The sequence below is a fragment of the Myxocyprinus asiaticus genome, chromosome 13 (genome assembly GCF_019703515.2).
Source record: "Myxocyprinus asiaticus isolate MX2 ecotype Aquarium Trade chromosome 13, UBuf_Myxa_2, whole genome shotgun sequence".
Classification (NCBI taxonomy): Eukaryota; Metazoa; Chordata; class Actinopteri; order Cypriniformes; family Catostomidae; genus Myxocyprinus; species Myxocyprinus asiaticus.
The window spans coordinates 22,247,157-22,535,514 of NC_059356.1; the positions used below are offsets into that span (position 1 = coordinate 22,247,157).

At 39.8% G+C, this 288,358-nt stretch overlaps 4 protein-coding genes and 1 long non-coding RNA gene across 12 annotated transcripts; 4 read left to right on the plus strand and 1 right to left on the minus strand.

Moving 5' to 3' along the window:
- Positions 1–12,029: 12,029 nt before the first annotated feature.
- LOC127450133 (rho GTPase-activating protein 23-like) lies at positions 12,030–149,874 on the plus strand. 5 transcript variants are annotated; one of them, XM_051713940.1, is made up of 23 exons: positions 12,030–12,053; positions 99,754–99,951; positions 104,728–104,752; positions 105,675–105,767; positions 107,189–107,267; positions 107,772–107,826; positions 116,441–118,184; positions 126,084–126,242; positions 126,800–126,911; positions 127,018–127,057; positions 127,280–127,417; positions 128,261–128,569; positions 135,005–135,066; positions 135,258–135,489; positions 135,795–135,947; positions 136,165–136,243; positions 136,375–136,448; positions 136,582–136,671; positions 139,053–139,178; positions 139,279–139,320; positions 145,439–145,532; positions 146,676–146,707; positions 147,627–149,874. In XM_051713940.1, exons 1-23 carry the CDS (start codon positions 12,045–12,047, stop codon positions 149,070–149,072), a joined length of 5,391 nt encoding a protein of 1,796 aa, XP_051569900.1. In that variant the 5' UTR covers positions 12,030–12,044; the 3' UTR covers positions 149,073–149,874. The 5 variants fall into 5 exon arrangements, with proteins under 5 accessions (XP_051569900.1, XP_051569899.1, XP_051569898.1 ...); XM_051713939.1 differs by lacking the exon at positions 12,030–12,053 and adding an exon at positions 29,166–29,414; XM_051713938.1 differs by lacking the exon at positions 12,030–12,053 and adding an exon at positions 78,925–79,362.
- Positions 149,875–166,354: 16,480 nt separating this feature from the next.
- On the minus strand, positions 166,355–194,874 carry LOC127450138 (uncharacterized). Its single transcript, XR_007898916.1, has 4 exons — positions 194,735–194,874; positions 173,003–173,131; positions 172,799–172,915; positions 166,355–170,588 (listed from the first exon to the last, which is right to left on the minus strand). It is a non-coding gene; the product is annotated as an uncharacterized LOC127450138 (long non-coding RNA).
- A 77-nt stretch (positions 194,875–194,951) lies between these two features.
- LOC127450134 (1-phosphatidylinositol 4,5-bisphosphate phosphodiesterase delta-3-A) lies at positions 194,952–247,587 on the plus strand. Of its 3 annotated transcripts, none has more exons than XM_051713945.1 (15): positions 194,952–195,143; positions 215,181–215,348; positions 227,231–227,459; positions 228,252–228,381; positions 231,141–231,366; positions 232,673–232,874; positions 233,399–233,543; positions 234,000–234,152; positions 238,064–238,219; positions 238,827–238,980; positions 244,011–244,127; positions 244,301–244,479; positions 244,781–244,916; positions 245,586–245,735; positions 246,295–247,587. In XM_051713945.1, exons 1-15 carry the CDS (start codon positions 195,056–195,058, stop codon positions 246,423–246,425), a joined length of 2,364 nt encoding a protein of 787 aa, XP_051569905.1. In that variant the 5' UTR covers positions 194,952–195,055; the 3' UTR covers positions 246,426–247,587. The 3 variants fall into 3 exon arrangements, with proteins under 3 accessions (XP_051569905.1, XP_051569906.1, XP_051569904.1); XM_051713946.1 differs by lacking the exon at positions 194,952–195,143 and adding an exon at positions 206,783–206,798; XM_051713944.1 differs by lacking the exon at positions 194,952–195,143 and adding an exon at positions 211,353–214,068.
- Positions 247,588–249,156: 1,569 nt separating this feature from the next.
- On the plus strand, positions 249,157–267,426 carry LOC127450135 (glycylpeptide N-tetradecanoyltransferase 1-like). 2 transcript variants are annotated; one of them, XM_051713947.1, is made up of 12 exons: positions 249,157–249,274; positions 253,126–253,225; positions 253,405–253,549; positions 258,563–258,681; positions 258,780–258,871; positions 259,137–259,253; positions 261,128–261,298; positions 262,402–262,510; positions 262,654–262,824; positions 263,629–263,796; positions 264,115–264,252; positions 265,630–267,426. In XM_051713947.1, the coding sequence occupies exons 1-12, from the start codon at positions 249,165–249,167 to the stop codon at positions 265,648–265,650; spliced, it is 1,461 nt and encodes a 486-aa protein (XP_051569907.1). In that variant the 5' UTR covers positions 249,157–249,164; the 3' UTR covers positions 265,651–267,426. The 2 variants fall into 2 exon arrangements, with proteins under 2 accessions (XP_051569907.1, XP_051569908.1); XM_051713948.1 differs by lacking the exons at positions 263,629–263,796; positions 264,115–264,252; positions 265,630–267,426 and adding an exon at positions 263,447–263,622.
- A 7,900-nt stretch (positions 267,427–275,326) lies between these two features.
- LOC127450137 (C-type lectin domain family 4 member C-like) lies at positions 275,327–283,044 on the plus strand. The gene is made up of 6 exons (XM_051713951.1): positions 275,327–275,450; positions 278,038–278,133; positions 278,242–278,304; positions 280,220–280,356; positions 281,540–281,664; positions 282,336–283,044. The coding sequence occupies exons 1-6, from the start codon at positions 275,387–275,389 to the stop codon at positions 282,484–282,486; spliced, it is 636 nt and encodes a 211-aa protein (XP_051569911.1). The 5' UTR covers positions 275,327–275,386; the 3' UTR covers positions 282,487–283,044.
- Positions 283,045–288,358: the final 5,314 nt, after the last annotated feature.

Sequence of the window (288,358 nt, forward strand, 5' to 3'; positions counted from 1 at the left end):
AATTGTAATTTGGATGCAGCATCACATCATAGTTGTTTTTGAGTAGGCCTATAAATATAGTGAGCAAGCTTGGAGCAGGTGCTAGAACAACCTAGCTCATTTGTGAAGTTCACAAGTTATTTGTGTAACTGACAAACTTGATATTGAAAATTGGGTGCTTTCATAGTGTCGCAAAAATGTTCACCTGCAAAATGTGCTCACAAAATTGTTCTACAATCCAGGCATACGTAAGACACATGCGAATACACAGACATGACTTTTTATGTCCGTGTTACCTAATTGTAAAAAAACTTTTGTAAAATGTGAAACTTTTGAAGCTCACACTTATCGACACAAAGATGGCAAATCAGATGTGATGCAAGTGTTGTTTGCCACATTTGATTTAGCATGTCATATTAATTTGTGCAGTGTCAAGTGTGAGAATTTGAAGAACTTAATCTGTCACCTCAAAACACGCATCAGAGAGGGGAAATCCATTCCTTGTCCATTTTGACAATGTGATAAATCCTTAATGGTTTTGTCCAAATTCACATCTCGTATATCTAGAAAACACAGAGATTATTCTGAGGGAAATCTGTCCATTGTAAATCCTGCCTGTTATTCTGAAACAGCAGTTTGGTACACCGCTGTTTGCGCAAAGCAACACTGAAAGTACTGAGGAATATATTTTACCAGAAATTGTTGGTGAATCACAGTTTTGAGAAGTGTTGCCCTGTTTTATTTGAAATTGCAAAGCAAATTGCTGCTTTCATCATCTGTCATACAAACAATTGTAGAAAAATTTCAAGAGCTTCATGAGATAAGCCAGTCACATTTACTTTTCAAGATGAAAGAAAAATGTATTACATGATATAGAAGAAGATATAAATGTGGTCACTGATGTCTTGAAAAGTGAAGATCTTTTTTATGTTTGCAATTCTTATAAGCTTAAAACTGACCAAAGACGGAAAACAGTTTTCAAGAGTGTTTAATTACATTGATCCAGCACCAATTTGTCTAGGGCAGAATGATACTGGAAAAGAGTGCTTTGTGCAGTATGTGCCAATTAAACAAACAATCGAATCACTTTTTTGGGTGAGGTCTGTTGTGGAGCAGCACAAACAAGTTCAAATTTCTGTCTGATCTAGTAATGTCCTTCGAGATGTGTGGGATGGCAATAACATGGCTGAAAATGTGTTTTTCAAAGAACAGATCTCACCATTTGGCTTTATCTTGTATCAGGATGCTTTAGAAGTGGCAAACCCTTTGGGTTCTGGGAAGAAGCACAAGATACTTTCTGTATATGCCACTCTTGCAGATATTGCATCACACAATAGATCAAGCATTGACCAAATGCAACTTGTGCTGCCTTGCAGGGAGTATTTTTGACAGAATTTAATTGGTCCAAGACCTTAAAGATCTTGAGGTAAGTGGTATTACTTTGCCAGATGGACAGGTGTGCAGGGAAACATTATGCGCCATTGCCGGAGATAACCTTGGATCTCATAATATTGGAGGCTTTGTTGAAAATTTTAGTAAGAGTATGCACTTCTGCAGATATTGTGAGATTGAGCAGGCAACATTTCAAGTAGATCCTCTTGCCAAAGTCTGTATTAGAATAGTGCAATCATACAGTGATTTTGCACAGGCTCAGAGTTGTGGTCGATCATCATATGGCCATGGAGGTGTCAAATTTAACTCCATATTTAATGAGCTCGCATATTTTCATGTGTGTCAGCCTGGGTTACCTCCATGTATTGGCCATGATCTTTTTGAAGGTATTGTGGCATCTGATTTGGCATTATATATCAAGCACCTTGCAGTAGCGGAGAAGAAATTCACATATCAAGAACTGAATGGACACATCAATCATTTTAAGTATGTAGGCAATGATGCCAACATACGATTTCACCATGCGACAAACGAATTCACCAAAGTGGCATTCAACTGATCACAAAGTATTGTGAGGTTCAGTCTGGGAGTGAAAATCGTCATGTTTACTTGTGTAACCTCCATTCCCTGTTAGAGGGAACAAGACATTGTGTCAGTGTAGTGACACTAGGGGTCACTCTCTTGGGAGCCCGAGACACCTCTGGTCTTTGATAAAAGGCCAATGAAAATTGGCGAGTGGTATATGCATGCCACTCCCCCAGACAGATGGGTATAAAAGGAGCTGGTATGCAACCACTCATTCAGGTTTTATGCTGAAGAGCTGATATAAGGTCCGGCTATTTCAGCGGGTAGTTCAGCGTTGTGGCAGGAGGGACACAACAACTCCTTCCCTCCATCAGGGAACGGAGGTTACACAAGTAACCATGACGTTCCCTATCTGTCACTCACTCGACGTTGTGTCCATGTAGTGACACTAGGGGTCCCTAAATGAAACGCCACAATTGGCTGAACTGTGTTACGTGAACTGGCGGTGTGTGGTGGGCAGACTACTGTGTGCCTCATAGCCAGCACACCAGGTCGACACGTAACCTCCCCCAACATAGTTATGAGTGTCGAACGGCCCTTTGGGGACAAGTTGACTACCCAAAAGATAGAGACAGGCTAACCCAGTCGTGGCCTCTTTCCCCCCTTTTTTCCACTCGATCTTAGGTCTTCTGCGTCCCATCCAAGGGCCAGACATTGAAATTCCAGAGGTCTGGTTGGGGGTGCTAGATGGTGCCCCGTCCCGAGGTGCGTGAGTTCCGAGCACCCTACTGGCCCGCCCAGGCATGGTTCTACCAGGATGACCTGCTCCTCATCCTCCCTGACCTTGCACAGGGTCTTTGCAAGTAGGCTCACTGGGGGAAAAACGCATATTTGCACATGCCAGGGGGCCAGCTGTGTGCCAGCGCGTTTATGCCGAGGGGGGCCACAGTCAGGGCGTACCAGAGCGGCAGTGGGGAGGATTCTTGGGAGGCGAACAGGTGCACATGTGCCTGTCCGAATCAACTCCAAATCAGCTGGACCACCTGAGGGTGGAGTCTACACTCTCCCCTGAGGGTAACCTGTCGTGACAGTGCATCCACTGTAGTGTTGAGGTTGCCTGGGATGTGAATGGCTCGCAGCGACTTGAAGTGCTGCTGACTCCAGAGGAGGAGTCGGCAGGTGAGTTGTGATATACAGTGAGAGCACAGACCGCCTTGGCGGTTGACACATGCTACCATTGCCGTGTTGTCTGTCTGAAGTAACACGTGCTTGCCCTGGATCAATAGCTGAAACCTCCGCAGGGCGAGCAGAATTGCCAACAACTCGAGGCAGTTGATGTGCCAATGCAGTCACGGGCCTGTCCACAAGCCGGCAGCTGTGTGCCCATTGCAAACAGTGCTCCAGCCCGTTCTGGAGGCGTCCGTCGTGGCCACGACATGCCTGGAGACCAGTTCTAGAGGAACACCTGCCCGTAGAAACGAGAGGTCAGTCCAAGGGCTGAAAAGATGGTGACAGACCGGCGTGATAACCACGCGATGTGTCCTGCGATGCCATGCCCATCTCGGGACTCGAGTCTGAAGCCAGTGCTGAAGCAGTCTCATATGCATCAACCCGAGCGGGGTGGCCACCGCTGAGGATGCCATATGCCCCAGGAGCCTCTGAAAAAGTTTCAGTGGAACTGCTGTTTTCTGTTTGAACGCCTTCAAACAGACCAACACCGACTGGGCATGCTCGTTCGTGAGGCATGCTGTCAAAGAGACCGAGTCCAACTCCGAACCGAGAAAAGAGATGCTCTGAAACGGGGGGAGCTTGCTCTTTTCCCGGTTGACCTGAGTGAGCTAAGATTAGCCAGTAGTCAAGATAGTTGAGAACGCGATTGCCCACCTCCCTTAGTGGGGCAAGGGCTGCCTCTGCGACCTTCGTGAAGATGCGAGGAGACAGGGACAGGCCGAAAGGGAGGACCTTGTACTGATATGCCTGACCCTCGAATGCAAACCGCAGGAAGGGTCTGTGTCAAGGAAGAATCGAGACGTGGAAGTACACGTCCTTCAGGTCTACCGCTGCGAACCAATCTTGATACCAGATGCTCACCAGAATGTATTTTTGCGTCCGCATCTTGAATGGGAGTCTGTGTAAAGCCAAGTTCAGTACTCACAGGTCCAAGATTGGCCGCAACCCACCGCCTTTTTTCAGTACGATGAAGTAGGGGCTGTAAATCCCCTTCATCTCGGCTGGAGGGACAGGTTCTATTGCACCCTTCCGTAGGAGGTTAGCGATCTCCGCGCAAGGTAGCAGTGTTTTCGTCCTTCACCAAGGTGAAGTGGACACTGCTGAACCTGGGCGGACGCCCGGTGAACTGAATCGCTTAGCCGAGTCGGACGGTCCGGACCAGCCATCGCGATGGATTGGAAAGCGCAAGCCACGCATCCAAGTTCCACACAAGGGGGACCAAAAGGGACAACGTCGGACATACCAGCAGGTGGGGCCTCGCGGCGGGGCGGAGTTCGAGGTGCCACACCATGTCGTGGCCGTGCTGAGTCGAAGGACATCGAAGCACTTACCTGGCTCCTTGTGACCACCCCCAGAACAGCCTGGGATGGGGGAGGAAGAGGCCTGTCCTCGTGACCTGTGGAGACTGTCACATCGGGGGCGGATTTGTGCCACAGCTGGGCGCTCAGGGGTGGGAGACCACCGCAGGAGCGCCAAACCTGCCAAATAGAGTGGTGGACAGTGGTCGTGATGACGACCGTGCACACCGATTACATGACCCTGGGAACAAGGAAACCGCTCTTGCTGAGCTCTTGAATACTGCAGCCACTTGGGCATGCAGCACGATTAAATGCAAAAGGTAACATAAAGATAGAGAGGTCTGCTTACCAGCTCCAGAGCAGTGGGTTTCGTCGTCCCTTGGTTGCCCGTCTCAAAGGCGCTTTGAAGCCTTTCACGGGTTCTGGGCGGCCGCGAGACGGGTGGCGTCTGCTTCCTGCAGTGGGCTCCATGCCGGGACCGGGCCGAAGGGGCAGGCTGCAGCGGAGCCGGTGCAGTCACTGCAGGGAGACACCCTTGGTGACAAGTAGACTGGGTGCGGGATCTTGAGCCGCGCCGGGGCAGGATATGCCGGACAGCCTCCATCTACTGCTCCACCGTCGAGAACTGCTGGGCAAAGTCCTTGACAGTGTCGCTGAATAGGCCAGCCTGGGAGATGGGGGCGGAAAGGAATCGTGTCCTGTCGGCCTCGACCATCTCGACCAGGTTGAGCCCAAGGTGGTGCTCCTGGACCACTAATGTGGACATCGTCCACCCGAGAGACTGCACCATGACCTCCGTTGCTCAGAGAGCAAGGTCAGTCACCGAGCGCAGTTCCTGCATCAATCCCGGGGCGGAACTACCCTCGTGCAGTTCCTTTAGCGCTTTGGACTTGCAGGAGAGCCATGGCGTGCAGGGTGGTGGCACCTTGTCCAGCGGCACCGTAGACCTTGGCCGTCAGAGACAACGTAAACGTACAGGCCTTGGACAGGGGCTTTGGGCACCCGCGCCAGGTGGCGGCACTCCGCGGGCATAAGTGCACCGCGAGCGCCTTTATCCACCTGGGGATTGCTGAATAGCCCTTGGCCGCCCCACCGTCGAGGGTAGTGAGGGCGGGGAAGCTGAAAAGATTGGGACCAGGCAGTAAAAAGTGCCTCCCATGACCTTGTTAGCTCTTCATGCACTTTCGGGAAGAAAGGAACGGGGCGGGGTGTGGCTTTTGAGCGGCGCCGCGAGCCCAGGAACCAATCATCAAGCCGCGAGGGTTCAGGGAAGAGCAGAGGATTCCACTCTAGCCGACGCTCACGGCTGCCCGGAAAAGCATGTCATCATCTCCGCGTCAGCCTGTGACTGGGAAATCGTCCCCGAAGGGTGGAGCCCAGCTGAGGCTGCTGCGTCCGACTGGACGAGCCCGCTCACCGATGCTGTGCTTGAGAGCTCATCACTTTCGTTGGCTCCGAACAAAAGGTCGAACTCGCCATGAGACGAGCCGGTGGACTCATCCGGAAGCCCGATTGGGGCAGACGAGTGTACTGGGGAATGGGAGGTCTGCGGTGGGATACCTGGCGGAGGCGGTTCCATTGGGATCCCCAAATTGCCCCCAGTGCTAGCCGCGTTGGCCTCATACCTGTGGGTAAAAGGACCGAGGCGGGGAGCTTCTGGGGTGGCTTGCTTTCTTACAATGGCGAGCCGCATCGTTGCTATGGACATGTCCTCGCAATGAGAACATGACCATCCACGAACGCTGTCTCCGCGTGAGCAGTGCCCAGACACGGAAGATAGTGATCGTGACCGTCAGAAGGTGAGAGATAACGAGCGCAACCAGGAATAACACATAATCAGAAAGGCATCTTTAAAAAGACGCGTCTTCCGTGTGTGCCGCTCTTTTAGAGAAATATACTCTTATTTCTGCCAAAGCGCCCAGGGGCACTCTCTGGCCAAGCAGTCAAAACTGGTGCTTGCTGAGAATGTTGCCAGTCTTGATTGGAGACAAAATTGTGAATCCTGGTGATGACAATACATGGCATCTTGTTTTGTAACTGAGACAGATAACAGAGCTCATTTGTGCACCAGCTATCTCTGTTGGCCAGGTGGAGTATTTAAGAATTTTAACTGAAGAATATTTATTTTTTCAATTGCAAGCTTTTCCTAATCATCCACTAAAGGCCAAACACCATTTCATTATCCATTATCCAGAGCTGATTGTCCACTTTGGCCCTCTCATCCTTCTGTGGACATTAAAGTTTGAGAGCAAACACACACATTTCAAACAGTGAGCCTGGAAATTACACAACATTAAAAATCTCTGTGGAACCCTGGCTGAAAGTCATCAACTTTTACAGGCTTTCCTCAGTGCTGGCAGCAACTTCCCACCAAATTTGGGAGTGGAAAAAAGCACAGATTTGTTTTAGGATACTACAGTGATGACATTAAACAATCAGTTTTTCATCTGAACTTTGAACCTGTGAACTCTCAGATAGCACACAAGGTTACAGTAAAGGGAACAAAGTACAAAAAAACATGTTTGTTGCAATTGGTGAAGGTGATGAAGGGATTATTTTTGGATAGATCAAATTTGTTCTAATCCATAAGGGTTCAGCAGTTTATTTTATTACTGAACAGTATCAGGCTGTTCGCTGTCCTGATATGGGTGTTTACTGCCTTGCACCAATGTAGAGGATGCATTGTTGTGTTAACCATGAGCATCTACTTGATTACTACCCTTTACCCAAGTACACAGTCCATGACATCCCGCTGCTAATTATTTATTTTTTTTCTCCCCAATTTGGAATGCCCAATTCCCAATGCACTCTTAAGTACTCGCAGTGGCGTGGTGACTCGCCTCAATCCAGGTGGCGGAGGACGGATCTCAGTTGCCTCCGCATCTGAGACCGTCAATCCTCGCATCTTATCACGTGGCTTGTCAAGCACATTACCGCGGAGTCATAGCGCGTGGAGGCTTCACGCTGTTCTCCGCGGCATCCACCACACGCCCCACTGAGAGGTTACCACGAGGAGGTTACCCCATGTGATTCTACCCTCCTTAGCAACCGGGCCAATTTGGTTGCTTAGGAGACCTGTCTGGAGTCACTCAGCATGCCCTGGATTCTAACTCGCGACTCCAGGGGTGGTAGTCAGTGTCAGTACTCAGTGTCAACAGAATTGATGAGATGCACAAATATGAGCTTAACCCTTCACAATCACAATGTGTAATAATCTGCAAAACCATCATCAACCAACTGACAGCTTTGCTGATATGTTCCCTGATGGCACCTTAATGGCTGGAGGTTATTGTTCTCTCTTCAATCAGGTGAAAACTCGGATTGAGAATGTAAACCGTGAAAGCACATTCACACACCATAGGGTTTCATCACATTCTGCACACAAAAGGAGACCAGTTGACATGGACCCTAATCCTAACCCCACCTGAAGAAACTCAACAGACATTGGAAAACAAGCAACTGGGACTAGAGGAAATTTACAAAAAGGAGGGCATGGGTGGAGTGGAGAGAGCAGAGGTGATGAATACAATAGAGGCTACATACTGCTGTCAACGACAGTATATTAATGCATCACTATACCCCTCCATTGGAGAAGTCAGGAGCCAGTGGCCTTATCTTTTCCATTTAAAGTCCATCTTTACTAATTTTCAACTCCTAACTGACATTAATGTTCTGCGTTCCCTGGAGCTTTCCATGGATCAAAGTGGAAAATCAATCATTGAATACTTTAAAAAATCAAATAATATAAATGTCAAAGCTGTGTTCTCTCAGTCTCATGCTAAGGATGTTGAGGTGGGACTCCATGTTGTGAAGTTACTGATGGCACACTTTAAAGGAAACACAGAAGGACTACTGTTTTTTGCTGATGTAAGTAATATGTTATTTTTTGTACACCTCCAAATTTTCTTTTTAAATTGAATGTTTATTGGTATTCAAAGGTATTATGCATACAATTGACACCAGTTAAGAGTAATGGAGAAACTGTAACCCCTCCACATGTTATTCTAACATGTATTTTATTCCCTACAGGCATCTGCCAGTGCAGTATACATTGAGAGGACCCTTAGTTTACCTACAAGTCCTCATCTCATACTGCTTTGTATGTGCACTATTATTAAAGGTGCTATATGTAAGATTGACAATAAGCATTTGAAATGGGTACTGCAGCACAAATTCAAAATATTGGAGAGTTGTCTGCCCCGCCCCAGACTCGAAGCTCATGTGGGTTGTCAGAATTAGCCAACTCAGCATCCGTTTTAAAGGATTTCTCCATCTTCCAAAGGGATCTCCAATATTTATCCTTGTTTTACTACACCTCTGGTCATGGTGGTTTTTAGACAGATGGCAAGGCTTTTTAGGTCGGGTGGAATCTGTTATCTCTGATCCAGTTTGTTTGCCTGCAAACTTGTTAAAATCTGGCAACCCGGCGGTGTCTAAATACTTTTGGTGAGTGGGCAGTGGGCGGGATCACACAGGCCAAAACATAAACAGAAATTCTGCCCGTAATGGAAACTTCAAAGTAGAATATACTGGCTATAGCATTGCAATCGGAGAAGCCAGTATTTAAACTTAGCATGTTTTCTAATTCTCTAATGACATATTATGGTCATTTTATGATTTAGTACAGTAGAAATATTACATATAGCACCTTTAAAGAATTAGGGAAGTAAAAACGGAGTGATTGAACCAGACTGACCACATGACTTATTCCTGCACAATGTGTTGCCTATTCAACAGTATTCAGCATGGTAATTCACTTAGGTTACCACAAAATTATGTTTTCTAAGATATATTGTTTAAGTTTCAGGCAGACCAGATCAGTTCTGCACTAAGCATTGGATGATCAGTTTTAAGGGACAGGTCATTTGTGAGATCATCCAACCTACATTTTTGACAGGCCTTGCTGCTGTGTTTTCAGTGTATACATTTTCAGTGTACAGTACCAGGTGCACTGGAATTCATTCAGAGGTAAGAAATTTCCTATTCACCTCCACTTCAACTTTCATTTGGCACTCAAGCACATATCATTAAAAAGAAAATGAATTAAAGCTTAAGTGTATCATTTCTGCGACACTAGTGTTGCCAAACAAAATCGCAAAAATGACGTATTTTAACATCCAAAAATTACACAAATCAGCTTTGACCGTTATTTTGCTTAAACTCTAATCTAACAATAATGTTTTTACAATACAGGCGCTTTATTGGTATAAAGTCAGAAAGGGGTTCTAAGACCAGCTGGGCCAAAATGGTCTTAAATAGGACTGGGAAAATGGTCCTAAAGAAGACTGTCACAGTCAATCCCCATGTCTCCACCCCACTGAAGAAACTCAGACTTCGAATAGAGTTTCATTTAGAGATGTCAGCAATAAGCAATAAGCAATAAGTTCACATTCTCTCTTACACACTTTGTGTGTGTGTGTGTGTGTGTGTGTGTGCGTGTAAAATTTGTGAAAATTACGGTAATTTACTGTATTTTGAAATCACAGTAAGAATGTGCAAACAAAAAATGGTATTGATACTTCATAAAACCAGTAAACAGCTAGCAACCCTGCTGCCAGCTCTATACTGTATTTTTAACATTTACAGTATTTAATTGTGTAGTGAATTACAGCATCTTGCTGTATTATGTAAAAACGTTACAAACCCTGGAGAAGCACAGTATGGTGCTGGCACCCCTGATACCAGTATGCTACTATATATTTAGTTTTTTTTATTTACAGTTTTTTACTCTGTTGGAGATTTACAGTAAGAAACTGTAAATTAAAAACAGCACAATCACTGTAAGACAACAGTAAGGAGCGGGCACACCTGCTGCCAGCAAAATACTGTTTTCATTTACAGTACTCTACAAATCACTGTTTATTCAAAAACGGTACAACCACTGTAGTAAAACAGTTAAGAGCTGACACCTCTGCTGCATCACTTTGCTGTTATTTTACAAGGCAATTTTTTACAGTGTGTAGCTGTTCAACTAATACAAACCAAGTCAGATAAATAGCCACAAGTTTTTTCACATCTCAATCAGCTTGGTAGCTCCCTATGTCATGAATCAGTATAATGTGAACACAAATTCGAACACTGGCAAGGATGTTCTTTCACTGAGCATTGGGACACTTGTGACATGATTATGAGCTCACACATTAAAAAACACACAGCTGGATTTAATCAACAACATTACTGTATAAATGACACTGTCATGCTTTTTTGTGTTTTTATAAAAGATAAATGACAAATAAAGAAATAAAAATATAAAGAACTATATTTTTAACCTTTTTCTAACGACTCTAATATTTAAAAGATTGTTTCCCTTTAAAGGTCATTTTGGAAAAAAGACATTACAATCAACATCTCTTGAAAGAGAAAATAAGGCTCTAATTTCATATTTTTACATTTGTGCTCGTCTTCTAACAACTTGAGAGACATGACGATGTTTCCGGTAAAGGAACATAGTGAGCAAGGATGCTCCCTGGTTTTTACGGTGCATTCATGGAGTTTTTAGGAAGTGAACATTTCAGTACACTGAAACAATTTTGCGATTGGGACAGCTCTAGAAAAGGCAGACTCCCTTATCAGTGCCCTAACTACTGAACTAAGGAGCTGTTTGAGACGCACCCACCGAGATCAGTCTGGATGCGGGAGGTTTACTGGAATGTGTATGCAATTCCATTAGATAACACAAGCAGTTCAGAAATTACATAACATTTAAAACATCTATTCATATTTCATTTCTAAAATTGAAAGCCTGCATACCTTGCAGAGGTGAATAAAACTCTAAATTACACAAAGACATACACACATATACACATCACACACAACCAGCTGCCAAAGCAAAGCTGTCTTAGTTTCTAATTGGATTCAAAATGCATGTACCCACATGCTCTTTACACAGCGTGTTGCTGCTTGGTCTTTTGCAATGGCTCCGTCACAGTATCATGGTCGTTGTGCACTATGGTTGCCAATGGTGACTGAAGCTTCATCTGAGGCATGAGCTGGGCTGTCATCAGGGAGTCCCACCATAGAAACAGAATAAGCTTCAGTGCATTGGGTACCAAGGCCCAGTGCTGAGACTGAGTCACATGGTACCATTATGACCAACCCCCCTTCCTGACCCTTACAATCCATATGAGTGGGGGAAGGGAAGGAGAGGAGGGAAGTAGAGAGAGAAAGAGGGAGGGTAGAGTTGGAAGTATGAAGGCAAGAGTAAGAGTTTGGAACAAATAAACGAGTGAATGAGAGAGAGAGAGAGAGAGAGAGAGAGAGAGAGAGAGTGAGTCTTGTATTCTCTGTCATACTGGAGGGAAGGAAATCATAGCCACACAGCTCTGACCCTGTGCCTCTGCATTTGCACATAACCTGGAGGAGAGGAACACAATCAGACAGAGAGAAAGTGGCAGATAATAGGAAGCCTCAGCATTTGGCTGGATAACAGGCTGTCGGAGAGAGGTAAGACAAGGGAAAGAAAGAATGTATCTCAGAGCTTCATCTTCTGGAAGTCTCCCAGCTATGTGAGGACATCTGTGGATTTTTGTAAGGATTCCATTGTAGGAATATTGCACTGGGAAGGTGGAGCATTGGGAATACTGTGCCATGAGTGGGATCAGGAAAAGGGATTGCTGAAGCATGGAGCAGGTGAGTGATATAACCTGCATATTCTACATTATACAGAACAAACATTCACACTTAAACACACAAACAAAGACATTGTTCCCTTTTCTAGACAGCAATGCTTTGGGCAAAAGCAAACAAGCACAGCAGGATGCTTACTTCACTCTCTATCAGGAAAACACGTGTGTGTGTGTGTGTGTGTGTGTGTGTGTGTGTGTGTGTGTGTGTGTGTGTGTGTGTGAGATTGTGGGCAGGTTTAAGTGGTTTACGTGGACTTTTTTTTTTTTTTTTTTTAGATTACAAACTGGTAATTACAAGCGTATTATGCTATAAATGTGGTTTATGAGGACATTTCTAGTGTCCCCATAATTCAGATCGCTTAAACATTTTAAACGATGTTTTATTGAAAATGTAAAAATGCAGAACGTTTTTTGTGAGGGTTAGGATTAGGGGTAGGGTTAGGGTTAGGGGACAGAATCTATAGTTCGTACAGTATAAAAATTATTATGTCTATGGAGAGTCCTCATAATAGCTGCACCAACGTGTGTGTGTGTGTGTTAGAACACACTACCAGGTGGCTTTTTTTTTAGCTGATGTTGCTCGCAGTTTTTTTTCTTTTCTTTTTTTCATTGTGGTGATGTCATTCAGGGAAAGACCTTCTGCATATCATGTAAATAAAGGGGGTGGTTTCAGAATAACTATTTGATTCGACTATAGCATGTCTAATTTGGTGTATTCCTGCTAAAAATCAGATTTCAGTAACCATACACTCTGCTTTGGATTACCACCCCTGGACAAGTATACATCACATGCAATAACTTTATGGGTTCAGTAAAGGTTACCTGAAGTTTAGGGGGTGTCACTAATTTTGCGTCTGAGGTATTTACCTGATTTATCTGAAAATGTTTGCTGTTCAGCTGTATCTTGTTATGCACAGTGACACTAAAGAGAAACAAGGATGCTGATACCCTTGGTTGAATTTGGTGCCTGAGCATTATGTCACTCTGTTATACGTATTCAATAGTCTTGCTCCTTTGGAGCAACTCTGTGTGAGAGAGCTAAGGACACCATGACTCTGCAATTTTCGTTTTTTGTTTTTGTGTGTATGTGTGAGCCTGGTTTGTGTGTGGATGTGAGCTATGTTTGAGTACAAGCTTCAATTAAAATACTAATTTCCTAAACAATCCTCCTCTCCCTTTAAGCGGGTTGCATGCTGTTTTTCCTGCTCTCCATTGGAGCAATGTCTTACACGGCCAGTTATATGTACTTTTGAATTATGAACCGATCCAAAATAATGTATTATTAATAGGGATATGGTATTCAAATACCAAAATCACTATTCAGTTATTCTGCACGTGTTTAGAGATCTTCAACCCGATCTGAGTCTGAAAGTACCCAACAAACCTACAGGTTTGGGGCCAGGTTCAGGTCAGTTTTTCAAGTAGGCTATAGGGTGAGTTAAGGGCTGTCCACACGAGGACATGAAAACATGCACTGGACAGACGTCTTTGTTGTGCCCAAAGGCATAGATTTGGCTTGAACATTGGGGGGTTTGCAGCGTGAAGAATTAAAATGTTTCTATTGATCATCGTATAAATACTGGGGGGTTGTACTTGCTTGTTATGATTATTGGGGGTTACCTCCCCCCCCATCCCCCACAGAATCTATGCTCCTGGTTGTGCCACAGCTCACTGTTAATTTTAAAATAACTTTAATATTTATAAATGCATCCCAATGTTTTTACACCTGGAAGGCGTATGCTTAAATATTTGAAATTAGTTTTGTAGACAAAAATATAATTGTGCCACCATATTCATTTATTTCATTACAAAACTAAAATGTAAGTTTTTGAAATTGATTGGACTTGGACCAAATAATAAAGAAAAGCAGCCAATAAGTGCCCAACATAGATGGGAACTCCTTCAATACTGTTTAAAAAGCATCCCAGTGTGATTCCTCAAGAAGTTGTCAAGAGTACATGTCTGCAAATTCTAGGCAAAGGGTGACTACTTTGAAGATGCTAAAATATAACACAGTTTTGATTTATTTTGGATTTTTATATTCACAACATAATTCCCATAGTTCCATTTATGTTATTCTATAGTTTTGATGACTTTATTATTATTGTAAATTGTTAAAAAAAAATAATAATAATTATAATAAATGAGTAAGTGTTTCAAAACTTTTGACCGGGTGTGTGTGTGTATACAGTATATATAAAATGTTGCATAGTAAGGATTTCTTCAATAATAATGTCATAAATAGTTTTCATTTATCAATTAACATCATACAAAGTCCAGTAAACTTAAAAAAGCTAAATTAATATTTGGTGTGGCCACCTTTACCTTTAAAACAGCCCCAGTTCTCCTAGGGACACCTGGACACAGTTTTTCTTGGTTGTTGGCAGATATGATGTACCAAGCATCTTGGAGAATTCACCATAGCTCTTCTCTCTCAATTGCTTCTGTCTCTTCATGTAATCCCAGACTGACTAGATGTTCAGTGGGGGGCTCTGTAGGAACAATGCCATCTCTTGAAGAGCGCCCTGTTCTTCTATTCTAATCTTTTCTATTTGCAAAAGTAATGTTTGGGAGTCTAAAATGTATTTTTCCTATTGACACACTAAAGCTGAAGATATAAATAACCATCTTAAGATAAATGTTTTTGTGAAACACCTTAAGCGCCTAAGACTTTTGCACAGTACTGTGTGTGTGTGTATATATATATATATATATATATATATATATATATATATATATATATATATATATATATATAATACACCGATCAGCCACAATTTTAAAACCACCTGCCTAATATTGTGTAGGTCCCCCCTCATGCTGCCAAAACAGCACCAATCTCAGAATGCTATTCTGAGATTTGAGTTGGCGCTGCTTTTGCAGCACGAGGGGGACCTACACAATATTAGGCAGGTGGTTTTAATGTTGTGGCTGATATATATACACACACAAACACACACACACACCCGGTCAAAAGTTTTGAAACACAACCTAAATGTTTCTCATAATCTTAAAAATCTTTTGATCTGAAGGCGAATGCTTGAATGTTTGAAATTAGTTTTGTAGACAAAAATATAATTGTGCCACCATATTAATTTATTTCATTATAAATCTAAAATGTAATAAAAAAAATTTGATGAAATTGATGACTTGGACCAATTAATAAAGTGCCCAGCATATAGATGGGAACTCCTTCAATACTGTTTAAAAAGTATCCCAGGGTGATACCTCAAGAAGTTGGTTGAGAAAATGTCAAGAGTACATTTCTGAAAATTCTAGGCAAAGGGTGAGTACTTTGAAGATGCTAAAATATAACACATTTTTTATTTATTTTGGATTTTGTTTAGTCACAACATAATTCCTAGTTCCATTTATGTTATTCCATAGTTTTAATGACTTTATTATTCTAAAATGTGAAAAAAAAATTATAATAAAGAATGAGTAAGTGTTTCAAAACTTTTGACCAGTAGTGTGTGTGTGTATATAGTTAGATAGATAGACAGACAGATAGATATTTGCTCTAATTAGTGCTGGAGCATTTAAGGCTAGTTAAGGCCTGAAAGCAGTGGCGTAGCCAAGACTGGGCCATTTCGGCAAATTAGACCTAAGCCCACCCAGAATATTAGAGCTTATTATTTGACTTCAAATAATTGTTTATAAAATAGTTAAAAAAATGCATAAATTCTGATCTCTGAAAGTGTGAAAGAACTGTTTGAATGTGCCACTTCTCTGTTGTTAAAAAAAAATAAAATAAAAAAAAATAAACTGGAGCGAAAACTTGGCTTATCCATTTTTATTAAGGCCCACCCAAAAGTAATTTCCTGGCTATTCCCTTGCCTGAAAGGTAAAAATAAAAATGAGCTAAATGTTTATGCTTCAATACTTGGCATTTTTGTCCCTGTACTGATACAATCCAGATTTACAAGCAGAAGGGGAACAAAGCAGTTTGTGGGAACAGTTCGGGGAATTTCCGTGCTTTCTGCTTCAGGAAAGGTGCTGGCAATGTACATGCACAACAAACTAGTGATCCACCTCTCAGAACATACTCTCCCAGAGTCTCAGTGTGGCTTTAGGAAAGGCAGAAGCACCACTGACATGATCTTCATCATAAGGCAGCTACAGGAGAAAAGTAGAGAACATCACTGCAACCTTTACATGGCCTTTATTGACCTCTCAAATGCATTTGACACCATCAATTGTGAGATGCTCTGGAAATATCTTTTACAACTTGGAGTGCCACCCAAGTTTCTCTCCATACTTCACCAATTACATGATGGAATGCAAGCCAGAGTCATCGCCGGAGGCCTCCAATCAGAGCCTTTCGCTGTAGAGGTTGGGGTCAAGCAGGGATGTGTCTTGGCTGCTGTTCTATTCAACCTTCTGCTGTCAGCCATCACACACCTATTCCATCTCACCCTTGGAAACACAGAGGGTATTCATATCCAGTACCACCTAGATGGAAATCTCTTCAATGTCTGACGGCTCCAGACTTGCAGTAAAACCCTGACACGCCAGATATGCGAACTGCAATATGCAGATGACTGTGCTGTTGTAGCTCTCACTCCACAATCGATGCAGCATGCTCTCAACATAATCTCCAGCATTTATCAGTCCTTTGGCCCTCCAGATCAACATTCAGAAGACAGAAGTTGTTGTACAGCCCACAGAACACCCCTCCATACTTCTGACTTTCCACATCAATGGTGTTCCACTAAAAGTGGTGGACAGGTTTAACTACCTTGTTTTCACACTCTCCTCAGATTGCTGTCTTTCCCATGAAATACACAACCGCATCAACAAAGCTTCTACAGCCTTTGGGCGCTTACGTGTGAGAGTCTTTGAGAACAAAAACCTGAGAATAGCCACCAAGGTTGCTGTTTACAATGCGGTATGTGTTTTACGGGGCAGAGACATGGACACTGTACAGACGATACATTACACTCTTGCAGGGTTTCCATGTGCAATGTCTCCAAAAAATACTTGGTCTCTCTTGGGAGGATCAGACGCCCCACATAGAGATCCTTGCTAAAACTAACTCCCTCTGTGTGGAAACAATGCTGACCAAGCGTCATCTTCATTGGCTTGGGCATGTCATCCGCATGCCAGAGCATTGCTTACCACGGCAAGTCCTCTATGGTCAAATCCCTGCAGAAAATCGCGCTGCTGGTGGGCAGAAGAGGCGCTTTAAGGACTGTACCAAAATCATTCTAAAACACTGTGGTATTGACCCCACACATGTTGAGATCCTAGTTTGCAACAGGCCAGTCTGGCATGCCTCCTGTTCCAAAGGGATTGAAGTACTGCATCACAACATTCAGCAGTTGTGGAACGAAAAATGCGATCAGGCATTGCTTCAGCATCAGGGGTCTCCTGCCCCATTTGCAATAGAGTGTGTGGCTCTAGGATTGGCCTCCACAGCCACATGAAATGGAACCAGCATCAACCTAGCTGACAACTTTACCCAAATCCCTTCCTACTCCTTTGAAGCAAGTGTCATCATCGGACATGATTGACAAGCAAGAGAGAGAGAGAGAGTGAGAGAGATAGAGATAGAGAGAGAGAGAGAGAGTGTGTGTGTGTGTGTGTGTGTGAGAGAGAAAGAGAGAGAGAGAGAGAGAGTGAGAGCATTTGTGTAGGTCGTCCCATTGATTACGTGAATGACTCTATAGGACAGTAACAGCAGCTGATTCTTTGAGCTCATTGCAAACCAGCTAAAAATAACAGCTGCTTTCAAGCTACTACATTGTAAAAAGTGGTAACATGTAATTGTTTCTTTATGTAGCTATTTCTACCTGATCTAACCCATAATATATATATAATTTTTTTTTTCTTAAATCAAACCAATTAATTTAGATGTTACCACGTCACCCATGCCTAAATCCACCACTGAATGGTAGCATCAGACACCATTCACTTTCATTCCATCTTTTTTTCTGCACAGTAAAAGTGAATGGTGACAGAGGCTAAAATTCTGCCTAACATCTCCTTTTGTCTTCCACAGAAGAAAGAAAGTTATACTGGTTTGAAATAACATGAGGGTGATTAAAAGATGAAAGCATTTTAATTTTGGGTGGACTATCCCTTTAAATAGTCTCCCTCCTTGTCCACCCTATCACATCCATCACCTCTTTTGCCCTGCCCCTTTCATCTTTTTCCCTCTAATCTTTCTCTTATGGCCGTATTGTGATATTTTAGTTTTCGCCATCACGCTGGTTAGATTACATGGATTATGGATTATATTTGGAGAGAAATTCACACCAGCCTGTAGTTAGTGGGCAGATGGCTGTGGGTTTGATCTTAGCAAAGCAGATGTTTCTCTACTTAAAACATTTTTCTCATCTGTACATGTTTCCTTAGTGTCATATTGACCAACTAACTTCTAAACATTATTGACAGATTTATAATGCATACATTCTTATTGTAGTTGTAGTAAATGATAAGGGAGGTTATGGGGCAAACAATCTTGTGCGTAAATGGAGCATGCACTGGCTGGTTTTGAAGTGACTGGCATGCACTTCAGAGATATGTTTTAGAGACTGTGTTATTTCCTGATCTTAATTTATTTAACAGAGTAAACTCACTTTAAAGTGATTCCTGAATAATTCTGAGTGGTGGTTTAACAGGATATTAGGTTATTGCATGAAAATCCCAGGACATCAGCAGTTACAGAAATACTCAAACCAGCCCGTCTGGCTCCAGCAATCATCCATGCGATTATTTAATAGCCAATCATGTGGCAGCAGTGCATAAAATCATGCAGACACGGGTCAGGAGCTTCAGTTAATGTACTGTACACATCAACCATCAGAATAGGGAAAAGTGTGATCTCAGTGATTTGGACCATGGCATGATTGTTGGTGCCAGACAGGCTGGTTTGATTATTTATGTAACTGTTGATCTACTGGGATTTTTATACACAACAGTCTCTAGAATTTACTCTGGTTCCAAAAACAAAAAACATCAAGTGAGCGGCAGTTCTGCTGATGGAAATATCGTGTTGATGAGAGAGGTCAACAGAGAATGGCCAGACTGGTTCGAACTGACAGTCTACGGTAACTCAGATAACCGCTCTGTACAACTGTGGTGTGAATAATAGCATCTCAGTACGCTATTCTGAGATGCGGGCTGGCGTTCATTTGGTGGCACGAGGGGGACCTACACAATATTAAGCAGGTGGTTTTAATGTTGTGGCTGATTGGTGTATATATACAGAAATATATCATACTAAACCAGCATTTATCTATTTATTGGCATGTCCCCTTTTTGTTTTAATTTGACAGCATGTACTCAAGCTGGCATGGAGATATCTATGATATTTTGATATTATGATATTTTTCATTTTCTTTCTTCAGTTTAGTCATTTGTAAAACAGATTAGTCTTCCACTTAGCACAATGCTGCATGGCCCACAGACTGAATAGGGTGAACAGTGTAGATTTATGACAGGCTAGTAGCCACAGAGGACATAGGATCATGAACTCTGAGACCTCTCCCCCCTTCTGCTCCAGACATAAACATCCATGTGTACCCATCTATTCATACTGTACAGCTTTATAGTTACAGTACAGTATTAGAACATAACACACTGACATCTTTCCTGATGGAGTGTATGAAATGATAATGGAGTGTGCAGGAGCTCCAGGACTGTATTATGAGCACTGGGTGGACATAATGAGACAAGCACATGGGAAAGACTCTGAGCAGTGCTGGAACCACATACACGCTTGATTTAACAAATGTTTTGGTACAGTGGAAATACTGATTCGGAAAAAAAAATGGAGATTGAAGCAAGCCATCAAGAAAAGATTAAGTTCGCTATATTTTCCCTTCCAGTCATGAGAAACTGTCCAAGGCAGGATGTTTGATTGAGAGTAAAAAGCAGAGCTCAAAGACAGGATGGCAGAAGGTGGAAGTAGCATAAGAGAAACTTGATCCTGACTAAGTCTTGGGATGGAGCTACAGTCTCCCACTGTTTCTATCTCCTCTTATCTTGTGGACTGCGGTGGTTATTAGGATAATTTGGTCTGGTTTGGTGGTAAGAGAGGATGAGTAATGTGGACAATGGGCACTGGAGGGTAGTCAGAGTAATCTGAGATAAAAACTCTCTCACACATACATGAACACACATCATGGATAGAAGTTAACAGTTAATTCAATGAAACTTGCAAAGGCATTTCCACAGGCTTGAAATAGTATTGCATTTTTAAAAACAACAATAATAATTAAACGTAGAAGTGGCACATAAAACTCAGTTTGCAAAAATGTAGTAATAACATTCATTCTAAGAGACTAGGTTGCAAATGATAATAATAATAAATTTTATTTGAATAGCACCTTTCATACATCAAGTGCAGCTCAAAGTGCTTCACATGTAAGAAATTAAATGTCACCGGAAGTGACTGCATTAAAATGTATAAAAATATAAAAAAGAAAATGAAAAGAAATGTGTTTTAAATGAAAATTTATATTTCGTATTTTTATTATTTTTAAAAATAAATAATAGTAAAAAGTAAAACATTAAGTACATTTAATTTAGTTTTATTTCTATTTTATTTTCAATTTGTCCTTAGTTTAGTATTTTAGTTTCCCTATCTGTCACTCACTCGAAGTTGTGTCGATGTAGTGACACTAGGGGTCACTCTTGGGAGCCCGAGACACCTCTGGTCTTTGATAAAAGGCCAATGAAAATTGGCGAGTGGTATTTGCATGCCACTCCCCCGGACATACAGGTATAAAAGGAGCTGGTATGCAACCACTCATTCAGATTTTCTCTTCGGAACCGAACGTTCATGCTCACTGAGCTGAATACTACTGTTCATTCACCTCTGCTGGATCTGACAGCGCATTTCAGCGGCTTCTCCCCCCTCTGCACTGGTGCACTGCAGAGAATGCCACTGGGCGCTTCGGCAGAAATAAAAGAGTATATTTCTCTAAAAGAGCGGCACACACGGAACGTCTTTTTAAAGACACGTCTTTCTAAAGATGCTTTTCCGATTGTGTGTTATTCCTGGTTGCGCTCGTTATCTCTCGCCTTCTGACGATCACGATCACTGTCATTCGTGTCTGGGCACTGCTCACGCGGAGACAGCGTTCGTGGATGGTCATGTTCTCATTGCGAGGATATGTCCATGGCAACGTTGTGGTCGCGGCTCACCTTCGTAAGAAAGCAAGCCACCCCAGAGGCTCCCGCCTCGGTCCTTTTACCCACGGGTATGAGGCCAGCGTGGCTAGCACTGGGGGCGATTTGGGGACCCCAATGGGACTGCCTCCGCCGGGTATCCCCCCGCAGACCTCCCATTCCCCAGCACGCTCGTCTGCCCTGATCGGGCTTCCGGATGAGTCCGCCGGCTTGTCTCACAGCGAGTTCGACCTCTTATTCGGAGCCTGTGAAAGTGATGAGCTCTCGAGCGCAGCATCGGAGAGCGGGCTCGTCCAGTCGGAAGCCTCAGCTGGGCTCCTCCCTTTGGGGACGATTGCCCAGTCACAGGCTGATGCGGAGATGACGACATGCTTTCCCGGGCATCTGCGAGCGTTGGCTAGAGTGGAACTCACTGCTCTTCCCTGAACCCTCGCGGCTCGGTGATTGGTTCCTGGGCTCGCAGCGCCACTCAAAGCCATGCCCCGCCCCCGTTCCTTTCTTCCCGGAAGTGCATGAAGAGCTGACAAGGTCGCGGGAGGCATTTTTTACTGCCCAGTCCCGATCTTTTCAGCTTCCCCGCCCTCACTACCCTTGATGGTGGGGCAGCCAAGGGCTATTCGGCAATCCCCCGGTGGATAAAAGCGCTCGCGGTGCACCTATACCCACAGAGTGCCGCCACCTGGCACGGGTGCCCAAAGCCCCTGTCCAAGGCCTGTAGGTTTACGTCATCTCTGACGGCCAAGGCCTACGGTGCCGCTGGACAAGCCGCCTCCACCCTGCACACCATGGCTCTCCTGCAAGTCCGCCAAGGTGCTAAAGGAACTGCACGAGGGTAGTTCCGTCCCAGGACTGATGCAGGAACTGTGCTCGGCGACCGACCTCGCTCTCTGAGCGACAGAGGTCATGGCGTGGTCTCTCGGGTGGACGATGGCCACACTAGTGGTCCAGGAGCGCCACCTTTGGCTCAACATGGTCGAGATGGGTGAGACCGACATGACATGATTCTTTGCTGCACCCATTTCCCAGGCGGGCCTATTCAGCGACACCGTCAAGGACTTTACCCAGCAGTTTTCGATGGAGGAGCAGTAGACAGATGCTAGCCGGCATATCCTGCCCTGGTGTGGCTCAAGATCCCGCAACCCGTCTACTCATCGCCAAGGGCGTCCCCCTGCGGTGACGCAGGAAGCAGACGCCACCCGTCTCGCGGCCGCCCAGAACCCATGAAAGGCTTCAAAGCACCCTTGAGATGGGCGACCAAAGGACAACAAAAACCCGCTGCTCTGGAGCTGGTAAGCAGATCTCTCCATCTTTTTGTTACCTTTTGCATTTAATTGTGCTGCATGCCCAAATGGAGCGGTTTCCTTGTTCCCTGTGTCACATATCCAGTGTGCACGGCCATCATCACGACCACCGTCCACCACTCTATTTGACAGGTTTGGCGCTCCAGCGGCGGTCTCCCGCACCTGAGCGCCCAGCTGTGGCACAAATCCGCCCCCGATGTGACGGCCTCTTCCTCTCCCGTCCCAGGCTGTTCCAGGGGTGGTCACAAGGAGCCAGGTAAGTGCTTCGATGTCCTTAGACTCAGCACGGCCACGACGTGGTGTGGCACCCCGAGCTCTGCCCCGCCGCGAGGCCCCACCTGCCGGTACTTCCGATGACGTTGTCCCTTTGGCCCCCCTTGCGCGGAACTTGGATGCATGGCTTGTGTTTTTCAATCGGTCGCGAGGGCTGGTCCGGAACGTCCGACTCGGCTGCGCGATTCTTCGCCAGGCGTCCGCCCAGGTTCAGCTGTGTTCACTTCACCTTGGTGAAGGACTAAAATGCTGCTACCTTGCACGGAGATCACTACCATCCTACAGAAGGGCGCGATAGAACCTGTCCCTCCAGCCGAGATGAAGAAGGGGTTTTTCAGCCTCTAATTCATCGTACCGAAAAAAGGCGGTGGGTTGCGGCCAATCTTGGACCTGTGAGTTCTGAACTAGGCTTTACACAGACTCCCATTCAAGATGCTGATGCAAAAACGCATTCTGGCGAGTGTCCGGCATCAAGATTGGTTTTCAGCGATAGACCCGAAGGATGCGTATTTCCACGTCTTGATTCTTCCTCGACAAAGTCCCTTCCTGCGGTTTGCGTCCGAGAGTCAGGCGTATCAGTACAAAGTCCTCCTCTCCTCGCATCTTTATGAAGGTCGCAGAGGCTGCCCTTGCCCATTATGGGAGGTGGGTATTCGCATTCTAAACTATCTCGACTGGCTAATCCTAGCTCATTCTCGAGACATGTTGTGTGCACACAGGGACCTGGTGCTCTCACACCTCAGCCGACTAGGGCTTCGGGTCAACTGGGAAAAGAGCAAGCTCCTCCCGGTTCAGAGCATCCCTTTTCTCGGTTTGGAGTTGGACTCAGTCTCCTTGACAGCGTGCCTTATGAATGAGCGTGCCCAGTCGGTGCTGGCCTGTTTGAAGGCATTCAAACAGAAAACAGCGGATCCACAGAAACTTTTTCAGAGGCTCCTGGGGCATATGGCATCCTTGGCGGTGGCCACCCCGCTCGGGTTGATGCATATGAGGCCGCTTCAGCACTGGCTCCAGACTCGAGTCCCGAGATGGGCATGGCGCCAAGGGACACGTCGCGTGGTCATCACGCCGGACTGTCACTGTCTTTTCAGCCCTTGGACCGACATCTCGTTTCTACGGGCAGGTGTTCCTCTAGAACTGGTCTCCAGGCATGTCGTGGTCACGACAGACGCGTCCAAAACGGGATGGGGCGCTGTTTGCAACGGGCACGCAGCCACTGGCCTCTGGACGGGTCCGCGACTGCATTGGCACATCAACTGCCTTGAGTTGTTAGCAATTCTGCTCGCCCTGCAGAGGTTTGAATCCAGGGCAAGCACATGTTAGTTCAGACAGACAACACGACAACGGTAGCATATGTCAACCGCCAAGGCGGTCTGCGCGCTTGTTGTATGTCACAACTCGCCCGCCGTCTCCTCCTCTGCAGTCAGCAGCACTTAAAGTCGCTGCAAGCCACTCACATCCCGGGTAACCTCAACACTACAGCGGACGTGCTGTCACGACAGGTTACCCTCAGGGGAGAGTGGAGACTCCACCCTCAGGTGGTCCAGCTGATTTGGAGTCAATTTGACAGGCACAGGTGCACCTGTTCGCCTCCCAAGAATCCTCCCCACTGCCCGCTCTGGTACGCCCTGACCGAGGCCCCCCTTGGCATAGACGTGCTGGCACACAGCTGGCCCCCTGGCATGCGCAAATATGCTTTTCCCCAATGAGCCTGCCTGCACAGACCCTATTACCCCCTTTTTTTTTCAAGTGATGAAAAAGATTTCCTGTAGTTTTTTTTTTTTTAGTTTCGTCATAATAACAATGCTTACAATTAAAATGTAAAAAATTAGTTCTGTTAACCCTGATCTTTATGCGGGGAGAGAAAGACAGAGATGTGTACTAAAATGAATGATCATGTTACAGTATGTGTCATTACTTTTGGGTCAGCTTCACAAATTGTGGCTTTATTACTATTACAGTCCTCAAAACACAGACAAAATCATTATATCAGTATATCATCACCTGCTATGTTTTATTTATGTTAAATAAACAGACAAAAAAGGGCTTTGTAAAAGAGTATTGCTAAAGGCTCTCTCTGTTTCTTTCTGTTTCTCTAATGACAGCCACATGGGCTGAGGCACTGATTCAGCGGTAGGGCCGAATGCCACGTTCTCTGTATTTCTGTGCAGCACCAGTGGTGTGTTAACTTCAGTGCCCTGAGGATGGGGAAATTTAAGGTGTTCTCTGATGGGCTACAGCTTTCCAGAGGTCTACAGTTGAAAAAGCATCTTCTGTGCTCCCACATTTCAGTTCAGTACAGTTCAGTTTAATCAGCAAGACAAAATTATTTACAAAAATAAAAGTCTGTTTTTATTTATCCTGTTGTGACCTAATTGACACTGCTGTTGGGTTTGTTAACTTGATCTATGTTAGCAAAGATGTGAAGTCGCTGTCAGATTGTTGTCGTGTCTCTCTGAGCAGCTTTGTAAATGTGTCACCGGTCGGCCAATAACAATGAGCCAGCTTGAGCTGACTTCCTACTGTAAATTTACTCTACAGTCATTTCACACCCTACCCTTCCCCAGTGGTGTAGTAGTGTCTGAAGAGGTGAGCATACTGTGAATGTATGAAAGATCACCCAAAAAATTCTGCTTAGAGATATAAATTGAACTGATTTGATAACAGGAGAAAAAGGTACTGCGGACAGCAGTAAAACGAAAAAAAAAAAAAAAAAAGAGAGAGAGCATCAAAAACTAGCAGGGGTGCAACAACATGCAGTATTTTCACAAAGTTTAATTGTATAAGTTACATATATATATACAGTTGTGCTCAAAAGTTTGCATACCCTTGGAGAATTGGTAATATATGTACCATTTTTAAAGAAAACATGAGTGAGCAGGTAAAACATTTCTTTTATTTCTTATGGGATTCATATTCAACTGTAGGTTATAACAGAATGGCACAATCATAAAACAAAACATGGCAACAATGAAAAAAATTAAATGACCCCTGTTCAAAAGTCTGCATATCATTAGTTCTTAATACTGTGTATTACCCCCTTTAACATCAATGACAGTGTGCAGTCTTTTGTAATAGTTGTCTATGAGGCCCCAAATTCTTGCAGGTGTTATAGCTGCCCATTCATCTTGGAAAAATGCCTCCAGATCATGCAAAGTCTTTGGTCGTCTTGCATGAACCGCACATTTGAGATCTCCCCAGAGTGGCTCAATGATATTAAGGTCAGGAGACTGTAATGGCCACTCCAGAACCTTCACCTTTTTCTGCTGTAAAAAACCACTGGAGGATCAACTTGGCCTTGTGCTTGGTGTCATTGTCGTGCTGGAAGGTCCAAGAGCATCCCAGGGGCAGCTTTCGTGCAGAACAATGCCAGTATTTTCTGATAACATGCTGCATTCATCTTGCCATCAATTTTCACAAGATTCCCTATGCCTTTAGAGCTCACACACCCCCAAAACATCAGTGAGCCACCACCATGCTTCACAGTGGGGATGGTATTCTTTTCACTATAGTCAATGAGTTTGTTAGCTCTCACGTGGATGTACTGAGCAGGTTAGATACTGAGCCAAGGGGAACAGAAAAGAACTGTCAAAAGACCTGCGTAACAAGGTAATGGAACTTTATAAAGATGGAAAAGGATATAAAAAGATATCCAAAGCCTTGAAAAAGGCAGTCAGTACTGTTCAATCACTTATTAAGAAGTGGAAAATTCAGGGATCTCTTGATACCAAGCCAAGGTCAGGTAGACCAAGAAAGATTTCAGCCACAACTGCCAGAAGAATTGTTCAGGATACAAAGAAAAACCCACAGGTAACCTCAGGAGAAATACAGGCTGCTCTGGAAAAAGATGGTGTGATTGTTTCAAGGAGCACAATACGACGATACTTGAACAAATATGAGCTGCATGGTTGAGTTGCCAGAAAGAAGCCTTTACTGTGCCAGTGCCACAAAAATGGCCGGTTACAATATGCCCGACAACACCTTGACACGCCTCACAGCTTCTGGCACACTGTAATTTGGAGTGACAAGACCAAAATAGAGCTTTATGGTCACAACCATAAGCACTATGTTTGGAGAGGGGTCAGCTGATGTTTTGGGGGTGTGTGAGCTCTGAAGCCACGGGGAATTTTGTGAAAATTGATGGCAAGATGAATGCAGCATGTTATCAGAAAATACTGGCAGACAATTTGCATTCTTCTGCACGAAAGCTGCGCATGGGATGCTCTTGGAATTTCCAGCACGACAATGACCCTAAGCACAAGGCCAAGTTGACCCTCCAGTGGTTACAACAGAAAAAGGTGAAGGTTCTGGAGTGGCCATCACAGTCTCCTGACCTTAATATCATCGAGCCACTCTGGGGAGATCTCAAACGTGCAGTTCATGCAAGACGACCAAAGACTTTGCATGACCTGGAGCATTTTGCCAAGACGAATGGGCAGCTATACCACCTGCAAGAATTTGGGGCCTCATGGACAACTATTACAAAAGACTGCATGCTGTCATTGATGCTAAAGGGGGCAATACACAGTATTAAGAACTAAGGTTATGCAGACTTTTGAACAGGGGTCATTTCATTTTTTTTTTTTCCATTGTTGCCATGTTTTGTTTTATGATTGTGCCATTCTGTTATAACCTACAGTTGAATATGACTCCCATAAGAAATGCCTTTTGCCTGCTCACTCATGTTTTCTTTAAAAATGGTACAAACTGTATATTACCAATTCTCCAAGGGTATGCAAACTTTTTAGCACCACTGTGTGTGTGTGTGTGTATGTATATATGTATATGTATATATGTATATGTATATATATATATATATATATATATATGTATATATATATATATATATGTATATGTATATATGTATATGTATATATATATATATATATGTATATGTATATATGTATATGTATATATGTATATGTATATGTATGTATATGTATATGTATGTATATGTATGTATATATATATATATGTATATATATATGTATATATGTATATGTGTATATATATGTATATGTGTATATATATATATATATGTGTGTGTGTGTATATATATATATATATATACACACACTCACTCTCTCTCTCTCTCTCTCTCTCTCTCTCTCTCTCTCTCTCTCTCTCTCTCTCTCTACCGGTCAAAAGTTTTGAAACACTTGACTGAAATGTTTCTCATGATCTTAAAAATCTTTTGATCTGAAGGCATATGCTTAAATGTTTGAAATGAGTTTTGTAGACAAAAATATAATTGTGCCAACATATTTAATTATAGAACTAAAATGAGATATATATATTTAAATTGATGACTTGGACCAAATAATAAAGAAAAGCAGCCGATAAGCACCCAACATAGATGGGAACTCCTTCAATACTGTTTAAAAATCATCCCAGGGTGATACCTCAAGAAGTTGGTTGAGAAAATGTCAAGAGTACATGTCTGCAAATTCTAGGCAAAGGGTGACTACTTTGAAGATGCTAAAATATAACACAGTTTTGATTTATTTTGGATTTTTATAGTCACAACATAATTCCCATAGTTCCATTTATGTTATTCTATAGTTTTGATGACTTTACTATTATTCTAAAATGTGAAGAAAAAAAAATTATAATAAAGAATGAGTGTGTTTCAAAACATTTGACCGGTAGTGTATATATTTACGTTTAGCAGGGAAATCAATTTACAGCGCAAATTTTGGTTACTCCAGGGATGCTTGTGCATCAGACGCTGGAAATGTCCCGCCCCTTGCTGAAACGGAAAATATGATTGGTTTGCAAATATCCAATCGCGTCTGAAATGAAGGTTCTGATTGGTGGATCAGCTTAGTCGGGCTGTTTATCTTGTCAGTGCCATCAGTTGCGCTCCAGCAGCTCCGTGCGCGTTTAGAGAGAATCTATGTACACTTAGATGTGTCACTTTCAGGGGAAACTTTTGTGTGTGTGTGTGTGTGTGTGTGTGTGCGTGCCATTGTATTCTTTAATTATCTTTTATTACTATTTTGTCATAGTATGAGTCAGGATACAGGCTACACTTTAACAAAAAATAAATAAATAAATTAAAAAAATAAGTACCATGGTATTTATTTACTATATATTTAAATATACCATGGTAATAGTATATGTTTTGGAAATATAGCATGGTAATACCATATTTTTTTTTTTTTTTTTTTTGGGACATATACCATAGTAATAACATATTTTTTGGACATGTACTATGGTAATATCAGTGGTGTAGTTGTGACTGAAGAGGTGGGCATACTGTGATTTTATCTAGGAAATCGCCAGAGGGAGCTCCGCGCCCCTGTTGTCAAAACACAGATTTATCCAATGCAACTGGTTGTTCTTCAGTGGGACACGCTGGTGGAGGAACGGGACGGATTTGCATCGGGGCGAGGGAAGAGGGAGGGTACTGCGGGCAGCCCAAACAACTAGAAAGAGACGAATGGACGGAATAAAACTGGATAGATGCAAGATAAATCGCTCGTATCATTTTTAATAGCCTACTTAAAAAAACAAAAAACAAACAAAAAAAAAAAAACCCATCGTATTTACAACCGCTTTACCTCCACATTCCCCTGCAAAACAAGTTAAGCTGTCCAATGAATGGAGTTGCATTTTGCCTTGTTGGAATACCTCCGTATCCAGAAAACGAAGTAAGTGTAAGACTTTTCCTCACTAAAGCCAAACGCTTAGTTTAAAAGATTGAGTATGCGATGTTCTGCATATGTGTTTGTTAAATATTGTAGGAAGAGTTGGTCAGAGAGCATGATTTCCTAAGAGGATTAAATAGCACGCATGGATGGCAACAATGTGTACAACCCAAGACATAACAGATGAGACTGCTATTCCTCTAGAAATTAATTTCAACCTCCAGCTTGGATTAACAATGGCATTTTATCCTTTACTAGTTTATAAAACTTGCCTTTACCGTTATAAACGACTGAAATGGTCTGACGCTAAGATCAATCGCACATTGTTGTTGTGTCAGAATTCAGCTGCACACGCTGTCAATCAATCACCCATAGGCTACGTCATTTATTCAAATATCTGAACATTTGAATTAAAAACAAAATAATGTGAAAAGGCGGTAAATGTGCAAATAGTAATAAACATAAATTAATAAATAATTTATTTCTGTCAAAATGGTTCAAAACCTTATTTGGGGTAAATGCTGACAAATGTAGGCTACTTTTAAATGTAAATCAAGCTTATATCTAGCAGGCTATTATGTTTACATCATAATATCACATAGTATGTCACATATAATTATCTATTCTATTGTTATATTTATACATGCACCGATCAGCCACAACATTAAAACCACCTGCCTAATATTGTGTAGGTTCCCCTCATGCCACCAAAACATTGCCAACCCGCATCTCAGAATATCACTCTGAGATGCTATTCTTCTCACCATAATTGTACAGAGCGGTTATCTGAGTTACCATAGACTTTGTCAGTTTGAACCAGTCTGGCCATTCTCTGTTGAGCTCTCTCATCAACAAGGCATTTCCAGCCACCGAACTGCCGCTCACTGGATGTTTTTTGTTTTGGGCACCATTCGGAGTAAATTCTAGAGACTGTTGTGTGTGAAAATCCCATGAGATCAGCAGTTGCAGAAATACTCAAACCAGCCCATCTGGCACCAACAATCATCTATGCAATTATCTAATCAGCCAATCGTGTGGCAGAAGTGCATAAAATCATGCAGACACAGGTCAGGAGCTTCAGTTAATGTTCACATCAACCATCAGAATGAGGAAAAAATGTGATCTCAGTGATTGAAACCGTTGCATGATTGTTGGTGCCAGACGGGCTGGTTTGAGTTTTTCTGTAACTGCTGATCTACTGGGATTTTCATACACAACAGTCTCTAGAATTTACACTGAATGGTTCCAAAACCAAAAAAACATCAAGTGAGCGGCAGTTCAGTGGATGGAAATGCCTTGTTGATGAGAGAGATCAACAGAGAATGGCCAGTTTGGTTCGAACTGACAAAGTCTAAGGTAACTCAGATAACCACTATGTACAACTGTGGTGAGAAGAATAGCATCTCAGAGTGATATTCTGATATGCGGGTTGGCAATGTTTTGGCGGCATGAGGGGGACCTACACAATATTAGGCAGGTGGTTTTAATTTTGTGGCTGATCGGTGTATCTGTCTGTCTATCTATCGAGACAAAGGATACCATAATATATAACATAATATTACATTAGAAATTGAGATATAATTATTCATAAACAGGTTCCTTGGAGTTGCATGCTCTTTGAACTGCTGAATTTGTGACAGTTTTAAAATATGGAACTAATATTCTATCTGGCGTTCCCACTTTTCTTTTTCCAAGAAGGCTAGGCCCCCTTCTTCTGTGTGTAAAATGTGTGTGAGATCTGTGTTTTTATTTAGGAGGATTGTTAGTTATAGTTGAGTGCATGTGTGTGTACTGTATATGTGTTGTCCATGTGTGTATGGGTGTGTTCCAGCATATTGCAGCATCGCCTGAATGATGAGTAAATAGCTAAAAAAAACTGCGTCTTAGATCTTTTCCTGACTTAATTCTTAATGTCCAACCACAGCATATGCAGCAGCTAAATGGAGAAAAGGATAACAGGAATAGATGGCTTTTGTGCATTATTAACAATAGATCATATCACATCAGTACACTTATTGTGGTTTTGCCGCAGAGTTAAGTCAACCGAGTCAGCATGCCTGTTCATGTCTATTTTATAACCTGTGTCCTTATCTGAAGGTTGAATGGACCTGTACCTGTAACTGTATAACAAACTGTATCACAGCATCTGACCACTTCTTCTTTTTACACTATTATTTTAAAGGAAGGACTCTATCTTGCGGCTAGAAAAACAGTATGTTTTAACAGATCTATTGGTTCCATAACAGCTCTATTCTGCATCCAAAACTAAAAATGTTTTAGTTTCATACTAGCGCCAGTTTGGCAATGCTATAATATTCGACGCCCACAGAACTGTGCAAAAAGCTCCACAGATTTCTGTAGAATTTTAATCGTTGCATCCTTGCGTGTTTGTTTATAATATTTTGGATAACTTGATAATGCTTTCAGGTACCAAAAAGTGTGTAGCACTCTCAAATCTGTTCAACACATTTTTACCATGTTTAAATGCATTGAACAGAACTGAGAATTCTGCAAATTTCCCTCTCAAATCAATGTAGATATTGTCTGAGCCTAGATAGCCAATGACTGCATCGCCAAGGACCCCTCTGTCAAGCTCCTGAAGTTTGCAGATGACACCACTGTCATTGGCCTCATCCGAGATGACGATGAGTCTGCATACAGAAGGGAGGTAAAACAGCTGGCTCTCTGGTGCAGTCAAAACAACCTTGAGCTGAACATGCTCAGAACGGTGGAGATGATTGTGGACTTTAGGAGGAACACCCCAACAATGACCACCCTCACCATTCTAAACAGCACTGTGGCAGCAGTGGAGTCATTCAGGTTCCTGGGCACTACCATCTCACAGGACCTGAAGTGGGAAACCCACATTGACTCCATTGTGAAAAAGGCCCAGCAGAGGATGTACTTCCTTCGCCAGCTGAGGAAATTCAACCTGCCACAGGCGCTGCTGATACAGTTCTACTCAGCAGTCACTGAGTCTGTCCTCTGCACTTCAATAACTGTCTGGTTTGGTTCAGCTACAAAATCAGACATCAGAAGACTACAAAGGACAGTTCGGACTGCTGAGAGGATTATTGGTTGCCCCCTGCCCCCCCTTCAAGAACTATACACTTCCAGAGTGAGGAAAAAGGCTGGAAAAATCACTCTGGACCCCACTCACCCTGCCCACTACCTTTTTGAACTGTTGCCTTCTGGCCAATGCTTCAGAGCTCTGAGCACCAGAACCGTCAGGCACAGGAACAGTTTTTTCCCCCAGGAACAGTTAAATTGCCCCATTGAGCAATAACTATGTGCAATACACAGTTTAGTCTTTCTTATATTTATCCAACACATCCAGCCTCTCCTGCCATTTCATTCCTCTGAGAAAAAAAAAAACAAACAAAAAAAAAACATTTGCTCTGTACATAACAGATTTGTATTTACACTGTACTTAACAGATTGTATTAGATTTGCACTACCCATGTGTATTTGTGTATGTATGTATGTATGTGTGTCTGTACGTATGTGTATAATTATTTTTTATTTTTTATTATTATCTATGTCTTGCTGCTGTTTTTGTATTGTTTTTGTATTGTTGTACACTGGAAGCTCCTGTCACCAAGACAAATTCCTAGTATGTGTAAGCATACTTGGCAGTAAAGCTCATTCTGATTCTGATTCTGATGTTATTGTTGCCAGTGGTAACAAAATAATCTTGTAGACTGGAGTTTTTTAGTAAAGCAATAATGTAGAGAAATGTGAGGAAGTGAGAATTGTGTGACTGCTTTGTTCATTTAAACCTTACAAGAGCCTAACTTAGGGCCCCTTTCACCATACCCATAGAAAGTGGGAGAAAAAGAAGATACTTAAAAGCAAGAAAAGAGTAGGGAAGGAAGATGAGAGAGAGAGTTAGTAAGAAGGATTTACAGTATAAATCTCTTCTGGCATAAAGAATAATATAGTGTGGTGTAGTTGATTTCTCCTAAGGGTGTGGTTGGTGTTTGTGTGTGAGAGCGAGAATGTGTGTGAAAGTGTGTTGTCAACAGTGGCACTCTTTGCCTCTCTCCCAGTCATGCCTAATTGAACCCTGATTCAATTATCAAAGTGGTTAGGCAGAGAGAGGGAATTGATAGCAGGAAAGAAAGAGAGAGAGAGAGAGAGAGAACGTGAGAACACACTTCATTTCATTTAGAAAGACCAGCAGACTGCATTAGGTGTGTTCACAAACATCAGGTCAGAGCATTGACTGATTAGAGCAGAAAGTCACATGCACATCAGAGTTGTACATTCAGCATTTTGGTGTTTTAGAGCTGCCCCTGTCATTCAAACCAAACCACTGAGATGCTATGAGGATTATAGATGATTTTCTTTGTCGTAAATGTCTACTCAAACATAAATTATTAATTCTGTTTTTCGTATTGAGCTGATGCAGGATGACCTGGCAGAGGACTTGAGTAGAGAACAGCAGAGGAAAGAGTGAGATGTGTTCTGGCAGGATTGATACTTAAAGCTGAAGCATGTAATTTCTGGGCCACTAGCACCACTGAACAGCATTGCAAAAATAAAGTTTGTTTTCTAAATACAGAGGTCCATTAACACACAGATGCTATCAGCATAGATAGATAGACAGACAGACAGACAGACAGATTGCTAGATAGAGATCTATTTCATTAAAATATATTGCAGATGATACATGCATCCTTTTAGAAGATGCTCACATCCTTTCTTAAGTATTAATTTGGTCCTCGGAAATTATTCAGTATTCTAATTGGTCAGACTGACACAGAGGAGAGTGTTTTATATACTCTCTCTTCCCAGTCTCATGCCAGTTCTGCATAGTACGGGAGTTCAAGAAATTGATCCAGGACGCTACAAACCCAGATTTAGGAAGGCTTCCATTCTGAGAAGTCTGATGGTCTGAGTGGGCCGAGTACATACGCGCCCTCCACGACTGACAAAAGGCAAATAAAAAGGCAGAGAAAAGGCAGAGAAAATCAAAGAAAAACACTATTCGGATGGGATGATGTTTGGATGACAGTTCCTAACATAAGATGTCTGTCATTCCATGTACTCAATTGTGCAGGATTGGGATTTCTGTAGTTTTTTACTAAAGTGTCTATTTGTGGATAAGGGCATTATAAGTTATAAGGTCATGTGCTCTGGATGGGCATACATAACAAATGCCTTTGAGATAAAACTTGTATATGGGATATAATTATATCATTATGTAAATAATTAGGGGAGGATCACACCTGACACTGCTACTGTAGCCAATAGAGTGGCTGTTCTGTGTAGTCCATGGTGAGACTAATAAGATGAGTATTTTTATAATGGATGGGATGCCAGCAGCATCCCACCAACTGTTATTTTACCCAAACTTTAAAAAGTGGTAACCCCACCTAAAGGATATTTTTCTTCTGGATCTAACCATTAAAAATCTTAATGTAGTCAGTGCAGAAAGTTGGCTAAAAGGTCTAAATCCATAATTAAATAGCACCAGGCAGTGCAGCTGTAAATTTAGCTTTAGTTACTTTATTTGATGAAGGGATGAGGTTATGTGAGAAAACAGTTGTCAAGTAACCTAAAATGTGTTTCATGTGGTAAATTAACTGGTTTTATTTAAGTAAAAAATTTCATTTGTTTTGACTACATCAACCTGACAATAGGGATGTGCCCGAACCCGAATACCTTATTCGAAAAGACACGAACAATGACTTCAAAACGAATAACGGATTAATCCGAATAATATAAAAAATATTTGTATGACTGATTATCCAAGAGGCACAAGGATAAAGCGACATTTAATAAACATATACAAAATTACAACGCATTTATGAATCTGTGCAACCACTATTTCTAAAGTGTAAACCTTAGGAATGAAAATGTGCACGTTATGATTTCAAATCGGATGGGCGCGGTCTCGACTCCGCTTGCGGTCTCTGTTTATTGTGCGCATCTGGAGCTTATCAAGTGTATAATTAAGATACGACATCATATACACTTTCCACTTCTTGAAATGTCTATGTTAATGTATCACATGATTCACACATGATTCCCATGTATTCATTTGTAGCCTAAACCTGAGCATGATGTTAAATTCCTGACCTGAAGAGATGATTTCACGTCGGAGCCTGTCTATCCTTCTTTTAAAGTTGACCAAAAATATATATTTTTTTATTTTCTCCCCTTTTCTCCCCAATTTGGAATGCCCAATTCCCAATGCGCTTTAAGTCCTCATGGTGGCGTAGTAACTCGCTTCAGTCGGGGTGGCGGAGGATGAATCCCAGTTGCCTCTGTGTCTGAGACAGTCAATCAGTGCATCTTATCACGTGGCTTGTTGAGCGCGTTACCGCGGAGACATTGCGCGTGTGGAAGCTTCACGTTATTCCCCGCGGCATCCACGCACAACTAACCACGCACCCCTCCGAGAGTGAGAACCACATTATAGTGACTACGAGGAGGTTACCCCATGTGACTCTACCCTCCCTAGCAACTGGGCCAATTTGGTTGCTTAGGAGACCTGGCTGGAGTCACTCAGCACACCCTGGATTCCAACTCGCGACTCCAGGGGTGGTAGTAAGTGTCAATACTCACTGAGCTACCCAGGCCCCCAAAGTTGACATCAGCAATTAAGGAAATTATCTGGTTGACTTTATTCTGAATTGTTTTATTTTTTTATTTAAATGCGCCATAGGAAAATTCCTCCTTATGTAAAACGAAGAAACTGAAACATGCTCCGTCTTCTTTTTTCTACTTCTTTAAACTGTGCTACCTCTGGTAAGGCACTATATACATTTTACATTATTATTTTTATTATCATTAGTATTATTTAACTTAATAATGGTGTCTTATCATAAAAATTCCTGATAGATTTACGGGACTTTCACCTGTTTTTAGGCTATATTGGTTTTATTTTAATTTACTTTAATGTTTGAATTTGTATTTATTATTCACCGCAAAATGTGTGCTTGACATTTCACATTTTGCTTGACACCTCCTGCCTTCAGATTAATGTTATTATACATTTATATTTATATTTTTTTAATAATAGTTGTATAATAATAATAATAATAATAAAAATAATAATTATTATTATTATTATTAGGCTATTATTTTGAAAAGGCATATAAAATGCATATTTTATTAATAGGAACTATAAATGTAAGAGTGACTTTAAAAATTGGGCAATTAATTTACTTTCTACACACTTCCGGTTTAAGCCCCACCCACACCCGGTTCTGTCCAAATACAGAGACAGATACAGATAATTTTGTCATATGAACAGATACGGATACAAATACAGATAATGGCTTCGCTGCACACCCCTACCTGACAAATTAGGTTACACAAAAGAATGCAATTTTAATGGGCTAGATCAAGTAGAAATAGATCCATCATTACAGGTTATCACACTTTTTTCAGTGAATCCACAAAGTACGTCTGTGAAATACCTCCTCAGGGAAAACTAGTCCGAATAGGGCTCAAGAGACTATTTTGACATCTAGTCTGAATAATTTTGGGAACCGGTGTTCTCAATAGCACAATAGTAGCTTCCTATGACACGTGTTGATAAAGCTCTGAACTGCAGTTATGAACCACTGGATTAATTTTAAAATAGTGCCCCACCCATAAAATATTGCTGACACAACGTATTGAAATGCAGGGGTAAAAATATGTGAGCAGCAGTTTGTGTGTACGTGACTGTACTGGGCCAGTAATGTTGGAGCTGTGTTTGAAGAATGATCGCTGTAGCCTTTAGATGTTGAGCCCCAGAGGGGCGTTGGCCTTCACCGCTACTCCCAGTGGATGACAACTTGCAAATAATGGCTGCTTATTGATCTCCATGTTCCCTCTCTCTCATGCTCTCTCCCTCCTTTCCTCTCTCTGTCTGTCTCTATAATCTAATGTGAACCTGATGAACCGTTGCAGAAATTTGTATTAGTCATTTCACTTTCTCTTTAGCCTGCAGTCACTCCAGTGACCTGTGTTATATGTGGTAATAGCCAAGACAGTAACAGTGACCCAGTGACCCTGCCCACCCACTTTATCTCTACCAGATAGTCATATGACTAATCTAGTCATGTGTGTGTTTAAAGCATGCTTGTTTATCTCTGTTTGATTTCAGTCATGCTACATACCCAGTATCCCTTACAAAATGTACTGTGTTACTATTGTTTTCTGTAATGTTTTGAACATTGTTGTAATTCTGCAAATTTAACTTGTCATCAAGGAAAATATTTTCTAGCTGGCTAACACAGATGTTGTTTTGTTTAAATTCCGAGAATTACTTGTGACAGTCTTAGAAGCATCAGTAAGAATATTTTAAAAAATTACATTAATTACCATTCAATAGTGCTGAACTATTTGGACAACTAATTTGATTGTGATTATTTTGAAAAATATTGTGATTGCGATTTGAACTATGATATGATTACTTACATAAAAAAACAAAAACAAAAAGAAACTGGTAAGTGTTTTTTTTTTTTTTTTTCTCAAAATTAAGTCATGGGCAAACATGCTCTACCTCCAGTAGAAATACTGTTCAATAAAGAGTGTTCACACAAAAAGAACCAGACTAAATAAATAAAAGATAAAATAAAAATATAAGTAAAACATAGCGGGAAAAAAATGATTAATCTGTTCACTGTGTATCTGTTTTTGCCCACTTTGTGATGGGGTCTCAGCCTCAGTCATTTTTCATCATTATTTTTTGGAAAAATATATAAATAAGAAATATTTTTTGGTTTACTATTAGCAACAACAACAATTATTATTTGTATTATTATAAAACGGTATCATACTGTATTTATGTAATAGTCTCTTAACCTGCATGCGGCTTAGCTATGCTGGCTTTTATTTTGGCGAAAGCTTTTATTTTGGAGGTAGACTGAAGGAAGTTGTAGAGTTTACAATTGCCTTGGCTTTTAATGCAGAAAAATGCTCTCATCCACTCTTCTGTCCACAAAAAACAATTGTTATTAGCTTACTTTAGATTTGGACAGTAACTTTTAGTGACCAAGCATGTTTTAAATTATGCAAATGTGCAATTAGTTCATTAGAGCGCTGTGAATTTTGCACGCTCAGCTCTTTAGTCTCACGTGTGCTTATTTGAGTATGTGGAACACTACAGAGAATAGAGCTGCATATATACAGTAAGTGCATTGAACAGCGCATGCAGACTACCTATTTATTTAATTTTATTACACAATGCTTTGGAATATTAATTTCTAATATGTCAATGCCACCTAGCGGTCTGATATCTCTGATTAACAACAGCACATCTGGGGATTAAAATGTATCAGATTGGTCATCCGGGTATTGCAAGTCATCTTTCTTACTTCTCGGATCACTGAGCAATCTCTACAGGTAAGTTAAAACAATTTCAACTCAAATCAATGTTTCATGTCCATTTATTTATTTATTAGTCAAATAGTCAGATGGTCATTATTTACCAAAAAAATCGCAAACCGAAGGTGGAATTCAGCTGTTCAGCAATTTCTTCCTTCACACATATTTACATAATTTCAATGCAAATCAATCTTTTATGTCCATTTATTTATTTAATTGGTCCATAGGAATGTAATATGCTGAATTATGTACAGTCAGCTGGTTGTTATTGCAAAATAAACCCCTTTAGGGTGATACAAGACCACTCCGCTTCGGGTGGAGTCCTGATCACCCTGTCTAGCTTTATTTTGCAATAACAAACGGCTGACTGTAAGCTATCTCTTACAAATCACACCTTTTGCAGTTTGATAATCACACTACGTCATTGTCAGGGTTTGTGCAGGGAAGAGGTGAGAGAGTGGGGATCCAAATGCAGAACTTTAATAGTAAACAAAAGAACAAAAGGTAAATATTTAAAGAAGAAAGAAACACAAACACTACAGCAATATGCTGGCTTACAACACTCTACATACAAACAAGAACCCACAAAGGAACAAGAGGACATATATATACACACAAGGACTAACAAGACGATGAGGAACACCTGATACAATTAGGGCAATGGAACAGGAAGACAGACATAACAGAGGAAAAACTTCAAACTAAGAGTCTCTTGGGGGGAAAACAAGAATGACATGACGTGACAGTCATATTGTGATTTAAATTTTATTTTGATTAATTGTTCAGCCCTACCAGTCAGTTATGGTTTGCATCATATGCCATCAGAGTGTTTATGAATATAGCGCCATGGAGTTTAAATTTGCTATTATTGCGAAAAAAAAGTATTACTGTTGAGCCCTGGACAGTTATTGTTACTACTGTAAAAGTGTTGTGACAGTATTAAGCCCTGTACACACATGCAGCGACAAAGCGACCTCCTCTCATTTAATTTCATTGAGAGCTGGCGACACTTGTTCACTGGAGCTCACGTCACCCATCTCCTATGAGATAATGGAGTCGAGTAGAGCAGGCGAGACAGAGATGTTTCTGTGAGCGATTTCATTGTTCTGTTTGATTCGCCTGTAACCACATGCATGGATATAATAAAAAACAATGCATAGAAAAGAAACTGATAGATCATTCATCTTACTAATGATATGATGCATTGAGCACTGCTGCAGCCAGGTGATATAAAAACACTCCCCTGCAGTAGAAAACTACTTTGTTAAAGTAGAGTGATCTCTTTGTTTCACTGGCAAATGCCTCAGCTGTGATCAGATTTTCAAAAGATATTTCAAAATTCAAAAGTTTGTTCATTAGTAACATAAAACACTGCCTTACAAAGACAAATAGGGACTGTATGCTACTGACAATATTTATTATTTTATTTAATTGTCAAATTAAATCTGTGAATGATGTACAAGAAAGGGAGAGAGTCAATCACCTCACTGATCTCTGCCTGCATCACCTTGGTATTGATGGACTAAACTCTTGAAATGGAATACATAGACTATCATTTAATTGCCAACAAAAACCTTCATCAGCCAACTAACAAAGGACAATGCATCAATTTGAACTTCTGCAGTTAATCCAGGATGGACTTCCAAGATATTAGTCATTAATCTTACAGTTAATTAAAAATTTTTTTTTTTTTTTTTGAAACACCTAAACACTTACTTAGTTTACTAATCTTAAACCATGACCTGCACTGCACATAAATAACTAATATTGCCATTATATTCATGCTGTTTAGCCAGAGGGGAAGTGGCTCCCACAGTGAGCCTGATTTCTCCCAAGGTTATTTTTCTCCATTAACCAACATCTTATGGAGTTTTGTGTTCCTTGCCACAGTCGCCTTCAGCTTGCTCACGGGGGTTCTAAATACAATTATTATATAATTTTTATACACATTTTACAATTTAATCAAACTACACAATGATCACTGTAAGACTTTATTGATAATACGGTTTCATTTTTTGTTAATGCAAGATTTCCTGTAAAGCTGCTTTGAATCAATGTGTGCTGTGAAAAACACTATACAAATAAAAATTACTAAATTAATATTTCTCTCTCAGTCTAGAAGATTTTTTGCACATTTGATTGGAATACTGGGGCCATATCCAAAACTTTCTATTTTTGTCAGCAAAGAGTGGGCAGAGGGCAATTTTAGGGTGAATGTGATGAGAATGCCTCAACTCCCACTGCAGGGACATTCCTCTGTGCCCTGCAGAAAGAGAGAGAGAGTGGAAACCAGTGCAGAATTAAAGGACTGACAGGGCAGTTGGGCAGGGCACAGGAGTGTTGTGGTACTGGAAGGGGAGTTGTGAGGAGGATCACACAATGACTCTCTCTTTCAAACGGAACAAAGAGGCCACAACCACTAATGCAGTTCAGCTTGTTGATGGTACACAGCTGGTGTGTGTGTGTGTGTGTGTGTGTGTGTGTGTATGAGAGAGAAGGAGGAAGAGAGAGGGAGCGAAAGAGGAAGGAAGAGAAGGAGAGGGAGACAGATCACACAGTATATTTAGCTATAGCCTATTGACCGTGATGTCATTTTCCACAGTGCATTGTAATGTCATAGTGAGAGTAAAGCTGGCTCTACACTAGCAGACTCAGAACAACTCGATTTGGGTGGGGGGTGTCACACTTAGTGACTGTTTTCGCTGATCTTGCCCTCCTAGTTGGTGAGCCTGTCACACTTACTGATTAAAAACGGAGGAGAGGTGTCACAGTTAACGAATGCTGTTGAATTTTCTCAACACTTCACTGTCACGCCCCATTTTCACAGCCAATCAACCTGAAGCTTTTGAATACACAGGTATTTTTCAATATTACTCCAAGAGTCTGTAGCATCTGCTTTGTTTGGTTGTTTGTTAAAGACATGTTCAATTGAGAATACATAGCAAAAAAATTGCATCCTTTTCTTTCACACATTTATTGTCACATTGTGCAAAGAGCTGGGCAACAAACGTTTGTATTCAAAAGTATATCAAAGCACCATGAACTAAAATAAAACAAAAGTACAAACTTGTAAGGAATGCATATTTATACATAATATTATATAAATGTAGTCTACAATATATTTATATAATCTAAAGCTGTATACAAATATAAAGGTTATGTTTATATTATATAAAATAATATAAGACCCAAATATTAAATGTAAAGGGTTTTACACATTTATAGTCATGTTGTGCAAAGATCTGGGCAGCAGAAATGTTTTTCATTTAATAGTCTGCCATGGTATGACACATTAGATATGTCATACAAACATACAGTACTTGTTGACTCCAACGAGCAATAAGCTCCCTTACAAAAAGTTCATGACAAATTTGCAGCAAATTCTCCACTGATAATCTTCACATGCAAATGAGCTTTGCGGCAAACTTGCGGAAAATTGTTGATGGGTCACCACTAATGGTGAAGAGCTGCACACATCTGGAAAACATTTGCGGCAAATTGCTAGCTCATTTGCTTGTGAAAATAATGAGCGGCAAACTTGCGGCAAGTTTAGGTTTTTTGTAAGGGCTTATCATCCAAATGCAGATTCGGTCGGCAAGGTTATATTTTAAAACGGACCAAAACTGGAAAATTTATGTTGTGGTTATTTTCATCCGTCATTAGTTGCTTTTGCATTATTTCGGCATTGAAAAGTACCAGTATCACGGAGCTCGTTCTCTCTCTTCTTCCTGTGTCTGTTCTGCCGCATTCCAAAAGAAGTTACTGTGAAGATGGAGCAATTTTTCCATGTGAAAGTGCGTGATTGTTTATTTATCCGATCGAGGCTTGTCGTAGAACACATGTCCACATGAAGCTTTCAGTGAGTAAAGAAATGCATCCAATTAAAACAGACTGCTGTGGCTCATTTTAGTGCAAGAAAAAAGCTTGGTGAAAGAATCTGAGTGTGATGAAAACATTCACATCAGCTTGACGTCTTGTCTGTTCTTCAGTAAAAGAAGAAGCTAACTGGTCACTTGATGAGAACACAAGACCCGCCTCAGTCTTTGAAGCCATTAACTCAGCAGGGAGTCACGACAGTCAAGTGATTAAAACTTCCCGCTGAGAGATGCTTATACGTGCTCTGTCTCCCTCTGCCTGGCTGGTGATTATGTTAATTAAGCTAACACCTGAAAATCATTGGAAAAATCGGCTAGTGAGATGCCGCTTTAAGGTTTGTGTACGCCAGTGTTTATATGGAGTCTGTACCTGTACTCTCAGTATTCTGTATGAGTGTGTGGAGTGTATGTGTTATGTTTTCTTGTGTTCTAGTGCTGGATTAATTCTTCCGGCTTGATGGTGGAACAAGGCCAAATTGCCCTTATCATAGAGCTGCTTCAATTCATATGCTATCAGCCACTGAGCCATGGACATATTCTAAGTGTGTTGGTTTTTCCTTAACAGGCTGAAAACTTGTTGAGCTCAATGTCATGACACAAGAAATGCAGTTTCTGTAATTTTGCCATGTGACACACACACATGCATTGTACACACAATCATGGTTACTTAGCTATTTAAAGGACATACCACAGACATTTTATTGTTATAAATAGCTAATCATAATGACTACAGACTAACCCTACCCACTACCCCTAAAAGAAAACTTTAGAAAGCATTTTAATAATAAAACAAAACTATTATCTGTGCATAGTTTCAAAATGAGAACATCCCCAACCCTTACAAAAAAATCCGGAGGTGCCGCTAACTTGCTGTAAACTTGCCGCAAATTCGCCATTCGAGCTTTGCAGCAAACACTTCATTGTTGCCAAAGGTTTGCTGCAGGTTCACCACTACCCGTGAAGAGCTGCAAACTTCTGGCAAACATTTGCGGTGAATAGCAAGCTCATTTGCACGAGAAAATAATGAGCTTGGCGAATTTTCTGCAAGTTTGCCAGAACTCTAGATTTTTTTGTAAGGGAAAGGAAGGTTTTGCCATATTTAACTAATTTATGCAGACGAAAAGGGTCAAAAACACACACTTTAATAGAGTCTCAACCTTTACCCCACAAACACAAACTTACCTCTTGCTTTCTCTCTGTTTGTGTTATGGGATGAGATGTTTTTCCCTGGGGAAGCAGGTCCAGGCAGGTCGGGATTGGAGCCTGGGACTTGCCTGACTGGAGCATCTGATGTAAATACAAGCTGAGCGTAGGGTAACAAAGTGGCGGCCTGAGAGCAGGGAAGACAGTTCTCCTAACTTATTTTTGTCATTCCCTAACTATGCATGTTTATCCTCTCCTGTTCTATTCTTCTTCAGTAATCCATTGGAATAAATTTTTTAGTTCTGGAAAGTTTTTCCAAAGAAGCCACATTCTGCTCTTCAGTCAGGACCACTTCCATCACATGAAAACTAACTTGAATACTTTATTGATTGTACACATTTAAGCATCTGTTGGCGGTATGGTTCTGTCCTGGGCAAACTCCCCATCCATCCATGCAGCCATGCATAGATGGAGCAGGGAGAGCAGTGAAAAAAGCATTGTTTATCCTCCACAATTTAGATGCTAGGCTCAACTTTGTTTATAATCAAACACCTGCAAGGCAAACGGTTGTTTCTTTTTATGTCACTGTCTGTGTGTTGAACAGTGGTAAGGTTCTTTGTGGTTGGAAGTAGTAGATATATTTTACATCGAACTTTGGCATAGTTCACACTGCTGTTCATCAGGATGGGCAAACTTTACTAAAAATTATATTTGGGTGATTATATGGTGTTCTCATGGTCGTGACATTAGTATCATCATTATATCTGAATGACCCATTTTCACATCTATGGCCCCGTTTACACCTAGGATGGACCCTTTTCACAGACCTGTGATGGCACTTTTCCGCCTTATTTAGCAGCGAAAATCTAGCAGACATTTTTATATTTGCAATTTTTAATTATTTAATGTAAACGTATAACATTACACTTTGTATTATATAACCCTGTAATTAGTTTTAAAAAACAAGTCAACCGAAGATGCAGTGAAGTTTCTAATACAGCTGCCGAGAGAGTGACAGTAAATCTGTCATCTTCTCTATTCTGAATGTAGTAATACATCGCTCTCTATTTTTTCTTCATTTGGAATATTGTGGAAACATAAAAGTTCTTTTAAAAATCTTTTAATGTTGGACCAAATGTGTAAGCAAAAACTACATTTGGCGTGGTCTCCCATTCACTCACCATTATCAGAGTTTACTCTGCAATCGTTTACTTCCGCATTCCAAAACCCTGAAGTGTGAAAAAGGCCCGATAAGATGCATTTTGGGCAATACGTTTGAAACAGGACAATGCTAAAGACAGGTGTAAAGTAAACAGCATTCAAAACCTTTTGAGATTTGCCCACTTCAACCACATTTGGAGGTGGCTGAATGTTGTCAAAAATGCATGTGACCACATTGGGCTCATAGTGTAAATGCTCATCCATTCAAATGCATTCGAACAGCAGCAAAGCACCGCCTAATCACCTGTCAATCAACCTCTGCACTAATACAAGAGGTTTAAACTTTGCCGGTTACATGTGGATTTAAAAGGAAATAATCATCTGATCTGAAATTTTTAAAAAGTGCCTTCACACAGTATACAGTATATACTGTACATGCACAAGAACTTCACAGAACTGCAGCAGTTTGTCTGATATCAACATGCATTACATAAATGAGAAGCACACTCCTCTGAAGCTAAGTTGATACAGGTACTCCACTAAAATAAATGAGAGTTCTGCTCTAAACATCATGTTTGTGCTTACATAGATTAAAAAAAAAAAATAAATTATTAAGGGAAACAGTTTTTTGGACTTATCTTTTTTTATTTTACTATTTTGTAGATCAGAGAATCAGAGACCCTCCCCTCGAAGTCCGAACACAAAATTGTGACCAGGTGTAATCAGTGTTGTGTCTCATCTGTCCACTTGTGATCAGATTGCCCAAAATGCATCTTAAAACCTGGTGTAAATAGATACCAGAGTAATATCAGAGTATGTCTAAATGGCACATCCAACTCTTTTTTTATTCAAAAGAGCAAGCAAGGTCCAGTTTTCCTTGACATGTGCCTTATAACAATTCTCAACCATTTCTGACCTTTCTTTATTGGTGAATCATCTCTCCTTGATCTTCACCTTGTTTCTTCTTATTGTTAATGCTGTCTTGTTTATTATTTCTAATTTTCACATTCTACCATACATCTGTCTGCTCTGTCTATCTCTTCAGCTACTTTCTCACACTCTTTCTCAAGATCACTCACTCTCTCTCTCTCTCTCTCTCTCTCCTTTGACTTACTGCCTTATTTGGTTATCTGTCAGCTGAATACATCTATGAATACACATTTTTCTCTCTAGCTCTTTCTCCTTCCAGTCTCTCTCTGAGCTGTTAGTGTAGGTCTGTCGGAGTGTAGCTGAGGGGTTATAGTATGGACACGGCTGCAGCCACATCACTTAATGTCAGCTCAGATCTGTAGAGCATGATGCATCTTATGTGTTTCTTATGTTTTCAGACTAGAAGGAGTGGGAGTGTTATAGTAGACAGTTGTAAACAGTAACTGGACCTTAAAGGGATAGTTCACTCAAAAATGAAAATTCTGTCATCATTTACTTACCCTCATGTTGTTCCAAACTCATAAGACTTTCTTTCTTTTGTGAAATGCAAAAGATGTTAGGAAAAATTACAGTCTCAGACAAATTAGTGACTGACAGCTTCCAGCTAACTATGAATTCCTGGTCAGACATAAGAAAAAGAGAGAGAGGATGAAGTGCTGCCCACGTCTGTAATCAACATTTGCGTGACTCCACTCCACACAGCCAACCCGGGTCTGCTAACATGAATCTCACATGGTAACATCAAGAGGCCAGGAGGACAAAGCAATCTATCCAAGCATTCATAAACACACACTCACAGACTGGATCTCTGCACAGCCATTACAAACAACAGGAAATCACACTGATGAATTGATAGTGACGACCATGATAAATATTTTCAAAACAGGCCTGGATCTTTGTGTGCATTTATGTGTGAGAATCTGTCATTTTTAGGAACGTAAACTAAAATTATCTGTAGATGAGTACCAGTATGCATATTTAAGTGTTGGGTATTATTCAGTAAGGATACTGAGACTTGTATTATTTAAAAACCAGTAGAGGTTTGAAATCTGTTTTAAATTAGCTGTTACCTGTTCAGAGCTGGGCTATTTTGTTCTTGTTGAGTGCCATTGTTATTTAGGAAGGCACTGCCATATTCTCAGGATTCAGCAATACAACAATATATTATAGCTGTGTGCAGGTTCAAAATGAACTATTCCAAAGTGCCAAATGCAAGTAAAAACTGGCTTTAGAGATTAAATCAAACTAAGTCACTCAATAGTTGTCTGATTACTTTTTTAGGAACTCTAACATAATACATGGTTTAAATTGAATTGTGGCCCTCACTGATGAAAATGATGTATGCGCTGGGATTTGTGCATCTTCAAAAACTCATCATGTGGTAATGTGGAATATTCCTTGCATTAAGCAACCAAAACAAGAATATCTGAAGAATACAGTATATGAGGTCTTTACATTTTTGTGACAGGTGCAGTTTCACCAAGAGACAGAGACTGGCTTATCATATATATGACTGGCTTATCACTCTTCTCGTCTCCTCTCCTCCAAGGCTCATACAGGAAAAACACCATCATGAGCATCACATGATCAGTTTGTAGCAGATGACAGTAAACAGAGTGCAAATTCATATTGTAGCGCGAGGCAATACACTGTACATACTTATTTAATTAAATAGCATCCTTTTGCAGTTTCATAATCACTTTGAGTCACGTAGCGATCAGCTTTTCAAGAGGTGGAATCTGCTGTCTTAACGTCAGAGCTCCTAGTTCTAAATAACACAGAAACACTTCAAAATAAAAGCTCAGTTAAAATAAAAGCCAAATTTATAAGAAAAAAGTATGACAGGAATATATCACTACTGTAAAGTTATGTAATATTTACTGTAATACTGCTACTGTTACTACTACTACTACTAATAATAATAATAAATGTGTAGTAATTGTATTATAATTAAGAAGTGTCTAACATATGTGATGCTCTGTTATGCAGCATTTTATTTGACAAAATATAACTCCAATGTCGTATTTTGGATTATGCTGTGAGGTTTGAATATAAGCAGTTCATTTGATAAAAAAAAAAAAAAAATATGTTGAAAATTGTTATATTTTCATTTGATTAAAGTTTTAATGAATTAGGGGGGCCTGGGTAGCTCAGTGTGTATTGACGCTGACTACCACCCCTGGAGTCGCGAGTTCGAATTCAGGGTGTGCTGAGTGACTCCAGCCAGGTCTCCTAAGCAACCAAATTGGCCCGGTTGCTAGGGAGGGTAGAGTCACATGGGGTAACCTCCTCGTGGTTGCGATTAGGGGTTCTCGCTCTCAGTGGGGCGCGTGGTAAGTTGTGCGTGGATTGCGGAGAGTAGCATGAGCCTCCTGTGCTGTGAATCTCCGCGGTGTCATGCACAACGAGTCATGTGATAAGATGCGCGGATTGTCTCAGAAGTGGAGGCAACTGAGACTTGTCCTCCCACACCCAGATTGAGGTGAGTAACCACGCCACCACGAGGACCTACTAAGTAGTGGGAATTGGGCATTCCAAATTGGGAGAAAAGAGGATAAAATAAAAATAACAAAAAATAAAAAAGTTTTAATGAATTCATGTATTTAAACACCATTTTGATGATAAAATTTATATAAACTCAGCGTTCAGAAAAAATAAATAAAATACAGGTATCGTACTCTGTACCGGTGAGTACCAAAAACAAAGTATGGGTACTTGTACTCGTTCTCGAAAAAATGGTACTGGGACATCCCTAATCTAAAATAAATTTAATTGAGTTTTAGACATAACTAAGTGAATATGAACGCTGATTTGTTGAAAAAAGTAAACAAAATGTACATGTATGAATTGTTAGTCTGCTTTCAACAGCAACGTCAGACTCTTAGTTTTATAGAGATAATTTAAAACAGTATATGTATTATCCATCCATTTTCTATAGCTGCTTGTCCTCTGTACACTGAAAACAATGATGAGTTGGATTTACTTAAAATATATACGTAGCATTTTTGCATCACACTTTTTAAGCAAATTAAGGTCATTTTAAGTCAACTTAGCTGGAAAACCTTTGTTAGAAATTCATAAATGTATGAGATCATTCAACTTCCTTAAAAAATTCACACCAAAAAGATTTAACAAATAATATCAAGTTGTTTCAAAGTAATATTTAAGCTAAACTTAACTAGAAAACCTATACATATATGTATGTGTGTGTGTGTGTGTGTGTGTGTGTGTATATATATATATATATATATATATATATATATATATATATATATATATATATATATATATATATATATATATACATATACATATACATCACACACACACACACACACACACACACACACACTGGCGGCCAAAAGTTTGGAATAATGTACAGATCTTTCTCTTATGGAAAGAAATTGGAAATTTTATTCACCAAAGTGGCATTCAACTGATCACAATGTATAATCAGGACATTAATAACATGAAAAATTACTATTACAATTTGAAAAAAATGTTCAGAACTTCTTAAAATACTTCAAAGAGTTCTCATCAAAAAATCCTCCACGTGCAGTAATGACAGCTTTGCAGATCCTTGGCATTCTAGCTGTCAGTTTGTCCAGATACTCAGGTGACATTTCACCCCACGCTTCCTGTAGCACTTGCCATAGATGTGGCTGTCTTGTTGGGCACTTCTCATGCATCTTACAGTCTAGCTGATCCCACAAAAGCTCAATGGGGTTAAGATCCATAACACTCTTTTCCAATTATCTGTTGTACAATGTCTGTGTTTCTTTGTCCACTCTAACCTTTTCTTTTTTTTTTCTGTTTCAAAAGTGGCTTTTTCTTTGCAATTCTTCCCATAAGGCCTTTACCCCTGAGTCTTCTCTTTACTGTTGTAAACTGGTGTTGAGCGGGTAGAATTCAATGAAACTGTCAGCTGAGGACATGTGAGGCGTCTATTTCTCAAACTAGAGACTCTGATGTACTTATCCTCTTGTTTAGTTGTACATCTGGCCTTCCGCATCTCTTTTTGTCCTTGTTAGAGCCAGTTGTCCTTTGTCTTTGAAGACTGTAGTGTACACCTTTGTATGAAATCTTCAGTTTTTTGGCAATTTCAAGCATTGTATAGCCTTCATTCCTCAAAACAATGATTGACTGATGAGTTTCTAGAGTTTCTTTTTTGCCATTTTTGCCAATATTGATCTTAAGACATGCCAGTCTATTGCATAGTGTGGCAACTCAAAAACAAATACAAAGACAATGTTAAACTTCATTTAATGAACCAAATAGATTTCAACTGTGTTTGATATAATGGCAAGTGATTTTCTAGTACCATATTAGCAATTTAGGATGATTACGCATGGATAAGGTGTTGGAGTGATGGCTGCTGGAAATGGGGCCTGTCTAGATTTGATCAAAAATGACTTTTTTCAAATAGTGATGGTGCTGTTTTTTACATCAGTAATGTCCTGACTATACTTTGTGATCAGTTTAATGCCACTTTGGTGAATTAAATTAAAGTACCAATTTCCTTCCAAAACAGCAAAATCTGTACATTATTCCAAACTTTTGGCTGCCAGTGTATGTTACATCAACTTCTTTTACTTAAAGTATATCATACCAATATGATTAAACAAATAATGGCAAGTAATTTTTAAGCTTTTCAAATACAGCTTATTTACAATACCATGGTTAATTCATCATGTTGAACCAACATAAAATTAGATTGATATTTTTTAAAACCTACAAATATACTGGTCTTCTCCTTGCAATCATCTAGAACAAAGTCCTGAAATGAACACCACAAAGACAATTAAAACATAAACATGTTCTTTATTTATAGCAATGTGCAACGTGAGCAGTATGGGAAATGTCTCAAGTTAAATGACAACAGATTACAGTATTTAAAAAAGTTCATTTCACAAATTTAACTTGTTTAATTCCACTGCCACCTTCCTGATTAATGCATCTCCAACATTAATAACACAAACAAATTTCTCATGAACATCCTTTGAATGTTTGATTCAGTACATGTTAGGCCTGGTTAACAGCAACTGTGACATTGTTAATTACCTCAGAAAATAATTGACTTGTACCTTATTTAAATAATTGTGGTTTCAGGAAGGCACACGCAATGGAAGTGAATAGTTTCTGTCAATAAACATTAAAATTAGTGCCCGACCGATATATCAGTCAGCCGATATTAGCCTTTCACCAATATATCGGTATCGGGGTATATTTTACCGGTATGCGCCGATATGAAAACTTTTTTCAGAACATATAATGCAGAAAACAATGCTTTAGAATTGGTGACATTATGTAGTTTGTCAGGCAGAGCGTGCTCTGTCTCCATTGTTTACAGAGCTGAACTGGCAGTGGCTCTGCAGACAGGGTGGAGTTAAACGGTACGGAGTTGAGCTGTGTGTTGGTAAGTTGCTAACTAGTTTGTGAAATACATACTGGAAAGTTAATAAACAATGACCCCATCATTTTCTCTCTTCAATATTACTAATATAAGGTTAACCCTGTCCCTGACAACCATGTCACTCATGTCTGTTTGCTGTTAGCCAGCTATAGTTTGTCAGTGCAGTAAGTAATGTAGCAGATTGAAAAGTAAACATCAGAGCATCTTTTTGCAGCTCAGCAGACAACGGTGCGGTGGTGGATTGTGTGTGGTGGGTGTTGATTTCATGCTATGTTGTTACCTAGTTGGTTGGACGCAATGCTGAAAAGTAAAATAAACAATGTCCGTCTTTTACTCTCCGTGACAACGAGCTTATAGCTAACTAGCTATTCACGTAGCTACTTTCATTGTTGTCAGCTGAGTGGAAGCTAATGTGTAAACATGTATTCACCAAACTGTTTTGTTCAAGATTCACAGTTTGGTACCCCCTTCAACCGAACAATTCCAGTCATTGCATTTACATAATGTAATATTTAAAAGTCTGGTTTTCCACCATTGAAAGTTTCCCCTGAACTTGTATAGCATTATACAGTGTAACACCGCTGCCGCTGTTTCTCTTGACTCGGCAGTATTAATATAGTCAGCATCTGACTGATACTAAACAGTACTGATGTTTATTTAGCTATTTATTTTATTTTTATTTATTCTTTATTTTAATGGTCAGCATTTGACTGATACTAAACAGTACTGATGTTTATTTAGCTATTTATTTTATTTTTATTTATTTATTTTAATGGGCAGCAATTGACTTATACTAAACATACAGTACTGATGTTTATTTAGCTTTTTATTGTATTTTTATTTATTCTTTATTTTCTCGTGTTCATTTCTAGAATTTGTTGACAATGTATAATAATAATGTCAAATATTCTTTGATAAAAATATTTGTTTAAGAAAGCAGCCTTCTGAGTACCTTTGCATAGTCATATCGGTGCAAAATCTGTACACAATCCATATAGAAAAGGTCTGTTTTCATTCTAGCTAAAAAATTAACTATATCGGTAATCTGTGAATTTGCTATCTCTAAAATCGGTATCGGTCTCAAAAATCCCATATCAGTCAGGCTCTAATTAAAATACACACTGTTTCAAAAGTATAGACACTAAATGATTGTTTGTTAAAATGTTAGAATCACTGACCGGGATTACTATTACAGCCAATCAAGTAGTAATATTGGAAATAACTACAACCTAGGGCTGGGCGATATAGTTAAAAAGTGTATCACGGTATAATGTTTCATATCATTCGGTATCGATAATTACTGATACATTTTAATAACCTTTTTTAAACAAAGACCAGTAAAAAAGGTTTGAATTTAACCACTGTATTTTTAATTTACCCACTCTATTAAGGCAAACAAAAAAATAATTTTAGTTTTAACAGTCAAAAACAAAATTTAATTTAAACAAATATCTTCTTTTTATATCTTATATGAAGATTAAATAAATAAGTGTTATATCATTGTATCGTTTGGAGGATTTCTCATAAGGCATTGTTGCCGAGTACATCTCCAACGTGGACTGCTTATGGGTTGTTTGTTGAGGTGAGGTAGATGTAGGTCGTGGCAGACGAAATGCTGCATATTCCAAAGTGTGGAATCAGTTAAGGTGATGAAATAAGTTGCTTGTGTTTCCGTACTTGGCCGGGACATTTTTTGCCAGTAACAGCCAATCATCGAGGTAGTTTCAAGAACCGCATCAATGCACTTCGTGAATGTGCAAGGAACCAAAGACAGTCCGAAGGGCAGGTCTTTGAATTGATACGCTGTTCCCTCGAACGCGAAGCTCAAAAATATCCTGTTATGTCATACAATTTGGATATGAAAGTACGCATCCTTCAGATCTATCAATGCAAACCAATCGTGCTGGCGTACATGCGATAAGATCCGTTTCTGAGTAATAATTTTGAATGGCCGCTTTATGAGTGCGTGATTTAAATGTCTCAGATCCAGGTTTGGCCAAAGTCCTCAGTCTTTCTTTGGAACAAGAAAATAACGGATGCAAAACCATTTTTGTGCTTGACAATTTGGCACAATCTCTATTGTGTTTTTCACGATGAGATTGTGTATTCCGGCTCGTAACACTGGCGCGTCATCGGGTGAAACCATGGAAGAAAGAACGCCATTGAAACATGGTGGCCAGCATGCAAATTGGATCGTATTGTCACAGTCTATCTCCCTCATTCTCTTCAAGGACTCTTATTTTGAAGTTTTCCCACGGACTTCATTTCCCATAGTGCACTGCCGTCATCACTTCTATTTGTTTCTTATTATCCTCACCTGTATTCCATTCCCTCAGTAGTTCCTTTTGTATAAATATCCTGTAGTTTTACCCACTCCTTTGTCAGTCCTTGAAGTGTTACGTTGAGTTAGTAAAGTGTTATGTTGAGCCTTTTGTTTGTTTCCACTCCAGCGTTTGTTTCCACTCCAGCGATTGTTCCACTCCTGCGTGTATAATTAAAGGATTTAAAGATTCTACTCCTGCGTCTCCTCTCTTCCTCTTCCATTCCTAGACATCCAAAGTTATAGAAGAACTGACCCACAACTAAGAATACGGATACACTTACCTGCTCTACCAAACGTCCTCCTCTACTCCAGCAATCTCTTTCTAATCCTACTCTTCCACTTGTCCAGACCCACATGAATATGGAGCCAACAGAATTATTCATGGAGCTTTTCAGGCAGGATCTTACCCTCTTGGAATACTCAACCAAGTTCCTTCACCTCGCTGCTTCCATTTCAATACTGGACATTTACCTCAAGCCCATTTATGGAATGGGATTAAACTATCACAGACCCACAGCACTTCCAGAGGTGGAAAATCTTTCTTTGGCAAATTACATCCTAGCCACCCTGAATATCCATTACCCTTCACTTTCATCACGTTTGATAGAAATGTTGACTCCTGTGTCCGCGCCATCCACGGCCCCTGTCTCCACGCCTTCCACGGCCCCATCTCCACGGTAACTCCTCTCTATTCTGTTCCCCTAAATAATTTTTTTTGGGGGGGGTCTCATCCTCTCCAGGTTCCGGTGGTCGATTCCCTGCAATGACCACGGTTAGCGAGCCAGTGCCCAAGCCTGCCACAGTTAACGAGCCAGTGTCCATGTCTGCCATGGTTAATGAGCCAGAGCCAGTGCCTGTAGCCTCGACCGTCCCAGAGCCAGTGCCTGTAAGCCTTGACCGTCCCAGAGCCAGTGCCTGTAGCCTCGACCATCCCCGTTTCTACGCTCCCTGCTGGCTGGAAGAGGAGAAGAAAGAAAAGGATTCCTCCTCCCCAGTCTCTGCCTATGCTCACGACCATGGAGGTCTTTGCCCAGTCTCTGCCCATGCTCACGACCACGGAGGTCGTTGCCCAGTCTCTGCCCATGCTCACGACCACGGAGATCGTTCCCCAGTCTCTACCTGTGCTCTCGACCGCGGAGGTCGATCCCCAGTCTCAGCATGTATTCTCTTCCACGGCTCTCAGTCCCGAGCCTTCCACAGCTCCGCCTTCCTTGATTCTGTCCCTCGAGCCTCTCATGGCTCTGCCTTCTCACGGTTTTCTTCCCCGTGATCCACATTAAAGAGGATGGCATCACTGCGTGAGCGCCGAGAAGCGCTTAGATAGTTCGTTATGAACTTAGGGGAAGAATGAGGCAGATTTGCTTGACGCTGCCGTTTTACAGTGTCCAGACTGCAGGAACCATTCATCACAGCGAGACTCTTCAGGTTCCTCTGGGGGAGACCATTCAAGGTGAAGCTCTTCGACCGCCCTAGTAAGGATGCGTAGTATCTCCCTGTCAGTGGCGAGTGCACATTCCTCTCCCTCGCTGGGGGGAGGGGCGGCAGCATCATCCACTGATCACTCGCCTGATGCAGCAAGAGACATGACTTCATCATTATCATCCCCAGCATCAGAATCGCTGCATGAGACGAGGCCGCCCACTCTTTCAAAAGGTCAGAGCTGGTCTCGCACATAGCGTATCGGAAAACGTGCTTCAGAGAGATTGAGGGGCTTGCGGGGCATGTGCCTCCACGTGTGAATCCTCGGGTATCACAGAAGAGGCAGGTTGGAGGGCGCATGAGACCGAATCATCCCTCAGAATGAGGGTGATTCACGAGCGAAGAGTCTTGAGACTCATGCCCTCACAGCGAGGTCAGTCTGTCTCCATGAGAGCTGTCTCTGTGTGGGCGCAACCCAAACAATAAACGCAGCTCACATGCTGATCTGATGGCAGGATGTGCCTTTCGCACAAGGAAAACTTACGGAAAGACGCGAACACATAAGTGACTCTTTTAGATATATAAATATATACATTTATATATATTTATATCACACAATATACAACCCCTCTACAATGCGAGTAAATCACTCGCATATGCGACCAAATTTCACGCTAGGCAACTAAAAATTTCTTTAATTAGCCAATGGCTAGTAAACTGTCCGATTTCATTCGCCTGTGATTGAGTTAGAGGCAAAGAATAAGTTTAGCGCAAATATAATTTCAATGCCTGCTCAGTCTGCTTTACGCACCATCACTTGGCTGAGAGCGCCCTCTGTCACTTTCTCTCACATATGTGCACTCAAAGTGAGAGAAAGTGAGAGGCTTACACATGCCATGTAAAGAGAATTGACATGCTAGATCTAAAAAATGTTTTCCTTTATTGTGCTGTGGTTTTTGTTGTTGTTTTTAATTATCCGTTAATATTTTAAATTCGGTAAATGTCTGAAAATATTTGTTTGATACAGTGTGCTGTGCAAACCCCTGCCTAATGTGTATTATCCTTTTTACTGTATTAATATAAATTGTAACATTATTAAATGTAATTAAAATATGTAACAATTAGCATAATAAAAAAGCATAACACTTGCTGGACTATGTGCTTTTTACAGCACTCGTCACACATGCAAACACCCGTGCATTTGTCTGCTTTTACAAAGATGGATGCTGAAAATTCCAGTCTAAGAAGAAAACACTTGATAATTGTTTTTCCAAGTGCAACGAAAATGTAAGAGTCCAGTTCCGTGCAGACAGAAGACGGTGAATGCGCCGGCGAACCCCAGCCAAGCACGTCAAATGTGGCAGAAAAGATTGTGCATTCTGAATCAAAAAGTGTCATGGAAAAGCGAAAGTTCCAGACTCATTGGCTGTCGGAATTTGATTGGCTTTTGTATGACCACAACATTTCAGGGCACTGACTTGAGAGGGTAAAGAGACAGTCTAATGGACAATTTGTGACAACAGATGGAGCATGCATGTTCAGCCTGTGACAAACACCTTCATGCTAAATTGGATAACCTGCTTGGAGTTAACAAAGATCACAATGCACAAGCTATGTTGTCAGCATTTGCAATATTCAACCACGACAAGTGGCCTGATGACAGAAAACAACTTGAACTATTGTACAGCAACAAGGAGCTGAAGGTCCTCACTGAATGGTTCAGAGAGTAGCTTATTTAATCTGGATGCCAATTTGAAGGAATCCCTGGGGAATGGAGATGCTTGAAAAGGCGAGTGTCTAATGATCTTCATGGCAAGTCCTACCTGGACCTGTACCAGACACTGCTTCTGAAGCAACCCTACAGAGATAAGATGCAAAACATTCTGTATCTTGTTCAAATTCTTCTTCTTCTGCCAGTCAGCTCTGCCAACTGCGAAAGAGCCTTCAGTGCCCAAAAGAGAATAAAATCAGATGTCCGCAGCAGTCTCACATCCTCACGCCTTTCAGACCTGATCCTCATTTCAACAGAAGGCCCAGAGCTTCAGCAGTATGACCCATCATCAGCTGTGGAGAGGTGGCTGAAGTCAAGTGGCAAGAGAAAGTCATTTGCTAAGAAATGGTAGATTAAATCCATATGCAACCATAAAGAATAATTCAGACAGATAAAGTAAGTTTTGTTTAATATATATATATATATATATATATATATATATATATATATATATATATATATATATATATATATATATATTATTTATTTTTTTTATTTTTTTTCAGTTGCATTGTTCATGCATTCCATGTAAAAAGTCTGGCGAGTAAAATAAAAAATTTACTAGTCAATGGCGACTCAAGCTTCATTGTGTCCGTAGAGTGCTGATATACAATACACAATATACAATTGCTTTGTAAGGATACACAAACCCTGCCGAAGTGCTGCGCTCGTTCACCAGCGAAGCATCAAATGGCGAGACAGTGTGATGTTCGCCGGAGCACTGCAGGGGAGCGGAGTCTTCCTGCGAAGATTCCGCCCGCTGACTCGTGTATATCGACTGCAAAGGTAAAGGGCTTCTAGACAAGAGATGATCGCTGTCTTGAAGGAAGAAATTCTGAGGAAATGGTGTTTGTGCACCTGTTTTTATAGCGGATAGTTTCGCGCCAAATCAGGTGGGGTTCAAACCCCATAGCCAATATTAGAATATTGGCATTATTGTAGAGAGGTCTCAATTAGGTCGTATAAGAAGGTATTCCCCATATGCGTTGCTATGCAATGTCAAGTGTACTGAGTTGTAAGGGAACTAAAGGTTTGAGTAAAAAGTCCAGTTACACATATGTGCACTTTTTTTTGTAATAACAGTTGAAGTGTTCAATATAGTGTTTTTGGGAACCAGTATTTTATGGTGCATATGCAGGAGCTGACTTTATAAAAAAAAAAAAATAAATAAATACCCTGAAAAATATTCACTTAGGTAAAAAGTGACAACTAACCGTCTTGCCTACTCACGCAGTAGGGATGGGCGGATCGATACTAAAGTATCTATACTTCCGATACTGATGTGGTATCAAGAATATCGATCCTCACATAAAAATATAGATTCTGAAGTTTTATTTTTTTTTAACTAATGGTCTTATTATTTAGATATCATGAATATTAATGCATCTCATAAGTTTCGAAGTGGAAAAAAAGAATTATATTAGTGAATTGTTGCATGGCACTGGAACTATTTTTTCTTCCACTCATCTTTACGCACAGAAATGCTAAAATACACTAGCAGTCACAGACAGCGCTCACCCTTTCAGTCATAGTGCTCATTCAAAGAGGGAGCAGTGCTTTCTTGAGGTAATGACAGAAAAACAGCATCTGGAGTTATTCACACCAAGTAATGACAAACCTAGATATGACATGTATTATAATGGGCTTGTGTGACAGTTTTTACAGGCTTAGGTGTTAAAACATTGATAATGATCTTTAATCCTCATTAATAAATGATACCCTTATGAAAACTACCCATGGATTTACTGTAGTAATATTGTATTAACAATGACTAGTAACCACGACTGTAGTAACCATGTTTTTTTTTTTTTTTTTTTTTTTTGGCGGTAACCCAGATTTTGATACAAATAACCATGGTTTTACTACAGCATTACTGTAGTATCCATATTGTTACTTGGTTTTAGTAATTGTAGCCATATAATAATATCTATGGTTAATTTTGTTTTTATATGTTGCCTATACTAACTCATCCTTAAAAGGTAAACAAAGCAGCCTAATAATTTTCTGCTTAGGCCTATAAATTTATAAAAAATGTAATAATTTAAGTTACTAATTTTATCCAAAGAATTCGTAAAAATTAAATTTATTAGAGGTATCGGTATTATCGATATCAGCGATACTGGCCTAAAAGTACTTGGTATCGGATCAAAAAAGAAAATAAGTAGACACGCATATGGGAAAATGGCTCGCGGAAATGTGAAAATCGATGCAGAGGTTCACATGCATTCCAGCAACCCCATGAATGCACATATACTTCGAAAATACTCGTGCATTGTCACTCGATGGTTGATCATGCACTTTTGTAATACATGGAGCATGCACATAGCCTATAGCTTCTGGGAACGTGACGTCAGCAACGCAATGCATGTTAGAACTTTAGGACACGGAAGCTGTGGTGGATACTGTGTTGTATTGGAAATAGACGGTATAGTTTGTATTATACAGATAAAAATACGTAACAATGGTGAATGCTTGTGTAATTAACTGCCATAATCGCACTCACGACCGGCTTGGAAACCGTATTTCAAATGGAGTGCGATTGGTCTTCGTTCGGTCCATTATTGTTTTTTGTTTTTTTTCTGTTTATTATCGCTGTGTACTAATATCTGATAACTGATGAGCGTGTCATAAAACATGGCAACTACCCAAAATGCAATGCGTAGGGGCGTAGTTTCCCAAGCTCTAAACTTAAGAAAAAATTACATAGTACATGGAGGTAAAAAGTGACCAGACACCTCCTCTCGCGCATACGCGAAAACTGGATTGATGCACATATACTTAAATTAAAAAATGCCCGTGCATACGTGAAGCTCGACGGATGCACACACATTTCTAAAATACTCACGCATATATGCAACTCGAAGGATGCCTATATAATTATAAAATTCTCACGCATCCATGCAACTCGATGGATGCGCATATGCTACCTGTTAAACACTCAGGCTTACGTGTCAACATGGTGCATGCACATACCCTAAACTTAAGAAAAACTCAAACTTACTTGCAGAGTCAATGGATGTACACATACATTTTTCGTGCATATGTGAAAAGTTGATACACATTATTAAACATGCAAACACGATGCACGGAAACACTCAAAAATACATGCAAACTTGCTGCACTTTTGTAATACTGAGACATGCAAACTCGATGTTCACACTTATGAAACACTCTTGTTCAAATGACAAATTCCAATATTTTATATAATTTATTTAAAACAGCTTACCTGAAAAAGATTCTGCCATCCTCACCGAGCTTCTCGAAATGGCGTTCTAGATCGTTCTTGCGTGTCACGTGGTTTGTAGTAAAATACATTAAAATTTAAGAGAGGTTTGCTTAACTGACAGCTGACACATCTCATAGTTATTCGTTCATCGTTTGTACCACTCTGAGTTCATGATATTACTTAATGTTTTGTGGTGCACACATTAATGCATTTTAAGTAAAACTAAAAATGTCAGAAATATGTAATTATTTGAGAAAAAAAAAATATTTATCTTAAAAAAATTATTTGTTTCAGTGTAAGGTTAAAAGGGAAGGCAGGGAAACACATTGGCCAGGAGGCCAGTCCATCACAGGGTAAATACTGTATGTATTATGAAAAGTAAACAAAACTGACTTGACTTCCGAAATCGACCAGTTAGTGATATCTTAGTAGTTGAGGTAACATTGAATGTATACTGCCTGAAAAGGAAGCATGTTCAGGGTTTCGGACACACCTTTATCTGTGAAAAAATCGCTGCTAACACACGCATAGGATTGTGTTTTAGTGATGCCATCTGTTGGTGGATACTTGTCACTACAACACTGTGGGTTTGCTTCAGGGTCTCTGTAGGTCAAGGGGCTTTGCTTGGGATTACAGCTAACATTAACCAGCTTAAAGCAGAGTAACTTTTTTACACACACAAACCTATACTCACACACAAACACATGCATACACAAACACACACACTCAAAGAAGCCAGATTACAGTCGGTCTAGACTGTGTTCTGCTATCTAATGCTCTTGGGACCAAATGGTGTTGTCAGATCCATTATCTCCTGTCTCTGTGTCACCCTGTGGTCACTGAGGCCTCATTTAAATGGCTAATGCTGAATATCAGCAAAGTGTCTAAACACCAAACTATAGTTGTCTTTCCTTTTATTTTGCGGTGTTCAAAATGATTTTTATCTTTGCTCTTTTAAAGGAATAGTTCACAAAAAAGATCAATTTTAGCATCATTTAATCGCCCTGTCATTACTTTTTATTACTTTCTTGGAACGTAAAGGAGGTATTTATAACAGAATGTCTAGGTTACTCTTTTCCATACACTGAAAGTGAATGGTGATCATGGCTATGTCAAGCAAGATTTTCAGTGTATAATGTCTGAAAATTCAGTTTGTCAACCACACTAAGCTATCATATGATAAGTTGTATGGACTACTTTTGTGATGCTTTTATGGGACTTTTTGTCCTGCATTTGGGGCTTTTATTTTGGAGCTTGACTGCCCCTGGTCCCCATCCACTTTTGGACATTCTGCTAAACATCTCCTTTGGTGTTCCACAGAAGAAAGAGAGTCATATGAATAAGTTTTTATTCAATTTTTATTTTTGGGTGAACAATCTTTTTAAAGATATTCTCATTCATTCATAAATTAAGGAGTTGTATGTGAATGTGGATTGCTTCCTCTCATGTGTTCCTTGTGTCCAGCAGGGGACAGCCAACCTTTTCAAAGAAAAAGGAGTGTGCAGGAATGAATACGCACGTGTGTGTTTGCTAAGATACAGGCTTAGAGTATTTGTCCCATCAGCACATGTTGATAAGAATCAGTGAAGTGATTCAGCTGTGTTTTGTGTGTGAGGATGAGGGAGATTTACTTACACCAGTGTGTTCAGATCAAACGTCTGCTGATCACAAATCTCTCACAGCTTGAGTGTATTTAGACATGCACGCGCAATAGTTTTGTGAAGTGCCCAAGTGATTTAATGGAGTTCTCAGTATATGTTTCTTCAGATGAAACTTCTTCATCATCTTCATCATCTTCTCCCATAACTCCTTTTGTGAGAAATCAAAACAGACAATCCCAAAGGAAAGAAAAATCACTAATGAGAGCTCTTTAATATCTGTAATTTCTCCTAGACAGCAATGAGATTAAATTAAGACTTTTTTCTCAAGTCACCTGCTTTTCATGAGAACTGTTTCAAAGCTTTAAACTCCTTATGTATATGAAGAACTTTCATTTGTGCCTTTTTTATTTTTCTAAGGAATTGTTTGAGAAAAGTCTGAGACATAGCTAAGTTACACAACTGAGATTCAGTAAGTCTCCTAAGCTTTGAAAGAGAAACTGCTGAGCAATACATATTTTTTACTGGGTTTGTTAACATACATTAAGAGTAAAGAACTATAAAATTGATATGGATCGCATAGCTTATATAACATTGTGTAACAAGTATTTGATTAGAAATTATCTGAGAAAAAATGGGTAAATCTGAGCACAGTCTGAGACAGTTGAGATCTCTTCTGAAGCTCTGGTGACGTGAGATTACTGGGGTCTTTTCTTTAGGAGAAAAACATGAAAAGCACAAAACTTGTTCGCAGTTTCGTGTGAGCGCAAAGCGCATGTGGCCATGGGTGGGAGTGTTTGTGCTATCTGTGGGTGTATGCGCGCAAACTGTGGGTGTATCGAAAGTTACAGTAATAAAGTAGCACAAAGCTCATTTTGATATTTTCCTGAGAAATAGGTCATTGCGCAGCAAGACATTTGAGAAGCACGTCTAATCTTGCTGCAAAGTCTAAAATCAGTTTCTGCTTTTGCAATTTGGAGATTCCACCAGCATATCAAAGAGCTATCAATCACTTTTTAATGCTAGTCATGACCTGTGTATCAGTAGATAATCTGATTAATAATACTACTAATAATAACACATTTTCTGCTTAGGCCTATAAATTTATAAACATTTCTATAATTTAAGTTACTAATTTTATCCAAAGAATTCGTAAAAATTAAATTTATTAGAGGTATCGGTATTATCGATATCAGCGATACTGGCCTAAAAGTACTTGGTATCGGATCGAAAAGAAAATAAGTGGTATCACCTATCCCTATCGCGCAGACATGCATATGGGAAAATGGCTCGCGGAAATGTGAAAAACGATGCAAGAAATCCCTGGGTGGGAGTGTTTGTGCTATCTGTTGGTGTATGTGCGCAAACTGTGGGTGTATCGAATATTACAGTAATAAAGTATCACAAAGCGCATTTTGATATTTTCCTGAGAAATAGGTCATTGCGCAGCAAAACATTTGAGAAGCACATCTAATCTTGCTGCAAAGTCTAAAATCAGTTTCTGCTTTTGCAATTTGGAGATTCCACCAGCATATCAAAGAGCTATCAATCACTTTTTAATGATAGCCATGACTTGTGTATCAGTAGATAATCTGATTAATAATACTACTAATAATAACACATTTATTTTGTATAGCACCTTTCCAGAGCTCAAGGACGCTGTACGGAAATTAAACATAAAACATTTAAGAAAGAAACAAATAACAAATATACATTACAAAACAATGAACAATAGGAAAGAAGTAAAGCTTATTTCAAGCAGGTGAGGGACGGGTGAGCATGATGAGGGCCAACAGTCCCAGAGAGGACGATAGAGAACATACGTCACAGTATAGTCCAGCGCAGATGACAATACAGTAACAGAGCAGGGGGTGCTTTAAATACAGACCATTTACACTATCAAATCCTTATGAATATACTGTCTTCATTTATATCAATGTTGCTTGACAGGAAGTGCAATATATAATAGGATGCAGACAGTGCAATAACCAGAGAAGAACCTCATTATTAGATTGCACTTGACCCAGCCCATTAGCGCTTTGTGCGTGCGATTTCACCTACCCACTTGCGCCTAGACTAAAGGGATGTTTCCACTGGCGAGTGGTGATCGAAGGTGAACGAGCATTTTCAATTAATTGCTATGGAAGTCAAGCGGCAGGCTCGCGAGGTGGATGGTGTGATTGACAACGGTGCGGAGCAAGCATGGGTAGTGGCTGAGAGTGTCAAAAAAGTTGACAAATCTTCAGCTTTATGCAAATGAGAATCCTAAAATGCTGTGTGGCAGCTAATCACTGTAAACTGAAAGCAATGAAGTGAAGGTGTTTTAACATATGAAGGTAATACTGAGTTTCTGCTGGGTTCAAGTGCTTTACTCATAAATGGACTTCAAATAAGTCAAGTCATTTGTACAGTACTTTTCACAACACACATCGTTTCAAAGCAGATTTACAGGAAATCATGCATTAACAAAAAAATTAATAAATGAAACTGTAATATCTATAATATCTTACAGTGATCATTGTGTAGTTTGATTCAATATGATTATAAAATGTGTATAGAAATGAAATTATTAAGTAATAATTGTATTTAGAACCCCTGTGAGCAAGCTGAAGGCGACTGTGACAAGGAATACGAAACTCCATAAGATGTGGTTAATGGAAAAAAATAACCTTGGGAGAAACCAGGCTCACTGTGGGAGCCAGTTCCCCTCTGGCTAAACAACATGAATGTAATGCCAATATTAGTTATTTGTGTGCAGTGCAAGTCATGGTTTTAAATTTGAAAATTAAGGAAGCGTTAAGGTCCAGTGTTTTAAAAATAAAAATAAAATATTTTTTTATTAACTTTAAGATTAATGACTAAAGTCTTTGAAGTCCATCCTGGATTAACTGCCAGGATGGACTTGTACACATTTATTGTCACAATACTGTGGCTGGGGAAGCAAAAGTGAGACTTCAAACAGACTTGACAAAGGAAGACTGCATGCATTTAATGTGACAATACTGTGGCTTGATAAAGAAAGTGCAATATATCAATCAACACAGTCTTTTATACTTCAAGCATATGGAAATAAAGTTTGCATCTATCTGACTGTAATTACACATATTTATGATAATTATATAAACTTCGTGGTGACATGCTACATACTACTACTATTTCTGCCATATACTGATGTGGCAGGAGCAGAAAAAGTAGTATGGGTAGTATGCTATGAACACAGCCATAGACAACACACATTCGCTGTAACACGCCCCAAAGTGGCAGCTCTCTGGCGTGGTGAGTGCCATTGAGTGGATTTTTTTTTTCACACCAAAGAATAAGCAGCATTTGCGCTAGAGGTAGACTGATATATCAGTATTACCGATTAATCGGTGCAGATAGTTGCTTTGCAGAACTATTGTACCCTATCTGTCACTCACTCAACGTTGTGTCGATGTAGTGACACTAGGGGTCACCTTTGGGAGCCCGAAACACCTCTGGTCTTTGATAAAAGGCCAATGAAAATTGGCGAGTGGTATTTGCATGCCACTCCCCCGGACATATGGGTATAAAAGGAGCTGGTATGCAACCACTCATTCAGATTTTCTCTTCGGAGCCGAATGTTCATGCTCATTGAGCTGAATTCTCATGACTGTTCATTCACCTCTGCTGGATCTGACGGCACATTTCACTTCTCCCCCCCTCTGCACTGGTGCACTGCAGAGAATGCCCCTGGCGTTTCGGCAGAAAAAAGAGAGTATATTTTTCTGAAAGTGTATATTTCTCGTCGCCAAGGGCGTCCCCCTGCGGTGACTGCACCGGCTCCACCGCAGCCCGCCCCTGCGTGGAGCCCACCGCAGGAAGCCGATGCCACCCGTCTCACAGCCGGCGCCGAAGAACCCATGGAGGTCCTCAAAGCGCCCCTGAGACGGGCGACCCAGGGACAAGGGAACCCACTCACATGGAGCTGGTAAGAAGACCACTCCATCCCCCGGTGGAGGGCCGGGTGGAAAATCTTTTGTTGCCTTTTTGTTTGATTTCGCCGCATGCCCAAGTGGCTGCGGTACCCAACAGCTCAGCAAAAGAGCGGCTTCCTTCCTCCCTGGGTCACATACCCGTCCATGGGCTTTTTCTTGCAGGATTGGCGTTCCAGCGGTGGCCTTTCCGCCCCTGAGCGCCCAGCTGTGGCACACAGCCACCCCCGATGTGGCAGTCTCCACGAGTTACGAGGACAGGCCTCTTCCTCCCCCGTCCCAGGCTGTTCCGGGGGTGGACACAAGGAGCCAGGTAAGTGCTTCGATGTCCCTAGACTCAGCACGGCCACTTGCATTCTGCCCCGCTGTGAGGCCCCACCTGCCGGTACGTCCGACGACATTGTCCCCTTGGTCCCCCTTGCGCGGAACTTGGACATGTGGCTCGCGCTTTCCAGTCCGTCGCGATGTCTGATCCGGACCGTCCGACTCGGCTACGTGATTCAGTTCACCAGGCGCCCGCCCAGGTTCAGCGGTATTCACTTCACCTTGGTCAAGGGCGAAAACGCTGCCACCCTGCGCATGGAGATCGCTACCCTCCTACGGAAGGATGCGATAGAACCTGTCCTTCCAGCCGAGATGAAGAAAGGGTTTTACAGCCCCTACTTCATCGTACCGAATAAAGGCGGTGGGTTGTGGCCAATCTTGGACCTGCGAGTACTGAACCGGGCTTTACACAGACTCCCGTTCAAGATGCTGACGCAAAAACGCATTCTGGCGAGCGTCTGGCATCAAGATTGGTTCGCGGCGGTAGACCTGAAGGATGCGTACTTCCTCGACACAGACCATTCCTGCGGTTCGCGTTCGAGGGTCAGACGTATCAGTACAAAGTCCTCCCTTTCGGCCTGTCCCTGTCTCCTCGCATCTTTACGAAGATCGCAGAGGCTGCCCTTGCCCCGTTAAGGGAGGTGGGCATTCGCTTTCTCAACTATCTCGACGACTGGCTAATCCTAGCTCACTCTTGAGACATGTTGTGTGCATACAGGGACCTGGTGCTCTCACACCTCAGCCGACTAGGGCTTTGGGACAACTGGGAAAAGAGCAAGCTCCTCCCGGTTCAGAGCATCTCTTTTCTCGGATTGGAGTTGGACTCAGTCTCGTTGACGGCATGCCTTACAAATGAGCGCGCCCAGTCGGTGCTGGCCTGTTGAAGGTGTTCAAACAGAAAACAGCGGTTCCACTGAAACTTTTTCAGAGGATCCTGGGGCATATGGCATCCTCGGCGGTGGCCACCCCGCTCGGGTTGATGCATATGAGGCCGCTTCAGCACTGGCTCCAGACTCGAGTCCCCAGATGGGCATGGCGCCACGGGACACATCGCGTGGCCATCACGCCGGTCTGTCACCGTCTTTTTAGCCCTTGGACCGACCTCTCGTTTCTACGAGTTTCTTTAGAACTGGTCTCCAGGCGCGTCGTGGTCACGACAGATGCCTCCAAAATGGGCTGGGGCACTTTTTGCAATGGGCACGCAGCCGCCGGCCTCTGGACGGGCCCGCAACTGCAATGGCACATCAACTGCCTCGAGTTGTTGACAATTCTGCTCGCCCTGCGGAGGTTCCGGCCGTTGATCCAGGGCAAGCATGTGTTAGTTCGGACAGACAGCACGGCAACGGTAGCATATGTCAACCGCCAAGGTGGTCTGCGCTCTCCTTGTATGTCACAACTCGCCTGCCGTCTCCTCCTCTGGAGTCAACAGCACTTCAAGTCGCTGCGAGCCACTCACATCCCGGGCAACCTCAACACTACAGAAGATGCGCTGTCACGGCAGGTTATCCTCAGGGGAGAGTGGAGACTCCACCCTCAGGTGGTCCAGCTGATTTGGAGTCGATTCGGACGGGCACAGGTGGACCTGTTCGCCTCCCAAGAATCCTCCCATTGCCCGGTCTGGTACGCCCTCACCGAGGCTCCCCTTCTCAAATTTGCGTTTCCCCCAGTTAGCCTACTTGCACAGACCCTGTGCAAGGTCAGGGAGGATGAGGAGCAGGTCGTCCTGGTAGCACCCTACTGGCCCACTCAGACGTGGTTCTATGACCTCACGCTCCTCGCGACAGCTCCCCACTGGCAAATTCCCCTGAGGAAGGACCTTCTTTCTCAGGGACGGGGCCCCCTCTGGCACCCATGCCCAGACCTCTGGAATCTCCACGTCTGTCCCCTGGACGGCACGCGGAAGACCTAAGCGGTCTACCACCTGCGGTGGTAGAGTTCGGTCTAGAGTTCGGTCCGGGTTACTCTCACGTGATCCTGAGACCCCGACCGGGCTATGTGCCCAAGGTTCCCACCACCCCTTTTAGGGACCAGGTAGTGAACCTGCAAGCGCTGCCCCAGGAGGAGGCAGACCCAGCCCTGTCGTTGATGTGTCCGGTGCGCGCTTTACGCATCTATTTGGATCGCACGCAGAGCTTTAGAATCTCTGAGCAGCTCTTTGTCTGCTTTGGTGCACAGCGGAAAGGAAGCGCTGTCTCCAAGCAGAGGATCGCCCACTAGCTCATTGACGCCATAACTATGGCATATCTCGCCCAGGACATGCCGCCTCTGGTAGGGCTATGAGCCCATTCTACCAGAGGTGTAGCGGCTTCCTGGGCCCTGGCCAGAGGTGCCTCTCTAACAGACATTTGCAGAGCAGCGGGCTGGGCAACACCCAACACCTTTGCAAGGTTCAACAACCTCCGGGTGGAACCGGTTTCGTCCCAGGTAGTGGCACGCAACACAAGCGGATAAGCCTGGGATAGCTGGCCGGGTGTATCGCTTGCACAAAGCGCCTTCCACCTCCCTTGGACATGCTGAAGACGTGCGCCATTAATTCCCAGTAGTGTTCACAAACTTTGTTCCCTGGTTGACTTCCTCCGAGCCCTGTGGCAGTCGAGTTTTCGGAGAGACTCGCTGCCGGCCCAGTACACGTGCTAAGAGTCCTGTTCTGGGGTAGGTGCTCCGCATGTGGCGGTTCCCTGTAAGGCTAACCCTATGCGATATATATCTTCCACTAGTTCGTTTCCCTGTTGGCAAACTGCGTCTTCCTAGGGCAGAGCCCCTCTGCCCCAGTCTCCATGTTTGTAGTAACTTCTCCCCCGTTGGGTAAGATCTACCTTGAAGACTCCCCACTGCATGCAAATACCACTCGCCAATTTTCATTGGCCTTTTATCACAGACCAGAGATGTCTCGGGCTCCCAAGAGGGACCCCAAGTGTCACTACATCGACACAATGTCTCATTCCCTCCATCAGGGAACGGAGGTTACACAAGTAACCGTGACATTAGCCTGTCTCTATCTTTTGGGTAGTCAACTTGTCCCCAAAGAGCCGTTCGACACTCATAACTATGTTGGGGGAGGTTACGTGTCGGCCTGGTGCGCTGGCTATGAGGCACACAGTTGTCTGCCCATCACACACCGCCAGTTCACGTAACACAGTTCAGCCAGTTGCGGCATTTGTATAGGGACCCCTAGTGTCACTACATCGACACAACATCGAGTGAGTGACAGATAGGGAACGTCCTGGTTGCTTGCGTAACCTCCGTTCCCTGATGGAGGGAACGAGATGTTGTGTCCCTCCTGCCACAACGTTGAACTACCCGCTGAAATGGCCGGACCTTGTCACGGCTCCTCAGCATAAAACCTGAATGAGTGGTTGCACACCAGCTCCTTTTATACCCTTATGTCCGGGGGAGTGGCATGCAAATACCACTCGCCAATTTTCATTGGCCTTTTATCAAAGACCAGAGGTGTTTCAGGCTCCCAAGAGTGACCCCTAGTGTCACTACATCGACACAACATCCCGTTCCCTCATCAAGGAATGGAGGTTACGCAAGTAACCAGGATGTTATCAGCAAAAATCGGTGCGGATAGATGCCGATTGTTTTTTTCAGCATTTCTTTATTTGAAAATAAGAGTTCCCAGTGTATTTTGGGCTTGTTTATACTTGTCCCACGTTATGCCCCAAATCTTCATTTTGTTCTGGTTATTTAGGGGATTTTGGTTGAACAATAAACTGCATCTGAGTTTTTATTTATTTAGGACTCTTTGTCTGTGCCCGTCACAGTAATGAAAGAATAATTATTTTTTCTGACATTCTAAACATCGAATTAAAAAAATCTATCGGCTGATTAATCAGTTATCACCTTTCCCACCACCCTAGTTATCGGTCGACCTCTAGTTTGCGCGTGCTTCCACGAAAATATCATAACTTCATGACCATGCACACTGACTTTGCTCGTATGACGTATCACATAGCACTGTGCTTAAGGCATAGCACTCTTAAAAGAGAGCTTGAGATCTTGTTTGTAAATGGTCTCCCTAGCAAGCCTTTGATGGTACTGTTTAGTTCATACATGTGACTCTGTGGTGAGGAAGAGGTTAACATTAGGCTACAGAAAGTCTTGATATGCATTTAATTACTATTACTATGCATGCGTCATAATTCCCCAACACACATCAAGCCTTTACTTCCAGTGTGTGGGTGTGTGTGTCTGGATTGATGTTCCATTAAAGCTTTGTATGCATACTCTTTTATAATAATATAATAACACAAATTCATTATTTAAAATTGTAGTTGTTTTTGAGTATGTCTCTGTGTTTAGATATAAAATGTGAGCCATATGTGTGATTCAGAGTGACTGTACATAATCTTACGTTTTAGTAGCTAATCGTTTTAGTGTGTGAGTGTTTGCTTCCTTGGGTTTTTGTGTGTGTTTTCATGTATTGTATTGTGTACATGTTCTGGCTGTATGTTTTCGTGCTGGTACATGTCTAACTGTGTAGCAGGTGAAACCTGTCTCTCCTCATTTTTAACGGATTTCAGGTATGTGTGTGTGTTTAGAGGAACTGAATGAGAGGGATAAATGTCTCATTGATGGCTAGCTGCCTGCCCCTGTCTTACACACACTGGAAACCTGCCTGTTTGGTGTGATTTCCATCACGTGTTTGCAGGGTCCAAAGCTAACTTGAGAAAATATACCGGCTATAAAAATTTTTACTGGGCATAAACCTGTATTTGTATTATTTCATTTAAAAACAGGCAGTTACTATTACTACTACTACTAAACGTATTTATTATGTTTTTAACTTGTTCTGGCTTTATTTTCAAGAGAAAGCAGAGGTTGACAACACAGGTAAAGCCATGGTAGGTGCAACGCAATTTTTGTGGCACCAGGGGCCTCATTTATAAAGATGTTCGTAAAATGATCTTAAAAGTGAATGTAATTTCCTAAATGTTCCTATAAATAATTTATAAAACATCCGTACGCATGAAGAAATGTTCCTAAATACATCCCACTTTATGATAGCTATTCAACTTAAAAACATGCGAATGTGAATGAGCACATGCCACGGACTCCGCCCACAAATATCCTAATATTGTGAGACAGAATACAATATAAGCGCATGCAAAAGTTACTCATTTGTTCATTCATTCATTCATATGGAATGTTCTTGTGTGGTTGACCAAGGTTTTCTAAAAAAGTGAGTGCAGCTGCCGGTGTCTGCCCATATAATGCAGCATATTCAACAACTCATCATCAGTTATTCATGTTCATTATCAATAATAAATACATTCATTGACTGTGTTTACTGTAAATCCACACCATTCTTCAACCAATGTCCATGTTCTTGCTAAACCTTTATGCCAAAAAGAGGCTTACATGCTCGTTGACATATAATTAAATATGCATAATCTAGCTACATTACAATTGTGTTCTGTATAAACTACATGCGCATTATTTCCCCACTGTTCTCTTCTGGGGCCGGATTCACAAAAATGTTCCTAAGAAAAATATAAAGAAAGTTGTTAGGATAAATGATGTCATAAGAACATTCCAAAGTGCAATTCTTGAAAAATTCTTAAGAAATTCTCAAATATTTTCTTAGGAACAACTTAATTTTTTTCTTAAGAATAAAAACACAAGCTTTGACATTGTCTGATCAGCCTGCTCATGGGCTTGCCTTGTCTAATAGCCTACAACAAATTCAGTACTTCAACACTGGTAAATTGTAATGATAAATGTATCTATTAATTTTGTATTTATTTTTATTTTTTTAAGTAGCAAGCATCTTGCGCTAATTTTTTTTTAATGTGAAGTGCTTGAGATGTGTTAGTTTAACGACATTAACCGTCAAAGGAGAATTTACTTGATAACTTGGAGGAAAAGAAAAGAAACAAAAACTTCAGTAGACAAAAGCTGGATGTTCTTGTTGAGGAAATTACTGCAAGGAAATAGTTCTCCTTAGGAAGCTTGATGATTATATAATGTCGGAAAGTACGAGGCGGTTAAATGGGAAAAGGTGGCGGAGGCTCTCTCTACTGTGCCCAACACTGATAGGAATGTGGATGGGGGGTGAAAAAGAAAGTCTCCACTTTCTAATGTTATAATTATTATGTTTCTATGAACTCTAAAGATCGTGGAGAGAGAGTGCAATATGCAGCGCATCCATTACCATAATTGGTCAAAACAACATTTATTGTTTAAATTTGGTGCTAACATTTACAAGGTTTACAAGCTGAAAATAAAAATATATCTCGTAGGTATCAAAATTAATTTATTATGAAAACGTGCAGATAGGGCTAAATAAATAGTCTGTTATAGCCGATTTCCAAAATAAAACATTTCTGTTACGCATAATCTATAACACCACATTCTGAGTCATTTCGGAATATTCTTGTACATGTAAACGTGTTCACTCATTATTAATAAATTCAGTCAGTCACTGATTCAGATTTGCATCAGTACAAATAAGAAAATCAAGTCAGCGCGCACTGGCACACTGGAGCATAAGCACAAAAATGTTTGTAAGCATCCTTGTCAGTTGTTGTATGCATTTTCACTTCAGTTTCTGCCTTTATAAATACCGATTTGTTCTACACTTCTGACGTGGAATCAAATCCATGGAATTTAGGATGAAATCTGATCGTACGTACAGTTGAAGTCAGAAGTTTACATATACCTTAGCCAAATACATTTAAACTCAGTTTTTCACAATTCCTGACATTTAATCATAGAAAATATTCCCTGTCTTATGTCAGTTAGGATCACTACTTTATTTGAAGAATGTGAAATGTCAGAAAAATAGTAGAGAGAATGATTTTTTTCAGCTTTTATTTCTTTCATCACATTCCCAGTGGGTCAGAAGTTTACATACACTTTGTTAGTATTCGGTAGCATTGCCTTTAAATTGTTTAACTTGGGTCAAACATTTTGGGTAGCTTCTACAAGCTTCTCACAATAAGTTGCTGGAATTTTGGCCCATTCTTCCAGACAGAACTGGTGAAACTGAGTCAGGTTTGTAGGCCTCCTTGCTCGCACATGCATTTTCAGTTCTGGCTTTGTGATGGCCACTCCAGTACCTTGACTTTGTTGTCCTTAAGCCATTTTGTCACAACTTTGGAGGTATGCTTGTGGTCACTGTCCATTTGGAAGACCCATTTGCGACCGAGCTTTAAATTCCTGGCTGATGTATTGTGATGTTGCTTCAATATATCCACATAATTTTTCTTCCTCATCATGCCATCTATTTTGTGAAGTGCACCAGTCCCTCCTGCAGCAAAGCACCACCACAACATGATGCTGCCACCCCCATGCTTCACGGTTGGGATGGTGTTCTTCGGCTTGCAAGCCTCACCCTTTTTCCTCCAAACATAACGATAGTCATTATGACCAAACAGTTAAATTTTTGTTTCATCAGACAAGAGGACATTTCTCTAAAAAGTAAGATCTTTGTCCCCATGTACACTTGCAAACTGTAGTCTGGCTTTTTTATGGCAGTTTTGGAGCATTGGCTTCTGCCTTGCTGAGCAGCCTTTTTTTAGGCTGTGTCGATATAGCACACGTTTTACTGTAGATATAGATACTTGTCTACCTGTTAACTCCAGCATCTTCACAAGGTCCTTTGCTGTTGTTCTGGGATTGATCTGTACTTTTCGCACCAAACTATGTTCATCTCTAGGAGACAGAATACGTCTCCTTCCTGAGAGGTATTATGGCTGCGTGGTCCCATGGTGTTTCTACTTGTGTACTATTGTTTGTACAGATGAACGTTGTACCTTCAGGCATTTGGAAATTGCTCCCAAGGATGAAGGATGAATTGCTCCCAAGGATGAACCAGACTTGTGGAGGTCCACAATTTTATTTTATTTTTTTCTGAAGTCTTGGCTGATTTCTTTTGATTTTCCCATGATGTCAAGCAAAGAGGCACTGAGGTTAAAGGTATGCCTTAAAATATATCCACAGGTACACCTCCAATTGACTCCAATTAGCCAATTAGCATATCAGAATCTAATTGGCTAATTGCCTAAAGGCTTGACATCATTTTCTGGAATTTTCCAAGCTGCTTAAAGGCACAGTTAACTTAGTGTATGTAAACTTCTGACCCACTGGAATTGTGATATAGTCAATTAAAAGTGAAACAATCTGTCTGTAAACAATTGTTGGAAAAATTACTTGTGTCATGCACAAAGTAGATGTCCTAAACGACTTGCCAAAACTATAGTTTGCTAATATGAAATCTGTGGAGTGGTTAAAAAATGAGGTTTAATGACTTTTCATATTCTTTAATGCTTTCAAGTTTAATTTTTTTTTTGTCCCAAATTTGTTTGTTGTTTTTTTTTTTTTGTTTTTTTTTTGTATTCTTCTTCTTTGTATACTTTCAGCATACAGAACAGGCCATTGTGTCAGTCGCAGTATATAATATAAGCCAGTCTCTTTGTGATCCATCATCAGTGAAACAGTGATTTGTCGTTTTGCCACACTCTGGAGTTATGAACAATAAAAGAAGGGAAAAGTTTTGACTTCCAAGCAAAACGTATTCTTCCGAAGCAAAGCAATCTTCTCAGGTAAAAGTTATTAGAACTGTGATACAGAACATCTAACCAACCACTGCGCTGACTGATTGTTTCTGATTCGCTCCCGTCGCTTACAACAGAACAGCTAACCAATCACTGATCTCTTCTTCAGTAGATGACTTGTATACCATAATTTGATTTGCTTACATCACATATATAGAAACAGCGAAGGTCTGACTATCTCTCTTTAAAAACTGACTATCGTTCTCACATCAATGCATTGTTACAACTCATAAAAAGTTACCGGCCAACTGGCAGGTAACATTGTTTCATATACTCGCCAATGTGATTTTTACTTGTATTTGGCGCTTGCCGTGTGTAAAGTTTGGACCCTGTGTGTGTGTGTTATTGTCAAAATGTGTCATTTGACCTGATAGATTTACAGTATATTACTGTACATGTAAGAACTTTTATTTAGTCTGCATGTCTTGTGTTGATGTGGTGGTATGTGTGGGGTCTTATTTCTGTAAATGTATGAAATTTAACCTATAAAATTACATACAATATTACAAGGCTCTCTGGAATACTTGTGTGATTTGAATCATGATAGGTCAAAAACAACATTCTGCGCTCAAATATTTTTGTACAATGACTGCTAAACTGTATATTTCACCGTTGTCCTAGGCAACCAATCTCTTGCACTGTGCTAGTTTCATGTCTCTTGTAGCACTCTGTGCTTGCTTTCTTTTCGCATAATAAAATAATTTGAACTTAAATCAATATTTAATGTGTGTTTATTTACTTTTTGGTAAGTAGCCGTGTAATAAGTGGGGTTATGTCCAGTCAACTGGTGTTTATTTCATATAATAAACCCCTTCAGGATGAAAAAAGAACGATTTGCATTGGGGAACTGATTACTCTGGGGTTATTTTGCAATAATGATCAGATGACTGTGCTTTATCCCTTACTGTATATGTCAAAACTTTTATTTTGTGTACATGTGTTCTGTGGGTAGGTGTGTGTGTTATTTTAATGCAGCTGTTTGAGCCTGACCACAGAGAGCAGCTGCAGTGAGGTGTCTGGCACTCTGTGGTTTTGGCTGCCATCCTATTTTTTTGTGTGTGTCCTTGAGATGTTTCTACAACTTGATTGGAGTCCACCTGTGGTAAATTCAGTTGATTTGGAAAGGCACACACCTGTCTATATAAGTTCCCACAGTTAACAGTGCATGTCAGAGCACAAACCAAGCCATGAAGTCCAAGGAATTGTCTGTAGACCTCTGAAACAGGATTGTATCGAGGCACAGATCTGGGGAAGGGTACAGAAAATGTTTTGCAGCATTGAAGGTCCCAATGAGCACAGTGGCCTCCATCATCCGTAAATGGAAGAAGTTTGGAACCACCAGGACTCTTCCTAGAGCTGGCCGCCCGGCCAAACTGAGCGATCGGGGGAGAAGAGCCTTAGTCAGGGAGGTGACCAAGAACCTGATGGTCACTCTGACAGAGCTCCAGCGTTTCTCTGTGGAGAGAGGAGAACCTTCCAGAAGAACAACCATCTCTGCAGCACTCCACCAATCAGGCCTGTATGGTAGAGTGGCCAGACGGAAGCCACTCCTCAGTAAAAGGCACATGACAGCCCGCCTGGAGTTTGCCAAAAGGCACCTGAAGGACTCTCAGACCATGAGAAACAAAGATTGAACTCTTTGGCCTGAATGGCAAGCGTCATGTCTGGAGGAAACCAGGCACCGCTCATCACCTGGCCAATACCATCCCTACAGTGAAGCATGGTGGTGGCAGCATAATGCTGTGGGGATGTTTTTCAGCGGCAGGAACTGGGAGACTAGTCAGGATCGAGGGAAAGATGAATGCAGCAATGTACAGAGACATCCTTGATGAAAACCTGCTCCAGAGCGCTCTGGACCTCAGACTGGGGCAAAGGTTCATCTTCCAACAGGACAATGACCATAAGCACACAGCCAAGATAACAAAGAGTGGCTATGGGACAACTCTGTGAATGTCCTTGAATGGCCCAGCCAGAACCCAGACTTGAACCCGATTGAACATCTCTGGAGAGATCTGAAAATGGCTGTGCACCGACGCTCCCCATCCAACCTGTTGGAGCTTGAGAGGTCCTCAAAGAAGAATGGGAGAAACTGCCCAAAAATAGGTGTGCCAAGCTTGTAGCATCATAATCAAAAAGACTTGAGGCTGTAATTGGTGCCAAAGGTGCTTCAACAAAGTATTGAGCAAAGGCTGTGAATACTTACTTAACATAACAAAATGTGTAAAAAGTGAAGTGCTGTGAATACTTTCTGGGTGCACTGTATATACACTGGCAGCCAAAAGTTTGGAATTATGTACAGATTTTGCTCTTATGGAAAGAAATTGGAACTTTTATTCACCAAAGTGGCATTCAACTGATCACAATGTATAGTCAGGACATTAATAACGTGAAAAATTACTATTACAATTTGAAAAAAAATTTTCAGAACTTCTTAAACTACTTCAAAGAGTTCTTATCTAAAATCCTCCACATGCAGCAATGACAGCTTTGTAGATCCTTGGGCATTCTAGCTGTCAGTTTGTCCAGATACTCAGGTGACATTTCACCCCATGCTTCCTGTAGCACTTGCCAAAGATGTGGCTGTCTTGTCGGGCACTTCTCACACACCTTAAAGTCTAGCTGATCCCACAAAAACTCAACAGGGTTAAGATTCACAACACTCTTTTCCAATTATCTGTTGTCCATTGTCTGTGTTTCTTTGTCCACTCTAACCTTTTCTTTTTGTTTTTCTGTTTCAAAAGAAAAAAGAAAAAGTGGCTTTTTCTTTGCAATTCTTCCTATAAGGCCTGCACCCCTGAGTCTTCTCTTTACTGTTGTACATGAAACTGGCATTGAGCAGGTAGAATTAAATGAAGCTGTCAGCTGAGGACATGTGAGGCATCTATTTCTCAAACTAGAGACTCTGATGTACTTATCCTCTTGTTAGTTGTACATCTGGCCTTCTGCATCTCTTTCTGTCCTTGTTAGAGCCAGCTGTCCTTTGAAGACTGTCCTTTGTAGTGTACACCTTTGTATGAAATCTTCAGGGTTTTTTTTGGCAGTTTCAAGCACTGTATAGCCTTTATTCCTCAAAACAATGATTGACTGATGAGTTTCTAGGGAAAGCTGTTTCTTTTTTTTTTTTTTACTATTTTTGACCTAATATTGACCTTAAGGCATGCCAGTCTATTGCACACTGTGGCAACTCAAAAACAATCTGCCGGACTAATTATTCTTTCATTAATGTGATCAGTTGAATGCCACTTTGGTGAATTAAAGTACCAATTTCCTTCCGAAAAAGCAAAGTCTGTACATTATTCCAAACTTTTGGATGTTAGTGTATATATATTTTCTCTCTCCCTGCGGCCATTGCTCCATTTGTTTATTTAGTTAGGAATATGTACTTGTGTGTTTTGTTTTTTTAGTTTTCAGACTTTCAGAGAGAAAAGAGGCAGTAGAGTAATTTCCATTGTGTTTGCTAGCAGAGCCATTATTTGTCTCTTTCTCTGAGGGGACTTTTAGAAAGCAGGGAAATTTCTAGTGGTCGATTTGATTCCCGTTTTACACTAACACTGTGTTGGACTTCATGGGCTTTAGAAAAACAGAGCTTTTAGTCACTGTGTTTTACAGATTTGCCTCATAATGTGTTTCTTTAAATGTCAGAATTTGTTTCTTTTCATCTTTTGGTTTTTGGAACTAATAGATTGGAAATATGATTATTGAAATTAAAAGATTAGATAATATAGAAGTATTGGAGGGGCAGACAGCAATAAGGGCTGATGGGAGAGACTGCACAAGATTACATTGATAAAGGAAGAGAAAGATCTGGAGAGATACAGATGTCAAGAAGAAAACAAAGCTTAAAAGCAGGATAAATTGTGATATGAGAGTCTGTGAGATAGAGAGAAAATCCAGTAAGCAACAAATAGATTCAGAAAGGAAGGAGTGATGAAAAAAGATTATTGAATGAATGAGAGTGAGAGAGAGAGAGAGAGAGAGAGAGAGAGAAAAGGAGACAGCAAGTAAGAGAAAATGGGGAGGTGCTGGCCCACTCATAGTGACACAGAGAGCTGGAGTTTAGAGTCTGTCTGGAGATGACAGAGGGGAATGAGAGAGAGAGAGAGGGGAGGTGAATGCTTTAGAAAGTGAAGAAACAGAAGGAAAAAAGAGTGAAGCACAGCTAGAGGGGAAAACTGTTAGGACTAAAAATCCATTTTCCATCCTGCAACCAGTTTCCCTGGATAAACATCTTGCCAGCAGTGCCACGTGCTCGCCACACACACTAGCACACACACACACTGCTAGACAGGGGTTTGCGCTTGCATTCTGGAATCGATCTCATCTCTGGATGTGCCACTGCAGTCGTAACATTCTCGTTTCACGTGTGTGAGCATGGGAGGTGTGGAGTTCGTTGTTGTGATATGGAACTTATCAGTTTAATAGTGGAATGCATGAAGAAAGTCACCAGCATGGATTAAGGACATATGAGGAGATTTAGACATGTTGCACTGAAGCCTTGTCTGGAATTTTTCCGCTCTTTGGGAGAGAATGGACACATCTTCATCTTGACTTTTAGCATTGAACGCTTTATCTCTAGTGGTCTGATTCTTATTTTCCGATTTGAAATGTCTAAATGGATCTTTCGTGATTCTGATTAGTACTTTTGGGAATTACACACTCCTGTGCCTGTTTATGTGTGATGTGGTCAGGGAGTCAGCTGCCGTTGGTGATGCCCGCTGTGTGCCCTCATATAGGGGGTAAGGAATGGTGCTTTCAGGATGTGGTAGGGGTGGACTGCAGCTCACCAGAACCTCGCTGTATCTGGGTGGCTGTGTTACATGGGGATACACCACAAATAAACGTTTCGAACCTCCAAACTGACACTTCTGAAATCACAAACAGCCCTAGTTGCGGGAAAGTCCTCCCGTTAACCTCACAGACCTGCAGGGTAAGATCTATCTATCTATCTATCTATCTATCTATCTATCTATCTATCTATCTCTCTGTCTGTCTATCTGTCTGTACGTCTGTCCGTCCGTCAGTCAAGTTTTTTCTGTATTCTCACCCTCTATCAACTGATAATGTGAATGATATCGGAATGCTCTAGATATTGAAAACAACTTTGGAAAGCTGTAATTTTGTGTTTTACTCACACTTCTTGGATGAGACTTAAACCACAAGGCTAGTGGTGGGGGGTTGGACGCACTAACTAGGAAGTAAAGGCACTACATAAGGGGTTATAAAGACCCTTTGGGTGACTGTGAGTGTTTGCTGAAACTGACTGATTAGTGTGGTTTTGCTTCAAGCACATAGATTATAGGATATATTTAGGGAATGTCTAGATTTGCTGTGCATATAGTCTGTGTGTTGTTGATTTGTTCTGTCGTGCTGTATGTAGACACTATAGACCTTATTCACATGTGGATGGAATGAAAACGAGGCTGTGAGGGATAGACTTACCTTCTTTTACATGACATGAAAATCTATAGGTACTAGATCACTTTTAATTTTCACAACTCGTGTTCTCTGCCATTTTTGCTCTTCTGAAAGCTGTTTTTTCAATGTTTCATCAGTTGAACTATCAACACCATTTTAAACAACAGTGCAATCACTGAAGAGATTTTAAATTTATCCCTCACAGCCTTGTTATATTTCCCTTCGAAAATTAAACATGGAACTACTCTAAATAACGTATTTAAGATATTTTAAAAGCATATTCCTTGGAATGCAGGATGGAATATTCTTTTTTTGTACACACAGACAGCTGTTGGCCAGACATACACACATAGGACTACATGAGATGCTAACACAAACCAAACTCAACCGCTTTTAAATATGCGTGGTTGTATTGCCCCTCCAGTTGGACCAACTACTCTCTTCCTAAAAAAGCTCTGCATCACCATGTTTGAAAAACATCAACACCTATTCAGAGATTAACCTGCCAATTCTTCCTCTTTGCAAAAATAAATTATCTCTAGAAGTGTCTCTAGAACAAGAACAAAGCTTCTTCCATTCAACTTTTCTGGTCTGCCAATGAACGCAAGGATACAAGATGTGTTAATTAGCCCTTCATGTATTTAATTAAACAGCTTGGGTTCATTCAGACTCACTGTAACTGTAAGACTTAGTACCCTATTTCCTTAATTCAGCAGTGTTTTTCTTATGGGTTATTAGGCTGAAACAGAAGTTTGCCAGCTATTGTTCTTGTTGTAGCAACTTTGTTAAAACACATTAACATACTGTACTGTATGCTTTCACTGCACTGGTACCAACACTGTGGTCCCTGCTCTGATATTGGTTTTTGTTGTGTGGTCAGGTTTTCAAAATAGTGAGTAAACAAGTTGTCATTTAGCAGATGCATTTATCCAAAGTAAATTATCATACACATACAGTCAGGGGTTAAGTAACTTGCTCAAAGGCACAATGTTATTAGCTAATGGATTTGGTTTTGAACCTTCAACTTTTAGCTCATGAATTTGGATTTGAACCTAAACATTTTCAGTTACTACTTCAGATACAAGGGCACACCACATGGAAACACCGAAATGACCATTGTCTGGGTTTTAACTGATTCTATTGGTTTTAAACACTTTTATTATAGCACTTGACTTGTAAAGCGATACGTTTTAATTTTTGCATTACATAACCAACTGCATTTTCAAGCTTGTTCAAGTGCAATCAAGTTGCACGTTAGCTCAACTGATAGAATGTTGCACTTGCAACATGAAGAATTGCAGCACTTGTTCCAGAGTCAAAACATGAGTCAAAATTGCTTCAGCAATTGCGATTTTCATGTCACATTTGTTTTAATGACACTATCAGTTAGGTTTAGGTTTAGGGTAGGGAGGTTGGTAGGTTTTGTTAATTTAATCAACTTGATACAGCATCAACTTTAAAAACTTGATCTGTTTGGGAAAACATTTAACTCGCGTTTAGCTCCACATAGTGAACATTTTACCTCAGAATTGCAATGATATGTGTAATGAACCACATGTCATTTTGCCAAAATGTCTCCACAGTCATGTCATTTTCATGAGACCAAGCTGCAAAAAATAAAAGCATATAGGTTTGGAATGACATGAGGGTGAGTAAATGGTGACATTTTTATTTTGTGGTGAACTATTCCTTTTAAGTCAAGTTTATATTATAGTCATGATGATGGATAGGAGTACATTCATTCAAATTCCCTGCAGTTCTGCTTTTTCTTTATTCCTGGATTCTATTGATGTAAAGGTGGAAAACCCTGTTTAACGGAGTGCCAGCGGAATTGAAAGAGCTGACAGACAGGTTTAAAAAGACACACACACACACTCACCCTCCCCCCACCTCTCTTCAGTAATTTGTTTTATGATGTGTGTGTTGCAGTCATAGGGCAGGGTGTCAGGGATTAAACACTCAATATTAATTACACTCAACTTTTTAGGCAGGATCACCCACTCAGCTGTTTAGAGAATATTGTATCTGGCAACTGTCTGTGAGTGTGAATGGCAGTATAGCCTGCCAAGATTAAAGAACTGAAAAACATACTAAACCATTCACAGTATGGGGTATATTGAGGATATTTTGCAATATATATTTATAGGGCAACAGAGTCTACATTATATTTCAAATTCCCTGATTTATGAGCAGATTGCCCCGAATCAACACCAGAAATACGTCACCCCCAGAGAAAAAAAAGGTGTCTGGCCTTTGTTAACCCATCATCAACTGGTCATAAACTGTGGCCTAAACCCAACAGTGCTGGATTGAAGGAATGTAGGACGTTGGTTTTAGTCTGCTATACTAGCATGATCTCAACAGGTGAAACATTTGGATCATTCACACTGGATATTTACATTACAGTGATTGGATATTTACATTTATTCATTAAGCAGATACTTTTATTCAAAGAGGATTAAAAGTGAGGAAAAGACAAGCAAAAGAACACATTTAGATCGCAGGCTGGAAAAGTGTGGATTAGGATGCAATATTCTTCCAAATCTCTCTCACGATTCAAAAGTCCAAATTGAAAATGTGGCATTCAGTGTGAGGAACAGATTCAGAAAGACCAAAGGATGCAGAGAGTAAAGTTCAAATGTTTAATGAAAAAAAAAAAAAAAAAAAAAAGGTAATCCACAAAAAAAAAGCAAAAATCCAGGAGGCAGGAATATGGCGACTGGTAACAGGTAGTCAATCCACCAACAGGAAACAGAATCGATCGGGAAATACACAGGAATAATCCACTCACTGGTATCTGCGGTGGGAACGAAAACTGGGCAGAGAACTCACAAGTACCGGGCATAATGGAGAGAACCATCAGGTGACAGAACAAGAACAACTGACTACCAAGAGAAATAAACCAGCACTGAAGACGAGATGTTGGAGATATCTCCAACAAGGCACAGCTTGGGATTCCAATTCCACAGTCAGGAATACGTGAATATAGACACACAGAAAGAGTCAACATACCCCCAAAGACGCTTCTTGTAATTGTAATTTGAGTCAAACCACCACCAGACTAAGCACCTTGGAGATGGGAAACGGTCCAATAAATTTGGGTCCCAGTTTATGTGAGGTTAGCCTCAGCGGCAGATCATGGGAAGATAACCAGACCTTTTGACCACACATGTAAACTGGGGGCTTAGAATGGTGACAGTCTGCTGACGCTTTGGTCCAATCGACAGTCCTTAATAAGGCTTCCCTGGCGACCCTCTAGGTGCGATGGCAATGCTGGAGAAAGGCGTGCGCAGATGGAACCAAAGTGTCAGGTTCTTGGGAGGGGAACAGAGGGGGCTGGTAGCCTAAACAACACTGGAAGGGTGACATACCTCTAGATGATACCGGTAGGGAGTTGTGAGTGTATTCGACTCAGGTGAGTTTGGAACTCCAAGTCGATGGCTCTCGAAAGGCCACGCAATGCAGGGCCCTCTCCAGATCCTGCTTGGCTCGCTCAGCTTGCACATTGGTCTGGGGATGGAACCCAGAGGACAGACTAACAGTCACACCCAATTGTCAGCAGAACTCTGCCCAAAACTTAGACAAACTGGGGTCCCCTCTCAGAGACCACGTCTGTCAGGAGGCTATGGATGCGAAACATGTGGTCTATGACAGTCCATGCTGATGGCAATTTGGGGAGGGGAATAAAATGGATCACCTTCGAGAACCAGTCCACCACAGTCAAGATGACTGTATTGCCAGTGGATGGGAGTAAGCTGGTAGTGAAACCCAAGGCAATATGGGAACAGGGTCTCGAAGGGACCGGCAGCAGTTGAAGGAGCCCCGCAGGGGGCCGACTGGAAGACTTGTTACTAAAATGGGACAAACCAGACAGTCCTCTGTACCCATGGCAGCCCAGTCAAAAACCTTGCATAACTCCTCAGAGAAGGCCTGGAAGGAAGAGCAGCATGGTAGTTTCCTGTCCCAGACTGCCGCACCCCATTCACGTGCCCATCTGGCGAGCAGGGAAACCATGAATGCTACCTTAGACTCCTCACTGGGAATGGATGATGGTTGAAGAGAAAATGAGTGAACACTGTGAGAGAAATGAGCGACAGGTCTTGGGTTCACCAGAATATGGTGCAGGTAGGTTGAGGCGGGGCTTGTGCAGCCTAGTAGGAGCTGTGATGGCAGGTGGTACAGCAACTGGGATGGCGGTGGTGGTAGAAGCCGTGGGTGGGGGACCGGCATTGGGAGAGATGCACAGATGTTGAAGTCGTGATGTGATCTCGGCTATCCACTCCACCGTTTCCTCAAGAGAATGACTGGTCTGATTTAATTGAGTCCGCTGACAACCAAGGATTGCTCACTGCTGGTTAATGGCCTCCTGGAATGAAAAACTCTGCTGGGTCCATTGTTGGCTGGTTTGTCATGTCAGGAACGGATTCAGAAAGACCCAAGGATGCAGAGAGTAAAGTTCAAATGTTTAATGAAAAAACACAAAAGGTAATCCACAAGCAAAAAAAAAAAAATAGTTCAGAGGGTAGAAAAATGAAGTAAAAAAAATAAAAAGCAGTCCAACAGCAGAGAAAACAAAAACAAACAAGGAATAATCCAATCCACGGATATGGCAGAGATGATTCTCTGTTCACAAAAAAAAAAAAAAAAAGGCAAAAATCCAGGAGGCAGGAATATGGTGACTGGTAACAGGTAGTCAATCCACCAACAGGGAACAGAATCAGTCAGGTAATCAACAGGAATAATCCACTCACCGGTATCTGCGGCGGGAATGAAAACTGGGCAGAGAACACACAAGGAACAGGGCATAACAGAGAAAATCAACAGGTGACAGAACAAGAACAACCAAACCAAGAGAAACAAACCAGCACTGAAGATGAGACAAGCGGGGGAAGATATAGGGCAATGCCAACAAGGCACAGCTGAAACGAATTAATTTGTAGCAATGTTGATCACCCGCTCACGAGTTAAAGGGTAACACACAGGGAATAAGTGAACACGCAGACACACAGAAAGAGTCAACATACCCACCAAACCATGACATTCAAAATCTAATTTAAACCTGGAAATAAACAAAAAAAATTGGGATTTTAGTATTATTTTTAACTAAGAAACGTTGATGTAAAATATATGTGAAATATAATTTTATTCTGTGCTATTTCTAACCAATTAAGCAATTTTGTGACACTGACTACTTGCCCTGCTTCCATTTAAACACACAAGATGCTCTTTGGAACATTCTAAAATCATTATGGGATAATGATTTTTTTTTAAATTAGATACATGAGATGCCTTATGATGCAATTTATGATTTCATCGGTCAATGTAATATCTGAGGATATTTACTGGATATCATCAGATCTTTGCACATCTTCTGGCTTGAGACAATTCAATATGTATATATTTTTTAAAGCTTGATTATCTGGGGGCCTGGGTAGCTCAGCGAGTGAAGACGCTGACTACCACCCTTGGAGTCATGAGTTTGAATCCAGGGCATGCTGAGTGACTTCAGCCGGGTCTCCTAAACAACCAAATTGGCCCAGTTGCTAGGGAGGGTAGAGTCACATGGGGTAACCTCCTTGTGGTCGCTATAATGTGGTTCACTCTCAGTGGGGCACGTGGTGAGTTGTGCGTGGATGCCGTGGAGAGTTGCGTGAAGCCTCCACACGTGCTCTGTCTCCATGCTCAACAAGCCACATGATAAGAGGTGTGGATTGATGGTCTCAAACACAGAGGCAACTGAGATTTGTCCTCCGCCACCCGGATTGAGGCGAGTCACTACGCCACCACGAGGACTTAGAGCACATTGGGAATTGGGCATTCCATATTGGGGAGAAAATAAAAAAAAATAAAATAAAAGCTTGATTATCTAATGTGAATATTCTAACCTTGGACAGCATCGGAGGTCTCAGTGATGTCAATAAGATTACTTGCTTTTGTTTAATACACATTGCTTTAGGTTTCCTGGGAGAATCATGTCTCCTATCAGTTTGATACATGAAAGGTACAACCCCAGTTCTGAAAAAGTTAGGACTAGGGGTCGACCAATATGTTTTTTTCAGGGCCGATAATGATTATTATCAATCAAGGAGACTGATAACCAATATTTGGGGCCGATATGCATTTGCAGTAAAAATTAAAATTTTTGTGTCAAAATTTACACTGACACAAACTCCAACATAGAACGCTGGCATAGAGTATTGTGATGTTTATTGCAACTTCAGTATCTGCATTCTTTCCTTTGAAAACAGCTTGTCCTCTCAGTGATGCATCTTTCTCTTGCTGCATTCCTCTTTCTCACCTCTCCCCCACGAATACGGATTACAGTGTTGATTAGCCATTTACTCGTGACATATAACCAATCCAATAATTCTATGGGCGCGACATTGAGCCAGACTCCAGCAGTAGCCTTTTACAGAGAGGCGGTGGCATCAGAGCCATTTTAAACTGTATCTGCAATCATATCAGACAAAATAACGATTCCGATAATTAATATAATTATGAATATCTGATCCAATAATCAGTTGACCCCTAGTTAGGACAGTTTGGAAAATGCTAATAAAAACAAAAAGGAGTGATCTGTAAATTGTATTCACCCTGTGCTATATTGAAAGCACTATAACAACAAATTATTTGATGTTTTAACCTTATGAATTTAATTGTTATTTTGAATATGTACATTAATTTGAAATCAGATGATTGCAACATACTCCATAAAAGTCGGGACAGACAAGTTTTTACCACTGTGTAACATCAGCATTTCTTCTAATAGAACTTATTAAGCCTTTGGGCACTGAAGACAGAAATTTGTAAAGTTCAGCAGTTTCCCCCCATTTATCTGTTATGCAGGTCTTGAACTGCACAATTGCATGGGTCTTGGCTGCTGTATTTTTGGCTTCATAATGCACCACATATTCTCTATTGGAGACAGGTCAGGACTGCAGTCAGGCCAATCTAACACCCTCTCTCTCTGTTTACACAGCCATGTACTTGTAATCTGGGTATTACTGTATATGGTTTGGTTATGGGCTGGAAAACCACTTCTGAATGCGTGTGATCTCCGAGCCCACAGACGTCACTGTCTTAAAAACTGTCATTCGTCTGTTATGGAAATCATGACATGGGCTTGGGTATACCTTTGTCAGTAAACACCATTCGCCTCTGCATCTATAGATGCAAGTTAAGGCTTTACTATGCAAAGCAGAAGACATACATCAACACTGTCCAGAACACCGGTGACTTCACTGGGCTTGTTCTCATCTGAGATGGAAAGTAGAACAGTGGAATCTTGTTTTGTCGTTTTGGTAAGGCTGCACAATGAATTGTATTTTAACCATGATCATTGTTTCTGCCTCTCACGGTTAATTGAGCACAACTGTCTACGATACTATTGAGCTAGCAAGCAGAAATGATCAGCCAGGTAAAGTTGAAAATTGTTGTTTATTTTCATTGTAGGCTGTGTCTTTGGGTGAAATACTAAACCCAAAAGATATACAAAATCACAAGCTCTTTCAAAGTCCATTTTCATCTCAACCGACCAATCACGCTGTCTTCAGAAGTATGCCACTGACCAATCCCTGTTTCACTTTCAAGCACGCTCTGAAATACAGAATCACAGATGAATACGAGTATTGTATGTGTGCTGCTCTGATCTATAGTATATTACACATACTCAGAACACACATGAGGATAATGATAAAGTGTTACTGTGGTCTCAAAGCGGTTCTGTGTTCGATGCAGAAAAAAGTTATTCCATCTCATGACCTGATTATGTGTGTTATACAGAACAGCTGTGCACTGCAATTTTGCATGCTAAATTATTACATAAATATATGACTATTGCATATTACTATTGTGGATTGGAATATAATAATAATGTTAAAGGAATATTCCGGGTTCAATACAAGTTAAGCTCAATCGACAACATTTGTGTAATATTGATTACCACAAATTAAAAAAAAAAAAAAAAAAAAAACGTTAAAAAACTCACTTTTTCAAACGTTTAGCCACAAGACTAAAGAATGTGTGTGCTAACATGATTTTAGTGTGATAAAATCACTTACTAACTGTAAAGTTATGGCCAATTTTTTATTTTATTGTCATGACGATGTAATCCTAAAACCCTAAATTGACTGTAAAAATGACAATTTAAACAACTTTACAGTTCAAATAATACATGTGTTTTAACAGACGAATTATTGTAAGTGCTTTTATAAAATTATAAGCTTTACATTTCTGTGTTTAAACCCTCCAAAAATTGGCCCCATTTATTTCCACTGTAAGTGCTTCACTGTTACTCAATTTTTGCTTTTTGTAAAGAGAAGAAGCCAGGAGTCGAAATACATTTTTGTGGTAATAAAAATTATGCCACAAATGCTGTTGATTGAGCTTTGTGTTGAACCCGGAATACTCCTACAATAATAATAATAATAATTTAAAATTTAAAGAATGGATCTTAAAAGAAGACTCAAGTGTGAACACCTCACAGAGTAACTCTTTTTAATGGCAGTAAAGCATGGACAAAACTAGACTTAAAGTTTTTTACAATCGCTTACACACTAAAAGTGGTACTTAAGGCACACTCAGTGAAACCATTAACTCGTACCTAATCTTCAGACCAAGTCTGCAAAACTGCAAGCACATTATCTGCTTTACACTCTGTTTACAATTGTAAAACACACTTTTTGCAAAACACTAAACACAGTTCTCTACATGAGACACATAATTCAAAACTAACAGCTCTTGTGTTTCACTTAGAAATCAGAGCTTGAGATGAAAATGCAATGTATATATATTTATAGTGTAAATATATACTGAATATGCATACATACTGTATATATTTGTGCACATACATGTACGTGTGAGTGCTATGACAAACTGCCATGCACTCCACTACACACCGAACATGCAAAAGACACAAGATAGTAGCGTTTTAAATCAAAATCAAATCAAATCAAATCAAATCAAATCAGATCAGATCAGATCAGATCAAATCAAATCAAATCAAATCAAATCAAATCACTTTATTGTCACACAGCCATATACACAAGTGCAATGGTGTGTGAAATTCTTGGGTGCAGTTCCGATCAACATAGCAGTCGTGACAGTGATGAGACAGTACCAATTTACAATAACATCAAATTAACACAGCACAATTTAAACATCTGATATACACATAATTACACTCAACAATATACAAATAATAACATACACTGTACAGTATACAATACGCAATATATAGATACACATTATTCAATAAAAATAAAAAATAAAAATATATCAAAAAGTATATATAGAATATATAGAATGTACAGTACTGTACTGTATTGACATTCAGGCTGTCGGTTGATAGTCAGTTGTTAAGAGAGAATATAATATAATAATAATATAATTTATGACAGTCCGGTGTGAGATATAAGAGTAATAAAGTGCAGTGCTGATGTATTTTGATCGTGGGAGATCAAGAGTTCAAAAGTCTGATTGCTTGGGGGAAGAAGCTATCATGGAGTCGGCTGGTGCGGGTCCTGATGCTGCGATACCGCCTGCCCGATGGTAGCAGTGAGAACAGCCCATGACTCGGGTGGCTGGAGTCTCTGATGATCCTCCAAGCTTTTTTCACACACCGCCTTGTATATATTTCCTGGAGGGAGGGAAGCTCACCTCCGATGATGTGTCTGGCAGTTCGCACCACCCTTTGCAGTGCTTTGCAGTTGTGGGAGGTGCTATTGCCATACCAGGCGGAGATGCAGCCAGTCAGGATGCTCTCTACAGTGCAGGTGTAGAACCGTGTGAGGATGTGGCAGTTCATTCCAAACTTCCTCAGCCATCTCAGGAAGAAGAGGCGCTGATGAGCCTTCTTCACAACGACTTCAGTGTGGATGGACCATGTGAGTTCCTCAGTGATGTGGACACCCAGGAACTTGAAGCTGCTGACTCTCTCCACCGGTGCACCATTGATGGTGATGGGACTGTGTTCTCTGTCTTTTCTTTGAAGTCCACCTCAAGCTCCTTTGTCTTACTGACATTGAGGGAGAGGTTGTGCACCTGACACCAGTGTGTCAGAGTGTGCACCTCCTCTCTGTAGGCTGTTTCATCATTGTCAGTGATCAGACCTACCACCGTCGTGTCATCAGCAAACTTAATGATGGCATTGGAGCTGTGTGTTGCCACACATTCATGTGTGTACAAGGAATACAGTAGTGGGCTGAGAACACAGCCCTGCGGGGCTCCAGTGTTGAGGGTCAGTGATGAGGAGATGTAGCTGCCTATTCTAACCACCTGGCATCTGCTTGACAGGAAGTCCAGGATCCAGCTGCACGGCGAGCTGTTTAAGCCCAGAACCCGGAGTTTCTCATCTAGCTTGGAGGGCACTATGGTGTTGAATGCTGAGCTGTAGTCTACAAACAGCATTCTCACATAAGTGTTCTTTTTTTCTAGGTGGGAGAGAGCAGTGTGTATTGTAGATGCAATGGCATCATCAGTGGAGCGGTTGTTGCGGTAAGCAAACTGCAATGGGTCTAGAGATAGAGGCAGTACAGAGCAGATGTAATCTCTGATTAGTCTCTCAAAGCATTTGCTGATGATGGGGGTCAGAGAAGGAAAGGTTGAAAATGTCCGTAAAAACACCAGCCAGCTGGTTCGCGCACGCTCTGATAACGCGGCCCGGAATGCCGTCTGGGCCCGCAGCTTTGCGGATATTCACCCATCGGAAGGATCGGGTTACATCCGCTACAGAGACGGAGAGTGAACTAACCTCTGTAGCTTCGGCTGCGAGAGCTCTCTCCACGAGGGCGGTGTTATTTCCCTCAAAACAAGCATAAAAATATTTAGCTCATCTGGGAGAGAGGCAGCGGTGTTCATGGCGGAGTTTTTATTCCCTTTAAAGTCCGTGATGATGTTAATTCCTTGCCACATGCTTCTAGAGTTGGTGGTGTTAAACTGTCCTTCAATCTTGCTCCTGTACTGGCGTTTTGTGGTTCTTTCGGAGGGCATAACTGGCTTGTTTATGCTCCTCCGCGTTCCTGGAATTAAAAGCAGAGGTCCGCACATTAAGTGCCACACGAACATCGTTATTTATCCATGGTTTCTGATTCAGATAGATCCTTATTGTTCTGGTCGGAACCACGTTCTCCACGCACTTTTTGATGAAACACATTACGCTATCAGCATAAAGCTCGATGTCGTCAACAGAGGCGGACCGGAACATCTCCCAGTCCGTGTGATCAAAACAGCATTGTAGCATGGAATTTGATTGGTCCGACCAGCACTGGATCGTTCTGAGGGTGGGTGCTTCCTGTTTCAGTTTCTGCCTGTAAGATTTGATTTGCCAAATGGTGGACGGGGGAGGGATTTGTAGCCATCCCGGAAGGGAGAGTAGCAGTGGTCCAAAACCCAGTCCCCTCGTATGTTGAAACTAATGTGCTGGTGGTATTTTGGTGTGACTGATTTTAAACTGGTTTTATTAAAGTCCCCAATCACAATGAACGCGGCCTCAGGGTGCGCGGTTTCCTGCTCACTTATACTCCCATACAGTTCCTTGAGTGCCCGGTCTGTGTCGGCTTGTGGGGGGATGTACACAGCAATGATAATGACCGCTGTGAATTCCCTCGGTAGCCAGAATGGTCGACACAGAAGCATGAGAAATTCCAGATCAGGAGAGCAGAAAGACTTGATAGAATGTACGTTCCTATGATCACACCAGGATTTGTTGATCATAAAACATACACCACCTCCTCTGCTTTTACCTGAGAGGTCTTTCGCTCTGTCCGCTCGGTGCACGGAGAACCCCGCTGGAATCTCCGCAGACATCCAAGTTTCCGTAAGGCAGATAATGCAGCAGTCCCTTGTATCTCGTTGGAAAGAGATCCGCGCTTTCAGCTCGCAGACCTTGTTATCCAGAGACTGAAAATTTGCCAGTAGAATAGTGGGTAGCGGGGGTCGATTTGCGCGGCGTCTTACTCTGATGAGAACGCCGGCTCTGTTTCCCCTTTTCCTTTTGCGTTTCCGCGGCCATGCTGCCCAGACAAAGGGCTCCGCTTGCGTGTTTGTAAACAGCGGGTCGGAATTGAGAAATTTGAAGTCCGGTTTACGGTGTGAAATTGCTGAACCAATGTCCAAAAGTGTTTGTCTGTCGTAGACAATAAGGCAAACAACATCCAAGACAAAAAACATAAGAATTGTGAACAAAACAAACAAAACACTACTATGTTGTGTCGGAGCTCGCAACGCAGCATTTGTTTTACATTTGTCACATCAGTGTGTAGTTGGCGTTTATAAGATCTAAACAATTGATGGTTTGTGTGTAGAATTTTTATGCAAAAACACCATTTTGAGGAGAGTTAAAATAGTTTGGAATGAAGTGTTTGCTTCTGCAAGAGATGTGTGACATTTTGCATGTTTTGTGTGGGTTTTGGGGTTTTGGGTGTTGAGTCTAGAGAAAAGGAGCCATAGTTTCAGAAATCATATGTTAGCAAAGGTAAAGCATTTTTGTTAAATAATAATTTTAGTCAAATTGAATCATTTACCAGTTTTAACACCTTGTTAACATGAGAGCTACTCTTTAATGTAATTTTATGTTTTTTGTTTTTGTTTTTTAAAGAATTGATAGCTAAGCAGTGGCAACAGTACTTTTTTGATGTTGTTCAAATTGTGCAGCCCTGTAATTACAATTTGTTTTTCAAATGACAGAATAATCATGATTAATAATCATGATTATAATTTTTAGCAAAATAATCGTGATTATCATTTTCACCATTATCATGCATCCCTAGATTTTGGAAAAAACAGCAGTTGTGTTCTCCTGGCCAGAGAGGAAAAGGACCATCCAGGCTGTTATCAGCATCAGGTCCAAAAGCCATTATTTGTCATGAGATGAAGGTGTGTCTGTGACTATGGCATGGGTAACTGACATGTAAAAATTTTGGAGCAACATATACTGCCATCCGGACACCGTCTTTTCCATTGACATCCCTGCATTTTCCAGCAGGACATGCCAAACCACATACCTGGATTACAAATGCATGGCTGCTTAAACAGAGAGTGTGGGTGCTAGATTGGCCTTATGAAACACAAAATACAGCAACCAAGACCCCGAACAGCTGCTGAAGACCTGCATAATGGATGAATGGGGGATAGATAGATAGACAGACAGACAGACAGACAGACAGACAGATATTACTGGACCATAGGGAGAAGACCAAATTATCTGTCTGTGTGTTTGTATGTACAGTTGTGTGTGTTTGGGGGTAATAGCAGGGTTTGGCATTCTCAGAGCCGGGAGGAACCTTGTGGTTGAAACCTGCATTTTGAAGCCTGTTGGAGGCTCTCTCTCTCTCTTTCTAAAGCTAGCCTCTCCAACTCTGTCTGCACATGCCCTGGCTTAAGGGTAAACATAATGGAATTCACACATGCCACAGTACATTCATTCTTTCATTCTGTTACTTCCACACCTTTATTTTGTCTTTCACTTTTATTTGTCTGTCTAATCCGATGAGCAGGCCCATGTAGAATCAGAGTTCAGAGAACTGTGCAGAACACAAACAAAGATTTTTAGAAGAATATTTCAGCTCTGTTGGTCCTCACAGTACAAATTTCAAAAAGCACATAAAGGCAGCATAAAAGTTATCCAATTCAACTCCAGTTGTTTAATCTATATCTTCAGAAGTGATTTGATAAGTGTGGGTAAGAAACAGATCAATATCATTTTCATTTCAACACTTTCATTTGAACATTCTTCTTCTTTTGTTTTTGGTGATTCACATTCTTTGTGCACATCGCCATCTACTGGGCAGGGAGGAGAATTTATAGTAAAAAGGACTTATATATTTATCTGTTTCTCACCCACACCTATCATATCACTTCTGAACCTATAGATTTTTTTTTATGTTGCATTTTTGAGCTTCAAAATATTGGTACCCATTTGCTTACATTGTATGGACCTACAGAGCTGAAATATTCCTCTAAATATGTTCATTTGTGTTCACCAGAAGAAAGTCATACACACCTGGGATGCATGAGGTTGAGTACATGATGAGAGAATTTAAATTTTCGGGTGAACTATCCTTTTAAGGGATCAAACTTGTTTAATATGGGGGAAAAAAACTGAGAGCACCTTTAAATCCATTCCACAGATTTTTCCTCCCCAAAATCAGTGCATTAAATGTGAAAAACCATTGGGGTCTGTTGATGATTCCTTTCTATCTTTCTGTCTTCTTCTTTCAGGCTTACATCACTCTCTTTCATTCCCTAAAGACTTAATAGAGGAAATGTATATGAAATAAAACATAACATTATACAGAGTTGTTTAAATAGGAGAGTACACATTTGTCTATGTGCATGCTCATGCGTGTTAGTAAGCAAGTGAAAGAGAGAGGGATCAGACTTAAGCATAGCGAAATGAAAACAGCGTGAGAGACAGAAATAGAGTGAGAAGGAGAGAGGGGGTGAGATTGTGGTCTGTGTCAGGCCTGCTGGATTATAGAGTAGGAGTTCTGCTGGATGCAGACAGACGCGAGGATTTACGGGAGGTGAAGAGGAGAGAACTGAGAAGTGCACGATTGCTTTTCTATAAAGTTAGTTGGCAAGACTTATTTATATACATTGACTGAATAGCTGCCACAATCCTCAGGGAACTTCCTGCCCTAACCAGATACTTCCTGTTATAACTAAAGCTACAGCGCTAGTGAGGTGGTTGATTTTAGGTCAAAGGTCTTTTCATGCAAAAATAGAGAAATTATGATATCATGATATCTTATAGGGTTAACCCTACTCTATAAAGGGTTAACCATGGTTAACCCTTTGAAGCCTGAGCCCAAAATTCCCAAAATTCCATTCTGTGCCAGAATATGATATTCATATCCATATTCATATTACATTCATATTCATATAACATCACACACCTGAACTGTATATACCATATTGAAGAGAAGAACTAGGGCTTTCAAATTATATAAATATATGTATGATTATTTAAGGCTAATCATCCTTTGTCAATAAGATTTCACACAGCAATTTTTACAAAAATCTTCTCCGGCCACATACTTCATCAGACAACTGCATTTTCAACCATTTTATTTACAAGCTAGAGGGAAACTTAGAGTGTATGAAATATACATAATTTTGTGGGCAATGTAAAATAGCAGACAGATTAGAAATATAATCTATTGTTTAAAAGTTATGACCATTCTAGTGATTAGTGGGAAAACTGAATAATACAAACATTTAGAATGTTAAGATACATTTCACATGACCACTCCTCAAATACTCCTTTTGAGCACCTGTAATAATAAATTGAGTTTGCATCTGAAATTGAAGGACACAAACACTGAAATATACATTTTATGTGTTCAATAAAACAAACACTTTATTTAATTTGAACATTAGAATTACACACGAATTACACAACAAAACATACAAAATCAAACTTTCGAACTATCTACAGTAAATACATTTTTAATAAAGAGTGCAGAAACAGAATATATATAAATTCATAAATACTCAACAACTGCAATACCTGTGGAGAGAAGAGAGGGAGAAAAGAGGGGAGGGGGAGGACAACAACACCTGTAAACAGCCCAACCTAGGCCTCTTTGCGAAACTGGTCACACTCAGCTGAGTGCCAAGACTGAAAACAGTTCCTATCACGAACCAAGCAAAGTCTTTTGCCATTACATTCCAGCGCGCAACAAGCTACTTTAGTTTTATTTTGAGTCCTACTTTTCCAGTAGCACAGCCAACATCTCTTAGAGGACTCTTCAAATTTAGGGACATGGGCTGTGTGGAGTGATGACGAAGGAGGGACTACTGGCTTTAGTGTATGCAAAGGGAAACTTGCGTGAATATCAATACCTCCCAGCTGACGAGCCAGGTTTTCTCTGAAATCTAACTGGGTTAAGTTCACCGGTCTATGCTCATCCCCTGGTGAATGAATGTGTTGCCATTCCTTAAACAATATAAAACTATTGACGACGGCAATGTCTATGAAGTGGAAAAAAATAATCTTCCACCACTTCTGAGTTTTTTGTAGGACGTCATAAGATTTTATCATTTGGTCTGACCTATCAACACCGCCCATGTTTTTGTTATAATCGCTGATGACAGTGGGCTGGAGGGCTACTTCTTTTGTCCAGTCACCATCATTTTTTACAAACCTAGTAATTTCGGTTGAGCCATTCGCATTGTGGAAATTGGAGAGGCATGTAACTGCATGCGTGTCCTTCCACTGAATTACAAGTATATTCCCCTCAATCCTACACCACCTCATATCCCCACGAGTTGTCTTGCGTTCCCATCTTTTGATGTCTTTAAATTCTGCAGGAAACAGTTTACAATTCACCCTGCATGTCTCACAGGAATTAGTTCCCATTTCTAACAACTTAACCATAAGAGCTGGGGATGTGTAAAAGTTGTCAAACCAAATATTGTGGCCCTGGACTTTGAATGGCTGCAGTAATGATTCAGCTACTTTGGTGGCCAAGTCAGTGACACGCCCATCATGACTACCTGTGTAAACATTAATGTCGAGAGTATACCCCGAGTCTGATGTTGCAATTACCCATAATTTAAAACCCCACCGAGTAGGCTTGCCCTTCATGTATTATTTAAATCCTGACCGAGCTTTAGACTTGACCATACGTTCATCTATTGCGAGATTTTGGTTAGGCTGAAAGAGCAGCTGGCATTTTTGTTTGAGGTGGTCAATAAGATAATGCAATTTCCTAAGGCGATCCTGATTATCCTCTGTGGTAGGGTCTACAACATGTAGAGCTGCTAAAAGAGCTTTATAGTGGTCATGCGACATAAATCCCCTCGTCCACGAGCCCTGAAGTGACTTGGTTCCCCAATGACGATGGGAATCAGGGAGAATTGAGAACCCCATGTAAATGAGCAACCCAAGAAATTTGTAAAAGTCATCGGGGGTCACCTCCATCCAAGCTCCTTGGTAGCTGGAATATGACGGACAGTTAAGGACGAGCTCCCACCCCTGACGGTTTGTAAAGTTGCATTTCTCAGCAACTACAGCCTGAGTAAAAAAACAGCATGAAAAAGTCAATTTCTCACAACATCATATTGGAGATTGACTGCACAGCCTGACGCACGCTACCTAAGTTAATACCGAATGGATGGCTAGGCTTAAATGGGAGAGGTTTTGGGGCCTGTGAATCGATGTCAGAGTATGAGGGATAAGAAACAGAGTCAGGGAAGCATTTACGCTTTCTAGCTGACTTGGGACCTGTGAGAGAATGGCTAGCCATACCCAAAATAATAAGAGTAAGAGTGTTAGTGTTACTGTGAGTATCAGTCATATGAGAAATAGAAACAAACAATACATTTTCCTCCTGTGCGCTCATGCCCTCATGAGCCATGTCCTCATCTGCTATCAGCAGTCATCTACCTCCTCCTTTTGATGGTGCTGAGCAGGGAGCCATAGTCTCTATCCATCTCTACAACAGAAAAAAAAAGTACAACAATTGGAATCCAGCAGTGTGTTCTTCACAAATCCATACACTGAATAGTCACCAAAGGCTTACAGACTAAGCAGAATGTCCAACTGCAGACAGCCCTCTCACGCTTTCCTTGTGAACAGGAAGCTACACACAATCTAAAATCATGTCTGTGTGCTGGATGGGTAAGGCTATCTGCTAAATTATAGAAAGATATCTGCCATTTTTTTTTATTATTACATGGGAAAATCAACAAGCTAGATAACTTATCTAACTAGCAGGCAGGTCGGAACAGCGTCAAAAAAAAAAAAGAAAAAAGGTCTGAACAGTGTCTGCTCTCTGCCTCACATTACTTCAGGCGGATTTTTCACAAGTGACAAAATTGGCCAAAAAATAATTGATATTTAGTTAAAAATTTACATAGTATTGCTAGTTTCACAGAAACTGCCAAAAAAAGGTTGATATAAAAAGAGGTTCACCGATGACAGTCATATAAATTTTTCCAGAAAAAAACTAGCTAGCGCTACTCCTACAAATAAATGCTAGCTGCCTATCCGATGAACGCCGACGGTCATGTAATTTTTTCCAGAAATAACTAGCGTTACTCCTACAAATAAATGCTTAGTAACTAAAACGTTTTGACTTTCAATAGACAATATTGACAACACATGTTAAATAACTTGTCTGACCTCGAAAGATCGCCTCAGTTTTCAATTTGAAGCAGTAAGTCCAACACTGGAGGTAATCTCCCGGCATATCCTCTCTGGCACTGCTCAGGCAAATGGAGGATGACGCTGATGACGATACATTTATTATTCACGCCCAGTAAAGGTGAAGTGTGTAATTTCTGCACCACTATCGGCACCAAATGGAATAGCAAAGATAACTAGATAGGTACATTTTCTAAGAAAAATGTGATTGTTGCTTGCCTTGGCAATACTCACTGCTACAATTTTCCACCAAGAGCCTCACTACATTTTCCTAAGTCACAAGAGCTTACCCCCATGTCTTTATGCTTTTCTGGTGCCAAAGATATAGCTGGGGGCCCTCACCAAGGGCCTTAATACACTGCCCTTGGTCAAAAGAGCCAACTCTCATACCTCTACAATGTTCTTTTACCAAAATATGGTGTTCTGGGTGGTTACAAAGATGTTGCTAGGTGTTTGCTAGGTTGTCACTAAACTTGCTTTACTGCCAAAATTAAAAAAGGCCACCCTCTATGTCTCTACGATTTTCTCTTCTAGAGATATGAAGGGCTTTTTCACCCTGTCAATGTGTTTTTTTTTTTTTTTTCGCCTGACAGATGATTATCATCTGTCTGATCACTAATTAAAGTCATAGCACACCTCTTCTTACTAAGCCATTTGATTTAACTTGAAGCAGTTCCTCTCAGAAGCTTGCAACACCAGAAATATGGAATGGCTACTGCCTGTAATAGAAATGCAGTATTATGGTTATTTTCACCGTCAACTGTTAATCTCATCAGATTTTCTGTTTGATGGTGGTGACAGCTGAGTAGATGGAGCTGTATCCTGTATTCTCAATTGATTCTTAATACAAGTGAATGCTAGATTTGTCCATGTTTTCATAATATTTGACATGATGGTAAAGATTATTTTTGTATCTGTCAGTGTTGGCACATATAGAGTGATAGCAATGAAAAACAAATTTTTTGAGAAAAATAGGAGAACCATGAGGTTGCACCAGAACATAGATGAATGCATCAGAACATGTTTAACAGATTAATCAAAAATAAGTCCATGGTAGATAAAGTTTTATTTTCATAATTCTGCAACCTGTTTTGTCCCAGTACACAAGAATCTTGACTGTTGATGTTGATGTGAATCAACTGATGTGTTACATATTTTTTCATACTGCTCATTTTAATATAGATTTCTGCCCTTTATTCTTTCTGTCTGATAGGAAATGTTCCCGTAAGTGGCTTGTAAGAATTCTGCAAAGAATGTTGGCACCACAATATGACATCATGGTTCCCAAATGTGAAGAAATGTTTCTCGTACCCTCCCACTTTCAGTTACTTTTCCTCACGTACTCAAGTCTTGTTTGCACAGGTGGCTCAAGTTGACTGACAGATCCAGAGCAGTTGGGACAGTCATTTAGAACAACAAGGTGTTATTTCTAGCAAAAATCTGCAAAGAGTACTCACCAATCTTCACATTAATTGTGACATAACTTGTGACATGTTCATCAGACTTTTATTGTGACATGTTACCAATCAGAAATTAGCATTATTAACACATACTTGCATTCCTTTTGAATGCGTTTTCATTCTGCAGTTAAACCTGAAAAACTTATTTCGGGAAAACTTGAAATATGAGTCAGCGCAGTAGATGCATCACTTTACAGTTGTGAGAGTTTCTCCCACTGGAATAGTAGCTTTGGACAAAACAACTAAATAAATGAATGAATATCTAATCATAATTATTTATCGTTGTTTTCTCCAGGCAAAGGGGCGGAGAGATGGGATCTCTTCATCCAGTGAGAACCCTCGTCCAGTGGTCAGAGGCAGGACTGACGGGTTGGGCGTGTCCTGGCAGGGCCCGCGTACACTGGTGCTCCACAAGAACTCTCAGGGCTTTGGTTTCACGCTACGCCATTTCATCGTTTACCCGCCAGAGTCAGCCCTGCACACCAGTCTCAAAGTAATGTCTGTCAACAAGCTCCCACTAAATCAACATCACAAAATGAAGCCATAAATGTACTGTTGACTAACTACAGTCAAGAATGAGTCATTGAACAACTAAAATAAAACCATCCAATAACATGAGAGCACAACACTGCAAAAAACTATTTTTGTCTTGTTTTTCAGTAAACATATCTAAACTTTCTTAACCTCCTGAGACCCAAGCACGAATGCTGTGCACATTTTTAAATTCCCTTTTTGATTTGTAACTAGTAGCACCTAATAAACTGTAAAAAAAAAAATATATATATATATATATATATATTACAAATTTACATTTTTGGGTGAATTATTCCTTTAAGCTTAATCGACAGCATTTGTGGTATAATGCTTATAACCACAAAAATGTATTTAGACTCATCTCTCCTTTTCTTAAAAAAAAAGCAAAAATCAAGGTTACAGTGAGGCACTTACAATGGAAGTGATTGGGGACAATGAAAGTGAATGGGGACAATTTTTTGAGGGTTTTATGGCAGAAATGTGAAGCTTGTAAATCTATAAAACACTTACATTAATTATTCTGTTAAAACTGCTGTAAAGTTGTTTAAATCATAATTTTTACAGTTCATTGCGATAAAGAGTTGCCATATGGCAGTGTTTCCTATTTTTTATATATAAAAACAACAATAAAAAATTCAAAAAAGTCATTACATTTTTTTTTTTATTTATTTTTTTTTTTATTTATTAGAGCTATTTTATGTCTGAAAATCAAATGGGAAAATGTTTTCCATCATTAAATTTTGTATTTCTTGTTTTAAGCAATCTTCCTCAGTTTAGATTTATCTGGAAACAAAACTTAATATTTAAGGGAAATGTACTTCTTAAGTAAATTTAAGGATATTTAGAAAACAAGACAAAAATATTTAAAAGAAACTTTACTTTTGCAGTGAACAAACTGCCACCTTCATAGAGTAGTTAGAAGAAAATTAGTGAAACATGAACTTTCAGACATGAAATCACTAAACTGCTCATTTCACCTGACAACAGTAGTACAAAAACATGCTATATACATTTTTAAATGTTTAAATTCCTTCAAGGCTTTGAATCTTAAAAACTAAGAATACAAATGAAGGTTCTTCAATGGTTCTTTGCTGTGTGTCATAGGTTCAGAAAACCCACTTCAAATTAAGAGCCATTTACACTATGTAGAGTTAAATTAATATTTCAGTGTAAATACAATTTTAACTCTTCCTGTGAGAGTTAAATGCATCTGTGACATGCTGTCGATTACCATAGAATAAACCTCACATCTAGTTTGGAAAAACCAAAAATGTGTTGACAGTTAAGCACATTGAAATTCGTTGGGACAAGCGCACAATGGTTGCCTCATAGACTTCCATTGTAAGTGCATTTTTTGTTAGTTTTTACAAGCAGGTTTCTTTACAGTTGGCTTTACAGCGATCAAAAGAGTTCAGATCTCTGTATTGATTTCTGTTTCTTTAAAGCACCTGTACATGGACGGTTTTCTAAAGAACTGGAGAATAACATTTTCTGTGTGGAACTTTAAAGTTTATCTATGGCATCAGGCTGTAAACCCCTTGTTATGTCTAACTGGAACCTTTATTTTAAGAGTGTATTAGCTGCACTAGCATTAGTGATATCTTAGTCCACCAAGGATATGAAGCCACAGAAAGTCAGGGTGGTGGGCACAAGCCAACTGATGGCCTCACATAATTATTCAGAGCTGTTTTTCTTGAGCACTTTTCTCTAAAGAGAGAGAGAGAAAAAAAAAAACAAGCGCAAAAACAGAGGAACTTAGTGGAACTGGAAAAAAACAGAATTTTTAATGCACATCATAAGTGTCTCACATTAGAGAGAGAAAGATGGAGAGTGAGGTGGAGGGCATATACAGTATAGAGAAAGCCACAACATTGTGTGTGGTCACATGAGATCTGTTTGTAAAGGTCATTTCCTCTTCCATGTGTCCTTTTGTCTCTGGCATCCATGTAGTCTTAAATGCTTGAAAGTTTTGTCCAGTGCATATAAAAAGAGACAGTATAGAAAAAGAATGGGCCAGTATGTTGGTTGAATTGCTCTAGAATACAAATAAGCAAAATTTGATTCCATTGTTGTCAGATATTATTGTTTTAATACAGTATGGTATTGAAATATAAGCTTGGCCAACAGTTGTAGAGATATCATTCTTTCCCCATTAAAGTAGATAGGAGCTATACTTACATGGCAAGACTGATGGCCAGTGAGTGGACTGACTTAATGGACATTCATATAAAGCTTCTTTATTTGTTATAAGTTATGTTATGTGCTTTGGCACTAGTTGTTGTTTCTGCAGATACATAGTTTGTCTCCTGTCTGAGATGGTGAAAGATGATTTTTAAATGATGTATATTTAAATTATGTATTTGTGTGTGTTTGTTTGTGTGTGTGTGTGTGTGTGTGTGTGTGTGTGTGTGGGTGTGTGCATGCATGATGTTGGAGAAACAAAGCCCCATTATGATAGGCCTATATGGAGGTTCTTCAGACACCAGCTACAGTTTGCTTTCCAGTAAAAATGACACTTTTTTGGGCCGTACCAGGGCCACTGGGACAAAGTTTGAACCATTGTTTGCTTGTTCTTGATGTCCACATGGTTACACGAGCTGACTGTGACTCTTCTTCTGTCATCCCATCAACTCAAAGTTAATGTGCAAATGCTTTTTTTTTTTAGATAGATAGATAGATAGATAGATAGATAGATAGATAGATAGATAGATAAATAGATAGAAATAAACATACAAATAAAGAACAAACATTATAGACAAGAGTACATACACATTTGACATTTACACAAAAGGCATAGTGTGCATAAAAAGTACCCATTGCACATGCATTCTGTTGCACAGCCATTCACAGAAAGTATCCATTGGACATGTATTGTGTACTGCATAGCATTTTGATGCAAGAGTTGGATGGTGGTTGTTAATTATAAATCTTAAAATGTTTAGAGTGTGGTCACTCTGTCCAGCATTCCCTACCCATTTGTTTGCCCCTCTGTCTCTCTTTTTCAGTCTTTCTCTCTGGGACGGCAAAGCCTCAGTATTGTGTGAGTTTGTTAGGAATGAGCGCTGTCAGCGCAGACTAAACATTGGGCTACCCACTTTAAACCGCATGATCAGCAGTCTGGTTATTTTGTGTAGGTTGTGCATGTGTATTATCTAAACGGTGTATTTTGTTAATAAAGATGTGCACTGAATATTTAAAGAACATATTATTTTCAGCACATACAGCAAACTCTTCCTCTACTAGTGGACATGTGTTTTTGTATGTTTGTATGTGGGTGAAAGCAACACATTCATTGCTATAATTGCTTAGGCTCCCAGTGCTGTCCTCCAGTGGTGGGAGTCAATGCTAATAACACAGTGGCTCTAAAGTCCTGATAGAAATCAAGCCAGTTCATTGAAAACCAGAAATAATGAAAATAATGCATTCATGCAGTGATGTCATTTCCAGTTTTTGTTGTTGTTGGGGACAACTGAGGATAGCAACTGACTTCTAATCCATGTTGCACGCCGAAGATATTAAACAAAATTTTGAAAGACTAAGTTTGCACTATTTTTGAATATTCCAGGAGTATACTAGCTTTTCTAGTATACATCAATTCAGTCAAGGTTCTGAGAATATTAGTAAAAATGCCTCTATTTATCACAAGCCCTTTTGACATTTACTCATGCGCAGGATATGAATTATTGATATCTGTATTTCAATTTTCATTCATTAAAATGCCAATTCTTGATATGAGCAATGGAATTGCTACTATTTTTTTCGGTATCTTGGTTTGCACTAGTAAAAACATTAATTTTTGATATCACAAATTACATTATTACTCCATTGTGGAAATACCCATTCTTGGTATCAAAATATAACTACATTTCTATTTAATATTCAAAATACACATATCAGCTATGTACTTCTTCCCAAAAAGAATTATGATTTTTGAAATATCAGTAATTATATTGTTACTACTTCAAATGTCCATTCCTGATATACATAACTGAATTAGTAAAATTTTAACTTTAGATATCTCTAATTAGTTTTTCACAAGTGGCAATATTAATTTCAGATATCTATTATGTTAATGTAACTAGTAAGAAAGTCTTTAAAGATATCTTTAATTATTCTTCAATTTATTGATATTTGAAATCCATTTTAATTGCTTTTTGCTTTTTTACATTTGATACTATTGTTTTCATTTCACATTATATTATTACCATTACAGTTTTAAGTTAAATATTGAATTGAACAATTAGCAGGGATTTCATAATTTCTAGTATTTGGTTTGTCTCCCTTTTTATTTAATGACAACATACAATCGAGCCGGCATAGACTCAAGTTTGTGCAAAATCTGATGATCCATGTTATCAAGTATGATCTGATAATGTTCCAAAGAGCAACTTGTGTGCTTCAGTGGTAGGAAGGAAATCTGACCTTTTGTACAAAAGAGTTAACATGATCAGTGTCACACATTTGCTTATTTGATCAGTGAACAAGAAAAGTGCAGAATCTTAAAAATGTCCCATTCATTATACGTCATGATGTTTCTTTGTTTTAAATATTTCAAAATCTTGATAGCTGCTGTTTATTTCCAGGTTCAAATTAGATTTTGAATCAAAGATTTTTTAATGTAGTCTCAGACTTTTGGACCCCATTGTATGATTACTAAAGTACTAGAAAAATCTAATTCTAAGAGCTTGTAGTTCTTTTGCTGTGATCTAACTCTCCTCTTGTTGTTTTCTGATAGGATGAGGAGAATGGGAATGAAAAAGGTGAGTACATTTTTTATCAATTTCTCATGGCTTTATGTTTCTGTGTTTCTTCAGTCTGTTCATTTTACCTATATTTTCATCCATGGGTCTTTTTATCTCTCATTGTCTGAAATTAGTTGAGTTAGTTGCAACACGATTTATTGTCACGTTACAAGATCATTATGAGTTGTGTGTCGCATGGCGCCCCCTACAGGTTGAAATTTACATTAACTCACATTCTCAATAGTTGTGAACAGAAAATGTATTACTGTACAGAAAATGTTCTCTCATTTGAGAGTGCATATATGAAAAACCAGGTGGCAGTCACCATACATGCACAGGTGCAAGATGCCCATTTGCATTCAAATCAGTCAGGAAGGATTAAATGAAAGAACGTGGTTGTTGTGATCCATGCGGGTTTGCAAGTTATGTCATATATGAAAATGTTTGTTAAAGGTGAACTGTCTACTTTTTTTTCTTTTTTTAGCATATTTTCTCCCATCACATCTGGGTTAGTAATGGAAGAGGGGGAGAGTGTTCAAGGAACCTACACATAGTTCACGCACACACTATAGCTCCAGATCATGACTGAGATTGAAAACTGCTTGTGTGAAACAGTGATTACTGTTAGGACTGATCATGCTGATTATATAAAACAGATATTGATGTTACAGCTAGCCCTACAGGTCTCAGATCAGTTAATCATTACTGCCTCAACCTGTTTGTTGACTGTTCTGTCTGTACTCATCTTATCATGCCATGCATATTGTTCTGCCATCAGCACATGCAGTACACATTCCACAGCACCAGTCTAAACTTCTGCATGTGTGTGTTTTTTTGCCCAAAACGGTAGGGTTTTTTTTTTTTTCTTCTTTTTTTTTTCTTTTACAAATGATAAAGTGTATTTTTCTGTGGTTGTGAACAGGCTGTGTGTTTCATACAGGGTTGCATCGGAGTTGCCTGGAGCCCATGGACACCATCTTCGTTAAGAATGTGAGGGAGAAAGGCCCCGCCCACCAGGCTGGTTTGTGTACAGGTAAACAAGACAAATCGGTTTGGAATGGAATACTAGAGTAGGCTATTATTGCTTACTGCATACTGTGTACTATTCAGTACACTGGATACTGCATACCGTATAAAAACAAATAGTATTTGAAGCCGTCAGTGTTCCCATGGTCATGGAAAACCTGGAAATATCAAGGAATTTGAATATTGATAATGAATGACAGTTTAAAAAGTCATGGAAATTTCTCTAGCGAATATGAATTTGTTTAGATATGTTCAGCTCTAAAGTTTCCATTGGCAAGAAATTGCTCTTTGCGAATACAATCACTAAGAAATTATTTTTAATAATCCTTACCCAGTACTAAAACCCATGGAAAATCATGGAAATTCACAGTCAAAAGGTACACACGTTTATGTTTCATTCTGCTAGTGGCTTCAATTTATCATTTTGGAAATAAAATGTGTTATTTTGTATTTTGAATCAAATCCAAAATGTCTTAACACTTGGTAGGCTGATCAAATAATAAGCCAAAAAAGCAGATAAAATCAATAAATTAAATTGAGATATTAGCAACAGTTAAAGGTGTCCGTGCTTGTTCAATGCGCAGCAGCACCCCTGCTTTACAGTCACGATGACCATCTTTTGACAGTGCCTCACCCATCAAAGTTTAAGGAGTGGGTAGATGACATGAAGCGTTTTGCTTCTTATGAAGACCAGAACCAGACAACAGTCTAGTGGTAATCAGAATCATCATGGCGCTGCCCAGTGGTTGGTCAAGAAAACTGTGGAAACAATTAAAAGTAGATTTTCATCAAAATATGCAAAAGTAATCAGATTATATTACCTATAAAGTGAAATCTAAAAGATTAGGTTACTAATTACAATTTTAGTTGTATAATTTGTAATCCGTACCAGATTACATTTCAGAAACAATCTACCAAGCACTGTTTACGTCGTACTACAATGTTTCCGATCATGATCCCAACACTTGTCAACATAGGAAATTAATGAAAGCACACATTTTCAATAGTTGGGGCATTTTTGTCACTTAACTTGGCACTTTTTCCTTTATGTGCCCCAATTACTTTGGACTCTGGCCCATACATTATATACATATGCATTATGCACATTCATAAAAAAAATAATAATAATAATTTTAAATTGTTGAATAAATTGTAAAATCATTGAATACGTCTCTTGCCTCCTCTGGAAGACCTCCGTTGGTTGAGTTGATCCTACAACCTAACCCTTATCTGAATCCAAAACAGATCGTCCATCTAAGACAAACAAAGTGAACACATGTATTGAGCCTACTTAATCTGTTTCATTCAAATGGACTGTGCCTCACTCCATGTAAAATATGTATGAATTCATGTTTTTACTGCTTTTATATTAGTGTAAACTTGAGCATGCTCTAAATGTTAGTGTACGTCATGTTTGTGTGTTTGCAGGAGATAGGCTGGTTAAAGTTAATGGAGAGAGTGTGCTGGGTAAGACGTACTCGCAGGTCATTGCACTGATTCAGAACAGGTAAGTTCCTGAAGTCAAATACTATTATTAGTGACAACATAGAATAATCAATTCACAAATACAATCGGTTCATTCACTGGAATTTTGCATCTGTTGAGGTCGCAAAAAAATGTCTATTGCTGTTAAATATAGATGAAATAACCACATTTTTAAGAAGAGATCAAGAGTTCTTGATCTACATCATTGTTTAGATTGTTTAGTTAGAAGTAGTTAAAGGAACAGAGCATAGCTAAAAGCTTGCACATGAGTCTTGTACATGTGAAATTTGTGACATATATCTTACCTGACAGAATGACCTCAGGCAATGTTTACTGTCTGGCCTAGTGATGTGTATGTGCATAGTGACCTTATAAAGGTCAGCTTCATGACTGACCCTAATTTAAAGGTTGTTGTTGAACTCAAATCAAATCACAACCCAAATAACTCAATGTTCTCATATAATATTTAAATCATATAAATGTTACTTCTTCCTTTTGAATATCACCCCTCTTGCTCTCTTTGCAGTGACAGTGTACTGGAACTCTCAATAATGCCAAAGGATGAGGACGTGCTGCAGCTGGTAAGTGTGAATTTGATTTTTGTTTTTTATTTTTTGCCATGTCTTGCCACTTCTCTCACACACACATTTACCTTGCAATATACTGTATGAGGACATACCATAGACTTCTATTGTTTTTATACAAAGCTGATATTAATGACTAAAGACTAACCCTAACCCTAATCCAAACCCTAAACCTACAGTGACCCTAAAAGAAAACTTTATATTAGAATTAAAAAAAAAAAATCCCATAAGGGAACGCGGACGGGTTGGGACGAACAGGTCTAAGCCTGTGTACCCCGCGCATAAAACGAGAGACAAAAGAATGTCTACCGACAGAGACTCCATTGATAAGCGCATGCTCAGCCACTATAGCAGCTGTTGGGCCTCATGTATTCAGATAGAAGACAAAGGCAGGCCTAACACAGTCATAAAACCTAACTCAGGCCCCCACATACCAGGTCATAAATCTTACTGATAAAAACTGCGCCAAAATCAAACAAAGGGAGCCCAAAACAGACAACAAATCCCATGAAGCCTTGCTCACTAAAGGATCGAACTCTCAACTCCTATTGGATGAGTCACACGACAGAACACACCTCAACTATGACATCATCAGGAGTAGAAATACCTCTGAAATGCTTCCGGGATTTGCTTCCAGCAACTTTGCTCGCCAAATGTAGACGTAGCTCATCGCTGCTCTCAGGTGTAGCCTCGTGGCACAAGGAAGTAACATCTGACTTGAAACTGTGGCCATACAATCTCCATCTTGCTGGACGAGTTGAGATTACTCTGTGTTCCACCGAACACTCTAACGGATCCGAAGGAGACTGCCGAGCAATCCGCATCTTCATCCGTTTGCCTGCAGAAGTGAAGAGAGAAAAGATTTCTCTTCCATCTTCAATCAAGTCGACGTTGCTGATTTCTCCGCCGGCCCGCCGAGAATCAGCAGCCGTACGGCCTGCTGACAGAGTGAGGAAACGGCCTCCCGTCATCACCCGAGCCTCGAGGAACCAAGTTGGAGTTAAAGGACGAATGAACACACATTCTGCATCCTCATGCGATTCAAGTAAGAGGTTTACGTCTGGGCAGAGATAGAATATTATAGTGTGTTATTCTTGTGTATCAAGGTTATTGCTTGTACAGTTTACGGACCGCCATGTCCGCTCATTATTAATACTCAGGGTATTAATTATCATGAATTTGATTTGCTGTATTGTAGTCCAACCACATTGGGCTGTTGTGCATTTCCACCATCGCGGGTGAGACCGGCAAACTGAGTTTATCCATTAAAGAATCAAAGACTGCGGGATGGTTTACGAGCCGTCCACCACGTCTCTGAGTGATAAACTAACAGCTGCTTTCTCTCCCATGATCGCGAAATCGGCTTTGGGGCCATCACTTAATTCTCTCTCTCTCTCTCGTACTAACCACACACACACACACACGCGCGCGACCCCTCACAAACATTCTGGCACACATTTTTGGCTAGTAGATAGCTTCGTGATAAAGCTCAGCTCTCCACGAGAGTCACGTCCGCAATTTTGTGCGCATCCCTCCTTACACACACACACACACACACTCTCACACACACACCTTATGTGTTATAGGATTATTTTAGTTTCCATATCTAATCATATCACTGTTTAGTTTGTAGTTGTAAGTCGGAAGTTTATTGACTGCATTGTATTAATTATTAATTGATATTACTGCATAAATAAACTTTGTTATATTACAAAGAGAAGTGTTTTGGTTTGTTTTGTATACACCTGTGTCATACTGACGGGATATCAGTGCTCGGATTCAAGCCTTCATTCATTGTTTTTTTCCCCCGAAAATCGATATTCTTCGGATGTCGATTTTCCTAAGAAAAGAATCTAATATTGAGACTGTTATAATATCTGGTTATTAATCCCTGATTCCAGGGTGGTGCCCCGTCAATGTTAATCCTTATTAATATTCTATTGATTTTTGATAATTGATAATTATCTTTGATGATTGTTGAATTTGAATGATCAATAAGCTAGTGTTAATTTTAATTAATGTTTCATCGATGTTAACAATTAACGATTATCTTTGATAATTATTGATTTAAAGGATTAGAAAAAGCTAACATTGATTCTCATCAATGTTCTATTGATTTTAATAATTAATTGTAAATATTATTGCTAATAACTAAACCCGCTCCTAAACGTAGCGCACTACATTTACTGGAGCCCCATATGAGGTTTTAATGAGTTAGATTCAATTAATTAATTTAAATATTAATTAATAACTAAAGAAATAATTATTAATTATTTCTGATAGTAACACTGATCTAAACAACCAGTAAAGCCCGACACAGCAACATATATTTTAAGCATAGCTGGGGAAACCCCGGCCCTAAAACGCTCTGCAAAAAATTCAGCACTGTAACGACAGGACAGTGAACTGGATTTTCACCTCGCGCTGTACACCAAGAAGCAAAAATGCACCACTTCAACATATAAAGCTACCTAGTTGATGGAGCTCGAGCACTCAGAATGGTATCAACCACAGCAGGAGATAACCCATCATTCAAAAGAGCGCCCCGTTGAGGGGCCATAACCATAACTTCCATAAGTCTGGCCGGGGGTGCCAAATGCTGCCCCATGCCTGAGACAACACGTCTGTTCTGACTGGAATCTCCAAAGGCATTTCCTCCAGGAGAGAGACCAGAGTCGAAAACCAAACTTGAGATGGCCAAAACGGCACCACTAACGGAAGCCGAACCCGATCCTCCCAAACTCTCTGCAGAACTGTGTGCAGCAGAATGAACGGTGGGAACACGTTACGATGTGTTGTCAACCACTGATGTGCCAATGCATCGATGCCCAGCAGTGCCGGGGGTGAGAGGGAAAACCAGAGGGGACAGTGTGGCCCTCTCTGCCAAACCTTCTTCAGATTTGTTCCATAATCTGAGGATTTAATGTCCACTCTCCGGGCATCAAGCACTGTCTGGACAGGAGATCCACCCCCAAATTCAACCGGCCCAGGACATGCACAGCTCATAGAGACAGCACATTGTCCCATGCCCACAGAAGAATGCAATGTGCCAGCCTCAGCATGGCATGAGAATGCACTCCTCCCTGGCGATTTATGTAGGACACCACGTCCTGATGTCCAACTGGATGAGGACATGGCTGCCCTGAATCTTTAATGCCAGCAACATCACAAAAATCTCCAGACAGTTTATATGCCAATATATCCAAACCCCATAGGCTGGATGACCCTCGTATTCAGCGCCCCAAGCCATGGAGGACACATCTGTCATTATAACTTTGCGGCGACATACCTTTCCCAACGGAACGTCCAACATCAAAAGGCAGGTCAGTTTCCCATGGTAACAGAGTTCAGTAGCACTGACATATCACTTAGAAGAGACAGAACACATGCATCTGTGGTTGAAGTCCCTTTATGGAGTTCATGCAGCACTAAAAAAGGTCTCGCATGCAACATGCCCTGGTGAATGACAGCGGAAGATGCGATCATGAGCCCCAAAAGCCTGTGAAATGTTCTTGCAGGGAGAATGCGTCCCACTCTGAACATCGGCAGATACCAGCGGAGTGACAGAACGCGAACTGGAGACAGACGTGCCTGCATTGCCCGCGAATCCAGCTCCACCCCTAGAAACAGAGTATGTTGCCTTGGCAACAGGATACTCTTGTCTAGGTTTACACACAGCCCTAGATTGCTCAAATGGCTGAGAATGACATCTCGGTGTTGGGAAGCCAAAGTCTCCAAGTGGGCTAGCACCAACCAATCATCGAGATAATTCAAAATGCGGATGCCCTGAAGCCTCAAGGGTGTCAAAGCTGCATCCATGCATTTTGTGAAAGTGCGTGGTGCCAGTGCAAGTTCGAACGGAAGGACGCAAAATGATACGCTTTGCCCCGAAAGCGAATCTGAGAAAGCACCTGTGCTTTGGCCCAATCTGAATATGGAAATAAATGTCCTTCAAATCTATTGTCACAAACCAGTCCCTTGGCTACACTTGTGACATTATTTGATTCTGCGTCAGCATTCTGAATTGACATTTCATCAGAGTGGAATTCAAACACCTCAAATCCAGAATGGGACGCAAGCTGCTGTCTTTTTTCGGTACCAGAAAACAATAGCTTTAAAAAACGATTCTCTCTGAAAAGGGCGAATCTCCTCTACTGCCCCTTTTTCTAAGACAGTTGGAATTTCCCGAATCAAAAACGGAGCTTCCCGAACAACCCCATTGAACACCATCGGAGTTCACCTTAACTGAATTATATAACCATGCTTTATCATTCAAAGTACCCAGTTCGAAATGCCCTTCAGCTGCTGCCAAGCCGACAGATGGGCAGACAGAGGGATTAATGCATGTCTCTTTCCTGCAGTGCGACCTGTAACCACTAGATGGCACACTTGCCTTACTTTACTTTTATACTTTTATTGCGGCACAGCAGAGGGAATACTGTGGCTGGTTGAAGGGAATTTGATAATGTTTTTGCCTTTATTGGATCTAGGCATAAAAGGTGAGCGCCCTGGAAAGTATCTACAGTAGGGACACTGACAGAATAAAACTTTTCCCTGGCATTTTGAACAGGGAAAATATATGAACATTGGGGGGAAAGTTTATTTGAGAAAACTGGTTCACCACAACAGCCTCAGCATTTTTTATGGGGGGGACAACGTGTGGTGCATATGTTCACTGTGTGTGCTTGATGGACATAGAATTCTGTTATGCATGTCTCGAGACCCTTGGTTATGGAGACAGAGGCTGAATTCGGAATGTGTTTTTTTATTGTTCACTCCCCAGCGCAAGCTGCAGGGGGAAACTGAACTATATTCTGGCTTTCAGGTGTTTGAGGTGCGAGAAATGGTGAACTCAACCCAGTGCTGTCTGAAAGGCAAACAGGAATGACATGGATATGTTTGTATGGTCCAGTTTCATTCACTGAATGGGGGCTCACCCTTCGTTTCACTGCAAGTCCATCAGGCTTGCTTCTGGTGTCCTGCCGGCCACTTAAAAGGGGCCAGTCCAACATCTAAACAACTATGAGGACACACCTGTGATGGCGGGAATGAACGAGGACCCCAATCCTTCTGAGGAGGTGCAAAACTTGTGTCTGCCGCCTTATGTGGCTCTCTGGTGGGACGTTGTGAAGATACCAAACATGAACACACCGGAGCTGCAGCAGGCTTTTCTCTCTCTCTGTGAGGAAGCATCTGCTGGAACGTGGCAGTCTGCTGTTTTACAGCGCAGAATATTTCCACCACCGACTGGACTGCATCACCAAACAGTCTGGATTGTGACACAGGCGTTCATTAGAATGGCCTTGTCCTTGTCACATATGTCTGTGAACGTAAGCCACAGATGGCATTCCGCCACCACGAGGCGCACCATATTCCAAACAACCACACAAGCAATAATTTTGGTAGCTCTTAGTGCCAAATCAGAAGCTCTGCGCTATTCCATGATGGCCTCAGCATCCAATCCAGCTCCCTCATCTAAATCCCTCATAAAATGGGCCTGGTAGGCTTGAAAAGCCACCAGCATGTGCAAAGCTGAAACCGCCTGGCCTGAAGCCTGCTAGACCTTGCTCAACAAGGGCGATGTAACTCTGCACGGCTTCAAGGGAATAGTAGGCCTCGATTTCCATGTGGTCGCCGAAGAAGGAGAGAGATGGGCAGCCAGCATCTCTTTCATCGCCAGAACCAAAGTATGTCCGTGGTCGGAAGCTCGACACACATTAGAAAATTCTGAGGCCGATTGATTTGTGATTTTGTCTGAGAAAGGTTGATCCCAGGACTTCTAAATCTCATGATGGAGGTCCGGGAAAAAAGGAAGCAGCCTACGAAGCGTAGCTGCGCATTGGCCTGCTAAAAACATTCATCCATGATCGATTTATGATTCTCCGACTGCACTTCATCTGGCCAATCCAGGTGCAATTTTTCCACTGCACATGTAATAACCTCCAGCAATTCCATATAAGTTACCAAAGGTATGGAAATCCGACTGCTAGGAGGCAAGGCTTTGGCCTGGCCGCCGGCGAGATCCTCGGAATCCGACGCTGCCATAGACATGGCGTCCTCATCCTCAGCGCCGAAGGAAAACATTGTGCGGGCCTCAGGGCTAGGACAAAAAATGCCCATTTGTAAACTCCACTGGAGAACGTCTAGCCGAACCCGGGGAGAGTGACAGAGAAAACCGAAGGTCGGCCGGCTGCTCAGCTCCCATCTCCTCAGTGTCTGTGCCAGCCTCCCACGAGTAACATGGCTGCACACAGTGATGCTGGGTGACACGCAGCCTGCACCAGCACGTGGCTTGACCAAATTTATGAAGGAGGCAAGCCTTTCATGGAGTGTCCTGACATTCATTAAATCACACTGTGGGCAATCCGAACCCTCCAATGGCCTCCGTGTGGCAAAACCCCAGACAGGCGATACACATGTCATGGGAATCTTCATTGACGATGAACTGCGTGCACGGAGGTAAGCACTTCTTAAATTCCATCCTGTATTGCCACTCAAAAGGGAGAATAATAATGATCCTCACTTCGACGTGAGTCGTAGGTACAACACGGGCCAGACGTGATCGTGCACTGAAGAACAGAAAATCTGAATTGATGCGACACCAGCCAAAAAATTGGCATGACTGTACAAGGGCTTCAGACCACGTGACACTCAGGGTGTGTCCCAATGCAATTACGCAGCTCGAGTTCCTACAAAAGAGAACCCCCCTACATATACATTCAGAAGCATGTATATAGATCCCACACATCTGAATAGACACAGAAACAGAAGACATTTCTAATTACATAAGTCAGATAATTTTAAGAAGTTATTATAGAGCAATGTGTTACAAAATAGATTGCTACAGCTGCACTGACTTTGACACACCAGCAGTTATTGAAGTGGTCATAAGATTTACAGGCATACACACAAAAACACAGAAACATATGCATTCCTCCCTCAAAGAACACACAACACACAAGCATTCCCACACACATATTGTCTTTCATGCACAAATTACCCAATTGCCCACATGATCAGACATGCAACACATCTCATTTAAGGCAGAGGGAAGCCTTTACACATGTGTGTGTTGCATACACAGACACATTCTGTATACACACTTGAATGAACTCTCTTACTAGAGCACTCAAACTGGGCACATTACCCATAAACCCTCCTAAGAGACCCCACTCTTTCTTACTCCGCAATCCATTCCCCAATTCTTCCTCTCCTTCTCAGTCTGTCTCTCCACGCACCCCTCCTTACACCCGCATCAACTACATTCCAGGGATGACATCATCAGTTATGTGGCCCATCCCACACTTCCACAGGGTGGAGAGACAACGAGATGGTGAGAGAGAGAGAGAGAAAGAGAGAGAGGTCAAGAGCAATGGGTTGGGTAGGGCTGAGCTCACCATAGACAAGAGATATCGAGAATAACAGAAAGAGAGAGGTATGACAACAAGGCGTGAAATTGTCAGAGCGAAAACAAGGACATAAGAGGTATATTTATGAGGTTAAAGAGAATAATATAAAGAACAAGAATAAGAGAGAGAGAGAAAGACACTCTGTACACATTGGGACTTAGGAATGCTGCTTTCGCTCTGTGAGTTTCCATTCTCTGTGTTCATATATTTGTATGTATTAGCAGACTGCATACACTGTGCTGAGTTAGTTGATTTGTTTGTCTTGTCTTGAGTCATACAGCTCTTCCTCAGTGAGCCATGTCTCTGTATTGTTAATACATTTTTAATGTAGCACTCATCCCAAGTTTGTGTCAGTGTGTTTTAAGGTCAGAGTTAATGAGGTTCTGGTGCTTTTGGTCAAGTTGACATCCTCTCTGGAGTCACACAGCAGTCACTGCACAGGTCGTACAAGCTGTTGAGGTTTGGAGTTGCAGTTGCCAAAGCACTGTCTTTTTAAAAATAATGCTATTTGTGATTATTAGCATTTGACTTGTAGCCGGAGGTTTTTAAGCCAGTAGGATAGGCAGGGTTTCCAGGACATGGAAAACCTGAAAATATCAGGGAATTTTGAAATTGTGATTTTATGTCCTGGAAAAAGCATGGAACTTAATAAAATCTTTAAAACAAAGAATAGAGAAGTCATGGAAATTAATATAATCTGAAAAGAATCATGAATAGTCTTATCAATTACTAACGTAAACACATTTTATAGTATGCTCAGCTCTAAAATATTAGAAGATAAAATGTTTTACTATAATATTATATATTCACTAGAAATTGCTTTTTGCATGTACAAATTCTTATACAGTAATCACAAACAACCGGAAAAGTCATAGACATTATTTTTCTAGTTATATAGTTATAATTATTATTGAAATCTTATATAGGAATTAATCTAATCAGCTAGAAATTGCTTTTGATGTAGAAGTTGTCATCCAGTAATCGCAAATGACTGGAAAGATCATGTACATTCATTTGTCAAAGTGTGTGGGAACCCTGTACAGGTGTTTGTGTCTGCACTTGGGGAGTTGTGTAACCTAGTATTATACTGAAACTATCACATGATCAGGCTCTACAATCACTTTTTAACTAATTTTGCCAGAAGTTTTGCACCACATTATGAAACACTTCTCTTTGTTTTGAACTCTGTCTCTCTTTTGCAGGCATACTCCCATGATGCCTACCTTAGAGGGAACAATCCATACACAGGAAAGGCCTATAATCTTCCACCACCGCCTCCTCTCCTCTACTCCCCACGTACAAAATCACAGTCTCCTGTAGGGTACTCCCCCTGCCCAGCCTCCTCACACATGGGCCAAAACCAGCTGGACAACTGGAGCTGCTGGCCCGGCTCCTTCTCTGGTCCCTCTCCACAACTTGACAACCGGACAGTCGCTTCCAGCCCTGTCTGGGCAAGCGAGGGAAGGAACTGTGAACCAGGGGGTGTTTGTCACAGTAACCCTGCACACCGAACTGAAGAGATCCAGTATGGAATGACTGACAGGGAAAAACAGCCAACCGGACAAACTAGAGGACATTCCTTCTCATCCTCTTCCTCCTCAGGAGGGATGATGAGCCCAATGCATCATGCACATTTGCCCAACCAAAATGTGGGTACTGCCATGGGCCACGCTGGAGGACACAAGTGGAGCCCACCGTGGGCTAGCCTTTCTCAGCCAACATCAATACCCCCTTCCAGCCGCAGCGAACACACCCAACAAGCCCTTTCCAACTGGTATTACAGCCAAGTTCCAGGTCATGAGCGAGAGCGGGAGCGATCTAATTGTCACACCATGCACCCACAGCACAGGAGTTTCTCACAGGATCGTCTAGGTGAGCTAGGGAGGGCCAGACGTTCCCAACAAAAAGACTTCCCCCACAGCATGTCACAAGACACATTGTTGCTTTTGCAGCAGCAGAGCACTGCAGCACATACTGCAGAACCCCACTGGAGCCATGGAGACGGGCGGGCTGAGCATGCATATGGACAGCACCCACCTGTAATGGCCTATGAGCGCAAATCCTCTGAAGACCTCCTTGAAAGCCAGTACTGCCACTCAGGATGTTCACTGGAAACTGTAGACCGAGCTGTGGGGATACTCTCACCACGACTGGATAGATCTGCAAGGGTCCAGCATCCGCCAAACAGGACTGAAGGCTATCCGAGGCATGCCGGACCTTTCGGTGCTACGCAAGTCCAGCACATAGAATTACCCTACCAAAGTCAACACCACACACCCCAACACCATCAACAGACACCTCAAAACCTCAAACATACAACAAAACGCATGCACCAACATGCATCTCAGACATCACAACATCAACAGGAAGCTCCACAGACAAGACATTTGCCCTCTTGCCAGAGTATGGATGAAAAGCCGATTGGCTACCGTAGCTACAGCCCCTCTTTTAATCGCAAGACTGGCCGCATCCTGCAGCAAGCCCAGTCATTTAGAGACCCCTCTTATACAGGTCCACACCTCAGCTGGACCTCTACACTCAAGATCAGTCCTCCAGAAGGGCTTCCCCCCTCGGGGACTACTCCCTCCCCGGCCCCACCAACCACCTCCAATACAACTGCCATTCCCACACCCCCTGAAGAACAAGACAGAGCTTATCAACCCACTAATCATGATAGAGTGGCCGGGGGAGCCACAGATGAAGTCCTCTCTCAGACACAGGAAGTTGTTCTTAGGCAAAAGCCACCCACAGGCCGCAGGGGTGTGAACACGCTCCGGCATCCACATTACGCCATAGCCCTTGACTCCAGTGACCCTCTTCTCTTTACCTATGACCCTACTGACCCCCCTGCCAAAGCTGATTGTGCTGTTTCACATCACCACACGAATGGTAACCTACCACCACTGACCATAGACAATGACTCTCTTGCTTCAATTCCATTCATTGGTAAGTCCCTTCTTCTCACTGGCCCTAGTATTGTCCCTTTCCTATCATGTTCTCTTTTTTCTCTATATTCTTGTGTAATTTTTTTTTCCATGTTACAATCATTTTTACCATCCCAGCCTAATATGCAGAGACAACTAGCCATTCATAAATTGATTCCTCTAAAAAGTGTAAACAGTGTGCCACTATCGAAATGTTGCTCTGCTTGTTTGAGTGGCCCATCCAGCCCAAAACAGAAACATTGGCTCAACCAATCATGTGTGTTTAGGATATGACTATCTGTTTGTTTGACCAATGACAGATGGTGGCAGTGTTTGGAAAACCTGTTTGAAAAGTCATTAATTTTACAATTCCAGTTGGTGACTATAGGGGCACAAAAATTTTGCACTTCACCTTTAAGTCTTATCAAGAAACTTTCCATGTGCACATGATAAGATCATATTCATTTGAGGCTTGCTGTTGAATATGTTAGACAAACTTCTGTCTGGTTCTCCTTCTCTTTCTCTCTATTTCCATCATTTGCTCACTCTCTCCGTGGATATTATTTTAACAGGAAAACTGATTAAGTATCCAGACACCATTAAAATAGCCTGATGGGAATGTTAGAGAATGACTAAACTTGGCATAATAACTCTCAACCCCACTTGTCTTACTCTTCATTTCCTCTGTCTGGTGAACCAGTATGAATGTCTATGCATTAGGTAACACTGGAATCTCCCACGGTTAGGCTGACAATATCAATTGTCTGTGACTGAATCAGACTTACTGGATTTAAATTAGTCTTAAATTAGTCTTTGCTCTCCTTCTTTTTCTTCTCATCCGATGTTTTGCCCATTCTGTCCTGTTTCTATTTTACTTGATCTGGAGCAAAAGGATTTGGTAGTTGTTGTGAGAAATTACTGTTTTATGTGATATGTATTAATGAATTTATATAGAGACATTGGTTGATTGGCTGAGGCAGATTTGTTTGTATGTGTGTGTTTGTAACCTAGCCTTACTTTGGGGACATAATTGCTGAAAAATATCCTCAGAAGCTAGCTAAATCTGACTAAATCTCTTCAAAGGGATGTGCTCTAAGCGAAAAGTGGCTTATAAATATACTCTGTATACTGTATATTTTTAATTCAATACATTTTCTTTTAAAGTTAGGGTTAGGTTAGGTTTAGATTAGGTTAAGTCTGTAATAATTATGATTAACATAATTTTAAAAGAACAGAAGTCTTTGGTGAGTCACTATATATAAGAGGTACAGTTGAAGTCAGAAGTTTACATATCCTTAGGCTGAAGTCATTAAAACTAATTTTTTAACCACGCCACAGATTTAATATTAGCAAATTATAGTTTTGGCAAGTCGCTTAGGACATCTACTTGACTCTGCATGACACAAGTAATTTTTCCAACAATTGTTTACAGACAGATTGTTTCACTTTTAATTGACTATATCACAATTCCAGTGGGTCAGACGTTTACATACACTAAGTTAACTGTGCCTTTAAGCAGCTTGGAAAATTCCAGAAAATGATGTCAAGCCTTTAGAAAATTAGCCAATTAGCTTTTGATAGGAGGTATACTGAATTGGAGGTGTACCTATGGATGTATTTAAAGGCCTACCTTCAAACTCAGTGCCTCTTTGCTTGACATCATTGGAAAATCAAAATAAATCAGCCAAGACCTCAGAAAAAACATTGTGGACCTCCACATGTCTGGTTCATTCTTAAGAGCAATTTCCAAATGCCTGAAGGTACCACATTCATCTGTACAAACAATAGTATGCAAGTAGAAACACCATGGAACCACACAGCCATCATATCGCTCAGGAAGGAGACGCATTCTGTCTCCTAGAGATGAACATAGTTTGGTGCGAAAAGTGCAAATCAATCCCAGAACAACAGCAAAGGACCTTGTGAAGATGCTGGAGGAAACAGGTAGACAAGTATCTATATCCACAGTAAAACGAGTCCTATATCGACATAACCTGAAAGGCTGCTCAGCAAGGAACAAGCCAATGCTCCAAAACCGCCATAAAAAAGCCAGACTACAGTTTGCAAGTGTACATGGGGACATCTTACTTTTTGGAGAAATTTCCTCTGGTCTGATGAAAGAAAAATGGAACTTTTTGGCCATAATGACCATCGTTATGTTTGGAAGAAAAAGGGTGAGGCTTGCAAGCCGAAGAACACCATCCCAACTGTGAAGCTTGGAGGAGGCAGCATCATGTTCTTTGCTGCAAGAGGGACTGGTGCACTTCACAAAATAGATGGCATCATGAGGAAGGAAAATTATGTGGATATATTGAAGCAACATCTCAAGTCATCAGCCATGAAGTTAAAGCTTGGTCACAAATGGGTCTTCCAAATGGACAATGACCCCAAACATACCTCCAAAGTTGTGGCAAGATGGCTTAAGGACAACAAAGTCAAGGTATTGGAGTGGCCATCACAAAGCCCTGACCTCAATCTGATTTAAAATTTGTAGTCAGAACTGAAAAAGCGTGTGTGAGCAAGGAGGCCTACAAACCTGACTCAGTTACACCAGTTCTGTCTGGAGGAATTGGCCAAAATTCCAGCAACATATTGTCAGAAACTTGTGGAAAGCTACCCAAAAAGTTTGACCCAAGTTAAACAATTTAAAGGCAGTGCTACCAAATACTAACAAATTGTGTGTAAACTTCTGACCCACCGGGAATGTGATGAAATAAATAAAAGCTGAAATAAATAATTCTCTCTACTATTATTCTGATATTTCACATTCTTAAAATAAAGTAGTGATCCTAACTGACCTACGACAGTGAATGTTTTTTACAATTAAATGTCAGGAATTGTGAAAAACTGAGTTTAAATGTATTTTGCCAAGGTGTATGTAAACGTCTGAATTCAACTGTAAATGTTTGGAAAGACCTACTGTGTGACGGTATACTCTACCCAAAACTATTTGAACAGCATTTGCTAATTCTGTTATTATTATTATACATTCTGTTTTATGACCTCATATTAAATGAGAGAGACTACACTGGATTTTTGTAATTTTAGAATTAATTTGTCACCCTGAAAGACTTTTTACAATAAACTAGAATAAAAGTTTATTAAAATTGGTGAACATTTTTTGAAAAAATTCCAGTTAGTTACATGACATAAAATATGCACCTTTTCTTTTACTTTCATGTAAAATGTTACCTCAAATCTTGATGCTGTTAAATAAAAAAGATAATGGACATGCTTTGTGTCAACAACTGTACCAGTGAAAGTGTGTATGCATTTGTGTGTTTGCTCTGGCCTCCAGCTCGTAGTGATCCTGTCTCTGCTTGCCCTTTATTGCTAAACCAGAATGCAAGAGTAAATCTAAAAGAAAATGGCTGGCTGAATTCAAAAAATTCAAAACAAACTGTGATAGACATACGCCAATGTTCTTCATGTTACATGTGATACCAGGTTAGGTACGGTTGGCTATGAATCTCTGTTTCCTCTAATTATGTGTTTATTGCACAGCTGGATCCAACTAGAGTGCTATTGATTTTGCAGTTGTCCTTAAAAGCTTTCAGCTGGTCAGTTGGTTTCCTTTAATATTGCTATAAGGAGTTTATATTAGCAAAATTTTATGAAAAACTAAAATATAATTTCATAGCTATTTATTTTTAGATTGATGTGATGTTTTCACTGTCAGTCTTTTTTTTATTTAATTTGTTATGATTGTATAAACTGCTGTTAGTGCAGTCTTCATTCCTGAGGAGGGTTAAGCCTGAAACCGCATGCTTTGCATAAAACTGCCCCACCTATAGCATTCAGCACTCATGTACAGCAAAGTAACAGATGCATGTTCCTGCTAATCTACACCCGCACAGCACAACACAGGGTTAGACCCTTCAGTTTGTTTGCATTTGTTTTTAATTTACCTCCATGCATTATGTGAATTAGAGCAGGATTGTAAATAAATTTTCAGGATTTGGGGGGGGGGGGGGGGGGGGGGGGCAAATGTAATAATTTAAAATTCAACCACTGAAAAACACATATTGCTCAACTAATCTGAATGAGGATGGGAGAGGGGTGTGTTTGTGGTAATAAAGTCCCTGGATTAGAGGTTGATGGATACAGAAAGGCATAAAAGATTTAAAATAAACTAAAATGAAACTAACAAAAGCTCACACTCCACATCATACACAAACGCAAGCTGGGCCATGTTAAACCATAATGATAAAAACACTCTCTCTTAGTGTCTCTCTCTTAGTGGATGTGTTTGTATTAAACTTTCACTTATTGATTCAAGGTGAACAGAGTTGTATGTTTGTGTTATTGCATATTTTTAGTATGTAAAGATTATATGCAAATCAAATGATTACAACTAGCAAAGATAGAAGAGAGGCGATAAATACTGTATATACTGTGAATCAGTGGGATGCATTGCATAACTATATTAATCAACAGCATACATCAAAGTAAATGCCTATTATCACCATGTCTCAATTCGGCCTGATTTTAGATTGAAAAGGTTTTACATTTGTAGATTTTAAGGGATAGTGCACCCAAAAATGAAGATTATCTCATTATTTACTCACCCTCATGATATCCCAGGTGTGTATGACTTTCTTTTTCACCACAACACATTTGAAGAAAAATAGAAAAATATCTTAGCTCAGTAGGTCCAAAAAATCAAGTCTTCTAAAGTGACATGATCACTTTTGGTGCGAAAAAGATAAATATTTAAGTACTTTTTTAAACTCTAAATCATGCTTCTGGTCAGAAGCAGTATTCACATTGGCATTTGAAACATGTGAGAACTGAGGCAAGTGCATCACAGCCAGAAGAGCAGCGCTGTTTACAAGTGAGGAGGAACGCTGTACAGTAGCTTGGTTGGTTTTGATTTAGATCTGTATTGACTTGTTTCTTTACTCACAATGGTGCGTTTGTGTGCTATCCTAGATGTCTCAACCGAGAGGAGAACGTGAGATTACATCTGTATTCATGGCAATGCGAATTCGTCACACGAGAGACCGGTTGGACTCCACCCTCTCGTGAAGCGTTGGATTATAATTACAAAGTACTTTAATAATTATCTTTTTTTGCACCAAAAGCGTATCAAAGACATTTATGCTAACTTTCTGTGATTTCTTTTGAGCTTCAAAAGAGAAATCACCATTCACTTGCATTTTAAGGACCTACTTAGCTGAGATAGATCAAACTGCAATGATCTGGTGGGGTTTTTATTATTTTTTATTTTTTATTTTTTGGAAGCTATGTAAAACAAAACAGATGCCAATCTATTAATTCAGGTGTCCGAACCTTTTGAAATTATGAAAATTTGGCATTGGACCTGCTTAATTAGTTTTTGCTTAAATATGCAGTAGTAGTTTGTGAATATGTCATAATTTAATGAGCCTGTTCTCTTGTCTTTTATTATAGTGTACATTTGTACCACCATGTGCTCACCTGAGAATGGAAGAGGGGTATGAAGCAGGGGTTTTTGGGGTTAGGGGTGAAGGACACATTCACACTCTCAGATATTACCAGACACATTCGGCACACTCAGCTCTTTCTGCCATCAATATGGCCATTGTGTCTCCAATTAAAATGGGAGTAGTCTACAATCCACCAACCATTCATACACTAACACACCAGAGAATTGTACCCATCCACACACACATGAACTGTTGAGCATGTGAATGGTAAAAAATGGTTTCTCCATCCCTCTCACCACACTTTCCCTCATATTCATTCCCTCATACATCTTGTAAGCTTGGTTTAATTTTGATTTGTGACACTATTAAAGGGAACATGTTCATGTTAGTTATTTTTGTGTTCTATATGATTCGGTTTTATGGATATGTCTTTAGAAATACTGATATCTCATGGCCAATGAGAGTCTGTTTATAGGGGGTCATTCTGTTTGGTTTAGATCATATTTTACAGCATCTCATCTGAACCCATAAATATGGCAGTACAGAACTGATGTTAAGTAGAGAACAGATGGATTTTGCATGTGCAAATGTTGTATGTCCATGATATACATTCTATACTGTGTGTGTGTGTGTGTGTGTGTGTGTGTGTGTGTGTGTGTGTAAGCTCATACTCAGGCTGCAGTAATGAGGGCCTTTGTTAAACCCACAGAACAGCTATTTCTGCCAGTGGCTGGAAAACAGGCACAGTCCAGATTCCACATCCTAGATTGGGACTGTTTCCACCCCTTCTACCTTCCAGAGAAAGAGAGAGAGCAAGAGGGATGATAGAGAATGCCTACACTGTAAAAAAATGAAGTTGCATTTTATCCCGCTTATGGGGGTTTTTGAGTCACAGAACCTCAAAATGTAAATTACTATATAAAAACATATTAGACCATGAATATTCCCCTAGATGTTGTCCCAAATAGTCTAACAGAGTTGTCTGAACAAACAATTTCTTATTGAACAGTGTTGCTGATGTGTGAGTTCCCAGCATGCATTGCAACACAAATAAATTATGTGGTTTGTGTTATAGGCTTATTTCTTGCTGTTTGCTGACTTTATTTATGCTGTTTTCGTTTTAGTTGTGTGGTGATGTTTTGAGCTCATCTTTTAACTTAATGAGGTTTGTAAATTGTCACTGTTATTTGAGGTTGAGGTTGTGTGTTAAGGGTTGAGGTGTATTGTGTGTCTATGTCAAACAATTGTACATACTGTCTTGCCTTGCAAGACATACCTCTCTCTTCTGAGGCAAAGATTGCAAGTAACTTCATATATATATATATTTAAATGGTGACAAAATAAAAGTTCTCATATTGCGAATTGTTAGTTGGCTGTACTAGAAATTAGTAGTTTACATTTTTAGTGATGGTTGTGTGCTCATGCCACCTAGTGGTGTGGAATGATATCACTGCAGACTGTATGTTGGTTGACATCTGTAATCATTGAGATATCCATGTATAGCCATCTTATGTTTATGAAATTATAATATTACCTCTGCAGGGCAGGAATGACCTAACATATTACCAAAACGTTAACTGCTCCGGCCAAAGAGGTAGTGAAAGCACATGTAAATGAGAGCATTGAAAATGAAGAATTACATACCCTGTGTGCGTGTGTGTGTGTGTGTGTGTGTGTGAGGGGTTTTGGAAATAAAAAAATTGGAAGGTACCTAAAGGATCTTTTAACGTTTTAATTGAAACTGGTTAAACGTGAAGAGGTGTTTCTACAATAGTTGTCATCAGAGCATACCTGGTGTGACTGGCCACTTCCCAGTGTTTGAAGCACACACTTTTGCAAGAACTGAAACCATGCCTAAAAACAAAGCGGGCTTGTACATCTCATTTCCACATTGAGCACATTTTACATGGAGGGCTACGATTCAGGTATAAGAGAGAACGTATTTTGATTATTCAGTCTTTGTTTTCTTTTGTCACCATCTTTCACTGTCATGTACCATATACATGTTTTTAGTAGCCAATGATCGTACTAACTAGATGCTGATATGCAAATTAGCTTCTTGTTGTAACTCGATCACTCCTCTCTAGATTCTGTATGTGTGTGTTAATAGATACAACTCTACATCTTACTATGTTGTGTTATGAGTGTTGTGCATTTGATCATTGTAAAGAGTCTTGTGTGCAAATTCAGTTAATTTATTTTTGTCTTGTATGTACAAGTATTTGTGTCAGAGAAGAGAGAAAGAGGCAACTCTTGTGTTTTTAGAGTATTATGATATCTGAATATCTTAAACATTTACAATAATTGTGCAACACCATATTGCTTTTCATCCAACCTTTCCCTCCTTCCTTTTCTTCCCTTATATTATTTTATATTCCATTTCAATCTTAATCCTATTACCAAATATAACTTTCTATCTTTTAATTTTGTCTTCCTTCCTTCCTTCCTTCCTTGCTTCCTTCCCCTTTCTCCCATCTTTTCTTCTCCTTTTCCCCATTCCACTCCTCCCACAGATGAACCGACCAGTCCAAGTGCAGATTTGCGGGCGTGTCATATCCCCGCCTCCTCCGTTGTGTCCAGTGGTAGTCTTAAGTCCGCCCCTGCAGTGGCCACAAGCCCCGCCTCCCCAACCTTCACCTTTCCCTTCAGACTCCTTTTCTCCCTCGACTGCAGTGAGTGACCGGAGAAAGAGAAAACTGTTCTGTTACTACTAAATGACCAATTGCAAATCATTACTATCCTTAAAAATATTCTCACAATCATGTGCAATAAGATACAGATATGACTGCCTGGAACTGTACATGCAAAAATGCCATTCAGTTTGAGGAACTGTTTAATAATTGTTCCTCTTCGAGATACAAACATTCAGAATCTGCATGTCAATGATGTAGAGCTTCCCCTACTGCATGCATACTCATACTGCAAAACTACATAAAATCTTCCCAGATAGAAAAGTATCTGTGTACTGCATGCGCACACTGCATATGTCCACTTGCTCGTTCGGTAATGTACCGCCTTGCAGCATCTTTGGACTTCACTGAAGACCTCAAAGTCCTATCTTAAAAATGTGGTCACTTCCGTGAAAAATTCACTTTCATTCCTCACCTTATTTTAGACTACCCTTTTCCTGTATCCTACTCAGCTCAATACTAACTGTCTTGCACAATGATATATTGTCAGACTAATGGATGAATTGACTCACTCACTCTCTCTCTCTCTTCATGAGCAGATGATGCCAAGTCTAATCGTCGTTCCTCTTATCTGTTGGCCATCACCACTGAACGCTCCAAGTCATGCGATGAGGGTCTTAATGCATATAGAGAAGAGGGGCGAGTCTTCTCGTGAGTTTTTGGTCAAATATATTTTATAGATAGTATTGGTGATATTTTGATTTAAGATGTGGGTTGATTCTGTGTTTGAACAATTCTCATTGTGGTCTTTCAACAGGAAGCTTCCAAAAAGAGTCAAGAGTTTCTTTACTGAAGGGGTGAGTTTAATTTTATGAATTACAGTAGAGACTGGCTCATACACTCTGCATGAACCAAATTTCCTCTTTTTTGTGGTTAAAAAAGGAATGTAATCAGAATATTATAGCTTTTATATTTTCTCTTTCATTATTCTTGGTCATTGTGTATTGATCCTGTCAATTCTATTTGTGTTAGAAGTGTATTTGTGAGTTGTGTAACTCTTCCCTGTGTCATGCATGTAGTCTCTGGACAGTCTGGGTGCAGCTGAGGAGGCTCGCACTAAACGACACTCTACCTCTGAGCTGGGTAGCATCAGCTATAGTGACGTGAAAAGAGAAGGCTGGCTCCACTTTAAACAGATCCACACGGTGAAGGGCAAGGTAAGAGAAAGACAGGTGTGAGGGTTAGCATAAAATCCAGAAGAGGACTGACCCTTGTTGTTTCTTTGTATTTGTCGGCAATGTCGCAACACAAGAGTGGTCTTGAACTTTATACTTACACTTATTGGTGGGGATTGAGCATCATGCAAAAGTTTCCAATGTTACCAATGCCATTTTAGTAAAAGTGTATGATACAGCTATACACAGAATACCCTTGTATGTATATTTGCAACCAAAAGGTTATTATATACCTGCCCCCCCCAACAAAAAACAAAAAAACAAAATGGAACCAAATCTAATGTTCGGTTCCTCTGCCAATGCAGACATAACAATGTAATAAAATATGCTATACTGTACATGCATCAGAGCCACTTTTTAGCTTTCCCATTCTCATGACAAACTTATTTTGCATATTATTTTTTGTGTTTCATTGTTTCCCGGGATTAAAAAAATCAGTGTCACCTTTTTGTGATTTGCGTGCCATTTTTGTGCCACCTTAGCAGTGAAATGTAGCATGTTATATTTTCACTGGTCAAGTGATCTCAATTTAATGGCACCTTCTAGGGGGACCACCCTCATGTAAAATAAAACTGACTCGAGTCTTCTGACTGTACATCATTTTAAACACATTTGTTAAAAAATACTATGCATTTCTGTAGGTAAAAAACTTTAGTGCACCTTCAAGGGGTATTGTACCTGTTATAATTTAACTGTAAGTTGCTTTGAATAAAAGCGCAAACTAAATAACAATTAATTAGTTCACCTTTTGTTTATTATCTCTAATCTATTTTATTTATATTTGACTATTTGAAGACATTTTGTCTCTCTCTTTGTATCTTGAAGAAGGTGGGTAGTGCCATCTGGCCTTGGAGAAGAGTCTTCTCAGTGCTTCAGTCCCATTCACTCTTCCTTTACAAAGACAAGCGAGAGGCAGTGCTCAAAGGGGCAGTGCTGGGAGGTGGGGCTGAGGACGAGCAGCCAATCAGTATCCGGGGTTGCCTTGTGGACATAGCGTACAGCGAAACGAAGCGCAAGAATGCACTGAGGTTGACCACACAGGACTTCTGTGAATACCTGCTGCAGGCTGAGGACAGAGAGGACATGCTTGAGTGGATCAGAGTCATCGGAGAGAACAGCAAGACTGACAACGAGGTGAGAAAGAGGTGGATACATAAATAGAGAGCATGAACGAAGGTCATATTGCATCATTAGTAACTGGAGTCTTTCAACAGTATGAAAGTCTGTACCCATTAGGGGTGTAACATTTCAAATTTCTCACAGTTCAGTTTGTATCATGGTTTGGAACGGTTCGGTATTCGCTATGTTCAAGAAAATATATATATACTGCCAAATCCAAAGTAAGAATACTCTATTATTTGGTAACAAACACTACAACAGGTTTGCCCTACTAAAATCACCATGGTTTCACTACAGTAACAATAGTTTAACCATGGTATCTGTAGTAAAATCATAGTAACCACAAAACTAACATAGTTACTGCCATGGTTACAATACTATAGTAAAATCATGGGAACTATATGGGAACTTTAGTATTACTGTTGTAAAACAAACTATGGTTAATTGTATCAAAACCATGATTTCTGCCAAGAAAACCATGGTGACAGCAGTCATGGTTATTACAATATTAAGACAGTAAAACCATGGTTAATTGGTAAATAATAGGGTCCTTAACTAAAAAAAAATACTAAATCAACTTTTTTTTTTACTTAATAGGCCTACCTGCATTTATCCTACATGCATGAACATAAAGTGCATTTCAGGCTCAACTCATTATATATTCAACATTCAGAAGCTGTACATCACAATAGAACAGGGGTCAGAAACCTTTTTTCACTAAGGAGCCAATTTTAAAATTTTTGGTTGATGCATTTTTTCTAAAGAGCCATAGCACAAACTAATAATTTAATATTTTCAAAAAAAGTTTTTCAATAAAATAAAATATTTATTATGCCCATAGACTACTCAAAAACACAAAAACAAACAAATATGCAACAATTAATAGGTAACATATTGCAATATGGAATTGAGTAAACGTGTTTTTTACATTTGTTCATGAAAAAGTTTACTTTTGGGCGATATGTAAAAAAATATTTTAAAGATAATCGCCTTAAAAAATATCACGATATCCGATTATACCATCAACCCCTCTGCCGAGGGTCAGTGAATATATTTGCTTAATTGATTTTGCTTTAAAAATTTAATTAATTTATTGAAACACAAAAAACTTAAACAAAAGACATCTCTAAATTCAAATGGCACTTTGAACAAAATGAAAAAAGCAATTAAAATAACAAAATGATCAAACAATCTTATATATAACCACCCCAAATTCAAACATTAACCGTCTCTAACGACAACAGGTGAAAAATTACTTATAGCCTACAAATGAAGAACTAAAGACAGTTATAAATGTAAAGATAATAATAATCATAATAATCATAATAAATAAGCCTAATAAATTCCCATGTGTTCCCAAAAAAATGCTGCCAAATGTGTGTTCTTATCTAATGTGTTTGTATTGTACTTAGGTAATACAGTTTATGCTGCCTAAAGAAAAGAAAATAGAACTACATTTTAGGTTCAAGGTGTCTTGTATTATTTTATGATTGAATCACTTTTGTCTTTGTTTAATATATATATATATATATATATATACATTGTTGGCCAATAATGTACAGATTTTGCTCTTATGGAAAGAAATTGGTACTTTTATTCACCAAAGTGGCATTCAACTGATCACAATGTATAGTCAGGACATGAATAACTTGAAAACTTCTTAAACTACTTCAAAGAGTTCTCATCAAAAAATCCTCCACGTGCAGCAATGACAGCTTTGCAGATCCTTGGCATTCTAGCTGTCAGTTTGTCCAGATACTCAGGTGACATTTCACCCCACGCTTCCTGCAGCACTTGCCATAGATGTGTCTGTCTTGTCGGGCACTTCTCATGCATCTTACAGTCTAGCTGATCCCACAAAAGCTGAATGGGGTTAAGATCCACAACACTCTTTTCCAATTATCTGTTGTCCAATGTCTGTGTTTCTTTGTCCACTCTAACCTTTTCTTTTTGTTTTTCTGTTTCAAAAGAAAAAAGAAAAAGTGGCTTTTTCTTTGCAGTTCTTCCCATAAGGCCTGCAGCCCTGAGTCTTCTCTTTACTGTTGTACATGAAACTGGTGTTGAGCGGGTAGAATTCAATGAAGCTGTCAGCGGAGGACATGTGAGGCGTCTATTTCTCAAACTAGAGACTCTGATGTACTTATCCTCTTGTTTAGTTGTACATCTGGCCTTCCACATTTCTTTCTGTCCTTGTTAGAGCCAGTTGTCCTTTGTCTTTGAAGACTAGTGTACACCTTTGTATGAAATCTTCAGTTTTTTGGCAATTTCAAGCATTGTATACGAACCAAATAGCTTTCAACTGTGTTTGATATAATGGCAAGTGATTTTCTAGCACCAAATTAGCAATTTAGCATGATTACTCAAGGATAAGATGTTGGAGTGATGGCTGCTGGTAATGGGGCCTGTCTAGATTTGATCAAAAATGACTTTTTTCAAATAGTGATAGTGCTGTTTTTTTACATCAGTAATGTCCTGACTATACATTGTGATCAGTTGAATGCCACTTTGGTGAATTAAAGTACCAATTTCCTTACGAAACAGCAAAATCTGTACATTATTCCAAAACTTTTGGCCACCAGTGTGTGTGTGTGTGTATATATATATATATATATATATATACACTTCCAAACAAAATTATTCAACACCCCTGACCAGCAGTAAATTCTGGTGATATGAATTAAAACACATAAACTAAAACCTCAGTAAACAGTCAAAGTAAGTTTTTAATACACATTTGAGTGATTTTGAGAACAAAGAGTTCAGTTTACCCAAATTTTAAATAAAAAATAACTAATTCTCTCCACAAATGTCATGTCAAAAATATTCAATCCCCAAAATCAGTCATTTGTGGAGCATGCTTTATCCTTAATAACAGCAAATAAATGTTTCAGGTAAGTGTTCTCAGGCTTCGGACACCTCTCTATTAGAATTTTTACATATTTCTCATGAGCAAAAGCTTCCAGCTCATTGGCATTCTTTGGTGTATGTGCTGCCACTGCTTCCTTGAAATCCCAACAAAGGTTTGCAATGGGATTTTAATGATGGACTGAAAGGGCCATTTAAGGACATTCCACAACCTGTCCCTGAACCAGATTCTGGACAACTTGGATGTATCCTTGGTGTTATTGTCTTGCTGGAAAGTCCAGTGATAACCGAGCTTCAATTTACACACTGAAGGCATCACATTTTTCATGCCAAAATGGCCCGATACCTGAAAGAATCCATGTGTCAGTCACATAGTCAGGATAGCCGTTTCCTGCAGCCGCAAAACACCCCATAACAGGACTGACCCACCTCCAAGCTTGACTGTGGGGATGGTGTCGTTCTTGTCATCACCTTGTCATCTTACTCCAGACGTACTGCTGACCCATGGATCTAAAACTCATTTTCAGTTAGTGTCATACATCTATAAAACTTTCTTCCAGGACTCCACAGGTCTTTCCTACTTCTTTCCTATTACTTCTTGAATATTCAAGTCAACATTTCCCTTGGTGAAGTTTTGCTTTCTTCCACACCCCTAGAAGGTTGCTGTTGTATCATATTTAAAAAATGTATGAATGGTTCTGCCAACTTTGTCTATTGGAAATTGAAGTGCCTTGGAAATGTACTTTTAGCCATGACCTTTCTTGTGTAATAAAATAACCTCCTCTATTAGCTTTTGAGACAGCTTATTTTTAATTGCATTTTTTGCATAGAAATACATTTTTGCTTACAACGCTAAACTTAAATTTTAAAACTTAAGTGCCATTGCAGATAGATGTCTTAATTTTGTTTTAAAACAATTACTTGTGTAGCCTTACATATTTAAGAAACAGCTACATGCAATAGAGGCTGAACAATTATGACATGGCTGTATTTTTAAAAAATCCTTCTATTTAGAAGTATTAGGTTATATATATACACTATGACTTTGAATGTGTCACTCAACTGATATAGATGTAAAGTTTAAAAATTCTGGATCATCAGAAAAGCTTACCTTTGTAAATCCTTACTGTCTTGGGGGGTTGGATAATTTTGATTGCAACTGTATATATATATATATATATATATATATATATACTATATATATATATATATATATATATATATATATATATATATATATATATATATATATATATATATATATATATATATATATATATATATATTGCTAAACCTGCAGAGTTGCGTTCACAATGCGTAAGAGCGATCTGCTCCGTTGAAATAAAGCGAAACTCACAGCACCTCCTGAGAGGATTGGAGACCATTTGCAGCATTCTCATAGACAACATTATTCTTGCAAACAGTTTTCAGACAAATGAAACAGTGAAAAAAGAGTGATAACACGTATTCTACGAGACAGGATCCCGCTGCACGCCTCTGAATAAACAGCGAATCAGACACAAGCATTGACAGCTTTTCTGTTCTTATATGATTAAATATAATAATGTTTCTTCATGCGCATGTCTTTGTGACTAACAGCATTTCTTGTCATGTGTCACTCCAAGACGTCTTACAGGTCACCTGCTTGTTGTGAGTATGAGATTATAGATATATAGATTGAGCCTCGACGCATTTTGAGGGTGGCGGGTGCTATTTCACACCCTGGGTGCACATAAAAAATAACAAACGTTCGTAAAATCGCTAGTAGAAAATGCTCTTAACTGCTAAGATTAATAGTTATTAGGAAAAGAGGCCCAGAACTATATGCATATGTGTGTCTTGGAGAAGCGCTTTCATTGCACACATATCAAATCAGACGTGCATCGGTGGCTTTTCTTTCGTCTGTTCTTCAAAATATAATCACACGTTTCATCATACGCGCATCTTTGTGTTTAATTTCTTGTCATATCACTCCGAGAAGTATTACAGGTCGCCCTCCACAGTGGCTGGTACATCAGCAAAATTACCCGACACTCCGCATGAAAAATTTGCATTTGGCAGGTGTTAATTTCAAACCTTGTTCACCAGGAGTAAGCTGTATGACAAATTTGGGAGAAAGGAAATCAAAACAGTGATCATTGAAGTGTAATTGACTTCAAGCTTTGCAATCGCACCCACACTTTCTGCAGGAAAATTATCTCTAGAAAGTTTTAAACGATCATATGTTGGTGATGAATGGTGAGACACCCAACGAGCCACTTGATTTTTAACAAAGAGCCACTCGTGGCTCGCGAGGCATAGGTTCCCAACCCCTGCTATAGAAGGAAAAACCTTGATGTTAAAATGTATATGAGAAGGGATGTCATAACGCGACACGAGTGTTTTAACCATACGCGGAAATCGCACATAATTTATCAATGGAGTAGGGCAATATAACTTTGGCAATGAACACCCCAAGTGCTTTAGGTATTGGTTCATGTCTGTCGGAACTAGCACTGAGTGCCTGCTTAAAAACGTAAGGGAATTTGTGCAGTTTTGGCTCACCTGCGGCTCTGTGCGTGTCGCCAAACCTATTCAAGTCAGTTTTATTTGTATATTTGCAATTGGTTTTGAAGTTGTGTAGTGTGATCCAGCCTTTAATTAGACAAACAGATGGGTGATACTGGTTTTATTATGGGTGTCACTTCCAGTAAAGGAACCAGCTTATGTTGACATGGATTTGAGAACATGGATTTATATTTGAGAACTGCTTTGCTTCCTCTGTTCCTGTGCTTCATTGTTAGCATACTTTGCTCTCACCCCAGGGTGCCCTAATGAATATGAAATGGTCTTAATACATTTTACAGGATTAAAATCACAGGTTTAAAGTGATGTGTGTAATTTTCAGATGTCAAAACACTTTCTCCAATTCCACAATGTTGGTCTGTGGCATTTCCAAAACACTCCTTTGTTTGAGCGGCCTGACACAGCAGCATTTGCTCAACCACTGGCATAAGTTTGGGGTGGAACTGCCTGTTGGTCCAAACAATGGAAAACTGTGGAAGTGTTTGGGAAACCGTTTGAAACAGTCACTATTTTGTAATTCCTTTTGGTGCCGCTAGTGGCACAGAAATTGCACACTTCAGTTTGCACACTTCAAATAAAAGGGGCCTCTTTAATCTCTTTTTTTTATCATGAACCCAGACCATCAATACATGCCTAAAGGGACTTCCTCATGACTCATGTCAACATTGCCGAATACATTAAGCTCTATGGAGTGAAGCGTCAGCATTACCTCCGTCAAGCACTTTAATGCGGTGCTCAAAGTTCAAGCAATTTCAACTTTCACCCTGTTGCCGCTGACCTTTCGAAGTGTCAGTCAATGATTACGGATAATTCAGATGATGTATCATTATGCGGGCGATGTTAACGGCGAAATTAAAAAGTTCTCTGCAGCACTTTTCATGCGCCGATCAAAGCATCTCTTGACACTGGCATTGAGCGGTGCATTGACATCCCGATGCGAGTCATGTGGCAGCCCCTTAATACAATTTAGTTTTTCAAAATTAAGTTTTTTGTTTTATTTTTGTGTGTGTGTGCATGTAGGAATTGGGTTTTTCACGACAGGCTCTCATCAGTAAGAAGCTTAATGACTACAGGAAGCAAAGGTGAGTTTGGAGAGCATTGTGAATTTGCACTGCTGCAATGGGCACTTTTTAGTCTTTAAGTTGGGGGGGGGGATATCCTATTAGATTGCTGGGTGCATATTTAATGGGTTCAAGTTGTTGTAGCAGTGTGTTTTTAAATTTAACTGTCTCAGGGTTACAATGATCGTCTTCTTCTTGGTTGCCTCCTGTAGTCCAACGGGTAATAAGCTAGACTCCTCACCCAGGGTGCCTCGAATGACATTTCTGATTAGTAAACAAGACAACAGCTGTGCACCTCCACATTCACCAAAACACGAGGCCAAAGATGAGAGTAGCCCCCCTAAATCTCCATGGGGCATAAACATAATGAAGAAGGCCAAGAAGACAAGTCCTAAAGCTTTTGGGGTACGGCTAGAAGACTGCCAGCCTGCTACCAATAACAAGGTGAGTCATTTATCGATGTGTGCTTTAAAGAGCTAGTTTACCCAAAAATGAAAATTCTGTCATCATTTACTCACCCTTATTACTTTCTACCATGGAACACAAAACAAGATGTTTGGCAGAATGTTAGCCTCAGTCACGGTTCACTCTCATTGTGTGGAAATAAAGATGCAATTATAGTTAATAGTGACTGAGGCTGTCACTCCCTGAACATTCTGCCTAAAATCTCCTTTTGTGTTCCACAGAATAAAGTCATGTGGGTTACTGTAAGTGCTGTGCGCTTAAAATGCTTGTTTGTTTGTGTGTAGTTTATCCCCCAGATTGTGGAGATCTGCTGCGGGTTGGTGGAAGACATGGGGCTTGAGTATACAGGGATCTACAGAGTGCCAGGAAACAATGCCGTAGTGTCCATTCTGCAGGAACAGCTCAATAAAGGAGTTGACATCAACACTGCTGAGGAGGTGTGATGTTTGTTCACTCACACATGGTCTCTTTCTGACACACCATCATTGTTACATTTCCACTGGCTCTTTAAGACTGAGTCAACATACTGGTCATTTCCACTTCCCATGCTGAAGGGGATGCTTCCTCATACTGAGAACTCTATGACAGTCAGTTCTGTTCAACAAAATCTGTTCTGTGCCTCTAACTGCTTTCACTTTGTTCTCTCTTGTACAGAAATGGCAGGACCTTAATGTGGTCAGCAGCCTGCTGAAGTCCTTTTTTCGTAAACTTCCAGAACCCCTCTTCACAGATGGTGAGATTTCTCAATATATGGGCAAGCACTATTTTATGTATGTACACAAAACATACTGTATAACATTACTGGTTGTAACATGCAATGACATTTTCTCTTTCTTCTATTTTCCTTGCTCTCTAACCCCTTAGACAAATACATTGACTTTATTGAGGCCAATCGTATGGTGAATGCCAGTGATAGACTTAGGGCAATGAAGAAACTGGTATGCGAGTGTTTTTAATATGTTATTTCTACTACCACATTCTTCTAAATGTTTCTCTGCATACTGTTTTCTTCACATTGCATTGTCTTTTCTTTCTTTTTCCCTGTCTCTCACTTTTTTGCTCTTCTAACAGATCCATGATCTACCAGATCATTACTTCCACACTTTAAAGTTTCTAGTCGGACACCTAAAGACTGTGGCAGACCACTCTGATAAGAACAAGGTGAGTAATATAAGATATTCTGATTAAGACTGCAACAATGCAATGCACATTCGAAATCTTAAACTGTGCATTCAAATTTTGGATGTGTGCCAAACACTGACAGTGACTTCAGACAGATTGCATTCTTGTGCTAAAAAAGGCTAGATGCAGCACAACAAATACAGTTTAACAGAAAGCAGGTGTCTCGAGACATGATTTTAAAAGTTGAAGTTCTTTTTAATTTGACACGGAATCTAAAAAAAACACAGCGTTTCTGCACGAGATGCTGAAAAAGCATCGAAACGCAGAAAATGATCAAATATGTCAAAGTCAAGCACGTTTACATAGAAAAACAAATAGTAAACGAGATGGTTGCAAAAGCGTTCGGTGTGAACAGCCCCTTAGGTGTAGCTCTTTGGCCATTGCACCTTGTTCTCTTGTCAGCGTTTCTCAGATTTGAGCCGTTTCACCACCGAGTTCAGCCGACTAACACTACTATCTGAGAATATTGGTTCCGTACATACAACAGTGATTAATGAAAACATTGCGTTATAGCTGTTATCATAAAGCTTGAGTCTGGGATAGTACTGTGGGACCAGTGCAACACCATGTTAATATAGAACTGTATATAAAAGCATTTGAGAATATGAACCGACTAAATCTTTTTATTTATTTATGTTATTTTATACACATTAGTTTAAAATGGAATGCTCTTTTTTAACAGCCAGTAATGTTTTTTTACAATAATATAAGACGGTGCTGTATGGTTTATATGTATGCATTGTGCCCACTTGTGTACTAAGGAAACAACGTCAATTTAAAAATCAGCTGATTTCAAAATTTAAACTGAATTCGAATTTTGGTAATGTTTTAGGTAAAAATTCAAAATTCGTTTCTCAGCCCAGTTGACAGCCCTAATTATCATAAAATTTTTTCTCATTATTTTACACCTTGGTAAATTATAAAGAATCAGTGCACACCAGAGTAGAGGTCAGCTTTTCATGTATAAGTTTGCGTTTGCATTGGTTAGGTTGTCATTTCAGGTCACAAGGTCTCATTTATGGAGCGGGTTCAGACTTCAACGTATTGCCTGTGCAGACCTCTACCAGAGAGATGGTTGATGATTCCTCATTTAGTCTATAGATAGACTAATCTAATATAATCTCATTATCTAATGAATATAATGATACAGTATTCATTACTCGAATGCTCGAGTTGAGTCTCAAGCTTGAGCCATCTATTTTGGACAGCAAGTCAGATCTGTTTACCGTCATCATTCTCAAGGATTATATGAATACCAGGACACATTTATTTGACATATTCCATTGAAATAACGGATTCAAACAGATCAATTCATGCATTATAATAGTGAAAGATTCTTTTGACTTATGCTCACAAACTTTGTTCCAGGCATCAGAATTTCAAAACTGCTGAACAATTTGCTAATTTAAACTGTTGATATCACAGTGTACCAGGGTTCTTGCGGAAGGGGGGGGATGCGAATCACTGCATTAGGCCATATTGGAAATTTATGACAAGCGATTACTAATGATCAGCTGTTGATGATGATGATGTAGGGTTGATGAAATATGACAATGTTTACTTTTAATTGTTTACATTGTAATATGTTGTAGATTATTATAGGAGTGCATATTTTATTTCTCTTATCTGTTTGAATGAGCAGCTGGAAGCAGTGAAGCGCATACCAGTCCCCGGTGTATTTCTGCCTTTAAAGTTAAAAGTTCCGCTCTATGAATAAAATATTTTTTCCCCCTGGTAATTGGTATTTTTGGTTGCACCATAATCTGCATCTGGAATTTAATTCAGTTTGGACTCTTGTAGCCTCTGCCCAGCCCTCCCCATCACAGAAAGGAAAGACTAATAACATTTTATATAGGCTACCAATTTTAAAAACTATTGGCAGATTAATTTCCTTTCATTCAACACATTATCGTATCAGCAAAATCCAATATCAGTTGACCTCTAATTTGTGTTTATTTAATGGTACATAAACCAATTTTAATGTGATATACTGTATATTTGGAAAACATGTCTTGAGTATTTTAAACTTGCATATATCCTACCCTGTTTTACTGATAAGCATTGTTAAGGCCATGTTGAATGTGTGCCCCTGCCTGTTTAAGTAAGAGTCTGTGATACATGATTTATTTTGAGATTGTGTGTGTTTGTTTTGGTATGGGGATAGGGTATTAATTTTATTTGTTAAGGTCTTGAAAAAGGTCTTAAAATGTCTTAACTTTGATTTTAAAACTCTGCAGCAACCCTGAGTACATTTGTGCTGGGTTATTAGGGTTGCTCTTCAAAGTGTATAAAAGTCTTTGATTGGTGTTGTCTCATAACCTATTTATGTAATATTTTATTGTGTATTTGTTTGTGTGCAGATGGAGCCACGTAATTTGGCGCTGGTGTTTGGCCCTACTCTTGTCCGGACCTCAGAAGACAACATGACAGACATGGTCACCCACATGCCTGACCGCTACAAGATTGTGGAGACACTCATTCAACATGTGAGGCTCATCACACATCACAGACTTAACAGACATTCTCTTTACAGCTAGATTTAATTATGAATCTAAATCATCTCTCTCTCTTTCTCGCTTTATACAGTATGTCTGGTTTTTTAGTGAAGAACATGAAAAGGATGAAAAGGTTAGTTCACTATCGATTCAGTTCATGAGACATTGCTGAACACTTTGGGGAAATTCCTTTCCACAACCTATTTGAAGCCTTTGTATCATAACGCCAGTCTTATGATTGGCAATGGTGTTTGAGCCCCGCCATTTTAGGTGTGCATTTGCCCTATATAAGTGGGCGCTCACACACCATTTCCTCAGAATTTGATTCCTTCAAGACCAACATCATCTCATCTTGAATACGCACCTGGATCAGTCTTCTCTTCACCGTTGATGGACACCCATCAGCGGATGGGATTCTCTGCAGACGCATCAGGATGTTCTTCGCCTGACTCTCAGCGCCTGCAGCGAGGATCACCCGCCCCCTCTAGTGTTCCAGTGAAGAGGTCTCTCCACCTTGCTGCCAGATCAGGTTCTTCGCTCAGTGAGACATCTATCCGCTTACCGCAGCATCCAAGCAGGAGCTGTATCCTTTCATATATATATATAGATATACTGTATATATATTGTAATATTCCGTGACGTAAATTGTGAATATTAAGTGAAGTCAAAAACTCATAAAAGAGCCGCTTGTGTGTACACATATTTTTTAAAGATGTCGTATCTCAAGTGTTCCTGTGAGCGACACATCGCTCCTTCAGACCAACATGAGAGCTGTGTTCGCTGTCTGGGCCGCCCACGCCGAAGCAGCTCTCATGGAAGCAGACTGCCCTCACTGTGTGGACATGAGTCTCAAGACGCTCTGCCCTCATTCTGAGGGATGATTCCGCCTCACGCGCCCTCCTGACCGCTTCCTCTGTGTTAAGTCTCAAGGGACCACATGAGGAAGCACAGTGGGCTGCGAGGTAGAGCTGGAAGAAACTGAGGAGGATCTCGCACCGGCGCAAGTCCCACGAGCCCCTCGATCTTTCCACGCAGCGTCTTCGCCAGTGCAGTACACACGTGATGACCTCTGGCCTTCTATGAATGAGCACGGTGTTGTCGTACTCAGCGGGTCTGATGATGATAATGATGCGTGTCCCTCACAGCATCGGAACAATGGTCCATGGAGGATGCTGCAGCCCCTCACCCCAATGAGGGTGAGGAACGCACACTGGCCATTGATACGAGTTGCTCTGCATCATTGCATGGGGCGGTCAAGGCGCTTGGCCTTGAGTGATCATCTCCTGTCGAGCCGGAAAATTCTCAACTGAATGAATGATTCCTGCACCCCGTCAAAAGATTGTGGTTTGGAAAGCAGTGTCATTCTTCCCTGAGGTTCACATGGAGCTTACCGAGACATCGCGTGCGCCCTACTCTGCGCGTGCCCAGATCGGAGGGGCTGCCGTCCTCAGGCATATTTCAGCATCTTTGTACTGTGATGCAAATAACGCTTTCAGTCCCCAGTAGGAAGAATCCCCCTGGAAGTATATTGAATCTAGAGCTCATGCCTATTCTATTATGTTTCGACTCGTCCTTCCCCGCTATTCTCACCGGGAATGAGTCAGTTTTTATTGAAACGCTTCCTATGCATTGCTTGAATAATATGCGTACCTCATAGCAGCTGCTCGACGTGCGCTGAAGGCTGAAAAAGCTCTTTCTCCCACTCCAATCAAAGTCACTCGCAGTGATAACCACGGGGGATTGGTGTCTATTGTAAGCTTGCACGAGTCTTTACACTATTAGTGCTGTACACGGATGTGTGACGTGAGAAGCTCCCGTCTGATAAGCGGCAACTATCTGTGCCCGTTATCCATGCCCGAGATCACATGGCACGCTTCCGGGCATCTCAGAGAAAAATCAACCCACACTCCACACAAAATGCTCCCGTTTTATAAACAGCAGCTCCCTTCAACACACACACGAAACTCTGCGCCCACCCACGCATTATGTGGTCGCGTGGCGCGCGTTACCGAGCATTTCTCAGTGTGTTAAAAAAATGGTAGTGTGTGGTTATACATTCCGGTTTGTGACGCATCTTCTCGCTTCAACAGCATTCTATCCTCCACATTACAGTGCAGGACACTCCCATTCTGCACTCCGAGTTAGTAAATCTCCTTGTGAGAGAGACAATGGGGTCGTTCCCCGTACTGGAGAGAATGTCACAGCCATTATTTTCTCATCAAAATGCAGAAGGACAGTGGCCTCTGGCCTGTCTGCACCTGTGACATTTGAATTGAGTTCTGTTCATAATGATCACATGCAAACAATTCTCTCTCTTATGTTTGCATGCTCATAAACCATACCTAAGTGTACTTATTAATTTTGGCTCAGGCTATTCTTGAGAATTTGCCTTGCTTCCCCATTTCACACACTGTGCACAACCGCTTCCCAATGGTGAGCGGCGCTATCAAATATAAAGCACCTGCTATCCTGTTATGTGAACGTGTGGCGGGCGCTCACAAGCATGTCAGATTGGGTGCTAAAAATGATCGAACACGGGTATTCGATCTAATTCACACACAAACCACCTCGCTTCAACAGCGCTTTGTCCTCGATGGTTCCGTCATGGAACGTGCCTGTATTACGTGCAGAAACTCACAATCTCCTCGCAAAAGAAGCGATAGAGGTTGTTCCGAGCTGCCGAGCTGTAAAGGATTTTATAGCTGCTACCCTTTCTTTCTGAAGAAAGACGGCCGGCTTCGGCCAATCCTAGATGTGAGATGCTTGAATCACTAAGAAACAGATCTTATCGCACATCCACCTATGGGACTGGTTTGCATCAATAGGACGCGAACTTTCATATCCGAATTGTACCGCGCCACAAGCTGTTCTTGAGATTTTTGTTCGAAGGGATGACATATCAATTCAAAGTGATCAATTCAAAGTCCTTCCTTCCTGATTGTCTCTGGCTCCGCGCACGTTCACGAAATGTGTCGATGCGGCACTCACCCCTTTGAAGATAAACAGCATGTTCATTCTAAATTACCTCGACGATTGGCTATTACTGGCCCAATCAGAGACTCTGCTATGCAAGCACAGGGACATTATACTTCCCCATTTAAACAGCCTGGGTATCAGTGTCAACTGGGCAAAAAGCACACTTTCCCCCAGCCAACAAATCTCCTTTTTGGGTGTTCGACTCGATTTCATGAGCATGCATGCGAACCTCAAGAACGAGCGCATCCAGAAAGTCTTTTCAGAAAATGCTGGGTTTTATGGCGGCCATCATACCATTAGTTCTTTTACACGAGACCTCTCCATTGCTGGCTCAAACACCATGTACCAAGTCACGCCTGGTGTCTGGGGTGCATGCACGTCACAGTGACTCGCCGCTGCCTGGCTGCTCTAGCACCATGGACAGCTCCAAACCTTTATCAGCAGGGTGTGATGCTGGGTCAGGTTTTTAGACAAAAACTGGTGACCACGGATGCATCCAACACGGGTTGGGGCGCACTATGCGATGGATGCCTGGCTTTCAGCACTTGGACAGGTGCAAAACGAGTGTGGCACATTGCTTGGAAATGCTAACCATCTTCTTAGCCGTGAAAGCTTTCCATTCCGACATAGTGAATCATCACGTTCTGATTCGTTCAGACAATATGTCAGTGGGAGCGTACATAAATCGCCAGGGCGGCACTCGATTGCTACCAATGTTGAGCCTGGCGCAACACCTCCACGTGTGGAGCACGCACCATCTCCTTTTCCTGTGCGCAACATATGTCCTGGGCCATTTGAACTGTTGAGCGGACATGCTGTCGCAACAGGCGCCGAAATGGCCCAACCAACCATGGTTTCCAGAATTGATGGAGATATTAGGTGGCCCTCCATGGGAAATACCGCTGAGGAGGGATCTGCTCTTTCAAGTGCAGGGCATGATTTGGCATCCCCGGCCGGAGCTGTGGAACCTGCACGTATTTCCCTTGAACGGAGCGCAACAAACGAGCCAGAATTGGCTCAGTCTGTAATAAACACCATTTTGCAAGCTAAAGCAGCATCTACGAGACACCTCTATGCACTAAAATGGCGTGTGTTTGCAAATTGGTGCTCTTTACGTAGCAAAGACCCAGTGAATTGCCCCACAAGAGCAGTTGGATGCAGGTCTTACTCCATCAGCGCTTAAGGTTTATGTAGCGACCATCTCAGCATTTCATGCCCCAGAGGCTGGCTCCTCCATAGGCAGACATGATCTAATCATAAAGTTCCTTTGGGGAGCGTGGTGCTTGAACCCCCCTCGCCCTGCAACAGTTCCAACATGGGACTTGAGTCTGGTGCTGAGTGCTCACGAGCCCCCGGTTCGAACCTTTGAAATCCGTTGAGTTACGTGTGCTCTCTTTAAAGTTGGCATTGCTGTTGGCTCTGGCTTCAGTCAAACGGGTTGGCAATATGTTGGTTGACAGTTCATGTCTGGAATTCGGTTCCAGGCTTTCAAAAGCCACCATCAATCCCAAAAAAGGCTACGTGCCTAAGGTGATTTCCACATCCTCAGGGCTCAGATAGTGCACCTACAAGCTTTCTCTTCTCCACTGTCTAATTTGGATGAGGAGCAGTTAGCGCATTTATTATGCCCCCTGCAGGCATTACACACGCATGTGGAGTGCACTCGCCAGTTTAGACTGTCAGATCAGTTCTTTGTTTTTTATGAAGGATGCGCAAAAGCATGTCCGTCTCCAAACAAAGGCTATCTCACTGGATCATTGATGTGATCTCCCTTGCTTATGAATCACAGGGCGTGAGATGCCCTATTGGCGTGAAAGCACATTCAACTAGAGGCATTTCCTTTTCATGGGCATGGACAAATGGTATATCCCTACAGGATATATGCTTTGCAGCAGGATGGTCTACACAAAACATGTTCACGATGTTTTATAACCTAGACGTGGCGTCCATCGCTGCATGAGTCCTCTCTGTCTAGAGAACTTACTATTCCAAAACCCGGCGAGTCCCTTATCATGGGCGGGCTACCTGTTATATTTTAATACAGTCGCCTGTGTAGACCACTGCCCAAATTACTCCAACTAGAAGTCACAAGCACTTCCAATAAAAAATAATAAAACCTCCCTCCCTACTTCTGGTATGAAGGAGTTAAATTATACTGTGTGTATTATATGACTCCCCAGACTAATATTAACTTCCCATCTGGTTTTCACCATGTGGGGTTATTCATTTTCATACACACTAAAGAGCTTTTATACTAAGTCACTGCCTGACTTCTATGTGTTTTATACCCTGGTGCATCCAAGGGTATTACGTTACGTAGTGCGACGTGATGGGACTCCGTTCCCCAAAGCGTTCAGCAATGTTTCGTGAACTGAATCGATAGGGAATGTCTCTGGTTACTCTTGTAACCTCGGTTCCCTGAGATGAAGGGAACAAGACATTGCAAACTTGGCTGCACTACTATTTCAGAGTTTCGAGGTACGATTGATGCGTTCTTGTCCTAAGTCAGAAAATTCTGAAGAAATGGTGTGTGAGCACCCGATTATATAGTGCAAAGGCTCAAACACCATTACCAATCATAAGATTGGCGTTATGATACAAAGGCTTCAACTAGGTTGTGGAAAAGTGTTTCCCCAAAGTGTTCAGCAATGTCTCGTTCCCTTCATCTCAGGGAACCGAGGTTACAAGAGTAACCGGAGACGTTTTCTTTGTGTTCAGCGTGTTATATAGAAAATGCTTGATACAAATTTTCTTAAGTCTGGAATCAAAATTTAAAAACAATTTTGGAATATATATTACTTTTGAGTCCATCTGTATGCAAGTTTACTCCTAAAAGTTGACAAAATAAACTTAAAAGATGCACACATTTAAAATGTGTCTTTGTTTTCTGGAAAATCTGATTCAACTTGTTCACAGGAGCATGTACAAATTCTCTCTCTAGAATGAGAATGCCCTTTCCCCCCAATACCACCAGCAGTCATTTAGCAATAGCAAGTAGCAAATCAGTGTTTGACAATGCATTTTAAACTAAAGGCTATTGGCTAATAAAAAATAAAAAAACAATTAAAATCCTTTGATATGCTATGCCCCAACTTCCTGTCTCAAAAGGAAATATTCCAAAACAGGAGAGAATTGTATTTTTCAAATCATTTCATGGGGTCTGTAACAATCTTTACTTGATGCTGAATAGATGAGCATTTCATATGCATTTAAATCTGAACATATATGAATCAACATTTCATGGCATTTCTAAATATTTGAATGTCACCCCTCAGACGCCAGTGGACACAGAGGATGTTCAACCTGCCCCCAATATAGATCACCTCCTCTCTAACATTGGCCGGACAGGCTTGCTAGGGGAAGCGTCAGGTGAGCTTTACTGGTCACAACCAGCAATGTCCAGTCATTTCAAGCTAAAAACAGCCAGTTGTAGTTAACAGTAGTCTCCTTTAGCTGACTAACTGCCAATGGAAACCAGTCACATTCCACCTCAAACATTAAGAAAACATACTTTCATCTGCATGTTTGGCTGGACAGGTTTGTTATTGAATATGCTGAACACATTGGAAATGTAACTGTAATGGATCACACATCCTCATCAAACGTTTCAAGTTTCCTGCATGTTGAATGCTCTACACTTCTCTGAGTTTTGTTTTCTTTTCACATTTTTTAAAATCTTCTTTATATTCACATTCTACTGTCTTTCTCTGTACATTTCTGCATCCCTCTCTTAGCTGAGCCTGTGGAACAGCCACTGCGGTAGGATGGGTTTCTCCTGCCATGCTCTGTGTGTGTCTATTTACTGTATGTGTACAAGAGTGTGCATTTAATGCCAAGTGATTGAGGTGCTTATTGTGTGTGTGTAACTTAATAAAAACAGTAGCAGCCCCAGCCTGTGCCAAGTCCCAGTTTAGATAAAACGTGTGTGCATGTATGTGTGTGGCAAATTGTGTCTTTTTCTTTTTCTTCCCTCTCCCCCATGACAACTACAGTATCTGCCCTTGTACCTTCCATGGCTTCCTTAATGGATTGATGTCACCAGTATGTGACATGATGTCATCAGTGTGTGCTAAATCTTTAATACTGCTATTGTGGGTCCTTTTGCTGCTTCTTTTAAGACCCTGTTCACATTTGAAAACTAGCTGACAATCAGCGCAATGTCGTTTATAATGGATCATGTGTGAACACTGTCTCACAACCACTGTTTGTAGGGGTAATGCTTAATGAATGACACAGAGGCTACATTATGTACTGGAAATCACAAAGTTTAAATTAATACGTTTTATATATATATATATATATATATATATATATATATATATATATATATATATATATATATATATATATATATATGGGAGCCAGTATCATGGATATTTGATCCACCTCTGTGCCTCTCATTAGAAAAGCATTTACTGTATATTTAACATTGTACTGATATAATTTTCACAAACTTTCTCTCTTTACAATGTCTATCTCTCTCCCTATCTCTCCCTGTTCTTAATGGTGCAGACTCAGCCAACAGTGATTCTGCAAAATCTAAGGTCAGTATTGACCAAAGCCTGTATATCTTTTGTTTTTAAAAAACATTAAGATGCTGAAGGACTTACAGCTTTTGGATGGCAAAAAAAAATAAATAAATAAATAAATCTGTAAGCAATTTTGTGATTTGCAACTATTTTTATGCCTTAGTTCCATAGTGTTTTGCTACCAAGTTAATTGTCATACTTTAATTTGTCTTTTTTGAATGCAGTGGTCGGGTTCCAGAAGTAAAAATCACATTCATTTATCTCCCTTGGCAAATTTATTTTTAATGATAACATATAAACCTTTAAAGACGGAGGTTGTTAATCGATGGTACATGCCTCTGTTATAGCCATCAGTCTGCGTTATTTCAACTTCATTGTTAAAAAAATCCTGTTAAATAGTGCAAATCCACCAATCACATCGCAGCCAACAAAACCTGCCAAACAAGCTCTGAAGCGACTGCCCAATCCAATGATGCACTGTGAATGACATAATCGAGTCTACACTCTCCCTACTTGTATATTTGCATATATCTGAATATTTTGCAATAAAATTAAAATGTATTGTTCCTAAACTTATCAAAACATTTCAATTAATATTTGTATATTTTTACTTAATATTTTTTCATTCGATTACGTCATTCACAATGCTTCATGGGATTGTAGTCTGTGCCCTTATTAAAGACATTAAGTGCACAGTCCTGAAACTTTGTCTTTTTCTATGATCTTCAAATACTTTTTTTTTGCTTCAAATCACAGTTTGTAATGTTGTGATTCACCTCGGACATGGTTGATTTGGTTCATAGCTTAGAACTCATGATTTTATGAAATCCCTATGTAAGAAATGAATGATAAAAATACTTCTGGAACCAAGACAGCTGAAAAAGGGTTAAAATCTATTGCCCACTTGACTTAATTGCTTTCACATTTCTCTTAGGAGTCATGGGGTTCAAAACGTGACTTTACTGCCAAAGATATCCTGACATTGTCCATTATGTCGGCTGTGACCTGGAAACGCAGAAAACGGCATAACGCCCGCCTCCTGGGCAGCAGCACAGATGACGACTCTGAGCATGAGCTCATTAAATCTTGTCCCTGCGAAAAAGACGACTTGCAAGAGATGGGGCAAGTGGCATCCTTCTGTGCCCCACGAGCAGAGGAAGAGGAGGATGTGGAAGAAGAAGAGGAGGAGGAAGCAGAGGAGGAGGGAGAAAGACAGACAACACAAGAGCAGAAAGAGGAAGTAGTTCCCAGCATATCCTCCATGGAGGAAGCTCCACCAGTCGTGCTGCTAGAAGAGGAAGAAGAGCAAAGTTCAGAAGTGAAGGGTCACAGTTGGCGAGGAGATGATGCACGTTCCATTGTGTCAGGGTACTCGACTCTGTCCACGCTAGGACGGAGCTTAGTATCAGAGGGGCGGGGCGAAGATGCAGATGATGAGCACAGTGAACTGGTGAGTGAAACCGATAATGAAAGTGGCTTCGCCTCAAGCTCCCTCACCCAGGAACGGCCGGAGAAAACAGCTTGTTCCACTCAAAACTCCAAGACGTCACCTGAAGCGCCACGCAGCTTTCTCTATTCGCACTGCAAATCACCCTCTGCTACCTCTGGCTCCACCCCTGCTCCACCTCCTTCTTCGACCCACATTAACCCTTACCCAGAAGACAGAACTTCTAATGGAGCAGTACACTCATCCACTCCCTCTAGCTCCCCTTACACATCATCTGCTTCCCAGCGCCTCCACGGCCGCAACTCCTTTAACTCACACCGCCTCATGCAGTGTGACACCCTCGCCCGACACCGGCTAAAGGGAGACAAAGCCAAAGTGCCCTCTGTGGACCTCTCAGAACTTTACAGCTCCTCCATCATGGAAGGTGAGCAGCGACCCAGTCTGACTCAGATGCAGGGCTCCATCCCTGAGTCCTCTCCATCAACTTCTTCAAGTTCCAAATCCTTCAAAGGGGTTAGCGCGAGAAATGAGTGTGCTCCAACATCTGCAGCTGTGTCTGGAAGTAAGAGCTGCTCTTTGTCTCCTAGGCAGGGTTCCCTGGCAGATCAGGTACAGGCTCGATTGCTGGGCTCAGCCAATGACTTGCGCAGCATTGGCCTGAGGAAGCAGCTCTCGCCAGAAACACGTAGAAAGAGACGTGCATGGAGGAGGCACACCGTGGTGGTCTCACCCACAGATTGTTCTGACAAGAAAGCTGCCCTTGCTGCTGCTCACTCTACTAGCAACAAAAACCTCCCAATGCTATCCCCCAAACCACTAGCTTCCCCTGCTGAAAGTCGAGACCTTAGAGAGTCCCACCCCAAGAGCTCAGAGACCAAAGCCCTTACTGCACGTCGGGCCCCACCTACCTCTCGCTTCCGTGATTTCTTGTAACAATGTAAAATGACTGTGTACAGGCTAGTGAACCAAGAGAGCTGGATTTGGGCTTTGTTGTAGCTGTGTCCTCAAAGTATGTTCCACCAGCTCAGTGTTTCTCAGTCCTAGTCCTGGAGAATCCCAACAATGCACTTTTGCATGGATCCCTTTTTATCCCACCTGATTCAACTCATCAGCACATAAGTAGAGGTTCCATGACCTCAGTTTGGTGTTTCAATAAAGGTTGGGTGTGTCAATTAGGGTTCTTCAGGACCAGGATTATATAAATAGTCTCACTCTGTTTTCTCTGAATCTCAGCCAAACGGTCATAGTCTAAAGATACCCCATTTCAGTTTTGACAAAATGTGTAGTTACTGACTTTTGCCTTTGCCATCTAATATAGTATCCAGCTGTATCAGGAAGTGGATCACATGTGCTCCATTGTCAGTGCTCACATTGGTAGTCGCATTAAATTTGTTGCATTGCCAATGGTCATGGTCACTCATGTTACCTCAAATCGCCAACTCTTATTGAAATTGAGTGACTTACAGTCACTTTGTCATCACTTTATAGCTGTCAGTGTGAATTCTCTGCTAAGTTGGAGTGTGAGAATACAAACTATGGTTACTCAAGATTTATTTAAGCATTGATTGGTCAAAGTCACCTGCATGGCAGAGGGGCTTTTCAGTGTTGCCAAAGTTTTCTTTGCTTTTCTTCTTCCTTTGCTTGGCCAGTCACATGACATCATTTTGTTCTTTATGTTACTGTCAAGACACTTGCGACTCATGTCATGGAGTGCTTTTTTTTTTTTTTTTTTAAAGTCTCAAACAAAGCAGACAAAGCAAAGGAGCTAATTCTCCAAACATGCCAGTACAGTATTGGTTAAACAGTGTTAGCAAACAGGATCTGACAGTATAGCAGTTGTAACACAGGCCACTGACTTTGTGCATAAATCTACAAGTAACTTGAATGCTACATTAAAAACCATAAGAGGCAATGTGGTATGTTCACCTTCCCACATATTCATTTATATTGAGTAACAACTCATTGGTGAAATCAGTTCATATGGATGTATATGTGTGTCTGAAATTGCCTGTGTAAACAGTATGTGGTTGAGTATGTGTGTCAAACTATTTTGTAACATTTGTACAAAGCCTTGCTTAAGTTAACCTTGTAAATACACATATATTATATTATAATTCCTTTTTTGCTTAATTTAGTTTTTATATGGTTTACAAAAGTGCACTTTGTGCACGGTCATTTTCTTTCAAGATGCTACTTGAAATGTTTTTCCTTAATGTTTTTGTATGTTTGTTTGATACACAGTATATACTGTACATATATTTTGTATGAATATAATAAGTACTTTTATTTGGAAATTTTGGGGTGTACCTCTTTTAACTCCACTCCCCTGTTAATGGCCTTTCTCTGTGACTTACAAATACTATGCAGAAATCTATACACCTCAATGCAAAGAAAAGAGATCTAACCTGCAAAGAGTGTCTGTCACAAGCTATAATAAATTCTTATTGCTGAGCATATTTAATTCTGGTTTTGTGATGTATTGTGTGAAAGTGATTGCTAACAAATTACTGTTATTCACATTTTGTGTCTCTGCTGCTAAGAAAGATTTTAACTTTAAAAATTTGAGTATTTTGGTCCAATGATCGTAATGAACATTTAATGCAATGCATTTAATTTATTAGAACTTTTGTACTCTGACAAGATCTTCCAAAACCTTAAGCTTTGTGAAGCTGATTACATCTGAAAATTTTCTTACAGTGATTCTCAATTATCTATCCAAAATGATAAATTATTCTCGCATCTACTACAGTACATGTAGTAAACAACATTGCATATATGCAATGCACATCATGCACAGTACTTGTTTAAATGATCTTCAATGCTGGTACTGATCTCAGACCATTTAATATCAGTCTGAATGCAGAGCTGTGTGTGCGTGTGTGTGTGTGTGTGTGTGTGTGTGTGTGTGTGTGTGTGTGTGTGTGTGTGTGTGGGCAGGTTTAAGTGGTTTACGAGGACTTATTTTTAGGTTACAAACTGGTAATTACAAGGATATTACACTATAAATGTGGTTTATGAGGACATTTCTAGTGTCCCCATAATTCAAATCACTTAAAAAACATACTAAACAATGTTTTATTGAAAATGTAAAAATGCAGAAAGTTTTTTGTGAGGGTTAGGATTAGGGGTAAGGTTAGGGGATAGAATCTATAGTTCGTACAGTATAAAAATTATTATGTCTATGGAGAGTCCTCATAATGATAGCTGCATCAACGTGTGTGTGTGTGTGTGTGTGTGTGTGTGTGTAGGTTTGGCTATTCTTGTGAGTGCCAAATGTTTGAAAATGTCCTCACTAATATAGAGAATCTTGTTGAAACCCCACTAGTGAGGACATTTTAGGTGGTCCTCACTAGTAAAACAAAGGCCCATAAATCGGCCAAATCTTGTTTAGCTTTAAATCTACTAATGTGCGCAGGTTTCTGTGAGGGTTAGGTTTAGGGTTAGGGAATAGAAAATATCATTAGCCTGCTATGAAATTAGTGGAAGTCTATGAGATATCCTCACTTATATAGTGAAACAAACGTGTGTGTGATGTTGTTGTTGTGTTGAGAAGTATACAATACTTGATGTTAAATTCATAGTAATTGCTTACTATAATACATGTAATGTGGAACTGCACCACTAGGGGCTCCAGTGAGTAAATTGTGTTGAGCAATGTTTAGAAGAAGAAGAATAAAGTAATGTGGTTGATCCATACACCGCATGTAGCGTGTTCTGATAACCCTCAGAGACCCAGCATAGCAGAACTGCAACATTTTTTCAAAGCAATCAAATAATACCTAATTTTCATTAAATACTGGTAAAAACTACACATAACAGTAGTTGACACTCAAGAGCTTTCTCACTACATCAGTTTTGGTGGTAAAAAACTGTCTCAGCTTGCTTAATTCAAAACAAAAAGGTTCCAGCTTGCTGACACAAAGTTTAACACTTCTGGAACAAATAAAGCCATTTTCAAGTAAGTATTTGACATCAGATATGTTTTTTCTTAATTCCTAACACGTTTAGTGATTGAAAAAAGCTTCTTAAAATTAACGACACTTAAATCTGAGACCACTTTTTTAAGTGTAGCAAAAATGCAACGCTGGGCATTAGTGGTCAAACTTTTGTCTATATTTATCACAATGAAACCTGTTCAGTAAATCATATATAAACTATTCCAAATTATTTTCAGCTCTTTTCTTAGCTGTTTTCTCATTATTGTCTCATTAATTAATTTATTTATTTTTTAATTGTACTACATACGTATATCACATTGCATACAGTTGATGTTGTGGCTTCTGCCACCTCTGTGAAACATGACTCTTGAAGTCTTGGGGTTTTGATGCCAGAAGATAGACTTTATTATCAGAGATAAAAAAAAAAAAAAAGCAGAGCTGCTCTGCAGTTGCAACATCTCCAGCAAATGGGTTCCTTCTCACTTATATATGATCTACCAAGGCATGGTTAATACATTCCATACATGTCACCATTATCTATCATCCTATTCTTTGACTCCAGTCCGTTTATTTTAAGAAGTGGACAGGAGCCACCTGTGGAGGAACTTCACCATATATTTTCTCAGTGGTCACATAGCATTTTACCCTATGTGAGCACATTCCATTCCTATACAGGCTGCTTCACACACACACTAAGATTCATGCTTAACCATCAGAAATAACTGTAGAATAACATGGCTATATTAATATTGATTATTATTAATTTATACTTAACTTGATAAAAATATTCTACATATCCCCCCTCTGGGACTTACATAAGTCCCACCTTCACTGTCCTTATTCAGAGTGCAGTTTGCAGTCATAATTCAGTCTCCTCAGCTATGCTGTCTAGTGAGTTAAGTCACACAACTTCATTACCAATGACCAGATTATGCAACCGCACTCCGGTGGAGATTTCCGAATCAAACGTCTCCATCCAAGTTTGATTAAGAATGTAGTAAATGTTTCTGTCTCATTATTCCTTCATTCAATAAATAAAACCCATAAGCATGTTATACTGTAAGCATGAGTGTGCAATTGGTTCAGCCTTGTCTTTGGTTGTCACAGTTATAAAACATAAAACAGAATATTCATCATAATATTAAGAGTTCTTTTTTGTAGTATAGATATCTTCAACCCAGATACTTTGCGCATCATAGAGGGTCACCCTTTGGGGAGAGGTTAGGCTAGCACTTACACCCAGGGTATGGCTCATTATTCATCTCCTCATACATATCTTCATTGGAGGAATCAATTTCCTCCCAGTCTGGTATTTCTGTCCATCCAGAGTAGGTGTCATTGCATTGGACCGTTCACATTGATCAATGTCATCTGCTTCACTGTTGCTCGGATCAAAAATTATTTTACCAATGGTAACACACAACAGAATATTATTCCTCCCACAAGGATTGTTATTCTAATCATTATATTCAAATCAAATCAAAAATCAAATCAAATCAAATCACTTTATTGTCACACAGCCATATACACAAGTGCAATGGTGTGTGAAATTCTTGGGTGCAGTTCCAATCAACATAGCAGTCGTGACAGTGATGAGACATATACCAATTTACAATAACATCAAATTAACACAACACAATTTAAACATCTGTTATACACATAATTACACTCAACAGTATACAAATAATACATTGTACAGTATACAATACGCACTATATAGATACACATTATTCAATAAAAATAAAAAATAAAGATATATAAAAAAGTATATATATATATAGAATGTACAGTATTGTACTGTATTGACATTCAGGCTGTCGGATGATAGTCAGTTGTTAAGAGAGAATATAATATAATAATAATAATATAATTTATGACAGTCCGGTGTGAGATATAAGAGTAAGAGTAATAAAGTGCAGTGCTGATGTATTTTGATTGTGGGAGATCAAGAGTTCAAAAGTCTGATTGCTTGGGGGAAGAAGCTATCATGGAGTCGGCTGGTGTGGGTCCTGATGCTGCGATACCGCCTACCTGATGGTAGCAGTGAGAACAGCACATGGCTCGGGTGGCTGGAGTCTCTGATGATCCTCCGAGCTTTTTTGACACACCGCCTTGTATATATTTCCTGGAGGGAGGGAAGCTCACCTCCGATGATGTGTCTGGCAGTTCGCACCACCCTTTGCAGTGCTTTGCGGTTGTGGGTGGTGCTATTGCCGTACCAGGCGGAGATACAGCCAGTAAGGATGCTCTCTACAGTGCAGGTGTAGAACCGTGTGAGGATGTGGCAGTTCATTCCAAACTTCCTCAGCCGTCTCAGGAAGAAGAGGCACTGATGAGCCTTCTACACAACGACTTCAGTGTGGATGGACCATGTGAGTTCCTCAATGATGTGGACACCCAGGAACTTGAAGCTGCTGACTCTCTCCACTGGTGCTCCATTGATGGTAATGGGACTGTGTTCTTTGTCTTTTCTTCTGAAGTCCACCACAAGCTCCTTTGTCTTACTGACGCTGAGGGAGAGGTTGTGCTCCTGACACCAGTGTGTCAGAGTGTGTACCTCCTCTCTGTAGGCTGTTTCATCATTGTCAGTGATCAGACCTACCACTGTCGTGTCATCAGTAAACTTAATGATGGCATTGGAGCTATGTGTTGCCACACAGTCATGTGTGTACAAGGAATACAGTAGTGGGCTGAGAACACAGCCCTGCGGGGCTCCAGTGTTGAGGGTCAGTGATGAGGAGATGTTGCTGCCTATTCTAACCACCTGGCGTCTGCTTGACAGGAAGTCCAGGATCCAGCTGCACAGTGAGCTGTTTAAGCCCAGAGCCCGGAGTTTCTCATCTAGCTTGGAGGGCACTATGGTGTTGAATGCTGAGCTGTAGTCTACAAACAGCATTCTCACATAAGTGTTCTTTTTTCCAGGTGGGAGAGAGCAGTGTGTATTGTAGATGCAATGGCATCATCAGTGGAGCGGTTGTTGCGGTAAGCAAACTGCAGCGGGTCAAGAGAGAGTGGCAATACAGAGCAGATGTAATCTCTGATTAGTCTCTCAAAGCATTTGCTGATGATGGGGGTCAGAGCAACAGGATGCCAGTCATTTAAGCAAGTTATTTTTGATTGTTTTGGAACAGGCACAATGGTGGATGTTTTAAAGCATGTGGGGACTACAGACAAAGAGAGGGAAAGGTTGAAAATGTCCGTAAAAACACCAGCCAGTTGGTTCGCGCACGCTCTGATGATGTGGCCCTGAATGCCGTCTGGACCCGCGGCTTTGCGGATATTCACCCGTTGGAAGGATCGGGTTACATCCGCTACAGAGACGGAGAGTGAACTAACCTCTGTAGCTTCAGCCGCGAGAGCTCTCTCCGCGAGGGCGGTGTTATTTCCCTCGAAACGAGCATAAAAAGTATTTAGCTCATCCGGTAGAGAGGCAGCGGTGTTCATGGCGGAGTTTTTATTCTCTTTAAAGTCTGTGATGATGTTAATTCCCTGCCACATTCTTCTAGAGTTGGTGGTGTTAAACTGTCCATCAATCTTACTTCTGTACTGGCGTTTTGCGGTTCTGATAGTTTTTCGGAGGGCATAACTGGCTTGTTTATGCTCCTCCGCATTCCCGGAATTAAAAGCGGAGGTCCGCACATTAAGTGCCGCGCGAACATCGCTATTGATCCAAGGTTTCTGATTCGGATAGATCCGTATTGTTCTGGTTGGAACGACGTCCTCTACGCACGTTCTGATGAAACACATTACGCTATCCGCGTAAAGCTCGATGTCATCATCAGAGGCGGACCGGAACATCTCCCAGTCCGTGTGATCAAAACAGTCTTGTAGCGTAGAGTCTGATTGGTCCGACCAGCACTGGATCGTTCTGAGGGTGGGTGCTTCCTGTTTCAATTTCTGCCTGTAAGCAGGCAGAAGCAGAATGGAAGAGTGGTCCGATTTGCCAAATGGTGGGCGGGGGAGGGATTTGTAGCCATCCCGGAATGGAGAGTAGCAATGGTCCAAAACCCTGTCCCCTCGTGTGTTGAAACTTATGTGCTGGTGATATTTTGGTGCGACTGATTTTAAACTGGCTTTATTAAAGTCCCCAGTCACAATGAACGCGGCCTCAGGGTGCGCGGTTTCCTGCTCACTTATTCTCCCATACAGTTCCTTGAGTGCCGGGTCTGTGTCGGGTTGTGGGGGAATGTACACAGCAGTGATAATGACCGCTGTGAATTCCCTCGGTAGCCAGAATGGTCGACACAGAAGCATAAGAAATTCCAGATCAGGAGAGCAGAAAGACTTGATAGAATGTACGTTCCTCTGATCACACCAGGATTTGTTGATCATAAAACATACACCACCTCCTCTGCTTTTACCTGAGAGGTCTTTCGCTCTGTCCGCTCGGTGTACGGAGAACCCCGCGGGTTCAGTGGCTGAGTCTGGAATCTCCGCAGACATCCAAGTTTCCGTAAGGCAGATAATGCAGCAGTCCCTTGTATCTCGTTGGAATGAGATTCACGCTTTCAGCTCGCAGAGCTGTTATCCAGCTTGTTATCCAGCTTGTTATCCAGAGACTGAACATTTGCCAGTAGAATAGTGGGTAGCGGGGGTCGATTTGCACGCCATCTTACTCTGATGAGAATGCCGGCTCTGTTTCCCCGGTGTTCTCATCAGAGTAAGACGCCTATCCAATCGTGTACCCCATTTCTTAAACAATCCTATTTAAATTGTTATAAACAAACAAGACAAGCAATGTTAATCTTTAGTCACCACCATGTTTTCTTTTTCCATTCTTCATTAATATTAAAATGTACATGAGTTCAATAAACGCATAAGTAAAAAGTAATAAATCATTTTTCAATCTTAATTCTTCATCATACAAACATTCCCAGGTTTGTTTAATACTTCTTTAATAAGTCAGGCACTCCTTTGTTTGTAACAAATCTCAAAACGTTAAACCCAAAATCTATAATTAATCTTCTACACAGGGTATGATCCCCTGATGGCACAGTGACAAAATGCTTGGTATTTAACACTGTGATAAATTGTTTTCATAAAGCGGTTATTAAAATGCAGTCAGGTTGAGTGGAACTCACAATTTTCAGGCAGGTTTCTTCTAGACTTCCCTTTTGATGCTTCCGACCTAAAAGCATCCATCCACTTCCTTAAACCCATCTCACCCATTCTTGGGCAGGCTAACAAGGGCGGTGATGCCCTGCCTTAGGTTGCCCCCCATTTTTTCCATTGGAGAGTCTTACCCATCATTGGCTCATCACCTCATCCCACTGGTCTCGATACCGCTCAGTCCTATTAGCCAATCCTTAACAATTTGGTATCAGTAAACAGATATTTTCTTTTGTTTCAGGGAGTATCACATGAGAACTGTCACAGCCAGTGGAACCATCTACAACTGCTTAAATATGGAGACAATTCAAAACATGGTCAAATTCAAAAAGCATTATTCAAAATGTAACAATCTATTAAAATTGTCCAAATTAAAAGTAAAATGCTACAATTGAACTCATTTACAGATCATTAATTTCCATTCAGGTTGTATTTCTGCTACTTTAGCAAACATCACAAAAGACCATGTATCATGGTGGGGACTAACATCAGAACAAAACAAAATAAAGGTAGCCTCTGTCAAACTTCTAGGAAGCTTAATTTAAAAACATCACCTTAATTCAATAATAGTCTCTAGATTTTTTTGAACCTATGTCTATTCTTCCAGATTAACTTTCAACTGAATCTCTTTAGTATAAACCCTTAACTTTAGATTGCCCTCTGAATATATAAAATCATTAATCATTAATCATGCTGAGGAAAGCTGTTTGAACCTCTCCTTCATATCACTGTATCTAACATTATTGTCAAATCACATCATTTTTCATATACAATAAAATACAATCAAAAGAAAATAAAACAATTTAGAGATGTGCCTTTAAGCACCCTTCAAAAACATAAACTGAGAGTGAGAGGGAGGGTGGGGGAGGAATTCGGAGGGGGATATTCCACTCCTTCACACTGTTTCTATTCTCATTACAGCTAAGTGAAAATAGTGATAATTATACAACACATGTCTTGTAGTCCTGTCATCTTATTACTAATATAATCCCCTCTTTTTTTAAGTCAATTAACTCTCTTATGATTACTTTCTCCCTTTTCTTACTCTGTCTCAGGAGAAGGAACTTTCATTCTATCTAATGAAGCAACACAAATCACCTCTTTAAACAAACAGAAAAGTAATTAGAAATTTTAAACAAAATAAAGTAGTAATGAGGCACAATGGAAATTCAAACAAATCTATTTTCTTGTGTTTTGAAATAATTGCTCATTAAAATACACTACATCCTTTTAATTTCTCATGACTCTTATTTTTTATATCCTAATGTTTATCATCATTTAACAATAAGATTTTTCATTTATTATTCTCTTATACTTCTCAGCATTTCCTGACAAATTATTCAGTTAAATAGTAGAGACAAACATCATTGTGCAGAAACTGTATGCCTCTAAAGTGATAATTTCATGGATTCATCTCAAAATAGAAATAGTTTACTAGAAAAAGACACTCAATCAACTCTTTGAAGCATCAATTTACCTTTTTCTTTAAAGTGAGGGTACTCTCTGGAAACTTTGGGGGGTAACCAATCAATAGGTAACTCTAACTTTGCCATCAAGTTTTAATATTTATTCTAACTGAATAAATCAGCGGTTAGATGCTGGATTTATACCCTCAGAACAATTTAGACATGGGTATTGAACCCATTGATGGCATTCTGGTTAGTCATATAAGACTGAAATCAACTTATCCAGAGAAGTTTGAATCCAAATTTGAAATGTCAAATCAGTATTGATTAACAGCAATCATGAGAGCAGGAGGGTCAATCAGATAATAGCCCACATCATTTTCAGTCTTTTTTCCTACGGACTTCCTCCTGCAGTATTAACAACTTCAATAAATCATCTGGCCCAGCCATCTGCAATGGTGAGAGACTGGTTCCAGAATGAGTTAATGAAACAACATACACATAATGATGACAACAGAAAGGGTAAAACATAGTTAGTATCAAAGACACTATCAGAGCATCTGAGCAAAACTGTTTACAATGTTTGCTTAGTTCCTTCTCCTTATTGGAGGTTGGGACTTTATTTTCCATTTTATCTGGCATGATTGGTCACAGAACAAACCCAAGGAAAAAGCATCACAATATTGGCAAGGGTGCCACAAATAAAGATCAGAAAACAGGTATTAAGAGCACAACTTCAGCAAATTGGAACTGCAGAGAACATGAAATGATCCAAATCATTCTTAATTTCCTTTCCTTTAATTTTAGTCTTAAAGGCAGCTTCTCAGTGTACCCATGATCAACCAATGCTACACTGTGTGTATAAAACAAGAAAATTGAAGAAAAAATATCTAATCTTAATTAAAACAATCTGCTATCTATCTTTCCTAAATTCGTGGGCGCCCCTGTCTGAGTGGAGACACCAAGCGATACAAGGTACTGTAGACTATCCTTGGCGCCATCCTTACAGAGTAAGAGGTCATAGGTCTTTGTTTATTCCGGGCACTACCAACATCTCTCTCAGTCTCTCCATCAGACAGTCCCTAACAAAAATAATAAACTCTACCAATCTTAGTTTTGTTGGTTGATCAAGTATACACCGATAAAGTTGCAACTCACATGTAAATTTGTTCTTCAGACATATTTAAACACATAGAAAATCAAAAACAAAACAAATAATCATGGGTTCTTACATTTAAATATCAAGATTTTATAGTGTTTAATTTAATATTGTTAAAAATTTTATTCTCTCATAAACTGGACCAGACAGAACATAAAACAGACACATGAATGTGAAGTTTTCACATTTAAAGTTTACTTTTCATACTCAAGTTACAAAGTATAATTGTCTTATTAGTCAGTTTCACCTTTCTTATTAATTTCTCTTTCCCATTTCCCATCTTAGCATTTCCATTTGCTTAACCGTGGCTTTGATAACTAATGACCTCCATGAAGTACACAACAAAACGATAGCCCTCCTAGCATTATTGTAGTTTCCAAAAACTTTCCCAGTTTACATAATGCATCTCTCCCTAACAAATTAACAGGATTCTGATTTGTATGGTTGCACTTTTGTTTTTAGTTTGTAGCCTTTTTCTCTTCCCTGTGCCCACTTTCTTATATTTTTCAGAGAATTTTCTCCTTTTTTGAACAGTGCTAGCATTTCTCTCTCTCTTTTTCCCTTTTTGTTTCTCTCTTTTTATTTTTTACTCTTATTTTTAGTTTTATAATTTTTTATCAAAGTTTCCATTTCCTCACAAAACGCTACATCAAATGTCCCTTCCTTTGGCCATTTTGTCATCATATCTTTGTTCTCTTTTGTCATTTGCTTGAGAGCTTATTTATAAGTTCTCTACACAATGGATATTTTAATCCTAATTAGGAAAAATGTATCAATGTATCAATTTTTGTAATCTTTTTTATTTGTTCGAATAATATGATCTTCCAAAAGAAATTCAATTATTTTTATTTATTTATAAACCAATTTCCCATATCTTCTCCTATCACATGCACTTTAATTGTAATAATTATTATACCACATATATGTACAAATTTACCTATATGTTGTCAATTTACTTGTAGGATCATTCTTTATCCAAATAGTGCCAAACAACTATAACAGCTGCTTTTTTTTCTGAGTCTTTATTTCTTTCACTGTTATTTTTACTTGGCACATAAAAATACAAAATTATTTTATCAACATTCATTTAGATTAATCATTAAATTTAGAGGATAAATGTATATTTTACTATTTTAATTTAATTCCCACTACAATAATCTGCAAAGCCAATTTCTTGAAACAATTTTTCTCATTTTTTTCACTTTTTTGATACACAACGTTCATACAAGTCCCTTTATTATTTATTTATTTTGCTTTCTCATTTCTTTGAGATTTTATCAATCAATTATTTACACAGTGGATTTCCAGATTTTAGTATTTCCACTGGAGTGTTTGCCATAATTATACCTTATGCAATATAACAACACTTATCTTAAATACAACCTTTGTTTAAAATCCAATTACTTAGTTGACTTTAGTTTAATGCAATAAACTATTATATTATAATTCCTTTTTTGCTTAATTTAGGACTCAAAGCTTTATTGTTTGTCCAGATAATGTGTTTTCCCAAATGGAATTCAATCACTTTATAGTTCTTTATAATTTTAATATTCTTCTTTGTCACTGTGATATGAACTTCAAGCACAGTTTTACCACTTTTATGTATAAATTATCTGTATGAAGTCAAGTAAATTTCTATGCTACAGTCTAGTTTAGGAGTTATGATCTGGCACATGTCCGACAACAGCTGCTCTTTCTAAGTTTAGTTAATTTTACTTCAGGCTTCCTTCATGGCATGAAAAGAACAGCCCAAGACTAAATTTAGTCCAGCCATCTAAGAGTTAACTTTTTGCTTTCATGCACATTTTTTTTACAGCTGTGTTGTCTCACCATTTTTATTCTTTTTCCTATTGTCAGTTTATACTGAATTATATTTACTCTTCCATATATATATATTTTATCATTGGTTTTAATTCCACTATACAACCAGAATAATTTGTATATGCCCTCTTTGCCTCTAATCATCAGATCTCTTCTGCCTCATATATTGATGGAAGGTTGAAAATAGGCCTTAATAGATTTTCTTTGCTGTAAATTGCATATATACTCCTCATTAGTTACACAGCAAAGGTTGAATTTCTCTATCTGGATCACAAATTCTACAATTTGAAGAATGGCCAAACAACCTACAAAGCCAATATCTCGGAACGTTTTTAGTTTTCTGTGTTAACAAAGGAAATTCCTTTCCAAATTTTCACAAGAGACAGGCTTTCATTCCCAACATCCATTCAACATATAAAAGGCAAACCTTCTTTATTAGGCAACATTTATTCCATTCATCGTATCCCTTTAATTTTTTATTTTATTTTTAGTGCTCATATTACATTCAAATTCACACTTGTCCCCTTATTTTTAGGGCTCATATAACATATGCACTGTGTTCCTTTTATTTTAAGGACGCATCATACATTCCAGTCCCTCTACTGGGCTCATACTTGTACTCAGTCATACATTTCCATATGCAATTGTACTTCAGTCACACTTCACACACTTTCAAACACAGACACAAACACTCTCACAGACACAGAAACTTTCGCACTTTTTACAAACATAAGGCCTTTATAAACACAGCGCTCTCAAAAAAATACTATGATTCTAAAACGCAACTATTCTACCACCTCTCTTAGGTGATCTACAGGATTTCTGCCTACCTGGTCAAAAACATGTGACAAAAACATGCCTACCCGGCTTCTATAAACTTTATCTGCTTTCATTTACTGCTATCCATTTAGGCCTCTTAACAGTAAAAACAGATAATTGCATGCAATTATTTCTTCTGGAATCAAAACCCTTTTAGTCTTTTTGTTCTTTAGATTTGGAGAAGCTTTTTGAGTGTCCTTACCACCATGGGCAAACTCTGGCAAGCAACACAAACTAATTATAAGCAAAGAATGCTTACCTTTCATGTGGCCACATATTTTGTGTTGTTTGTCAAGCCAGCCCGCTGTGGAAGATCCTCTTGTGCTCCTTTCCTATCCCAGCCTCGTTGCCAATATGTTGTGGCTTCTGCCACCTCTGTGAAACATCACTCTTGAAGTCTTGGGGTTTTGATGCCAGAAGATAGACTTTATTATCAGAGATAAAAAAGCAGAGTTGCTCTGCAGTTGCAACATCTCCAGCAAATGGGTTCCTTCCCACTTATATATGATCTACCAAGGCATGGCTAATACATTCCATACATGTCACCTTTATGTATCATCCTATTCTTTGACTCCAGTCTGTTTATTTTAAGAAGTGGACAGGAGCCACCTGTGGAGGAACTTCACCATATATTTTCTCAGTAGTCATGAGAGCAGTTTACCCCATGTGAGCACATTCCATTCCTATACAGGCTGCTTCACACATACACTAAGAGTCATGCTTAACCATCAGAAATAATTGTAGAATAAAATGGCTATATTAACATTGATTATACTTGATTAATTTATACTCAACTTGATACAAATATTCTACATTGGTAAGAGAAGGGCATATTCTAAATCTGTTCAGAATCCCATTGACAAAAAGAGGAAGATGTTTTTCAGTTCAGGATGTGTTGAGGCAATTGTTCACAGAGATACAAGTGATTTTGAAATGTAACCAGAGGACAGTGATAGTGATGAAAAAAGTACAGTAAATGATGTAAGGATCTTACTAATGAAAGTGAGGGGTAAAAAAACAGGAAGAAAGTCAAAGTGAGGAAAAAGAGGAAAGTGAGAATAGTTCCTCTGATGAAAGGTGTGATTCAGCTTATAGCAAGAAGAAATCTGCCAAGTGTCACTGGTATCACAACCAGTAGAGAAGACTGAGCATTGGGACAAATGCACAAAGTCTTATCTTGAAGTCAGCAGACCTTCTGTTGTGAGGGTGTACAACCAGTGCATGGGTGGCATTGATTTGCTTGATTCCTTCACAGCCAAGTACAAGCTGAACATCATCCAGACATTGGTACTTGTATATCTTCTGGCACACTATCATACTTGGAGTAGTCAATGCTTGGTTGCTGTACAGGTGTGATTGCAAAGCCTTGCAAATCCCAGAAAAAGACTTCCAGGCACAGTTGGCTACCTCCCTCATTTAGATAAATACTGCAAAGAGAGCCAGACCATCCACAGCTGAAGAGAGGTCATCAGCTCCCAAAGAGAAAAAGATGCGCTGCAATGTCCCACCCCCCAGCATTTGGCAAGATAATGTGGGGCATTTGCCGGTGAAGACAGAAAAAAGAGCCAGATGTAGGTACTGCAAGGATGAATCTGCCTGCATGAAGTGTGATGTCCGCTTGTGCTTCAATGACCACAAAACTGTTTTCTTAATTTTCATATGTAAATGGTCACACAATAGTCATTTTTATTTGAAAACGTGAGGAAAACAAAACAAAACAGGAAAATGTAAACTCTTCAAGTTTTAAGAATATTCAGATGATCTTTTGCAAGAATACTGTTTTAAAAATTTTAAATATTTAAAGTTAACTGTTTATGAGTTTACCCTTACAAAAAATCATATACATTTGTGTTGAACTGTGTTGTGAACTGAAAAGTTTAACTTACTGTATTCAAAAAAAGTTGAGACATTTTGCAACCCTAAATGCCCAGCATTGCAATTCTTCCCCAATGCAAAATCTGCATAAACCTAATGTTTTTTATAATCATTGGCTTCCTAAAAACATGTTTAAGAGTGAAAAAAAAAATAATAATAATATGTCAAGAACATCAATGCTTAGGTCTCTCAGGGTTAAAGGGTGAAGACACCACGCGTGTGCGTTGTGTGTTTGAGAAATTATTTCAACTTTACATTATCCGATTTAACATTGTGGCGAGCAGGGTAAGGGCCGAGCGGCGTCAGGGCAGAGCGAGGCTGGGAAGATAAGTGGTGAATGTGCCACACCAGTCTCGCATTCCATTGAGGGGCGGTGGGAGTATTTAAAGAGAGGAGACAGCGACAGACGGGGAGAGAGAGACGCCTGAAGCTGTGTGTTAGTCGACATGTTAGTGTGAATCAGTTTGTTATTGTGTGCAACTGAAAAGTGCAACAATAAATGTCTATGTGTTTTGTCAAGCCGGTTCCCGCCTCCTCCTTGCCCATCGTATGAATTGTAACAAACATGCTTACCCTTTAGCTTTGGGGTGGAACAGCTTAGAGCAGGGGTACTCGATAGGTGGACTCCGGTCCGGATTCGGACCGCAGGACAAATCAATCCGGACCGAGATCTAAATCTTTGTGCCAGTTATCTGACACCTGGCTAAGTAATTGTGTAAGCATATGTGTATAAAAGCTTGGTGTGAATGGCCTTTTAAACTAGCGTGTTAAATGTCTGCAACAGAATCATATGAACAAGCAACGCTCCCCACGCATTGCTACTCTTTTCCGCATTAATGTGAATAGACTAGTGATGAGAAGATCGGATCATTTTACTGACTTGGATCTTTGAGTCTCGTTCAGCAAAATGAACAAATCTTTATTCAAGTCATTTCGTTCATTTCGTTCATTTAAGCAGAATTAAATTAAAAAGTTACATTTTCAATAGCCAAATCCCCTCCGACACGTCTGCTTACGCAAACTTTGATTATAGTCCCAATAAGGAAAAATTTATAATGCAGCTAAGGACATATTATGAGAAACAGAAATGATTAGTTCACCTCTGGAATCTTCTTGTCCGAGTCATTCATTCTTATTTTCATGTGACAGCCGTATGTGCATAGCGTATCCGTGTGACAAAAGAACGAACGACTTGGACCAGAAGACTCGAGAGGTGAACTAAACATTTCTGTTTCCTGTGCGAACAATGCATAGCGTATACAGCTGTCACATGACAAAAGAACGAACGACTCGAACCAAAAGAGTCAAGAGGTGAACTAATAATTTCTGTTTCCTGTACAGCACCTATGCGGTTTTCACGTAACAAACGAACGGAGGTTGCGCAATGGATATGCGCGGCCAACACAAAATGAACGAATCACTCTCTGAGACTACTCGTTCTTCTGAGTCACATAAAAGATTAATTCAAAATGAATGAATCGTTCATGAACGACCCATCACTCGAATAGACATGAAGCGCCGCATTGTAGAGCTGCAGACACGGTTATTTTAATGACAGTAGACCATAGCGGAGACATACAGAAAGCAGCAATACTGATGGACACCGGCATCTTTCTTTAAAATACACAGCAGAAAACAAGAATTAATTTTCATGTGTCTGATATGACTCCGAAAGTTCAGCTAAGACAGGTTTGTGACAGGACAATTGAATATGGTTCCTGAGCGCCATTAGACTATAAAAATTTTTTCCCTTCTTAAATGAGCTTGAATATTATTTAATTACATTGAAACATTATTTGATAGTCAGCCCATACTTAACTACAGAAGACAGAATTTTTAAGCTGGACTGTTGTGATGTACATTGTTTACTGGACTGGAGTGCTATCACTCAGCTCCAATACAAACAGTTCATCTTATCTCCTAATAATTATGTCAAAGGGCACTCGATTTATAAACCCTGAACTATTGTATTTTTACTTTAATTGAATACCCCTGGCTTAGAGTAAATAAAACATGGGTGGAACTGAAACTGATCTTCTTTGTACACAGTGATATTAACCCACACAGAAACAGATGAACATTTGGCTGATTTTACTAACAATTCTTCCAAGGTGTAAGAGTATTGTAACAGACTTGATTCATACTGGCTTCTATAATAAGCCATTACCAGAAGATAAAATTCCATTACAAAACATCAAGCCAAATAGGAAAAGAAGCAAGTCTTTTTATGTAATACATAAATCATTGGCTACAACACTGGAGTAGTGATATGACTCATGACTGCTCTTTTAGTCCCGTACATATTGATTTGGCAAAGGTGTAATGTACAAATTGTCAACTGTTTCAACAACACATTTCATTGTTATCATATCAGGCCAGATGGCACTGATGTTTCCAGTCTTCCTAACCTCATGCACAAAAGTACTCTGTACATTTATTAGTGAATCTTTACATAAAGGCCTGCTAGATTTAACAAGTACCTCAACTAAAACACAGCAATATTTGGTACATGCACAATATGCAGGGCTTTGATGTGCACACGTTTGTTTAAAAATGACAGAAGTCATTAATTAAACAGAATGTACCATCTTTCAAGTATACAGCACTGTTGTGTCTTTTCTTAAGTAGGTCATATTTTTGAGTGTGATACAGAACTCCATTAACCAAGAAACTGTTGTAAGACCAGAAACAGTTACATAGATTTCCACATAACTTAGCAATGGCAAGCCTATATGAATATATACGTATATGTGATATTTTCCTGCAATGGGGGATGCCCAAAACCCTTGACACTTTCATTTAATATTTCACATTTATCTGTTTTTTGCTTATTAAAATAAAGTTCTTCAACAAATGACTGGACCTTTGCACTTGTGATAGTATGTTTGGCCTTTTCTTGCAATTCTCTCCACAACAGACATTTTCTAGCTATTTGTGAAGGGACAAACTGTGTTCCGTGAAAATACTTCAAAAGAGTGCCAATAATGGATTCAATTGGAAAGGCTGACATAGCCCATAATGGCCCCCAGTGTTTCACACATTGTGCGACATGTGTGAGCAAGCGTATGTTGAAAGTCATGTGGTCTTTCCCATACAGTCTTTGAAATTCAATGACAAATTTTTTGAGAGCCAGTTCTGACAACAAGATGCTTCTAGTCTTGATCTTATCCTGCAGTAATTTATATATGCCAAACACCAATAGGAACAAATTATTCCAAAATCTGGCCGGGAGTATGACTTTCAATACAGGCAGAGCATAAAAGAGGAGAAATGCTCGCCACTCTGCTTTCCAGCTTTCCAGAACTTCCTTTCACTCATTGACCTTGGTGTCCTAGTTAACAGTAGGTTTTATTTTTCAAGTCGCAAATCAACCTCTTCAATCTGTTTGCCAATGTACCAGGGGGCTTCACTGTTTGCTGTATCAAATCACAATGTGGACAGTTGCCGACTGACTCCAAGGCACACATTGTGTTTATATTCAGGAATGAAACCACTTATCATTTGGAAATGACTAAGCTTCATTAAAAGAGATGGCCCTTTGACTCTAAACACTGGCTCATTACCTGAAGCTGACACTGCATGACTGAAATTATCTCTCTAATTTCGAAGTGGGGGTTCAGGTTGACTGTATGGATAGGATATACCACTTTGTCACATATTCCCTGTTTTTGTATTGACTTTTATGTTGAAATTCTTGTTTAGTTCCTGTTTCCTGTTAGTTTGTAGTCCTTTAGTAGTTTCATTTTTTGATTGGTTTTCCCCTGATTGTTTTCCCCAGGTGTTCCTCGTTCCCTTGTTTGCCCTTGTGTATTTAAGCCCTTGTTTTCCCCTGGTTTCTTTGTCAGTTTTTAAATGTGTTGTCTGGTTTCCCGTGTCTGGTTTCCCGTGTCTGGTTTCCCGTGTTTTTGTTTCATTTTATTCTGAGTTACTTTGTTCATTTTTGTTTTTCGTTAAAGCCGCATTTAGATCCTCATTCCTCGTCTGCCTCGTCACAGAAAGACTGACCTAAAAATGGATCTAGCGGCCGTCAGAATTCTGCTCCTTCAGCAAGGGGACCGTCCAGTTGAGGATCACGTCCGTGAGTTTCTAGAGCTGGCAAATGTAGTGCACTGTCCAGACCGCTCTCTGGTGGTTTTCTTCCGGGCTGGTCTGAATAGTGCACTTAGGGAACTGATGCCTCTGGCTGATCCTCACTGGACACTCTGCGAATATGTGGAGAAGGCTCTGGAACTTTGCAGTTCCCTTTATACAGTGGATTATGGTGGGAACCCCGGGCCAAAACCTGCGTCTTTGGCTCCCTTGTCAAGCCTTCCACGGCCCGTCTCGAAGCCTTCCATGGCACCTATCTCCAAGTTGTATGATCTACCACTGATGTCAGTGCGTAGGTCCATGAAGACCCTACCTCAAAAATTGTCCACAGCCAACGAGCCCACGCCTGCCATGGCCAACACGTTGCCAGCCTCGTCCGTCCCTCGTCGTCCTCCCGTACCATGGAGGTCATTTCCTATTCATCCAGGACTCTTTGTCTCAAGTCTGCCACGGCTCTGACTTCCACGGCTTCGCCCCTCGAGTCTGCCACGGCTCTGACTTCCACGGCTTCGCCCTTCGAGTCTGCCACGGCTCCACCCGCTCCCCCAGAGACTATTCCTCCAGTGGCTCTGCCTCCTGACCCTGTCTCGGACCTGCTGCTGCCTCCCAGGACTCCTGACTCAGTCCCCACCTTGAGGTCATCTCCTTGGTCTCCTGGCCATCTGCCTGATCTGCTCTGATCTGCCCTGGTCTCCTGGCTGTCCGCCTGGTCTCCTGGCCGTCCGCCTGATCTGCCCTGGTCTCCTGGCCGTCCGCCTGATCTGCCCTGGTCTCCTTGGTCCTCACTCCCCCCAGCTCCGCCTTGGTCTTCCGAGCCCCCAGCTCCAGCTCAGCCCTCTGAACCTCTGGCTCCAGCTCAGCCCTCTGAACCTCTGGCTCCAGCTTGGTCATCAGAGCCTGCAGCGTCACCCTGGCCCTCCATACCTCTGGCTCTGCCTTAATTTCAAGCCACCCTGACTTTGCCTTGTTCCTCTGCTCCCCTTGTGCCCCCTTGAACTGCCTGTTACCCCTTGTGCCCCCCTGAACTACCTGTTTTCCCCCACACTCCTTGGACTTTTAGTTTTTTGGAGCATCTGGAATCTGCTCCTTAAAAGGGGGGGGCTCTGTCACATATTCCCTGTTTTTTCTATTGACTTGTTGAAATTCTTGTTTAGTTCCTGTTAGTTTGTAGCCCTTTTTGTATTTTCATTTTTTGATTGGTTTTCCCCAGGTGTTCCTCGTTCCCTTGTGTATTTAAGCCCTTGGTTTCTTTGTTCATCTTTACATGTGTTGTCATTTTCTGTGCCTGGTTTCCTGTGTTTTTGTTTCATTTTATTCTGAATTACTTTGTTCATCTTTTTGTTTTTCATTAAAGCTGCATTTAGATCCTCATTCCTCGTCACAACCTTTGTGATAAAAGTCACAACCATAAAAACCATTAAATTGCTTTGTTACGAAGCACTGGACGAGCCACCGACTCAGCGCTACAAACCAGCACAAACACTTTAGAAACATGCCAGTTTCCCTGTATGTCTTGCCAGTCAATACCTTCAGTCTCTAATGAGGCTTCTTTAACAAATTGTGTTAGTAATGTTAACATGGATGGTTTACTTGGCCCAAACCATAACGCTCACATCAAAATGTGCTTTTTGCCTCACTTCCGGTTCCAGTTCAATTACCTGACACTGAATTGGCCAAATGCTGCATTTACAACTTTTGAACACTGGTGCGCCATCACAATTCCAAATTAGTGTCAAATCAACTTTTTCCAAGAACTCCACTGTCACATAACATTTGATACTCTTCACCAGACTGTATGTCAGAGAGAACCCCAAAGGTTCTAGTTTTTTCATTAATACTGACACCATGTTCTTGCAGAAGTTGCTAAATCTGTGCATACAGGGGCAGCACAAGAAAAAAGAATCCATTCTTTAGGTTTGCATTGGCGTCAATTACTGTGTTGCAAGAGTCACACTGAGATGGATGGTCTACTCTAATGCCAAGGTATTTTAAACTGCTTTCACAATAAAAGTGAACTTCAAATTTAGACGAACTTCCAAATTCTTTGTGGAAAAGTTAATGTGAAGATGGGATCAGACCTGGAAACATTATGTTAAACATTTCCAGTAAGTGCTTTGCCAGTTAAATTATGCTGTAACAGATAGGACATCAACATCAATACACTTTCTCCTTTTGAAAGAGGTGCACCAGGATACAAGGGCTTGTCACCAGTAACTGCTTTATCTTCACTGCCCTAGAGAGAGAGAGAGAGAGAAAAAAGAGAGAGACAAAAGATTTACCAATGTGAGCAGCAGAACGAAGCAGGAATATCAGTCCAGCATATTTTCTTTTCTTTTTTAGCAAATTAATTTTCTAGAAATACTTGCCCTGGATTATCACAAAATGGATAATCATTTCATCATATCCTACAGAGCTGCAAACCAAAAAGAAAAGAGTAGCTACCTGTGTGCGTGCCTATGTGTTCAAGTTTGGTAAATTCTTGGGTTATAGAATTACCCAGGCATGATATGAGTCTGTGGCAGGGCGGAGGGCGGGGCTGGGCTGTGATGCCGCACATCCGGCCCCTAATTAAGCTGATTAAGCCCGAGAGGGATAAAGGCAACCGGAGACAGCAGTGCGACGGAAACACACCTGTGTGTGTTTGTCTTTTTGCTTAAGTTTATTATTAAAATATTATTTATATTGTTAAGCCGGTTCTCGCCTCCTCCTTTCCATTGAACTGTGTTACACTGGTGCCGCAACCCGAGAAGGAGGAGGGATGCGCTGTAGTAGAGTCCTCGCCACTACTATCCACCCCAACGGAGCAGCCGCGGCTATCCGCCGGGGGACGGAGAAGCCCGGCCACCTGAGAGCGGAGGAACAGCCGCAGACCGCGAGGGGAGGAGGGGCTCCTGGCCGACCGCCTAGAGCAGGAGGACCGCTGCCAGGGGCGGGGGAGACCCCTTCCATCCACCGAAAATGTGGCAGGGCGTTCCGTCCACCAGGGGCCGGAGGACTGCCTCCGATCCGACGGGGGGGGCGCAGCTGTCATCCACTAGAGGGTGGAGGAGTGGCCCGAGAACCAGGTTACGGCATATCAGAGAACTGGCGAGTAAATTATTATTTTTTTTTCTCTCTCTCCTCTCTCTCCCACTGCCGCTCCGCATTGGCCTTTCCTTCTCTTTTGAAATATTGTGTTTTTGGTTGGTATTATCACTGTTACAGTGTGTAAGTACCGCATTTTTTTAATTATTATTATTGTTGTTTCCCTCCCCTTGTTCCCTCCCAGATCCAGGAAGACGGGGATTACCTGCCGGCAGATGGGGCCGGAAGGGCATGCCCTCCCCCAGAAAAAGGGGGGGTGGGGGATGTACATTATGCCAGTGGCTCCCCGGCCTGAGAGAACGAGGGAGGAATGTGGCAGGGCGGAGGGCCGGGCCGGGCCGGGCCGTGATTCCGCACACCCGGCCCATAATTAGGCTGATTAAGCCCGAAAGGGATAAAGGTAACTGGAGACGGCAGTGCAATGGAGAGAGAGTTACGGGCAGCTGCCCAACACCTGTGTTTGTTTGTCTTTTTGCTTAAGTTTATTATTAAAATATTATTTACTTTATTAAGCCGGTTCTCACCTCCTCCTTTCCATTGAACGGTGTTACAGAGTCCTAATGGTGACAATATCCTTATTAGTTTTTCTTTGTGCTTTCCTGGGTTGGTAATACAGAATACTGTATTTGTATCTGTCCATTCACTTCCATTATTGTGGCAAAACAAGTCTCATAACACTTTTAGAACAAACACAAAGTGGATTATACAAATATAAATAACAAGTTACCTTTTTTGTGCAATCAATTATTTTGGCATTACCTCGCAAGGCTGGTATTTTGGCATAATCCATTTCACTATGTCTGTTATTGTCCATTATGTTCATTTATATACTAAATGTGTTACTTTGAGACTTTTGTGCTGTGCTATGAATGTGAATGGACAGATACATTACAGTAGTAAAGTTAAGTAATTACCGCCCTCTCAGTGCAGTAGCAATGCCACATTGCTGTACTGTTACAGCAAAATTTAACACATGAGTTTGTTACCTTTAAGAACATTTTATTTTGTCTCCAGTTAACATCAAATTTGAAATAAAGATTCAGAATTTTGGAAGTTTGGTGTAGTGCCTGAATTCCATGTTTACAGACACTGTCATTTTGAAATAGTCTGACATTAGAATGCCTTGCACTATTACATGCTTCTTCAACTCCACCTCACACAACTATAAAATAAAGTATCATTTAAGGACAAAAACTCATTGCGGTTTCCCCAGTTGTTCATATCTGTGTCTGTTGGCCTTAGGGAAACATCTGCTACAGTTAGGCTATAGCTATTTTATATTGCCTACAAAAGCACTCATTTTTAGTGAGCTATTACACTAACTACTACCACTGTGTCATTGAACCATTTACTACATACCACTGAGAATTCAGATGCGTTTTCTCCACTAGTACTGCCCTCCACCACATCGTTTTCATATTCACTCCTGGCAGAATCAAGCATGTTCCCTTCGGAATATGACAGGTCTTCCTCGTTCTACAGGTTAACAAGGGAAAAATTTGACTAGGCATCTGTTTCATCAAAGGTAAGAACTGTGTGATGTATGTATAATTGTGTATTTACCTCTTGAATGTCAGCACACAACAGGCTAGTTGTGGAGGAGTTTTCATTGTCCACTTCATCATCCTCCTCTTCAATGTTGGAAGCATTACTCATGATATCTTCTGTATTTATTCTGCCATCTTTCTTATTCTAAAGGTAACAGAATGAATGGAAACAGAATGAATAGTTGAATGAATGAAAGAATATCATTGAATTTGTTAGATTGGTGCATGTTGGGAGAATGCAAGTTTGATTTAATTTTTATTTGAGTGTCCCGCACCTTTCTGGTGCCCAGCCCACATGGGCTTACAAGACACAAGTAGTGGGAGAATGGAGTTTGTCATTTGGGCAAAAGGGTGGCACTTGAGGAAAGGTCATAGGGTCACCACAATAAAGTGGAATCTTCCTTTAGGGAGTATGAATGCACTAACTAAATATCAGAGCAATCCACTAACTACATGTAATATCTTGCATGCAAAGTTGACATTTTGGCATGAAGGTGGCACTGGATGAAAGGCCATAGGGTCAACAGAGTTGACAGGTCATCCTCTGAAGAGCATGAATGTGCTCACCAAATTTCATGGCAATTGGCCAAGCATATTTCGAGATTTGTTGCCTTGGAGCAATAAGTTGGATGGAAAGACATAATAACAATGCCAACGAGGCTACAACTGTGTAATTGTGTATTTACCTCTTCAATGTCAGCATACAACAGGCTAGTTGTGGAGGATTTTTGGACAGGCCAAAAATGATACTGTCTTATGTTGTCCAGACTGATGTTCCAAGTTCTCTAAGTATGGTTTAATCCATATTCCAAAAGTTTTGATCACTTTAGGTCTAGCTTCATACAGATGAAACATTCTGGTTGGAATACTGGTGCAGAGGCCGGATTACTTAGATTTGCTTTGAGTTTGACTGCGTATTGTAAGGCCAGTTTCAGATGCCAATTCTGGAGGGAAGGTTCACTGGCTTCTGTATAATGGCTTTGAATGGGACTTGTTCTGAAGGCTCCAAGAGCTAGACGTATTCCCTGGTGGTGTATTGTTTCAAGTGTTCGAATGTATGACTTCCTTGCCTGACCATACACAATACTCCCGTAATCCAGTTGGGATCTAATTAATGTTCTGTAGAGACGTAAAAGAACGGTAGCATCTGCACCCCATTTTGTATTGGCCAGGACTTTTAAAATATTCATTGTTTTAAAACATTTTTTCCTCAGCATCTTCATATGTGGGATAAAGGTGAATTTATTATCACAGACAAGGCCTAAGAATTTGAAGTCATTCACTACTTTGATGGGTTCTCCCTCCATACTCAACTCTGGGTCAGGGTGTAAGGATCGGAGAAGGCAAAAATGCATACATACTGACTTTGTTTTGGAAAATCTGATTCCATTCTTTATTGACCAGTTGTTTATTTTATTTATGCATAGTTGTAGCTGTCGTACAATTATATTCATATTTTTCCTCCATAGCTTATGCATAGGTCACCAACGTATAGGCTTCGAAAAATGTGGGGGTCAATAAATTTGATTACACTATTGATTTTGATGCTGAATAAAGTCACTGAAAGGATGCTCCCTTGTGGAACTCCCAGCTCTTGTACATGTGGGTTTGATAGTGTAGTACCTACTCGAACGTGAAAATGTCTGTTTGTCAAGAAGTTGGAGATAAAGATGGGTAGGTTGCCTCTGATCCCAAGTTCATACAAGTCTTTGAGTATTCCATATCTCTAGGTGGTATCATAGGCCTTCTCAAGGTCAAAGAAGATGGCTACAGCATGTTCTTTTTCAATGAAACTGTTCCAGAATGACAAACGATTCAAGTCTGATGAGGTGGTCCAAAGTGCTTTTGCCTCTTCTAAACCCACACTGGTAATCACTAAACTTATGCTCTGATTCCAGAATCCATACCAGACGGTCGTTGATCATTCTCTCAATGGTTTTGCAGAGACAGCTAGTCAGAGATATGGGACTGTAGTTGTTTGCGTCAGAATGATCCTTACCTGGTTTGGGGATGGGAATAATTATTGCTTCTTGCCACGAAGGTGGTATATTCCCTGTTTTCCAAACACTGTTAAAAATCTCCAGGAGGTGTAGTACTGTTGTATGTGGTAAGTGCTTCAAGAATTCGTAATGGATTCTGTCTAGTCCAACTGTGGTATTATGGGAACGTTTGATAGCCCTTGTAAGTTCCACTACAGTGAAGGGTTGATTATATGGCTCAGTGTTATTTGAGTGGAAATTCATGAGTTACTGTTCCTGTTGTGTACGTATCCTATTGAATTCTGGTCGGCAGTTGTCTAATGAAGAGTTCTTTTCGAAAGATTTTGCTAGAATGTTGGTTATTTATTGGATCATAGTTACGAGAGTGCCTTGATGCTTGATGTGTTGAATTTGAGTTTCTTCATCTTTGTTTTTCATCTTACAAATCAGGTTCCAGATTTTTGGTGATGGTGTATTTGCTGTTAGGTTAGATATGTATTTTCTCCAACTCTGTCTTTTTGCATTATTTATTATCCATTGGGCTTATGCTCGGCATATCTTAAATCTTACCAGATTTTCTTCTGTTGGATGTCTGTTGAAGATTCTCTCCACTTTTTTTCCGAGCTTTTATGGCTTTTTTGCAGTTGTCATCAAACCATTGGTTATGCCTGCAACTTGGTTTTGGTGATGTCTTAGGGACGGTATCATTTGGTATTTCTATCAACTTGTCTGTGAAACTTGTAACTGGGTCTTGGCTGTCTTGGCTGAATTAAGTTTCATAGCATTGGGTCTGGGGGGCCTGGGTAGCTCAGTGGTAAAAGACAATGGCTACTACCCCTGGAGTTCGCTAGTTCGCTAGTTCGAATCCCAGGGCATGCTGAGTGACTCCAGCCAGGTCTCCTAAGCAACCAAATTGGCCCCGTTGCTAGGGAGGGTAGAGTCACATGGGGTAACCTCCTCATGGTCACTATAATGTGGTTCATTCTCAGTGAGGCGCATGGTGAGTTGAGCATGGATGCCGCAGTGGGTGGCGTGAAGCTTCCACACGCACTATGTCTCCATGGCAACACACTCAACAAGCCATATGATAAGATGCATGGGCAACTGGCATTTGTCCTCCGCCACCCAGATTGAGGTGAATCACTACATGACCACGAGGACTTAAAAGCACATTGGGAAATGGGCATTCCAAATTGGGAGAAAAAGGGAAAAAAATAAAATAAAAAAACATTGGGTCTGGAACAGGTACCAGTTGGCTTTATTGAGGTACCATCTTGGAAAATTATGTTGGATATTTGATCTTGTAGATCTTGCATGTGGAAGCTTCACGCCACCCACTGCGGCATCCATGCTCAACTCACCATGCGCCTCACTGAGAATGAACCACATTATAGTGACCATGAGGAGTTAGGGGAAACCAATTAGGGGAAAATTATCACTTCCACACAGATCGTCCCAGGTGTGCCATGAGAAATCTAGCAAGAGATCAGGTTTGCATATTGTTAAATAGATTTTTTAATATGTTCCATGTCCTGGGTGCAGGTAAGTGTCTGAACCATCATTGAGGATACACAGTTCATTGATATTAAAGAAGTCTTCAAGTATTTTTCCCTTCTTATTTGTGCGACTTCCTCCCCTTAAATGGCTGTGACTGTTGAAGTCGCCTGCAAATATGTAGGGGGTTGGGAGTTGATCAGCAAGATTCCACAGATCTTGAAGTGTGACAGGTGTATCTGGAGGCAAGTAAATGGAACACAATGTGATGGCCATATGGACGGTTAAACGTACAGCTATTGCTTGGAGATTAGTGTCTATTGTGACTTGACTGTGAATTACGTTGCGATGAACGTTGCGTATGTTTGGTCCATTTGTGTTAAATCATACACATTTTTTTAGGGATATTTGACCATTTGGTGATAAATGTGTTTCTTGGAGACAAAATGCAAGAGGGCTGAGTAACATGGCTAGTTGTTGAAGTTCTGCAAAGTTTGCTTTGACACCTCGACTGTTCCATTGAATGATACTGTTACTTGTCAAGTTGGTAGCACCGGAACTTGGACTCTACTCCTACTCTTAGGAGAGGGACTCCGACTGCGGTGTTTTCCGCCATATCTATATGTTTTATATGATCAGCTTTCCGTGGCCTGTTCTCCTGACTAGCTTTTTGTGACTGTGCTTTTGTGCTTTGGTGTGGCTCCTTTCCTTTTGATATTAGGGAATGTTCCATTGTCGGATTTGGTTCTTCGCTAGCTCTGGTTTGTGTTTGACTGGTAGAGGTTTGAGTGCTCTCAAATGCTTTGCGTTTTCTTTTTTGACGAAGGTGGGTTTTTGTTGCTGAATAACTGAGGTTTGTCTTTTGTTAGCCAGGTCACATCTGTCTGGCACTCAACTGTATGTTTGGCTGGTAATGTTACAAATGCGAAGGATTTCTCAAACTTAAAATCTGGGAGCTTTTCTACCTCTTTGCGAGCTTCTACATAGTTCACTATTTTTTTACATTTTACTCTTTGAATTTCTTTTTCTTTAATCCATATAGGACAGTGTTTTAATGAGGCCGGGTGATCCCCTGAGCAATTTCGGATTTTGATGGTTTTAAACAGGTTTCTTCATGCCTGTCCTCTCCGCAATTATAACAGGTAGAATTGTTCTTGCACCCAGCGGAGCTATGACCAAACCTCTGACAACTGAAGCATCTTAGGGGGTTAGGGATGTATATGTCAACGGGGACCCTCAAGTACCCTAACCAGATCCATTCAGGTAATTGAGGTTTGTTGAATGTCATAATATACATACCAGTCTTTATCATTTGTTCTCCTTTTTTTATTGTAATCCTCTTTACACTTGTAACACCTTGTTGTGCTAGTTCTGAAGCTATTTCAGTCTCATCTATGTCATGTAGTTCTCTGGTTCTTATTATGCCTTTGCTGGAGTTTAGGTATGGGTGTAAAGATGCCTTCATAGGGACACCAGCCAAAGTGTTTGCACACAGTAGATTATCTACATGAACTTTCTTTGTACATTCGACCAGAATCTGGCCTGACCTCAACCTTTTCGCGTCATTGACAGTTCCTGCAATCCCTGCGATTCCTTTTTTAATTGCTAAAGTGTGAAGACATCTGGAAACAAACACTCGAGAAAGACAAAGCCAAAAAGTAGGTGGATGGAGGATGTGGAAGAGGATGAACGGCCAACAAAACAGGTAATTACATAGATAAAAACAGTATGGGGAGGATTCTATGCCACCTCTCTAAGTGATTCTTGCAGAAATAAAATGTGCATTGCAATACAGAAGTGATATATTACTTTCTCATTATTCATTATTGACGCTGACTGATGAAAACTGAAACTGAAAAGCAAAACCTTCCTTTCCATTGTTCTGACCTCACTTGATCTCTTCACTAAAAAACACTCAATAGGGATTTATTTTTTTAAGAATTTGCATTACTTCAGATTTGCAACAAGTTGTCCCTTCAGTTCCATTTAGAGTGTGAGATAATCGTGTCACATTGAAATGTAATCACTGTCAAATGTCTTTAAAAGCAAATCCCTGTTGACTGGCTGTCAATAAAGAAATCAAGTGATATTAGAACAACGTAAAGTGTTTGCATCCCAGTTTGGCATGTTTATTGTCACTAATTAATAGTAATGACATTTCTGTGTTGCCTGTCACATTTTACACTGTTATGATTGCTTTATGATTATTTATGGTAGATTTTATTTGTTGTAATGTTTGATTTTAATTGTAAAAAGATTTAATCCATGATGATGCATTCACTCTGTGATGCTGTGTGAATGCCTGCCTTGACTCCAGCAATTATGTCAGTGGTATGGAAGTATTTCACCATTTCTGACAAAGATATACGTATTTGCAAACCTAGTTTAGCTGAAATTTATGGATGGGGTACATCATCAAAACCTTTTTAATACTTCAGGTTTTGAGCCATCACTTGAAAACACAGCAAGACGATGGCTGTTGTGGTTTCCATTTGAGTACTTGGCGTGTGTTTCTGTGTTTTCATTTTCTGTTTTGGCCCAATAATTTTTACTTAGGCTATAAACATTTTTATTTCTAGTCTGTATTTTTTTAACTGAAATGCTAATCTCAGTCATTTTGTTTAATACTGTAATCATATGATTATTGATAATGATTTTCGGTTTAAAAAAAATTCTTATTGTTTTTGTAAATGCTGCATTGGTCATTGTACAATATCTCATATCTCATATCTCAATGTCTCATTATCAGTGCCATAAATTCAGTCAAATGCAAGACCAAAGCGGATAGTTAAATAAATAAAATAATTGGCCAAGTCCCAAAATTAAATTAACTAATATATTCTAATTACCACTAAATATTTATTAGAATCAATGTTGTTGCACATGCCTGCTATTGAAAAACTTTAAATTGTAATTTTGACAGCAAAAGAGCAAAAAGACAACCTGTACCCCAAAAGATGCAGCAGACCAAACAATTGAAGGCCTGAAGAAGGAGCTGATGGCAAAGCAAACCTAAATTATTTGAACATTTACAAATTGTACTGTAATTAGAGTTTAAGTAATAACTTTTATGTAACTTTTGCTGCAAAAGAGGATGCAGACTATTTCATCTTGTGTTTGACACAGTAGTTTTTTTTTTTTTTTTTTTAATCATTGTGTTCTGGTGTAGTCAACTATCGAAAAAGGAGTCATCATCAGATGAGGACCGACTGCCAAGAAACTGGAGTAAGGCTCAGCTACAAATAAAGGAACTTAAAAGAGAGACCAAGAGGCTGAAAGAAGACAATGTTAAAGAGATACTAGATGCCATGAGAGGTAATTATATGAATTTTAAGAAATTAAGTTAAACAAATACTCTGCCCTTGTGTAGACAAGATCACAAAAATAAAATGCAGAAAAACTAAAGCAACATCAAATTTGTAATGGAACTTTACACCCAAAACGATAATAATTACATATATTTTATCCATTTCGTCGGGATTTAATGTCTCCCATCACTAGGGATGGGTATTGGGAACTGGTACTAAATTGGTACAGGTTCCTGACTGGTCAGTACTGAAATAAAGCTCCTGGACAAATGGTGCTGCTATCGGTATTTATGTAACGTTAATTAGAGCCCAACCGATATGGGATTTTTGAGACCGATACTGATTTTAGAGGGGGGAAATTCACCGATTATCGATATGGTGGGCGATATAGTTAATTTTTGAGAACTTTTCTATGTGGATTGTTCACCGATTTTGCACCGATATTACTATGCAAAGGTACTCAGAAGGCTGCTTTCATAAACAAATATTTTGATCAAAGAATATTTGACATTATTATTATACATTGTCAAAAAATTCTAGAAATGAACACTGAGAAAATAAAGAATAAGTAAAAATACAATAAATAGCTTAAAAAACATCAGTACTGTATGTTCAGTATCAGTCAGTTGCTGACCATTTAAAAAAAGAATAAATTCAAATAAAATAAATAGCTAAATAAATATCAGTACTGTTTAGTATCGGTCAAATGCTAACCATTAAAAAAAAGAATAAATAAAAATAAAATAAATAGCTAAATGTATGTGTATAACAGATGTTTAAATTGTGTTGTGTTAATTTGATGTTATTGTAAATTGGTATATGTCTCATCACTGTCACGACTGCTATGTTGATCGGAACTGCACCCAAGAATTTCACACACCATTGCACTTGTGTATATGGCTGTGTGACAATAATGTGATTTGATTTGATTAAATAAATATCAGTACTGTTTAGCATCAGTCAAATGCTGACCATTAAAATAAAGAATAAATAAAAATAAACTAAATAGCTAAATAAATATCAGTACTGTTTAATATCAGTCAAATGCTGAATATTTACATTTAGCAGACGCTTTTATCCAAAGCGACTTACAGTGCCCTTATTACAGGGACAATCCCCCTTGGAGCAACCTGGAGTTAAGTGCCTTGCTCAAGGACACAATGGTGGTGGCTGTGGGAATTGAACCAACAACCTTTTGCTTACTAGTTCAGTGCTTTAGTCCACTACGCCACCACCACTCCAGTTGGTTAATATTAAAATAAAGAATGAATAAAAATAAAACAAATAGCTAAATAAACATCAGTATTACTGTTTAGTATCAGTCAAATGCTGACTATATTAATACTGCCAGTCAGTTATTGGCAGGTTGTAAAACAAAAAGCATTTTACACCTGACGAGTTAAGAGAAAAAAAGCGGCAGCGGTGTTACACCGTATTGTGCTATACAAGTTCAGGGGAAACTTTCAATGGTGGAAAACCAGACTTTTAAATATTACATTTTATAAATGCAATGACTGGATTTGTTTGGTTGAAGGGGGTACCAAACTGTGAATCCTGAACAAAACAGTTTGGTGAATACATGTTTACACATTAGCTTCCACTCAGCTGACAAGCAATGAAAGTAGCTATGTGGTTAGCTAGATAGCTATAAGCTCGTTGTCACAAAGAGTAAAAGATGGACCAGCATTGCGTCTCACTAACTAGGTAACAGCGTAGCATGAAATCAACACTCAGCAGACACAATCCACCACCGCACCGTTGTCTGCTGAGCTGCAAAAGATGCTCTGATGTTTACCTTTCAATCTGCTACATTACTTACCGCACTGACAAACTATAGCTGGCTAACAGCAAACAGACATGAGTGACATGGTTGTCAGGGACAGGGTTAACGTTATATAAGTTATATTGAAAAGGGAAAATGAGGGGGTCATTGTTTATTAACTTTCCAGTATGCATTTCATAAACTAGTTAGCAACTTGCCGCGAAGACACCGCTCAACTCTGCACCGCTTAACTCCGCCCTGTCTGCAGAGTCACCATCAGTTCAGAGTCAAATCTGTAAACAATGGAGTCGGAGTGCGCTCTGCTGGATAAACTGCATAATGACACCAATTATAAAGCATTGTTTTCTGCATCATATGTTCTGAAAAAAAGTTTTCATATCTGCGCATATTGGTAAACATATACGCCGATACTGATATTATACATAATTGGCCGACCGATATTAACGTTAATTCATTACCTTTAGACACGACCACATAGAAGACGTTTTCAAATTCCTAACCGTCCCCGTAATGATGAGGAAGCTAAACTGTTTGTGATCTCCAGTCATGGCTGACAGAGCAAAACATTAGAAAGTGTGGGCTCACTTTACAAAATTTAATGAAAATGCAACTAAAAGCAATATATGTAAAAAAAATAAAATAAAAAAAAAGGTAGTTGCGCGTAAAGTAGGGATGTGCGCAACAACTAATTTTGTAACCGACTAGTCAACTAGTCTAAAAGTAAGAAATCCTTAGAAAACAGAAAAAAATAAACATTGTGTGTATATGTGATTCATTTGAAATACTTAAATGTGCGGTATGTAACTATTTTCATGTAATATTCTCCTTTCTTTTTTTTTTTTTTTTTGCCAATGTGTGAACGGCTTGTAACGCAACTTAAAAAAATTAGCCCTTCCCGGACTTCCTAGGTTGCTTATTAAAGCCTGTAGACTGATTTTCATGCAAAGGAAGCGGGTCGCTTTTGCTGGGAAAATCCCAAGGATGTGACGTTTATACGCACTCCCGAGAGCATTGCCTCAGTAATGGCTTCTTTTCCGCTATTTAACAGCGGCAACAAACTGCAACACTAGGTAACGTTATCTTAGAGATGGAATCCAGCAAACGTCCGGCTCCCAGCACAACACCGACTCCTACACATACTCAGAGTAAGCCATAAAAAAAAATTAAAAAAAATAAAATAAAATTGATCTACTGAATCCCATCTGGCTAAGCAGAAACATGAGTGAACATCTGCAGGGCATTTGATTCCTGGAGGGACCTCCGTTCGGTTTTGGGGATCAGAACCGACCCTGAATTGGCATTCTTCTTATTGGACAGGTAGGCTTACATAACTGCAAAGCATGTCAAATATAGTGCCATAAGGATTGATCTGTGTAATATTAGCTAACTTGATCTTGCCTGTTAACGCTGATGAATTGCAAGCTACCTTGCTTCGTAACTTTCAAATAATTTAAAGGATCTTCTCTTTATACTAAATGTCAGGTATACAGGATAAATTTAAGCAAAATATGCTGGTTTCTTGATCGTAGTACAACATATGACATACAAAACATACAATAGTGCAACATAACAATGCAACAGTAAACTGTCTGGTATAGTTCGGTAGTATGTAGCTGTGTGTGTGTATCGGTATGCTATGTTAGCTGGTAAGTAGTTTTAGTTTAGTCTCAAAGTTTGTAGTAAAACAATCATAACTGTGTAATGTTAATTATGCTACCTCATCTGTCAGCATGATGCCGGTGAATCACGTTCAGTCTCTTTGTATGTTACGTCATTGTTTTGGCTGAGCAACAGCGAGCACGAGCAACAGGTAGCTGGCTACATTTCACTTAATAGCCACAGGTGTCATTAATAACAAGGGTTTCTGAATCTTACATACTGCACCTTTAATCTATTATTCTAATAGACAAATCTGATACTAAATTCCGCAGAAAAAATAGTGTTGCGACATGCTGTTTTTGCATTATGATAATTGTACATTACAGCTAAAAGACGATAAGCATTCGTTAAATCAACGTTAGCCAACATAAGCATATTTATAGAAAACAGCTGAATGAATAGACAGTGCAGGATGAATAAGAGCTAAACTATTAGCCTGTTCTAAACAGAATACCAAGTTAAAGTTAGCCGACATATTATAACTAGGGTTGCGTTAACGGAAAAGTGTCCATCATTTAACGAATTTTAAAAACACTGACGGATAATTCAAAATGCTTTCTGTCATTTTGACAGAAAAAAACAAAACGCTTATGTGTGTGCGTGAGAGAGAGAGCTTGCGCACTCGCAGCCAAAACTGAGACAACGGCACTTTTTATTCCAAATAACCAACCAAATATGCAGCATAATTAGTTACTTTAATTATCAATAACACAATAATGTAACACATGTAGCCTGCGTTCCTCAACTCTGTGAATTAACACCTGTTTCTCCAGATTCGCGCTTGTCAGTTGTCCATGATTTCAGTTTTTAAATCTTTGTTACCATGCACATTATGTTTTACCAAGTGCTAAACAATGACTACGACTGGAAAGTGACATAGGCCTAAATTATGTCCGAATAACAATGAAGAACGAAGTATGAATAGCATACCATATTTTGCAGTCAGGACATTGTTCTGTGCGCGCCGCGAGTGAAAGAGAAGCCACAAGACCTGATGTGAAATAATCCGCTCCAGATAAATGCTTTTTAAATAATTGTGTTAATAGTTATTATTTTTTAAGTAACGTTTACATGACAGAAATTTGGACGTAGCATTTGTAGAAAAAATATAACGCAAAACGTAATAGTGAAATTTTTTTGAAAAGTTTCATGGGAGTCAATATTAACGGACTAGTCGACTATTATTTCCAATGCCAACTAGCAGCAGCAGTACCGTTTAGTTGACTAGTCTAGTGTAAAGGGGGAAACACCTGCAACCTCATGAAACACTTACAAATACAACATTCTATAAATCTGAAGCAGTGCAGCATGTTTGACTGCTTTAGCAAAGTGGCTGCTGCAACTACCAGTGTCCTTACCAGATGCAACTCAACTCAAACTAAACCATTTTAATATTATACAAAGCACAAACAAGTGTGTTGCATGACAAAGATTGAATCAGTCACTGAGTATTTATTTTGATAATGTTTAAATGGTTTAATTTCGTTAGTTTCATTTCGTTGCGAGTGTGAGACAGCAGTGCACTTGCAGATAGAGCCTGCCCACACGCTCTTCTGATTGGCTGTTATTTGTGATTGATTTTGTCACGTGACTATCGTGATTTTTGGCATTTGTGTCAACATGCAGTTATGAGGCTTTTGCACACTTCTGCACCCACAACATCTGTAGACTTACCAGTTTCTGCATGTGTTTCTCCTCAAGTGGTGTCTGATGATATGGTAACTACCACACATGCATGTATGTGTTACGGTCCATGTGGGAAGATGTGGATTATACGATGTCCCAGTAAATCTATAAATTAATCAACTCGGCAGTGACTACACATTACCTGGAAAATCTGCATATTCAACTGTATGGTGAATGTGCATGTTAACTGGTTATTATGAATATTGCCTGACCATACAGGAAATCTGGGAGGCATTCACACATTTCTCAATGAAACGGTGAATGCGGATGGAGACAATACAGAGCAGTGTGGCCAGGCTCTCTCTTGCGTTGCACAGTAGCATTTTGCACCCTCATTAATCATTTTATTGGGAAATGTGGGAATGCCTCCCAGAGTTCCTGTTTGGTTGGGGAATAACTTAGTTTATTTGCATTAATGCACAGATGATGAATAGGTAGATTTCCCAGGGAATGTGTATCATTATCTTATCATTACTTTAGTGTGTAACAACAATGTATAACCAATTGCAAACTAACTGATCACTCTGATCACTTGTTTTTCAGGTGTCTCTCATGCAAGGTTCTGATGTCAAAGTCCCTAGATGAAAGCTTAACTCTCTGCGGACTGCAAATCTGTCAGTCTACATCGGGGACCTTGCTGTGCTCGTCTATGGCAGGGAAACACTATCCCATTCAAGTTTGACGGGGAGACGATCGGCGCACACAAAGATGTGGAATCAAAGCCACAGCTCGATAGCACAAAACTTGATACTATACTTGGTGAGTGCATTTAATTAAAGGCAAATTTCATTCTTAAATAAATTCCTACACATTACTCATATACATTTCTTTTTACATAATGATGTTCCATGTTGGAGGTGGCAGTGATTGTGTTACATTACTGTCACTTCCAACATGGAACAAAAAAGGAATGTTCCAAACATTGTGTGAAAAGCCTCTAATCTCTAAAAGTCTAATTTGGGATCATCAGTTCAGATTTGTGAATGTGGCAAAAGTAAAAAATTGCGCACAATGTTGCAAACAAAAGAACCAAGGCTCCTTTGATGTCCTTAAAAAAATAACCCTAATCTATGTGAAGGTAGACATTTAAAGGACATTTTCAGCTGTCTGTTGGTAAATATAGCAATTTTGCAGATTGCGTTAGTGTTCAGAAACTTACTTGATAAAAATCAGGCTGAAATTGAATTGCACATCCCTACATGCTACTTTGACTGTTTTATTGTGTTAATTCTGGATGGTGAATTTGGGTGACAAAAAAAAAAGTGTTAAAGCAATGTTTTGTTCTGTTTGTGTGTGTTTTAACTCACAGACCATGCTCTGTCAAAGTTCCCTGACATCAGCATGCAAGATGTGAGATGCATCATAAGAAAAAAATGCAACAATGAAAGTTACACCAAGCAAGCCACTTCAAAGAAGACCATATGAAAAGAACATTTTTGTTTTCATATAGTTGAACAATTTTTGGTTGGATTTTTGGTTCCTTTGCCTCAGGATGGGCATTTAACAGGGCAGAAATTGCAGAGGAGTACAACCTGTTCGTGGGCAGCCAGGAACTGATTTCGGAGAGGCTCTTGCATGACCCTACCCTAAACATTATATTTATTCTGTTTGTTTTGTTTTTAACTGGGATGTCAATTTGAGTGTCACTGTTGTTATATTTTGGCATCCAACAGAATAGATTTGTTTGAAAATATTGATTTATAAAGAAAACAGATATGTTCCTAATCCTGAGTATGTGAATTTTTGTGTAGTCCACTGGTAGAGTACATAGGAGTTTACTTCAAATCTACTTAAAGTACAGTTAAAGGTATATTTCAAGTATAAAAATTAATACCTAAATAGGAACATAGTAGTATACTTAAAGTGCAAAAATAATATATAAATAGTAAACTATAAGTATGATGTTAAGTTCACTCAAAGAAAACTTACAAGTATACTTGCAGTAAAAAACTACTAAACTAGTAGTTTACTGAGAGTATACTTCAAAGTGTACTTTCGTAAACTAAAAAATGTGCTACAAGTATTTAACTAGTAAACTATCAGTATACCTATAAGTTCTTCTGTAGTATAGTTGCAGTACAAAAGAAAAACTTAGTTGTAAACTAGTTGTGTGCTCAAAGTTTACTACTGTTACACTTAAAGTATACTTAAAAGTATACTTTTATAAACTACAAAGTGGGCCAATTTAGTCCCAAGAAGTATTAAAATAGTACACTTACAAGTATACGACTAGTACATTGATATGAGTATACTTACTACATAAAGTATACTTAAAAATATACTTGAACTTTACTTAAGTATACTTAATAAAATGAACTTTAAGTATACTTCTTTTTTGTAAGGGTAGTAATGAGCTGTCGGATTTGATGGCTTGTTCATTATCTATATAATCAGAAACAGTTTTAAACTGGACTTTCATATAATGCAACAATACTGAAATCATGGACTCGGATTCTATTAATAAAATCATGAGCTAAATATGCAAGTATTGTAATTATCATAGCTAAAATAATTGACCATTTAAAAGCTATGATGCAGAACTTTTAATTCCAAAATAAAAAACGAAAAAGACCACAAAAAGAAAAAAAAACATCCAGGCTGTTCTAAAAAGTTTTTGACACTTCAAACAATAATACATTGATTTGTTGAGTTTAGTTTCTTGACAATTAGTTTATTTTATCATAGTTCATTCAACTATTACACTTAGTGATTTATCTCCACCAAAAGGTGTTTACAAGAGAGGTCTTAGTTTATCTGGCTCTGTTTAAGCAGTTATCAGAATCAAATTAATTGTAGTTTCAAGTTGATATCAGCACTGTTGTGTGACCTGTCAGTAAATCGTCTTTGACATTGCATAGCAACACATATGGGGAATACCTTCTTATACGACCTATTTGAAACCTCTCTACAATAACGGCAATATTCTAATATTTATTATATATATATTTATATTTAGTTATGGTGTTTGAGCCCCACCTGTTTTGGTGCGAAACTGTCTGCTATAAAAACAGGTGCACAAACACCATTTCCTCAGAATTTCTGACTGAGAACAAGGAGTGCATCACTTGTACCTCAAGAACTCTGAGTCTTGTAGTGCGGCTAACATTTGCAATGTCTCGTTCCCTTCATCTCAGGGAACCGAGGTTACGTACGTAACCGAGACGATCCCTTACGACTCAGTACACTCGACATGCGTAGCAACGCATATGGGGAACAGAATCCCATCACGGCACACTACTCAACATAACTTCCCAGAGAGGAACATGACACCGCAATCTCATGGGATGGCGACCGACATGAGTATGCCACAGTGAGTGATCCTTGTGTTGGCCAGGAGGGGAGCACTCATAACAATATATGAACTATAGTCATATAGTATGAATTAACTCCTTATGAACCCAGTTGCGAAGGGAGTTTATTTATAATGAAAGTGCTTGTGACTTTGCAGTAAATTATAACGGCCTGCATGCAGGCGGTTGTGTAAATGATGGGGAGCCCGTATTTAAAAGGAAGGGCATAAGTATATATATTTGGTCAATGAATAGCAAGTGCTCTAAACAGAGAGGACTTGTGAAGAAAGAGATGTTACATCTAGGTTGTAAAACCTTGCAAATGTGTTTTGAGAGGACCATCCTGCTGCAAAAAATATGTCTTGTAAGGACACACAATTCGTCCATGCCCATGAGGAGGCCATGCCTGTAGTTGAGTGTGCTTTAACATCAATTGGGCAAGTCTTACCCTGTGACTCATAAGCCAGGGCAATTGCATCGACAATCCAGTGAAAGAGCCTTTGCTTGGAGATGGACATTCCTTTTGTGCATCCTCCACAGCATATAAAGAGTTGATCAGACAGTCTGAACTGGCAAGTATGCTCAACGTATGCATGTAGTGCCCGCACAGGGCATAACAAATGCAGTGATTGTTCCTCGTCAGAATTAAATGGAGGAGGGAAGAAGGCCTGAAGGTGAACCACCTGCACTTTGAAGGGCGTGGTTAGGATCTTAGGCCTTTCCTGGGTTTGACAGTGGCTCTTGAATGACCAGGGCCAAACTCCAGACATGAACTGTTGACTGATAGTGCATGCAGGTCACCTACCCGTTTTACTGAGGCCAGAGCCAGCAGTAGTGCTGTCTTAACGGAGAGCATCCGCAAATCAACAGAGTCCAAAGGCTCGATGGGGGGCCCTGCAAGAGCTTTTAGGACTAAAGTTAAGTTCCAAGTCGGGACTCTAGCCGGCCGACTCTAGCCGGCCGAGATGGGTTTAATGGTCTTGCTCCCTTAAGGAACTTTATGATTAAATCATGCCTGCCTATAGAGGCACCGGCTTCATGTGCGTCATATGCAGAAATAGTTTGAGCATTGACGGGGTGAGTCCTGCATCTAATCGCTCTTGAAGAAATATTCGAATTTCATATATGGAGCAGTTTACTGGGTCTTTCCCATGTAAGAGACACCAATCCATCAACACCTTCCATTTTAATGCATAGAAGCATCTCGTGGACGGTGCTCTGGCCTGTAAAATGGTGTTCATGACTGAACGCGTCAGTTCTGGCACGTCTAGTGCGCCCCATTCAGCGGCCACACATGCAGGTTCCACAGCTGGGGCTGTGGATGCCAGATTGTGCCTTGCGCTTGAGAGAGGAGATCCCTCCTCAGCGGTATTTCCCATGGCAGCTGTACAGCATCTCCATAATTTCCAGAAACCATGGCTGGTTTGGCCATTTCCGCGCAACTAATAGAACTGTTTCCTTATCATGCTATGTTTCCGTGGCAACGCGCTCAACAAGCCACGTGATAAGATGCGCGGGTTGATGGTCTCAGACGCGGAGGGAACTGGGATTCATCCTCCGCCACCCGGATTGAGGCGAGTCACTACGCCACCACGAGGACTTAAAAGTGCATTGGGAATTGGGCATTCCAAATTGGGAGAAAAAAAAAATAAAAAATTATGTAATAGGCCTACTCTAAATCAATTAAACTCAGGGACCGTTTGAGCTAAAGATATCAATCCAACTTCAGTAAACTCAGAATATTATTCCCTACATAGCACAAGGTGTATTTTTGAGATTTTTTATTTGGAATTCTTTTATATATTTTATCCATATAAATCAATTAAACTCCAAGACCTTTTGACCTAAAGATGTCAAAACAACTGCAAATTCTTCAGGTTCCCGACACTCTAGTTAAGTATTTTACTTCAGATTCGGACCTGGCACCTGTTTTTTTTGTGTTTGTTTTGTGTTGTTTTGTCCTGTGTGTCTAGTGTCAGGATCCTTTCACTTCGGTTTGTCTTGTTTATAGTTGATGGCTGGGTCCTGACACTAATGTTGTGAGTGCACATGGCTTTGTTGTGTTTCCTCATTGCCTTGTGCGTTCTGTTCAGTTCAGTCTTTAGTGATACCCCGCCCCTTCGTTTACCTTGTTACCTTGTTATCTGTTCCACCTGCTCTGTATTCCAGAAAGCAGTGTTAACTTACCGTCACATATACCCTGTAATCTCGGTTGATTAACCCATTCCTTCCAGAACACCTGCGCGAGGTTAGTTTCATTGAACCAAGTGTCTGAAACTCAGAGTTTGTGCGCGTTCTCGGTGAACTCAGAAAGACATTCTCAGCAGATTGCCGAGTCCACGAGTCACCATGGAAACAGACGCTAAGAAGAAAGGCGCGCCATATTTCAGTGAAGCAGAACAAGAAGTTTTAATGACTGCAAACGAGCATTACTTCATCTTCATTCGTAATAGCGATAGGAGCTGCATTGGTTTAGGACTGAGAGTTTGCTTGACAGAAATTATACTGAATCATTGCGTGAATTTTTAAATTAATAAAACAATAAAGTTCTACCGTACATATAAACGCTTAATTCAACATTAATATTAGACCTCTCTCAACACATTAATGTTTAATAGGTCGACCGTTGCGTTATTTGTTTGCACTGAACTTAATTATAGGTATTAACATTCATATTCTATTAATATTATGATAATAGTCTATAGGTTTTATATATTTTTTTATTTTAAGATTAATTTTAATGGTATTTACCATGATCTGTGCATGCTAATTTATTTTACTGTCATGTGAACTGAATGTATTTCCTTTATTTTTAATACCATTTTATGTACCCAGTTGGGGTTTCTAAAGACTTAGAATCATATCACCTTTAATTTCCCACAGTTGCTGATGGTCTCATTGTATTAAGACCCTCTTTCAATTGTAGGATCTCCAACAGTTGTCATCATTTTCCATTGATTTAATGTAATGTTTTTTAGTAGGCCACACATGATTATTCATGTGCATTATAAGATGAAGATCTGCTGTAACACAGGTGGACAGTGATAGGAGTTACATGTGCATTGTGTTCTTTTCTCATTTGATGTGGCATTAAAACTTGTCATGTTGTGTTGTCATGTACAGTATGGTCCATCTGCCTCCACCAACTTGGTACGGAATTAAATTGTTGTTTTGATTTAAGATCATGTGTCTGACTATACCTTATAGATGTTCATGATCTCAGCATTAGAGAAAAGTAACTCATTTCTTCCTTGTTAATAGGAAGCTGTAAAAGGTCCCTATTGAAAGGCAAAAACAAAAATGTAATTTAAAGATGGACCATGTACAGTTTCTGATGGAGTAGAGGAGCCTGAGCATCAGAAAGATACATCTTTTCATTGAATCACCTGACCACCAGCTAAATGAGGTCACTGTGGGTGACTCTAAATGACAGCATGTCTCATTTATATTTTCAGATAATAGAGTAATGTACAAGTATGGAAACGTGTGCATTTATATGTACATAGCCTACATGAATTAGAGTGATAAGAAATAAAATTTCTAATCTCTTGTCTGTGAAATTATCACATATTATCTAGTTAGTGAAGAAGAATAACGAGTGATTAATTGCTTAAGATTTTAATTGGCAGACATTACCTACATATTGATACTATGGAACGTCATTTTATAAATAAAATTAATATTCATTGACTGAAGGAACTGTAAATAGAATGTGGGTGCTATAATAATTTTATTTTATGAAATTTATAGAATAAAAATTATTTATTACAAGGGTTAAATATAAATACATAAAGCCCTGTCTTTACAGTGAAGAGTGTGGGGGACTTTCCAATGTGTTCTGCGTTAAAAAAAATATTACAGTATTAAAACCTTCCCATTAAAATTTAAAGGGTCATGAACTGAGAAATCAAAATTCCCTTGATCTTTTGACATATAAGAGGTCATTGTACTAAAAACATCCTGTAAGTTTCAGAACTCAAAACTTTCTCATTAGTCTAAAAACAGCTTATATTGAAGCCAATCTGCCAAAACGACAGGATCTGGAATGTGCCACTTCATTACGTAATAGTGTGGCTAAACACCACCGCCGCAGAAGAAGATCAACACCTGCTTCTACATCACTGCCTGTTTAGCCCCGCCCACCGATTCACGAATGTAGTAGGTAAATAACGAGAGAGGCAAACGCAGGTCTACGCAGAAACCAAATGATAAGCTCCGAAGACAACAAGACACTGTGCATTGCCAAGTTGTGGAAAAACACAGTCTTTGCATTGCCTTCCTTCTGATCCCAACATTAGGAAAGAGTGGATGAACTTTATTTTTAATGAAGTTCCAGACCGCGTCAGTAAGAACTTGGTCCTTTGTTCACTTCATTTTACCGCGGATTCGTTTACAAATAAGGCACAATTCGACGCAGGATTTTCAGAAAGATTGAAACTAAAAGACGATGCTGTGCCGACTATATTGGATCCGACAGTAATGTCGCACCACACAACTGTGAATAACTGTTTTTATTACGTGGTCACTATTGCTTTGTCTGTTATTACAGATCGTTTGATATGTACTGAGTATTTATGCGTTTTTAACCTAAATCACAGCAGCGTCCATCTATGAAGGATGTAGGATTTTTAAATATGCAAAACTGTTAGCCAATCAAACCAGTGGGCTTTTACTTCCGAGTCTACAATCCGCCACGCCTATTCAAACGGTGTGTTACGATGAGGGGGGTCAAAACAGGACAGAAAATAGCCTATTACTTCTAAATTATGATGTTTTTTTTATGTAAAAATCTTGATAACATTATAAATGGACCTCAGAGAACAGTACAAAATACAAAAAGGCAGTTCATGACCCCTTTAAAGCACAATGTACACAGTTTGTTCACTTTTGAATGCAAATCTGTGGTGTGAGACTGGAAATGCCGGAGTAAAGAAGATTTGTGAGGTAAAGATTGCAGTTTACCGTAATATTGCTTTAAAAGTATAATATTGTGCGTAAACTGAACTTTCTCACTGTGCCGCTATTAAAAGGGCACACATGCGCTGACAGCCTCTGAAACATACTAAAATCTACCTGAAATAAACTAACTCTGGAACATAACCTACTCCGGAGCAGGTTATGTTCAGAGAGTAAGTTGCTATGGCTACTAAAATACCCTGAAAGTTACCTCTGTTTTTGGAACCGAAAGCTGAGGTTATCCGTTAACTTATCTGTAAACGTACCAGGTATGTCGCATAACCTGCTTTCTGGAATACACACCCCTGCTCTGCTCCGCTCCACTCTGTGGATGTTTCCCTGTTTAGGTGTTCTTGTTTACTCCTGCTCTTTAAGCATCATTCCTGTTCCCCTGCTCATCCTGGCCTGTTTGGTTCAGGACCACAAGGCCTTTGGGGCTTCCTGTCTCCAGCCCAGCCATTCTTCTCGACTCCCTGCCCTGGGACTGATTTCCCCGTTCAGGGTAGTTTTTGTTTGTTTTTGTTTATCTTTTATTAATAAAGCCCATTCCATGCGCTTGAGTCCTCGCTTCTCTACTCCCACACCTGACAACAGTACTAAGAATATTATTCTTTATATAGCACAAGGCTTATTTTGTGGAGTTTTATTTGGTAATTTTTATAGAGAATTTTTAATCCATATAAATAAAGCTCCAAGACCATTTGACCTAAAGATGTCAAGTCAATTGCAGAGTATTTTTTAATGATTTGCAGAAGGTATGAGAGAATGATGAGTGGTAAATAAAATAAGCCTTGTGCTATTTAAAGCATAATATTTGGAGTAATTTGCAGTCGGTTTGACATTTTTAGGTCAAATGATCTTGGAATTTAATTGATTTTTATGAGTTAAATATTCTATATAAAAAACACCCAATAGGAACTCCCCAAAATAAGCCTTGTGCTATATATGGAATAATATTCTGAATAATTTGTAGTTGGTTTGCCATATTTAGCTCAAATGGTCTTGGAGTTTAATTTATGTATATGGATTAAATATTAAATATTACAATTATTATACATTTTATAAAACGTATATTCCTAAAACGGAATCTTGTGCTATGAATGGGATATTTTCCTGAGCATTTCACTATTAGCGTGATGTTATAACGTCATATGGTTACATTTTTATTATTATTTAATTATTTATTTAAGTCTTGTGCTATGCAAAGGACAGTTAGTTTGGGCTCAAAACATGAAATGCACAGAGAGTTTAATGGTTATGAAACCGGATGTCAAACGTAAAACTGTTAACTAACTACAGCAGTCTCACACTCACAGACTAACTGCAGCTCAAGCCATCATGGCTGCACTGAAACATTTGCCTTTATGAATAAACCAGTAGGTGGAGTCCAAGGAATAGGCAAAGCTGAGTGGATTTAAAGTTCTGCATTCAGTCAACTTATTTTTTGTTTGTTTGCAATTAACAGTTTATCTACAAAGCCAACTGTAAATAAGTCCATGCCTCATTTGAACATTTTCTGAAACTTGTTCCATGGAACAATGCTGCTCTGCTTTTAGTTCAGTGGGCAGCTAGGTTAAAGTAAAAACAACTCACCGTCTGCTTTTGGTGCTTTCATCATTATAAAATAAATCCTCATGAAGTTAGGGCGGCATAGTAAATGTGGCACAGGCAGTGTTAGAGAGTGTGACTGAATGCTTCTTTTAAGAGCAGAATATTTACCGCTTCTCGCTGGGATCGAGTTACGCGCTGCGCATTCAGACGCGTCAAGTGTTGCGATAGGCGTCACAGCAGCGCAGTGATTCATAAGCGCAGGACGAGAGATTTAAACTCATTCTTCAGGACTTCTGTCTATCGATTGTCTCGGTTCAAGACGGCTATAAGAAGTGCTGCCTGGGGACCGAAGGGATATTCAACATGTTAGGGGGTATAAAGAAACCAGAGACCGTTCGGACTAAACCCAAAGCGTACGAGTCGAAAACCCACGATCCGCTTCGGAGGCTTGGTGAGATTGTTTTACGGTCACTTACAGTGGGAGCAAGACGCAATATGTTCTCGGAATGTTTCACTCATGTATGCTTTCTTGTACGTTAATTTCACAAAGAGAAAGTAATCACATCGATTAACTTGGCGTCAACTCCGCAACTTCAGAAGTTATATTTTCATAAAGTTCACATGAAACAGTCAACAGCAGTCAATCATTCCAGTTTAAGTAAATAAAGCGCTACAGTCTTTGACAGCTCCCAGAAGATCATTTTGCGTGACATACGACTGTTAGGAGAGATTAAATGTAAACTTAATGTTGTGGCAATGTTGTAGAGCTAAACACTTGAGTCCTAAAGGGGACGTTCACATTGGATGCAATGAATTCCATCTGCGCTATATTTTAGTAGTTGTTGTTGGTCTATGTGTCAGAGGGATACATGGGTGGACTGGGAAGAGAAATCGGCCCAGGATTTTACATATAAACTGGCCCAAAAGTTGTTGGGGGGGTTCAGTTTAGTCCAGGTTCTCCCAATGGCCAGTCCGCCCCTGATGGGCCCCAAAGTGCGTCGCCCAATCGGGAAAATGCCCGGTATGCCAGATTACCAATCCAGCCCTGGACCGACGCATAAGGGGCCATCCGACCTTGTTGTTGTGTCCGTTTGTGCTCTTTCTAAAGTTAAAATGAGCTCTCTAGACTCCTACTTAATTCAAAATAAATAAATAAATAAATAAAAGAATAAAAATTAAATTAAAATTAAAATAAAAAAATATGCATTTCAATTTCATAACAAAAGTATAAACTGAATAATTTTTTTTTATCAACATAAAATCCAAAAACCTAAATATTTAATATTAAAATTGTAAATTTCATTTTTTTTAAACATCACACAGTTTATTTGTGTTATAAAATTTGAATGTGTAAATTTAAAGGCATATTTGAGTGTTTGCGCTCTATCTAGCTGTGCATGTCACAGTGCATGTGATGCAGTAGAAGTATTCATTGAATGTATTTAATTTACTGCTAATGTATTGAATGTGTTTCTGGTGTATCTGGGATGATCTGACATATTTGTATTTTTCATTGTTATTAGTACATAGTCTACGCTTAGTCACATTACCATGCTCACAACCATTACATTACACATTACTCTCTTGATTGTTTTCCCACTCATATTTTCCTCTCATCTCCTCCCTTTTGCAGCATGACTCTGGCTTAGATCACCACCACCTACACCTATGCTTAAAACAATTTATAGATGTATTCAGTTTAATAGTGACATTTATTTTATGTGCCTATTTGATATTGAATCTGAATCAGATTTTCATGGCAACACAGGTCATGTTAGTATCAGATACCAAAAGTAGAGACCAAAAGCAGTATGGAGGAGAGATAAAAAATATCTGAAATAGATATTGCTCCTTAAGAATCCAAACTCATGAGACACATTTAACATTCCGGATGCCATTATATCACTGATACCTACATAATGTCATCCTGGAACAGCTGTAGACTAGTGCAGTATGGTAATTATGTAATGATTAACATGCAGCAGCCTGTTATTTATTAACAATGGTTAATTTCCAAAACAAGTGACTCGAACATTTTTATTTCGTAGTACAGATATTTTATTACAAATTTTTTTGACCTCCCAATGTCTTTCATGCGATCTTTTGTATCACACCTCTGCCTGTTTTAGCTCAAGGGTTTCTTTTTCATTAGCTCATGGAATGGCTGAATGTTATCGCTATATCAAGTCTAAGATCTGCTGAGGACTCGTCTGCATTCACTGACTTCTGACTGCAGTTATATGAGAGAGTCCCTGGCTTAAACTGTTACGAGTGGGCTATATTCTAAATGACAATTAAGTAAACGCACACCTTAGATTCAGAGGTGCAATTTACGGCAAAGATGTACAGAAAAAAATGCCTATACCTGCACAAATCAAGATATAGGATCATTTATTTACCAACGTTTCAGCAGTCAGCGTTTCTCAAGGCATCAGTGGTCTATATACCACCATGTTAATGAACTAATACAGACCTGCCTCTTAGGCATTAATTATATTTCATTTGTTTTGGACCTTGGTGGTCTTTATTTTATGTTTTTATTGCATGTTAACAGAACCTGTTCCATGACTACCGTGGTGCTGCACCATCTTTGCCATGGCTACCCCTTCAACAGATATGCCGTGGCACTCAGTTTATTGCACTTGTAAAGTGGTGTTGGGTCAGTGGTTTTTATGAAGAGGCTATGCAAGTTACTGCTCTTCAGTATTGTCAGTGCACTCCAGTTAGAATAATTGAGTGTTTCTCTACTGTTTGTATGAGCTTGTTTGAGAGAGCATGAGAGAAAGAAAGAGAGAGAGAGAGGGTGAGAACAGTTATGGGGTTGTTTATGGTCTTGGAAAATGTCTCTAAGCGAACAGTCATACAGATGTAGGTACATTTCCATCAGCTCTATAATAACTCTACACACCAATGTTGACTGATTTTGACTGACTGAACATCATAATCAAAATGAGCTGTTGGCCTCAAGGGAGGTGGAGCTCTAGGTCACAATGACATGGACCAATGACAGTAATGTGTTTAGCAGCCGGTCAGAAGTTTTCCTAAAACTTTGCCCCAGCGAGCTGTTACGAACCACTGAAAAGAATGCAACAACACCTTCTTTTTGGCTAGATTTTGTTCTAAATGACATCACACCTATTTGATCTTCAATTTCTTAGGAAGTATACAGAGGCCTTTAGAGTGACCCATGAAAGTTGATTATATACCCCTTTTACTGTCACTGTTCAACCCTTGATGCTGCACTTATCTGCTCCCAAGTGCAGGGGCGGATTTAGTCATTTTTGGGCCTAAGGCAAACACAGGCATGGGGTCCTCCACATCCCTTGTTCTCCCCTTTTGTCAATCCTTATTTATCTAAGAAAGACCTACTTGTAACTTCTCTTCACAAGTCTTCACACAGCAGTGATGTCTAGACATCTGGAATTGCATCTGTAAAAAACACAATAAAACATTCAGTTAAACAAAAGCACCCACTGTAAAATCTTATTTTCATAAATAATATGATCTCTGCACGATAATATTTATTGTCCTTTTACATGGAAGATCTGTCATTGGTTGTCATCATTTACCTTGGTTTTCCAGCAGGTTCACTGATAGAATCTCCTTACTGGACCTGCTTGCTGCTGCCCAAATTGAAGAAGTTGTTTATGGTCTTCTGTCTTCTATCTTGTGTTACTGATGAGAAAATAACACAAAAAGACAATAAGAGGTCAATTATGGAGACACAAAAATAATAAACATAATCTACTGTTAAAAATGTTTACCTTTTCTCTTTGTCTCTGTCTTTCTCTTCCTCTCCCTTTTCTCTTTGTCTTTGTCTCTGTCTTTCTCTTCCTCTCCATTTTCTCTTCCTCTCCCTTGAATGTATTTTTTTATTATTTTATTTATGTTGGTTGAGTTTCTCTTGCTTTCTCTCCCTAATCAACTCAGCTTTAGTGGGTTGGGAACATATGAAGGGAATCTTGGGCTGTTGCTGTATTGAGTAATCAGAACAGTTATGTATCTCTTTCATGGATTCTCAGAAGTTGTGGTACATCATATGCCATGAGGCCATATTATGTATGGCTGGGAGGCACAGTTTAAATGTCCATACTAAAATTTGACCTTGCGAGCCTTGGCCTCAACAAATCTTGCTATCACTAATTCCATATCCAGTGAATTACTGAAAATATATATATATATATCAAGCTTCTCAGATGGTGATGAAATATGTGTGGGGAAGGATCTAACTGCACCCTTTACCTCAAGCTTCAGGTCCTCTGCATCAATATCATCCATTCATTCTCTGCTCCAATCTGTGGTAGCATTCAGCTCCCCTCCCTTCTCAGTGCTTCTCATTATGTCAATGGAGAAGAGAAATCAAAACAGCTCATAGAAGGTTTCCATGTGTGAAAATCTGTCCTCTAATGTGACAAGGGCCATATCTCTAAGAGGCAGGAAAAACTCTCTTTTGAAGAGGTCTTCTGCCATTGACTGAGTGTGCTCTGTTCCTTCATATTCAAACTGTCCAGTTGTTCTTCTCTGACGCACCTTTGGCCAGCTCATCTCCACCTCAAGCCTCTCTGCTATCTCCCTGGCATCTTTTTTTGGCAGAGTTTAATCCATGATTTAGAAATTCCTGAAGAAATTCTGTCACTGCCCTGATTACTTCCCTCATTGTCTTGACTGAAACTTTGGGGCTCTGCAGGATCTTACTCACTTTTATTTATCTGGAACAACACATTGTACCACACAATGGTACTTACCACAAAAGGCCATCTCTGCATCTCCTGGCAAATGCTTCCAGCTGTTGAGATAACATCTGCATCCCGTTTCTCCATGGTGTACTCCTGTAGAACAGTCAATGCCTTCATGATTTTAGGCAGCTGGTAGTGAAAATCTTTAACAGCTTCAACCCTACACTCCCACCTGGTTATTGACAATGCCTTCAGTGTAAAGTTCTTGATATATTCTGTGAGAATGGTCCAGAGGTGAACTGAGGAGCTGAACAGAGTGTAAAGTCGCTGTAACAGACCAAAGAAGCTGATAGATGTCACAGATGACTTGGCTGCATCACCAACAACAAGGTTCAGTGTGTGACTTCCACAAGGAACACATAATGCTTTGCTGTTTAATTCCAGCACTCTCTTTTGGACCCCCTGCATTTTACCCTGCATGTTACTCCCATTATCATAAGACTGGCCTCGACAGTTAGAAAGATCCAAACCTAGAGTTTCTAGATGCCCTAAAAATGACTCACACAAGACTTTTCCTGTTGTGTCAAGTGCCTGAAGAAGACCAACAAAGTGCTCATGAATGGAGAAACCTTTTGAGGTCTCACAATTAACAATTCGTAGCACCACTGATAGCTGCTCATTGTGACTGAGGTCTGGAGTGCAGTCCATGATTACTGCATAATATTTGGCTTTCTTACTCTCTCTACAATTGCATCAGTTGTACATTTTGCCACAAGGGAAATTAGTTAATTTTGAATATGCTTGCATAAATAAGTGTCACTTTGATCTTTTGCCTGAGGTCTCCTCAAATGCTCTTGCATGACTGGGTCAAACTGAGCCATTAGTTCTACTTGCCCAAGGAAATTTCCATTGCCAGACTCAAACAACCTGTCTGAGTGGCCACGAAATGCAAGATTACACTCTGCCAGATGGTTCACAATTGCAGTAAGTCTTCTTAAAATCTCTTTCCAGTGGTTTACTTCAAGAGCAGTTATCAGCTGTGTTTGTTTGTAGTTTCTGTGATAGATTACACCAGGTATCCATGTTTGTGATGTGTTCAGCAGACCTCTCATGCTGTCTCAAGTGGGCTGAAAGATTTTTCCAGTTATTGAGCCCATCCCCACTTAGCTGAGTGCTCTTTTCTCGGTTTCCAAACAGGTGGCAATAAAAGCACATAACACAGTCCATTTTTTCACTGTACACGAGCCACGACCTGCTTATCTTTTCTCCATTCTTCATTTGCATGTATAAGTTACTGCTTGCGAATCTGCGCCCCTCTTGATTTTTTGGAAAAATTCTACTCTTGATCTGAACTGGTCCTCTCTGCACTATTGAGCAGCACTCTTTGTCTGACAGCTGTTTTGGCCAGAGTGCTAGGTCATCTTCAAGTGTAACACATTGGTTAAGGTGACTGCTACTCACTAGTTGTCTGTATCACCATCTTCATCATAGCCATAGTTATTATGGAGAGTGAACATGGCAGTTCCAGCCATTTCCAGTTGAAGGGTCCTGTAAAGTTGTCTTGCATATAGCAGCAGCATCGCTTGAGCAACCTGGGCTGGCACTGCCGGCAGCAACGGGTAGCGCCTTTTCGCCAGTATTAGCAATGCTAACTTCTTTAGCATCTTTCTGCTCTTTAGTGTTAACACCATCAGCAGGCGCCATGAAAAAGGTTGTTACCTTTGTCCGTTTTGCTAAATCTTTTTGATTTCCTCCCGCTTCCTCGTTTTTTCAGCACCACTTGGGTAGCTTTTTTTTTTTTTTTTTTGCTCTGTCTGTACACGTCGCCGAGCCATTTGTTTACACGAGTCGGCTACTGTCTTCCTGAATCATTTCCGCAGATGCACAGTAAGATCACGAAAAAGTCCAATGTAGTGGGTACAGAGGGGGGGCCCGGTGGCATTTTAGCGTATGGATTTTTAGAAAGACATAATTAATTAGTGAAAAGTAAAAAAAAAAAAAAAAAAAAAACATAAGTGTATACGCCGTTTTTTTGTGGCAATTGGTAGCTCGGGGCCTAAGGCAATGGCCGATCTTTGGCTAATGGTAAAGTCCGCCTCTGCCTAAGCGGTATAAATTTGTGTCCTAAACTGTAAGTTCCTTTGGATCAAAATTACAAGTAATTCAGTGTGCATGGATATCATGTTTACATTCAACACAGGCATGCTCACTATGGACAGGATACAGTGTTGGTAAAATGAAGCATAAAACTGTCAATATCTTATGTGCATTGAGGTACAACAGATCTGTCACCCATCTTCACCCATTTCTAATTTTGAAGATGTTGAGTAGATATGTCCAAGCTTTTCTGTGTTTATTTTAAGTATTGACCTACATTGTGTGCAATATAGATATTTTAAAAATCATTAGAAAACAGAAAAATGTGTGGGGTGTTTTCTGAACCCCACTAATCTGTAGGTTTGACTGTATACAATTTTGTAATTAGAAGGAAAATAGGCATGTCCTTTATCTCCTTTTGAATTTTTCTATTTTTCTCTGTGTTAACATTTTCATGACTTCTCTCACGAGTTGCCTATTTATCGTGGCATTTCCAACAAGTCATAATAATAGTACTAAATGGTGAATTCATAAGAAATAGTGCGAGTTGGCTCATACAAAGATGCATTTTAATCCCATAGAGAAAAATAAACAAACAGTGTTATTACAGTTTTTCCTGAGTTAAACCCCAAACCTAAACCTATCCAAAAAGTCTAACTCATTACTCAAATCCTAAACCTAAACATGATTTTAGTAGGAAAATCACTGTTGTGTACCATGGAAGAAAGAGAAACATCAGGGTTTTGAAAGAGCGTTCTTCCATTTTTTCCCCCTAAGTTTAACCTCTAACCCAAACCTCAAACCTAAACCTAACCATAAAGTCTTACCCCTAACCCAAGCCCTAAACCTAAACTTTAGTGAACTATGGAAGAAAGTAAGCATTGATTATTTTTATGAGTATGGGTTGTCAATGCATTTATATGTACTTTAAACATTTGATTTGAGTTGGACTAAAGCAATAATTTGTCAGTTTAAAATATCTTGTAAACGCGTTAGTCTGACTGAAATCATACCAGTTTTGTTTTTGCAAAATCAAACTAACAGACCTAGATAATGCGATTGTGCCTTAGCTCTGTCCAATGTACAGTATCCACCTTATTTTTCAGCAAAACTAGGGCACCACCATTATCAACCATGAATGTGGACCACTTCCGGTAGAAGCCACTTCCAGCCATTTTAGCTATACAAAAATACTACATTATGCTGCTTTATATTACAGGCTGGCAATAAATGTCGACATATTTTTATCATTAATTATGATTTTAATAAACTCATTGGTTTTAAGCACATATAGTTTTACTGTTTATCGCATTTTGCCATTGTTTAATCACACACTGTTGCACTGGCAGAATGAATGAAATCAGGTGCTGACACGGACAGTCCTGGGCACCATCTGACATACCTCCACAAACTTTACACAACCAGCAAAGAGAAGATGCCAAGAAAATGCTGCTTCAACTTTCTTTGCACCAAAACTGCATCTTGTTTCATCTTGGCAAAATAATAAACACATTTACTCTCCACTCTTTTCAGAGAGCATTCTCTCTTTCTTAATAGTGTATAGTAAACAGACATACAGATCCGCATTCAGCATGGCTTATGAAACATCACCTTTGGAAATAAATAAAGGCATCATCTGAGGTTATAAAGGTACATATGAACGGAGGTTTACATGGAGAAAAGTAACACTGCATCGTCTCAATCTCGTTAAAGAAAGAAGCAGATTTTATTAACGTCTCTTCAATACAACAACACACAGCAACAAGTGAATGATTTACTCTTTTACTATTATTGCTGACTTTAGAAAATTGTCCGACATTGGCACATAATTCTGCTGTTCATCCTGTGGTTGTGTGATAGTTTATAAGCCCAGATCTCTAACTCTGGTATTATAACCTTCTAGTTATTTACACTGCGGTCAATGCCAGTGGAACTTTCTCACATTCGCCAGAAATGCAGCCACTGCTTCCACATTGCAAAATAGGTGAATACGGTGGGCATGTATACACATAGCATGTATACATGTCAATCGGTCCACAATATGCCTCTGCGTTATGTGCACGCTCCGAAAAACAGAGGTGCCATGTGACGTGTCACCCAGAAGTTGATTGCAACACAAAGCAGAGAAGAAGAAGAGCAACAACAACAACACGTGTGTGCGTTTCATTCAGACGTGATCATCCCTAAGCCCTATTTCCTGCGAAGACTTTACCATCCACTATGAGAGCTTTGGAGGGCTGAAAGGTGTGGGGCTCAAACATAACGTTTATTCGGAACTCACCTTTGAAGTTTTTATATTTTTTATTTTGAAGCGATCTTACAGCATGACTATCATGATTGTTCTCCCTTTGATGTGTCCTTCTGATTTATCTTGTTTGTAATGCAGGGACACATGGCGAATGATAGAAATTTTCATTTTTATATGGTTCAGCAGACTGTAAGCCATTTACATGTGTAACACATTGATGTCACTCTAATTATTATTATTTTGTCTGTATTCTGCCCATTGAATAATCCTCTTATCTGTCTGCCATAATAACATTAATATCATGTAAATGTATATCACCCAACACCCATCTTTGCAGTAGCATTAAATGTCTTTCTTTTAAAAACAAGTATTAAATAAACTTTTTCATGATCCTATGCAGAATATTTTCACAAATTCCATCATAAAAATACAATAAAAGAGGGTAACATATGCATACTATGGCCAAGGTTGGCTTGTGTTAGCATTAGCACCATGAATGCAGAATGTAAAATGATAAATTATAAAGTACATTATCTACTGCATTTTTTATTTTCAATTATCATTGAGTGGTATAACAGATTCTTTTAATTATCTCAAGTGGATTCCATTCTTAGAATGACGTAGAAAGCATTTTTTTATAAATATGCAGCCTGAAGCAAATGACAGGTATGTAGAACTGTTTAAGTATACAGACAACATGCGATCCAGTGGAAAACTTCAGAAAGGTCAGGGGCCGCAAAGTTGGATCCCTGTACCCTCGAGAGCCACACTCTTCATTTTTATGATTTTGTATATATATATATATATATATATATATGTATGTTAGTTAACATAACGACATAATATTGATCTGTTTCTCACCCACACCTATCACATCACATCTGAAGACATATATTTAACCACTGGAGTCTTATAGATTAATTTTATGCTGCCTTTATTTGATTTTTGGAGCTTCAAAGTTCTGGACACCATTCACTTGAATTGTGAGGACCTACAGAGCTGAGATATTCTTCTAAAAATATGTATTTGTGTACTGCAGAAGAAAGAAAGTCATACACATCTGGGATGGTATGAGGCTAAGTTAATGAGAGATTTTTATTTATTTTTTTTTTTTTTTTTTTGGGGTGGACTATCCCTTTTAATAATTATTTTGAACATAAGAGGTGTAACAGTTCGATTTTCTGTTATATATATATCAGTTCTGTTGTCACTGTGATTGTCAACTAACAAACACCATGAGTATTCAACATCACATACACTAGAGATGTGTTCTAAAACAAGAGAGATATGTACAAAATTAGCACCAAAAGTCCTAATACTGTTGTCATGACGAGTACATACTGTATCTCTGATGAGCTATTCAAGAGATTGGTCAGATTCGCGCCGTGTTGAGTGACTCTCAAGTGAGGTTTCAAGGGCGCATGTTTGATTGACAGACTGCGCGTGAACGCACATGTACAGTGTATGAACGCGCGCGCAGACCGACCGCCGCTCTCATAACATCAGCGATGCTTGGATATTATTTATTGTTTTATATTATTTTTTTTATTATTATTTTGCAGTTGAATTCACTCGCTAACGTGATTCAGCAATGTAGAGAACTGGCGTAAATCCTCATGAAAATGGATACCTCACAATTCATACAGATTTGATAGGCTGCAGATAAATCTATTTCTGATGATGATATCATAACGCGGGGCGCAAAATATCGCTCGAGGGCCGCGTGTTGAGTAGCGCTGCTGCAGACAAACTATATATTTTCTTAACCGTCTATTTATTCACAACATCTCTCCTCAGTCTAAACGTAATTATCACACTTATCACTGAGATTATAAAGATAATGTCTTTTAAATTGAAGGCCCCAAGCGAAGCAAAGCAAAGCGGTGCTCATATAGTTAGAATAATCCAGGAGAAAAGTTGTCTTCTGCCTATATTTGATAACGTTGATCTGATCTGCATCAAAATCAACCAGTTAGAATGTAAGAAATGCAGGTGGCTGTAAAGTTTTCCATGTTGATCTGCCTGTTGTGTTCAATTGCGCATGGTGTCACGTATACTTTGACAGAGAGATGAAGACTGTAGCTTGACTATGCAAAAACCTGCGGTAGCTTGATTATAACTGGCCATGTAAACATACATGTTGGCCATTTAATCCTGTTTCCAGCCAAGTTTGATGCCTTGGGGGAAAAATATCAAAGCTTAGTCTCTTTCTGCCTCTCCTTCATTCTCCTTCTCTCAATATGCCTCTACTTCATTCTCCTTCGCTCCCCTCTGTCCTTTGTTCTTTTACCCATCTGCACAAACCCATCAGAAAGTCTTTATCAGGTTCTTTACTTTCCCGTTGCCTTGTTGAAGGGCTCTTTGCTGCAAACACTTTTAGATGTGTCTCAGAAGCAGTTGAGGAAATTTGCCACCTCCTCTGCCCCTCTCTTAGTCCTTTCTCTGCTGTTGATCATCAACGTTTTGACATTATTTTCCTCTAGCTTACTGTTACTCATCTTCCAAGAGATCATTTTACTCTGCAAGATAAAAGATCTAAAAAATGTTTGTGGTGAACTCCCTTTACTGTAAAGTAGTATTGGCGAGAGCAAATCTCCATGCTGTGAAAGAATGTTGGAGCAGTCATTGCGCTGTGAGAGGGATGCCTCTCATTGTTCAGGTGCTTTTGAACCCTGTGAAAGCTCTGGCAGAGAGAATCAATCTGCATAGCACAGCACAGCAAGATTTAACTTTGCTTTAAAAGTCTATAAAGAGCCCAGTGTGCATACTGACAATTTTGCAGTCTGTGCGCTTAGTGAACAATCCGTTTTCAAGCTTGTGCAAGCCTGTGAAGGAGGGAAAGCCATTTAGTCCGTGAAACAACAACATCATTGTTCATTAAGGATGAAAAAAAAAAAAAACTCACTCTTTCTGGCCTGCTCAAACCATTTTCCCCAATTTCAGTTTATTAAATTTTTTTCATTCCATACCATTGTTTTGCAGAATTCCATTGAAAATTACAGTTTTTTATTTTATTTTATTTTTTTACTTGTAGTCATTACTGCTGATGTCGACACTGAGTGATTGGCCTCTTGCATCACTGTAGGTAGGATGACATAATTTCTCATGTTTGTGACTCTAGTCACACTGACCTCCCAGTGCTCTCACTGCTTGAGCATATGTGACTGTGTGCATGTATATTTGTTTTGGAAAATGCTTGAGTTATGTGTTGATTTTGGTCCATGTTTTGGATGAAAAACAGTGTATGACTCAGTGCTGGGAAGCGTTAGTTGCTGACATGTTTGGCCTTGTGAATATGAGATTAACCTTGGGACTGCACATTTATGAGCAAATTATTACAGTGTGTGTGAGATTCAGGAGTAAAACTTGTAGACTTAACACCTAGGATTTACTGCATGTAGCAGATGTGTTGGACAGAGCGTCTGTAGCTCCACTGTAAGAACAGAAAACATTTTGAAGGTTGAACAGAATGAGGATCTTTTTTTTTTTCTAACAATTTTTTTTTTCCAATTTGATACACACATTTCACAGAAGCATTGACCCATTTCATCAGACTAAAATACACAAAGCCCATTATAAAACACATTTCCAAAATCTTTCACACAGAAGGGAAAACTCACTATTTGCTGAAAAACTGAAAAACCACAGCAGTCAAAACTAAATTATCCAGTCAGAATCACAGACAGAAAAGCATTTATATTGCACACACTAAGCATCAGTTTATACACTGTGCTGCAAAAGATAAAACTTTCTCATCAAAATGAATTTTATTCAGATTGCAAACAACAACAACAAAAAACATAGTCTGACACTTCAGAAACAGACATTTTATTTCTAAATGTACTGTATTTACTGCATACTCTATTCTTAATGCATTTAGTGTTTAGTATGGAGTGGTGGTGGCGTAGTGGGCTAAAGCACATAACTGATAATCAGAATGTTGTTGGTTCAGTCCCCACAGTCATCACCATTGTGTCCTTGAGCAAGACAGGTTGCTCCAGGGGGATTGTCCCTATAATAAGTGCACTGTAAATTGCTTTGGATAAAAGTGTCTGCCAAATGCATAGATGTAAATGTAGTGTCCTTGCCTTTTGAAAGAAAAACTTGGCCATGTACTGTAAAAAAGTAGCCAAAAAATGGTGATATATCATTATTGGCCACCACCATATTGACAGTTACAGCTTCTTGATTTGGGTTGAACAGGCAATATCTTCCAATAATTGATGATCTTCTCTCAGTTCTGTAGAGGTTGAAAAAGCTGGGTTCCCTGTCGATTCAGTTAACTTGACATTGCGGTGAAACACTTTGGGGAATTCCTTCTCCGACAACCTAGTTGAAGCCCTAGTATCATAGCAGCAATTTTATTATTGACAATGGTGTTTGAGCCTTGCCTCTTTAGGCGCTCATTTGCCCTATATAAGTGGGCACTCAATCACCATTTCTTCAGAATTTTCTTTCTTCAAGACCGACATAGTCTCGCCTTGACAACGACAATCATTTTGTCTGAACAGCCCTCTCATCGCCGTCAACGTACACCTTCCAACGGACGGGATTTCCCTGCAGACGCATCATGATGTTCTTCGCCTGACTCAGTGCCTGCAGCGAAAGATTCACCTGCCCCCTTTAATGTCCCAGCAAAGAGTTTCTCCACCTCGCTGCCGTCATTGGGTTCTTTGGCTCAGCTAGACATCTAACCGCTTCCCACAGCATTCTGGCAGGAACCGTATCCTTTGAAATATATATCCATTGAAATATATTAATGTGTGTGTGTGTGTGTGTGTATATATATATATATATATATATATATATATATATATATATATATATATATATATATATATATATATATACAGTTGAAGTCAGAAGTTTACATACACCTTAGCCAAATACATTTAAACTATGTTTTTCACAATTCCTGACATTTAATCATAGAAAACTTTCCCTGTCTTCAGTCAGTTAGGATCACTACTTTATTTTAAGAATGTGAAATGTCAGAATAATAGTAGAGAGAATTATTTATTTCAGTTTTATTTCTTTCACCACATTCCCAGTGGGTCAGAAGTTTACATACACTTTGTTAGTATTTGGTAGCATTGCCTTTAAATTGTTTAAATTGGGTCAAACGTTTTGGGTAGCCTTCCACAAGCTTTTCACAATAAGTTGCTGGAATTTTGGCCTATTCCTCCAAACAGAACTGGTGTACCTGAGTCAGGTTTGTAGGCCTCCTTGCTCACACACACGCTTTTTCATTTCTGCCCACAATCGGATTGAGGTCAGGGCTTTGTGATGGCCACTCCAATACCTTAACTTTGTTGTCCTTAAGCCATTTTGCCACAACTTTGGAGGTTTGCTTGGGGTCATTGTCCATTTGGAAGACCCATTTGCAACCGAGCATTAACTTCCTGGCTGATGTCTTGATGTTGCTTCAATATATCCACATAATTTTCCTGTGCACCAGTCCTTCCTGCAGCAAAGCATCCCCCACAACATGATGCTGCCACCCCCATGATTCATGGCTGAGATGGTGTTCTTCGGCTTGCAAGCCTCACCCTTTTTCCTCCAAACATAACGATGGTCATTATGGCCAAACAGTTAAATTTTTGTTTCATCAGACCAGATGTCCCCATGTGCACTTGCAAACTGTAGTCTGGCTTTTTTATGGCGGTTTTGGAGCAGTGGCTTCTTCCTTGCTGAGCAGCCTTTCAGGTAATGTCAATATAGGACTCATTTACTGTGGATATTGATACTTGTCTACCTGTTTCCTCCAGCATCTTCACAGGTCCTTTGCTGTTGTTCTGGGATTGATAAACACTTTTCGCAACAAACTACGTTAATCTCTAGGATACAGAATGCATCTCCTTCCTGAGCGGTGTGATGGCTGCGTGGTCCCATGGTGTTTATACTTGCGTACTATTGTTTGTACAGATGAACGTGGTACCTTCAGGCATTTGGAAATTGCTCCCAAGGATGAACCAGACTTGTGGAGGTCCACAATTTTTTTCTGAGGTCTTGGCTGATTTCTTTTGATTTTCCCATGATGTCAAGCAAAGATGCACTGAGTTTGAAGGTAGGCCTTAAAATACATCCACAGGTACACCTCCAATTGACTCCAATTAGCCTATCAGAAGCTAACTGACTAATTGCCTAAAGGCTTGACATCATTTTCTGGAATTTTCCAAGCTGCTTAAAGGCACAGTTAACTTAGTGTATGTAAAGTTCTGATCCATTGGAATTGTGATATAGTCAATTAAAAGTGAAACAATCTGTCTGTAAACAATTGTTGGAAAAATTACTCATGTCATGCACGAAGTAGATGTCCTAAACGACTTGCCAAAACTATAGTTTGATAATATGAAATCTGTGGAGTGATTAAAAAATGAGTTTTAATGACTTCAACATAAGTGTATGTAAAATTCTGACTTCAACTGTATATAAATACACTGGGGGCAAAAAGTTTGGAATAAGATACAGATTTTGCTCTTATGGAAATAAATTGGTACTTTTATTCACCAAAGTGGCATTCAGCTGATCACAATGTATAGTCAGGACATTAATAATGTGAAAAATTACTATTACAATTTGAAAAAAAAAAATGAAAAAAAAAAAGATCAAACTACTTAAAAGATTTCTCCTCAAAAAATCCTCTACGTGCAGCAATGACAGCTTTGCAGATCCTTGGCATTCTAGCTGTCAGTTTGTCCAGATACTCAGGTGACATTTCACCCCATTCCTGTAGCACTTAGATGTCCTTAGTCATAGATGTGGCTGTCTTGTCGGGCACTTCTCACGCACCTTACAGTCTAGCTGATCCCACAAAACTCAATGGGGTTAAGAATCATAACACTCTTTTCCAATGATCTATTGTGCAATGTCTGTGTTTCTTTGCCCACTCTAACCATTTCCTTTTGTATTTATTTTTCAAAAGTGGCTTTTTCTTTGCAATTCTTCCCATAAGGCCTGCACCCCTGAGTCTTATCTTTATTGTTGTACATGAATCTGGTGTTGAGTGGGTAGAATTCAATGAAGCTGTCAGCTGAGGACATGTGAGGCATCTATTTCTCAAACTAGAGACTCTGATGTACTATCCTCTTTTTTTAGTTGTACTTCTGGCCCTCCACATCTCTTTCTATCCTTGTTAGAGCCAGTTGTCCTTTATCTTTGAAGACTGTAGTGTACACCTTTGTGTGAAATCTTCAGTTTTTTGGCAATTTCAAGCATTATATAGCCTTAATTCCTCAAAACAGTGATTGACTGATGAGTTTCTAAGAGTTTCTTTTTTGCCATTTTTGACCTAATATTGATCTTAAGACATGCCAGTCTATTGCATACTGTGGCAACTCAAAAACAAACACAAAGACAATGTTAAGCATCATTTAACGAACCAAATAGCTTTCAACTGTATTTGATATAATGGCAAGTGATTTTCTAGTACCAAATTAGCAATTTAGCATGATTACTCAAGGAAAAGATGTTGGAGTGATGGCTGCTGGAAATGGGGCCTGTCTAGGTTTGATCAAAAATGACTTTTTTCAAATAGTGATGGTGCTGTTTTTTACATCAGTAATGTCCTGACTATACTTTGTAATCAGTTGAATGCCACTTTGGTGAATTAAATTACCAATTACCTTCCGAAACAGCAAAATCTGTAAATTCAGTGTATATATATATATAAAAAAATTTCCGTCCAAGTGACGTGAAACACTCATATAAAGAGCCACTTGTGTGTACGTGTCTTTTTTAAAGATGTTGTATCGTAAGTGTTCCTGTGAGAACCCCATCAGACCAACATGAGAGCTGCATTCCCTGCCTGGGCCGCACCCCTGCCGAAGCAGCTCTCATGGGGACAGACTGCCCTCACTGTGAAGACATGAGTCTCAAGATGCTCCGTTCTAGGGTCACCCTCGTTCTGAGGGACGATTCCGCCTCCCGCGCCCTCCCAACCGCTTCCTCTGTGTTAAGTCTCAAGGAATCACATGAGGAAGCACGGCAGGGCCGCGAGGTTGTGATGGAAGTACCTGAGGAGGATCTTGCGCCAGCGCCAGCACAAGCCCCATGAGCCCCTTGATCTTCCCACGCAGCGTCCTCGCCAGTGCAGTACACACGTGACGACTTCCGGCCCTCTATGGATGAACACGGTGTTGTCATATTCGGCGGGTCTGATGGTGATAATGATGCCGTGTCCCTTGCAGCTTCGGACATGGGACAATGGTCCATGGAGAATGTTGCAGCCCCAGTGCGGGTGAAAAGCATGCGCATGCCACTGATAAAAGCTGATTCACGTCCCCTTGCGGGTGGGAGCTCCATTTAAAGTGGTCCCGTCCAGTTGAGCCGGAAATATCCTGCAGTCTGGCCACCGTCAAAAGACTGCATCTCAAAGGGCAGCACCATTCTTCCCAGAGATCCGGCTTGCATGTTAACACGCCTCATTAATTGTTGGCCTGAGAGCCAGAGATTCGCGGTTCAAAACCAGCCGTCAACTCAAGCTGATACGTTCCATGAATCATGGATGTGACACAAAATTTAGTGGTTGCCTCAAGATGGTGCTGCGGGTCACAAAAAGTAACTGGTGATTCAGTATGATGACTCCCCACTCTATTTCAGATCAGTGCCCAGCAGAGAACCCCGCCCCCGCTGCTCCGGCTCCGCCAAAGACAGCCGAGCCATAAAATAGTTTCTGTGATGTGTTCAAATAGAGAATGTTCTCACAAGAAATGAAATGTGCTCACTTCCAGACCCCACATTCATACGCTGCTCATCCTCGCCGGGTATGCGGTTATGATAGACAAATTTGTGTGGTGTGTTTTGTTTTCACAAAAAAAATTTGAAATGCACTCGCTGTCGAGACGCACACATTCACACGTTACTCATCCCCACCGGGTAAGCCGGGATGGTAGTTAAGTGTGTTCCTTTGTGTTGTGTTCACATAAACAATGTATCACACAATAGAGAAAGTGCTGTTTGTGTCTGCGCACACTGCACGTGCTCGACACGCACGCACGTTTACACGCTGTTCACTTCCCCTTCTCGCCGGAGTTCACTGGGAGATTGCATGTGCATTGCATTTTAGATCCGAGACGCTTGAATCTCACGCTCAAAAAGCACCCATTCAAAACGGTATCTCAGAAACAGATCTTCCCGTGCATCCGCCTTCGGGCTGATTTGCATCAATAGATCTAAAGGACGAACGCATACTTCATGGATGAGTTGCACCTGTTTTTGAGAATCACATTCGAGGGAACAGCTTATTAATTCAGAGTCCTTTCTTCTCCACATTCTCGAAGTATATTGATGCAGCGCTCGCTCCGTTGAAGCTGAGCAGCGTGCGCATTTTTAATTATTTCTATCATGGGCTATTATTAGCCCGATCAGAGGCTCTGTTGTACGAGCATGGGAATTTACTACTCTGAGGCCCAGGCTGTACAAATGGCAATGTCAAACTGGGCAAAAAGCATCCGCCATTGCACTGTTAGGTCTTTTACATGAGACCTCTCCAACGCTGGCTGCACGCTTGGCGCCAGGGGCGCATGCGCATTGACATAACTCTCCACTGTCTGGCTGCTGTAGTACCTTGGACAGCTCCAACCTTTTAACAGCATCATGCTGGGTCAGGTCTTCTGGCAAAAGGTGGTAATCACGGATGTGTTCAGCACAGGCTGAGGCGCACTGTGCGGCAGGCGACCAGCCTTCGGCAACTAGCACTTCAGTCATCTGGAAATACTAGCTGTCTCTTAGCCTTGAAGGCTTTGCATTCCGAGGTAGCAAATCATTACGTTCTGATTCAATAGGACAACATGCCAGTGGTAGCTAACATAAGTGATGTGCCCCACTGTGGTAAATGCCATTCTGCAAGCTACAGCACTGTCCGAGAGATGCCTCTATGCGCCAAGTGGCGTGTGTTTACAAATTGGTGCTCTTCATGTGGTGAAAACTCAGTGAACTGCTCAAAAGCTGAGATCCTCGCATTCCTCTAAGAGCGCCTGGACACAGATCTCACTACATCGACGTTTAGGTAGCAACTATTACGGCATACCACACCCCGGAGACAGTTTAGGCTGTCAGATCAGCTCTTTGTTTGTTATTTAGGATGCACAAAATGCATGTCCATCTCCAAGCAAAGGTTCTTTCACTGGATCGTTGATGTGAGTGCCCTCGCATATGAATCACAGGGTGTGAGATGCCCTATTGGTGTGAAAGTGCATTCAACTAGAGGCATGGCCTCTTCATGGGCATGGACAAATGGTGCGTCTTGCAGGACATATGGTTTGCAGCAGATTTGTCATCACAAACACAATGTGACGTCCATCTCTTCCGAAGTCATCTCTGTCGAGAGCATTTATTGTTCCAACAATCAGCAGGTGAGCCCAGGCCCTTTTATTGGGAATTGACCTCATATACATATTCTTTTACAAGTGTTTACTCTGCTGTATCTCTCGGGTTATGACGTCATGTAGTGCAGCGTGATGGGACTCCATTCCCCAAAGCGTTTCACCGCAATGTCGAGTGTACTGAATCGATAGGGAACGTGTCCGTTTACACATGTAACCTTGGTTCCCTGAAATGAAGGGAACGAGACATTGCGAAACTTAGCCACACTACTACTTCAGAGTTTCGAGGTACGAGCGATGCGTTCTTGTCCTTCAGTCAGAAAATTCTGAAGAAATGGTGATTGAGTGCCCGCTTATATAGGGCAAAGGCGCACCTAAAGTGGTGTGGCTCAAACACCATTGCCAATCATAAGATTGCCATTACGATTCAAGGGCTTCAACTAGGTCGTCGGAGAAAGAATTCCCCAAAGCATTTCACCACAATGTCTCGTTCCCTTCATCTCAGGGGACCGAGGTTACATGTGTAATTTATATTGTGCAAATATAAAATACTGTAAGAAATACCTGTAACAAACAACTTACCAGTTCTCAGTTCAAAATATTCTAATTATTCTAGCTACAGTATAATAATTTAGATGTGGCAGCACTCTCTGTCCAGCTTCTGTAAAATTCATACCATTGTTGATGACACTATCTATCACAGTAGCTCTTATCTCATTTGATATATTTCTGTGTCTGTCTTCCTCTACCTCCTCATGTTCTTTGTTGTTCCATGTTTTTGATGTTTCATTGAGCAATTGTTTGACTTTTATATATTTGAGACAGTGAAGTATTCAATATTGGTTGATTGTGTTCGCATGGGTGAGATGTGTTTACCATATTATCTCCATGAGTTTTGTTTGTTTGACTCCCTAGGTTTAGATTTGAAGCAGGCAAATTCACAATGACAATTGTGCTGAACTGCTGAGTGTTGTGTAAAGAGTTTTGCAAATAGAGTGCATGAGAGCCGCAAATTGTGCAGAAGCAGGAGAAAAGTGTTAACCGTTTTACAGAATGGGCACATTAGCAAGAGAATCAGATGAATTTTTTTCATTCACATTGTGTATCCAATTGAAAAGAAACTTTGTTTGTGTTTCTCATAGGTGTGTTGGACGATGAAGATGTACGTTTGATGTTGCAGGGCTCAAAGATGGTGAAGGTCCGATCTCAGCGTTGGAGGAAGGACAGGAGCCTGAAACTACTTGAAGATTGCGTGACGGTGTGGTGTGAGTCCAGCAAGACTTCCCGCAAGGGCCAAAGACAGCAGACCTGTGAGTGTATCATCTGCCAAAACCTGTGACTGAGTTGCAACCAATATTAAACATCAAAATGCAGCTTTCGGCACAATAGCCGTGAGTTCAGACATTGCAAGATGAGTAAGTACACATTATCATCAACCAGTCCAGCAAGTACTCTCAGCCAAGCTCCTGAGGCCTTTTTTTTTAGAAAGATATTTGGTGGGAATTCACTAAGATTGAATTGTGCCAGCTGATAGTGTTATTTATTTGCATGCACTGTTTGCATTGTTTTAACACCTGATTCACTAATGTAATTGTGCAAATTAGGCAACAGCTCAAACACACCCAATAAAAACGCAATTTGCAAAGCACGATTATCTGTCTAACTGACTAGCTGGAGTGCTAGGTTGTGGAGGATGCAGTAGACTATCATGGTCTGGCACATTTGCCAGTTTTATATACAGTATTTGTCAGATATGTTGGTTCAGCTATTATTTAACTTCAGGAGAAGTTTCATGTGAATTCTGCATGATAAATTTGACTGGAAGTGATGAGAGGTCAGATTTTCAACTTTCAGGAGTATACTAGTTTTGAACCGATTGTTCATTATTTGTCCCTGGAAACAAAAAGAAGCGAGCTCATGAACAACATGAACAACTCTTCTTGCATATCAGGAGAAGCCAGGAAGCTTTAAAATTTGGTGTGATCTAACAGAGAGTGGGTCATGTGAATGAAAGTCTATATTACTGCTTTGCCGTTTGTGAGCCTTACACAGTCACAGTATGGAAACCAAAACTGATCAGATTAAAGGCCTGGGTATACTTTGGTTTTCTGCGCACTCCTCTGACGTGAGCGAATACGAACGGGTTTGATGCATGCCCACTACAACTGCTTTGTGATACTTTTTTAGTACAGACAATTGCCGACACATGCTCTGATGATGCGCACAGACGAGGACCGCATTCACGGGTCGAGAAAATCATGGCCATGGTCAGGCCGCACAGTCTGTGCTGATGACGAAGTTTGCATCATGCATACTGTGTGCGGAGCGATCAGCAATGCAGACAACCGAAGTATACTCGGGCCTTAAGAAGTCAGAGACAAACCTTAGAGAAAGAATAACAATGATGGGAAACTTATCCCAGGCTTTTTTAAACACAAACACTCTTGTTCTTCTTTCACCACATACTCTGAACTCTCTGCAAACTTACTTGTTTGACTTTTGCATACAAAAGTCAAACAAAGCCAGATCATTTAACTGGAAAATTAGATTTCAATTTCACTTAGATATTAAATATTAGATATTATCTATTAGAACTGTAGTTTGCTGACTCTAGCTTTCCCTTCTAAATAAGAACTGTTTAGAGTTGCATTTTAATGGTAGTCTGAAGATCTCTTGGTTTTGTCTAATGGTTTCTTAAAATTTGTCATCCTAAATTTTAATTTAACCTATGCTGTAAGCATAACTGAAACGCCATAGCTTTGTGGAGAGACATTGTGGGACATGTCCCGATTAATTGTCCCAATCTTCTACTTTCACTTCACTCTTCAGGTGATTGGTAATCTATTTTAATCACACAAATTCAACCTTTGATCCCAACATAACGAAAACATACCACGGATTTTGCTTTGACGAGAGACATTAGGGATATGTGCTGTTCTATCAGCCCTAATCTTCCTCTAGCTTTTCAGATGATTGTTAATCCCTTTTTAATCGCACTTATGCTCTTTAAATGGAATGATAATCCTCTGCGAGAGTGAAGAGAATCAGACTTCCTGCTGTAATCCCATTCATGATGCTTCACTGGAGCATCAAAACATTATTTCTCTCATTACACTTTGCTCTGTGTCACACATGGACTGTTAACAACATATTGGGTCTCATTCACTAATTGCACAAACAAATATTTGTGCGCAAAACCTGCATGTGACATTTTCATGCAGAAATCATCATTCCTCAATAAGTTTGCACTTACATTCTACATTTAGGCAAACACGTGCAGAGGGGGTGGCTCTAGGGGCTCGCGCCCCTGCCCTTTTGCTGAGGCGCCCCTCAAATGCCACCCAATATGAAAGCTTGAAAACCCAAATTAAATAACTTTTTTTTTACACTTAATAATGGTATTTCTGCCTCAATGTTCATAACTGTGCTCATCTAAATAAGCAAATTGTTGTTCTTTTCTTCCCCCATTGCGATATATTATGCATATTAATATTATATTAGTATAGAATATTTGGAGAATAGAACTTAGAAAGGTAAGCGATACTGTACTGTGCTTTTACTTGTGATCATTATTTGTCCTTAACATGTTACACGTCATTAAGTTTTTAATTCTGTGAGCCTACCTGGCTTAAAGTTTAGACTTATCTGCCTTTATAGATGACAGATTTTATTTATGTTTCAATAATTGGTTCTGTAAATGTTCCCGTGATGATATGCAAATCTTTTACGCATAATCAGCAGTCTTACACTCTGTTTGTGTTAGTTTGCATAAAGTCAAACATGATATTTTTCTTTATTCATATTGCCTCAAAAATTAACATAACAACAGTATAATTTTTCTTTTTTTATTATGAACCAAACCTCTCTGTAGTCCATAAATACAAAGAATGATCAGAAAAGATTTTGAATCTACTTACAGTTGTGCATTCTTCTGTTCAACACAATGCATTACGCATGTATTTCTTATCCACAATTACGTTTTTGAACCAGTGAATTTAACCTAAGCCCAGGTGTGTGTGTGTGTGTGTGTGTGTGTGTGTGTGTGTTATTAATTTAATTTTTGTTTATTTTTATTCTGCATATTTATATATTTCTGTATAGTGCAAATGATCCCATCATTTAAATTTTTGTCTATAGCATATTTTGGAAAATAATTATGAATACAAAATAATCGAATTATTAAGCATAATATTTTCATAAATTAACATGCCTACCTACTACATTGATAAAGGTGTCTTCAATTTGTTAAGTTAAGCATTAAACGTAACACAGGGTTAAAACAATTATTATAGCAAAAAATTAATTGTCAGAGGGAAGACCCAAATGCAGAGAGGCAATATACTAAAATAACTTTATTTGAAAAATAAACAAAGTACAAACAAAACTCTCATGAGTGAGAGAAAACAACATGACAGGATAAATAAAAAACAAACAGATAAACAAACCAAAAACCAACTGAGGAACAGACAGGAGACTCGAACCAACTGACAAGGAAACAAATTCACAAAAAAATATGGTAGAGACATGAGCGAAGTGGGCACAATATATAGGGAGGAAAGCAGAAGCAAGTGAAATTAATTAACATAACAAGGACTCAATGAGGGAGAGTGATGAGGGAAACAAGGAGGAGTTGGGGAAGCACATGGCAGAACAAACACAAAGCCATGTGCTAAAATACAAGACCAAACAGACATGAATGCACATGGCAATGAAGAACTAAACACAGCCGTGTGCACTCACACAACACACAAGACTGATTGAAGAGCACATGGCAAGAGAACTGAAGCCGAACCCATGCACCCACAAAGATGAGACATGGAGCACGAGTGTCCGGATCCTGACTCAGAACAAAAACTGAACTAGGCTGAAGAGTCAGGACCCAGAGACCTTGCTCTGTACATGAAAACACAGAACATGGGTGTCAGGATGGATGGACTCATGATGGCGCCGTGTATGGCTGCTGCGTTGTGAGCTCCGGCACAACACTGCAGTTTTTTGTTTGCTTTGTTCACAATTCTATGTTTTTTTTTTTTTGTCTTGGATGTTGTCTGCCTTATTGTCTACGACAGACAAACATTTTTGGACATTGGTTTCTGTAATAGCACACGAAAAACCGGACTTTAAATTCCTCAATGCCGACCCGCTGTTTACAAACACGCCAGCGGAGCCTTTGTCTGGGCAGCCCAGCCGCGGAAATGCAGAAGGAAAAGGGGAAATAGAGCCGGCGTTCTCATCAAAGTAAGACGTCACGCAAATCGACCCCGCTACCCAGTATTCTACTGGCAAATGTTCAGTCTCTGGATAACAAGCTCTGAGAGCGCGGATCTCTTTCCAACGAGACTTGGAACTTGGATGTCTGCTGAGATTCTAGATTCAGCCATCGAACCTGTGGGGTTCTCCGTGCATCGAGCAGACAGAGTGAAAGACCACTCAGGTAAAAGCAGAGGTGGTGGTGTATGTTTTATGGTCAACAAATCCTGGTGTGATCAGAGGAACGTACATTCTATCAAGTCTTTCTGCTCTCCTGATCTGGAATTTCTCATACTTCTGTGTCGACCATTCTGGCTACTGAGGGAATTCACAGCTAGTCATTATCACAGCTGTGTACATCCCGCCACAAGCCGACACAGACCGGGCACTCAAGGAACTGAATGGTATTATAAGCAAGCAGGAAACTTCATTGTGACCGGGGACTTTAACAAAGCCAATTGCACCAAAATACCACCAACACATCAGTTTCAACACACGAGGGGACAGGGTTTTGGACCATTGCTACTCTCCCTTCCGGGATGGCTACAAATCCCTCCCCCGCCCACCATTTGGCAAATCAGACCACTCTTCCATTCTGCTTCTGCCTGCTTACAGGCAGAAACGGAAACAGGAAGCACCCCCCCTCAGAATGATCCAGTGCTGGTCGGACCAGTCAGATTCCACGCTACAAGACTGTTTTGATCACACGGACTGGGAGATGTTCCGGTCCGCCTCTGATGACGACATCGAGCTTTACGTTGATAGTGTAACGTGTTTCATCAGAAAGTGCGTAGAGGATGTTGTTCCGACCAAATCAATATGGATCTACCCCAACCAGAAGCCATGGATAAATAGCGATTTTCACGCAGTACTTGATGTGCAGACCTCCGCTTTTAATTCCGGGAATGCGGAGGAGCATAAACAAGCCAGTTATGCCCTCCGCAAAACTATCAGAGCAGCAAAACGCCAGTACAGGAACAAGATTGAAGGACAGTTTAACACCACCAACTCTAGAAGCATGTGGCAGGGAATTAATATCATCACAGACTTTAAAGGGAATAAAAACTCTCTCCCGGATGTGCTAAATACTTTTTCTGCCCTCACGGAGAGAACTCTCGTGGCCGAAGCTACAGAGGTTAGTTCACTCTCTGTCTCTGTAGCGGATGTAACCCAATCCTTCCGAAGAGTGAATATCCATATCATCAGAGCGTGCATGAACCAACTGGCAGGTGTTTTTACCTCTCCTTGTCTGTGGTCCCCACATGCTTTAAAATGTCCACCATTGTGCCTGTACCAAAGCAATCCAAAATCACTTGCTTAAATGACTGGAGTCCTGTTGCTCTGACCCCCATCATCAGCAAATGCTTTGAGAGACTAATCAGAGATTACATCTGCTCTGTGCTGCCTCCTGGAAAAAAGGAACACTTATGTGAGAATGCTGTTTGTAGACTACAGCTCAGCATTCAACACCATAGTGCCCTCCAAACCTTTTGTGAAACTCCGGTCTCTGGGCTTAAACAGCTCGCTGTGCAGCTGGATCCTGGACTTCCTGTCAAGCAGATGCCAGGTTGTTAGAATGGGCAGCAACATCTCCTCATCACTGACCCTCAACACTGGAGCCTCGCAGGGCTGTGTTCTCAGCCCACTCCTGTATTCCCTGTACACACATGAATGTGTGGCAACACATATCCCCAGTGCCATCATTAAATTTGCTGATGAAACGATGGTGGTAGGTCTGATCACTGACAACGATGAAACGGCCTACAGAGAGGAGGTGCACACTCTGACATGCTGGTGTCAGGAGCACAACCTCTCCCTCAATGTCAGTAAGACAAAGGAGCTTGTGGTGGACTTCAGGAGAAAAGACAGAGAACACAGTCCCATCACCATCAATGGAGCACCGGTGGAGAGAGTCAGCAGCTTCAAGTTCCTCGGTGTCCACATCACTGAGGAACTCACATGGTCCGTCCACACTGAGGCTGTTGTGAAGAAGGCTCATCAGCGCCTCTTCTTCCTGAGACAGCTGAGGAAGTTTGGAATGAACCGCCACACCCTCACACGGTTCTACACCTGCACTGTAGAGAGCATCCTGACTGGCTGCATCGCTGCCTGGTATGGCAATAGCACCCCCCACAACCGCAAAGCCCTGCAAAGGGTGGTGCGAACTGCCAGACACATCATCGGAGGTGAGCTTCCCTCCCTCCAGGACATACAGTATATACCAGGCGGTGTGTGAAAAAAGCTCGGAGGATCATCAGAGACTCCAGCCACCTGAGCCATGGGCTGCTCTCACTGCTACCATCAGGCAGGCGGTATCGCAGCATCAGGACCCGCACCAGCCGACTTCATGACAGCTTCTTCCCCCAAGCAATCAGACTTCTGAACTCTTGATCTCTCACGATCAATATACATCAGCACTGCACTTTATTAATCTTATTATCTCACACTGGACTGTCTTAAATTATATTCTCTCTTAACAACACACTGGCAACTGGCTATCAACCTACAGCCTGAATGTCAATACAGTACAATACAACCTACTGTATATTTTATATATACAATATATACTGTTTTTATTGTATAATGTGTATTCTATATTGTATGTGTATTCTATATTGTGTGTATTGTGTACTGTACATTGTATATTATTATTTGTGTATTGTGTTGTGTGTAATTATGTGTATATTAGATGTGTAAATTGTGATGTGTAAATCTGTTTATTGTAAATTGGTATATGTCTCATCACTGTCATGACTGCTTGGAACTGCACCCAAGACTTTCACCCACTATTGCACTTGTGTATTTGGTTGTGTGACAATAAAAGTGATTTGATTTGGATCCTGTCACCACAATAAACATGACTGACAAAGTGACTGGATCCTGACAGTCAGTCACACACTTTCACAAAAATGTTTAGACTTTGATGGATTATAAAAAATATTGTTATGATAGTAGATATGCTGCCCTGCTTAGGTCGCCCACATGTTGCGCCTGCAGTAGCTGTACAGGAGAGTGATGGACAAACAAGGAAATTCACATAACACAACTGTAATTCACTGATTAATGTGTCAGCGTTTAAGGCAAATAGAACACAATTCTGCATTACAACTAGATCTAACAACAACCTTAACCAAAACAAATATTAAAAACTAATATTTAAACCAATTTTATTATCTTATTAAGACATTTGAAAACATCCTTAAGACTTTTTTTAAACTGAATAATTGTAATTGCACAGATGTATGAAGTTTTTAGTGATTTATAGAGAGAAATGGTAATTATATCAATTCAAAATGAAAAAGTCGTTAGGGAAATTAAATAAGCCTAACCTACAAATCAGACTTTTTTCCATTTCTCTCAATCCAGGTCTGCTTTTGAAGACCCCACGAAATCAAAAGTAAAATATGTGTACTCCTAAAAGTTGACAATAAACAGTTGTCTTTTCCTGGGAAAACACCAAATATAATAATGACTCATCTTAAACTTATGGGCGCATACAAGTTTTTATTCACTCAAACGCTGTCTAAAATGATACTGCTCCCTCCCCCTAACACCACATGCCTCCGACTAACAATTGCATCTAGCAAATTATATTTCACAGATGTGTCTGTTAGCTGTTTTGAGCCCTTCAATATGTTCTGCCTCAACTTCCTTTTATAATAGGATATACATCAACACAGGAAAAAGATGCTTTGGTGGGAGTTCAATTCAGAGTGCTGTGAGCACATTAAACAGTCTCTTCTGTAACAGTTTTTCTGACTCTCTTGCACTGCGCCACACAGTGTTCTGGAATGCAGCCTCAGCTGCTCTGCCCCTCTGCTATCCCAGCATGGACACTTGAGGGAATAAACTTAGTTAATTTAGGACTTTGAGTGCATGTGTTTGATTTATGTAAATCAGTGTGCGTATGATGTTTCATGTTTCACTATACCCCTGTCTTCACAGCTTGACTTTATAAATCCCTCTGTTATTTTGGTTATTTTGGTTATTTATTAAGGCAGATAAAGATAGAAAATGGTTATGCCATACGTGCCAAATAGCCCTCAAACGATGTAGGTCTGGGAAGGGGATGGGTCTATCCAGATGTCTTCATTGTCCTGCACATGCTGTGCTGGGCCGCTTGAGAGTTCGGGCTCCTGTGGATCCCAGATCATCCCTTTGTGAAGAGGGCATTAGTGAGGAATGCCAGTGGAATAGTAAACGTCCATCCATTGACAGCATGCACATGCCACTACACACACTTGCAGTTAAAATTAACACCCTTCTCCTTAGGGAGAAAACACACACAAATTATGAATGCATATTTGTCAGATGGTCATTGTGAGTGGGCAGTAGGGTTGCCACGGTGTACGGTGTTACTGGTTTTACTCTGTACAAGGGACAACACCGGTGTGAAATGTTATACCGGTGGAAACATTATGAATGGAACTAACAATATTAATACAATAGCCTAACGAATAGAATAGCCTTAAATAAAGAATAGTTGCCTAATGAAGAGTTTGCATCCCATGATAAATGACCCTAAATAAGATGTTCTTTACCAACGTATCAAATTACACAGGCAGCAAAGTACGCGCACTGACAGAAGACGTTTAATTGCAGGTAGTAAATATAATGTGCATGATGGATAATTATAAGACGTCTTGAATTGGGATTGACACAAGAAATGTTGTTAGACACAGACATGTGCTTGAAGAAACATACTTAATTATATTGTTAAGAACAGATGACAGAAAAGCCATCTTTGAACAACACACATTTTAATTGCACTTAATTTTTTTCAGTTTCATTTAAAAAATTTTGTTAAAATTAAAAGTACATTTAAAAGTTTGAAATCAAGCTACCTTGTATTATTGTGTAGGCTATTGCTTAATAAAAATTACCCCATAGTACCACTTAGCGTCCAACCAGCAGTAATACTGGTGGTAGTCGGTTTGAACATGAACACCGCACTGGTGTGAAAATTATGGTATCATGGCAAGTCTAGTGGGCAGAGAATATTTTGCTATTTAAAAGGGCATGTGTATGTCTTCCCCTTTGTCTCTGCATGTCTATTGTTGCTACATAGGGGCTTCCACAGATCAAATAAGTTATTGTGGCAAAACTCTACTCTGTTTTGATTAAAGTTCCTCATTGTAACCACCTTAAAGTTACATTAGAAATCCCTACTATTACTAATATATACCATAACAAATAGTCAGGGTTGGGAGGGTTACTTTTGAAATGTATTCCACTACAGATTACAGAATACATGCTGTAAAATGTAATTTGTAACGTATTCCGTTAGATTACTCAGTAACGTATTCTAAATTTTTTTGGATTACTTCTTCAGCACTGGTCGATTTTTTCACTTGTTTTGACTATAAAAACTCTGCCAGTACAGTAAGACAAAATACACATGTTAAAAATACATTCTCTGAAAAACCTAAATATCTTATGCAGTGTTGTTTCTAAAACAAGATAAATCAAATTGATCTTGTTTTAAGGATTTTTAGATATTTTTACAGGAAAACAATAAAAAAAATATTATCAAGAATAAGATTTTTGCCCTTATATCAAAGGTCTTTCTAGAAAGAAGAAATTATGATCTAACGTGAATCTTCTTGATTAAAAAAATATGATCGTGCCTGGTAATGTGTATGTAAAATGGCTAGAAATAGCATTTTAGCTTAGCGTAAAGCTGACAATTTACACAAGGTTTATTTCTATTTCTTCTGCTCCAAACTTACTTCAAACTTACTTCTCTGTCTGCTCGTATGAATGTAACACATCATAAGAAAGTGTTTCACCGCTGTTCAAATGCACTTTGGATCGCATCATTTATATGGATAAATGTTTTCCATCTGAAAGGACTAAATATTAAATGAAACAAATGACAATAAAATGCAAAGTAATCTCTTCAGTAATCAAAATACTTTTTGAATGTAACTGTATTCTAATTTTAAATACGTAATCCCGTTACATGTATTCTGTTACTCCCCAACCCTGCAAATAGCTGCAGCAGCCACCTGCAATTGATTCTGGTGTTGTCTATTGCATTCTAAAAACCTTTGTTCAGTCAGCCCGATCATGTATAGATTTGCACTAAACAAAATCAGGAAAATAAGACCCTTCCTCTCCTAACATGCCACACAACTCCTTTTTCAGTCGCTTGCCATGTCTAGACTTGTATTGTATTGTAATGCTCTTTTAGCCTGCCTACCTGCATGCGCAATTAAGCCTCTGCATATGATGCAGAATGCAGCAGCACGTCTGGTCTTCATCTAACCCAGGGGAGCGCATGTTACACCCCTCCTTGTTTCTGCACTGGCTGCCGGTTGCTGTACGTTACAAGTTCAAGGCTCTGATGCTGGCATACAGAACAGTCACTTGGTCTGCACCAGCTTACCTACAATCATTCTGCAGTTTGCCAGTGAGCAGAGCTTTGTAGTACCAACACAAAGAGGCACCAAATCACTTTGCCGTATTTTTGGCTTCACTGTTCCTCGATGGTGGAACAACATTCCCAAATCCATCTGCAAAACAGACTCCTTCTCTGTCTTAAAAAAATGGCTAAAGGTACATATTTTCCATGAATACTTGACCATACACTCATAATATAATTTATATATTACTACTATTACTGTCACTGCCACATTTGTAATGTCAGTTTTTTCACATTAATGTGAAAATGACAATGAAAAAAAAAACATTTATCTGGAGTGCCAAACCCTACATTCTGTGGATATTATTATTTCTGGATTGTGCATTTAAATTCACAGTTTTAACCAAGTGTTTGGTTTCACTACTTTTTCTCTGGAGCTGTAGATCTAACAACACTTAGATAAAATTAACCATTATTTTTTATTCTTCCTGTCAAAATTTGTGCTGCAAAAAATCTATGACAGCTGTAACTAATGAATGCTGGCAAGTGACCATGGTATAAGTGGGATAATCCACTGTTAGGTGTGCGTTAAATTATTTTAAATGCACAACGTGGAGGTGAAGACGAAGTATATAATATATTAGTATATACTGTATATGTTAGTGTTGTTGCACTCTAATTAGTATTTTTCTGATGCATTTGAAACTTTTTAATGCAGTACATTTCATACTACTGTCCTTAAGATTATGTTGTATTCTTCCTCTTTGTAAGTCGCTTTGGATAAAAGCATCTACCAAATAAATAAATGCAAATGCAAAACTTCTTGCTGTAAATGCAACAAAGCCTTACAGTTCAACTTAACAGTGAACTTACAGTTCAAGCCACAGAACATGAGGGATATTTTTCCAGAGTAATAGACACTGGAAAAATTATTTAAGACTATGGAGTAAGGAAAAGTTCATAACATAAAAAATGTAATACACCGACCTTTAGTAACTCTTGATTGTCATTGAAATAGCAGTACATTTCTTATTTGTAGGAAAGCTTGTGTATCCAAAGCCTCCACCTCCACAGGCTGTAAAGTTTGTGTGTTGTAGTGTGGCCACATTGTGAAAAGAATTTGCCACTCTTTTGCACAGGTAATGTTTTACAAGTGCCAAATAAATCCTTACGCACACAGAGTCGTGAAGTTTCACACACAGCAATTACACTTTTGACCTCCCCCTTGCATGGGCAATGACTTCACTTGACTTTTTTTTTCTCTGAGTGGCCTGGACACAATCCTAGTTGTTTCCAGACTGTTTATGGTACCACTAACTAATCGAGTGTCACAGCCTTTTTTGAATGACATAGCCAAGACTTACTTTGAGTTTTGTTTAGATTAATGTTTTAGTGAAATGTATCATTTCTGTGTAATGTTCTGTGCACTGTTTTGTTTTGTTTTTTGTTTTGTTTTGATTGACCGTGCATCAGAAAATGCAATTCAAACATTAGAGTTATTAAAGAACAGATGATGTAATGATAATAACAGTAGTGCTCCAACTATTAATTTGTTGTGTGATTTCTCCTTTCTCTCAGTCTCGGTGACAGAGGTGGAGTGTGTGCGTGAGGGATGTCAGTCAGAGTGTCTACGACGAATGGCAGGTTTGGTTCCAGAGTCACACTGCTTCACTGTCGTATTCCGCGGGGCCAGGAAGAGCCTGGATCTTTGCTGTCCCACACAGGAGGAAGCAGAGCGCTGGGTTAGAGGCATCCGCACGCTCAAAGACCGCATCTCCAACATGAGCCAGAAAGAAAAACTCGACCAATATCCTTATGGCCTACTTCAGCTATGCCTGCACAAAGGGTGCAACCACTTGTATAGATTCTTCTAAACTGCATGGAGACCCATGTTCTCTGTATATTAGTGCCATTAATAGCAATTGATACACAACAAAAGACATAGAACAGGTTTGGTTTCCTTAGCCACCATTAGGCAATGTAAATCCACATGCAAACAGCCTCTCCCTTACTGCACAGGATACAGTAGCTCAGACTAGCAAAGCCAGAGAGAGAGAGTTGACTAAATATAGACCACATATGGATGCAGATATCTACAGTACAAACCACTCCACTGCACCCGTGAACCACAGAATCACTGCCGTTGTATCGCTCTTCATTTCATTTTCTCTTCCCTCCCACATCTTTTTCACTCTGTTTTCCTCTATTTACCTCTTTTTTATCTTGTAACTTGTAATCTTGTAACCCATTTATTTTCCTTTCTCATCTTTAAAATATATTTTCTTTTTTAATTATATTGTTTATACAGTTGCTGTTTATTTTAGAGTGCATGTACATTCTAATTTTAATTTTAAATGCACATATGCTACACCTTTATTAAGTAGCTAGCTGTCCTTTGACAGGGTAGGTACCCATGCTTCCCATGGTATGAGGTCTTACTAAGAATAACTGGACAAAATAAAAATAGAGGTCTGCAGAGACATTAAATTGAAACCTGAACCAGGCCAGTGAACAAGACCCAGCCTGGCCTGCCTAACAATTAAATTACAGTATGAATGTGTGGATGTCGGTTTGCATATTTTTCCCTAATTGCACACACTTGGATTCGAGGCTATCTGAGATGTGCAGATCAAAACCAAGATGGGAAGATGAGCTATGATGAGGTGAAACACCTGCTACAGCTGATCAACATTGACCTGAATGAACAGTATGCACGTACCCTCTTTAAGGTTTGTGTGTGAGACAGAGAGTTATTGTACTGTTGTATACCATACAGTATATCTGCAGCAGACTGATCACACTGTGAATTCAGCAACAGTAGGTTTGTGCCTAACGAAAAAAATCACTGCCCCCAGTGGCCAAAGCTGGAAGTGTTGTTTAATTTATGGGCATGTGTGAGCTCCAATTTCTGGGTGAAATGTCCACAGATTGGCACCAAAAGCAAGCTGCATTTTTAATTGTAAATGATGTAATACAGCCAACAGGAAGGCATATTTTATTAACTCTACCCCTTAACCCAAATCCAAACCCTAAACCTAACTATCAGTGGAGTAAAAATGTAATTTTAGAGCTAAAATGCTACCTCCAAATCGTGCTCACCATTGTTTATGTGAACATGATTACTTTCTGGTTCCCATGAGACCAGAAGCTGTGTCTTGGATGTTGCTATTAATAGCGCTAGAGGGATTTATATTTTGTGCTGTCGGGTCATATTTGGCATGAAATCACAGGCTTTCATCATTAATGCTTGCGTGTTTACGTCATGTCCATAAGCACAGAAAACAACAGCAGCGATAGTACAGCAGTCTCCGGATGTCTGTTTACTGTTATTTGTTTGACGAATTTGTTTACTTGCTATAAAGCTTGATTATGTTTTCTGGTAGGGTTGTTGAAGCTTATATGGGTTGTATTGCTTTAATGAACATTACTCAGGGGATACTGTGTTTATTGATTGCAAAGTGTTTAAAAGGTTTTGTTACTGTTATATATTTACTAATATTCATGACGTCTGAGTATTTTAGACATTACTGTAGTTTCGAGGTTCCTTAAGTGTGTGTGTGTGTATGTGTGTGTGTGTGTGTGTGTGTGTGTGTGTGTGCAATTTACTTATTTCTTTCATCCAAGTTGCAAAAAATTGCACAAGTTATATCAATTGCCAATACAGAGAGTCTGTTTAAATGCCATCATAGGTAATACGTACTACAAGGGATAGTTCCCCATGAAAGTATACTCATTTCAAGTTGTTTGTAATGTACATATGTCATAGCACATTAATGCACATATTAATTTGTTTAGTGTGTAACCATCTCTCTTTTATAGCTTTACTGCCGAAGAAAGGAATAATTAACAGTTTTTTGTTGTCATTGTTATATTTCTACATATTGTTTTCATGTTTTATAAATTATATTTCATCCCCATCATTATTGAATCCTTTTTTATGTTTTTAGTTTACAGTTTTATTTTGTGCAGTGTATAGACCTGTTGTAGTTTATGGATTACTTGCATTGTCCACTGAGGCTGTAGATTGTAGTGATTAAATGTTTTCCATTGAACTCATATCGGCCATATCATGAGTTTCATCTCTTAAATTTGGGAAAATATTTTTTTCATTTGCTGAACTCAAATGAAGATTTTTAGAAGAATTTCAATGTCTTCAGAAGTGATATGATAGATGTGGGTGAGACAAAAATCAAAAGTCTTTTTTTTTTTTACCATAAATTCTGCCCAGTCAATCACCACAGGAACTTTCACATTATTGTTCTTGTGTTTTTGGTGATTCACATTCTTCATGCATATCGCCCCCTACTGGGCAGAGAGCTTAAATGCAAAAAATGGCTTAAATATTGATCTGTTTCTCACCCACACCTATCATATCACTTCTGAAAATATGGATTTAAACACTGGAGTCATATAGATTACTTTTATGATGCCTTTATTTGCTTTTTGGAGCATAACATTTTTGGCACCCATTCACTTGCACTGTATGAACCTACAGAGCTGAGATATTCTTCTAAAAATCATAATTTGTGTTCAGCAGAAGAAAGAAAGTCATACACATTTGGGATGGCATAAGGGTGAGTAAATGATGAGAGAATTTTCATTTTTGGGTGGACTATCCCTTTAACGTGTGGTGGATAAATCACTTGAACAAGAGTGTTGTTTATCTTCCTCAAAGCAAGTAATATCTTGGTTAGAAATATTAAGTCAAATAACATCAAAGTGAAAATAGCAACTAATGATGACTCCTGCTCTGCAGGAGCTTATCTCTGAACACAGGCAAAGTTCAGGCAATCTCAAATATGAGATTCATCCATGCAGAAGAGCATTGGCAAAACAACTGACATAAAATGTTTCTCCACAAGTTATTTGCAATTTTAGGTTTCAATGACAGATGTCACTAGAGAGCCCAAAGCTCCTGTCGTGTATTCCCTGTTTGTGCCTAGACTTTTATGTTGGAATTCTTGTTGCTTAGTTTCCCGTTCCTGTTTCCTGTGTTAGTTTTGTAGTCCTTTTGTAGTTTCATTTTATGATTGGTTTACCCTGATTGTTTCCCCAGGTGTTCCTCATTCCCTTGTGTATTTAAGCCCTTGTTTCCCCTGGTTTCTTTGTCAGTCTTTGCATGTGTTCCATTATGTTCTGTGCCTCGTTCCCTGTGTTTGTGTCTTTATATTCTGAGTTACTTTGTTTATCTTATTAAATCAAAGCTGCATTTAGATCCTGCTCTCTTGACTCCATGCCTGCCTCATTACAGCTCTGTGATGCAGCTACAAATTTTCCAAAACCACAACATTTCAAAATAAAATTCAAAGAAGTTGCATTTACTTATTTTGCCAGTAAATTGTTATACAATTTTATGTTTATTTTTAAAATTTATTTGAATTTAGAGAACAACAAAGGCTCAACAAAGGCGCTTCCAGGAGCATAAAGCAATCCAAAACAAGTTTTGATTCTCACAATCTCCTTCTTGATCTCTCTCTCTTCTCTGTAGAAGTGTGATCGGTCATGTGATGGGCGACTGGATCACGTGGAGATTGAGGAGTTCTGTCGTGAGCTCATGCGCAGGCCGGAGCTGGATGCAGTGTTCAGGCATTACTCCAGTAACGGCTGTGTGCTCACCACCATTGAGCTGCGGGATTTTCTTGGTGACCAGGGGGAGAATGCATCGCTGACTCAAGTGCAGAGTCTTATCCACACCTATGAGCTCAATGACTGGGGTACACTACCATCCTCCCAGCTTATTACCATGCATTAGTTCTTATTAAGAGTTTATTACATGTTAATAAACATGCTGGAGGTTAAAGACTGAGAAAGTTCCATGTGATCTGAATATAGATTATTGTCCTCTTTATACTGCAACAACATCAGATGTGGAACACCAGTTTTTCCCATTTTAATATCCTTACACTTCATGTCTAATAGTAATAACAACTTTTTTAATACAAGATGTCACATGCAACATAAACTTAATGATTTTTCTTAAGCTTAATGTAACAGTATGTCCTCCTCCTTGGATAATGAAAGAAGGAAAAATTAGAGAAACTCTGATAGTACACATAATAAATACATTATTAAATGTATTATATTAATGTAGTTAATATATTATTATATTATTGACACATTAGTATTTATTTATTAATAATAATAATAATTATATGTATGATTATTATTGTTATTATTATATTTATTATTATTTATTATTATTATTACTACACATGGCCATGATAATTGTTTACTTGCCCCAAATTGTTCAAACATGAAACTGATTTATTAATATGAGTAATGACCAAAGGCTGTTACAGTAGAAACAAAAGGAGCCCATTCACTAGAGCCATAGCCTAGTGTTAAATGCATGTGCTCGTGCAAGTTAAGCCGTGGTGCTTATGAAGGTGACATGAGTTTGAATCTCACATTATTAATTTGTTGTTGTTTTACTTGTACACTGATGACGATGTAAATCGAAAAAGTTTTGTTCCTGCACTGAGCACTTTGGAACTTTTTGCACTTCCATAAATATCCTGAAAGATTGTTTTGATGGACACTGTGTGCTCTCCTTTAATTTGTTGTTCATCCGTAATTTTTGTTCTACTCTTACTGTCCAAAAATGAAATAAATAACGTTAAAGAAGGAGCCCACTTGAAACTAGCTTAATTTTATCGTGGCCTTCCTGCTTTGTACTCTTATGATATAATCAAATATCCAACTCCCTGTTTAAGTGAATATATGAAGTCTAACTGGAGAGCAAGTTCAACATTAAATGGAAAACCACTCCGTTACAAATTCAGCCAGCAGCAAGTGCGAGCATGCACCTCAGTAATGTGTCATAAATTGTTGTCCTACATAACTGACAAACTACAGATCGATTGTTTCTGTCACCTGTTTCTAGAATAGAGGATAATTAGGTAGTAATACCGAAGTAAAACAGTAAAATGTTTCTAAAGTATGTACTAAATACTTTCTCTATTGAATCTTGTGTTTAACTGTGTTAGCTTTTGAAAAGTATTTTGTTCTTGTGTCCTTCAGCCCAGAAGAATTTATTCATGAGCCAGAATGGTTTTACCATGTACATGCTTTCCAAAGAGAATGACATATTCAACCCTGACCATGCACACGTGTATCAGGACATGAGCAGACCATTGGCTCATTACTACATCTCTTCCTCTCATAATACCTACCTCACTAAAGACCAGGTCACCAGTGCCAGCAGCACAGAGCCTTATATCAGGTACAGCACCTACAAACACAAACTACAAACATGATTCTGATTGTAAACTGGGTCAAAACATCCAGCACAACAGAGGTTTACAGTATGTCATGTACAGTTTGTAAACATATACAAAAGAAGACAATCTTGCACCCAAAAATGAAAATCTGCCATAATTTAATCACCCTCATGTTGTTCCAAACCTGTACGGCACACCTGTCTGTGGTCGTGGAACACAAAAGATGTTAGGTAGAATGGCAGCCTCAGTCAGCATTCACTTTCATTGCATATTTTTTCCATACAATGAAAGTTAATGGTAACTGAGGCTGTTAGTCTCTAACATTCTTCCTAACATCTCCTTTTATGTTTCAAGGAAGAAAGAAAGCCATACGTGTTTGGAACAACATAAGGGTGAGCAAATGATGACAGAATTTTCATTTTTAGGTGAAAAATTCACATAGGCCTACTATGTTTAGATCTATCATTCCTTCTCTTTGTTCACATGCTTGTGGTTCAATGCATGGGTGTTGTTTGTGTGTGTTTAGAGCTCTGAATCAGGGCTGTCGCTGTGTTGAGCTGGACTGCTGGGATGGTGATAAAGGAGAACCTATCATCTACCATGGACACACGCTCACCTCTAAAGTGCTCTTTAAAGAAGTCATTGAGACCATTGCCCAGTACGCCTTCAAGGTGCAGAAATGTGAAGCATAACAACAAACTATATAGAAAAAATGTCATATTATGCATAAAAATGGATTAGCATACTGTACCAAAGATTTTACTTTGATTTTACTTTGTTTTGTTTTTTTGAAAATTCACTCACAAATAAGTATCAAATACTGCACCATGGTACACTGTAAAAAAATGAGTTTTTTTGGTGTAACCTAGTGTATTCAGTTTGATTCAGTGATGTTAAAGATTTTTTTACTTGAAAACCCAGTTAATTTAGAAGTTACAGCATGAAGAACATTTTTTAGTGCGTCATTGTTCTTCAGCATGCTGTGATGGTATTAGATTGTAATGCCATGGTACTTTGATATGATTCTGAATGATAGCTGGTTCATGTATCATGGTGTTTACAACTTCAAAGAACTATTGTAAAAAAAAAAGATAAAAAAGTAAGTAAATGTTTCTCCCTCTCTGCAGGCATCTCCATGTCCTCTGATCTTGTCTCTGGAGAATCATTGCTCAGTGGAGCAACAGGCCGTGATGGCCCAGCACCTTCACTCTATTCTGGGCAGAAAGCTCCTAACAAGGCCGCTCAATGATATACCGCTCAAACAACTGCCCTCACCTGAGGTCATAAGCACATCTTACTGTTGTTTTATCCACATTTCTGTTTTGCTTTCATTATTTTGTTTGCATATATATATATATATATATATATATATATATATATATATATATATATATATATATATATATATATATACAGTGGTGTGAAAAAGTGTTTGCCCCCTTCCTGATTTCTTATTTTTTTGCATGTTTGTCACACTTAAATTTTTCAGATCATCAAACAAGTTTAAATATTAGTCAAAGATAAAACAAGTAAACACAAAATGCAGTTTTTAAATGAAGGTTGTTATTATTAAGGGAAAACAAAATCCAAACCTACATGGCCCTGTGTGAAAAAGTGTTTGCCCCACCTGTTAAAACATAACTTAACTGTGGTTTATCACACCTGAGTTCAATTTCTCTAGCCACACCCAGGCCTGATTACTGCCACTCCTGTTCTCAATCAAGAAATCACTTAAATTGGACCTGCCTGACAAAGTGAAGTAGACCAAAAGATCTTCAAAAGCTAGACATCATGCCGAGATCCAAAGAAATTCAGGAACAAATGAGAAAGAAAGTAATTGAGATCTGTCAGTCTGGAAAAGGTTATAAAGCCATTTCTAAAGCTTTGGGACTCCAGAGAACCACAGTGAGAGCCATTATCCACAAATGGCGAAAACATGGAACCTTCCCAGGAGTGGCCAGCCGACCAAAATTACCCCAAGAGCGCAGCGACGACTCATCCAAGAGGTCACAAAAGACCCCACAACAACATCCAAAGAACTGCAGGCCTCACTTGCCTCAGTTAAGGTCAGTGTTCATGACTCCACCATAAGAAAGAGACTGGGCAAAAATGGCCTGCATGGCAGTGTTCCAAGACGAAAACCACTGCTAAGCAAAAAGAACATTAAGGCTCGTCTCATTTTTGCCAGAAAACATCTTGATGATCCCCAAGACTTTTGGGAAAATACTCTGTGGACTGACGAGACAAAAGTTGAACTTTTTGGAAGGTGTGTGTCCCATTACATCTGGCGTAAAAGTAACACCGCATTTCAGAAAAAGAACATCATACCAACAGTAAAATATGGTGGTGGTAGTGTGATGGTCTGGGGCTGTTTTGGTGCTTCAGGACCTGGAAGACTTGCTGTGATAAATGGAACCATGAATTCTGCTGTCTACCAAAACATCCTGAAGGAGAATGTCCGGCCATCTGTTCGTGACCTCAAGCTGAAGCGAACTTGGGTTCTGCAGCAGGACAATTATCCAAAACACACCAGCAAGTCCACCTCTGAATGGCTGAAGAAAAACAAAATGAAGACTTTGGAGTGGCCTACTCAAAGTCCTGAACTGAATCCTATTGAGATGCTGTGGCATGACCTTAAAAAGGCAGTTCATGCTCGAAAACCCTCCAATGTGGCTGAATTACAACAATTCTGCAAAGATGAGTGGGCCAAAATTCCTCCACAGCGCTGTAAAAGACTCATTGCAAGTTATCGCAAATGCTTGATTGCAGTTGTTGCTGCTAAGGGTGGCGCAACCAGTTATTAGGTTTAGGGGGCAATCACTTTTTCACACAGGGCCATGTAGGTTTGGATTTTGTTTTCCCTTAATAATAACAACCTTCATTTAAAAACTGCATTTTGTGTTTACTTGTGTTATCTTAGACTAATATTTAAACTTGTTTGATGATCTGAAACATTTAAGTGTGACAAACATGCAAAAAAATAAGAAATCAGGAAGGGGGCAAACATTTTTCACACCACTGTATATATATATATATATATATATATATATATATATATATATACACACACTACCGTGTGTAATCTAGTTTTGAAACACTTGACTGAAATGTTTCTCATGATCTTAAATATCTTTTGATCTGAAGGCGTATGCTTAAATGTTTGAAATTAGTTTTGTAGACATAAATATAATTGTGCCACATTTACATTTATTTCATTATAAAACTAAAAAAAATGTAAATGGATGACTTGGACCAAATAATAAAGAAAAGCAGCCAATATGTGCTCAACATAGATGGGAACTCCTTCAATACTGTTTAAAAAGCATCCCAGGGTGATACCTCAAGAAGTTGGTTGAGAAAATGTCAAGAGTACATGTCTGCAAATTCTAGGCAAAGGGTGACTACTTTGAAGATGCTAAAATATAACACAGTTCTGATTTATTTTGGATTTTGTTTAGTCACAACATAATTCCCATAGTTCCATTTATGTTATTCCATAGTTTTGATGACTTCACTATTATTATAAAATGTGAAAAAAGCAATAATAATAAAGAATGAGTAAGTGTTTCAAAACTTTTGACTGGTAGTGTGTATATATATATATATATATATATATATATATATATATATATATATATATATATATATAAATGTTATTGTCTGTTCTTATTTAAATGTTAAGCATAAACTTTAGATATTATTGTATATCTCTTGCATTCATTTTCTCAATTAGATACAAATCCATGTATTTCTTAGTGCCTTTATGGCTCTATTTGGAATAGCATAATACCATACTAGTCATACTATTTTTGCAGTATGCATTTTTTCGTCATGTTTGGAAAACACAGATGACCTACTATATTTGACTAAAGTATTCAAACGAGCACGTTACGCTGGGTACTACTTTATACAATGCAAGGCACTCGTCCTTTAATTTCCAGTGAAACTGAAGTAATATTAGAAATTAGTCATTTTACCCTCATTTTTACACAAAACTGGATTCAAGTGCAAAATAACCATGTTTATTTCTGAGTGCTTACTTAATAAATGAAAAGGAATATTTGAATGAATTAAAGGAATAATTTATCCAAAAATGAAAAATCATTAAGCCCTTTCCCACCTACAGTCCTGGTACTTTTGCCTTGGTAAGTTTCTAGATGAGAACTCTTAAGAGGAACGGGACACCCATGGAGAATTTTCTCCTGTTGCAGTATCGACCATAGATATACAGTATGTACGGTATCGACCATTTTACTTGTGACGTTATTTGCACTCACGATTCCTTAGCAACAACAACAACCACAAAATCAACAACACCGACAGGGGATGCCAGTATTGGAATTATACTTTTGTTAGGGCTGTTTTATACGAACATTTAATAGTTTAAACAACAGTGGTTTTAGATGAACGGAACTCTTTGAACAGTTTTAAAAGCACCATATTTCATCCTACCTTCATCCATCCTTATACAGCCTCCAAAGGCAGCATTTTCCAGTTTTCAGGTTACAGTTTAAACTGGGCTTGTGAGCTGCGCGTGCGGTGCTCCGTGCTGCAGCCGGAGTGAGAGATGAGACGAGGTGGTGAAAGCACTCTTTAACCATGCAGCACATGCTGAATGCAGCAGACAACACGTTGAAAATTCACTATAAACCTATTTATCAACACAATCTTTTACGATAAATGCTTTTATGACTGTGCTGAAATACTCATTGACTTAAAAAAGATGTCTTGATGCAAGTTAATACCGCAATGCTTCTATCATGTAAACTAGATTTCATGATGGTTTAGTGTATGATAAAGTTCAGTTACCCACTCTGTACTTAATCTGTTTCTCACCCACACCCAGGGGTTAAATTGGGATTTCGGAGTTGGGGGAACTCTAAAATCGGGTTATGTCGCAGCTGCCTGAAATTTCCAGCTGCCTGAAACCCTTTTCATATTTCCTGTATGAAGAATTCTCCTTCTCACTCTGTGCTGTTTTCAAGACTCTTCTTAGTGACACAATTCGTCTGAACTATTTTAAGAGTTTTGTAGTCCATTCCAGCTTCTGATTTTTGAAAATTATTGTTGTAGACCTATTACTTGCTTACTGACACAATTTTCTCAAACTTCTATCTCCCAAGTCTCAACAAAGTGTTTGTGGTATTGGTGAACAGTTCTGTCGCTCATATTTCTTTCTTTCATACTGTAGGAGTTGATGGGGCGGATCCTGCTGAAAGGGAAGAAGATGAATGGTCAGCTGGGGAAGACTGACAGCTGCACTAATTTCACATTAAGCTCAGATTCAGAAGCATCAGCTGCAGGGGGGGGTGGGAACAAGGGCTCGACCAAAAAGGATCTTGGAAAGGTGAATCATTCATAATTTTGTAAATAATTGGTTCATTATGTTGTGCGATATACAGTGGGATCCAAAATCTGAGACCATTAGAGAAAATAATTTCATAATTTAATTTAAATTTAATAAAATAAAAAAATCATTACAAATCATATTATCAGCATATCATCAGTAGGCTATATCATCAACAATTTAAGTGAAAATCTGAAGAAGAAGAAAAATCTAAATTTCTCTGTATTTGGTATGTCCCTTTTTGCTTTAAATACAGCATGCAATCTTAATTTTATGTCATATTTTTTCTAATTGCTAAAACTTTCTATTTACTGGGTTTAAATGAAAAAACAAAAACAGATTTTCAGTATGGTCTCAGACTTTTGGATCACACTGTTTTAGCACAGCATTTGGCATATTTGATCATTTTGTGGCATATTTTTCTAGTATTTTATGGTTACAGCTCTATATATGTATATATTATTTACATACTGTACGTACTGTATCAGATATTTGATGGTACACAGGGAAGAAATGTGTGTATACTGCTGAAAATGCCTAAATTGTTTCCCTAAAAAAATCTACCTGTATGTATGTATGCATTTATGTGTATAAATTCCCTCCACAGCCTGTGAGTTCTAAACTGAGTCCAGAGCTTTCAGATCTGGTGGTGTACTGTGAGAGCGTGCCCTTTAGTAGTTTTGACACAGCAAATCAGAGACCACCCAGTGCAATGTCCTCTTTCTCTGAGAATGATGCACTCAAACTAATCAAAGACTCAGGTGAGATGAACAGAACAAACAATTGCAATCTAACACTGAATATTTACTGGTGCCATGTCATGTTCTTCATGCTTTAGGTCTGTAGTTATGCTACCACAATATGTCAAGAGTATGTGTGTTTTTGTTTGCCATTGGCCAGCTTTGGTACTTCCTGTGTGTGGGTTTTTGTCAAAAAGAGTGTTGGGAAAGCTACTCAAAATTTAAAGTAGTAAAACTGCAGTTCAGCTGTCCTTTAGAAAAAATAGTTAGTCTGAAACTATAGGAGATAATATCTTTTTAATTATATAACTCTGATATTATATAATGTGTTCAATAAATCAAAGCATTTTTTATCTGACACAAAAACAATAAGGATCTCTACTAGGATTATGTGGTCTTTCTGAAGAACTTGTAAAGTAAATCACAAACACTGAAAAAGTCTTGGATTGCATTCTCACTTGACAATGCATGAATAACCACTAGATGGAGTTTGTGGTTGAAATAGTGTGTGAAAGGAATGTTTCGGCCCAGTTTGTCCTGTAAAAGTTTCTGCACACCTCCATGTTTTCCCGACATAACTGCTGCCCCATCATATGCCTGGCTGAGAGTTCTGTCAGTTTTAAGGCTGGCATTTGTAAGCTCTGCAGTTATCATTTCGGTCAAGGTTGCAGCATCACCATGAGCCGCGGTGGCAACAGATACAAGACTTTCTTTAACCTCAAAGTTGATATCAACTGTAGGGCTTTACTGGTTGTTTAGATCGGTGTTACTATCAGAAATAATTAATAATTATTTCTTTAGTTATTAATTAATATTTAAATTAATTAATTGAATCTAACTCAGTAAAACCTCATATGGGGCTCCAGTAAATGTAGTGTGCTACGTTTAGGAGCGGGTTTGGTTATTAGCAATAATCAATAATTATCAAAGATAATTATTAATTATTAAAATCAATAGAACATTGATGAGAATCAATTTTAGCTTTTTTTAATCCTTTAAATCAACAATTATCAAAGATAATCACTAATCATTAACATCGATGAAACATTAATTAAAATTAACACTAGCTTATTGATCATTCAAATTCAACAGTCATCAAAGATAATTATCAATTATCAAAAATCAATAGAATATTAATAAGGATTAATATTGACGGGGCACCACCCTGGAATCAGGGACTAATAACCAGATAGTATAACAGTCTCAATATTAGATTGTCAGCATGACACAGGTGTATGCAAAACAAACCAAAACACTTCTCTTTGTAATATAACAAAGTTTATTTATGCAGTAATATCAATTAATAATTAATACAATGCAGTCAATAAACTTCCGACTTACAACTACAAACTAAACAGTGATATGATTAGATATGGAAACCAAAATAATCCTATAACACATGAGGGTGTGTGTGTGAGAGCGAGTGTTTGTGTGTGTGTGTGTGTGTGTGTGTGTGTGTGTAAGGAGGGACGCGCACAAAATGGCGGACGTGACTCTCGTGGAGAGTATGTCATGTGAGACTTCCGGCCAGAGAATATGGCCGCGAATGTGGGCGGAGAGAAACCAGTCAATGGCGTCTACCAGTTACCGCGTGTATCCGCTTGTACGATAGCTTAGGGACAAAGCTGAGCTTTATCACGAAGCTATCTACTAGCCAAAAATGTGTGCGAGAATGTTTGTGAGGGGTCGCGTGTGTGTGTGTGGTTAGTACGAGAGAGAGAGAGAGAATTAATTGATGGCCCCAAAGCCAGTTTCACTATCGTGGGAGAGAAAGCAGCTGTTAGTTTATCACTCAGAGACGCGGTGGACGGCTTGTAAACCGTCCCGCGGTCTTTGATTCTTTAATGGATAAACTCAGTTTGCAGGTCTCACCCGTGATGGCAGAAATGCACAACAGTCCAATGTGGTTGGACTACAATACAGCAAATCTCATTTATGATAATTAATGAATACCCTGAGTATTAAATCACAATGAGCAGACTCGGTGGTCCGTAAACTGTACAAGCAATAACCTTGATACAGAAGAATAACACACTATAATATTCTATCTCTGCCCAGACGTAAACCTCTTACTTGAATCGTGTGAGGACGTAGAATGTGTGTTCATCTGTCCTTTAACTCCGACTCGGTTCCTCGAGGCTCGGGTGATGACGGGAGGCCGTTTCCTTGCTCTGTCGGCGGGCGGTATGGCTGCTGATTCTCGGCGGGCTGGCGGAGAATTCAGCGGCGTCAACTTGATTGAAGAGGGAAGAGAACTCTTTTTCTCTTCACTTCTGCAGACAAACGGATGAAGATGCGGATTGCTTGGCAGTCTCCTTCGGATCCGTTAGAGTGTTCAGTGGAACACAGAGTAATCTCAACTCGTCCAGTGAGATGGAGATTGTATGGCCACAGTTTCAAGTCAGATGTTACTTCCTTGTGCCACGAGGCTGCACCTGAGAGAAGCGATGAGCTGCATCTACACATGGCGAGCAAAGTTGCTGGAAGCAAATCCCGGAAGCATTTCAGAGGTATTTCTACTCTTGATGATGTCATGGTTGAGGTGCGTTCTGTCGTGTGCCTCATCCAATAGGAGTTGAGAGTTCGATCCTTTAGTGAGCAAGGCTTCATGGGATTTGTAGTCTGTTTTGGACTCACTTTGTTTGATTTTGGCACGATTTTTATCAGTAAAATATATGACTTGGTATGTGGGCCTGAGTTAGGTTTTACGACTGTGTTAGGCCTGCCTTTGTCTTCTATCTGAATACATGAGGCCCAACACAACAAAACGAATAGCAATGCTGACATTCTCGGTCCAAGTTGGGTCTCAGGTTCCATTAACTTTGTATAAAATGCATCCCTATGTCCTCTCTGATGATTTCTTCTGTAACAAGGGTGCTCATTATTTCAATTATCTGAAACCAGAAAAATTTGATCATGTGAATTATGCTTGAGAGGTACTGCGATCCTGTAATAGTGATTTCATTGATCTGTGTTTAAAAGCATAGCTATCTCCAAACCTTTCTCTGTTTTGTATTTCTTGTCCATCTACAACTCTATGCATGAAGTATGCTCTTTAGCTCTTTAGTGCGAAATTTTCTACAGGCGAAGCAAAACAGAGCAATGGCTTTCTTTTGTGCTTTCAAGACAGTTTCTCCCTTTAAACCAGATACTAGAAAATTACCTATTCTTTCCCGAAAATAGTGTCACTGGATACTATGCTAAAACAACTTGGCATAGTGTGTCAAAGTCTAGGTCATCTGGACCTCTTCATTTGGGTGCTACCATATGTAGCGCTTGTTGATGGTGATGATTCTGAGCATGTCAAGCTGCTAACGGTAGCATGACAGCCAGAACAGACAAAACTGGATTCAAGTGCAAAATAACCATGTTTATTTCTGAGTGCTTACTTAATAAATGAAAAGGAATAGTTGAATGAATTAAAGGAATAGTTTATCCAAAAATGAAAAATCATTAAGCCCTTTCCCACCTACAGTCCTGGTACTTTTGCCTTAGTAAGTTTCTAGATGAGAACTCTTAAGAGGAACGGGACACCCATGGAGACTTTTCCCCAGTTGCAGTATTGACCATAGATATACAGTATGTACGGTATCGACCACGTTATTTGCACTCGCGATTCCTTAGCTACAACAACAACCACAAACTCAACAACACCGAAGGAGGATGCCATTATTGGAATTGCACTGGGGTCATAAGATCCTTAGTGCTGTTTAAAACAAACTTTGGCTGTATCAGAAAACATAGGCAGCTGCCTTATCAGTTAATAGTTTAAACAACAGCGGTTTTGATGAACGGAAATCTGTGAACAGTTTTAAAAGCACATTATTCCATCCTACCTTCATCCATCCTTATACAGCCTCCAAAGGCAGCATTTTCCAGTTTTCGGATGCAGCCTGTGTCTTCAGGTTACAGTTTAAACTGGGCTGCTTATGAGCCGCGCGTGCAGTGCTCCATGCTGCAGCCAGAGTGAGAGATGAGATGAGGTGGTGAAAGCGCTCTTTAAACATGCAGCACTCTAAATTCATGTGAATTATGCTTGAGAGGTATTGCGATCCTGTAATAACGATTTAATTGAAAAGCATAGATATCTCCAAACTTTTCTCTGTTTTGTACTTCTTGTCCATCTACAACTCTATGCATGAAGTATGCTCTTCAGCTCTTTAGTACGAAATGTTCTACAGGCGAAGCAAAACAGAGCAATGGCTTTCTTTTGTGCTTTCAAGCCAATTTCTCCCTTTAAACCAGATACTAGAAAATTACCTATTCTTTCCCGAAAATAGTGTCACTGGATACTTTGCTAAAACAGCCTCACATAGTGTGTCAAAGTCTTGGTCATCTGGAACTCCTTTCTCTTCATTTGGGTGCTAGCATATGTAGCACTTGTTGATGGTGATGATTCCGAGCATGTCAAGCTGCTAACGGTAGCATGACAGCCAGCTACCTCGCTGCTGGACAAATCACTATCAGATTTTGCATCCACAACCTTAGTCGGTGTTTTTTTTTTTTTAAACATACCTACTTCAATTAATGTTTTAAACAAAAAGAGAGCTAACAACACGGCACTTTTGATTAACTCTCACATGTTAATGAGCTCAACGACGTGATTGGTCACAACGTTTGACCCATGACGTGTTTGTTTAAAAGGTAACCATAATTATTAAGCACTAAAGAACATATTAAATGTAACACATATTTATTCATCACATTAAAGGACACAAATATTTCATTTTGGGGATTTTTTATAGTGATCATTTTGTATTTGTTAGTGTTAATTGAAATCACAAATAGGGGGGCACCAGACGATTCACGCTCTCCCATCTCCCCCTCTGACACCTGGCCTGTTGTCACTGAAACAGCTTCTCTATTTTGAAAACAGCTGAACTACAGTTGAAATCTAGGTAATAAATTTAGTTATTAGCTTTACTGCTTTTAGTTACTGCTTAGTAGTATTACATATGAGAAGACAAAAGTATTCTTTCTCATTGTGGTTGTATATCTGTGTTAGTGCATGTATTTGATTATGCATGTGCAAATGTTTTTGTCCCCTGTAGGAAAGCTATTTGTTCGACACAACAGTAGGCAGCTGAGCAGGATTTATCCATCAGGCCAGAGGCTACAGTCCTCCAACTATGACCCACATGACATGTGGAACGCCGGTTGCCAGATGGGTAAGCTCACTGACCATTCTGTCAGACACCTTGATCTATAAGTATTGTATTAAATGCTTTTAGCATTTTGTTGAGGTTAGCAGATATGTAATAATTAAATAATCAAAGCAAATAGTCATTCTTTTGATTCTTAAGCCATTTCATTTTGCTTCATTCTTCTCTCTATTTTCCAGTGGCTCTGAACTTCCAGACACCAGGAGAGCAGATGGATCTGAACCAGGGACGCTTTCTGACCAATGGGCGCTGTGGATATGTGCTCAAACCTGATTTCCTGTGTCAGCCTAAGTCCAACTTTGACCCTGAGAACACAGGTGGAGGGCCAGGACATACACCTACACAACTTACCGTACGGGTTAGCAAAACCTCCTCTTCTATCTGTGCAGTGGCGAATCTAGGATCTTATGACCCCAGTGCAAAAATACTTAACCCGGTAGCTGTGAAAGCACGGGGCTGTCTACACCAAGGTCTACACCCCTTTTAGCATTAAATAATTAAGTAATCTGTACAAAACAAGCATAAAAAGATTTTCCAAGAATCCTTGCGGTATAGTACCAAAAATACACAGAACAAAAAATAATAAATATTGCTCAGTTTCTCCTGTGCATTTCAAATACTTTTTACTGTATGTGAGGTTCATTTAGTTTCTCCCACAGGTGATCTCAGCCCAGCAACTTCCTAAAATAAACACTGACAAGCCCAACTCCATTGTGGACCCGCAGGTCTGGGTGGAGATCCATGGAGTTTCCATTGATAAGGCTCGTGCCAAAACCCAGCGCATTGACAACAATGGTAAGGCCATTGAGATGTCTGACTTGCATTGCACTGTGCATTGTGCTTGGACCGTGATTACAGTCTCTACTCTAATATTAGGCATGATCTATTGGTTGTGTAATCAATTTTAATCCATTGAACAGCCATAGTGTAACTGGGGGTGTTTAATACATTGTAGTGTCATATACTATTGTATAATTTGTTAGATCTGCAAAGACAAACTCCCCAGTGTGTGATAGAAATTTTAGAAGTGGTTGTTGTAGCATTATTTACATTGCTTACAATGTTCTGTTTTATTAATTTAACCCTTTTAGTAGAGTGATCAAATTTTTTAAATCTCAAGAAGGAAATTAAGATACTTAATCACAGCGTTGTAGCGGAAACCCGTGCATATTCACATTTTTCACATTATCGGTATTATCATGAGTAAACTGGGGCGTCTGGTTACCCTACCTGTGTTGCATTAATATTCTTGACATGCTTCATTCAACAAGTTACACTGTATTTGATTCAAAATGCTTCTGACTTGATTCAAATGAACAGCCTTTTTTTTTTTTTTCAGAGCAGATTCCACCAGGTTAAAGGTTGCCTATAAAGTTTGGATCATGACTGTGTGTATGTGTGTGTGTGTGTGTGTGTGCGCGCGCGCGCGCGCGCGCGTGCGCGTGTGTGTGTCTCTCACTGCAGGTTTTAACCCACGCTGGGATTGCACTCTGAGCTTTCAGTTACAGGTGCCTGAACTGGCCTTGGTGCGGTTTATGGTGGAAGATCACGATCACACTAGCAAGAACGATTTTATAGGCCAGTTTACACTGCCCTTCACCAGCCTACGAACAGGTAAATGTGTGTGTGGGTGCGAGTTTGGTTTATACTTACAGAAAGATGTTGTTTTATAAGACAAGAAGACGATTGTATACAGTATATATACTGTATGCTTTCCTGTTGAAGATATCAGTGTCTTAGTTTATTTTACAACACTGCTTACCAACTGTATGGATGTATACTGTTAATTGTATACCGTATATCACCCACTAAATGCTGTTCAAAGAAGTATAACATACATTGTTCTGGGCAAAATAATGGAAATATTGAGCAATGTTTTAATGTCCAGGACATTAAAGAACAGGACCAAGCTTTGCCTTAAAAACAGCTTCAGTCCTTCTTGGAATGCTGTCTATCTGTCTGTCTGTCTGTCTGTCTCTCTATTGTTCTAGTCTTTCTTTCTTTCTTTGTCTCTTTCTTTAATATAAAAATCACATACCAAACTAATGACCTTTGCAGCTGCATTTGTAAGAAAATTGAAGTTAAACACCTCTTATGTGAGATTGATTATGTGATATTGATTTTATTTTTAACCATTTTTTCAGATATGTTACATGTTTTTATGATCCTCCAGGTTATCGTCATGTTCACCTGCTTAAAGCAGATGGCTCAAGTCTGTCTCCTGCGACTCTTTTCATCCATGTCAAGGTGATACGGCGAGGATTTCATATTAAAACAGTTTCTGAGCGTATGGGCAAGGCCTGATTCAACATGATTCTTGGGAATGCTCATTTCTAAAAGTACCCTCCCAAAGGAAAAACCCCTGAACTAGGCTCTTTAGGTGCTTGAATTAATTTACTCTTCAGAACGAGATCACCTGAAAGAACAAGTCGTATCGGACTTACCAGGACACACATTGTCTCCAACAATCTGAAGAAAGTCAGTGTTTGTAAAGCTGTGGTTAACAGTGCATTTAGCTTTTTTATTGTCAATATTTGGTCATGTCTGCAGAGCAGAGCATCTGATCTTATCCATAGCATTTAAGTGTTATGGCAGAAGCTAAAGGTGTTATGAAGTCATTATTGTTAGAAGCTACAAGTCAGTATTGTTTTTAATGTCTTTTTCCATAGAGACACAGATTTCAATGTCTCTGTGAGCCTTAAAATCAGAAATTTTAACATGTTTTATGATCATTTAATGTTTTAATTAACTAAACTAAAACTTTATTCTGGAGATGCTGGACAAGATTTCAAATTTACAGTTTCCTTGTTATAGAAATTAACTGTCTATGTCTAGAGTATGTTTGTTTTAGAATTTGAATATTGTAATATTGTAGGTGGATTTGATGCGATCAACTGTGATAACAGGGTAAAAATGTGATGTGGAGAAACAATATATTGAAAGCATGATAAGTACTGTATGTGGAAGGTATCGCAAGGGTTATGACTAAGTTTTTGTATGCAAGGATGTTTGTAATTGATGTAGACACCATAGCATTTCAGCAGATTACTTATACAGTAAATAGAGAGAGTAATATATCTCAATATTTTATCTTTTTGTAATTACCATTAATGATGAAATCAGTGTTTAACACAATATCTGAGACAGAGATTTTATCATTAAAGCTAAAAACATGCATTACACATGTGCAGTGTCCTAAGCTATCCAAATTTGGCAAATTATACAACTTTTACATGACTTGTGCTGCTGTGTAGTCAACTATAGCCCTTTTCCCCTAGATGCACCTGTAACATTATAACATGTAGACAATCACCTTGATTTCAGTTAAAGTGAAACTTGTAAAGGTTTTGTGTTTTCCCTGCCTGTTGTACTAGGCTTTGAAAATTAATATGTAAAATGTTATCAACTGCTTTTTTGCAGATTTTCTGTTCTCTTTGTAGAAAGAAGAAAGTTCTCTTACATCTTATGTTAATGTCTTACTCGTTATTCAGGACAGTGTTATTCGTGTGTGTGATTGTTTTTAAGGATTGTAAATGGACACAATTCATGTTTTTTTTAAAGAGTGTGTTTTGAATTAATTAATTATTAATCATATTAATATTAACTAGTATTGACATTTACATGATCAAAACCAGACATTCATTGCAAGTCTGCATCCTCAGAACTGCCCTACTCCATTTCCTCACAGATCATGCCTAATAATACAAAAATGTAGTGCCTTATGCCTACAAATTATACCTAACTATTGTGCCCATTAATTACTTTTGCATGAATGCATGGGTGTAAAACAGACACACATTCCTGGACACGTTGGCTCTTCTGCCACAGCAAAACTGGATAAATAACCAAGTCTTTGGGGTATAACATATGCACATGCCTAATCAAGGTATCCTTAAGGGTACTGTTTTTTGTACCTCTAGTTAAAATTCATAACTTATTTCTGGGTACATAATTGTACCCTAAGGACCTATTGTGTAAAGGTACGTTATATATATATATATATATATATATATATATATATATATATATATATATATATATATATATATATATATATATATTTATATATTGTCCTTCTGGGAAAAAACTAAAACAAAATTTGTAAAGGGTACCAGCCCAGTGTCGTCTTTGTACCTTCCAATGCTTTCTTAACCTTGAAGCTTTCACTTAGGTTTGACTGCTCTGATTAAAGAGTTTCAAAGTGATTTGTTTAATAAAGTCCTTAAGGGGCCGTTGACACCGAATACATTTTTTGTGTCAATCTGCGTCTTTTCCTATTGTTTTTCTATGTAAACATGCTGGACGGACGTCTTTGACACTATTTTATCAGCGTCTCAGTGTCTTTCTGTTTCTATGAGGGTAACACCCTGGCAACCTATGCCTTGCGTGAGTCTCATTCGCTGTTACTAAGGTTAGGTTTAGATTTCGTGGTAGGGTTAAAGTTAGGTTTAGGGGTAGGTGTAGGGTTTAGGACTCCAAATAAACACAGTGTTTGAACGTCGCATGCGGCTCTTGTGAGATTTAAGGTAACCCAAGCAGCGTCTCGTGCAGGCGCGTCATGTTCTTTAGACTTCGTGTCAGGTAGAAAAAAAGAGAATCAACTTTTATAAGTGTGTCACAAGACACCTGCGTTCTCTTATATGCGTGTTTTTTGTAGTGCTCAGTCTGAACGGCCGCTAAGAATTTGATGTCTAAAATAACTTTTGTTAAAATTTCTTTGTAGAAGAACTCTGTCCCATTCGTGAATGAATATCCTCTGTATGACATTATATCAGTGTCTGCATAGCAATTTAGGAATCTAATAAGGCAGACTAACAAATTACAACCAGATATTCAACATTATACTGCTATCACGTGGTCAACAAATTCACCAAAAACAGTGAAATTCATAACATGTCTAAAAATACTGGTTTTGAACAGTGTTGAAAACTGTCAGGGATAAACTACGAAAGAACTACAGAGAGCATCAGGCTTTGCGGCAGTGCGCCAATAGTTTTGTGGGGTTTGAGAGCGCAAGGCGACATCCTCACTTCCTGGTTAAAGATGGCGGATGAGAATGAGACAGCACCGAAGCTGGAGAAAGAAACCGAGGTAGAAGACGACCACGGACATTGCAGCAATTGTGAAAATGAAGAGCATCACTCTGATGACGGGTGAGCGTGCATGCATTTTGTTGTTAGGTTGTAAATGTAAAATACTCTTTCTCTAATCTCTGAAAGACAAGGCCCTTGTTCGGCTAGGTTGAGGCAAGCTAACAGCATAGGAAACCGCCCACTGGCTTCACGCTATTGGCTCGTTGGGTTGATTGACGGACAGATCTCTAAAACGATTGGTTCAGACGGCGTCAATCAAACTATGGCTAGTTCTCTGGGATCATGGTGTGAAGTGTCTAACCATAATGCTGGCTAGATTAAAATGAATAAACTACCAGATTTAAAGTCGCTGTTGCAGATGGTGTTAAATAACTCCTCATATGTAACATGTATTTTTACATTAGCACCAAAACTAATAAAAATCGCTTTCAAAGTTGGTAATGCAGGCCTTTATCCCCCTTAATGACCACTGGCTTTTTAATTGCATGGATCTCCTGTCACTGGCATGATCTAGTTAGCTTGACTGCTGCCAGCAGCAACCAGAGAATCAGTTAATGTTTTCATCACCTTGCTGTTTGCACCCCGTTTTCCTCACGGTCTGTTCGCGGTCAGGCGAGTTCCTGGACGGTGCCTGGGTTTCACTTTCAGTACCGAGAGCTCGTCTGTTACATCAAAGCTAAACCCTTTCCCCCACTAACCAGCCTTTTATCCAGCTCCATGTCCCTCAGTGTCATGTGCAGGGACCGTTTCGGTCAAATTAGTAAGGAGAGAGTAAATAATTGATTTAATTTGTTCTAACGAAGTGATGGAAGGGTGCCGAGGAGCACGTACCATGAATACACCGCCGCTTCTGTCAGGATTCGCTTAATTTCTATGCCGTTTTACTGGCGTTGTAATAAAATCAAGCCAATAACACGTATACACGTTTTACGAATTTATATGATAGATAGACAGATAGATAGCGATGATAGAAAAGAGTGATAGAAGAGAAAAAATGATAGTGATAGGTAGAAAAGAAAGAGTGATAGAAAAGTGTGTGATTGATAGTGACAGACAGAGATAGATAGATAGATAGACAGACCGATAGATAGATCAATGGATAGATAGACAGACAGACAGACAGACCAATAGATATCGCTATCTATCTATCTATCTATTGGTCTGTCTGTCTGTCTATCTCTCTGTCTGTCACTATCAATCACACACTTTTCTATCACTCTTTCTTTTCTACCTATCACTATCATTTTTTCTCTTCTATCACTCTCTTCTATCATCGCTATCTATCTGATAGAAAAGAGTAATGGAAGAGAAAAAATGATAGTGATAGGTAGAAAAGAAAGAGTGATAGAAAAGTGTCTGATTGATAGTGACAGACTGATAGATAGATCGATGGATAGATAGTGACAGATAGATAGATAGCGATGATAGAAGAGAAAAAATGATAGTGATAGGTAGAAAAGTGTGTGATAGATAGTGACAGACAGACCGTTAGATAGTGACAGATAGACAGACAGATAAATAGATAGATAGATAGATCGATGGATCGTGACAGACAGACAGACAGACAGAGATAGATAGATAGATATATAGACAGACAGACCGATAGATAGATGGATAGATAGATCGATGGATAGTGACAGACAGACAGAGATAGATAGATAGATATATAGACAGACAGACCGATAGATAGATGGATAGATAGTGACAGACAGACAGATAGATAGATGGATAGATAGTGACAGACAGACAGATAGATAGATGGATAGATAGTGACAGACAGACAGACCGATAGATAGATGGATAGATAGTGACAGACAGACAGACGATAGATAGATGGATAGATAGTGACAGACAGACAGACCGATAGATAGATAGATGGATAGATAGTGACAGACAGACAGCCCGATAGATAGATAGATGGATAGATAGATAGATAGATGGATAGATAGTGACAGACAGACAGACCGATAGATAGATAGATGGATAGATAGTGACAGACAGACAGCCCGATAGATAGATAGATGGATAGATAGATAGATAGATGGATAGATAGTGACAGACAGACAGCCCGATAGATAGATAGATGGATAGATAGATAGATAGATGGATAGATAGTGACAGACAGACAGACCGATAGATAGATAGATGGATAGATAGATGGATAGATAAGGGCTGAAATGAAGAGTGACGTTTTGATGATTGATGTTTTTTGTAAAATAAATTAAATTACACAGTAATTTGATTGAAAACTGAGGAGACAATGAATAAGAATCGATGCAAACGATCATCACAGTCACATTAAAAAATAAAAGTCATTTGATGGCAACTAAACACCTTATAACAGTGGAAGTGAACAGAACTGCACATACGGTCTCAGAAAACATCCAGTATGATGCTGTGAACTCCTTATTTACTATTTTCTTTATGAAGACCTGAATCAATACATTAATGAATTAGTGTCAAGATAGTAGCTTTAATTTACCTCGTAGCAAATGTAGGTGTCCAAATGTAATGTTATACATGTTCATTTGGGAATAAGGAATTGCACAGTTTAATCCATAGCATGCCCTTCTCAAGATGTTCTTTTTTTTTTTTTAAAGAAAGAGAAAACTTGGCATGCGTCCTCTCTGGGAACCTCGTGTCACTTACAACAAGTGACCCAGCAACAACATGCTTTTACATTTTGTGGACCATTTCTGTAAAATTCCACTTTAAACTACTCAAACACATTTCTCCCATAGACTCTCATTGGAAAATGCAAAGACAGGATTGGTCAGAAACGCTTTTAAGGTGGGGCTTAGCGAAGAGTCAATTAAAAATTGGCTTGTAGATTCCAAGGGTTTTGCCATTTGTAATTCATATTAATCGCCATCATGTTGCTTTAGTCCATACCAGGCATCAAAGCATAATGAAGTCACGCACACAACACTAAAATTTTCTACACAATGGTCAGTTATGTTATGAGGAAGTCTCACAGTGCAGCTTTGTATCTGTTTAAGCAATATGAAGCTTAATTGTGTTGTGTACAGTGCAAAACAGCATTTTGAACAGTATCTTTGCTTCATTCCTCTAACAGGGATAGTTGCCTGTCAAAGCCATTATCATGGGGGGCTTGTTTGTCTGTCAGTCTTTGTGTTATGGTATGGCCTACGTCCCCTCGAACACACAAAAACGCGCTTTTTTCTGCAGGTCATGTGATAGGCCATCTGTGCCCCATTAACAAGTGTAGCTCAGTGCTCTCACCTCTCTCCCCCCGTGGACACTAATAGGTTTATCTGTGCGGCTCTCTGTAAGTATGCTGGGCTGTAGTCGTCCCATTCCAGCTAGCCCTATGTTTGTGTATTAAGCTGTAGTTACTCCTCTGGGAGTAAATAAAGTTTCTTGTCCTGTTTCTTATCCTGACCTATTAATGAATGGGAAGAAAATGAAAACAGTACATGTCTTAAATTTAGTTTGTGCATAATCCAAGAAGAGGTTGAGTCTTTTTGTTAAATTCAGTTAAATTAAAAGGCAGTATTCTTTGTAAAACTGCATTGGAACAAAATATGTTGTGAAAAGCACTTTACAAATAAAATGGAACTGAATTTAATTTTGTCCTCTTATGTTAAAATAGGCTTAGTTAACTGATAAATTGGAAGGAAAAGAAAGTGAACCATTGTTGCCAAATTCTGAGAGAATTCCTGTTCATATGTTAGCTGAATTACAGCTTGTGATTATTGCACTGATTGTACACTAGTCAGAGGTTCTCAACTTTAAAATAATGCTGATTGCATCCAGAAAAAAAAAAAAAAAAACAGCTCCATTTAGGTGAAGTCTGTTGCCCTTTCACCTGAATGGCACACAGTTACTGCTGAGTGGACATTGCCCCACTGTATAGCTGTCTGTGTTAACTGAGTTCATTTGTTCCGCAGGGAGAAGGGAGACACAGGTGCCAAGAAGAAAAAAAAGCAAAAGAAAAGGAATAAGGACAAGTCTGGAGGCAAAGATGCAGCACAGGATCCACTGTCCAAAGTGAGTGTTTGTTCGAAGCAGGGCTGGATCTAGGGGGGTGCTGGGGTGCCCATAAAAAAATTATCCCCATGCCTCCCCTCCTCCAATCGTAAATGAAGCAAAGGATTGAATTGTATCGTCACTGCGCTAACACTAACCCTAATGAACTGCGCTGGAACATTTTCATTTCTCTTTCTCAGGTAAACTCCCTCCCTGCAGATAAGTTACAGGAGATTCAGAAGGCCATCGAGCTGTTTTCAGTGGGACAGGGTCCAGCTAAAACCATGGAGGAGGCCACGCGTCGCAGTTACCAGTTCTGGGACACTCAGCCTGTTCCTAAACTTGGTATTGATCTTTTACACTTATTTTCTGCCGTCGCTTGTATTTAGTTACATCCAAAAGTGTTTCTTATGGCTTTTTAATGACCTTGTAATGGTAAACCACAATACATTTAGTATTTTATTTTTGCAGTGTGTTTATTTTTGACTGATTCAAGGCAGAGACCTGTGATATATGGCCTGAGAAGTGTTTCTTTGAGGGGTTCTTTCACTTCGGAGGGTTTAAACTGTTGGTTTTGGATACTGTTTGTATGGAAAAGGCACTAACCCTTTACTAGGCCACTTGATCTCTGATCTGTTCAAAGCACCTCGCATTCACATATTGAACAACAGTAAGATTAATTCCGCATTAGTTGGGTTTCCATCCACATATTTTTAATGCGCATTTTGGGATATCGCATAAAAACTGCTTGATGGAAACGCTAAGACGCTAATAAAATCTCCAATATGCACATAAAAAAAAACATATACGCTCGCTTGAGGTGGCAAAAATTATGGTGGAAGCCACTGATAAATACAGTATATAGAACTGGATTGCTGAAGCAACAGTAAACTGCCAGCAGGAGGTGAAGCCACCGGAAGTGTTTGAGTGGTCATCTTGGTATGCCCAAAATGTCATAGAGCCTCAATGACTAACAAGCTAAAACACCCCCGTTTTACTGTTTCCGACCTCCGGATATGACAGTCGCATTTCGCCCTCAAGTGACAATTTTGTTTAATGTTTAATTTGCTCATAATGGATAATATTTGTTACGAGGGAAAAGAGATACACGGATCTCAATGTCAGAGCATCCACCTGCCCCGGTGTTTAGTCTGTCAGTGCAGCACAACGATCACCAAAGGAAGTGGCAAAACTATCCACAAGTTGTAATGGAAGTAGGAAAAGCTGTAATATCTGCTTGTTTTGGGCTGACAACTCGTCCTTTCCCTTGGAGGGCCCTTTTAAGTCAGACCGGGATTTTTAATTCACAAAAAATGACTGGGATTTGTCTGTTTTCATATTGAAGTGCTCTCTGTAGTCATACATGGATACATGTCATAAAATATGTGTTTGTTTGCCATTTAAACCTAGCGTGTCAGTTTAATTTTATCCAGTTTTAACTGCGTGTGTGTGACAGAGGGAGGGAGAGAAAGTGCACACCACTCTCAGTCAAGTGACCTTGAGAGAAAAAAGCACTTTGATGAGCGTAAAACAAGTAACTCTGAACGAACACTTGGATGTTCGCAATAAATAAGTCTGAAAATATGTTTGTATTTTATCTCAGTTTCAGTGAACTTGTTTACATTCAGCTGATCTGTTCGCAGAGTACGTTTTTAGAGGTACTGTAGATATAAATATCTCGCTCTGACTTTCAAGAAACAGGAAAAATTCCCGACTTTAAATAAATAAATAATTACATGTCTAGGACGTTTGCGTAGTAGTGCTGTACATGCAGATTTCAGATATAAAATCAATGATTGAATGACTAATGCTTACTCGCTGAAATTAGATGATTTTCTATTAAATCAGTAGGAACACTGGAAAGTTTGGGCATAGCAATATGGCAGCGCAGTGGCTACACTGTTATGACGTCATCAGCAATCCAGTTTTATATTGTTAATCAGTGGTGGAAACACATTTATACAATAAAATCCTATTGAATTTTTTAGGAATACAAGAAGCGCATCAAATAAAGTCATGTGACTGATTAATTAGTTCATAACTCAACCAACCATCTGACCAATCATCACATCTGAAATGTTGCTCTGGTCATTCTTAAATAACTTGGCTATAAAATCGGAAGCCTCCATAGAGTTTGTAGAGCAAATAACCAACTGTGCCGAAGAGCACATTTATTGACACTTTTGAAAAATATCTTATAAGTCTGCATGATAAAGTCATAAGGAAGGAGGAACACACACACATAGTGCTCCCAGAACTCTGTGATGTGCTGTTGCTCCCAGACATGAGATAAAGTTTTTTACAGTGTTTTGTCTGCGTGCTCTAAACCACAAGAATTGTATTAATAAAAGAGTCACAGTGGCTACAGTTTTTCTGGAAGTGACTATTTTGTTCTTTTGAACACATGGGATGGAAATGTGGCTTTATCGGCACATTGTTTGTGCAATATAATGTTTTTATTGCATTAATTAAGTTTGCAACTTTTATGGAAATATAGCTACTAATACACGGTGTCTACATTCACACAGGCAGAAAAAAATGTAATTATTTTTTTGGCCAACCTGACTCATCTGTTTAGATTTTTGTAGTTTCAACAGGAAAAAAACACATACACAATCTGATTTTTACAAGCCTGATCCAAACGTAATTTTGTTTATTTATCTAAGTCTAAACGGTCAGATTTGATTACAAGTGTTTTTTTAATCATTTAATCAATGTTGTGCGTGGCAGGTAGTTTCGGCAGGTGTTGTGACGAGAAGACATAAACCGCGTTCCAAATGGCATAAATGATGCCTTCACAGGGCACTTTGAAGGGAAAACAGTAATGATGGCCACACTGTAGGATCATTACAAGAGAAATTTCAATTAAAAATGACTTCAAATTTGAGTTCAGAAATACTGTTTTATTACACTTTTCAGCTCTCGGACAGTGAAAGGTAAAGTCTTTGTGGAGAACAAGGCATAAGGATGATCAAGTCTCAGTGGAACGCACCCATATGTCATGTATATGTGACAGGGCAGCCAAAGCAGTTCAAACCTCTTTTAAAATTATACAGACATTGACTTTACCCACCCAACCTGGCTGCGAGCCACCACAAAACTATGAGGTATAGAATGTCTCAATCGAATACGGAACGCTTGAGTATTTTGTGTGCTTCAATACAAGACGAGGGTCCTCTTCAAGAGTATCACTGTCCGACCCTTTTATGCTTCAGTACGGGACACAAAGTAAGTCGCTTTGGATAAAAGCATCTGCTAAATGACTAAATGTAAAGCCTTCAATTCTGAATGTTTCACTGCATGCCCGCTCTAAAATACGGACAATAGGCATCCTGTATGGGGTGTCGTAATTTTGTCCAAAATATGTGATGTCCTAATAAAACGGGGACAGTTGTAAACTCTAGAAGCAACTAACACTGTATATGCCACCTCTCCCCATTGTTTGTGGCGAATGTGTTAATATTTGGATTAGGGCTGAAACGATTAGTCGACGTTATCGACAACGTCGACCAAAATTTTCATAGTCGAATAGTCGTTTGATCTTAACGTAACATAAAATCATATGAAACTCTAATGATTGCACACAAGAGCAGCACTGCAGTTCACGCCTGACTGAGGAGAGGAAGAAAATACATCTCACAGTCCAGATGCACTCTAAACTTTCCAAACCGCTTCAGGTGATGTAGATTGCAAAGTATGAGGGAATTATAATGCAAAAATACAAAATAAGTAAATACAGAAGCACTGTTGTTGTGGAATAAGCAGAGCCGGAGCTGACGCTCAGCTTAAGCAAAACTTGCGTTACATCTTTAATGCGATTCTATTTAATGCGTTATAGCTTTATTAAAGTTAAAATAATAAGGAAACTGGCATTTCTCTGTGCGGTCAGCGCCTCTTCTATGAGTTGCGCGAAGTGTCCCGATCTAAGGGGGAGAGATTGAAACTGCACCCGGCTGAGGTACACTCTGTTGCGGGGATGCTCATCCCTCGAGTGCGCACGCTTAATGCAGCTAGATTATAACGCGATGGCAACTTATTGAATCACAATATATATCACTGTGCATTTCTTATTGTGAAGAAAATTGGCAAAACGTAGCTTTATTAATAAGAGAGAGTTTGTTTTTTTGTGAGTTAAAGATGGATTGAAGTGAACAGAAAGGTGAGAGAGGTAGTCTTCGCCCCATTATACACTGCAAAAAAAATAATTGTTTTATTTGTTTTTGTTTTGGCTTGTTTTCCAATATAAATATCTGAAACTCCTTTAAAACAACGTACATTTACTTTAGCAGCTATACTGCAGAAAAAAAATTTCATTTTTTTTTATCTGAGAATGTTGAATATAATATTAAAAATACAAATATTTTAAAATATCTAAAAATCCTTTAAAAAAAGATGCTTTCACCTGAGAAGCAGCATATAAGATATTTGGACTTGCTTTTAGAGAATACAGCTTGAATATAAGTGTATTTTATCTTTACTGCACTCGCAGAAGTATAACCAAGTGAAAAAATACACTTATATACGAAATACACTTATATTTAAGATACATTCTCTTAAAGCAAATATAAATATCTTGTATGTTACTTCTCAAGTAAATGTATCTTGTTTTAAAGATTTTTAGACAATTTTAAATAGAAAAAAAGACAAATACACTTGATAACAATAGGATTTTTTTTTTGTAGTGAACTTTTTACTGAATTAAACATAATAAAAAGTATTTTTTCCCTTTAATTCAGTGAATGTCATTTAGAGGTATTTTTAAAAGATGATTTTGTCCTCTTTATTGTTAGTGAGCACGTTTAATACAACCTTTTAAGTCAGGGCACAAGCTGAATAGTCGGTTTAGAGCAAATGATTAATCGTTGCAATAATCGCCCGAATAATCTTCTAATAATCGTTAGATTAGTCGATTATCAAAATAATCGTTAGTTGCAGACCCAATTTGCATACTGCCCTCATGAAAAACATAGACAATGGCAAAACATCCATTGCTAAACTTTTACACAAGTTTGCATTGTTAGTATGACAACTAATGTGGACGTGCTAGCAACAGTGACTGCAGTCTGAACAGAAAAAATCAGATCTGTCCATATATTATGTGAACAAAGCCTTTGACATGGCTTGCCCTATGGCTACAAGCTCTTTTCTTTGACTATTTAAAATGGTTCACTTTTATTCTACTCATTCCTATTACTGGCATCACATGAAGTCATTTTTTAGGCTAAATTTAACGTATTCAGTGTCTGTAGTGTAGACTTTACTCTTTGTAGTGGTGACACTGAAATAAAACTGGAACAATTTTTTAGTTGTGTGAAAACTTTGTGAGTCTGATGTCTTAGCTGTCTTTCATTTGTATAGGAGAGACGGTGACATCACACGGCTTTATTGAGCCAGATAAAGATCACATACGAGAGGAGCCCTACAGCCTCCCACAGGGCTTCACCTGGGACGCTCTGGATCTGGGAAACCCTTCAGTGGTGCGACACGTAAACCTCTAAATATCTCCCTTTCTCTTTGACATACAAATTTAAACCTGGGCTTCAGGAATTCTAAGTTACTTACTTTCTCTCTGAAGCTGAAAGAGTTGTACACTCTACTGAATGAGAACTATGTTGAGGACGATGACAACATGTTTCGTTTTGATTACTCACCTGAATTTCTGCTCTGGTAAGGAAATGCAACCAAGAATATTTATTTTATTCACTTTTATTTTTTGCTGAAATGTTTTTTTTTCTCTTGAGCTTTAAAAGGCATGATCAAAAACAATTCTTTCATCTTTTTCTTTTACTCTGTAATTAATAAATTATCTTTACTTAGGAATTATTTAAAGGATGATGGAATGGATGTGGAAATGTCTACTTCCATAAAGTAAAGCATCTCTTTTCTCCTCCTATCTTTGTCATTCTCTGTCTTCACTCTTTTCTTCTTCCAGGGCTCTGCGTCCTCCAGGTTGGTTGCCTCAGTGGCATTGTGGAGTGAGAGTGAACTCCAATCAAAAGCTAGTTGGTTTCATCAGTGCCATTCCAGCCAACATACGCATCTACGACATGTAAGCAGCCTTAAACCTATCTACATACACTTGAAGTCAGAGGTTTTCATGCACATAGGTTGAACTCATTAAAACTAATTTTTAACCACTCCACAGATTTAATATTTGCAAACTATCATTTTGGCAAGTTGTTTAGGACATTTACTTTGTGCATGACACAAGTAATTTTTCCAACAATTGTTTACAGACAGATTGTTTCACTTTTAATTGACTATATCACAATTCCAGTGGGTCAGAAGTTTACATACACTAAGTTAACTGTGCCTTTAAGCAGCTTGGAAAATTCCAGAAAATGATGTCAATCCTTTAGACAATTAGCCAGTTAGCTTCTGATATAAGGTGTACCGAATTGGAGGTGTTCCTGTGGATGTAATTTAAGGCCTACCTTCAAACTCAGTGCCTCTTTGCTTGACATCATGGGAAAATCAAAAGAAATCAGCCAAGACCTCAGAAAAAAAATTGTGGACCTCCACAAGTCTGGTTCCTCCTTGGGAGCAATTTTCAAATGGCTGAAGGTACCACGTTGATCTGTACAAACAATAGTACGCAAGTATACACACCATGGGACCACACAGCCATCATACCGCTCAGGAAGGAGACGCATTCTGTCTCCTATAGATGAACGTAGTTTGGTGCGAAAAGTGCAAATCAATCCCAGAACAACAGCAAAGGACCTTGTGAAGATGCTGGAGGAAACAGGTAGACAAGTATCTATATCCACAGTAAAACAAGTCCTATATTAACTGCTCAGCAAGGAAGAAGGCAATGCTCCAAAACCACCATAAAAAAGCCAGACTACAGTTTGCAAGTGCACATGGGGACAAACATTTTACTTTTGGAGAAATGTCCTCTGGTCTAATGAAACAAAAATTGAACTGTTTGTCCATAATGATCATCGTTATGTTTGGAGGAAAAAGGGTGAGGCTTGCAAGTCGAAGAACACCATCACAACCGTGAAGCATAGGGGTGGCAGCATCATGTTGTGGGGGTGCTTTGCTGCAGGAGGTACTGGTGCACTTCACAAAATAGATGGCATCATGAGGAAGGAAAAATTATGTGGATGTATTGAAGCAATATCTCAAAACATCAGCCAGGAAGTTAAAGTTCGGTCGCAAATAGGTGCGATGACCCCAAGCATACCTCCAAAGTTGTGGCAAAATGGCTTAAGGACAACAAAGTCAAGGTATTGGAGAGGGCATCACAAAGCCCTGACCTCAATCCGATAGAAAATCTGTGGGCAGAACTGAAAAAGCATGTGCAAGCGAGGAGGCCTACAAACCTGACTCGGTTACACCAGTTCTGTCTGGAGGAATGGGCCAAAATTCCAGCAAGTTATTGTGAGAAGCTTGTGGAATGCTACCCAAAATGTTTGACCTAAGTAAAAATATAAAGGCAATGCTACCAAATACTAACAAAGTGTATGTAAACATCTGACCCACTGGGAATGTGATGAAAGAAATAAAAGCTGAAATAAATAATTCTCTCCACTATTATTCTGATGTTTCACATTCTTAAAATAAAGCAGTGATCCTAACTGACCGAAGACAGGGAATGTTTTCTTAAATGTCAGGAACTGTGAAAAACTGAGTTTAAATGTATTTGGCTAAGGTGTATGTAAACTTCTGACTTCAACTGTATAGGTCTAAATGATTCATTTAATTTGTGCGAAAATCACAATCTGAATCCAGAAAGACTAGAGTGGACCTGCAAGTGCATCAGCACAAAGTAATCACCTATTTGTGTTACCTAAATTATAAAATACACTTTAGATGCATCCATCCATTTAATATTTTGGTTATATTATGCAGACCAGCACCAAGTACATGCATGTAAAATTGATCACTCAAACTTCTGCTGCTCTTTGATCTTCCCAGAGAGAAGAAAATGGTGGAGATTAATTTCTTGTGTGTGCATAAGAAACTTCGCTCGAAGCGAGTGGCTCCGGTACTTATCAGGGAGATCACCAGACGGGTGAACCTGGAGGGCATCTTTCAGGCTGTGTACACTGCAGGCGTGGTACTGCCTAAACCCGTGGGCACCTGCAGGTAAGACACCGATTTCCTCTCTCACAAGATGTGTGGTGTCTATGTACAAAGGGAATCTACACCCAGAGTCGAGTTAGATGAGCTAATGGTGTACATGTGTACCATTAGCAACAAAAAAATGTTGCTAGATAATAACTGAGACAAAAAAAAAAAAAAAGACCTTCCACCAGAGGGCGCTTGGTGATTTCAAATCTCAGAATATTTTTTGGAGACATTTGTATGCTGTAGTGTGTAGTCTTTTAAATAAAATAAATGCAGCGACCCTGCAGTTTCTGTAAAAATGCCTTATTTAGGTATCTCAAATGACTTATTTGTTAGGAGTCACTGATATGGGGACAGTAATGATTATTATGAGGCAATGCTGTTTATGTGCTACTGTAAAGGAATATTCCAGTTTCAATACAAATTAAGCAAAATCATCAGTATTTGTAACCACAAAATATTTCAACTTATCCCTCCTTTTCTTAAAAAAAATAAAAAGAGCAAACATTTAGATTACAGTGAGGCACTTATAGTAGAAGTGAATGGAGCCAGTTTTTGGAGGGGTTAAATGCAGAAATATGAAGCTTTTAATTTGATAAAATATCTTACATTAATTCTCTTGTTGTGTTATTTGAACTGTAAAGTTTTTAAATCGTTTGTACGGTTGTTTTAGGGTGTTAGAATTTAAGGCGTTATGTTGTCATGGCAACAAAGTTGTAAAATTGGATATAACTCTCACAAAAAAGATCAGTAAGTGATTTTATCACACTAAAATCATGTTAACGCATATTGTTTATGTCTTGTGGCTATACCTTTGAAACGGTGAGTATTTTAGCATTTATGGATTGGCCCCATTCACTTCCATTGTAAATGCCTCACTGTAACCCAGATCTTTGCTTTTTTAAAAGAAAAGGAGGGACGTCTAAATCATTTTTTGTGGTAATCAACATTGTTGTCACAAATGCTGTAAATTGAGCTTCACTTGTATTGATCCCAGAATATTCCTTTAATAGACATTGAATTAAAATAACCTAAACAGTTAGAGACAACTTCCTGGCTGCCCTGCTCAGTTTCAGTACCCTCTTTCATGCTATTTGACTTGCATTCTGTTTCTGTCTTAGGTACTGGCACAGGTCACTGAACCCTCGAAAGCTGATTGAGGTGAAGTTTTCTCACCTGAGTCGAAACATGACTATGCAACGCACCATGAAGCTCTACCGACTGCCAGAGGTGTGTGTCTTCTTACAATTGCTCTAAAACATCTCATCTTCATTTCTGTTAGTTCTTCTGGATATGTCTCTGACTTCTCTTTTTCTCACAGATTTCCTCTTCATATATCTGTTGTATAATATCTCATCTCTGTTCTCCTGTAGGCTCCTAAGACTCCAGGTCTGAGGCAGATGACTGTGAAGGATGTCCCAGCGGTTCACCGACTGCTGAAAGAGTATCTCAGTCAGTTCAACCTGGTCCCTGTCATGAGCCCAGAAGAAGTTCAACACTGGCTGCTGCCCCAGGAGAACATCATTGACACTTTTGTGGTGGAGGTAAAAAAAAAATTAAAAAGCTTTAAGAATACACCGAATGCTATAACTGTAAACCTCAGAAGGCAGCCTATGCATTTACAATAATTAAGGTAAAATCCATTTGAATAAAATCTCCAACAACACTGCTCATCGTCAAGCTGTAATACTTGAGTGGGGTGAAGATATCATATTCCTGTTTCATGCAATACTGCAGATGCGAGTGTCGCATGTAATTTGATGAACTACAGTTTGTAAAACATTTTAAAGAATTTTATATTTAAATGGTTTATATAAAATTATTTATTTCAGATTGTTGTACAATGAATTTTTTTATATATATAATATATAATATATATATATATATATATATATATATATATATATATATATATATATATATATATATATATACAATACAGTGCAATACAAACTAAAATATGTATTGCTTTTTAACATTTAAATATTTAGCTAATTTTAAAGTAAATATTTATGCATGTATATATTTTATCTATTATACTCTTTTGAAATGATAAAAAGTGTTAATTTTTTTAAAGGTTGTTTTGCTGTTTTACAGATTATACTCAATTACAGTTTTTTTTTTTTGTGTGTGTGTGTGTTTTTTGTTTTTTTTTGGCACTGATAGGCAACAAGGCACCTTCATAGGCTACAATTCCATCCAACTATTCCAGTTCAACTTGTAGGGTACACTGATAATGATGCTCAATTTGAGACAATAACAGTCTCGTGCTAGGTTCTAAAGGGGTTCATAATAAGTTGGATTATGGGTTGATATACATTAATTGGGTTGACTTGAATGTGCTTTAGAGTCCTGAGGGGAAGGTGACTGATTTACTGAGTTTCTACACGCTGCCGTCCACCATCATGAACCATCCTGTGCACCGCAGTCTGAAAGCAGCGTACTCTTTTTATAACGTACACACCACCACCACCCTGCTGGACCTGATGGGAGATGCTCTCATCCTCGCCAAGACGGTCAGTCACTGAAACGTTTAGCTGTTTGCATAATGATGACCAGTGTATGTCAGTTTACTCACCTAATCTATGATTAACTTGTTAGTGATAATAACAAGTGATAAAAACAAGTCTTGTGCCTTTGCCCTGAAATCTAGCAACCTGTTACATTCATTTGCACCAATGGACAAACCAGTTTGTTTAGAACAATTAGAGATAAGATTAGAAAAAATGATGTGGAAAGGACAGGTGCTTTGAAAAGATTTGTTGGATGGCCTCTTTATAGCATTAAAGACCAGTATATTTACTTAAGCTTTTCTTGTCTCATTGCCCCTGCAGAAAGGATTTGATGTCTTTAATGCACTGGACCTAATGGAGAATAAGACATTTCTGGAGAAGCTCAAGTTTGGCATTGGAGATGGAAACCTGCAGTATTACCTCTATAATTGGAAATGTCCCAGCATGGGCTCAGAAAAGGTACAGATTTTGAGATGTTATACAAAATGAGTTTACAAATTTATTTATGAAGGCATAAAGTATCACTTAGTATTGACATAGTAAGTTCATGCAGTAGGTGACCACAATGCTTCACAATCTGCTTATTGTTAAATTGGGGATCTCTGTCTCCCAAAGCAGTTGGGATTGATGATTATAGTTTTTTTTTATGAAAATACTGATTATTATTTGTATGATAACTGACATGTAGAACCGATTTTTAATCATTTTATTTCTGCCTTTAGAAACAATAACCAAATCATTCATCAATTACCTCTGTGAGCGAACCTTTACGAGACTAAAATTGTGCATTAGAATCCATTTAACCTTTATTGGCAATATAAACCTGTCCAAGGCTCTTCACTTAAGATAATTTAAAGGGATAGTTCACCCAAACATTAATTATTTACTCACCCTTGGGCCATCCCAGATGTGTATGACTTTCTTCTGCAGAATACAAAGATTTTTAGAAAAATATTTCAGCTCTGAAGATCCATACAATGCAAGTGAATGTTGGCCAGAACTTTGAAGCTTCAAAAAGCACATAAAGGCAGTACAAAAGTAATCCATAGGACTCCAGTGGTTAAATTCTGAAGTAAAATGACAGGTGTGGGTGAGAAACAGATCAATATTCAAGTCCTTTTTACTATAAATCTCAACTTTTATTTTCATTTCTACATTCTTCTTTTGTTTTAGTTTTTACATTATTCCTGCATATCGCCACCTTGTGGGCAGGGAGGATAATTTATAGTAAACAGGTACTTAAACATTGATCTGTTTCCCATCCACACCTATCATATCGCTTCTGAAGACATGGATTTAACCACTGGAGTCATATGGATTACTTTTATGCTGACTTTATATGCCTTTTGGAACTTCAAATTTCTGGTCACCATTCACTTGCATTGTATGGACCTACAGAGCTGAGATATTCTTCTAAAAATCTTAATTTGTGTTCTGCAGAAGAAAGTAAGTCATACACATCTGGGGTGGCATGAGGGTGAGTAAACAATGACAGAATTTTCATTTTTGGGTGAATTATTCCTTTCAAATTTTAAGTCTTTTGGAATCTAAGACATAGTACAATGTCTTCTATGTGATTTCAGCTTTTGGGGGGGGGGGGGGGGGGGGGCAAATTCTAACTTTATCAGTAAATCCAATATTAAAGAACCGATATCCGATGGAAAATGTAAATATCTGTTAAAAATTCTGGTCTAAATAATGGTCCAATATGTTATGCAATTACCAAAGATCAGTATACTGTTCACTGAAAGTATCTAATAATTGTATATTTTCACAGTTTGATTCTTCACATTTAATGGAGAGCTGTAATGCTAAAGTAATTGTGTTATCTTCCAGGTGGGTTTGGTACTGCAGTGACCCATTTCCACCATCCGTAACCTCTATCTCGCATGACAGCGAGGCCAAGTTATGACATCACGCACTGACCACCTGACAGATGCTACCAATGGACTTCCTGCTTGAGGAAGAAGAATTCACCGCCCATTTTTACATTTGAACTATGACCTTTTGGACCTGCACTACTGCTGCCAAGCTGAGAGAGGATGTTTTCTTCTCTTTCCTCTCTCATTTCTCTCTTTCCCTCAGTCTTTTTCTTATTCTCTCTCTGCGCATGGACTTAAAGCCATTGTATTTACCATCAAGAGAGATGAGGAATCGTAATCTGTTATGATTATTAATAATTGTGAGTGCACACACACTCATATATAACTACCAGATATACTCCCAGAACCCTAATGCATAAGTGTCGTGTTACTCACATTCTTAGATTCAACTTTATTCAGTATAACATGAGTTTACCCTCCATGTCCAGTGGGAGGCACTTTTGCGAAAAAATAGGATGAAATTATTCATTCTCCTCAGTGTTTTAGAAATGATCGAGAGAAAAAAACAAAACAAAAACAACCAAGGACACATGAAAATTCCTTGAGAAAAATGGCAAAATCAAATGAGATAATAAAAATCCAAAGTTGACATGAAAAAGGGCTGTCTCATCTTAACCTCTTTTAAATGCAATGGAAACAGTGTCTCCTTTTGACAAACTGTGACCAACTGAAGGGTGCGGTACACAGTGAGAGAGAGCTTTTTTGTCTTGGTTTTGCTTTGTCATTGCTTTTAATTTGTCCTCTTTAAACAGTACATTGCTTATTGGTCTCTAACTGCCTGTGATCCGTTTTACTGTAATGCCAACAGACAAGCACCTATGTAAATAAACATGGAAATATAAAAGATAAACCATATGAATTCTACAACTGACTGTGATTGAATCTACATTGTACACCTGGCAGATTGGTGTTTGGAGGTCTTCATAAATGAGCAATAATAATGACGTTTTGGAGGGGAGGGTGGGAGGGAAGGTGTTGTGAACTTAAAGGATTAGTTCACCTTTAAAAAAAAAAAAAAAGTCATTAATTGCTCACTTTCATGACATTCCAAACCCAAGTGACTGACTGACTGACTGACTTCCATGGAACAAAAAAAGGAGAAATTCTGAAGAATGTTGATGTTGCACTTTCCCATACAATGAAAGTGAATGGTGACTGAGGCTAACATTCTGCCTAACACCTGCTTTTGTGTTCCACGGAAGAAAGTCGCATGGGTTTGGAACAACATGAGTGTGTGAAAATAAAGACAGAATTTTCATTTTTGGCTGAACTACCTCTTTAAATGTGGCGTTAAGAATGAAAAGTTGTGATTTGTGTCTTGGAGGATAGATTATGCCTGCTCATAAAATTTTACAGCTCTAGAAAGGCAAATATCCTTATAGTATTAGAAAGCATATAACCTAACTCTTATTTATGAGATGATGTAATCTGTCCAATAAGTTGACATCACAACAGTGCTTTGGAACGAATGCTTAATTGTAGATTGCAGATGAACTTACTGAAGTGTTAAAGATTTATGAGTAAGTGGCAGTATCTACTCAAAGTTGTGGTTTTCTGAAACATAGCATTGGGGCAAAGAAAAGGGGTAATTCAATGGGTAAATACAATGGAATCAACTGAAAACGGATCTTTCCATTTTTAGAATGGAGTGAAAGATGTCAATGTGTGTGTGTGTATGTGTGTGTTTTTTATTTTTTTTGTTGTTTTTTTTTTTTGTGGTAAATAAAAAGTAGCAGCTGCTTTGACAGTTCCATGTTTGGTTTGTTTTTGAGAGTTTGTGGCCTGTGGGAAGTCACATTCTTATGGTGGATCTGAGAAATTACTACCCATAGTTTGGACAAATGTCTGCACATACAGAGGGAGACTAAGTGTTGAGCCTTGCTATGTGCTGTTATTTGTATTACGTGTGCGTTTTTAGATCCATTTGCAGATGCCTAGTTTATAACATTGTAACAGTGTCCAAGTTAAGTCAGACCTCAATGGGGTCAAAAAGATGCTTTACGTTGTGTTAATTCCCATGACTCAAAGTGCCTGTGAAATGATAAATGTTACTGCTTTGTCTTGTGTTTAAATGTGTCTTTAGTCTCTAGAACCACTTTAGAAATTCTCTGTTCTTTGGATCCTTCATGAAAGTGACAAACTCAACTGAAAGTTCTAATTAATGTGTAACTTAATTTATTGACAGTTATAATTGTCTTATTTGATTTGAAAAAGCACATGACAGTGTTCTACCTCTCCTGTAATGTGTGAATCCACAACCTCCCTCCCCTGAGACTTCACTGTGTAGACCACATAGTACGCACATTTACGATGCACCAGATTTAAAAAAATGCTGTAGTACCACAATAACCCAAGACTGTGGCCTATAGTGACAAAGATAAGTTTATTTATTATAGATATAGTGATTATAGATGTGATATTTCTGCTCAAATGACTTACGTTTTTGGATAAGCCTGCACATTTATTGCATACAGCATCATAATATACAACAATATATAACAACAACAAACCAAGTGGAATTTGTGTATTCCGTTAGATTACTCAAGGTCAGTAACGTATTCTAAATACTTTGGATTACTTCTTTAGCACTGGTAGATTTTTTCACTTGTTTTGACTATAAAAACTCTGCCAGTACAGTAAGACAAAATACACATGTTAAAAATACAATGTCTGAAAAACCTAAATATCTTATGCAGTGTTGTTTCTAAAACAAGATAAATCAAATTGATCTTGTTTTAAGGATTTTTAGATATTTTTACAGGAAAACAATAAAAAAATAATTATCAAGAATATGATTTTTGCCCTAATATCAAAGGTCTTACTAGAACAAAATTATGATCCAATGTGAATTTTCTTGATGAAAAAATATGATCGTGCCTGGTAACGTGTATGTAAAATGGCTAGAAATAGCATTTTAGCTTAGCGTAAAGCTGACAATTTACACAAGGTTTATTTCTATTTCTTCTACTCCAGACTTACTTCAAACGTACTTCTCTGTCTGCTCGTATGAATGTAACACATCATAAGAAAGTGTTTCACCGCTGTTCAAATGCACTTTGGATCGCATCATTTATATGTATAAATGTTTTCCATCTGAAAGGACTAAATATTAAATGAAACAAATGACAATAAAATGCAAAGTAATCTCTTCAGTAATAAAAATTATTTTTGAATGTAACTGTATTCTAATTACCAATGATTTAAATTGTAACTGTAGTGGAATACAGTTACTTATATTTTGTATTTTAAATACGTAATCCCCAACCCTGCCTATGGACATGTGCCACTATAATGTTTGACAACAACCAAGTGTCCAAATACATTTTGTCTTGATTTTTTTTAACAAAGCTATATAGTTCAAAGGTATTCAAACATTCTTAAATGTAACTTTATTGTCCAAATACATTTTGGGACCAGAGTATATTAAAACTGAACATTATACATATAGGCCTACATTCAGTACACTTAATTTTATTCTTCGACTGAAAGCTATGGAAAATGTTGGTAGGCTACTCTGTGCTCATCTCTGTAGGTGCAGGTGGTGTATGTGAGTGGTGGGTTTTTTTGCACTTTGTCCTACAAATTCAGACCTGAAACAGGAAATTATGAAGTTAAGAAAGATTAAAAGTTTATAGAGGTCTTGGCTGAAGCTCACTATAGGCAGGGTTGGGAAGTAACGGAATACATGTAACGGGAGTACGTATTTAAAATACAAAATATAAGTAACTGTATTCCACTACAGTTACAATTTAAATAATTGGTAATTAGAGGGTGATTACTGAAGAGATTACTTTGCATACAATAAATTGGAAATGGACATTTAGTATGTGGTGGACACAGGGGTAATACACCTATACAATAAATTGGAAATGAGCATTTAGTATGTTGGTGGACACAGGGGTAATAGACCGATACAATAAATTGGAAATGGACATTTTGTATGTTGGTGGACACAGGGGTAATAGACCGATACAATAAATTGGAAATGGACATTTTGTATGTTGGTGGACACAGTGTAAAGAGACCTATGCAATACATTGGAAATGGACATTTAGTATGTTGGTGGACACAGGGGTAATACACTTATACAATACATTGGAAATGGACATTTAGGGTTAATACCCCTGTACAATAAATTGGAAATGGACATTTAGTATGTTGATGGACACAGGGTAAAGAGACCTATGCAATAAATTGGAAATGGACATTTAGTATGTTGGTGGACACAGGGATAATATACCAATACAATACATTGGAAATTGACATTTAGTATGTGGGTGGACACAGGGTAAAGAAACATCTGTTTGTGATTGTTTTGATGGTTAATATGTATAGTGTTGTTGTGTTTATGCTTTCTACACACCCACAGTGGAAACAAATTTCCTCTTTGAGGACAAATAAATTATCTATCTATAGAATAAATCTGTCTATCTAAAGAGACATATGCAATAAATTGGAAATGGACATTTAGTATGTTGGTGGACACAGGGGTAATAGACCAATACAATAAATTGGAAATTGACATTTTGTATGTTGTTGGACACAGGGGTCATAGACTAATACAATAAATTGGAAATGGACATTTATTATGTTGGTGGTTAACAGACCTAGGTCTTTTGGGTCAAATTGGGCAAAGTAGTTGGTTAGGGGGCAGATAGTGGGTCTGTGGACAGCCCTGTCCCCTCCAGGTGGTCCGGGGGTCTCATTGGTCAAATTGGGTAAAATAGTTGGTTAGGAGGCAGGTAGTGGGTCTGTGGACAACCCCGCCCCCTCCGGGTGGTCCGGGGGTCTCATTGGTCAACTTTGGCAAAATAGTAGGGGGCAGATAGTGGGTCTGTGGACAGCCCTGCCCCCTCCGGGTGGTCCGGGGGTCTCATTGGTCAACTTAGGCAAAATAGTTGGTTAGGGGGCAGATAGTGGGTCTGTGGACGGTCCGGCCCCCACCCGGGTGGTCCGGTGGTCTTTGGGGGTCTGTGGGGTGATTGAGTCCCATTCCCCCATTAAACGAACACAGTGTGACAAATTGCCCATGGGACCGCACTGCCCTGAGAGGTGCCCACCTGCCATCAATATGAATGGCGAAGGCACCCATTCATTTAAGCCGTGAGGCAGCCACCCCAGTGGGTCAAGGCCGAACTGCAGGGGAAGTGCTCATTCGGAGGGATTTCTTTAAATGCCCGTGGCAGGGTCCGCAGGTCCAAGACGCGGCACCCCGGAAGGAAAGGATGTGTCCGTGGAACATTTTGGGGGGCTTCCCCAATTCCTAATGGCTACGTTACCACCAATCGAAAACCTTGGCCTTATTTAGGTCAAAGCACTTACCTACTTCCGTGTGCCCACCATAGGACCGGTCAGTGACGGGGGAGGAGGGTGAATGTCCTCATGACTCATCACAACCACCTGAGTGTGGGTGTGTGTGTGCCGCAGCTGGGCGCGCAAAGGTGGGGAACTCGCTTCCATAGCGCCGTGCCTGCCGTGAACGTTCGGCGTCTGGCTTTCGTTATAACAACGGTTGTAAACACCGGCTGTGTGACCCAGGAAATGAGGAAACTACTCTTTCTTTGAAAATGTGGGTGCCGCAGCCCCTCAGGCGTGCAGCGAAATCAAATTCAAAGGAAACAAAAGATTCTCCTCATGGTCCTCCACCGGGGAATGGAGTGGTCTGTCCACCACCTCTAAGCTTACAGCGGGTCTCCTCGTCCCTGGGTAGTCCATCTCAGGGGCGCTTGGAGGCCTTCCTGGGGCAGACAGGATGTGGGACCTTGAGCCACACCGGGGCAGGAAGTGTTGGATAGCCTCCGTCTGCTTCTTGACCGCTGAGAACTGCTGGTTAAAGTCCTCGACGGTGTCACTGAACAGGCCAACCTGGGAGATGGGGGCATCAAGGAAGCGTACCTTGTCAGCATCATTCATCTCGACCAGGTTAAGCCACAGGTGGCGCTCCTGGACCACCAAGGTGCACATCACTTGCCCGAGAGCCCGCGCCGTGACCTTCGCTGTGAGATCGGTCCCCGAGCGCAGCTTCTGCATTGCTCCCGGGTCGGGAGTGCCTTAGTGCAGTTGTTTCAGCGCCTTGGCCTGGTGCACTTGCAGGAGAGCCATGGCATGCAGGGTGGAGGCGGCTTGTCCAGCGGAACTGTGAGACTTGGTTGCCAAGGACTTACAGGCCTTGGACGGGAATCTCGGCCGATTCCGCCAGGTGGCGGCATTTTGTGGGCACAGATGCACCGCAACCCCCTTGTCTATCTGGGGAATCACCGTGTACCCCCAGGCCACCCCACCTTCAAGGGTAGTGAGAGTGGAGAGGCTCAGAGGTCAGGTCCAGGCAGTAAAAGTTGCCTGCCATGACTTGGTGAGCTCCTCGTGTACCACCGCGAAGAATGGAACCGGGGTGGGGCACAGCCGTGAGCAGCGCACTGAGCCCAGGAACCAATCATTAAGACGTGAGGGCTCAAGGCAGGGTGGAGGATTCCACTCAAGCCCGATGCTCGCAGCAGTCCGGGCAAGCATGGCCGCCAGCTCCGTGTCGGCCTCAGAGTGGGCGACCACACCTGAAGGTGGGAGCCCAGCCGAGTCCTCCACATCTGACTGGATCAGTCCACTCTCCGATGCTGCGATCGAGAGCTCATCCTGCTCTCGAGCCCCGAAATGAGACATCAAACTCGCCCTGGGGCGAGCTGCCTGTCTCATCCCAGAACTCGACCGGGGCAAATGAGCGTACTGGGGAATGGGAGGTCCGTGGGGGACACTTGCCAATTCCCATTGGCCTTTTCTCAAAGATCAGAGGCGTTTGGGGCTCCCAAGAGTGACCCCTAGTGTCACTATATCGACACAATGTCGAGTGAGTGACAGATAGGGAACTGATCTTGTTTTAAGGATTTTTAGATATTTTTACAGGAAAACAATATAAAAATTATTATCAAGAATACGATTTTTGCCCTAATATCAAAGGTCTTACTAGAAAAAAAGAAATCATGATCCAGCGTGAATTTTCTTGATAAAACATATGATCGTGCCTGGTAACATGTGCATGTAAAATGGCTAGAAATAGCATTTTAGCTTAGCATTAAGCTGACAATTTACACAAGGTTTATTATTATTTCTTGTGCTCCAAACTTACTTCAAACGTACTTCTCTGTCTGCTCGTATGAATGTAACACATCATAAGAAAGTGTTTCACCACTGTTCAAATGCACTTTGGATCGCATCAATTATATGTTTAAATGTTTTCTATCTGAAAGGACTAAATATTAAATGAAACAAATGACAATAAAATGCAAAGTAATCTCTTCAGTAATCAAAATACTTTTTGAATGTAACTGTATTCTAATTACCAATGACTTAAATTGTAACTGTAGTGGAATACAGTTACTTATATTTTGTATTTTAAATATGTATTCTAGTTACATGTATTCCGTTACTCCCCAACACTGCCTGTATATATATATATATATATATATATATATATATATATATATATATATATATATATATATAATATAGCTTAGCTGTGACATGGCATGGAGCAGAGCAGACTGAGGTTCGGCTGTGACATGGCGTGAAGCAGACTGAGGCGTTATTATGACAGGCTCAGGTGTTGCTGTGACATGGCTTGGAGCAGGCTGAGGTGCTGCTGTGACATGGCATGGAGCAGACTGAGGCATTGCTGAGATATGGCATGGAGCAGGCTGAGGTGTTGCTGTGACATGGCATGGAGCAGGTTGAGGCATGGCTGTGACATGGCATGAAACAGGCCGAGGCGTGACATGGCATGGAGCAGACTCAGGCATAGCTGTGACATGGCATGGAGCAGACTCAGGCATGGTGGTGACATGGCATGGAGCAGACTCAGGCGTGGCGGTGACATGGCATGGCAAGATTTTGAAATCAAACATAAACATATCCCTGTGGAACGGACTGATTAAGATGAAAGAAATCATCAGGCTGCTGCCAAGTCTCAGTCAAACAGAGGAAGACAAACCTACAGTCAGAGAGGAGGTCGTAAACCAGAGGTCCCTTGTTGGTGAGAGATCGGATGTAAAACAATCCAAAAGAGAGATTGGCTTTACCAGCATTGTTGCTAGCTGACCTGGCTAGGTTGGCTAGCATGCTATGGTTAGCAGTTTGTGTAGATTTCTTTGTGTGATGTGGATAAGATGACCAAAAGGACCATATTGTGTTCGTATCGTCGGTATTGTAGCTCCGTCGGGACCCACGGTGAATGTATTTCCTGCGAAGTTTATATATAATATCCAGATGGAGATGTAAGGCTGGTGGAGGTTCAGAGAGTCAAGAGTGCAACACATGGCTGTGACATGGCATGGAGCAGGCCAAGGCGTGACACGGCATGGAGCAGACTCAGGCGTGGCTGTGACATGGCATGGAGCAGACTCTGGCATGGCTGTGACAAGGCATGGAGCTGACTCAGGATCAGGGGCAGAAGGTGGCGCAAGCTCGGCGACCGTGACATGGGACCCTGGCTTGTCGAACATGGCGTGGGACCCTGGCTCGTCGACCATGATGTGGGACCCTGGCTCGTCCACCATGACGTGGGACCCTGGCTCGTCCACCATGACGTGGGACGCTGGCTCGGCGACCATGACGTGGGACGCTGGCTCGGCGACCATGACGTGGGACGCTGGCTCGGCGGCCATGACGTGGGACTCTGGCTCGGCGGCAATGACATGGAACTCTGGCTAGGCGTCCACATCCCCCACAGTGAACGATGAACCACATATCAGTAGGGCATGGTCGATAAATTGAGTCAGGCTGTAGGTACTCCGGCCGCCTGGCATCAAGGAGGAGATTGGCTCATTCAGCCCAAAGCGAAAACAGTCCTTGAGGGCAATCTCATTAAAATCGACCCTGCTGGCCAGAGCACAAAAGTCCTCTACATATTCCTCCAGGGGACGATTCCCCTGACATAAATGAAGAAGCAGAATTGCTGGGTTCATTTTGCGGTCAGGTATTCTGTAACGTTGGCTGGCAACAAGGTAAATGAAGAGACGATGACGTGTGATGAAGTGCAGTTTATTTACATAAGTGAAATCAAACAACCGTAAATCCAAACATGAAACAAAACCTTGATTTGACTTGACTTGACTTGACTTGACTTGACTTGAACAATCCAACAATGTTACACTTACAATACCTGACAAAGGACAATGGCAAACATGAGGCTTAAATACATGGACAAGGGAGAAACATGACAATGATAACCAATGACAAGACAGAACTGATAACAAGGTAACAAGACAATATACCAATGAAAACAAGACACATGAGCATGGAGGGAAACATGAAATCACATGACCAAGAAAACAGGAACAAACATGGCATGGAAACAGGAAATAACATGACATGAAACCACATGACCTGAACAGGAACAGGAACTAAACTTTAAAAGACATGAACACAAACATGAACAAAAACACATCTAGATGTGACAATGTCAAATAGCCTTCGTTTTGTTGAGGGGAAAATATTAAATTATAAAAAAAAAATAATTACAAAAATATATGGAGAATAAAAACAAAGCAGCACAAAAAAAAAAAATTACCCCAGAAGTTATATACCCCCAAAACCTCAAGACAGGAAATGGTGACAGGAAATGATGATAGGAAAGTGTGGTATCTGAACCCTTTGCTGAACCCTCAGATACCTGATCAAATCAGAGAACTTCAACTTGTTAAACTCATACCAGACTCAAGATGCCTGAAAATATTTATTTCAACACTTTTACACAGAAGTCAGGGTCAGCAGATACAGATGAGAGTAAGTGATTTTTCTCTCTGATCTAAATTTCATAAAATCATAATCAAGATCTAAATGCATTTCACAAAATTATTTACTGCTCTCTTTATCATCCGTTTCATAATGTTCCGGTCATTGCTCCACAATTTTTTTCTTCTTTTTCTATTTGCAATTTCCCTCAGTTTTGTAATCTTTAGACCAGAAAACTTGGAAGCTTTACATTGCACATCTGGTTTCTATTCTCTCATTCTTCATATTTTTACACTCAACAAAATTATTAATTTTTCAAACCTGCCAAGTAGTTTGACTTGAGAGTCAGATTTGTTATATATTTTAATGCAAATTCTATCTTTGAGGTGTCTTCCAATGTTCAACTCTCACTCCAGTTTTCTTTCCCACATATTATTTAAGTGTTTACGTCATATAAATTTTAAACTAGATCCATTTAGTATTTTTTTTCCCTCTAATATCAATATTTTGTCACACTTTAAAGTGAATACTGTTGTAATTTTGATAAGTTGCTCCAAGTGCAATATAAACAATTCTGCTTTTGGCAACACTCTGTGGACTTTTCACCCGGAAACTGGAGCTCACACGTGTCCATACATTAAACAACATTTCCAGCTTCGGCCACTGGGGGCAGTGATTCTTTTTCAGTAAGCACAAAACGATTTCAGCAGAAGAACGTTTGTGTCTCATTTGGAAGGCTGCATCCTCCGGAGGTCACATTTGTTGGCTGCATACATCATCGAGGCAGTCTCAATTAAAAAAGTGAATAGGACACTTTGAATGCAGCCTTTGAATGTGACCTTCTTTCACGGGAATTCGGAGGATGCATGAGATGTATCCTTCGTGGGCACTCACAACCCGCAATTCTTTGCTTCAACGGAAATGTCTAAAAAAATAATGCCAATTTGCCCGTAAATATGATGTTCAAACGCAAGTAATGTTAATTCCCAGGTTGAAGTACCTCAGCAGATGGGTGCAGAGTATATATTATGTATAATTATATTAATATATAATTAAAATAAAGTATTAGACTAAAAGTACACCAGTAAAATCTATTTTCTTTTCTCGCGCTTGTTTAAGAGTGGCGTGCTGTCATAGCAACCATGTTACGTTCCATTTCTGTTTGTCCTACGTAGGCCGTCTCATTTAAACGAGGGCGAGGTATACTGCAGCCTTCAAAGGATGCGTCCTACCTAGCATGCAGCCTTCGAAACGAGACACAGCTGTTGCCAGATTCACAGTGGGTGCTTCTCGTTTCTTAAATTGTGCATCGTCTTTCCTCACTCCTCTGTCCTCAAGCCCGTGACCTCCAAACCGATCAAAGTCCCCCATGAAGGACATATCAATTCTCTAAATGCACTTGGAGGTGAGGAGTGCATGTTTCACCTTTGTGGGTGAAATAAACCATAATTGTCACATACTTTAACAGTACATCATGAATTATTAAGTTTTATTATGAAAATATAAATTAATCAAGTTTCAAAAACATAACGGCAAGCGCTCCATTATAATGGAGCTGTGAAGACAGCTCTTTGAAGTGACGTGTGAGTGAGCAGGACATTCTGTTTTACAACTACATCTTACTTCGATTCCTCCGTCCTCCTTTCCTTTCCATGCATCCTTTCCTCGTTTCTTAAGAGGGAGGCGTTAGGAAGAAAGGAAAGGAAATAATGATGCACAATTTTAGAAATGAGAAGCACCACAGGCATCATTTATGTGTGGGATGGATGTCCCTTTAAATTTTTGCCTTTGCCAACTTTGTCCCCACCACTTTTTGGAATAGCTTTCATCAGGTAAGTGTCTAATGCAGAATTAACATCTCCAGTTCTTGAGCAGGGGTTTCTTAATTTGTGTGTGATATAATAAGTGCCGATCCAGTGCTGGACTTTATAATTTTTTTATGTTATGACGAATGCACATTGCAGCTGTTATTAGCGGCGTTGAGTAACAGCGGGCGGCGATGTTCTCTTATGCATCTTGCTCCGCTGTTCTGCAGCTTGTGCTTTTTTCCAGTTAAATCACAAAGCACAATGCAAACAAATGTGTCCCCGCTCATGATGTACATCCACTGACATACAGATGCAATCTTCATTTATTAAAATAAAAAGGTTTGTTAGGGCAGTTTAGAACCCGGAACTCCTTGTACTAGAGCAATAAACTTTACCATAAGACCCCTTAGTCATTTAGACACCACCTGTTCAGATCAGTCTGTTTATCCACTCACTAACTAAATCCTTGTACTAATAGTGTTACATGTATGGATCAAGTTATCAAATTAATCATGGGAATAATTTATTAGAGCTCTTGAATTGCTCATTCAGAATAACTATTTATCAAAACAGTAAAAGATCATTTAATATTATCTGCATGAAACCTAAACCATTATCATGAGTTTCGCAACTTTGTGAGATCACAAACTGTCCCCACCACTTTTTAAAACAAAGTGACACCCTTAAGAAGCAACCAGTGTGATCAAAGGGCGACATTAAAACCTATGTCCACAAGCTGGGTGATGACCCTATATGGTAACTTTAGCCTTAAATTTTGTTAAATTGTTTTGTGCTGGAGGACATTCTTTTTCTAATTATGTCATTTTCAGATATAATATGTGCCAGAGATAAGAGACGTGCTATCTACGTTATCTTGGTTCTCCTCTCCATGTCTCTGCTGGCTAGTGCTGTGTTAGCATACCTGTGTAAGTACCCGTATGTTTTACGAAACCACTTACACCCATATTTATCAGTTGTATGTGTTGTATTTGCACTGTGTATCAGCTTAGCTAAAATACTATTTTCCTTCACAGATTACACCAATGACACAAATCAATTGAGGGCATGTCGACCAATAACAAACTACTCAAATACAGGTGAAAACCACACAAATGCATATTTTCTCACTTTAATTAATTGACATTTTAAAAATGTTCTCTATACACCTCAGATGAACACAACACAACAAATGTCTGCAAAATTCAGCAAGCCAACACACCACTTTTAAAGATTAAGTTGTCAAATATGCAAAAAAAAAAAAAAAGAAAAAAGAGCATATATACAGTAAAAGTGTACGATGAATGCTAGAATATACTGTATATGCTGATATATAATATCAGTATCTAATCCTTGTCAGAATTCTGTGTAAAATCTAGGGCTGTCAATCGATTAATTTTTAACCAAATTAATTGCATGATATGGAGATATAATAATATATAAATATTTGCTGACAAAGGCCCTCAAATAACAATTAATTCATATATAATGATCAAATAATTATAAATAGCTATATTAAAAAAAATTATAAATATAATAATTCTGGTAATTGAAATGTATTACATAATTGTGGCAGATGAGTAAATCATTAGCCTAATAAGACAATACAAAAAGTGGCTTTAGAAGGCAATATATTTATTATTTCCATAATATGGAACATAAGCCTATAATTGGCCTACAGTCCACAGAAATCCATTTTGCATTTTAATTCGTCAATATTTTCTAAATAGATTTATTATAAGGGCTTCTCTAAGGACTTGTCAACAGACCTTATTCACACTAGCACCATCTTTGATTTTTAATGGGAATGACAACGAGGCTGTGAGGGATAGACGTACAGTCTCTTCAATGGGCTGTACTGCAGTTTAAAGTGTTTTTGGATCGTTCTGCGGACAAAACATTGATAAAATATCTGTCCAAGAACATTTAGTGGACAAATCTCCAGATGACAAGAGTTGTGGAACATCAGATGAGATCAAGGAGCTTTATACAGCTTTATACCATTCATGCCATTGAAGAGACTGTACGTCTATCCATCACAGCCTCATTGTCATTCCCATTAAAAATCAAACATGGTGCTAGCATGAAAAAAAGTCTTACAGTAGTTACATCATGTGATAAACAAAGCGTTTATTGGTCGCTGTGTCAATTTAAACGCAGTTTGAAACTTCTCGAGATCCCTGCTAGAATTGTGCTCCGTCCAGCAGTGTTGAAAAACGCATTCTCGTCTTATGCTTCTGAGCAAGCTTGAGTGTTGTTTGTTGCCTGTAGAACTGTGTGTTGCCTGCAGTTGGAGTTTCGCTTACAGTCCCCTGGTGAAAACAGGTGGAACTTCAGGCTTGAATTGCTCCGATATTAGGAATATTCCTAATTACAGTCCGGCAACATCCTTAAAGGCGTTTGTTTTAATATAAATTACAATTTGTATTTAAATTAGCATCCCTAAAAACAGTGCTGCATATAAACCATGCTATAATTTGTCAGGCTGTCAGCTCTGACCCACCTCAGGTATTGATATAAAAAATGGCACTGATGCTGCTTTTGTATTTATGTAAATAAAGTGTAGCATCTATACAGCCTTAAACTTTGTTGTTGTCCTGACAGATTATGTAGTTATAATTTGTTTTATTTTCTGTTTTTTTTCCTGTGTAAATACATTTGTGGTGCCTGCAGCATTAAACAGTCTGTGCAAATGCACCTTTTCATGGTAGGCTATGCCGCTTTAGATGCAGCTTCTGCACAAGTACTGCCAGTGAAGATGCAGTGTACTGCCAGTGTAAAGATGGCATCAGACCCAAAATGCTGGGAATCATTTTGTATTCAAAATGTTTTTCTGAATCAATATATTGTACTACACAGGTTTTGCATGCAGCCTACTGTATAATGCTTCCATTTTTTTTAATGGTCAAAGACCAGTCAATGCAAATATTGTATACTGTGTACATAATTGTCATAAATGCACATGGAGTGCAAGAAAAAGCTCTCAACAAACACTGAATAAACTTTTAATTTTAGATTTGGTAGAAAGGTGGATCCTTAACAAGGACAGATTTTATGTTTTCTCCAATAATACAAAGGACTGGAACACCAGCAGAAAACACTGTCAGGCCATAGGTGGAGACCTGGTCATCATTAACAGCAAAGAGGAGCAGGTAAAGTTGAAGAAATATGCTGCAATGCCTATAGATCAGACAGGTTATGAATTGAAAGTCCAATTACACAAATGTGTGTTTTCTCTAGCAGTGGTTTTCTCGTTTGATAACCACATTGACATATTAAGGCAAGGGTAAACTATATAATGATGGTTGATTTGAAACAAAAGGTTGAAGTTTGTTCTTGGCTTGGGGCAAGTTGTCACATTTTTATTGGGGCATGTTGGACATGTTGTATTGTGTATTTTACTATAAATGTTATAAATGTATAAACTTTATTAATAACAACACAAAACTTTACTTATAAAACTACTAAAAATGCATTTGGAATAAAAAGTTTAACAATGGGCCCTGGTCTTCCCAAATACACAGAGGTAAGTAATTCTACAACTAAACCAGCATTATCCAAAAACAGAGCCTTAATTTTCTTCTCTGAAATAATCATGTTCATAGTAACCCAAACATAGAGTACCAACAATGACTTTTCCCTGGTTTTCATTTTACAAGCCTAATGACAAGTGGGAGATTATCATGAAACCTGTCAAGAAAATGGTCATATTTAACCCCAATCAATCTGAAAAAATAAAAAAATATGAAGTTACATTTTGCCTGAAGGAAAAGAACTACATATAGAACTATTAAGACTGTTTGCATTGTGACATTATTTCAGGACAGTTAAGCATATTTTACCCAATTCTTCTTACCGGAGTGTGTCGAAGAGTTTTACTTTTAGGCCTACTATTCCCATACTATTGTTTTCAGTAATGATTGTCATTACCATAACACATTCAGTTATTTTATGACAATAAAATCAGGCTGTTGTACAATGATTTTTTAGAGTGAAATCTGTGAAAATGAAAGGCAGTATTAAGGGAGTATACTGTGATGTATAAATAGTGTACAAATAATACAATAGACAGTATCATTGTTTCACATTGCAGTAATGAGAATTAATGGGCAAAATGTGCATTACTGTCATGAAAATAATGTCACACTGTAAAAAAATCTTAATGGCCCTAAAATAGACTTCATTCTCTATACTCAAAATAGAATTTCTTAATTGTTTCTTTTGATTTTGAAGTAAAATAGGACCAGGAAAGGAAAACCTGTTTTCTTAACAGGTTTCGTGAGAATCACTCAAGCACTGTATGTTGAGTCAAATTTCAGACTTGTGTCTTTTTAGGAATTTCTTGCTCAGCAAATCATTACTATAAATGCACTGATGCTACATTGGATTGGCCTGACTGACAGCCAGAATGAAGGGGTGTGTCTATGGATGGACAACACCCCCCTAAACAATAACCTCTCGTAAGCATTATTTTAAAAGCTTGTGATGACATTTATATTTGATGTGCTTTGAGTTGCCTTTTTATTAGCTGGAGCAGAGCATGATGCAAGTAAATGCTTACATTTTTTATTATAATTTTTTTCCCAATTTGGAATGCCCAAATCCCACTACTTAGTAGGTCCTCATAGTGGCGCGGTTACTCACCTCAATTGGGGTGGTGGAGGACAAGTCTCAGTTGCCTCCTCTTCTGAGACAGTCAATCCGCACATCTCATCACGTGGCTTGTTATGCATGACACCGCGGAGACTCCCAGCATGTGGAGGCTCATGCTACTCTCCGCGATCCATGCACAACTTACCACATGCCACACTGAGAGCGAGAACCACTAATCATGACCACAAGGAGGTTACCCCATGTGACTCTACCCTTCCTAGCAACCGGGCCAATTTGGTTGCTTAGGAGACCTGGCTGGAGTCACTCAGCACACCCTGGATTCGAACTCGCTACTCCAAGGGTGGTAGTCAGCATCAATACTCGCTGAGCTACCCAGGCCCCAATGCTTACATTTAAATTAAAAGTTTATTTCTCAAAAGCAATAGGCTATATTCTAAAGTTATAACAGACCAGATGGATGTTTTTTAACATAGCCTTACACAATTATTGCTCTGACAGTTGTTTGTTTTTCTGTCAGATGGTGGATCTTCCCTCCTGATGATTTTGATAAAAATAATCCCTTGGGTGAAGACTGTGCTGTATTAAATGGATATTTAAGAGGAGAAAAATGGGGAGACATCTCTCGCTTGAATCAGGATAGAAGTGTTTGTGAGATTCTGTGTTTTTGATGTTTTGTTCTTTATTTGTTTCTTTGTTTGTTTTTGTTTATTTGTCATCATTACAACAAGACTGCCATGATCCAATCTGCTTCTTTTGCCACATCCAGATATGCATATTTTCCTACTCCATAATATTCCAAATGCAGTATGTCAAATGAGTAGGATATCTCAGTATTCATGAAAAGAAGGTGAACTACACCTGGATGACCTACTACTGCATCTGCTGAGATTGAAGTGTGCAACCAATGCACACTTTTGTATTTGAAAAGGCCACAGGGGCTGTACCTCATGGTTAAATTGTACTTGTATAACAACACCATTGTAAATTTTGACTATGCCACTGTAAAAATGAAAAGATGCTCGATGCACTGTACATCAAATAGTCTGTGGTTGCTGTAACAGCCTTTACCATTCTGATTTTTAGCTTTCACAGCAACTTCTGTGAACTGTTAACAGAGAAGGGCCACAGTTTACTTCACTCAAAATCAGTTTTTCCCTTCAGCAGAGAGGCACACATTTTGGTTGAGATTTATATCAATATAAAGATAGTTTACTAATAGCCTATAAATGTACAATATAGAGTGAATAAAGATTAAACTTCGAACGGAATGAAACAAATGCCTAGTCTATAATTATGAGCTAAAAATGTGCTTACAACACAAGTGGCTATTCTATTCTATTCTAAGCGTAAGCTCTAGCATGAAGATATCGGGATTCATTCTTTCAGGTATCTCATCCAATCACAATACAGCCTCCGCATAATAAGCCTCCTCAGCTGCCTCTTGTTCACATAATTCTGTGTTTTCCTCAAGTGCATGTGAGTGAAACACACAATCATGTTACATGCTATGCATCGCTTCTCCAAGCAACATTCACTTTCATGTTGTATTATTACTCATCGTGATGTTCATTCTCCTCACCACAGATGATCTCCATCAGGAAAATATGCTAAATTCTCAGTTTATTCTTCTTTGGGGGAACAATTGTCAGTGCATATAGCTGATGGTGATGGGATTTCAGGTTTTCTGCTATCAATGTCCACAATTATCTGTTCTTCATATTCCTTATGCTGCATCAATTTCGCTTTTCAAGTTGCAATATTTCATTTTACAAGATTATGTGGGTAACCGAGTTTAGGTTCACAAATGTTGATCTGTTTTCCATAGTGTCTGCATGCCTGTGTGTACTCCCCATCATGGAATCAGGTCCAATAATCATGCATGTCATTATGTAGAAGTACTTCAGTGTACACCTAGCACACCTAAACATTAAATATCCCCCCCACTAAGTGCGGCTCCCAATGCCCAACAATAAACAAAAACCAAACATGAGTTCAATAGGGAGCTGGGTGGGGCAGGGGGCCTTGGGGAAATAGAGGGCACCCAAGACCACGAGGGACCTAAGGGCGCTACAGACCACAGGGTACCTGAGGGTGCTGCAGACCACATGGGATCCGGCGGACAGCCGGAGGACGGGGGCAGACCAGGCATGGCGACAGGGGAACACTTGGGATCCGGCGGACGGCCAGGAGACCACGGGGGGTCCTGCGGGCATGGAGAGTGACCAGGCGAGACAGGGTGTGTGGCATAACCTGGCAAGGCAGACATTGGCTGTGGAACGTAGACTACGAGGCAGATGTTGGCTGTGGAGCATGGCCTGAGGAGACAGGCATGGCCTGTGGAGCAGGGCGTTATGAGACAGACATGGGCTATGGAGCATGGCATGGCAAGGCTGACAAGGCAGTGTGGCCTGGTGAGGCTGATGAGGCTGCGTGGCATGGCGGACTCTCAGAAGGCGGAACCACCGAGGACTCAGGGGGCAGAGCAATGGGAGGTGAAGACTCAGTTCAAGGTGGCCTAGGATGTGGCATTCAAGGCAGCCTCGGACGCAGCGGTCAAGGTGGCCAGAGAGTCAGCAGTCAAGGTGACATTGCAAGAAGAGGCAGACGTGGCAACATGGCATGACGGGGCAGATGTGGCAACATGGCATGACGAGGGAGACGTGACAGATGAGGCTTCAGGCACTGGTCCTGGGATGGACGAGGCTTCAGGCGCTGGCTCTGGGACGGACGGGGCTTCAGGCATTACCCCTGGGACGGACGAGGCTTCAGGCACTGGCCCTGGGACGGATGAGGCTTCAGGCACTGGCCCTGGGATGGACGAGGCTTCAGGCGCTGGCCCTGGGGCAGACATGGCTTCAGATGCTGGCCCTGAGGCGGATGAGGCTTCATGCGCTGGCTCATGGGCCATGGCAGGCGTGAGCACTGGCTCATGGACCGTAGCAGGCATGGGTGCTGGCTCGTGGACCGTGGCAGGGGTGGGTGCTGGCACGTGGACCATGGCAGGGGTGGGCGCTGGCTTGTGAACCGTGGCAGTGGACTCTGACATGGTGGACTCTGACGGTGGCGAGGTCAGGGCAGCTGAGGTATATCTGAGTTAGAGCTCCTCCAGGCAACAAAGAATATAACGGCTCATCTAAGCCACCATGAAAAATTTCTTTCAGTGAGAGCTTACCAAAATCCACCCTCTGACAAATCCACCCTCTCACAAAGCTCGCAGAAATCCATCACATATTCCTCCAGGGGATGATTTCTCTGGCGGAGATGCAACAACTGAACTACTAGGTTCATCTTGTTAGGCCAAGTATTCTGTAACATGGAGGAAGGCTGGCAGACAGGAACAAAATGAGACGATGACAAGATGAAGATGAAGATGAAGTAGAACCCAAGTGCAGTTTTATGAATAAAACAAAAACGTGAATGTGTCAAAATAAAACTATAAGCCAAAATAAGAAACGTGAACCATGACTATGACTAAACTTGACTTGACTGTAAATATGACTATGAAAACAAGGTAACAAGAACCAAACCATAGAACGACGTTGCATACACAATGCTTGACAAAAGCACAATGGCAAATGTGAGGGCTTAAATACACAGACTAGGGTTAAAAGATAACAAAACAACCAATGACAAGACTGAACTGATAACAAGATAACCAATGAATAGACAGAAGAGGATAACAAGACTAATAAACCAAAGAACAATCATAACTGGACACATGAAACATGAGGGTCACTTGACAAGAGAAGGAAATCACATTGTAAAAAAAAGCCCATGCTCAGTTCAAGTTCATCTCATTGTAAGCACCATACAAAGAATAGATTAGTTACTGACTTGAGTTGGTGGACATGGCTTGGTTGCGGTTCCCGCGAATGCTGCTGTCAGTGGAGCGGTTTGATATTTGATGACGTCTGAAAGAAAACTTGCTGTCATTGTCATTTTGTATTAATATGAAGCGAAATAAGGCAGAAAATAAGATCTCTCTCAGCTGCACATTCATCTCGTGAACTGAGGAGAAAAGACAAACAAGCTATGAAAGACAGATGGTGGAGTCTGTCTGTCACAAACATCTCACTGTTGCTTTCTTCGCATGTGTAATTAGTGTGCATCATTGAAGATTAGCCACACACACCTTCCGTCGTCCATCTGCCAAATTACATTGTGATCTACAACACCTGCCTCCTACCTGCTTCATCGTATGACTTACAGTCATTTGTACCTTGTTTTATGCACGTCTGTTATAACTGCACACATTCATTTTGTTTGTCATTTTGCATAGGCCTACACTCTTACATGCAAATTTCTTTCCACTCAACGCATACTCATTCTTCATTAATATTTGAACATATTGCCATTTTATTGACCTACTTTGTTGTCACCTTATAATCCAATATTTTTTAAATAGATAAATCTGTTTTCATTTCACTGCCTCTAAGTTATAATTTCTTTATTTCCCAATTGGGCATTTAATGTGGTAATTAGACCCTCTGAGGTGATTGGCACCGGAACAGAAACTAGTGCATTTTATTTCCTCTACACACAGATTCTACACATTTATTTTTCTAGCACATTTAAAAGCAACACAAGCTGACCAAAGCGCTGTACAATGAAAGTAATAATGAATACACAAGAAAAAACGATTTAAACAATAAACACACATGCAGACAAGTTGGGGAAAATGGAGATGAACACAGTTATAGCAACTTGGTTCCAGTCAAGAGCCTGGCAGCAGCATTTTGGACTGACTAAAGCAATAGTATGGATGACTAAGAAACTCCCACGTACAATGAGTAACAATAGGATCGAAATGAAATCCTGAAAATCTTAAATTCTGTTTTGCTAAAGAAAGAAACTCAGATACATCTTGGATGGCCTGAGGGTGAATAAATTATCAGCAAATTTTCATTTTGGGGTGAACTATTTATTTAAGAAAATAAATTGTAAACAGACAGTGTTAGATATATATACAGACAGTATATATTTTTAGATCCTACTTTAAAGGTTCACATTCTGTTGTAGTATGTATGCCTGTTTTTAATTTCTCCAGTGTCACTCTTGTTTGCAGCAAATACGAGTCCAGATTCCACTCATCCGTTATGTGATGCACTGTTATGTTTTCGTATGATTCAGTGGCCCTCGATGTCCAAGTGTTGCATGTCAAAGCGACTCTCTCAGCTAAGCTGAGAGATTGCAGCACCCTCATTTTTATCTCCTTGTACAACTTGGGCACAGCGATGTCAGTGATGTGTTGTCGGGAGGGTATTGTGTAATGAGGCTCCATTGTATTCACCATATGATGGAAGCCTTCATTCTCTACAACACTGAGAGGGCGCATATCTTTGTAAATTAAATAAAGTATTGACAGAGTTATTTTGGTTGCACAAGTTGAGGTCGGTGGTAACTTTGGTGTGTGAACTTGTTCCAGAGAGAGCTGAGAGGGATCCACTCGTTTAACGTTAGCTGTTCCGTTAGTTGTACATCAGAATGGTGCCTTGCAAAGTGTGCTCTCAGATTCGTTGTGTTCCCAGAGTATTTGATTTTGGCATGGCACATTTTGCAAACAGCATGGCTCTTGTTGATCTCCTTGGTACCATCTTTATTGTGGAAGCCAAAATGAGTCCACACTTCAGATCTGTAAACCACGGGAGCCGGGATAACTCTTTCGTCTTCCATCAGTGGTAACGTTACTAGTTAGCTAGGTTTGCTAATGCTAACGTTAGCAGTGCACCCTTATGCTACTTCCTGTCGCAGTTTACAGTCAGAGATAACAACACTGCTTTCTAGCAATCAGGGGTTTAAACACAACAGAAAATGAGCCACTGCCACGAATCTTTGGATGTAAACTATTAATTAAAGTTCGATACAGTGTTTTTGAAAATCAGTACAGTATTGCAAAACATAATATTGCAATACTCAAGAGTATCGATATTTTCTTATACCCCTAATTGCAACAGTATGTGGTTGCCAGGTTGTTACTATGCTGTTGCTAAATTGATTTCTGTGTTTTTAGCACATTGCTTTGCAGTTGCTAAGGTGTCTATGTGGTGGTCAGGTTGTTGCTATGCTGTTGTTAAGTTGTTTTAACTGTGTTTTTATCATATTGCTATGCAGTTACCAGGGTGTTCTAGGTGGTTGCTGGGTGGTTGCTTATTGGCCCAAATGAAAAGAGCCCAGTCTCTGTTCTGGTCACTAAATATGACTCAACTCCCTCCTTCAATGTTACAATTTGTTATGGACTTACAATTTTTTTTCAATCATATGTCTAATCCACATATGTTTAATTACATGTACTCACATACACACTGCATATTAGGTGTGTCTTATATGATCATTCTTGTGTGACCACATATACTGATGGAATTCACCAATTTGCTTGATTCTTGCCATGCTTCTTAAATTGACATGCCCCCTTCTCAGAAAATTGGCTCTCCAAGAAAATCTCACTGGATTTATGACTTTGTGGTAATGTCCACTCATAAATATCATTTATGATCATTCTGACGTGACTTGAATGCTTAATTAAAGGGATAGTTAACTCAA

Bases quoted from the DNA above. Each gene is read 5' to 3' on its own strand.
- LOC127450134 (XM_051713944.1), top strand. From the start codon at position 213,936: ATGGGCATGGACAAATGGTGCGTCTTGCAGGACATATGGTTTGCAGCA. The intron at 244,128-244,300 runs GTAAGCTCACTG...TCTATTTTCCAG, and splicing joins GAACGCCGGTTGCCAGATGG to TGGCTCTGAACTTCCAGACA. The intron at 244,917-245,585 runs GTAAGGCCATTG...CTCTCACTGCAG, and splicing joins CCAGCGCATTGACAACAATG to GTTTTAACCCACGCTGGGAT.
- LOC127450133 (XM_051713938.1), top strand. From the start codon at position 79,114: ATGTGGTCAGGGAGTCAGCTGCCGTTGGTGATGCCCGCTGTGTGCCCT. The intron at 79,363-99,753 runs GTAAGATCTATC...TGTTTTCTCCAG, and splicing joins TAACCTCACAGACCTGCAGG to GCAAAGGGGCGGAGAGATGG. The intron at 136,449-136,581 runs GTATGCGAGTGT...CTCTTCTAACAG, and splicing joins TTAGGGCAATGAAGAAACTG to ATCCATGATCTACCAGATCA.
- LOC127450135 (XM_051713947.1), top strand. From the start codon at position 249,165: ATGGCGGATGAGAATGAGACAGCACCGAAGCTGGAGAAAGAAACCGAG. The intron at 258,682-258,779 runs GTGCGACACGTA...TTCTCTCTGAAG, and splicing joins ATCTGGGAAACCCTTCAGTG to CTGAAAGAGTTGTACACTCT. The intron at 263,797-264,114 runs GTCAGTCACTGA...TTGCCCCTGCAG, and splicing joins CTCTCATCCTCGCCAAGACG to AAAGGATTTGATGTCTTTAA.
- LOC127450137 (XM_051713951.1), top strand. From the start codon at position 275,387: ATGCCTGAAAATATTTATTTCAACACTTTTACACAGAAGTCAGGGTCA. The intron at 278,305-280,219 runs GTGAAAACCACA...TTTTAATTTTAG, and splicing joins AACAAACTACTCAAATACAG to ATTTGGTAGAAAGGTGGATC. The intron at 280,357-281,539 runs GTAAAGTTGAAG...GTGTCTTTTTAG, and splicing joins TTAACAGCAAAGAGGAGCAG to GAATTTCTTGCTCAGCAAAT.